The sequence below is a fragment of the Electrophorus electricus genome, chromosome 14 (genome assembly GCF_041902795.1).
Source record: "Electrophorus electricus isolate QZ-2024a chromosome 14, ASM4190279v1, whole genome shotgun sequence".
In the NCBI taxonomy this organism is placed as follows: domain Eukaryota; kingdom Metazoa; phylum Chordata; class Actinopteri; order Gymnotiformes; family Gymnotidae; genus Electrophorus; species Electrophorus electricus.
The window spans coordinates 24,755,088-24,976,831 of record NC_137510.1 but is presented as its reverse complement, the minus strand read 5'-3'; the positions used below and the strand labels follow the sequence as shown (position 1 = coordinate 24,976,831).

Below are 221,744 nucleotides of genomic sequence, written 5' to 3'. Positions count from 1 at the left end.
CAGACTTTACTGCAATGAGTAGTTCAAAGTTAAGAGGTTTTATTGTCATTTCAGCTATATACAAGTACACATCAAAAACGCGACAATGTTCCTCCAGGACCATGGTGCAACACAAAAACAACAGTGCAACAGACAACATGCTACACAAGTGCAAACAGTTCAATATAGTGCAAAATGTCATTAAATAAACAATAATAAATACAGGACAGGACCAATATAAAATGAGTAGACAGTGCAATTATTTAGTACAGTACTGGGCATATGTAAAGTGAGTTGTGCATAGGAATCAGTGACATGCTACCCTGAACATAGCAGTCACCGGTAGCAGCCAGAACAGTTCAGAGTACAGTGCTGGTTTAGTACAGTACTCTAGCAGCAAGTAGGATAATGTGCAAGACTGCAACAGGAGTGCATAGTTTATTTGTGTGAGGTTTAACTTCAGCACTAGTCCGATGCAAAACAATGTGTGAGTGTGTGTATAGATATGTATGTATGTATGTGTGTGTGTGACTGTGTATAAGCATGTATAAAAGTGCCCATTTTGGAATCTGAACTGGAATTGGAGACAGCCAGAGTTCAGGAGTCTAATGGCTTCTGGGAAGAAGCTGTTGCACAGTCTGGAGATGCGGGACTGGATGCTGCGGTACCTTCTTCCAGATGGCAAAAGGGTGAACAGTTCATGTGAGGGGTGTGTGGGGTCTTTCACAATGTTGGTGGCTTTCCGGATGCAGCGTGTTATGTAGATGTTCGTGATGGAGGGAAGAGAGACCCCAATGATCTCAGCTGTTCTCACTATTCTTTGGAGGGTCTTGCAGTCAAAGGCGGTGCAGGTCCCAAACCAGGTAATGATGCAGCTGCTCAGGATGCTCTCTACAGTACCTCTGTAGAAGGTAGTGAGGATGGGAGATGGGCTTCCCTCAGCTTCCGAAGGAAGTAAAGATGTTGCTGGGCTCTCTTGGTGATGGAACTGGTGTTCAGGGTCCAGGTGAGGTTCTCCGCTATGTGAACACCAAGGAACTTGATGTTCTTGACGATCTCGACTGAGGAGCCGTTGATGGCAAGCGGGGAGTGATCTCGCCTTGCTCTCCTGAAGTCAACAACCATTTCTTTTGTCTTGTCAACATTCATATACAGGTTGTTGACCTTACACCAGCTCACCAGTTCTCGCACCTCCTCTCTGTATGCTGACTCGTTGTCTTTGTTGATGAGACCTACCATGGTCGTGTCATCAGCAAACTTGATGATGTGATTCGAACTGTTCATCGCTGCACAATCATGAGTCAGCAGTGTGAACAGCAGAGGGCTGAGTACGCTGCCCTGGGGAGCACCAGTACTCAGTGTGGTGGTGTTGGAAGTGCTGCTCCCAGTCCAGACTGACTGAGGTCTACCAGTCAAGAAATCCAGGATCTAGCACATCAGCCAACCAGTCTTGCATGTAAATCTTTTACAGTCAGTAATGTGAAGCCATTTATAAATTCATGATTGATCAAACAATGCATTCTGACAAGGGCTTTTATGGACCATATTAATTTATTAAATAATCCTGCTAAAAAATATCATAAACATGTTTTGTATCTAGTGAATTATACAGCCAATTTTAAAAGTAAATGGGCATATATCATACCATCCAACTGCAAAAATGGTAAACCCATTGCTACATAGTTGGGATGTAAATAGTCAGCAGGTGCAAAAAGGCACCTGCCTTCTAGGATTTACAGTCACAGAACTTAATCACTTTGCATAGTTAAGCAGGACAGTTAAACTTTTCCATGTTTTGGTGTGCATATGGAAAATGAATCAGCGCTGCACATTTGGGAAATTTGCTGTGTGCAACACACCTTCATGTATTGGCCTCTGTGTAAGGTTCCCAAAGCAAAAAAAAAAAAAAAAAAAAGCAATGTATATGCATAATGGGAAGTCCACTCTTTATACTCATTTACATTACAGTTCCTTTGGGGGAAATACCACTAATTACCAGAACCTGAAGAAATAACAGTATTAACAGTTACAAAAGGTCCAACATAACTTACATGATTTTCCTTGGACAAACCTTCCTAAACTATCCACGACTATTTTCAGCACATATGTTTGACACAAAAATAAAATTAGGGTGAACACTGAACAAAGTACTTGTATTTCAAGTATAGTATTTAGTACAGCTGTGAATGTTAAATGTAATGCCATAACCAGGAATAATTACACATGGTAGAGGTGGACAATAATGTAGCCAATGATGCACAGCAGTGTAATAATGGATTGAGGACAGGTTCTGCTTAGTAGCCAAGTACAAACTCTACATTTTACCATACGTTAGGGCTGTAGTTCTTACTGACCCCCCAGTCTTTGTAGTACACTACCTAGTTGGAATGTCTATTTCTAACACACTTGCCAATTTCAAGATAGTGCTATACTGGTCATGCCACCAGATATTTTATCTAGTTATAAACAAAAACAAAAATTGTGTTTATAGCTCTCATACATAAGAAAACATATAAATCCAGACATTTGGGTGTCTTTTACAGTTTCACTGATGGAAAAAAAAATATTGCTTGCTCCTCTGAACTGTCCTAATCATTGACTTTGTTGGACAGAATTCTCTGGACAGTGGAAAAAAAAAAATTCTAAAATCTATCCTGAATCCTAAACCTGGATAAAATAGGACAGTGAACATTTTGAGAAGGAATGAAAAGTGTAGTACGGTGAAGACTTCGCAGTGATGTCTGACAGGGATTCCCCATGTTTACTAATTTGCCACTTATTTAATCTGAATTCTGTCAGAATTTATTGACAATGCCTCGCCAGCATGGTTTGTAAGGATGCTGCAAAGAAAAAAAATGCAAGTTTTAAACATCTGTTTTGTAGACAAAAAGTCATTAAAATTTTTTTTTCCTCTAGGCACACTGTTCTTCTAACCCCACGTTATATTGAAATTTACGTTCTAGCATTTCCCCAAGAAATAAAGCCATGTAAACTCACCACAACAGAGATACAGAACTGAGCTCCATGCTGAATACAAACATGGACAGAGCAGAGGCCAGTATCTGTACGTGGGAAGAAGATCCCATCAAAGCAAAAACCCAATTATTTTCATGTACTAATGAATTTTTCTCATATTCTGAGATGAGTCAGTTGAAACAGGAGTACTTAAGGCTGTTAAATTCTTTTAAAAAGAAAGATCTGCTGTCAGCATGACATGCAGACATGCTTCAGGTGATCTACAAGTCAAAAATAGCCACAGTATAAAGTTTGTCATGTCACACATTCCCTGTACTGGAAATCAAGAACTCTTCAGGAGATCTTTGTTGCTTACTGTCTAAATATTCTGTTTAGTAATCAGGCTGAAATATTACATAAGAATTGATGCCACAGCCCTGATTATTTGACTTTAGGTTTCATTATTTTACTTTTCAACTTTGAAAATTAGACATGCACTAGATATATAAAGGCAGTGTTATAATCTGGTTAAATAAGAGAAAACATGAAATCTTTCATCTTATTGGTCTTCTAATCAGTGAGTCTGAAAGGAGGATGACTAGTTTAGTTTCATAACTATAGGTACAATTAGAATATTAGAATGATGTGTCTAACCTTGGCCATGAAGAACCAGATTGCACAGTGTGTCAGAGACAGTCCAGTCTTCAAATTCACCGAGGCCAGCAGCAGAAAAAAGCCAAATACAGCACTAGAGATGAGAATGTATACACCAACAACATATTAAGTGCCATTCATCATGGAGGACCTCTCTGTTTTTTTTCTTTCAAAGATTAGTATTTATTTTTCATTGAACATGTTTAGTACTAAAGACATTGCAAATACATATGACACTGGAGCCAATAATGGATTATATTACTCACCTGGCAAATCCTCCACTATGGAATTTATAGGACATGAGGAAGGGGAATTCCAAGGCACCAAACAGATCACCTAAGGAAAAAAACATTGAAGTCAATAAATTAATTAAAATGAATAAATACTATAGTGGATATTTATCAAACCCAACTCTGAAATCAATTTCTCTCTTTATGCCCTTATATCCACCCAATTTTATTTATCCTTTTTTATTGCACTCTGTTCTGACCTGTGATTTGTTCATAATCACCAGTAATCAATGCTGCCTCTCTGGCACAGATTAATATGCCCCACAGTCCACACAATGTGAAACAAAACCTCTTAAACTCCATGCCACAGAAAAGAATACTGGGGGTTTACCTGTTGGATGTGCAGCAGAAGCTAGCAGTAGCATGCTAAAAAGACATCAATTTAAAACATTTTGAAAATGGTTATCAAATAAATAAAAGCCATAACAAAATATGATGCACTTAATTTACCTGACTATGTAGTTGATGAACTGTTGCTCAATGTCACTGCAATGGAAAGGAGAACAATTACATAATTTTAAACATCAAACTCTGTAAATTCAATAATTGAACTCTCTACTAAATAATTTAGATGGTAATTAGCAAATCTTTAGAGCATTCAAGAATAAGAATCTTATGCAATTTCTCAATTTCCATTTCTCTAGTTAATTAAATATCTAGTAGCAATGACATATTAAAATAAATATTTATAAAACAGCAAAAATAACTGGGTAAAAGCTAAGCAAACATCTCGCTCTCAAATCACTTCAACTTATATTTCAGTTTTTATAATAGCAACCTCAGCTGGCTAGACTTTGAATTCCTCTGGAACACTCTGTATGATCCTAAAACAGATAAAGTAAATCAAATATGAATACATTATGTATTATTCAGGGTGAATAAAAATCCCAGTAACTCAATTAATCCCAGTGGTGGCACAGCCATCTCTGTTTTTCATAGCTGCTAAAATAAATGAGCATTGATTACAGTGCTCTATCATCAGAAAATTGCCATGAAGATGCTCATAAGCATATACATGAACATACGCACGTCATTTTCATCCCATCTTAATAAACATAGTAATCTTGGTGTTCACCATAATTTGTGGCAAATTAGGTTAGGCAATTTATTAATTAGTTCATTGATTTATCCAAAATGTTACACAAAATAAGGTTAAACTAAACTAGTAGAGAACATTAACTGTTCTTGACATTATTAACTTGATTTTAACATGTAAATTAGTGTGTTATGATAAAACTCATTTGTCATATTAGGGTAGGGATTATTTAAATTATAGATTTTTTTTTTTACTTAAGAGCCTCTGATATAATTTATGAAAAGGTTTACATAACATGTATTCCATTATGTTTATGTAACTGAAACTAAGGCTACAGACCTCTAATGTTGGATTACTATGAGTCAGATTCCACAATAGCCAATGCTACCTGAACACTAGTTCATTTGAATGTATAACAATACTATACTTAAAGAAGATAAATAACAGTCACTTGTACACGAACAACATGAACTATATGTTATTTATAATACATTTAGGTATTTAAAAAAATATTTAAAAGTCATTAAGTAAGACTCTTAGTTTAAATTAAGTGTTCCAAATTAATAAAATGGACAAACTTACCAACACAGAAAAGGTGGATGATAGCCCACATGTAGCCATTTGGTCCAAACTGAAAAGGTGCAGAGTGTGATCTTTACAAAAGGTGGATGACAACTAAAGTATTTTTTTCCTTTATGATTAACTAATGAAATAAGAGACACTAACAAACAATTCATATGGAATTTGGTGTGTTTGGTTATTTTAATCCTATTTAGTTATTTATCTATTTATTGGTTTGTGTGTTTGCACATTTGTTCAGTTTGTTTTGCAAGATAAAATAGGCATTGCATCACTAACTAGTGGTTTTACAGAATATGTAACATAATGGTTCAGTACACATTACATAACATGAACACAGAGTACATTCAGCACATTCAAAAGCTGAACTACTGTTCCTAAATACAATTAAGGGTGGATAAAGAACAGGTCAAAAACATTTTATCATAGCGCAGGGTGGTGCTTTAACTTCTTTTTAAATAAATTAGGTATTCAATGGGGGTTCCTTTATCTAATATAACCTAATTACTTAATATTGGTTATTATTTCAAGATATTATTAAATTCATTCTAAAAAAAATGAGGGATGATACTTCAGCGTATGGTACCTTTTAAAAAAAATCTGTGCATGTGTTTGTGTGTGAGAGACAGAGATTTTACCTCAGGTTTGTACAATATAAGGGTAACTGCTGATATCAGCGTCAAATTTACACTAAAGAAAAATGCATATAAAAAATGCATCAATGATAACAAAACTCAATTTTCAATATAAAAATACAGCTACAAAATACACTGCCTGGCCAGGAACTGTCCAACGCATTATTAAAAAGTGGAAGGACAGTGGGGAAACATCATCTAGAGGAAGGAATGTGGTCAGAAAAAATCTTGAATGATCATGATCGGCGATCACTTGAACGTGTAGAAAAACAACAGTAGAACTCAGGGATATTTTTAATAGTGAAAGTAAGAGCATTTCCATACGCACAATGCGAAGGGAACTCAAGGGATTGGGACTAAATAGCTGTGTAGCCTTAAGAAAACCACTTGTCAGTGAGGCTAACTGGGGTTGCTGCAGTTGGTCAGGTCTAGGTTCAGCAATGTTATGTGCCCAAAGAATGAGGTCAGCTGACTACCTGAATATACTGAACGATAAGGTTATTCCAGCAATGGATTTTTTCTTCCCTGATGGCATGAGCATATTCCAAGATGACATGGCCAGGATTCACCGGGCTCAAATTGTGAAAGAGTGCTTCAGGGAGCATGAGGCATCATTTTCACGCATTGATTGGCCACTGCAGAGTCCACACCTGAACCCCATTGAGAATCTTTGTGCTGGAGAAGACTTTGGGCAGTGGTCCAAATCTCTCATTATCAATACAAGATCTTGGGGAAAACAATTAATGCAGCTCTGGACAGAAATAAATGTTGTGACATTGACATTGTGGAAATGATGCCACAGTGAATGCGTGCCATAATCAAAGCTAAAGGTGGTCCAATGAAATATTAGTGTGTGACATTTTTTTGGGCCAGACACTGTATGTCTGGATAAAATGAACCTCAGGACTGCATCAGAATCAAAGGTTTTATATTTTTGCATTGTTTCAGGAATGGGAAGGTTTTCTCTTCTTGAGTTTGGAAACAGATGCGTCATCAAACAGAGAATGTTTCATATGTCCTTGTGGTCATGTAAATTTGGGAAACAGTCAGGTCTTTGATAGACTTTAGTGAACATGAGAGTGCCTTTAGCTGTGGTGATCCTACATCGCCACATCAGTACTATTTTGTGGGCCATAATGTGTTTACAGTGTACAGGTATTTCAGTAGTGAAAAAGGAAGGGATGTGGTCTGGGAAATGACCTGCTGAGCAGGGAAATATTTTAGATTTTCCATTTAAATGGTTGTGTACTCTGGAATGGGATGTATTCAAAGAACTATAGATAGAATTCTGCTGTTCCCTGAGAATACATTTAATTATGTTAATCTTCAATGAATGTGATTTTGAATGGAATTTCCACCCTTCTTTCTAGAGATTTTAATACACCTTAAGGTTATTGATTAAACATTAGAATAAAATATTACATTTTCCTATATAATAATCGATACCTTGTGATACAATAATAAAAATAAATACATGTTCAAAAGAGAGTCAGTCATTCATCACTCCAACTCATGCTTCTGTTGTCATTAGTGCTATATGGTCTGCCCTCATGTCCCATTCATCAATGGAAGAAAATGGTAACTGATTCAATATTTAAAATGGCCTGACCCCACTGTTGAAGTGAGAAGGCTTCAGTACATTTAATCACAAGAAACCTTTAGTATTAGCAATGCCAGATAAATACCAGGTTAAGTAAAATTAATGATGTAGTTGAAGGATTTTTTGGAGAAAATACCCACAGAATAAGAGATAAAGCAAACAGAAATGCTTACAAACACACCTGAATATCTTCATCCATGATGATCTCTTTACAAAGTAAATGGATAAAACAAAAATCAAAATGAGTCATTAAATTAGCAACACTATTACAAATAATACTTAAATGCACATTCTCCTTGAACAGTCAGACTAACTAGATATAAGAGATATGCAAAAGTGATGAGAGAAAACATCACCAGTCACCCAAGTCAAATATTTAGCTTTGATTTTATAAATCAACCCTTTGTGAAATTATTTAAATCAATCCATTTGACACTTTTGTGCATATTCTAAAACCTTTTTTTTCTTTAAATATTGTTAATGGAGTTAATGGAGCACTTTTATTTCACAATGGCATTCAGTGCAATCAGATTTTCTTACATTTTAAATACTGCAACACCAATTACCATAGGAATTTCTCATTTAAACTCTGTAGACTAATCATTTATTTAATTAGACTAATTTTAAGTTAAAGGAATCCTATACTAGAAAGTGCTTCATTTTTCGAGCAGTTTTACAAAATAAATCTGAAACAGCAGATGTCTGGCCAATAAATGGTACCATGTAAGCACTCTGATTGAAATTGCATTAGGCCATACATCTTTATATTTTGAAGTAAAAATTATTGATTTCAGCAGATCTTCTCAAAGACTGAGAGGAGACTGTGTTATCCTCTCAAGGACTGAGAGGAGACTGTGTTATGTTCTCAGGGTTTGAGAGAAGACTGTGTTATGCTCTCAGGGTTTGAGAGAAGACTGTGTTATGCTCTCAGGGTTTGAGAGAAGACTGTGTTATGCTCTCAGGGTTTGAGAGAAGACTGTGTTATGCTCTCAGGGTTTGAGAGAAGACTGTGTCCTCTTATGTATTAAAGTGGAGTGGTACTTTTATTTCTTCACCGGATTCTTCAATGACTTTTTCTTGATTTAATATCATCTTTGCAGTACCCTGAGCTGCTAGATCTAATGAATGTCTGTAGTTTTTATTTATTTTTGTTTCAGTAATGTTTATTTCTACTCATTTTTAATATCATATTTCTGTTGTGTTCCTATTCTCCTACCGGTTTCTTTGTATTTTCTTATTTGTTAAGCACTTTGAGTGACTGCTGTGTATAAGTGCTATACAGATAAAATTGATTTCCCTTAATAATATTGAATACTTATTTGTTTAAATATATATATATATATATATATATATATATATATAATCTTCAGCAAAGGCAATAGCAAAATAAATGATAAATGAAGTACTAATGCAACAGTCTGCCATTATGATATTAATGAATGAAATAATATTTCCTGGTAGGTAATAAACAGCTCTTGGTAGTGGACTTTTGGATCTCACTCTGTGCAATTTCACTAAAAGTGATTTAACTTTAAAAACAAGTACATTTTAGAATTAATTGGACTTCAATTTGCAGGTTAACAAAAATGGTATGAATTAATATGATGTATTTCATCATACTACTGTTCTGTTAACTTCAACAAACTCAATTTTTAAGCAGCCAAGTTACTTGCTTTTTTGAGTGTACGTGTTTTACATTTTATAGTGGAGATACAAGATGTTACATGAGCAACATAAATGCTTACCTCTCTTAGGGTGAGCCTAACGATGAAAAAGAAGACCACCTCTGACACATTTTGTAAGACGAAAAAGAATGGGATAGGCTAGCCACAACAAAAAACAGACATGCATAATTAATAGGGTACAAATGCAAGGTCATTGCTGTATATCAACATTCCCCTGTCTTTATCCTTACAGTAAGCAACATACATACCAGGATGGACAGGGCTTTGGATCCAGCATAAATATTCCCCAAGAAAAGTACTGACCCTGGGAGCCAGGATACAGCCACAGATCTAAAGACAAGACAAATACATTTTATTACAATTGTACTTTTAAATCATAGTCAGAATGTATTGCCAAAATAACTTTAAGTTGTAACCTGGGAAAACCATTTATTTCCACCCATCCCAGTTTCGCAGTGACCCATATCAGAAGCGTTCCAATGAAAGTCTGCCACCTTGTGAGAACAGAATACAAATACCGACTGTAAAAAAACAAAACAAAACAAACAACAACTGACAGACAAGTAATCTAGTCCAGTGGCTCTGGATTCGGTTCAAGCATGAATTGGGTGTGACAGAACAGAGAAATGGAAAGACAAATATGCGAAGCTTTTGACCTACTGTGGAATTGCATATTCAGGATCCAGGGAGCCTAACTCTGGTCCTGGAGATCTATTTGCGCTACAGACTTTAGCAAGGGGATTAATATTATAGCATCTGATTAAACCAGGCGCGCTATAGAACTAAACTCTCCAGGACTGGAAAATAAATACTTACCCCAGAAAAAGGGTCGGATATGTAAACTTCAAGACAGACAAGACATACTGAGGAAAACAAAAATGGTTTGACATACGTTTATATGACGAAAAGACAAATCATGCATACGGACTCTTACAGCCGACTAAAATACGACGAATGTATAAGAATATATATACGAAGAATCTACACGGAAATGAAATGAAAACCGACTATCACACAGTGAGGTAGGTGAAACAGCCTCGCTAGAGAAAGGGTCATTTCTCACCTTGTTTGTGAAATAAGATACAACGAAAAAGATGCAAAATACAAGACCAAGACTTGCTCTCGCTAAATTCATCTGTTGAGGAGCCTATGTCTAAAAGTCATTTATAAACGCCGTTTGAGCCGTTGAATATGAACTACTGCTAGCCCCATAAAACTTTGATGATAAAAAATAACAATACTTCCTAGGTCCAGTGCACACGCTTGTGACACGATGTTGCTCGTATATACCATAGATATCCTTGTTCTATCTATATAGCTGTAGCTTTAAGTGTAGCAATGTTCACGTAGTGTGTAGAGATCTAAATCTAAATGTAAATGTTTAATCAACCAATGATCTTAAATAATAAAAAACTATGAAATTAATATCAGAGATGCCACATAATAATAAAGGGATTCAAAGACTTTTACTATGGAGAGCGTTTTCACGTCCCCCACAACGACCACGATTAAGGTAACCAACGATACACAAATCTTTAAACGAGCGGTAATCTAATTTGTCGCATTTGAGGAGAGATTATAATCTGCTTCATTGTAACAGATAAACAAACGTGGCTAGCTACACTGTATTACGTGACATTATATAAATGTGTCCTGTTTATTACTTAAGAGATCCGATAACGGTCGTGTGAGCTCTGACGAGATTACATGACTAGTGGTTGCTAGGTTAGCTATATTAGCTATTCTGCTAGTGTCGCACTGACGAGCTGTTTTGAAGAGAAAACTTTTACTGTTTCTGTCCCGTCCCCCCTTAGCTATTTGACGTTGTACGTCCTTTATCTGGTTATCCACGTCTTTGTCCACCGAATCATCTGGAACCTGCCAAATATCCACAAATATGGATCAAGTAAAAGAAGTAAAGGTGAGTAATGGCATTGGCTACCTAGCCAATCTGTGATAGGAGAAGTGAGAAACAGGCCTAAAAACGCTCGTAAGGCTCATTAGCCACCTGTTTGTTTGTTTATTTATTTATTTTCCTTTCTTTTCATTTCCTCCCTTTTATTATTTCAGACAATTTACAGTTCTCTAACTCTTAATTTCCATAATTACAAAAGGTGTAATGTTATGTTCATGTTATAATAGTGCTTTGGCAATACTATAATTGTATGTGGTCATGCCAGCAAAGCTTACTGAACTGTAAGCAGCTAGTTCGCTAACGTGTAATAAGAGTACCGGTAATGGGCTTTCACGAATGAACGCACTTAAGAAGCTATAGATCGTTTATTCCCAAGATGCTTTACAAATTTACTGAAAAAGTAAAACCGAAATTGAACTCATAAATGGTGGATTCCGAATCGCAGTTCATAAATAACTGACATCGGCATGAACACACGTTGTCTTCGCAATTGAATCAGTGTAATACGGAAATGGGTAGGCAGCGTTTTGGTGTTAACTAGGTTAAGTTAAGTAAGATTTAGATTGTGGTCCTGACATTATATATATATATATATATATATATATATATATATATAAATTTAGCTTTGTGAATTAATTACAATGAATTACATTGTATGAATTACAATTAAATAAAATCAAATCGATTGTCTAAACGGCATGAATTTGAATGAAAAACCTAAGAGCGAGGACCACATCACAGTGTAGTTAGCTAACACGCACAACACCTACAAGAAATAGACACTACAATAGACGTTGTATGATAAACACTATACATTACACTGTACAATACTCACAAAACAAAAGACAAGAAACTGGAGACACTGCACAGAGTGTACATAAAAGTGTAGTGATTATAGTGATAAATAATCTAAAGTACATAGACAGCAAGGGTGCGTGTATCAGTGAAATTAGTGTTGATGTCTGAGTTCAGCAGCCTGGTGGAACATATTGTCTTTGAGCTGACTGGCCTGAAACATTATGCTGTAGTACCATCTTCCAGTGGAAGCAGAGAGAAGAAAAACTATTAACATACAATGTTAGAATCAAATAACATTAAGTTAATTTTACATTTAGATTATTACATTTAGAGATTGCAAACCTATTACTGAAAACACTTTGGTTGATAGTTATAATATTTGCTGTAAAGTATTTCTTCAGCTTTAGTAGAGTTGAAATGTGTAGTTAGAGTCAAGTTCATTTAGACCTGGATTTATTCCACCCCTATTGCCACACGTCACTCAAATAATAAGAAGATATTAGGCTTCTTTGAGGAGAACTAGCAGCTGATGAGAATAGCTGGTTATAGTCAGGGGAGGAGCTGAGAAGCCAGCTGCAACCCATATGAATCGTTCTTTTTTCAGATGAAGTGGATGAAATAGTAAATGGGGAACGTGAAACAGCATTTAAGTCATCTGTAGGGTAAACAAAATATTCTTAATCATTGATACCTAGCGTTTCTTTTCATAATCTGCCATGGTGACCACAAACTTTCCTAATTCTTATAAACAGTATTTTAAAAGCTTTTTTCCATGTGCTGTTGATGTGAGATCACAGTTCATTAGTCTGGTTCAATTTTTAAAAGGTTCTTGCATACAGAGTAATAAGTAGACTGAAAAAATAATTGTCAAACATTTAAAATGAGTAAATCTAAACTCAGTAGCATATTTACAACACAATTAAAAATATTTTACATGAATTCATAGGAGAATAAATGAATCAAAGTACAGTTTATTCAAGGTCCAATCAGTGAATATATTGCTTGACGATTTTCACATTCATTATCAGATTTCAAGTGTACCGAAAAAGACATCATTTATATTGCATCAAAGTGGCTTTGTTTAACAGCAAATGAGTTAAAATTGTTTCTCAGTCTTTAATGTTATTCCAAAATAATACAGTATTTTGTAGATGGTTTCTTCCCCTTCTTTAGTTTCTCAGAATTTGGAGCTCATTCAAATTCTCCAAAGGGTCCAAAGGGCAGGTTGATGTGTGTAGAGTATACGGAGGACACACAACCATACAAATTATTGTAATGTTGTGTTAATCTTGTTACTTTTGCTTACTATTCAGGATCTCATAAACAACCAAGACTGTATGAATACACAATAGACAACATTTCCAGAAGTGTCATAGTATGGTTATGGACATTGACAGAGACACACTGATTTACATTATGTCAAGTGATGTAATTAGGGTTTTAATAGTTCTATAGGCTTCTCATTCTTAGATGTTACCCTACTGGCTAAATGCCAGAAGTCCCTCACAACAATGATTGGATGAATAATTGTTATTCCTGCTACATAAAAGTAAGCATAGTCTGTTTTAAATGGTTGAAGTGCTACACTGTAAGCAACATTTTCATATGGAGTCCATTGAATTGTACAATAAGTGCACAAAATGGTTTTTGAATTGTTTTCATGTTCAGAGCCCTTGGGGTACTCTGAATGTGACGGAGGCCCCCTGCTCCCTGACAGATGTGATGAGTGAACAGCTAGCCAAACAACTACATGAGGAGTGCAATTCCTTCTCCAGCTGTCCTGAGTAAGTCTAAGACCTGCTGAACTTTTATTGGTTTCTGTTTCTCTGGGTGTAGAATTAGATATATTTATAGTGATGTCAGAAGAGCTTTTCCTTATGCAGAGCCTAACATTTACATAAATCTATCTTTGTATATAGTTTTATGAAAACATCACAATATCCAGGCAAATGTAAACTAGTGCTGTTATGATGGGAAAGTGTAATTCAGAACGATTCTTTCTGATAAATATCCACCTGTCTTTATTTTTAAACAGATTGTTTTAGCCTTTGTCCACTTGCAATTTTGGCATGTGTGGATTTTTGTGTTAATGATGGTTTCAGTGTGGACCTAGGCCTGGTTGGCAAACAGCAGGATGTAGATACATCCAGTGACCTGATGCTGGCACAGATGCTTCAGATGGAATTTGATAGGGAGTTTGACACACAGCTGCGTCGGGAAGAAAAGAAATTCAATGGCGACAGCAAAGGTAAATGTCTGCTGAATCTGTGTAATTGCTATTTCTCTATGTTGTGTATTAACACAGATAATAGGAAACAGTAAGCATCTACACAATGGGAGGATATTTATTCATTTAGTCAAAGACGCATTCAGCCTGTACAGCAGATTTGTTTGAAGTACAGAGTTGACTGTTGTATCCAAAGAGAAAGTTTCCTTTGCATAGCTTTTGACCCCCAGCACAGTATCCAGTGTGGAATACTTTTGTACAAGCATATATACATGCAAGTTCTTATTCTCATTCATACAGTGTCAATTTCCTTTGAAAACTACCGCATGGTTCATCCATTTGAGGATAGTGACAGCTCTGAGGATGAAGTAGACTGGCAAGACACCCGCCATGACCCTTATCGCCCTGGTGAGTGAAGTTTGTAATTGCTGCTATAGCAAATCCTTTTCTGAATAAGACTTTAGTCATTTATTTATTTGTGGGCGGGGGGCTTTTTGTTTTGTTTTTTGCATGTTTAGCTTTTCATTTTAAATTGTATGCTAGATGGCTAGTGTTTTTAAAATCCTATTTTTAATAAAGCATAGTTATTTTATTTCTCATTGTTTTAACTTCCTTTCTTTTTTGTCTGTGACCATTGCTTGATTTATTTTAAAGTTCCCCTGCCTTAGTGGAATGGGAGAAACAAAACTGTTTGTGTGTTAAACTGTCACAACCCCTAAATAAGTGTTTTTCTTCCATTTCCAATCTAGTCCAAATTGCCATACTAAAATGGTTCTACATCTTCTATGCTAGTTTAGAGAGTACAATGATATCAAGTAATCTGGCTTTTGGGAAGCCAAATCCTGATGTTTTTTTTCGTATTTTCTTTGTTTAACAGAAAAGCCAACCACTACACCAAAGAAAGGTTTTGCAGGGAAAGGCAAAAACATCACCACCAAACACGACGAGGATGTCTGTGGCCGAAAGAACACTGCACGCATGGACAATGTAACCCATGTTCTTTAACTTTTTAAACATTTTAGCATATTGGGCAAAGTGTATGCAAGACCCATCCTTTAGATATTACATTGAAATGTTTTTTGATATTGTTTTTTTGAGCAGTCTTTTTGTTGACTACTTGTTGAATTTTCTTCTCTTTTCCTTTTCACCATCTCCCCTACCCCAATGTCAATGATTCTTTGAAATCCGTGCCACAGTTTGCCCCAGAGGTGCATGTTGGTGATGGAATCAGCATGGATCTGAAGCTGTCAAATCATGTCTACAATGCTCTGAAGCGCCACTGTCAGACAGAGGAGCGACGCAGTGCGCGACTGCATGAAAAGAAGGAACACTCGACAGCTGTAAGTCCACTAAACTAACAGAGAGAGGTTTGCCCTCTCTAGGAAAAAAAAAAACCCTACAGTGCTGCCATAACACACAACTGTATTTTGTTCTTTACTGTTAAATGATGCCATGGATTATCCTTCTTGGTAGCATCAACAGTTTTGGTGATGAAGCACAAGAAGACACATCAGAACATCTCTCTACCAGCCTTACTTTAAGGTCTGAAGTGTTAGGGTTAGGATGTTATCTAGGAGTGTAAGGGTATTATCTAGCCTGGGAGCCTCAATTTGCCCTAACTGGATGGATCAAAATAAAAATAAAGTACAGAAAGCAAACAAGCTCCATGTGCTTGCTGTCCCCTACCTAACTAGTAACCAGGCCCTGGCTATGTCGCTAGAGTTGCCCCTACCCACACAGACACTATTTCTCCTCTAAACTCTTTCTGTTGTGTGTGCCTTGGTACTTTGGTTTTATTGCTTCACAAGAAGTGCAGACTTTAAGGGTCGTTATCCGCATTTTGATGCACAAATCAAAATAAATGCATCAAAATTTAAATTTATTTGAGAAGAGCTTTTTACATCTGTTGTTTACAACAGGTGTTTACAACAGCTTTACAAAAGTCATCTTTACGAGAATGTGGGTCCAGGCCCCTAATGAACAAGAACAAACTCTGTAAGAGCTAAAGGAAGAAACCTCGATAGGAACCAAGACTCCGAAAGAGAACCCACATGGTTGAGATCATATGGGAAACTAACACAAAATGACAAAAGTAACGTTTTCCCAATAAAATAAGAATTGTGAGATTAAGGAATAACTAATTAAAAAAAACAACAATGGCTTAGTCTGAAATACTCATTAATAATTGAGAACCAATTATTAATTTTAGTCAGAGTCCACAGAGGGAGATGGTGATGGGCTGTTCACTAAAGTCTCCATGACAACTAGCATTAGTTTAGAATTTACTGAATTTACTGAACCATGGGTCTTAAACGTATTCATTTCATGTCAGAATCGAATAGGTTACGGAGTTCAGGCCTCAACAGACAGACATTAAAATGGCTATTTATTATCAGGACTTTAAAAAGAATTTATACTGTAAGCAAAACAAAGAAATTGCATACCTGTGTGAAGTTGGCAAAGAAACACTTTCTATTGCTGACTGTTCAGTTCTTAATGTAATTTTATATCGTTTGTGATTGATTTAAATTCGTCCTTTTTCAGGAACAAGCTGTGGATTCCAGGACCAGACTGCTGATGTACAAAATGGTGAATGTAGGAACCCTGGAGAATATTAATGGCTGCATCAGCACAGGGAAAGAATCAGTGGTATTTCACGCTGATGGAGGGAGGTGAGTGGTGTCATCCCTGTTCCCTGTCAGTTTGTATTTATTATTATTTATCAGCTTCAGCTGTCCTTTAAATTTTGGGAACATTTTATGACAAGTGCACCAATAGAAATGGTCACATATGTCTTAAAATAATATCTTATAGATCTACTGGCAGATTAAGTGGTGCTCAAGAATGTTTTCTAAAATTAAGAGATTTTTAAGATTTCTGTGAAACCGATAAGTATTTTTGTTGAAAATTCATGCAGTACCAGAGGTATGGGAGCTGCTTTGTCCTTTCGAAGAGTCAACTAAGAAGCAATTTTTATTTTCTTTTGATCGCAAGTGTTCCGAGGACAATGACCTAGCAACTTTTCTAAGAATTCTGTTACTCCCTCTAGCCTTCAGGAGTTGGTGGTTCCGAAGGAATGTGTGCTCAAAGTCTTCAAGACCACTTTGAATGAATTCAAAAACCGGGACAAATACATCAAGGATGACTATCGCTTTAAAGACCGCTTCAGCAAGCTGAATCCTCGCAAGATCATCCGTCTGTGGGCTGAGAAGGAGATGCACAACCTGGTCAGGTAGGGCTTGAGGACATTATATATCCAGACTGTAGATATTGCTAGTTTCTAAGAGTTTCATTGTCTTGAGAGGAGTTCAAAAGTCTTAGGTTAAGATGTTTAAATAGCATTGTAGTATGTGAAGACTGTACAGCCAATTTTAATGAATCTACATATTACGCTGTTGATAATGCATTATTTGTTAAATAGTTTTTTTTTTTTCACTCACTCACTCACTCACTCACACACACACAGGATGAAGAAGGCTGGGATTCCTTGCCCAGAAGTAGTGATGCTGAAGAAGCACATCCTAGTGATGTCCTTTATTGGTCAGAACCAAGTGCCTGCGCCCAAGCTAAAGGAAGCCGTGCTGAGTTCTGATGACATGAAAAAAGCATACTACCAAGTACTGCAGGTACCTGGATCTGTTTTGTGTTTTAAGCTGTGTGCTATATATGGTAGATTTTCTGTTTCCTTGCTATTTCTTGCTATCAAGTGTTCAGTACAAGAATATTAGCCAATGTAACTATAGCTTTTGGTTCAGATTACTTTCCTGTTAGTTTAGGTATTGTTTGTAAGAGAAGATTTACTTCAGGGTCATTTGTCCCAATACGGACTTAACTTGGCTTACCTGGCATGATGGACTAAACACAGGAAGTAGTGCAATTCCAAAATTGGTGAAGTAGATGTCCATAAATAACATTATGCTCTCAAATAAAATGTCCTTAAATATCCAGAAAAAATAGCTTGCAAGGCTTTCTGAACAAAGAAACAAAGTGTTCTTGAGAATTTGTGTTTCCTTCTCCGTTTCCCTGTAGATGATGAAACAGCTGTTTGAGGAGTGCAACTTGGTTCATGCTGACCTGAGTGAATATAATATGCTCTGGCATGATGGGCAGGTGAGGATCTAAAGTGTTTTTGCATATGTGAGCAAAGGCTGTTGCACATCTTAAGTGTAGTGCAGTGACCTTGATATGTTAATGACACTGGAAAGTGTTTGTTAGTGTTTTCAGGCCTTTGGCATCTTGCATTGAGCAAGAAAGGCTGGTGCAAAAATAAGTGCAATGATCAGCACACAACACAGTCTGATATTTTAGTGTTTGTGTTGGGTACAAAAAATGTGTAGTTACTACAGCAGGTTTTGGAGTAATGTGTTAAAAAACATTGAGTGTGGCTGGATATGTTTACTAACAGTTATGACTCGGCAACCAAATTGCGTAGTTGTATGCATGAAGTCATGACTAGCTCAACCCTTAATTGATATTAGAGGTTTAAACCTCCACATGAAATGTACTATTTTGATTTAGTTTTATTGTCTTACACATAGTAATAACTGTTTAACACCACTCGATTTAAGAGAGTAATGGAACATGTTTTTATGGCTCCCAACTATTTGCTCATGTCATGGCTTACACCTCACACCCTGTCTCACCTTCAGTAAACTGTTCCCTTGCACTGCCTTAGCATGATTGCTTTTAGCATTCGCGCATGGCATAGATAATATGATTATCTAAGAAGGGAATAATTATGCACTACACTCCTATTTATGTTCCACTTCACCCATCCATTCTGTGCATAGTATAGAGTTAACTTGTATTAAATAGCAAATGTCTTATGAATAGACCCTTATGATTTTGCAGTGTCAGCAGTGCTTGATGATGAACAATAAGCTTTGCTTCATGAAAATGAAGCGCTTAAGAATTGGGGGGGGGGGTTGTTTTTTCTTTTCCAAGTTGTCTTTTTAAAATTTGTTTTTTATTTGTAGGTGTGGTTAATCGATGTGAGTCAGTCGGTTGAGCCAACTCACCCTCATGGTCTGGAGTTTCTGTTCCGTGACTGCCGTAATGTATCTACAGTAAGTTTCTCTTTGGGGAATGTTTTATAATGGCCAATTTTGTGGTTTATTTTTGCAGATTTTCTACAAGTCTTTTTATTACATTTGTAATTAGCATCACATTAAAATAGCGGTGGATGTTCCACTCGGTAACTGTCTTTATTATGGAAATGTGCACTGAATGATTGCTGTGATGGCTGCAGTGATTTAATTAGCCCTTTGGGTCTTTTTTTCAAGTTCTTCCAGAAAGCTGGAGTGGCAGAGGCGATGAATGTGTATGAACTTTTCAACACTGTATCTGGACAGCAGGTCAGCAGTGACAGTGAGGCTGATTTCTTAGCACAGGTAAGAACTGATGTGACCATCAAACTAACCTGTTATAATTTAAAAAGTAAAAAAAAAAAAAAAAAAAGTAAAGCAAAGTAAACATAAATGCTCTACTCAGAAATTAGTAGTATTTTTAGATCAGAGGTTGGGAGCCCATGACTTATGAGTGTGACACACTTTTTAACATAAACATTAGAGACTGTAGTCTGTTTCCATGCCCAAGTTATGTAAGCCAACCTCCAACTCATCAGTGGTCTGTTTCTGACCACAGAGCCACTAATGGCTCTCAACTAAACAGACTGACAGCTGTTAAAAGTGCACGAACACTGCTCTACTTGACTCATACCAGTGATACGCCCTCTGCCATGTCACTACCACATTAGCGTCACTGCTGTAATGTGGTGCATCTGTAAAATGTGCCAAAAGAGGAGTTCTTGCAAAGTGGCTAGTAAGGGGAGATGTTTGCATATAAAAGAAAAAATGTGCATATTTTCAACTTCTTGGTGTGTTTTTTTTTTACAAGGCATTCAAAAGATGTCTCCTAAAAGATCAGGAAGTTAACTGAAAATGGCTCTCTCTCTTTACAGATCGAAGCACTGGAAAAGATGAATGAGGACCATGTGCAAAAGCGAAGCAAAAAAATCTTTGCTAGCAATTGCGACGACGGCCCACCACTGTTAAATAATGACGATGATTAACAAGAAAATAATGGCCATTTGAGTAACAGATTGTGGAGAGAAGGGAGGGGTAAAATATGGAGATGCAAGAGTGCATTGCGCTGTGTTCTCTGCTTACTGGCCTCTCCGGCGACCACCTTAACCTCTGGTGCTGACAGGTTGGCTTTAAATAGCAAATGCAAGATATAGTAATGTAACGAGTACATCAGTACAAGGCACTATCATACCCTGTACAACCTGTTATTGACCATCAGGACGATTGGCAAAAGGGGCTAAAACAAAGGGGGACAAAATGAATGAACTTGCTACATTAGAACATGAGCAGCAGTGGAATACTGTTCTGCATTATTTCGCCATTACATAAATTGACAATAGTTCATTTGGACAGAAATTATTAAATGCAAGTCCTCTGATGCTTGGTGTGTGCTGAACATGCATTGTGATTGAAATGGGTAGGTTTTTCTGGAATTACATTATTGTGGAGTGAGGTGTTGATGTACTCTTAACTAGATTTGACTTCTGAGATCTAAGACTCCAGATGGAGAAAATGAATAAAAGTGAAATACATAAATGGAGTAGTATGAATTAAATGTTTATTTAAACCAGAGTTACTCCGCAGAAGAATTCTATGTGTGTACACTACTCTACCCTGAAGAAGATACCCATATCTATAAGGTACCCATGTCTTTGTATCTTAATGGCTGAATTCCACCTGGCTGAGGTGGTTATGGATCCTTTTCATTAATGTAGAAATGCAGTGACTAGGACCTGTTAATGATAGGAAGAAAAGTATTGACCTGCATAGCAGCAACATTATGCAGATATATTGGCGGGGACATCGAAATGTATTATCCCTGACCAAAGCAACCCAACATTGTTTTTGAAATGACATTTGCCATATAAAATTAAAATGAGTTAAAGTATGAAAAAACCTACTAGAACTATTAGCTATTTATGTTTATGGCATTTGGGAGATGGTCTTACCCAGAGCCACTTACAAAAGTGCTTTGTCATTTACTCATAGAATTTAACTCGTACTCATTTAACTCATAGTATTAGCCAGTACAGGGGGTTAGAGTTCAAGATACCATTGAACTAACTAGAATATTGAAATTCAGGGATCAATGCTGATGCCTAGAAGTGCAAAATGTGAATAAGCTCCATAACAGACAACGATATGTGCAGTAACAATCAATATCAAACTACATTTGCTTCAGTTTCAGTTATCCAAGAGGAGCAGGATCAATAGTCATTCTAAATATTCCAAAAAAGGATAAGTTTTCAGTCTGCGTTTGAAGACTGCAAGGGTCTCTACTGTCCAGACAGCCTGAGTAAAGTCGTTCCACCATCTCGGAGCAAAAACAGAATAATCCCGATGCTTGTCCTTGAGATTTGAAGCATGTTATTTCAAGCTAAGCTGTACTTGAGGTTCAAATTACTCTAGGTACGGATCAAGCTTTGACAGCTGACATATATGGAGGCGCTGACCCATTTTTGGATTTGTAGGGGAGCATTAAGGTTTTAAAACTGATTGAAGCCAATGACGGGAACGCTAATGGTAGCTACTGGAAGCCAATGAAGGCAACAGCAGTAGAGTGATGTGTGACATGCTCAAGTTCTTTCAGAATATATTCTAGAATGCAATTATTTGCTCTGAGTGAAATTATGATTTCCACTTTCAGCCTCTGTCACTACCTAGAAATATGAAAATTACATTAGATAAAAAAAAAAAAAGATTTTATTCCCTACAAAGCATCCAAGCTTTACAGCAATTGTCCAGTCACAGTTCAGGTTCAGTCTGATTTTTTAGGTACTACCTAAGCATGAAGTTAGGCATTTGCTTGGTAGTTATTTCTCTTCAGATAAAGGTTCAAATCTGGACTGGGTGCTGATGTCTCAAGGTGCCTCTGAGCATGTACTCTGGCTGTCTAATATTATGTACACAGCATGATCACCATTACATACACTTACTCTACCTGCTATATATTTTACAGTAAATTTTAAGTTGTAATCTACCTTTTGTTATGGACCATTAAAGACTGGGCTAGGGGGTCAGAACACAGGGTCCAGTCATTTCCACTATTAAAGTCCCATATGGAAAGGTAAAGGTTATAGGTCTTTTAAACTTTTAAAGTAAAATGTACATTATATGTAGAAAACTCAGCAAATTGCAGCCAAATACATGGCAGGTGCTCCTACTAACATGACCAAACACAAGTCATCATTCTAAAAGTGAACAGCAGACAACCAGTTTGAGTGCCATTGCCATCTAAGGGAAAAACGCACAAGTGGGCACATTGAAGAAATAAAGAAAAGTGGTTTGACTTAAAAAAGGGAGGAACAAAAGAGTACAAGCATACACCGTTCCATAACAAGTGAGGTGGGGAAAGGAGTCCAGCACTCTCTTTACTTGACCAGCATGTCTCTGGTATTCTCAGACAACCGACCGATGTCTGGCGTAATCCCAAATCAAGGGAGACACTGATGCAAGTTGAAATGAGCAAGTGACCTTAACACCCAAGATGGGGTTTAGTTTGCTTAGATCAAATGAGTTACAAGGAAACCTGCAAGTGTTAACTTTAGACATTTTATTGAGAATTTTTCTGTTCAGGTCCTGATGACATGGGTTCAAGTTACTCAGTCCTATTCAGTCTTGTGAGAAGAGGAGGATGACTGTCCTCTGTCAGCCACTAAGGGCATAAGCCAATGTACTTGGGTCTTCACTGTTCTTGAAATGCAGACACAAACATTTCAAGCAATCAACAATGGAGATGCTGAACCAAAAGAAATTGAAGTTATTCTGCATGAAATCTCAGATACATTAGGCTTTTAACACTTAAACTGTCCACAGTAATGAAGTGCTTGAAGGTTAGGGAAGCCTACATTACCTCTATGCAGCAGAGTACACATAGTGAAACCTGATGTGACTTTCCTAATCCTCATATAGTTATTGCTCAAGATTATTTCATAATTATTGCCCCATGATGTGTTGCAGGGTTGGAGGTATGAAATACCCCAACTTAATCTTGTCATCTTTGTCAGGAGCAAGGCAGAAGTGACTATTCAGGGTGTTTAATGAAACAAACTAACAACAACTTCAAGTAGAAGCAAAAGATGAATACTATTAGTTTGCTGGGCAAAGCCTGTAATGGCAGGTTTGGGACCATCAGTAAGAAGCACTGGACTTAGACACCTTTGCAGGTTAAATAGCTAGAAGGTAACACGGCATAGGTGAAAGGGGTAACTAATAAACTGGTGCCTGAGGAAGTGGCGGCATTGCAATAGGTGCATATGGGTTGAGAGGGGTCACTTGGTCCCAGCCAGGGTGTGACAATCTTGGAGGGGAAAGAAAGTTTGAAGTTCAGGTGCAGAAGGGGACATTGAGACGTTCCACCTCCCATATTGCATAGTTATATTCCACAAGTGGGCATTTCTAATGTCAAAGTGTTCTGTTCAGCACGTGGCAACATAAAATAGAATTAATAGTCAAATGATATCTGTTGATAATGAGACACCATTGTGGTTTTACAATTATGTTGAAGTCTATGGAAGACATCTTTGTGCAGACTAATTCTAAAAGCAAGCATTTGAAATTTGCTGGTGTGGGGGTAATGACCGAGTAGTTCTGTTCTTGTTTTGACATGATCATTTTGCAACAGATCACAGCATGCATCAGTGAAAGTGGAAGTCAGTAAATGGTAAGAGAGGAAAAAACTTTAGCTGTAGGTCCCACCATATTACAGCAAGTCAGCCATTTTGCAGTTGTTACACATTGTGAGCTTGTATTACAAGTATAAAATTAGACACCGTTAACCAGAGCAACTTGCAGAAGTGTTTTATAATTCCCCATGAACTCCTAATAAAAGTATAACAAGCATCAAGAGCACCATGTTAGAGGAGTTTTATTGTTATGCATCTCACATGCTGTCATCTGGAAATGTTGATAGTTTTTCTTCGTAGAATGAGGTATTGGCAGCAGAGATACAGATGAGAACTGATGGTAACAGGAAATCCATCATTTTATGTCCAGCCATTCTCAGATTACTGTGCAGGATGGCCCACAACCTAGTCACTGGATAAGACCTTCTCCCGCTGAAGACAAGATGAAAGGGGGTCAGTGAATAAAGAAAGTGACATTGTTGGAGGGTTTGAGTGCTAGAGGGGAAATGGAGTCAGGATGTGATACTTTCAAGGTCCTTCTAGTCTAAGGACAAAGATGGAGTGGAAGTTGAGATAAGTGGGAGAGGAGCAAGATTATCCCAGCTTTCAGTTGCTAGAGAGGGCAAGAGTGAGCAATATCACGTTACCATCTAAAGAGGAAGACCAGGTCCAGAATATTGCCTTCTTTGTAAGTCAGCATGCAGTTTTTGAAGATCAGATGAGGCTTAGAGAGAACACAGGAATACCGGAACTTGTCTGACTGAAGGTTGACGTCTCCGAGACATTAAGTGAAGTTCCATCAGAATTTAAGAGATTAAGGAGGATGTGCAGATCTTGCCTGAAGTTTCATAGAGATTCAGGCAGAGGAGAATACAAAAAACAACTTCAGTGATTATATTAAGGTGACAGATATGAAGCACTAAATCTGGGTCAGAAGCAAATCTGTGCTACCATCCTGTCCAGTTTCTTCTGGAATATGAAAAAAGAAAAAAAAAGAAAAAAAAAAGCAAAAAAAAAAGCATAGATCAAGTTCATATAGGAGTAAAGCATCTAGAAGGAAATGTGGAAGGCACGTAGCCGAAAGAGAATAGCAGAAAGATATAAATAAGAAAGACAAATGCTTAGATTAGCTTGGAAAAGGAGAGATCATTTCTCAGCTGGTAAAAAATTGTCAATCAATAACTGCTGGTTTTTATTTAAAAAAAAAAAAAAAAGTTAAATTACATAACTAGGCCACAAAAGATGTACTAACCATAGCATCTCTGAACCTTGTAACAGCTACACGCTTAATATATAAGGGTAAGCCCTGCCCACAATTTTAAGGAACTCCGAAAGCAGTCTATACTCAACACCTGTGACAACTAATTAACAACTCTGTTATCAGAAAACCATGAATATGTGGAATTTACCAACCAACTAAAATATATCAAAACCAATGAAAGAGTAAAAACAAAGCCTTAGCAAACAAACAAAAAATCCAAAGTCTCTAGTGATTAATTCAGCTCAATGTCGTAAATGTAATTACTTCTATTAAGCTTCTCCAGACAAAATATAGGTTGGCACCTTCTTGAGAATGCAAGACAACTTAAATGTCACATAAGTCATTCATTTAATTTTACATTTAAATGATTCATTTTAATTTTATATAGCATTTTAGTACAACATGTAGGCTTTATTACAACAATAAATAAAGAATAAAACACATTTGTATACATTTATCTAGCTAGGTGTGCATCACTCAAGGATGTTTTGAGCTGCAGGTGATGTGTTTTAAAGCCTAATGACAAGTTAATGAAGTCATTTCTTGTTTTGCAAGGGCTTAAGAAAGAATTAAAAAGGTGCAGGGGATTGTTCTGTAATCTATATTGATTTGTTTATAAGATGTTATATGTGGCTTTTTCATGAACTGTTAAACTTTATTCTACAAAATTCCATGTATTCAGAAGTTTTCTCTATCTATAAACAGCACTTGGGTAAAATGAGAATTGAAAACTTGTTGCTATGTTTGTGTGTGTCTTCACTTTGGGTAAGCTTTTATTTTTAGAAGCTTGAAGTTTAATTTCAACTTGCTTTATATATAAGATTAGGAATCATTGAAAACATTTTTGCTAGGGTTAATGTATAATATAATTTATAATAAGTTATTTATTCTAGTTGAAAATCTTTACTTCAGAGCACATCTCCCCCAGTTGACTTGACTCATAAGGGTTTTGTATTGTGATGAATAATATAGAATTAATTTTATATACATCATTAGCCAGTATTAAAAATGAAATGTGTGGTGCATGTGGTACCCATGACTTTTATATTACAAACCACTGCTCTAATTCTTTGCCCCCCTCTTCCCTCTAGGGTCAGTCGCCCCTGGCACGTAAGATGAGGTTTTAATTTTTGTTTAAATCAGCTCTGTATATAAATGTTTATGCCTCTTATAAATGTTGATGACTTGTGATCTCAAAACTTGGGATAATGGTGCTCATTTGCCTAGTGGTTGTAGTTCGGTTATGGTTCTGTTCCATCACACACAAGGCACTGCTACCAAACTTTGAGAGCAACATGTGACTTAACAGACTTCCTCAGTGTTCTAGTGACATTTCTTACACATTTCCAGAGATGGTTAATATAAAGGGTCGCCTAGCAGATGAGCATATGTCTAAACGCTCGAACTCTAGCTTATCAACCTTGCTGAGTGACCACAAAAATGTCTTTCCATAGCTACCAAATCTGTGTCTACAAACTTATGAATGACTGGATGGTCTGATGCACCTCCAGGTAGATGACTTTGTTGGTTGTGATTTTTAAAAACTCATTGAATTTTTCTTGCTCTTCTAGCGCCACCTAACGTTGCCATAGTCTATGTAAAGGCTCGGACAGAGACTGAGCTGATGCTGGAATGGAATAAAGTGAACAATTCCAGCTACATACTCAGATACAGTAATGGAACAGAGACTCCACTCACTGTATCAATGGATGGGTTTACAGTGACCTATACAGTCTCGTCTCTCTCACCTGGAACTAAATACACTTTCTCTTTGTACACTGTGTTTAAAGGACTAAAGAGCAGTGGATTCAATTTTGCTGCAGTTACTAGTAAGGTGTAGATTTTTTTGGATTGTAATATCATGCAAGAAATGGCAAAAATGTTGCATTTTTAAAAAATTCTTTCCTCTACAGGCCCTCCTAATGTTGCCAGTGTTTCTGTGAGGGCACGAACTGAGACAGCAATAACATTCGAGTGGAGTAAAGCGGGCAACAATGCATACATGTATATATTGCGAAACAGCAACAAGACGGAGGCATACACTCCTACGTACTGGGGAGGATCTGTAGCATCACAGACAGTATCCTCTCTTTCTCCTGGAACCAAGTACAACTTCACCCTCTACACCATATTTGGAGGAGAGAGGAGTAGTGGTTATAGCTTCTCCGCCGTCACCAGTAAGACAAGTGGCATGCAGTGGACATTAATGGGGCGTGACTGTCAGATTGAAAAGCCTTCAAGTGTGTAAATGACCTTCTTCTTCTTCTCCCCCCCACCACCTGTGTTTTAGTGCCTGTTAATGTTCCTAGAGTTAATGTTTCCCAGCGGTTTGAAAATGAGTTGGTACTGGCTTGGGCAAAAGTGAACAGCAGTAATGTCGGCTACGTTCTGAGACATCGTGATGGCACTGAGATTCTAATTATGGGATCACAGCCAGGTTCTGTGGTGACTCATAACGTCTCATCCCTCTCCCCTGGTACCAAATACAGCTTCACACTCTATACAGTATTTGAAGGGACAAGGAGCAGAGGACTAAATTTCTCTTCATACACAGGTTTAATGAAATTGATTGATTACATATTCAAGCAGACTTCATAATCAAAGCTTTAGGGTTATTTTATCTTTTAATTCTAATGGGTTTTGCATCCTCAGAAGTAAACAACTGTTTCTCTCCCCCCCCCCCCCCCTTCTTTTTAAACCAGCCTTTTTGACTGTGACTGGTCTGTATTGTGAGTACGTGGCCGGGGGAACTGCTCTGGTTGTGGTTTGGGATACTCCTTCTGGAATATGGACAGGGGTGGAGGTGGAGGTCAAAGGAAGGAGCCCTCAGTACCCAAATGGTACGAGGCTTGAAGTTTATGATCTTCGGCCTGCCCGTTGGTATGACGTGACACTGAGGTTGTGCTCGGGTGATGTGAGAAGTGATCCGGTCTCAATCAGCTGTCAGACTGATCCAAGAGGTGAGGTTGGCACTATGGGTTTAGAAGTGGTAATCATGGTTTAAAATTGGCATACTTTTAATAATGATGTAAACAACGGCTTCAGGTTATTTACTATTGGTCAATGCAGTAGATTCAGGTCAGTTCTCCAACTGTCTTTAGTCTTAAACACTTAACTACATTTTGCACATATTAATGCAGTCTGCTTCTTGTCGATGAATGAATTGATGAGATGGATTCAGGCAAGATTTACAAAGATAATTTCTATACAGCTATAAATGAAGAATTGTTGCCATCAGTTCTAGAGGTTTTTTAATTCATGAATAGGTCTTGCTTTTGTCCTTTTAAAATTAACCTGATTCCCTGACAGCAGATATGCCCATGCTAAGTAACTAGATCTGAAGTTTTTGTTTATTGCTTGTTTTTTGATATGCAAGTAATCATCACTGTTTACATTTGCAGTTAGAAAACATTCATGTATATTCATGCTTATTGGTGCAGATCAGGCAAAAGGTATAGTTACCAACATGGAGCTTGTATATGGATTGTTTTTACATAAGGCAAATGTCCAGTTGTGCATGTAAACTGTATTGGGTATGGATCTGAGGGATCACACAATCTGATTTGGGTTCAAAATTAGTAGCACAGCCAGAGATGCCATTTTTAAAACCTCACAGACTACAAATCTGGGTTGGGTTCAAAAGGAAAAAACGTCAAAAATGCCTTTCCCCCCATTTTCCTCAGGAGTGATAGCAGGAGCAACACTGGCAGGGCTCTTCATTGTTCTTCTGGTATGTCTTGGAGTTTGTGTGAATCACAGAGGATCTGTCCTTAAGAGGTTAGCACTCGTCTCTGTCTATGAATAATCTAAAACTTGCCTATCAGTGTGACAGGAACATGTGTGGCTTAATAAACCATATTTTAATGTGTGCAATTACTTTATTATTGACTGCTGGCTTTTGACTGTTGGCGTGCATTAACTTTTGTAGAGAAACCCGGACAGGTTTTAAGGCCAATCCCACACCAGTTCAAGGCCTGGAAGGAGGTGTGTGTAAAACTCCTACCTGTGCAAAAGCATCAGTTCTGAAGAAACACCGTACAAGAGGGTCAATGCAGCAAAAAAGTGTTAAGACCTTACAGGAAAACCCTTACAGGACTCCAAGATGACACTTATCAGAATTCCTGACCATGTTTCAGGGAGACCTTAAAGCATATGAAGAAGAGATAAAGGGGGGGGGGGGTGGATTTGGATTTGAGGCATGTTATTTCTCTGGGGGGGAACTATCCAATATTAAAATGGAAAGAACAGATGGTTATAGGAAAAACATGAAAAATGCAAACCATATTCTGGAAAAAAGAGGGTTTTAATATTTGTACTGAAATCATTTGTTGGTTCTGTTGATTTAGAGTATGCCATTTAAAGTAAGATAAGTACCCTAGTTACTAGGTTTTACATGTTTTATCAGACATATTTAAAGACTCTACACTTAAGTATTAAATTTATTGTACTGGCTTGTTTTTCAATAAAACACTTTTTAAATTAACCTTTAACTTAAGCTTAGTCTGATTGAAGTTAATTCTGATGTCTGTGACCACCTGCTCACACAGTACTATGCCTATGTAGAAGTCCAGAACAAATTTTGCAATGGATTCTCTTATTTGAAACTGTAAATCTGTTAATTCTCAACATAAGGAACTGTTCTCACAATAATATAAATGTTGGAACAGCTGTATACTACATCTTACTAACTATTTTTATATCAGCTGTACAGCCTATAGTCAAGCTATTGTGGCTGGAACATGCTTTTGAAATGGCACTTTATGAATGCTGTCATAGTTAGGACATATTACCTTTAGCAAAGGGCATTAAAAAAAATAAATAAATGCAGTCCTTTTGACTTTTCAGAAGACAGCTATGCTAAACATAACAATCACAATGGCTACATATTCAATAAGGTTTTGTGGCAGACTGAACCTTTTTAAGATTTCAAAACACTGATTTGCAGATACATAAATGCTCATATGCTGACATCTCTATGTTTACACCCTTAAACCCTGTACCTCCTCTTGTCTTCATACTGCTGCTGCCTTCCTGCTCCTAAAATATAATCTGGCTGCAGTGATGCATAACTAAGGTAAAGCTCCCCAACGTTAAGGCAGCCCACATTACAGCTAAGGTATGAAATCCACTTATTCATCCCTATGGAGTACAATTCCAGCATGTGTCCTGGTGCAGCTGATGTGATGTGCAGGATGCTGGTGGGTGACCTCACCTCATTCCCTCCATCTTTCACTCCCTCACCTGACTCTTCCCTCTGTTTTAACAGCAGCCTCCTGATAAGATGGCACACAGCATGTAAAATAATGTAATACTAAACTTAGTAAATGATTCATTATGATGTCCTTGTGTGTAAAATCTGTTGTATACTTACACCACTGCTACTATTTGAAAACAGTAAAAAATTAATAACCCTCAATAATGTTTGTCCCTATGTCTTTTGATTATGGCTATATTTGATTATGTATTTAGGTTATCTAATCCAATGTCGGGTCCTTACTGACCTCAAGTTCAAAACTGGTCAAAGGTAACTTCAGTGTACCGAACCTCACGCTCTAACGTAGACAAAGCCAAGGTTGTGATTGGCGGACATTCAAACATAAGAAGTGACGGGGTTCAGAGTCCGAGAATGTAGTTGGTCTAATTTGCCTGCAAAACCCAATACCGTCGGTGTTTCAAAATAAAAGTATAAAATGTACATTTTTTTTTCCCCCGCCATAATAATTTTTGCGTGGGACAAACGCAACTTTTTCCAATATTGTTGGGGGACCCCTCTCCTCAGTGTCCTACGCTAAGATGTACAGCTATTTTCTCTATCTTTAGTTGACGTTAATCTTTTTAAGTCGAGCTAGAAAAACTTATCACAGGAAAATGCCACAGTCATGTGATTATGTTGCTCACGTGATTTGTTTTTCATCCGCTCCTCTTTCTGTATTTCACAAAACTAGTTATCGAGCTAGTTAGTATTTGGTTTATGTTGCATGAAACACAGGCCTTGTGCGGTATGGGCGAGGAATATTATTTAGAGTTAACTGAAAACCCTGTTCAGTTCGAAAATGCATCGAGTGTCAACAATGTGTTTTTCGACGAGGCTAATAAACAGGTAACCTATGGAGGCTATCTTAGCTATTTGGCTAACTTAGCTAGTTAGCTTTCTGTTACATAGAATGACATGACAACCTTTTTTCCCGTAACTTAACCGGCTAACTATCAGCAGTCACAGAGCGATCTGATGGCATTCCTTAACGTCGAAGGTGTCTGGTTTCGTGGAGTTTTTGATCTGATTTTGTTGAGGGATTTCATATTTCTGGTATATTCTGTCACTTTAAAGTGTCCGCGGCTTCTTATCGTAGTTAGGATAACAAACCACTGCAGTAACTTGTACTTACTGAGTACAAGCAACTAATTTAATCAGAAAATTAACTTTTCCCTTGGTTTTTGTCCCCATTTAAATAGTTCGGGTGCATGTTGTTCTCGACTTTTTTATTTTAGCGTTTCACTACTTTTATCAATGATCACTCATTCATCTTGTTCTTGAAAGTTGGCTCATGGGCAAATTGGTTAGCTCACGTACTTCAACTTATAAATGTCACCAAAATCTTTTGATAAATTCGTCATGAATCAGGGTTAAGTTCTTTATTGTAGAGGCTGCAGTGCCTAAATTAGTAACTATATGCTGTTAAAACTGCACCATTACTACCGTTATACATATAAACATTAAACATATATACACCACTACCATTATACATATATAGGTTATTATGAATGGCACCCCACTGCTCTTTGGATATGTGTGATGAACCATGTCAACACAGTGACCAAACCATGGGTGTGGATGTTTATATCTGGAATTTACACCTGTCAAAATGACTTCTCGATTGAGAGACCTGTAACCCCAAAAATACCCAATGCCCTATGGACAGAAACTTGGTCTAAAACTGTCCATTTTTTGGAAGATGGCTGACACAGAATTTGCATGGCAACAGATGTAGTTTCTAACTTTAAATCTAAAAGGTGTTTCTAATAAATAAAATGAGTGGAAAATGTTTTATTTTGAACGCTAATGAAAAGCTCACAAACATGCACCTAGTGAGAAACAGCATCAGTAAAACAGGGGAAACAGTGTATCTTTTAATTGTGAATTTTCATATGGTCATGTAGGTGTTTGCTGTGCGATCTGGAGGTGCCACTGGAGTTGTTGTCAAGGGCCCAGATGACAAGAGCTCAGTTGCTTTCAGGTAGCAATCATCATTTATGTACATAGGACCGTTACAGTCCCTCTCACTGTCTGTGGGGTTTTTTGCTCATATTTGTACTTTTCACATTTCAGTGTTTTATGTTCATGGTGCTGATGAGATTTGCATCTTGCAGTGTTCTGTATGTCCTCTCTCTGTTTTCTGTGAATGGTGAGTCATGATACTTTGCAGATTGTGCTCTCTTTGGCAACTATCATAGGGGTTTTCTTCCAGTTCTAATAATATTTTTTGACACATTTTGCAGTAGTTTTCTTTGGATGACCTGGTTATCACAAATTGCCTCCAGTAACTTTTCATTTTTTATACTGTTGATTTTGCAGTGGTTACTCTTAAAAATCTCATCTTGTTTTTTTCAAAATCTTTTTTCATCATAATTTATTCTCCATTTTATTTAATCTTGGTTTGTACTTTTTTACCTCGAAAATTACTCATGATGTGTTTACCAATGCCTATTAACAATTTTACACATTTACAGTTAAGCGTATATGCGTTGATTATATATTTGTCCAAATATTTATTCTCAGGTGAAATTGGATTTTTTAAATACAAAAAATGACATTGTTTCAACATGATTTTAGGTGTTGATTGAAATTGTAATTCAGTATTGCTGGTTTTGCATTCATAAGTCGTTTTACTCACTGTGCCTGTACCTTGCATATATTGAGTACATAGAATTTACATTGGTAGCCTATGTAGCACTGGTAGCCTATAAATATAGCTATAAAATAGAGCTACCTAATAAAGTAATTGCTCAGCAATTGGCAGATATTTCACTGTTTGGGTGGACAATAATCAGAGAAATTCCTGAATGGGACATTAAATATTTATATTTATGTATAAATATAAGGGGACATATAATTCTTTAGATGAGGGGTATAATATAGTATAGATACAGGTTTTTGTATGTTCAAACGGCAATAACAAGAATGACCTGTAGGTGGCAATGGTGTATCATATATGGGTGTAGTTTTCAAACTTAAGATGTGTATGATGTGATCTTATCTAAAGGAATCTCCATTCAGAAACATCATGACGATAAATTGTCCTAGTAATCATATTTCTGATACATCTATGTAGTCATTAAATAGGATCAACTACAGAGTGCATGCTAGAGACAGTCTGTGTGTTTCCTTCTGCAGTGAAATGTTTAAGCACTAAAGCTTTCCAACAGCAGAGGCAAGTGTCTGGCCCTACACAGTCTTACCTTTGCTGAAGTGCTCAAATAAACCATTGGCAGCTGAAGCTGTCATGGATGTGCATTTTGCCATCCCTAGGCTGCTGAGTTCCTGCCCATACTCCCCTACCACAGCTATTCTAGCAGAATTCCATAGTCTACTTTGTTGGGCATAGCAGTTTCAGGGTACTCAGAAGTGTGTTTTCAGATGTAGCAATGCTCTTAAACTTTCCTGACTGACCCGAGTCTATAGCTCACTGGTGGACCCAAGAAAGTCAGGTCCTGGCGGGTAGGCCACCAGCCAGCCTGTCTAATCAGATTGACACAGTGTGCACCACAGTGTGTGCAGAGGACTCACGGCTGCTGACTCCAAAGTGTTGCTAGTGCAACTTTCCTGCCATGTTTGAGTCACCATCATAAGTCTGCCCATGTAAGTGAGACATGGGTAAGTGAACTTCAGCAACACAGCAACCTGTTGTCTGGTCTGTTGTATCAGACACCCTCTACAGCCAAACAGACTCCTTGTGTAGATCATGGAAGATGGTACACTCTGCTGTTCAGCACCAGAAAATCCTGAGTACCATTAACAAAGACAATGAAAACTGAGCAATATGAAGAGGCCTAGTTTCAACTGCGATGCCTCGAATTACTGTGTTGGCTGCAATTTCCACAGTACTAACAATGCTCCTTTAGCAAGGTCTTGTTACCTCCTGCTGATTTCCCCAGGTGCTGGGTATCTGGGCATTGGTTGGATTCAGTTGATGTCCTTCCAATGTCATGTAGTGGTGGTGGGCTTGGGAGTTTTGGTGTGAATTTGTCACTGACAATTTTCCAATTTCTGAAGCCTGTACTAATGAAAGCAGAGTTAGCTCTTTGTCTAAAAGAGGACTGGTTTGATGCAGTAATGACACAATAGCCCTTGTGCTGTCATTTGAAGTCTGAGGACACACTTACCAGACTATGCGTCATCGTGTTAGGCCGTCAGATGGTGTCAGTGACCAATCGTTGCTTGTACTCAGTGCATTGCTTTAATTGGTCCATATCAGAGATGTTTTGGCCAATTTTGTATGTTGAATGTGCACTGGGTGCTGGCTGTGAGGGACTTTTTCTAATTGGTTATTCAGTCTAAATTTGACTCCAAATGATGTAGATATGAACTGCCTAAGGGGATTTGTCACACTGTGGCTTGATCTACTGAGGCATTGTGCTAGGCTAATATTATATTTTGTTACTCAGCATGTAATTTTGTTGTGCTAACTATCTAGAGAACAGGTGCAACTTTATAGAATGAAAGAGCCCAAGAAGAGGTGGGAGTCACTCAGAGCTCAGTATAATAGTTATAAGAAGTCTGCACATTTGACAAGTAACAGTTTCATTTTGAGTTGTCTTTTGCACAGTCACAGAACATGCATACATGCAGTTCATCAACTGTAGCCTGTTTGGTGTGTTTAAGTGTAAATACACACAAGGCAATGAGGCATGATAGCGATCTTACAGAAGGTGATGATCAGTCACTGGCTGCTGGCATTAGTTCTTCAGTTGGCATTAGTTCTTCAGTTTCAAATTGCCTTACTTTGTTTTGATGCACTGAAAAATGATCATGAAAGTACAGAATGCTCTGACCCTGCTAGAAACTTGCTTAATATGTTCTCAGTGTAATTTTTTACAATTAATTCTTAATTAATTTCTTAATCTCAAAGTCTTAGTTTCCAAAATGATTGGAGCCGCCATTTTACATGCAGTAAAAACAAGAATATAAATACATAGGATAAGTTAGTCTTAAATATTATAGAAATATTACTGTTACATTATAAATTATATTATGAGAACCCAGTATAATAGGTATAATACATACATATTTACATTTCGCTATTGCTTTTATGCAATGCAACTTACAATTCTTGAACAACCGAGGATTAAAGGACTTGCTCAGGGGAAACTTGGCAATGGCTGGGCTTGAACTGGCAACCTTCTGATTTGTTAGTCAAGCTGCCTCACACCAATATGGTTGCTACATTGAGGCTCATGATTCACCCGTGATGTACAAGGGCAAATACATGTAAATACCTGTTATTCTATTGAGTAGTAGAAGGAATGAAAACTGTCTGACACATTTGGTTTATTCTGCAAAAATAAACCAGGTCTTACTGGCTAATTGCTAGAGATCAGCCACCATTGTGGAACATGATACGAAGTGTGTCACACTCATACTGAGCTCTAATGTTTGTGGGGTTTGTGGGGGGGGAGGGGGGTGGTATACAGTAGACCAAACCACTGTGAGTTATATGAAAGAGGGGATGCAATCTTCCTAAACTTAAAAAATAAATTGTTTTCCAAGTACAGTTTGTAGTTTCTTTCTAGCCACCCATCTATACAGGGGAGCATTCTTGATCATGTTGACTAGTGCACCTTCACTCTACTCTCAGCGACTGAACAGTTTAGATCCTTGAAATGGATCACTGGCCTTTCTGTGGCTGCCCTTACTGAGTCCACGTCCCTTGCTGAGTTCACTTTTTGCTCTGGAGATGTGTTTTTAGGGGCAGCCTTGTCTAGGCAGAGCCTGGGTTGTATGATGCAGCTTCTTTTTATTATCTCCTTAGAATGCACTTTGTTAATTTTCAAAGCTTTTCTTTAGATTTAAAGACTAGCCAATGGTACTGGAGTTTAGTTTTTTACAACTGTGAATAGGTGAACTTTGAAAGTTATTTAAAGATTCACAGATTGAGACCAATTGTAAATCATTTTTGGCCTTGTTGGGGCAATATTTTTCATTTGGTCTTTTGTCACAGAATATTTCCCAGCATAAAACCACTGTCCAATAATAATTTGGACTGCTGGTCTTTTACAAAAAATGTGACACAGCACAAATGATCGTGTCATTTGGTGTCCAGACAACTCTGATGACGTTTACACTGTATCTGCAAGAAACTTTATCTGTAGACATGCAGTAGAATTTCTGTTTTTCCATTAGGCATTTCAGGCATATATAAAGAAGTGGAATCTGGAGCAGGTGGCAATATTCTTGTCTAACTTTACTTAATTCCTGGTTATTTTATTTATTAATGTTATTGTGTGTAAGGTGTTTGTAAATGTCAGAAATAAAATATGGCTTTCCATGCATTTGCTTTTATATGCCTGAACGTTCTTAATAAAAGCTACTGGAATATGCAGAGCATTCTTACACATGTATTTTTTTAAAAAAGCTAAAAGCTGACAAATATCAGTAATTTACCTCTTGGTCTGATCTTGGAAGCTCTGATGTTGATGCCTTGATGGAACTGAGGCTAGGGCTAAAAGGGAAAGAAATCCTATTATTGAAATGTAAAGTTTGAGAAAGCTTTATAATTTCAATTTGCTTTACACAGAATGGAAGACAAAGGTGAGGTGAAGTGCATCAAGTTTTCATTAGGGAACAAAATCTTAGCTGTTCAGCGGAATCTAAAATCAGTGGTAAGTATTTAATAAAAGCTGTGCTATTGTATATATGACAAACTGTCAATATCTAAAGAGTTCTAATTATATTTGCATTTTTTTTTAGGACTTTATTACCTTTATCCCTGATTTTCCCCATTTGGAATTCTCCCATGAATGCAAGGTATATCCAGAGACACACAGTGTTGTGAATGCAGAAATACAAAATATGTCATTTGGACACTTATTTGTTTGCTCCAGCAGACTAAAAACGCTAGTGTTTTGGGCTTCTGCTGGACCAACTGGAATGAAATTGTTTTCGTCACTGACCAAGGGATAGAATTTTACCAGGTACAGTGACACCACATTTAGCCAGGAGTTGTATGTAGAATATGAACAGAGCGAGTGTCCAGAGCCGATCTAGGTTATCTCCCACACCAGTGATGATGGTCTCTGTTGCTTTGCAAGCTGTGCTTTTATTGGTAAACACAACCTGTTAATAATGTGAATTTCTTTGTTCAGGTGCTGCATGATAAACGGACACTGAAGATGTTGAAGAGTCAGAGCATTAATGTCAACTGGTACATATATTGCCCAGAGCCTGCAGTCCTTCTGCTCTCCACTACTGTGCAAGGCAATGTTTTGCAGCCATTTGCTTTCAAAGTGAGTTGCATGTTTTTTAGTGGTAGAAAATTCCAGTACAGTTTCTAATTTAATTAAGACTTTCTACATTTCACTGAAATCTGTTCATCTTCATAGTTATTTATTCATTTACTAATTCCTATGTTAACATATGTTCTTTTTATTAATCTAGTTAATATAGTTTCATTGACTTTGAGAGACATTGCTGAAAATAAGGCTATAGTCTCAGTGTATACTTCCTGTAAAGAATATGAATTAGAAGAATTAAAGAGCTGAGAGATGATTTGTAATTGAGAATCGTCAAAATACAATTAACTGCAGTGTTGGGTATTTTTTTTAGGAAACTGCTGTTATGATCTTAACATTGTACAATAGAGTATTAAGCAGAGTATTAAGCACAATTCATAAAAAAACTAACAATGGCATGTAGCTTCAAGGTATTTCAGAGTTAATAGTACATGTATTTAGCAAAAGTATTTCAAATGTTTAACAGCAGCATACTTAAAATATTCACTTAAAACATATAGCTATTGACATTCAGAAATATCAAAACACAATGAACATTCATATTGCTCTACTGTGTGTACAAGAACCTCCCTTCTGTCCTTCTGTTTTGTTCAGCTGTCTGGAGAAACCATTTTTAAGTAGCGTAATATGCATTTTATTTTAGTATTAGTGCCTAGACATTCTAATGCTAAATCAGTAAGGCACCACTTACTGCTGATTTTCATGTCACAGGTCTTTCTCTTTTGCATTTCAGTTGCTATGCTTGTGTTTCGGGTACATTTAGTCTCTGCTGTTGTCTCTGATTGTTGCCCCTCCCCTGTGTTCTCTTCCTGTGGCTTGTTACCCTGCTTATTTTTTAATGCCTTTGTCCATTGTAAAGGTTATCATGTGTTTTCCCTTGTTTTCCTCATTAAATTGTAAAAAAATTACAACTATTGTTATAACATTCTTAGCTACTTAATTGCCTCATGTTTTTATTATGAATTATTATTACAAATCTTTGTTGTTTCCCAGTTTTTTATCCAGGTTTTGTTTTATTTTGAACTCTTTTGTTATAGTCAGTACAACAGATACTGTAGAAAAGTCATTGTTATGTTTTCATATTGGTACTTTTGACATCCCTGGCATAGTCCTATATGCAATAATATCTGTAGAACATTCAAGTGCATCGTGTCTTTTGTCTGGTGTTCTTTAGAATGGGACAATGTCAAAAATGCCGAAGTTTGAGATTGAGCTGCCGATGGTTCCCAAGCCAGCAAAGCTTAACCTCTCTGAACGGGACATAGCGGTAGCCACCATGTAAGTATGATGCTTGTAGAGTGTTTGTTTTTTAATTTTGTAAGCACTTTTATTAATGCCAAATCAAGTTTTTACAATAAGCAATAAAAAGCTCAAAAAATTCTGGTGTGCTGCAAAAGGCAATCAAAGTTGTAGTCTAAAGTGAAATTTTACTGTGACAGACCACAGTGGCATTTGTTCATGCTCATTGCTTGCTTGCCTTTTGTATTATCTAGTTATGGCCAGCTTTATGTAGTGTACCTAAAACATCACTCCAGAACCACCAACAGCTCAGGAGCAGAAGTAGTTCTATACCACTTGCCTAGGTAAGTTGTAGGAGTGGCCCTCAATCTTTAAATCCATTTATTTGAATGTGAATACGAAGTATTCAAAATACTTCGAATACAATAAACAAATTTGTATTACAAAGTTTACAAATTTGTGTTATCCATTAGTCTTTATTATTGTGTTTATTTTTCATTAGAAATTTGAACTAAATGGGGCACCTTTGAATTCAGGCCCTTGCCTGGTGTTTGCAAATTCATCTGTATTTTGAAGATGGTTTTACTTGCCTCAGATGGTTTTACTAACTTCAGAAGGTTAAATTGGCACTCTGGCTGCTATTCCAGAGTGCTGGCTCTGGTTTGGTGGTCAGATCTTGTGTTTACCTACTGGCAGAACTGGGTTTGAATCCTGGGTAGGGTAGCTGCCGTTAGCCTTCGTTGCACTTGTTGATATTGAGTGCAATTAGCTGACCAGATATTACATGTTACATGTGAGAAATCTGGTGTAATCCAGGATTTGCTGATTCTGTGTAGTGTTCATATAGTGCTTTTACATCACATTATTTGGTTCTGCATAACAAATCGAGTGAAACAGATCTTGGTACATAAAGCTTCAAAGCTGAAAACTGACTTATAGAGATATTTTGACTATATTTTCCCAAGATGGATTTATTCCAACTTCTTTGAAACCTTTTATGGGAAACACAAGTAGAAGTCCCATTTTCTTATTTAAATGAAATCACTTCTTGCTCCATAGAGAGGGCTCCTGTAAGAAGACTCATGTGTTAAAATTGAACACCACAGGCAAATTTGCTCTAAATGTTGTGGATAACCTGGTAGTGGTGCACCATCAGAGCTCACAGGTGAGTTTTAACCCTTCTGTCACTGGTCTCTCTCCAGAAAAGTGATTTATGTAATAGACATGTGCATGTGCTATTCATGTCACAGACATGTGCAAGCTTATTAGTCCAAAATTACAACTTGAGAATACATGTGTGAGCGTTAATTATCCCTTAATAAGTGCCAAGTGTAGGTTATGTCAAGACTGTGACAATGAGTGTCACATGCAAAAATTGTGCTCCCTGTGAATGTTTTATGTCGCATGGTACAAATAATAGATGACTGAAGTTTTGTTCAGACATGCGCTTTTGTTAAAGTATTTGTTTCACTGAAGCCCCCTTAGATTTAATCATAGCTGATCCTTCATGGTGTATCTTTTTGATCAGCATGGATGAATAAACCTCTACTATTTCAGACCTCCATTATTTTTGACATCAAGTTAAAGGAGCCAGACTGTGCCGTGAATGTTCACCAACCTGTGCTTCCAGCAAGGTCCATCCACCCTTATAAAATCCCTCTCACAGGTGCGTTCTGAAACTAGGGAGTAAATATTCATGACAGATTTATATTGCTTACTTTGAAAGTGTGTTGAATAATTTCCATTTAATTGAATGATTTGATGTACTTACCTTGTCTTCTGCATTGACTGTTGTCTCCAGTATCTGTTCACACAGCATTTCAAAGTGCACATTCATGGTCTCTTTTGCCACTTCTATCGTCAGAAACAGGAGAGTGAGCAGGTCTTACTGGCATCTTCTTAGTAAATAGGTTCCCATATCACCTAACCTTTATCTTTCTTCCATAGGACCTACAGCTGCTGCCAGTCAGGCTTCAGTGCCTTGTGAGCTCTGTATCCTTGTCATTAGCCTGAGGCTGATTGGCTTGTCCAACATCAGTGTGTTCAGATCATCTTGTGTGTTGCATTTGTGCTATTTTAGAATAAGACTAGTGTGGGCTAGGCACCCATAGCTGTTGTAAGGTTTAACTCTATTATGGCAACATGTGTGTACTAACCTTTTTTGTTTAATTGGAACATCTATTGAAAAATCTTAAAATTACATTTTCACATAAATATGATAGTCAACCCAGTAATGTCAGCTTACTTGACAAAACTTAAAATCTAATCAAAGAAATCATGTTGGTTTAAGGATTAATGCACTAAAGAAAATATTAACATCCTTTTTCAGTCAAAAATGTTTTCTGCTGATGAGCACTTTGCTATGTAACATAATGACATGTATGCTTTTGCGAAAATCAGTGAACTATCACTTTAATATTGTGAAAATGTTCTTCTGGACCTAATCAAATGATGAAAGGAAAACGTGATTGCATTATGTATAGTTTCCTGCACTTTTGTGGTGTTTCTCCCTTAACACTCACTTAGACTCATCAACTTGGAGCGTCTTTCAGCCAGATATCATTATCAGTGCAAGTGAAGGTAAGAAGAAAGTGTACGGCTAATTTGTCACAAGGATATTCTGTATGTGAATCTGTGTTGGTTTTACAGAGTATTTTCCTGTATTCATCTTAGTTCTGTTCTTACCACTCTGTACCTGTTAGGTTATCTCTGGTACCTTCAGGTGAAACTCCAGCCAACAGTGAACCTTCTGCAAGACAAAGGCAAACTAATGGAGTTTTTGCTGCGCAGACGTGACTGCAAAATGGTCATCCTGTCTGTCTGCTCACAAAGTACGCAATTCAAATGTCCATGATGCCAGATATTATAGGTTATATTCAAATGGCAAATACTGATTTGAAGTTTTCCTTTTATGATTATTGTTTTCAGGATCAGTTCTCAGTGTCCAAATTCTAAACTCAATGATCATGGAGGCAAACTTGTGCCTCAGTAGTTTCAGTTTGAGACCGATGTCATCTCTGAGCCTGGAGTGACCAAAATGTTCTGTGTGCAGATGGCTTGACTTCCATTTAGACATAATGAAAAGGTTAATCGCTCTCCTAAAGATATTTAATCTTATAGTATGTATACAAAGACCTTTGCCTAAGATGCTCAGGATGTTTATGTATGGCTCAGGCCTGAGTGAATTGCCTTATTCCTTTTCCTTCTACTTTTTCAAAGTGCTTGTGGGTGGAGATGACAAAGGAAACTTGCCTGTGGTGGCCACTGTATTTGACAAGCTTAACCGAGTGTACAAGGAGTACCTGGAGGCAGAGCAGGCGTATAGTGTGGTAATGCGTTATGCCATCTTAACTTTACACTCACATCTCCAAGATATTCATTTCCAGCAAAAGTATGAAGATAAAACTCATGAATTGTAGAAAAATCCAAAATTAGCTCATATGAGAAATGTTTAGTATAACATTTATTCTTAGTGGCACTGAGATTGTGGCAATCATGCTAAATATAGTTTTTGGTTTGTGATATTGTTTCTGTTTTAGGCCATGGAGTCAGGGTCCAGTCGCTTCAGCAATTCATACAAAAGGCCAATTCGAACGCAAGCAGTCATTGACCAGTCAGATATGTACACTCATGTCCTCTCGGAATTTACTGAGAAGAAGGTGATTCACTTTAGGATTGTCTTCATATGTTTATCATATTTTCCACAATCTATCTTAATCACCCACATCTGGGACCACCCCCTTATGTGCAATATTCTTATAGACCCAGTGAAGCTTGTAGTGTTGTTACTCACCAGTGATGAGTGGGTTTTATCAGTACTTTCTCCAGCATTGATAAGTTGTCTTACATTGCTTTCATATACCTTCATAAGGTTGTTTTTTTGTTTGTTTTCTGAACCTCCTAGGCAGGCTGCCTAGAAGAGACACTTTCAGTCTGTGTGTTTTTCTTTCTGGCTAGTCTGTCAGTTATTCTAACTTAATGGCTAGTAATGTGGGATGTTCTTGATGATGATAATGGTGATGATGATTGTTCCAAATTCACTAGTGTAAGATTTGCAAACATGATGTGCTATTAGTAAGTTAACAGAAATATTTATTAGCTATCTAGCTGTGTAACATGAAAGATCAGTCATATTTTAACATATTGTCACACCTAAAATCCCAATTAGTTAACTAGCAAATAAAGATGCAGACTCAAGAATTAGTAACCGGTACAAAAGAGTAGCTGTTCACATTCTTTATTGCAAGTTAACGATAACATGCATTTGAGGCACCCTCTGGAGAATGTCTGAGCGGTATAAATGAGTTTAATTTTTAACCACTTTTCCAAGGGTGATTATATAACCCGTGGGGGGGGGGGGGGGGGTTGGGACTGGGAACTGAAGGTATATATTCTTATAATTAACCAAATTTTCCACATGGTTATTTTTATATGGGTATTTTAAATTGAAATTTTAAGATTCTTTTATTTAATATAAAATTTATATTCACATGCTCATAAACAAGAGAACCAAGGGACTCACATTTGTTAGCTGTGGCTATAACTGTCCGCTACAAAGTGAACTAATGTTTTGGCACAGTGCAGCAGATACAGTGTTAAGCTAGCAGGGCACTGAGAACTGAAGCAGTTTTCTCAGCAGTAAGATACACAAGACAAATCAAATCCTTCACAGATTTCCATGCGTTTCAGATATTGAACTGTTATACTTGCGTGGAAAATGCCCTGCCATAATTGTTTGTCTGGTAAAACAAGGCTTGCCTAGTTGTTTAAATGCTCAAACGTGACTGCTTCCCAAGTATTCTACATATTCTACATATCCACTCTTTCCTATTCTCACTCCATATCACATGGTTTTATTATCTTACTACAATAACCATGTCAGCAGTTTCTATTTGCAATTGTTCCTTTTCTGGTAACTAAATTATTTATTCACTGATCATTAGGCCTTATTTGAGGATTTGAACCCATTTTTGTAACCGTTCCTTCTGCTAGACCACTAAATTATAAAATAGTTTTCAAACAGTAACACTACACCTTCATTAATACCCAAGAGCTGTATGTTCCCACTATATTTTATCTTTAGTATTCAGCCCATGTGAAAGAAAAACCCATTAAAGAAAAGGGGAGGTTAAATGTTTTCATTCTAGCCAATACTAAATTCTATTTATGATCAATTTAAACAGCTGATGAATTATATGGTGTCTGTTATCTTGGTTGGAATAAAAAAACAGTATCCAGACTGTTTATTTATAGTGAAGACAGGTTATCCTTGTAAAACCAGCATCCAGCCTCCTTTTATTTGTAGTGAAGATAGTTTAGCCTTGTTGCAGGGCACAGAGCTAGCTCAGTCAAGGCAGTATACCTGCAGAATCTTTTGCAACCACACATACCAAGCAAAGGGAGTTGATGGATCCATTCAAAACACACTAGAATACTTCAGTGTGTAGCATATAGTATGTGTATCTGACCTTTTCTTTTTCAGTGCCAGTGTGCTTTACTCAAACTGTTTGTTGCTTTTCATAATTATACATCATTATACTAGAACAAAAATGTAGTACAGTGGAAATAATTAATATATGACTACTTCCTTTGAACAGGATGTGTCACACAAGTTCATCATTGCAGTTCTCATGGAATACATTCGTTCCCTCAACCAGTTCCAAATCACAGTTCAGGTACAACCCCATTCGTGCATATTAAAGAACTACAGATCCAGTCTCCTCAATTGTTGATCCTCAATTACTGAGCAAAAAGTTTGGACAACACTTATTTCATTGTTATTCACTTATTTCAAATGTTCTCAAATGATCACCATTATTATCTTATATAATTTAAATATGATTATATATGAGCAGAGTGAAAGCAACTTCTTTTAATTCTGTATAACTACAGTCTCTTTTTTTCTGCCAAGCAGACCTTTTCTAGTTGCTTCCAGTAATGTCCATTTTTGCTTCTTACCTTGAGCACTTGTGTGGCTCCATTATCTATGGAGCTTAATGCTGACACATTTCCTTCTATTCAACAGCACTACTTGTATGAGCTTGTTATCAAAACTCTGGTTCAGCACAATCTCTTCTACATGCTTCACCAGTTTCTTCAGTATCATGTGCTGAGTGACTCCAAGCCACTGGTGAGTTTCATTTAGCTATGATTTCTATTTATGGCAACAATGACATCAGTCTCTAAGGACTGTGTTGAAAGCCAAACTGACAGGAAACTGAACCTGAATTATTTGATTAGCTGCTGTGTTCACTCGACTCTTTATGCTCATTTAAGTTTTGGAACTACCAATATGGACATTGTGTAAAAGGGTTTGTCTAGATGGTTTTGAGCAACAGTTACTAAAGTAAAATGAATAATCCTTACGCTAGTATGGTGTTTGATATCTTTATTTATTTATTTTTTAATATCTTTTCTATATGCTTGCAACCTACCATGCGGGTAAAGGGGTATACTTTACTTTTCTACTGAACCATGTTACTTTTAAGACTAGCACACTATAGAATCAGTGTTTGTTCAAAAGACAATATTAGAAAATATTCTAATATGTAACCATTTCTAATGATAAAGAATCAGCTCACTGCATTATTTTCTATTCTTTAGGCCTGTCTGTTACTGTCACTAGAGAGCACATATCCTCCAGCGCACCAGCTCTCTCTGGATATGCTGAAGGTAAGACAAATTCAATTGCTATTAGCAGGGCAGTTTTTCTTTTCATCTGTTTTAATAGGAACATATTAATGTATAATATCAATTGTAAAGATACCCGTTTAAAAATATGTTTGTGTGTGTTTGTCTGTGTACACATGCATGTGTGTAACAGAGGCTCTCCACAGCTAACGATGAGATTGTGGAGGTGCTCCTGTCGAAACAACAAGTCCTTGGGGCTCTTCGGTTTGTCCGCAGTGTTGGCGGCCATGACAACGTCTCTGCACGCAAGTTCCTGGATGCTGCACGTCAGACCAATGATGCCATGCTATTCTATACAATCTTTCGCTTCTTTGAGCAAAGAAATCTGCGATTACGTGCCAATCCAGCTTTCAACCCAGGTATACAGCAAGCCTTACCAGTGTCCCAACGTTCTACATTATTAAGTTGCTCTAGTAAATTTTGATTTTTTTTTTCTTGTCTGGCTTCCTGGTTGTCTGATTCTGTTTCCCTCTCCCAGGTGAACACTGTGAGGAGCATGTTGCTTACTTTAAAGAAGTGTTTGGAGAACAGTCACTGATGAAACCTGCAACTATATGAACAAATCTTCTGGTCAGGGTGCCATTAACAAATGAGTACGCTGAATTGAACATTTTGACCTAAAGATTTAGTCATAAGTCAGCAAAATTACTTTAACAACACTTTAACAGCAGTGGTCTTCTGTTGTACTCCTATGGTGGATAACTACAACCAACTTCTTTAAATACACAGTCTGAAGGAGACATTCAGCATTAGAGATTCAGTTTTGTGCCTTTGCCTGAAATATGCATGCACTCACTGCCACTGTAGTGACCTGTGGTTGATGAGTTCATTGTTAAGGTAAAGAAGTATTTTAAATCCTTTTTCCCATTGCACAATTTTGGCAATAAACTTAAGTTTGTATAACCATTTGAAAGGCTAAAGGATAATGGATAAAACTATTACTATTACTGCATATTGTAATAGTGATGTATCTTCTGAAAAGATTGTAAAAAAGTGACATTTCTGGAGAAAGAAGAGTCATCACACCATGACCTTTCTCAAAATGGGGCTGAATTCCTACACTTCATAGATCATGTGAATATGGTTTGTGAAATGAACTAGAAAACAGCGCACACAGTTTTGCTTTAACAAACAATGCATTGTGCATTCCTAATTTCCAGTGTTCAGGGGTAATTTGGGAGCATAGTTGAAATATCAGGGGGAAATGCTTGTCATAAGAAAATGCTCCACTTTATTGTTGTCCTGCACAGACATCTGGTCATTGGTGGGAAAAGGTGTTTAATTTGATGGTTTGTATATTTTGTAAAGTTTAAGGGTCTATAAAATGTTCAGAAATAATGTTAACACTTTTTTGACAGTTTGTCACACGGTGCTTAATGATGTATAAAGCATTGTGCTTAATGACATGATTTACATGCAAGATTAAGTAGTGGTACTTTTAATTATTACATCTGTCATAGTTGTCATACAAGCTACTGTTCTTGTTCATTATAGGCTGATAATTGCACCTTGCATTTGCGATGCATTTAAAACAGTTAATCTATTGACATTGGCTTGAGACTGGCTACAACATCTAAAAAATCAAATTTATGATTCTTAATTAAATTAATTGAATTGATCTATTATGTGCTTTCAAAATGTACCTAATACTATTTTGTGTGTGTGTATATATAATAAATGTAAATATTATGGCATATAATCTGTTCATATCCAATAATACTCTCACACTGTGCAGTCAAGGACAGCAAACAAGTACATGAATGTTTCTCAGTGAAACTGAATAAATGCAAGTGCAGACGTGTCAAGTCAGATTGTGTAAGATAAATTATTAGCAAATACCATGTTCATATTCACTGGAGCCATCCTGCACTCATGGGAAGGAATGCAGAGATATGAAGCAAATGACAGCCTTGACAAATGAAAAAACATTTATTAAAAGTAGCTACAGTTAGTTGTTTTTAGATCTGATATGATTCACAGCTGCAATTTTACAGGTTTCTCTAGAATACAAATGAAAAATCTTTGTGGTTACATCACACTGGTGTAGCAATAGCATTAGTCTCTCTGCGAAGGATATCGAGTAGCAAAACAAATACTAGCAAAACATGAAATGCATCTATTAAAAAGTCACAGTAAATGAACACCTACTGAAATGGGGTGGTGGTGGCAACATTATCCACAAGGCCAGGGTGAGTGCAGGCTTTCCATCTAAGCAAAAGCACTCCCAATACAACAAATCATACTGACACACACTGGTGAAAGTGGAAATAGGGGAACACCTATATGGAAAGTTGACAGTCACAGCAGCCCTTTGCCATCTAACTTGTATAAAAATGTAATTTGCAATTAGTAAACTTAGTAAAATTAAAATAATTCTAGTAAGCTTTACATAATTTTGAGTGATTTTTAAACAACTTTTATGTAAACATTGAGACAACTGACAAACTTGCAATCTCTCTACCTATGTAATTTACTAAGATATTGCTGAGTATTGATCAGTGTCTGACATTTAATTTAGTTTTCCATTTGGTTTTGGTATTTTAGTTTTAAACAAAGTGCATTATCTGTACCTCAAAGTGTACCTCTCCCATTGTCTCTTATATCCAAGGGGCTGGACAGCTGTTTAACCTAGATACCCTAATTGGGTTGCTGTAGGTAGGAAGACGCCGTCAGAGTTTTGGCTGGGGGAAAAGTCCTCTTGGTATTCTGGATTGTCCAGACTGGCACCAGTGGACTTGAGCGTATTCCGCAAGTTGCCTAGGAACTGCTCTGGTTTATTGCTGCCAGATGGTCCAATATATTCTCCCTTTGGAATGGTGTTCTCATAGTTTTGGTTCACCAAATCATGGTGTCTGATTACGTTCTGGTTCACCAAATCACTGTGTGTGATCACGTTCTGGTTTACATACTCTGTGAATTAAAGGGATCATTATGAACTATGGAAAAACTTATGTATTCTGATGAAAATGACAGATTAAGCTGATAACTAAAATGTGGACTTTGTCATTGGACAGCAGTAGTACCTGGGGGCAGATGGTCCAGAAAGCAGTCTATTGGATCAGTGATGTAGCGCAGAGGCACTCTGTTCTCAGACATTTGTATGCAGCCCTGAATGAAAGGAGAAGGAGGGTTCACGTGATCGCATGCTGTTATTTCAGTAACCTGCCTAAGGTGACATCAGCATCATAGAGGAACTTTAAAGCACAAAACTTGGAGTCTGAAGTCTGGAGTATGATGGTAATAGTGGTTTTGATCCAGATGTATGTAGTCATATTCAAATCCTAACATTACCCATGACTACATAAAGCAAAATTAATTTTAGATCAGTGACTACATCAGCAAAAAGTAATTATTAAATCACTGTACATACAGATGAATTGTGATGCTGTGATTGTGGTGTTTGTAGGTTGCTAAGGACAAGTTTAGATGGCAGCAGGTACTCCTCAGCATCAACCACATCCTCCATATCCTCTAAACCAAGCAGGTTGCGGTAGAACTGAGTATCCAGTGTGGGATTGGACAGATGCATCTGTTCATCTCCCTGCAGAAACATTTATCCAGGTATTCATTTTAATCTTGGATTTTTAAATTTAAGTTGTAAATGAACAAATACAAAACAATATAGATTGATAGGTAATTTTTTTTCTAACAATTCAGGGTCAGCAAATATTAAGGAAAAAAAACCCATCCATTACAACTATGTGGATTTAATTAGCATGTACACAATCATGAGTGTGAGTTTCACCTGGATGATCAGGTAACGAGATGGATCTCTAGCCATTCTGGAGAACTCTGTGATGAGCTCGCGAAAGTGAGGTCTGCTGTCAGCATTGATCATCCAACCTAAAGTGTTTTTAAAATGTGCGTTATATTTTTTAGCAAGCTGTCAATTATAAGCCTTAAATGTATGTCTACATCCAAGGATGTGCATATTGACATGTGATTAAATACATTTCTCTCAGTAAAGCACTTCAAACACACATTTGACCATGATCATGTAGACATCTAGAGTGCATATCAATGGCTGTGGTAAACGTTCTCCGTTCTCCAATACATTTGCGATTTCACTTGCTGGGATTTCATCATATGGTTTTGATCCAAATGTCATGAGTTCCCACACAGTTACCCCTGCAACAAAAAGTGCTTACATGAACAATGGTACTAAATAATGTTCCTCAATCACATTTGGAGCAGATATTTTAATGCTAAGCTTTAGGTGAATGGAGAATATATGGACTGGATAGGACTACTACTGACCATAACTCCACACATCACTCTGATGTGTGTATGTCCAGTGAAGGATGGATTCAAGAGCCATCCACTTTATAGGCACCTGGCAGAAAAAGAAAACATGAAAAAGCCACTATGAGAAGTAAGCAGTATGACCAACGGTATAGAGGGCTTTCTGCCCTCCACCTTCACCACAGACCACCAAATAATTATTTTGCATCCAAATACAGAAATATGTATTGCCCTCCATACATATTTAGGTGGTTTCATTCTAATTCTGAAAGCTTAATCCCATTAGCAAATTAATTTGTTAAAGTAAAGATTATAAAGAGAGAGGTGCAGCTCTAGGGTAGCAGTAGCCTCACCTCCAGTAAAAAAAAAAAAAAAAAAAAAAAAAAGACTAAAAAAGATTAAAAATCTAACTTGAGCAGAAAAACAATACACATTTTTGTTTTCCAAAATGAAAAATGTTTCTTTATATAAAATAATTTCTACTCCAATAACCCCCTGCACACAAATGCTTTTATATACTTTTATTGCACTTTTCATTGTTTAGGATAGAATTAATGTATTTTGTACTTCTAGTCATCAGCACTGATCCCTGTATTCTACAGTATTCTAGTTCATTGGTATGTTGGACTCTAACCTACTGTATTGTACTAGGATATTCTATGAGTAAATGACAAAGCACTTTTGTAAGTCGCTCTGGATAAGAGCATCTGCTAGGTGCTGTAAATGTAATATACAGCAACTTGGCTATGTAATTTTCCCATAATGTTGTCTTTCATTTTATGCTGATTATACAGTTATAGACCACTTATCAGTTCCTCCAGATTTAGCAACATAGTTACACAAAGCTGATCATGCTAAAGGCATGAAAACCTGGAAGACTACTGCAGTGTGTGCTGACTGGCTGTTATTCACCTGATCTTTATGTGGCCTATATCTGACACTAGTCTGAAGAGGTCATTCTCCAGAACAGAGCTCAATGTGGAAAAGGATCTCTGATCCATGACTATAATCTAGATGTAAACGAACAAAACAGAGGCAACACCAGCAACCGCCAACCTTAACTTAATGTTGATGTTAATATGCTGCAGAGGCTAACTGCAAATTCCCATGCAATTGTTTAAAACACAGCTCATCATAAAGGTAAGTCATATTTGCAATAACCAATGGAATGTGATGACATCTGTTCAGGTGTGTTTCTGCAAACTATTCTACCTGTTCAGTCTGAGGTCACATTGCCACTTATACAGTCACCTAGAGGCTGAAAAGTCGAGGAGGGCAATAATCCTTCAAGCACCAGTACTGAATGTAACTGAATACTGAAATGACATTGTACTCTAAGCAAGACAAAATACAGAATGAATATATTTTCTTTAGGGTTTTTTATTAGTCATGCTTTCCCTTTCCATGGAAGGAAGTTTATTCAGTGGGTGGGTTTTTGCTTAAAGGTTGAGTGTATGACTAATTCACCATGAGAACTGGTCTTAGGTATGCATGGAAGGTCTGGAATTAGCTTATCCCTCTTTAATGACCCAACAACAGAATGTTCAGAAGCATGGAAAAGCAATCTTCTTTACAAAAAAACAAAAACAACAACAAAAAACAACCAACCAAACAAACAACATTTACGTTTTAGGGTGGCCATGTCAGATTACATGACAATATGCGAATTTATAAGAGGACTGATGTTAGAAACTCACTGGTTAGAAACATGCATGTTAGAAACTAATGAAAGAAACAGTGTGAATAGTATGACGTCAGTGTGTGGAACAGTGTTTCTTTCTGTGCAGTGCATGTGTATCTGGATAATATATTCTATTTCTATTTTTCCTGCAGAAAACAAGTCTCTTTGAACTTGGATGAATAAAATCACAAATTTCATGCCACATTTATGGTTCTTGACCTTCCACACTCAATGTCATCCTGCACCATGACAACTATATAGAAACCTGTTGTTTTCTGACTCAGTGGTAGACCACAGGTGTGGAAATTTCTTTGTAACTGATAGTTAAGGCATTGGGTTAACAGACTAGTAATTTCTTGTATTAGTTACTTTTGCCAAATGTAATTATATAAAAAAACAAACATCCAACATAACCTGAAAAACTGGATATTAATTTTAGTATACTAGAATAAGAATGACTTTTGCCTATTTATGGAGGGCAAAGTACACTGTAATGTGTAATATGTATATATGTATGTTTATCCTTTCTTTTACCAAGAATCGTGGTAAGAGCACGCCCTCATTATTAAGCACACATTAGAGGGTGATAAAGAGGCAGACCAGCACAAATGTGCATATGGAGTTGCACAGTTGGTGGATACCTTCATCCACCAACTGTGCAACTCCATATGCACATTTGTGCCTTAAAATGAAAACGTGTGCAACTTTTTCAGTTCAATAAATGTAAAAATTTAAATACAAGCTTATTTGTGTGGTATACCAATAGAGTAAAAAATGTATGAAGTTTGCACTTTGAGTTGAGGTTTCACACGATTTTACCTTTCCTCCATTTGCATGGTACTGTTTCTCATCAGCAGTGAGCAGCTTGGCTAAGCCAAAGTCTGTGATTTTCACATGACTGGGATTCTTCACCAGCACATTCCTGGCTGCTAAGTCACGATGCACAAGATGATGCTCCTCTAAGTAATTCATGCCCTGTCAGGACAAAGTAATGGATGCATGGAAGGTTGGAAATGCAGAAATGTGTGTTGTCTTCAGGATGTTATGCATCAAGTATTTAAATATGGTATGTTAAAACAGTACATTGTCAACAAGCCATAATAGTATGTTTTACATTTATCTGACAATTTTATCCAAAGCGACTTACAATTATGACTGAGTACAACTTGAGGGTTAAGGGTCTTACTCAGGGGCCCAACAGCAGCAACCTGGCAGTGGTGGGGCGTGAACCAGCAACCTTCCGATTAAAAGTCAACTACCTTAACCACTGTAGTAAAATTGTTGTCAATGCTTTCGCATACATTGAGGCATCTCAATGCACATCTTATAACTGACAGGTAGCTGCTATGCTAAGGTTATTCCAAGCCCACAGTCTTAGCCAAATTGTGGTATGAGATCATTGTATGTGTATCTTTCACAGAAAAGAGGTAATTAATGGTAGAGCTGCTGCCACCACGCCACAGTTCAGGATGCTTCTCTCTACCTAGTAATGTCATACCTGACTTATTGCTGAATAAGTATATTGATGAATATGATCACTATAATGTATTCAGAAAATAAAAATGTAATTGTTGATAATATTTCCAGTTGAATGTCTGCTGGGTTCAGGGAGATCCCGGAAAAAACTCTCCCCATCACAGCATCTATCAACAACCACTATGAACATACTGATGTATGCCACCAGTTAACCATGTCAATCTTCCATCCTTGGAAGATCCTTGGAACATGATCCACACATTCTGTGGTCTGAAATAAAACTTCCACCATAGCCTTCCATCAGCACATCTGCCTAAGTCTCCACATACATTAGAGGTTCTGTATGAATCAGAGTCAGTCTACATCCTCGTAGGAAGGCCAATGTGTTCAATAAAGTCAGGGTGAGGCCGAAATATTATGCACCAACTCTATTTGGATTGGTAGATTTAATGCCCATTCATTTTACCCTATTACATTTATGTCTGCACAATTACAAACTTACCTTGGCAATCTGTACACACCAGTTGAGTAAAGTCTGTGAACCAATATTGTTTTTATTTTCTCTGACATAATCCAGTAGGCACCCAAAAGGCATAATCTGGGTTATAAGTTGTACTGTAGATGTTAGGCATATTCCCAACAGACGACATACATGTGGATGGTCCACACTAGCCATAACGTAGGCTTCCTAGGGAGATTATAAGATATTAATTATGTGAATAAACACATAAAATATGTACAGACATTATTTGCATCTTGATATATAGGCCTATCTGTAAAGATAGCTGTTACATTACTTTATAAAAATGACAATCACTATTAAATACTCAAAAGGTGAATTGTTTTAATTCTCTCTCTATGTCTGTTAGAATGATTTTAGCAGTATTATTTAATTTGTAGCTGAAGTACCATTCAGACAGAATAAGATTTCCAGATGAATGTCTGTGAAGTAATGAAGTGAATGGTACCAAAACAGGTCTGCCTAGTATATGATTTGCACAAGGTAAAATAACTTTATAAATTACTACTACTACTGCTACTACTACTACTATTACTACTACTAATAAAAAAAAGAAAAGAAAAAGAAGTACTCTAGTAAAATACCACACTTCTATGTGTAAATCTAATCCCATCTGAACAGTACTCAAGTTTTATATGATTTAAATGAGACACAATACCCACATCCAAAATATCCTTGTTAGCTTTCGGAGAAGTGACTTCTCTCAGAACTTTAATAGCTACAGGAATCTTTACATCCTGCCCCTCCGGAATCCACAAGCCCTGAGCAGGAAAAAAAGTTTTTTTTTTTGTTTGTTTTCATTGCAGGTATTCCACAAAGCAAGCTATAAACCAGGCTAATGTTAATAAAGCAGGCTAATGTTTTAACAAGCTTGGATAATGTTTGCTCAAGGTCAGGCTAGTTTTAAAGTTTAAACAAGTCTTATGACTTCATAAAATACTGAAAACTATTTTTAAAAATATAATGGTATTTTAAAAAGGTTTCTTTTCCCCCAATCGTATTTGTAAACAGAGTAGTTTTATTAGGCCTTAGTAGACACAGTATAGCATAACTATGTATTTTACTGGATCATACATCATTCAGCATAATGAAGCCCTCACTGTACTGCTGTACATGTCTTTGCCAGAAGCACTTTACTATGTTTCTGATCTCTGGTAATATTAAGACAACGGTACACCATGAAATTATTATGGTTGCAAAGTTGATGTTATAAATGTAGACCCTTTCCTGACCACAAGATATTGATACTTTCTTTCTTTGTGTGTGTGTGTTTTTTTAAATTACTGGTACATGTACTAAAGCAAAAATGGAACATTAACTTACTATACATTAATCAATATCCTGAATTAGTCAAGGTGTTTAGGCTTTCCTTTGTGCCACTGAGTACAACATTTTCATCAGGGCCCATAAGTGAATCACAAACCACTGGAGTATCAACAAAGTTAAGCACTAGTATTATGGCCTTTTACATACTTCTGCAGTACTTTATTTGCAGGGTTAATTTTAACACAGATGGTGTCTGCATAGTTATTGCTGTCTGTACACAAAGGTCTTCTCTAAGTACTTACCATTGAACAATTTATATTTATGTTTTCCCTTCACTTGCTTTGGCACAAGCTTCACTCAGCTAATTTTGTGATCATCAAGTTCATATTTTAATAAAACTGACAAAAAGTTACTGAAGCATGCTGACTTAAATTCTAACTACAAGTACACATACAATAAGACAACAATAAAACAAATTAGGAGCTGATCACCTGCAGCAAAAGCCTGAAACAGATCAGAGGGATCATCCACTGACATAATATCTGCCATAATCTGACATATCACCACTGTACGTTTATAAGAAATTCATCAAATCTTCATGTGATGGGGCACAAAAGCAACAAAATTCAGTGTCACATCAATGCTATAAAGCTGTGTGATGATAATAATATTCTGGACACTTAATATCTTATTTTTTTCTTACTTTTCCTTTTCCTTTGAGTTTTACCTTAAAGACAGTGCCAAAGGCCCCAGATCCCAGAACTTTGACTTTCGTAAACTCCGACTCTTTGAGGATACGAAGGAGGGCCTGATTTGGTGCCTTGCCACTTGGAGTCAAAGGTTCCACCAGCTGTAGGGTCAGTCAATATAGCAGAACGTGATTAACATTAGTTTTACTCAAAAACGAAATGCTAAGAAGGGAGCATGTTTCATAGCTGAGGAAGAACCAGAGTTTCTGAGTACTGTAAGGTGGGAGAACAGGGGTGCTATTTTACCCTGAATAAGGAGGTTTAGGATGGTGGAATGTTCACACCACGTTTGCTCTTATATCTCATGAAAATAACACTTGGTAATGGGCTATAATGCAAGTGCATTGTAGCAATTGTTGGACACTCTGTTAACAGTTGTTTGTTAAGTGTGCTAGCAGTTGTAAACCATTATATTACAGTGCAATCAGTGAAAATCAAATATGGGAATAGCAAAGTACTTTGATAAAGACTGTGCAACTATTAGTCAAAACATTAGTCAGAGGGTTTTCTCTTGTAGGTACGCAGAGCCACAAATAGCTTAGTTTAGGCTTTACTGTCATTCCTCCATATCATTAGTATGCACTGCAATGCTCTCCGGTCCACTATGCAACACAAAAACTTTGATTATACTCTGGTTGGTTAAGGTAGGCTCTGAGATTACTTACTTTTGCCTTAGATTCTGTTACATTCAAGACTTCTTGTCTGAACCCAGTTGTTAATTGCTTGTTAGCTGTAATTACTCACTGCTGGGCTAATTTTGCCTTGGCCTTAAGTGGGAATTGAGGGGTGGGCTCAGCAATTATTGAACTGATTTAAATTAGGACGACTCCGCTACAGAAGAAGGCTTTGTTCTGCTTTCAATCAGTTCATCTACATCTCACCTATAGGACTTCACAAACTCATCTAAGTATCTTCTCATATTATCTCAATCTTTTATCTCATGCATCCACAAACTATGCATTTGAAATGTGTTTTATAATTCCTGTCTACATATCCCACAGATCTCCTTGACGCTATCGTCATAGATGTCGTAATCTCAGCAACCTCATTTACTCATGTTTGGCACCATCACTGATCGTGGTGGCAGGAGGGCTCTGGAATTGCCAACCTGCGGTCCAGAAGGCTGACTTCATCTCAGCACTGGCATCCCTCCACTCCCTACACTTCCTGGCTCTGACAGAAACATGGATCACCCCTGAGAACTCAGTGACTCCAGCTTCCCTGTCCTCTGCCTTTTCATTCACCCATTCTCCGAGGCGTCTCGGCAGGGATGGTGGCACAGGTTTACTAATGTCTCCAGAGTGGCGTTTCACTCCACTTTCCTTCTCTACGCTTTTCATCTCCTCTTTTGAATTTCATTCCATTACAGTGTCTTTCCCCACCAAACCTCTTATCATTGTCATCTACCGCCCTCCAGGTTCCCTAGATCACTTCATTGATGAGCTCGACATCCTCCTGAGTCAATTTCCCATTGAAGGAAATCCACTCATTCTCCTTGGAGACTTCAACCTATCATCAGACAAGCTGCATTCTTCCTGCATCCTTCCACTGTTGACAGCATTTGACCTCACCATTAACCACTCTCTTCCGACTCATAAAGCGAGCAATGCTCTGGACCTGATCTTCACCTGGACCTCCACAACTTCGCACATCGTAGTCACCCCCCTCCACCTCTGAAACCATCACTTTCTATCCTTCTCTGTCCCTTCCTTCTCTTTCCATCCACTCCTCCCCAACGTGTTCCTCCTTCCATCGCAATCTGCACTCCATAACTCCCTCTTCCCTTCTATTATTTTGTCCACCCTTCCTCACGCTGACTCTGTCTTCTTTCTCTTTGGATACAGTTACAAATTCTTTTATTTTTACACTCTCATCATCAATGAATCTTCTGTGCCCTCTCTCCTCTAGACCTGCAAAGTCCTCCCCACCTTCTCCCTGGCTAACAGAAACACTACGCTGCCACAATAGAGATCTAAGGACTGCAGAGAGTTGGTGGAGTAAATCTCACGTAGATTCAGACTTCAGCTCATACCAGTCTCTCCTTTTCAAGTTCTCACTGGAACTAACATCTTCAAAATCATCTTGCTACAGAGGAAAATTTGAATCATCAGCATCTGATCCACACAAGCTCTTCAATACTTTTCTTCTCTCTTTAATCCTCCTCTCCCACTCCTCTCCTCATCTCTTACTCCTGAGGATTTACCTTCTTTGAGGAGAAGGTTGCAGCAATCCACCAGTCCTTTTCCTCTGTTCCCACTCTACCAACCAGTGTGCATTCCCCAACTTTCAACTGACTTCTTTTTCTCCTGTCTCCTCAGATGAAATTCTTCAACTACTGACTTCCAGCAATCCGACTACATGTCCGCTGGATCAAATTCCTTCCACTCTATTCCAGATAATCTCAAGAGATCTGATTCCTTTCATCTTTATCAACAACAATTCCTTATCTTCTGTATACATAGCAACTGCATTCAAAACCTCCAGGATGGTACCAATCCTCAAGGCCACACTTGACGGCTCCAACGTTACCAACTACAGACCAGTATCACTTCTCTCTTTCCTCTCAAAAGCCCTCAAGCGAGCAGTTTACAATCAATTGACTCTTTTCTTCACCCAGAACCAGCTGCGTGATCCCAATCAGTCTGGCTACAAACCAGCAGATTCAACAGAAACAGTAAAACCATAGCAGTGATGGAGAAACTTCATGCTGCTAAAGCTGTCAAAGTGTCATCTGTTTGAATTCTTCTAGACCTTATCGCAGACTTTGACAGAGTGAGCCACAACATTCTTCTCTCTGTTCTCTCCAGGCTTGGTGTGACTGGCTCTGCATGGAAATGGTTTCAGTCCTATCAGGTGACATGGAGAGGATTCACATCCAAATGATGTAGACTCTCCACTGGTGTTCCACACGGCTCAGTATTAGGCTCAGCATGCTTGGCTGACATTGCATCATGGATGACAGCCCACCACTTGAAGCTTATCCCTGGTAAAACCAAGCTTCTGTACTTTCCAGGTACTCCCAACCCTTATCAGTTTCCTTAAAGAACTCCCTGGTATCACCATTCAGAGCTGCCTGTAGCCTGGGCATAACTTTGGATAACCAGTTGTCGTTCTCAACTTATGTTTCAAATCTAACTCAGTCTTGCAGGTTTCTCCTTTGTAACATACGAAGGATTCAGCCCTTTCTCTCACAGCATGACTGGTCTTCAATCTTTCAAAGTTCACACGTTGCTCCGCTGCTGCGCTCCCTTCATTGGCTTCCAGTAGCTGCACATATCAGATATAAAACCTTGATGCTTGCCTACAAAGCCAAAAATGTATCAGCCCCTCTGTACATGATGGCAATGGTCAAAGCCCGATCCATACCTTGAGTATTTCGAACCTCAAGTACGGCTTGGCTTGAAATACCATGCTTCAAGACTTATGGAAGACAAGCATTGAGACTATTTTTTTATCCTGGCTCCAAGATGGTGGAATAAACTTCCACTTGCTGTCTCTTGCTAAGCAGAGTCCCTTGCAGTCTTCAAACGCAGACTGAAGACTCATCTATTCGTGGAATATTTAAATAACAACTGACCCTGCTCCTATATTGAATAACCAAATTAGTACTTATTTTAGAGTATTTTTTTTATTACACTGATGTTGCCTAACAAACTCTAGCACTTGTTTATTGCATTTATCAACGTTTAAGATAGACCTTATGTATTTTCTACTTCTAGGCATCAGCAGCAATCACTGTATTTCTACAGTATTCTACATCATTGGTATATTGAACTCTAACCTACTGTACTGGCTAGGATGTGTTCTATGAGTAAATGACAAAGCACCTTTGTAAGTCGCTCTGGATAAGAGCATCTGCTAAATGCCCTAAATGAAGAAAAACTATATGGAAGCACAGTACACAGGACTGCAAGGTGCGAAAGCCCAAAATAACAGTGTCAGAATAGTGCAAAAAGATAGGAAACAGAACAAGAAGCAAAAAATGTAGCCACTCATTTACATTCTCTGTAAGGAACAGAAGAGGCCAGTCAACTCCAGATTGATTACGAAGGGTTAGCACTCCAATTTTGCCACAACACTGGCCTACTTCTTTCCTCAGCCAAAATACTCTACTATTACCAGTCAGCAACATCTCTCTCTGCATCAACTCTCTTGCTTTAGCTCAAGGTACAGCATCATATCTCTCTTAAATATGACTTTAGTTTGAGAAAGGTCCCTGTACAGGTAAACTTTGCTAAACTTCCTGGTGGCCTTGGCAGTGGGTTTTATGTCATTGCCAAGCTGAATAGTAAATCACCATTCAGAAAAGATTTGTCAGACATTAAAAGAATGAATACCTTTACATTTCTCAAATATGCTGCAGTATTCCAACATTGTGCTCAAATGCATTTACTATACTGTAGGTCAGTATAAACCGAAAGGATCTGTATCAAGCTAATTACAACCTCAAAACAAAAATCCATGTATTTAAATGTAAGACAGACTTGGTGGTACATACCACTTGTGTGTATTATTAGAGTATTAAATTATGCATAATAAATCAATCAATGATCTTTACCTATAACGTCTCATTTCTGCATTATCATGGTCATCATCATCATCATCATCCCCATCCCATTACCATCATCACCATATAGTACCTCTCTCTCCTGCAGTAGGCGACGCAGTGCCCTCTTTTTACGGATGCGTCTTCGGTGCAACAGGATGAAGATGGAAAGGACAAGCAACACCATAAGAAGGAGCCCACCTACTATGCCTAATGCAGCCAGGGACACATGGGAGCTGAAGAAGAGACATCTTATATCAACATGAAGTTGAACATAAGCAAAAGGAATAAAGCTGCCACAAACTGACACAAACCCATGAATTTGTAAACATGGACCAAAGAAAATACAGTCAATAAACATAAGGCTAAGCATAAATACACATGATGAGCTGACCTTTGCATTTCTGCTGCAGTGCTTTGGGAAATAACCATAATCACTATAACACAGTGATAAATAATAAAGTACTGTCACGCTTCCCCTCTGCTACCTTCTCGTGAGTTTGTTTCGACTCTGTTCCCTCGTTTTGTCCCCCCACCTTTTTAGTTTCAGCTGTTCCTTGTTATCTAGTTAGCCTTAGTATTTCAACCCTGTGCTTCGGTTTGTTTATTGCTGGTTATTGTCTTCAGCATTCATGTCATTTTGTTTGCTGCTTTTGTACTAGCCTTTTTGTGTTCTCATGTTAGTTATTTTGGCTTGGGTCACTCCTGAAGATATTTGCACCAGTATGATTGTTTGTAAAACACACTGAAAAATTTGTGCTTCTGTTTGTTTTGTTGCTGCTCACTTTTTTCACAACTTCCATTCCATTAGCCATTTGTACTTTTTTTCCCTTGTTGCGGCCTCACAGCCTAGATGGGGTCGTAACACTCATCTTTATGTACTCTGGTCATATCTCTGTGGATTTCCTGGCTCCTTCACTATGGACTGTATTAATGGCCATGATTCTGTATTTGCCCATAATAAAGGTCGCTATACTCAGCTATACTCACTATGCTCAGTGTTTCTGTCTGCCTCTCAATTGCTCTATATTGCAAGTTCAACCCACCACATATCCTTTACCATACCCTTAACTTACACAGTGCTGCTGGAAGGTTTATTAACCCATTACAATGTATTGTATTGTATGGTATTGTACTATTGTATTTCCTCATATATTCAAAGAAAGAGGAAGATTATTCACTTTCGGGTTTGTTGCCAAGTTTGGAATTGTAAGCAGTTTAAGGTTGATAATTATTCTAATGTTGAAGTTAAGGGGAGATATTTTCTAGAGCACTACCTTACATCAAGTACCTGTACTGCAAAATAGTCATGTTCATCTCATTTTATACAATTTTATAAAACGGTTAATTGCTGTTTTAAAACAGCAATTTTGGATGGGCAGTATTCCAAGCCCTTGGAAAAGAGGTTGCTCGTATGACTGCACATTGATTTAATTTTGTAAGGTTCTCTGAAGTTTTTTAGAATTAAATTTTTTTAGTGGTTATTATTATATAGCATGCTTTGCAATTACATTGCAGTATTTCATGTAAAGTGACTCTTATTAGAACTGACCATTAATGCTAAAGATAGGCTAATGGTTGTGATTATGAAAACTTATGTGACACGTTCTCAGAAATTCTCAGAAACAATTTAATTTAATGCCTAAACATCCATGTAATTTGGACTTCTCCTTGGTGATCAGCATGCACTACTACTGAGATTCATGTACCTTTGTGTATGACATGCCTTCAGTCCAGGCCCACTACACCTAAATGGAGAGACTCAGTGTTACCATCAATAGTTTATAAATCAATATAGAAAGTCTAATGATAACTGTTTCAAAGATACTGTGTGCACTCCAATAAATTAGGGTAGACTTCTGTGTCACTGTATATACTTTCTTACCCTTGAATGCAGTCTGGATGACAACGCTGACATTGTCTATTCTTGTCAGTGTAAGTCCAGATGAGTGTGTTATTGAAGCCATGTACACGTTGGGCACAGCTGGGAACACAGGTGAATCTGTCTTTAAAGTGGGCACATTCGGTACACTGATCAGCTCCCTGAGGATTGTGGGGGAGAAAAAGGGAGGAAAAGGAAGAAAATAACGTTGCTGCATATCATCTACTGGATTATTTGCAGAGTAGATTAAAATGGGTTTACCATGGTTTTCAAACAAATGGTGCTATAAGAACCACCCACAGACTTCCATGTAGCATAATTTCACGATTTCAAAATGATTTTATACATTTATAATATCTAATACTGTCTATAATGTAGTGATACAACAGCTGGGGAACAAATCCCAATTTAAGGTGACACTGATCAAGACAGTGGATAAAGAACTGAACATTTGTATCTTCAGTCTTCTCCCCTGCCAACAAACATGGCTTTAGAAGGAAACCTTATTCTGTTAGTGACGTTTGATTATGTAATGGCAAACTGTGTTGCAGAAGTTGATCCTGTAACAAAGGAAGCTGCTTCAGTTTTGGGGGGGTTATTACATTAAAATACCTATTAATAATTCACAAAATACTAGTGGTTCATTTCTTGAACAGGAACTTGTGCAATGACAATTTTCAAATCTTTAACCCATCATAAGTTCCTAAATGCCATGAATTAAAAACATTCACATACTGGTCCATAACAACTTGGGGTTCCATTGAGGATCTTGCACTCTTGGTCACAATCAAAACACATGTTGTTGGACATGAACTCACGAGGTGTTCTGTACAAATAAACAAAACTTGATTATAAAAACAGGAAATTATTAATCCCAAAAGAAAAACAAATACATTACAGACAATAAATTACAGCTGGTTCAAGCCCCACCACTGCCATGTAGCCACTGATGGGCCCTGAACAAGACCCTTAACCCTCAGTGGCAACTGAACTAATGAAAAGTTATATTTGCAGTTACCATGGTTATATCACTAGTAGGCTATACAATACAGACTGAAAAACTGATCTGTTCTTGCACATTTGCTGTTGATCGTATAGAATTCAGCCACTCCTCACAAATGCACGCAAATCAGTGAGCTAAAATGCCTGCTAGGCAGTCTATTAAAAACCTTTACTTTCCTCTTTCCCATTTTAGACAGTGCTTTATTCAAAAGTTATGATCCATACTGTTTTCAGGCTAAGGAACACACCACATCAGATAAGTAATCGTTCAGCTCTCAAACAGGTGGGATTGCAAGTCTGTTTATGTAAGGTTCACTAATTCCTGGGAACCAGTACTAGCTCTGGCACAAGTGCCAGCACTTTGCTGGTAGAAAAATATGGTAGATCTGCCATGTCTTGTAGTGCTAGGTGGTTTGAAGGTAATTGTGTTCTTTCCTGTTCTCAACCAGAACAGAAGACTCTGGATTCTGATTCATAGGAGAGTTGAAGTCCTTCCATGTCTGTGTGCTCCTACTGTGTTTGCAGACCCTGAATCAATGACATTTGATCAAACCCCTATGCTAGCATGGGATGCAAACAACTCTTCCCTCCAACTCTCCCAGTCTGAAGACAAAAACACTATGCAGTTCAGACAAGTTCTGACAGACCTCCCACAGTTGTTACACCATCCCTTCCTAGGAGAGCTTTCCCATCAATTCTTGGAAAGGAAGTATAGAAAGCTAGTTATGTTCCTAAAATAATAATTATTTCCTTCCCTTCTAGCCATATCTCCACCTTATTTCAAAACCTTTGTAGACTTTGTAGACAATTAAAAGAATTTAAAATTCCTTACCAATACTGGACAAAATGTCAATGTGTCATGACAATTAGGACTGGCATATTGAAGCAGGTGAAGACCAGGCAAGCAGGTGTATCCATAGTGATACCTTGATAAAAAGTTAACAGTAGCACCCTCTTTTAGAGACCAAAACATTGGCCTTTGCTGCACTTACCCTTCCAGCAGACTGCACGCACTCACACAGCGGCCCCTACGGCTGACGTACTGGCAGAAGAAGCACATGGAGGCTCCTGGACCCCAGCAGCCTTCCTCGGTACACATTGCATTGCAGGTATGATTCTGTAACTCTGGTGAGAAAGCACCATAGCACAGGGAAACTACTTAGTATAGAAACCACACGCAACGACACCCTTACACTGTTATTTTGATATGTTATGCATTCTAAATTCATGTTGGCCATTGACCGGTTGTAGTAAAATTACCTTACTTTCAAACTGAATAAATTTTGACTGAAAGGTCAATTTACTAAACGCCTCCTTGTAGAGAATATGGTTACTTTCAGCAATCTAATCAGTATAGCATCAATCTGCTTAATAAATAAAATACAATTATTTTTTTATCTTACTGATCACTTTCAATGAGTACACCAATTATCCCTTACCACATGTACTGGCAGGTTTATTGGTTTTAATGTATATGCTCTGTTGGTCAGATCTAAAGAGTGTCTGCCATTGGTTGCCATCAACATAGCATAGCCGAAAGTTGTTCTTTATGACCACATCACCATCGCTGATCTCCTTCAGAGACTGCAGTCCAAGGTATTCTAAATGGGGGATGTTCAAGACGGCAAAACTAACTCTGGCCCTATATTTTGGAGAAAAAAAGGAAAAACATGTTCCTAGTATAAAATATACATTAAAAGATCCCATTGTAGCCCCTTTCACATGAAACACTTTCTGGCAATACTGTTGGATTTCTCCTATCATACTTGCAGACTGTTGTCAGAATATTGCTAGAATCACCATGTTCACACATGAAATAAAATCTCCAGAAAGGTGAAATATGTCCAATTTATGCAACATCTCATTTCTGGACAAAAAGGCAGGTATATTAACGGTATAGATGGTTGTTGTTTTGACAGCATTTTGAAGATAACTGACATTATACTAATTTTGCAGAGACACACCTGAGACATAAAATTTGACAAAAAAGTATTTTATACTCTAATTTGGCTCAGAATTTAGTTCACCTAACTTTATATATATATAAATCTGGTTTTATCAGGTAAAATCTATCAAAATTTTGATTCTGGCTTGGGTTCATAATCCTGGAGAAAACTGCATGCACGAAAGAGCTTAAAACAAGGGTTTGTCAACATATAAAACAGTTCAAAATGTTTAGATTTGATAAAGGTTTACTCTAAAAAGGTTCTGGCATTTGAACTATATAGCATTTAGGGTAACATTATTTTGAGTGGTCCTTTATAGAAAAAATAAACAGAGTATCTCAATCAGTTCATCTACATCTCACCTACAGGACTTCACAAACTCAGCCAAGTATCTTCTCATATTATCTCAATCCTTTATCTCATACATCCACAAATCAAGCATCTGAAATGTGCTTCACAATTCCTGTCCACATATCTCACAGATCTCCTCGACACAATCATAGACGTCGCAATCTCAGCAACCTCACTGACTCACAACGCTTCACACCATCACATATCGTGGTGGCAGGAGGGCTCTGGAACTGCCAATCTGCTGTCCAGAAGGCTGACTTCATCTCAGCATTAGCATCCCTCCACTTCCTACACTTCCTGGCTCTGACAGAAACATGGATCACCCCTGAGAACTCGGCGACTCCAGCTGCCCTGTCCTCTGCCTTTTCATTCACCCATTCTCTGAGGCGTCTTGGCAGGGGTGGTGGCACAGGTTTACTAATGTCTGAAGAGTGGCGTTTCACTCCACTTTCCTTCTCTACACTTTCCATCTCCTCTTTTGAATTTCATACCATTACAGTGTCTTTCCCCACCAAACTTCTTATCATTATCATCTACTGCCCTCCACGTTCCCTAGATCACTTCATTGATGAGCTCAACATCCTTCTGAGTCAATTCCCCATTAAGGGAAATCCACTCGTTCTCCTTGGTGACTTCAACCTTCCATCAGACAAGCTGTATTCCTCCTGCATCCTTCCGCTGTTGACAGCATTTGACCTCACCCTCAACCACTCTCCTCCGACTCACAAAGCAGGCAATGTTCTGGACCTGATTATCACCCATACCACCACAACATCGGACATCGCAGTCACCTCCCTCTACCTCTCGGAGCATCACTTTCTATCCTTCTGTCTCTCCCTTCCTTCTCTTTCCATTCAATCCTCTCCAAAATGTTCCTCCTCCCTCCATCACAATATGCACTCCATAACTCCCTCTTCCCTTACTTCTATTATTTTGTCCACCCTTCCTCACCCTGACTCTCTATCCTCTCTCTCTTTGGATACCATTACAAATACTTTCATTTCTACACTCTCCTTATCAATGAATCTTCTGTGCCCTCTCTCCTCTAGACCTGCTAAGTTCTCCCCACCTGCCCCCTGGCTAACAGAAACACTTCGCTGCCACAGGAGAGAACTAAGAACTGCAGAGAGCCGGTGGAGGAAATCTCGCGTAGATTCAGACCTTAGCTCATACAAGTCTCTCCTTTCCAAGTTCACACTGGAAGTAACATCTGCAAAGTCATCCTACTTCAGAGAGAAGTTTGAATCATCATCATCTGATCCACGCCAGCTCTTCACTATTTTTTCTTCTCTCCTTAATACTCCCCCTCCCCCTCCTTCCTCATCTCTTACTCCAGAGGATTTTATCACCTTCTTTGAGGAGAAGGTTGCAGCAATGAACCAGTTCTTTTTCTCTGTTCCCACCCCTCCAACCAATGTGCATTCCCCAACATCCAACTCTCTGACTTCTTTTTCTCCTCTCTATTCACAGATGAAATTCTTCAACTCCTGACTTCCAGCAATCCGACTACATGTCCGCTGGATCCAATTCCTTCTGCTCTGTTCCAGACTATCGCAAGAGATCTGCTTCCTTTCATCTCTGTCATCATCAACAACTCCTTATCTTCTGGATACATGCCTACTGCATTGAAAACTGCCAGGGTGGTACCAATCTTCAAGAAGGCCACACTTGATGGCTCCAGTGTTACCAACTACACACTGGGATCACTTCTCTCTTTCCTCTCAAACAAGCAGTTTATAATCAATTGTCTCTTTTTCTCACCCAGAACCAGCTGCATGATCCCAATCACTCTGGCTATAAACCGGCACATTCTACAGAAACGGCCCTCATAACAGTGACTGAGAAACTTCATGCCACTAAAGCTGCCAAATAGTCATCTGTTTTGATTCTTCTAGACCTTTCAGCAGCCTTTGACACAGTGAACCACAACATTCTTCTCTCTGTTCTTTCCAGGCTTGGTGTGACTGGCTCTGCTTGGAGATGGTTTCAGTCCTATCTGAATGGACGGTCCTATCAGGAGACATGGAGAGGATCCACATCCAAACCGTGTAGACTCTCCACTGGTGTTCCATAAGGCTCAGTATTGGGCCCTCTTCTCTTTGTATACTTGTTCTCTTGGTGATGTAATATCTTCTCATGGTTTCTCCTACCACTGCTATGCCGATGACATTCAATTATTTCTTTCTTTTCCACCCTCTGACACGCAGGTCTCCAGACGTATCTCGGCATGCTTGGCTGACATTGCGTCATGGATGACAGCCCACCACTTGAAGCTCAACCCCAGTATAACTGAGCTTCTGTTCATCCCAGGTACTCCCAACCCTTACCATGACCTCACTGTTTCCTTTGAGAACTCCCTGGTATCACCATCTGAAGCTGCCCGTAGCCTGGGCATAACTTTGGACAACCAGTTGTCGTTCTCAACTCATGTTTCTAATCTAACCCAGTCTTGCAGATTCCTCCTTTGTAACATATGAATGATTCGACCCTTTCTTTTGCAGGTAGCTACCCAGGTGCTTGTGCAGTCTCTTGTGATCTCAAAGCTAGACTACTGCAACTCGCTACTTGCTGGTCTTCCTCTAAGAGCCATCAAACCTCTACAACTTGTCCAGAATGCAGCGGCATGACTGGTCTTCATTCTTCCGAAGTTCACACGTTACTCCACTGCTGTGCCCCCTTCATTGGCTCCCTGTAGCTGCACACATCAGATTTAAAACCTTGATGCTTGCCTACATAGCCAAAAATGTACCAGTCCCTTTATACATGAGGTCAATGGTCAAAGCCCGATCCATACCTCGAGTACTTCAAACCTCAAGCATGGCTCGGCTTGAAATAACTTGCTTCAGGTCTCATGGACGACAAGCATCGAGACTATTTTCTGTCCTGGCTCCAAGATGGTGGAATGAACTCCCACTTCCTGTCCGGACCGCAGAGTCCCTTGCAGTCTTCAAACACAGACTGAAGACCCATCTATTTGAAGAATATTTAAAGGACAACTGACACTGCTCCCTTATTGACTGAGTAATTTAGTACTTATTGTAGGGTATTGTTTATGTTTTTTTTTTTTAACAAACTCTAGCACTTATTGTTTATAGCACTTATCATTGTTTAAGATAGACCTTATGTATTTTGCACTTCTAGGTATCAGCATTCATCCCTGTATTCTACAGTATTCTAGTTCATTGGTATGTTTAATTCTAACCTACTATACTGTACTTGGATATATTCTATAAGTAAATGACAAAGCACTTATGTAAGTTGCTCTGGATAAGAGCGTCTGCTAAATAACGTAAATGTAAATGTATCTGTAACTTTGTTACAGAGTGAATGAGTGAATCAAAGTTTAGATACAAATGCAGTCAAATGTACTCAAGCAGAACAGGTCAAGGGTCAGACACCAATGATCAGACCTCACACCAACTCAACTAACCCTTTACCTCAGCCAAAAACCTAATCCTGCAATTAACCCAAACCTTAACCTCAACCCAAAACCTAATCTTAACCCTCACCCTGGCCCTAATCCTGACCCCAACCCTAACCAAAATCCAATTAAAATCAAATTACAGAATGTTGTCAACAGCATGTCTATAACAGCTTCTTGACTATGTTAAAATAGTATGTATTATATGTGTTACATGCTCAGTGACATCTCAAGTTAGAATGTCTACAGATATGAACTTGGACACTCCAAACAAAGTGAAAAACAACTGAATTCATCAGATTATAAACAGATCTTATTTTCACAGTTAATTAAAAGTCTCTTGATTAATCTACTGAATGCATCTAGATGCTTCACTACTGCTACATCATTGATATGTTATTGACAGTCTGTTGAGTGTTCATTTGATCTATAAAGGACCACTCAGTGTCACTACATTTAGATTTTCAAAGACCCAGCGACATTTAAAATATCTCTATAATGATAAACTATATCATACATATCATTTACACTGTTTACACATCTGGGTGAAGTCCTAATACTCAAATGAGCATAGACTTAGAAACAAACAGCTAGATCCATGGATGGTGAAAAAGACTAAAACTACACTGTAAAAGAAATACTCTTCACTGCAAAATCATGGCCTAGTACTGACTACCATTGCGTTTTCCTGTAGATAACATCTGTATAGCCTTATCAAATTCCTGGTTTAATATATTCAGAATTAACTCATCATTTTAACTCATGTGTAAGATGGTCTGATCTATAAAATAAAATGTATGTTTGTGTACAATCTGTTACTCCAAAACAAACTACATCCATTTGAACAAACATTACAAGCAATATTTCAGTTATACCACACAGCAATATTTATGCCCTTAGAAGAACTACCTCAAAGACACAAACTATATTGTACATTTGGCTAAGACTTTTGCTCATAATTAGAGACAAGCAGAAATACAGAGTGCATGGAAGGAGCTTCTGAACACCCATTATATATCACAAGGGGATTTATATTAGAAAGAAAACAGAGCTTTAAGTTCCCTGATTCTTTAAATGCTTGTGGAATTCTGCATCAAGCTATTAAGAAAGAATTTCATTCATGGAGATCTTAAGGTTTAGAACAATAATTAAACATCTCTACAAATTCTTAACAAAACCTGGCATATAATACATTGATAATCCTTTGTTATAGAATTACCCAATGAACATGTCTTGTTATGGAATTACCCAATTAGCATGTCAACTACATATGAAAATGCAACATTATTGGCATATACCCAGGCAATACGATTAAACAGAAATGGAATACCATTAAATCACTCACAACAATTATTTTTAACAATTTCAGTTCTGTTTTGATAAGCATTGCAATATTTGCAATGCAGAAAATTTGATGTGGCTAAAGCAAGAACTGACTGTAGCTTGGTTCTGCCTCTGATGATCTCAAGATTTTCAAATGGACTCAGTGAGTTGAGGTTTTCTGGCCAAGACTGTATCACTAGAAACCCTGTGGAAAATGAAAGACATTGATCAATGATCTAATAATTTTCAGCCCAAAGACAAAATAAGTTTCTTCCCCTTGGCCTGTAGACAGGAGCATTTACAACTTCTTCTGAGCACTAAAGTATCAAAAAATAGTTACTACTTATTGGTCACTCACATTCTCATGTCATTAAACTGGTGCTGTACATGTATTGTATATGTACATCTACTATATATTTCTATCAAGGTGAAAAGTATTGTTTTTGTTTAATAAGTAAAATTTTGTATTGTTAAAATTGAGGCAATTCATTTGGACATTTATTTGAAAGTAAGTCTGCTGTATTTTTAAAGTACTGAGCAAAAAACAGGACATCCAATTAAATTTCCCACTAAATTTACCTGTAATTTCCTTCACTGTCTTGAAATAGTCCAGTTTTTCAGGATCCATTGCAGGTGTATTTGTATAGCGATCACTGAAAAATAACACTTTTGCTAATTCCATGTTCATGTTCAGTAACAATATTAAATGAAGAACGAAATCATTCTTCTGTACATTTCTTACCCATGAAATGTAGGTACCATTATTGAGATGTGTCCATTTATTTTAGTGCAGTTCTTGAAGGTGTCGATGTTAGTTGCATTGACTGAGATGACACCATCAAGTTCTCCCATTCCAAGTCCATTGCAAACTAATCAAAGAGCACTCATCGTATTAAACCCTATTTGCATATCATTGACAGCTATTAAGCGAATTATAAGAACTGAAAGCATTTTACATTTACAAAATTTACAAAAATGTAGCAGTCAAGAATTTGGAACAAAATGTTAAAATGACATTTACCTTTTGGACACGGTCCATTACAACTTTTGCATTTTCTAATTCCATTCTCCTCTATTTCTTGTGTGTTTTCAGTACATGTGCGGACACAAGCCCCATGATCTGTCATTATGTAGTTGTCTGTAGCAGGTAGAACAGCTCAAAGTAAATACTGATTCTCTAGCATTTCCCCCAAATGTTGATCAGTGCTAGAAATCCATTAGACTACAAGCATATTTAATCACAGACATTTTTTTTTTTTTTTTACAGATATTTAATTAGTGGTTCAGCAAACTTTCACCGTATCTATAAAAATGAAAAAAACCTCACATATAGCTAAAAGCTGTATTGTTATGGGGTAGCTTTACTGGAAAGATGGAAATGATAAGATTCCACTTTACATACTAACTATATTATAGATTATAAACTATATTATAGAGCTCATTTAAATAATAACTATACCTGTAACAAAAGTAATTTATTTAAAACAGAATATTTTAGGGTTGTAATCTTAGGCAAGTATATACAAAATACGTGGAACTTTTGGTGAGCCATTATTTGTTACTTTAACCTCATAACTCTATTTGAAACCCAAAGAAATTATTGATCATCACAATGATTATGCTGTCACAGATAACAATAGCAGATCATTAAAGATTTCTTTGGTCCTGAGTGAAAATCTATTGTCATTGACGATGTCACGCTCCATGGCTGCCAATTTAGTGGCCTCTGTGATCCACCTGCCACCTACACATAAACAGTAGTGTAGGGTAAAATATAAGTATGTGGGACTCAAAAGAAGAATGCTTTTGATGTCTCCTTCAGGCAGTTGCATATGGATGAAAAAAGCAGTGTAATTTTCTATCATCAATGGTATTGTTTTAAAGTAGTTTGCCTGTTACCACAAACAGGTTTTCTGTTAATACTGGCAACTGGCAACTTTCATTTAGTGTCTGTCACTTGTGGGTTACCGCAGGGCTTCATTTTGGGTCCTGTTTTATTTTCATTGTATATGCTGTACTTCGGATCTACTTTGCAAAAGTATGATATTTCTTATTACTGTTATATAAAAGATGACAGCATCCCCTTCCATCTTATCTTTAACTGTTTAGTGGAAATGAAATGCTATGTATCAATTTATTTTCTACATTTAAGGATGGCTGAATTTTTTATATTTTGTCATCTCAACTCAATCAGTACCATAGCTAACAACTTAGGGCCATTATTGGTAAATATATACAGATAATTTTATAAAATACCTTGGCTGACACTTGTCTTTTAAGGTGCTCTATTAATAAATATGGTTTGATTTGATAACATCTTGGATATTAAGATGTTGATGATATCCGGGCAGTCCTTTGATGGTTAATTTTAGCATATTTAAACCCACCTTATAATTTTCATAAACTGTAGCCTGTGTATTGTTATGCTATTATTAGATTTATATTACAATAATATAAAAACTTAAACATTATTTTAAATTATCTGTATTACAATTAAGTGTGAACTAAAATCCACTGCTCATGACAAGCCTATAAAGGGTTATTAATGTAGGAGTGTTTTTTTTTTTTTAAATACTTTAAAACTTTTTGCAAAATACTTACAAGGGCAGCTTTTTACGCAGGTGGCTCCAAAGCTGAATTTCCCCTCTGGATTTACTTCAAGCTGGTGAGTGTTTGGATTATATAACATGAGACGGGGACATGCATCTTTGCATATTCCGTCATCGCTGAAATCTCTGCAGGCCTTCACAGTACCCAATGAAAGTATGAAGAAAACTTTTGTTCCTAAGTTGTCACCTCTGCATCAAGCTTTTTTAAAAATAAATTCAGTGTAGCTGTTTGAAACACATTAATTAAAAATGGTAATAATAAAAATACATATTGAAAAAGGTGAAAAATTGTAGTTGAGTTGAAAGCATAGTTGAAGAATGTAACTGCATCAGATTAAAAAAAATGTAAAAACTGAAAAACTTTAGTTGAATTGCAAACGCATTTAAAAAATATCAATTTATCAGAATCCATTGATTTTAGACTTTAATATCAGTATAAATATCAGTTTTGTTCAGCTTTTTTAGAGTCAAAGGAATTTGCAAAGTGAAATTAGTTATTCACCAGGCAGTCTGTAGGTCTTGGTCCAGTGCAACCAACAGCACAATGTACATTACAGCAGTCTATGGGCTTAGGTCCTTTGCATCTATGTGTACATTGCTCTGCACAGTTAAGCCTGGTCACTGAGAGACATAATTATTATTTAAAGAAATCATTTAAAAAATATTTTGTACACAGTATACCAAGTAATGCAATGTATCGTTATTTGTCGAAGGATATCATATTTACAGATCTGGCAGTTTTCTGGTCCTGGTGCCCAACACGATCCATTATAGCAAGCTGTGTCACATTTCGTACCTAAAGAAGATATTGAAAGTTATAAAGTGGATCAGGTTTTCTGTTTGATTGGTCAGCTGAAATGTCTTTTCAAAACTTTGTGACTGCGTAAGTGTCAATAGAAATACCATGAAACAAGTTCTGGGTTTCACAAAGCTCTCTGGACAGCTTGCTTCTCTGAGATCTTACCCTCTTTGCTTTGAAAGCTCAACATATTGACAAAATGTCTATATCAAAAACCGAACACTATATTATTTTCAATTTTTTGAAACATTGTTGGCTAGCTAACCAAGTAAACTTACCATCTATAGTGTGTGTGGGTGCTATGTTTTCAAAGTTTGTATACCTGTATACCACAATGAAATGCATAATGCATGTCAGTAGACTGGGCACAACAATGTATTGTAAAGAAGCAGAACTTCATTCACTTTCCAAAATCAATGAATGTTACAGTCAGTTTTAAACAGTTAACATAACATATTTTATAATTGTTTTCAGGAATAGCACTTATATACTATATTTGCTAGCCTTATGTCAGTTCTCTGTCGTCAGTTGTTGCCTGTGTGTATTTACACTCGAACACTCCATCCAGACTACAGCTGACGAACACACATGCTTGTTCTGTGCCTGCCTGAACCTAACCTAAAATATGTTAGCTTAGCACACTGCCTCATTAGATCAAGCCAGTGTGACAAAAAACCCTTATGCAGTTTATGTCTATATTATTTCATGATTAGGCTGAACAGCCAATCAGAAAACTCTCCTTTACAGCCAACCGCCAATGCCAGTTCAACATGCACAATCAACCAAAGCTGTGCTAATGAGGACCAGCTAGATTTGGAACACACCACATTGAGTGCAAACAATGGTTGGCCACTGATGCCTTACAACTGCCTGATGCCATCCAACGGTCAAAAGTTGGGTCAGCGAGTCCCTAGCCTTACCCTTTTATCCTATGGCATGGGAAGAACCCAGTGGTATCTACAAATAAAAGCCATTCAAAATGTATCTCTCTTTTGCTAGGGTGTTTGTTTTCTCCTTGTTTTTTATGGGACTGGGTTCAGTGTGCTCTTCTTCTATTCTACCATTCACTAACATGATGACTCCCTTTTCCTTCCTGCTCACTGCACAATAACCCTTAAATGCCTTCAAGGCTGAAAAAAACCCTCAAACTGCAGACATCTTAGCACAGTACAACACCAAGGACTAACTAAATGTTAAGGATGTTAAGCAGTTTCACCGAACTATCAGTTTTCATTTCTTGACCACACAAGTGTAAACATCATTCAGTGAAAGAAATGCAATGTAATAAAGCATTTCAAATATGAACACAAACCTTTTAATTTCATTAAGTGGCTACTGAAGCTTTATGGCTGGCTACTTTTATGCACTACTGCATAAAAGTCACATTTGTTTTTAAGTTGAGCCAAGTGTCAAGCTTATCTCTAGACCCAAAACAGATCTAGACATGTTTAACTGATGCATACAAATGCTTAGAAAGAAAGCTACAAGAAACAAAACAGCATTCCCTGGGGTTTAGAGGATCGGTGTGTTAAGGGAACTGTTGGGGTGTGTTGGAGCTCATTGTAGGTGTAAAAAAACATTGGGGACTCTTCAGTTCCACAGAAGACATGACAGAAAATTGCCATAAGGAATAGACAAAGAAATCATTCCAGATCCACCACTGCTGAGGAAGATGCATCCATGTCATTCTTCAATCTGAACCCAGAGAGTGTCTGTCCAAGACACAGACTTTCCTACGCTGTTTTCCAAGTTAAGCTCTTGGAGAGAACTCCAAATTCCAATGAAAAGTATCAGAGCTACTGGGGATACTGTTGAGCATTGAAAAGAACACTTTTAGAAACTCCTCCACCAGGTGGACATAACCTTATATCAAGACTTCTACTGCTCTCCAACAGCAAAGCTCATGTTTAATGAACTTTGCCACCTCTATAGCCTACCAGACAAGGGAGTTCAATTCGAGACTAGGTAGGTAGTAGGATTTGGAATAAGATACACTTACTATTGCTCAAAGTAACATCTAGTAACACCATTTTCCCTATATATATATATATATATATATATATATATATATATATAATGTTAGTTTTATACAGTAAAATATGCACTTACATTGAGAGTCAGTGCCTCCTGATATTATTTGCATACTGCTTCTCTTCTCACTCACAATGTCCTGCCATTGAACCGTCTCTATGTTGCAAAGCATCCGGTTATAGGCAATCTTTACTCCTCCTTTTATAATCTCTAAGATAGATAAAAACAGGCATTGCAATTGACATTAAAAATTGACTCTTTTCTACCCATTACCTACATTTTTCATCACTGACCAGTATCTGACTACAGTTGATTGAAGGTTTGTTGGATGACAGATCATTCCCAACACTTGCAAGGCATTTCTAATTAATAAATGGTTCTCATAAAATGAATGAAGAGTATGTGTGCGTTTGCAGTTTCTTTGCTATAATGCTAGTTTAAGTTTGTGAGATGGATGGGTAAACATTTATAGTCAATAAAGTAAAATTATACCACCTGCATGCACTAACAGTATAGCAATGCCTTACCCCTTAAACTGCGTAGAGGGAGATTCCTCAATCCGTCGGTGATGTCGGGGTTAATAGAAGAGTTGTTTTTGTCATAGTTGGCAATCACAGTCAGGGCAAATTTTTTTTCATAAAGGGTGTGTCCCCGGATCAGACGGAGGTTTTCCAAGGGTATTACATTCACATAATTGACTGCTATGAGGACATACCCACCAACTTCTTCGATGCTCTGAAAGTAAATCACAGTGATGAACATTTCTCTCATTCTACCAATCTACATATAAATGTATAAACAAGGTGTAATTCTATTAATTTACTTTCCCTTTTTATCTGATTTTTTTTTAATGAAGTATTTATCAAACCACCTATGTACCACTACCATTACAGTATGGGAGCTTGAAACATGCTTTTCTTCGCCCCCCAAGTGTGAAGCTTTGACACACCCTAAGGAAAGTGAGGTCATGGTTCTGTTGCATATGAGTGATCTCCAGATTTTGCAGCACCACACTGCAGTTACTGTACATCTTCAACAGAGTTTTATAGTGCTCATTTGGTTCACCCAGAAGATTTAGCTCATTCTTTGTTCCTTGGCACACTGTTGGAAAAGATAAAAAGTCGTCTGTCCTCAAAATGACACCATCTTTATAATATCTGGATAGCAGTGTAAAATAAGGTAATTACAACCAATGTTCTTCAGAAATCCTTTGTACAGTAAAAGACTTGTATTTTTTTGACCAGTTGTGCTATGAACACGTTAAAGATATGATTTCTAACAAAATAAAAAGGACAACCAGACCCTATTTTCACAGTTTTACACTGTTTTTAAAAATTAATGTCATAACAATTTCACTTTTGAATGAACTGAAATTTCAGCATCAGGAGAAATTTGCAGATAGATTTTTATGTGTTTAGCCTTGCATGTGGAATTTAAAATATGAACCAGACCAGACAATTTATTTGAATTTTTAAACCCTGTAAAGTATGTGCTCCAGCTTACACCTCTTGTCGCTTGGTGTTGAAGAGAAAACTGTATCAGATGTTGCTGATTTCAGGGCAAGATCTACTACTGAATCAACACTTCTGTTAATTCAGTTCTGTCACCCTCTCTGCCTCAGGCTACATCTCCCAGCATCCAACCGCCAGCAGCCTCTCCATCTCTCCACCTTGATCCACACTTCGGTTAACTCAATTCCTCACTCCTCCAGGGGCTTATCTAACACACTTCACTTCAATTTAAACAAATCTAATGGAATGGCCATTAAGAAGGCATTGGGGATTCACCCAAAGGAAAACTAGATAGACCAAGTGCAGGAGGGTAGATTAGAAATGGCATTAAAACACAGGGTAAATGTTAATGTTAAACTTTACAATTAACTTTGATTTTAAACTTCAAGAAATAGGATCAATCAGTCAGTAAGCAAAATACCTCAGAGGAACCGTTCTCACTCTCTTACAGAAATAAGCTCAGACCCTAGAATATGAGGTATTCACAAAGATATATGAATACCAATTTAAAAAAACATTCTTTTACTAGTTATATAGAATTATCAAAGTGAATTTTCTTTCTATTTATCCAAACATTGCAATTTATAAGCAATATCTGCAATTGTATCATTCAACAAAGTGGATAGACCAGACAAAAGTAAAGAGCATGGGTTTTGGAAGATTTAAAATTCTATTTCAGACATTTTACAGCAGAGTTGTGTTACCACTGAAAGTATAAAGGGGGAAAACTGGTAATATCAAACTTTTTCTTTAACACGTTTATGTAGCCTGCTTTTTGTTGCTAAAAATGAAACTGCATAAAAGGTTGACTTGTCACTCTTCTGCCTTTTCTGCACACATGGTGCTGTGGTGCTGGTTTAAGATATACATGAAAACTTTTCTTCCTCTCAGCAACAATTTAGTGTACATAGCGCTCCGTAACAGTTAAACAGCTTTTAAAGGAGGGGCATAACAGTTCTGTAAACAGTTCTGGCAGGTTGGTTTATAGTTTTTTTTTAAGGTTGTTGTGCTGGTTTCATAACACCACTTCCTGAAAAAAGCTTGTCACAACATGTCACAACCAGTGCAAAGGAAAAAATACAAACCTGGCATTTTTCCACTTTCCCTAAATGTAGGAAACATGAAGGACAATAAGTGGATAATGGACAGATGGCTTCAATATCAACATTGAGGTGGACAGTTGTGTGCAGTTGAGTTCAACATGTCAGTATCTCCAAAAGAACATTATCAGAACCTATGGTGAGAGTGTGATTGGCAGTGTAGCACAATGCAGAATGTATAACAAGTAGACTGTAGAACATTACGTAGCTAAACGTAACAGTTCCTGTAAAAATTGTTCATTCATGGTGGTGAAAATTACCTATATAAACATACTATGGCTTGCTATGGCTTTACAAACATTTATTCTCACATCATATAAAATAGCTTGCTAGCCAATATGTTCATCAGCCATGCATATATGTAAGATACATATCTTAGCTGACTACATGGAATTTCCCTTATTATGGTCACAGTGTTCAATGCATGAATTGTGCACGAATGTTATATGTGAATGCATGTAACGATGTGTTTGAAAATGTTTTGAATAATGCCTTGAATATTTCAATGCCAATTCTGCTTTAAATGTCTATAGCTACTAATTGTTGAATAAGCTGTGTTAGATTTGAGTTGGAACTAGAATCTCAAGCACGAAGGTTATGGCTCTTGTTCTACGGACTTTGATCAAGTATAAATGAATGCATCCACTTAAGGATCTTGTCATTAGTTTCAAGAAAGATAACTGATGTTGGGTATCTGTATTGTTCATTGTAAGACCACGGAACCACCCCAAAACATGCAAAAGCTAATGAATGTTGAGGTGAACAAACATTAATACTACCACAGATGACTCAATACACTCATGATAGCCAGGCATTTTGACAAGGATTGCTCATAGCAGACTATAAGTTAATATGAGATGCTAAAGAATAACTAAGCAACAGAAAAAAATGGTGTCTGTCACAATGGAAAAGAAGAAAATTATGCTGTAGGGAAAATTCAATGTGTAAAGGGTTACTTGCAGCTGTCAGGTAACAGGAAAATCCTTGTTATTTGAGCTTTTGTCTAAATAGCATTGTACTGCATATCAATTTGCTTCCTTTGCTTTTTGATCTTGTTTATTGTGCTGGTAATACAAGTAAATCAAAATAGATTACCTAAAGCGATAAGAACTCATTTCTTTGGTGAATGAACTTGCTTATTAAAATTAAGAGAATGCACGCTTTGAAAACCATGAAAGCTCATCTCCTGCTTTCATGCTTTTCCTAAATCTTTTCACTTTTATTCTGCACTCTCTCTCTCTCTCTCTCTCTCTCTCTTACACACACACACACACACACACACACACACACACACACACACACACACACACACACACACACACACACACACACACACATACACACATACACACACACACATACACACAACCCCTAACCAAAATACTTAATAATGACAATCAATTGAAATAAAATTTGAAGACATTTAAGTTTTAATTCAATGTAAAGCTTTTAAGTGAGGTGGAAATCTTTGGACAATCAGGAGACCATAAAATGGGGAAACATCACCAGAAAGTATTGCACAATAGTGCTATGTCCTGAGGTGGAACCTTGGCAAAAGGATGTGACTGAACAAGTTTATCTTAAAAAAAGGAAAGGAAAGGACATTTATAGAACATCATTCACATTCCAATATGACAAGCTCTGACTACATAAGGCAGGCATAATGTGTAGTAAATTAATCAGATTTTTCATAGCCTTACATAAATACAAATATAAGTGAAGTAATACATAATTAAAAAGAAATAAATGTAAATATTTATAGCATCATCATCAGGAAAAAAGGTTGTACCTCCACATACTGTAAACTTGCCACCTTCCATAGAAAATCCCACAATGCACCTGCATTACAAGCAGTTACACTGCACTCCTTCTAGGCTAATTCATATCTTGCTAACTAGCTTACCCCCAGTCAGGTTAAACCAGCCATATCCATCAACTGTAGCCAGACACATTTCAGCTAGTTTACTTTTGGGGTTAAATGGCTAGGGTCTCTGCTCAAAAGACCAGACTGCAACATAATGAAAATCGATGTATACATGCGGATTTTAGTTCAATCTGTGCACAAACCATTGCTAGAAGATTAGAGTTATGTCATAGCAAATAGTGGAAACCTATAACCACTGATTTCCATCATACAAGCTGTATGATGCTAGTTGATGGTACTTGTTAGCTATGTTACCCTTGAAGCTTCAGCGCTCAAACCATACTGAAGAACAAAGTACTGTAATTGTAAAGTGTCACATTTTTTGTCTCATTCATTTATTTGAAAAAATCTTAATGAAAATCAGACAAACATTTAAATTCAATACTTAAATTAAGCTACATATATTTATCTGATTTCTATTCATTTCTTAAATCTGTGCACGTCTGACTGACCGCTTACTCTCAGACAGCACAAGAAAAGCATTTGCAAATGCATTCTACAAGCACAAATCATGAACCAATGCAAGAGCAATAGGAAACAATCAGCTCTAAACACAATGTGGCATTTAAACTATGTCTTTTAAAAGAGTCCTGACTATTATTTCACCAGTCCCATGTAAACAGGGCTTTTTTTTTTCACTGCCATATTGCTGTGCATGTCAAAACACTACTTGAATTATTACCATAACCTGATTTTTTGCATTAAGTAATGTATTGTGCATGTGAAGACACATTGTTGGGTCATTTTAGCACAGACTATCATTCAGATTTATTTCCAATGTTTGGAACAAGGTCACCTCTTGGCAGCATGAAAAAACATTTTAATCTGTTTCAAGTATAAAGTCTAATCCCTGGAGAAATGACTCTTCAGTGTATTGTGAGTCAACTTAAATGGTTTCAAGATAAATTTCTCCACATATTTCATCAAAATAATTGCATAAAAATCATATGACTTTATAGTGATTTTAGGGTGGTTTTATGATAATCTTGTGCACTTTCGAATGGATATAATAGATTTATGATTTGCTTCAAACAGGCATATATGTAGCATCCATAAGGTACACTGATGAGCTATCTTTTTTTCAGTATTTTCTGCTGTACACACAGAATGATGTTAAAATATGAGAGGAAGGGGAAATAAAGAAGTGGATGGAAAAAAATCTAAACATATTTTAAAAATAAAGTAAAATGACAGGAAAGCTGAAATGTATGATGCCTGGCCCTTCTCAGTGTTCTGAAGAAGTGGCTGGAGCATTATCAGTAAAACATCACCATCTGTGTACATGCTACCTTAGTCAGCCAACTCTCAGTGGAAACTACCAGTTGAACCAGATTTTGTGGTGTAAACATGTTTTTAAAGTCTAACCTTTAATGAATATATTTCTAAGTCCATCTATAAATTACTGACAGAAAGGGAAAATAAATAAATTATATATATATATATATATATCTTCTGTAAGACAAACAACGAGAGGTGCCTGGCTAGCCTGCAGCAACACACCACTTTTGTTTGTCAACTTTATTTATATCGGTCCTTTATTTTGAGGATGTGTACACATTCTGAGGGACACCACCAAGTTCTACTGGTCATTTCCACAGTTCACAAAAAGTTATTAAGTAACCACAGAAGTGTAGGTGTATTTTTGTGTAATTTGTTACAAATAAGCATGATTCATTTCACAATTATTTTTCAAAGTTCCCCCTCATTTATGCAACTGACACTACCTAGAACTTTATCTACACTGATGTTTAAACAAGCCAGCTAGTTTTTGAACAAAATGCTCTAAGACAAACACAAACAGTGGACAAAGGTCTCATACTGGTATACAGCCACATGTTCCATCACATGTTCTCCATCTCATGATTTCACTGTTTAGGTTGCATACGCTGGTAACAATAATTCACCATGTATTTTCCATACCAAACCTCATCTATTGGAATTCCTAAAGTTATGTCTTGGAAGCACTACTGTTTCTGTCACATTTTGCCATACCTTTCATTTTTTCAAATCACATAAAATATTATGGCCCATCTACCCTTACTATGAATTGTACATGCACATTTTGTACAGACAATCAGATCATTTTCTAACTTTCTCTCAATTGTGCGCATGCGCGTGCACACACACACACACACACGCACGCACGCACGCACGCACGCACGCACGCACGCACGCACGCACGCACACACACACACACACACACACACACACACACACACACACACACACACTATTAACTATTAACAGCCATAATTAGAGACATGTGAATGAATCACAGACTAACCAATTTGCAGAAAATATAATTTGCAGTGTTCTAAATTCAATAAAGCTGCCTCAGGGAGATTGATTGAGAATATTTGTTGTTAAGGTAAGATGACGATTCATTATTTTCTATTATTTTCTCCAAGTATGAGTTCTTTAAAGATATGAGCTTATGATAACACTTTACAGAATTCAGCAATTAGGGTTCTCTGGTATAAAATAAATGGTTCATAAGTGTTCATTTGTACCTCTGGCAGATAAACTTCTTAATGCCATGAGGTAATAAGTTGTAGCTACATGGGTTGCACCTCCTAATACACCTCCTTCAAAGTTGATGGAACATACCTGTGTCTATAAGCATTTTTTTTTTACTGTGTACAATAATTTCAACAGGACTTCACTGTCACCTTATAAAAGGCCGTGCCTTCATGCTGTTAGGAACGTTTAATGGATGGTAGAGGTAGGGGTATGAGTGTGTTCTTGTAGGTTGGTGTATTCTTATGTACTTGTGCTAGTTATGAGATAAATAGGACATACATGAGATAAGTAGAACTCGAGCTCTAGACAATTTCCCATGTGAAGATAATAAAGTACATTCAATTCAATTAAATTCTGCTAGGATTACTACATTTTTTAACTGAAATAAAGCTTTATTTATCAACTGACCTATTTAGTAACTAACTGATTTTAGAATAAAAGAGGAACAGGAATTGAAATTGACAACAAACAGTGTTTGCTGAGTGCATTTATGCTGTCCATGTAAACTGGTTACAGAACGTTTTTGTCCAGTTAAACATACGGTTGCTTCAGACTATGTGGTAGAGACAATTTGTTGTTCACTAGTGATGAAACAGTGTCACATTAAAACCTCCCATGTTAAGAAAATGTTGAGCAATACTTGTTTTGTGAGGGAGAATTTAGTCCAAATAATTACACACACACACACACACACACACACACACACACACACACACACACACACACACACACACACACACACACACACACACACATACAAGTACCATACCATCAAATTTTCTTATGTAGATATTACCTGACTTGTATTTGTTGCATGTTTTTGTATTGAAAAGAGCATACATCTGTGGATGGCATATCTTTTTTGAGCATGTGCTTAGTTTTGCTTGGTCTTAGGTAGCCTAAACTGACATTAATTATTGTAACGATGAGCAGTTAGGAGGCGGACACATATGTGGAAAAGAGCGAGATTTATTATTGGCAAATCCAGAACCCTAATTGTTAACAGTCCAGGGTCATAGAACCAATATGGAAAGACCAGGAATACATGATAAACAAAAAGGTAACAAAACACACAATGACAAAAAGGGAGGCAGGTTATAACAAAGACACAAGCAACCATAAGGACAAATAACTAACACTAGCGATAACAAACAAGAAAACATGAGGCTAGCAATCACAAACAGTGGACACGATTTAACACAATGACCAGCAAAGCAAACCAGGAACAAGACAGGGCTGAAATACATGTACTAGTAAGAATTTACAAGACACAGGTGCTACAAATGAAGGGGCAGAGAACATGAAACATGGAAGAAAAACAAACAAATACACGAGATGCGGTAACCATGACAATAAGGACATTAGGAGGGGCCAACCTGACAGTTATGAGCAGTGTCTTTTGTGCATCCTGCACTAACTATTAAATATCTTGTAATTAGGCATAGATTTACTTTATCATAATACTCATATTTGTTTGAAGCAAACTGCTTTACACCAAACCATTTGCATAATTTGCAGAGAAGCGAGAAATCGAGGGTTGTTTTGAAAATTGAGAGTTGCCCAAAAAAAGATGTGCCATCCATTGAATATGCAGCTACAGTGACAGGTTCTCACCATACATGCTAACCAGAGGCCATGGTCTATAGCTGAGATCCACACAATGTTGAAAATCCAGGATGCTGCATTTAGAACAGGAGAAGTGACAGAACCCAGGATGGCAAGAAACAACCTGACCTGCGGCATCAAGCTGACGACCTGCAGACTTGCGGGAAAAAAATCACCAGCCAATTCAATAAGCTGGTGGACATACTAAGACTAGACTTCTTCACTGAGAGACCCTAGTTAGTTGTGGTCAGCAGCAAGACCTCCAACACCATCACCAAGAAAACCGTTCACATTGCTGATCCACAACTGTGCAGAACAAGTTCAAACCACATCATTAAAGTTGCCTGGCGACACCACAGCAGTTGGCCTCATCAGTGACAGCGATGAACCATTGTACAGAGGAGGTGGAATGGCTTGCAGCGTGGTGCAGGAGCAACCATCTGTCCTTGAATGTTGACAACACAAAAGAGATGACTCTCGATTTCAGGAGGCCTCATGCTGATCACTCCTCCTTGTATATATGTAGCTCCACATTAGAAAGTGTGATAAACACCAAGTTCCTTGGAGTTCCCAGGAAGACCTCATGGATGACCAACACCAGCTGCCTGGCCAAAACAGTTAAGAGTATTGATATTTGCTCCACAGCCTCAAGAAGGCAAACATCCCCCTACCCTTCCTCACCACATTCTACCACGGAGAGTGTCCTGGCCCAACCAAATGCAATATCTCTGCAAGATTCTACAGAGGATAGTGCAGACAGCTGAGCACATCATCAGCAGGCCTCTGCTCCTTGTCAACATCATCTACTCATGCAGCATCCACAAGCCGTCCAGCATTGTGAATGATTCCTTTATGCGTGATCCCACTATCACTAATGCACTGACTGATGTAACACACATACGGCTGCCACAACAATAAATCTACTTAAACTGTCAGTTCTCTCTAGCACGCAGTAATGTCACTTCATGGGTAGCACATATTCATTTGTCCTGTGTTCAAAGTCACTTCAAGAATTGTTTGGACAGCCTTCAAGATGGTGACACGGAAATCATTTTCTAGGTCATCATGGAAAGGAATGAGGCCAAGGTGATCGATGAGACACAGGGAAACACACACCCACAAATGACGCTGGGGCCAGGAGGCAAAAGGAAGCTCACATCACCGTAGCAGTGTGGAACTGTCACTAGCAGCAGCCTTTGGTGGTGCTCCTGTCCCACTATGTGTCCGTGATTTGCTCCGGCAGTAAAACTGTGACGCAGGTAAAATAGGACGGACTGATAAAGGGTAAAGCGTGGTTTCTGGAGAAATAGTGCCATTGTGAGTAATTGATCAGCATCATCTGCAATGCCATAGCTGCTCTTGTTTTTTCATATAATCACCCATAGCTTCATAACCACAAACACTGTTTTGCACAAACTCATACATCAAAATTTCATTCCCATATCTGTTCCTTACTGATGATAGCACTATCACACACTCTTGCACTTTATGTATATTGTATATCATCTGTAATATATATAATCTGTATAGCACAATATTCTGTGTTTTCTGTATATTGTCTTTGTTGCTTGAGAGTCACCAACTGCCATAACCAAATTCTGTGTGTGTGTGTGTGTGTGTGTGTTAGCATATTTGGCCAATAAACCTTATTCTGATTTTAAAAAAAGATTAGTTTTGCCACAAAAAATATACTGATACCTGACATCCATTTATACTGGGCTTGAAGTGAGTATGCGCCAACCAGTTGGTCAACCAGCAAGTTTATTTTTCTTGTTTTATCCTGTTTTTATCCTGTATTTTCCTGTTCAGACAAATGGATGAATTACTCCAATATTACCATTTGTCATTATTTTGTGTACAGTGTTTTTTCATGTGTGTGTGTGTGTGTGTGTGTGTGTGTGTGTGTGTGTGTGTGTGTGTTTGTGTGTGTGTATGATAGATAGAGCTGAAGGTGAGCAGGTAAGATCAAGCGGTGGGTGGAGATAAGAACGTGAACTATTTGCCTATTCATAGATCACTGCATATTGAATGAAGGTCTAAGCCACTTTTAGGACATTTGAGGATTGCTTTCTTGGAAATAACTTCCTAACGTACTTTTGATGGACATAGATGGGTGTTTAGGTGTTTAATGACATGAGAATGAATGTACATGACTTAATGGTGCAATATGATGCCTTATTACAGTTTGGGTGTAAAAATAATGCTAAGACAAAAGGATGTAAATAGATAATTGGAAGGTTTTCGGGGTTTCTCAACTTAAAGAATGAAAAAAAGAGTAAACTAGATGGACATTTGAAGACAAACTTCAAGTTGGCTTAAAAAATCCAAGCTTCTGGGAAAAAGTATTTACAGTTGGAAAAGTTTCAGTAATTAGGTGAATTCTATAGGCAAATTGAGAAGGGGTTGAGTGTATACATGTATCCTGCATATTTTAAGCTCTAACTATGAGTGTTTTTTTCTGATTTGATGAGCTGTACAACTGCCTCTCCGGTCTGGTTTGATTCTGAAACATACCTGACCCTGAGCTCTCTGCTTTGTGTGCATGTAACTTTAGCTCACTTTCTTCCATGAGTTCTCTTCCAATTATTCTGCACTTGTCTGCTTCTTTGTTAGGTGACTTTTCACTTGTTCTTTAGGTCGCTAGCTGCCTGTCCTTACATTTTATATAATCTATATATGCCAAGGAGGGACATGTAAACATGTAAAGACTATAGCTTTTACAGGACAAAATCAGTTATCTAGATGACATGCAAATATACTTCTCTCCCTCACATGATGATTACAGGCCGATATATGCACTCTGTCTATGTTTGGAAAACATAAATAACTGGAGGGGATGGTATTTCCTTCAGTTAAATAAGAACAGAGATTACGGTATTTAACAAAAAGCAGCATCTCAAAATTAATGCACATCTTGAATCTAGGGCTCAAAAAACTAGTCTTAAAAGCCTAGTCAGAAATATCTGTTCTAATAGACTCAGATCCATCACTGTCCATATTAAAACATTCACTAAAACCTTCTGTACTCTGCCTTCTTTCATCTTAAAAATATGGCTAGAATCAAAGTTAATTGTCCTGCAAAGACTAAAGAAACTCATGCAAGCTTTAATCAATATCAGTTTTTCACTCATTTTAATTAAAATATTATATCTCTCTCAGAAGACCATGTAAATATGGAAGTACTTTTTAAACTTTTTGCTTGTTTATGGTACTGACTGTTCAGCTAATTCAGGTTCTTCTGCTGTTAAATACTATGATTTTAATTTGCTTAATTTAAACATCTTAGTAGACTAAAAGATTCCCTTTAAAATAAAAGTGTTGACAACCACACATTTTTGAACTGCCAGGAACACATTTGTATAATTTTTTCATCTCATGAAAGTGAAATGAGTAATTTGAATAAAACTGAATAAACTCTGTACAAAAAAAGCCTACTAGTCTGGTGCTAGTTCTACCGGTTTTGGTTTAATGCTTTTTGGCTAATTAATATAACCAACAAGACCATGATTGGTGGGCAGGCTTGGCTAAACTGCCAGTGTACATAGTTCACGGGGGATTTTGCAATACTACTGTTTATCCACCACTATACATACAAAGACAATAACAACAACAATGAATAAGCAATGAGTCTCAATTCAACCATTAGACACTTTTTATCAAATCACATTTGGAAAAAAAACCCCACAACAGACAACTTGTCACTTTAAAGAGCTATCATTCTGCTAACAATTTCTTAAAGCTGCAAAATAAATAAATAAATCAAAAAAGGAAAAAGAGTATGAAGTTTGGCTTCAACACAGACATTATTATTCAACCTGACATTATTATTCAACACTGACATTATTATTCAACCTGACATTATTATTCAACCTGACATTATTATTCAACACTGACATTATTATTCAACCTGACATTATTATTCAACACTGACATTATTATTCAACCTGACATTATTATTCAACCTGACATTATTATTCAACCTGACATTATTATTCAACCTGACATTATTATTCAAGTTTCTGCTCCAACAGCATGTCTGCTTGCATGCATGGCCTGTTTTGAAGTGACAAAAATCTTGTACATCCACTTTTGCTCAGACCTGTACAGTCATTCTTTTCTACCAACAAGAACACACGTGTTTTGCCAGTAGACATACACAGAACTGAATCTGAACACACCACTTGAATCCCCAGTGATGAAACATTTTACCAGGTGCACCACTCTGTAGCAATTAAAGTGTGTAAGCATAAATTTTGCAATAAAAATCTATTAGGCTTCATTTAACTAGAACATGTAATATAGGTTACCCTACAATATAATATGTAGGCATGCTTAGCAGTGGTGTTGACTTACCTACAGAAAAAAAAAGAGTGTTCAGTCAAATGGCGTGAGCATGAACCTGATGTTATCTTTCAGCTTGACTAAACTTGTTTCAGTGCTAATGCTGAATGATGAAAAAATTCTGACACAGTTGCACCTTTAGTCTGAGAAAATATGTTACCCAGACAGATAATCAGATCATTTCCAGTTCAAGCCCTACCACTGCCAAGTTGCCACTGTTGGGGCCCCTAAGCAAGGCCCTTAACCCTCAGTTCAGTAATAACTGTAAGTTGCTTTGCGTAAATTCTAATGGCACTCTGGTTAATTCCAATTCCAAACAAATGGACATTTCTATACACACGACACATACACACATGCTAATACACATTCATGCACACAAACACACATACATGTATACGTATACACACACAGACACACACATTTATTGTGTACACACACACACACACACACACACACACACACACACACACACACACACACACACACACACACATATTCTTTTTTGTTTTTGTTTTGGACAAATTGCTGAAGTCAAACTTCACACACATATAATATGCACTACTGATTTAGTTCAGTATTCTAGCAGCCAGTAGGAAGAATGTGCAAGAACTCTTGCACATTCTTCCTACTGGCTGCTAGAATACTGAACTAAATCAGTACTGTATTCTGAACTGTTTCTGGCTGCTACCAGTGACTGCTATGTCCAGTATAGTATGTCACTGACTCCTATGCACAAACCCACTTTACATATTCCCAGTACTATGTACTGGTCAAAATAAATGCACTGTCTGCTCATTGTGTATTGTATTTATTGTTATGGTATTATTGCACTGCATTGCATTGTTGCACTTGTGTAGTGTGTTGTCGGTTGCACTTGTTTTGTGTTGCACCATGGTCCAGGAGAAACATTGTTTTGTTTTTGCTGTGTACTTGTATATAGCTGAAATGACATCAAAGCCCTTTTTGAACCTTTTTAAAAATGTAAATAAATAAATATACAGACTTATTCATTAGTTTTGAGATGTGTGGCTGATTTCCAGTGAAACGTCCTCATATTTTCCTCATAAATACACTATGCTCAATATGCAATATTAAGCAAACTCAAATTCTTGTTTTTTAAACACAACTCATAAATGTAAGCATACATTCACATATGTATGTTACACACAACCAACATAAAAATGGTTGTATCCTGGTTTATCAAAATGTGACTGTAGGTATAATGTATACTAAACTATGCAAACACAACTAATACTCTTTACCAGTACACTGAAATTGCATAGCTAAGCACAATTACTGCATCTGTACTCTTCTTGCCTCTGCTTCCAGCTCTTCCAAGTTTAATCTTAAAATATGAAAACATTTGTATGTATAGGTCATTTCACTGTTCTATATTACATGGTTTTAATTACAATTTATTTACCAAAGCTCATTTTCATTATAACAACCCATACTGTTTTTTTTTCTATTGTGTGTCCATTCAACAAGTGAACTGGCGTGAACTTACAGTGTTAAAATTAGTAATACAAGTTTTGCACAATAGAACTGCGCACACAAAATCTTAAATAGGTGTATTCACTTGACTCGACACTTACTGCACTCTTTGTTTGACATCTCTCTAGGCTATTCTCCCTCACAATAACCAGCCCAAGAGACAAATTATGTTAACCAAGTAAGGGTAAATGGACACTGATGGGAAACTGATGTAATTCTAAAAATCCACGACTGTGAAAACAAGGAATACAAATCTGTTATTTTCAGAGTTTTTATAATTTTATTTTATTTTTTTGTCTTAACCCATGCGGAATTTGCATTGTGTATAAGAGGCTTTGCATGGCAGTTTTTATGAGAAACTCATTTCTAAGAGATAAACCTTCCCTCACTGCCTGATTAGTGATAGTTACTAGCACCGTTAACAAAAACCGCACATATCATTGGGGGAATTAATGGGTGATTTGAAGTATAACCCTGAAAGACACGTGTCTGTGATAAAGAATCGGCTTGAAACGCCTTAATGTTTCTCTACAGAAAAAAAAACTCTTACCGTCACGTTCATTTAATCAATTTTTCACTTTGATGTACGATTTTCAGTATATACTGTACAGATCGGTTGGACCGATTTTGCCGTCTTTAAGAAGTATGACACGTATTGCATTATTTTTAAATAGGCGTGACATACAGAGTTGGAATAATGTAGAAGGGCTACAATAATTAAGAACAACGTCGACTATTCATACATTTAAAAATCGGTTTGCTTAATTTTGCAGAGACAGACTAGGGCGAACACTTTAAATAAACCAGTTTATTTTGCCTAAAGGCGCTTGATTAAACAAATTATGATCCATTAACATGATTATTACTACTCTAAAGATCACACAAAGTAGCCTATGTAACAAAGTTAGCCTACTCACCCTTTTTCTCAGATGCAGCAGAGTATACCAAGCTAAACAGAACGACGTGGAAGACGTGTAGAACTGTAAGTAACATTTGGCAAGTAAGTGGTGTATTTCTTTTCAAAAGAAGTCTGAGATACAGGATGCAACGTGACTATAAGAATGACTTCAGTCTTCCTTTCGCGAAAGCCCAAGCGATAACCCTACGTTACATCACAAGCACGCAGGAGCTGGGGTATAGAACAAACGTGACGTAATTTGAAGGTGTCACCTGTACTTTACAAAAAAAAAAAAAAGAAAAAGATTTTGCCAACCCCCCCCCCCCCCCCCAAAAAAAAACAAATCTAGAAAAAAAGAGAAAATATAATCATATGTTAATTTATGAGATAATTATATATTTAAAAATATTTAAAATATTAAAAAGTAATCCTTTGTATACTCGACTAAATACCACTGAATACCACTTATTGCCAAATAAGCACGGTTTGACCCAACGTTCTTCTGAGACGTACAAAAACGTTTAGGCACACAGTATAGTTAAAATTCCTTTTGGGTTGACTTGGCTTAATCAGTGTCCTGGAAACCAGTTATCTTTTACAGCTTCCACATTATGTCATAACAATCAGCCATTCAATACTGAGTTACGGATAGGCTGCCTTCAGTATGGGTAAGTGAGCTGGTGGTAAAGCTTGGTTTCTGTTGTTGATTGTGTAATGTGTTTAAATGTATTTATTACCAGTAGGTGGTGCCATTTAAAGGTGCATTGCTCTAATTTCCATTGCTCTATTTGAATGAATAATTCTAATTAATTCAAATAAACAGTGTAATATGTAGAACATAAAAAATAGGTGCCTGAGGAAAAAAAAATAGGTCTATTAGGTGCCTGAGAAAACCTGTTTGAAAAACAGTTTTTCTTGTTTTGTGTTTACTATGACATCCTGACAGTTACTTTATGAGACACTCCTCAACGGCCCATTACTCTACCACACATTCCTGATTACTGTGGTCAGTTGGATATGAGCGCCAGACTTAATGTGTCCAGAGCTTTCCAGAGCAAATGGCAATTATGCCACTTTTTTGTTTCTTTAGAGACTCGCCGGTAGTCAAGAAGAAGAAACAAAAAACACATTATAGCAAGAACGGCAGTAGGAGTGTTGTCTCTGTTGTCTGTCTCTGTCTGCTAAATGCTGCAAATGTAAATGTAAATGTTGTCATCTGGATGTCAACATAGCCTGTCATTTTCTGACCGTCTGATGCTTCATCCGCCTTCAAGGCACACAGACCCTCTTTCCTCTGAGACCAGGCATCGATTGCTTTAGCCTGGAGAGATGAAAGCATCTCTTGGCTAATTCAAGCATCACCACAAATGACGCCTCTTTTTCTTACTGCAGATGGGTGCAGTGTCCCTACATTTCAAGCTGAACTAGGGGACAGTTAGGTTGGCAGTGTTTGATACACAGGATGGGTAGCTGTGTGGATTAACGAAGAAAAATGTCAGGGTTTGATGTATTAGGCCATCAAGCACCATGTTACTGCTCTTGAACTCAATTTAAATCACTGTGACTCTTTTTTGTTTCTTTAGAAACTTTAGAAATTAGAATAACTTTATATAAAATGTACCAACATAATTTACATTAACATATAAATTACCACTACATTTAGAAGTAGCAGGTGAAAGTTAGGGGTTGTCTTTATTACGAAGGCGATGTTAAGAAATGTTGAAATACACAGGAACAAGCCTGTCTGTCCACATCAGTCATCTGATGTGTCTGGTCCCACTGAGCACATCACGTAAGAGTTTCAGGTTCTCTCCTGAAATCTAAAAATAAGAATATATGTTGGTTATGGGGGTTCATTTCTCAAAATGCACCAAAGTGACACTGCTATTACCCTCTACATAATATATAATTAAAATTCTTTGTGTCTTGTGCTGTGGAGATGTGTATACTCACATGTGTGTCCTGTCTCAGTCCTGCCATGGTTGGTGTTGGGTTTAGGGGTTTACCGCCACTACACCCTAGTCTGCTTTCCATGGGACTATGTTCCTCTCTCCAGCCCCACTGAACAGAACAGCAAAACAGGAGCAGTTGGAATTCAGCCTCTCCACTATTTGTGCTGAGTTTCAGTACATGTACCTGAATGAGAAGGTGACCTACTACCTGCGCATGTAGAAAAACAGGCAGGCACTTCTTGCCCAGTGCTTATGTTCGGGCGCCTCGGTCATTCTCGACACTATTGAGTCGTTGAATGACAGCCAGCTTTCCCCTTCCTCCTCAGTTACATCACTGATGTAGTGGCCTGTCAGAACAGGGGAGGGTCTTTAGTCACTGAATAGTTTCTGCTGCACGTGTGACAGATTACTCACCACTATAAATGCTGTCACCAAAATGAGAGACCACACTGTGGAGTCTATGGGTCCCTGTGGATGCACATTCCTAAAAACACCAACACACACGTTACTTAATTTGAAGTGAGTGTATCACGGAACTTTGACCCATCTATGATTTATAGGCCTCTCTCTGTCTCTCTCAGCCTGTCTCTCTGTCTCTCTCAGCCTGTCTCACTGTCTCTCTCAGCCTGTCTCTTTCTCTCTCGTCACCGGTGGGCTTATGTGCTGTCCTCTCTGCCTTTTTTTTTTACCATTTATATTTGCTGCTACTGGGTTAAAAGAAGTAAAATATTATGGCAGGTACTCATACATAGTCACATTGTCACTACAGTGTTAGATGATTCACTGTAAGAAGATGGCAAAATTCTTCCTGGCACTGAGCTGGGGTTTTCCTCCTGCTTTTCATATGAGTCCTGGGAGCCTGAAGGTCTGCTGAGGAGAAAGCACAAAGCCATTCAGTCAGTAGTATGTAGCTAAATGTGAAAGGGTGAGCAGAGATGAGAGTGGGTAGGCATGGACTCTCAGGGGGAGCTCACTTCAACTGTTGCCTGAGTGAAGACACCCCAGGAAGGCCAGAGAGATCCAGCTGGGCAGGGACGTCCATCACGTCGGTGAGCTTTTGGCCCAGCATGCTGAACCTCTTCACGTGGAGTCTCTTTGTATGGAACAGTTCTGTAAGCTGTGCACATTTAAGCTGTAAGCTGTAAGATGTGCACATTTGTGTAATGCAGGACAAAATGAAAAAAAAAAAAAAAAATACAGGACAAACAGCACACATTTCAGGTTAGTGAAAATAGTCCATTCTTTCCACACTGGATATATAAAAGTCATTTTATCAAAGAAGGGCTTATAACTCTATTTACCCAATATCTGTGTAATGCACACTTATATATACTTCCAGACTTCTTTTATGTGTGTATGCATATGTTCCATCTATGTTACCCCTTAAATTAATACCAGTGCCATAAACCGTTAGGCTAGTTCTAGTTTATCTGCTAGGTGTAGCACACATTCCTGATAACCGGCTGTGGTCAGTTGGATATGAGCTCCAGACTTAATGTGTCCAGACTAAATCACAGTTATGGCACTTTTTTGTTTCTTTAGAGATGTAGAAGTAGGTACTTGAGCATGTACCTGAGTGTGCACTTAGATGACAAACTGGCCTGTGCAGTGTTCAAGAAAGGGGAGAGCTATCTGTGCTTTCTGAGGAGACAGGTATTTTATTGTGCACTAGCTTCCTTTGGATGTTCTACCAGTCTGTTGTCACTAGTGCTATATTCTATGCTGTTGAGTGCTGGGGTAACAGCATAAAAAAAAGTGCAACAAACAAACTGATCAAGAATGCCAGCTCTGTTGTAGGAGTAAAACTGGACACTCTGGAGGTTGTGGCAGAAAAACTGACTCTTAATAAGATGGTCATTCTGGACAATGCATCACACTCCCGTCCACTATAGTCGACAAACCGGGAAGCACATTTAGTGGAAGCTTGGGACAAAAGATCTCACACGGTGTTCCTTTGCACAGCACAGCTGTCCAAAGAACACCTTGTGAGATCTTTGGACACTACCAATCTCCTTCTGTCAGACTTGTGCTGAGCTACACCATACTCTGGCATGTCCAGGTCATACTATAATTTATACTGATGTACAGCAGTACATGAGCTGCTATTTGCTCATTGCGAATGTAATTGTTAATTGTTTTATTCTAAAAAATTCTAAAGTTTTTTAAATTAAAAAATATTTTCTCTCCTGCAACAGTTACAAGTCGACTTATTCACTTCATAGAGGACTAGGTGTCTGTGGGATGTACTGGAAAAACTAGTCCAATCCATGGAGACCCCATTTCGCAACTTACAGGACTTGAAAAGATCTGCTGCTAATGACTATTAAAAAAACATATTTTTGCTATGAATCCTTGTTCACCTGAAGTAAAAGTTCAATCAGTAAAGTATGGCAGCTGCTGTTAAAACCATGTAGTTGTAACATATGGAAGCTAAGCAGGATGCGGGGACGAGTTATGCTGAACAACAACATTTATTTACACAGACACTGAAGACTACCTAGCCATTAAGATAACATAACATCAAACACCGACAACAGACAACAGAACCATAGGGGTTTATATATATAAGTAAATGACAAGCAATTACAAACAGGTGTGACACATGGGGGCGTGGCCACATGGACGAACATACACGCACACCCACACAGGGAGACACTTGGGAGGAGGGGCCATACTGTGACAGTAGTAAGCTGGAAAGCATTTCAAAACAGAAATAACTTAATGACTATAATTCATGTATGGGAGTATAATAATGACTATTTGAATAGGTTAAGAATACAGAAGAATAAAAAAAATAAATAACACTTAAGAATAGACCATTGTGGAGTTAAAATGACAATGATTACTTAAGGTTTAACCTTTGGATCAACTCAACAGAAGCTTGTTACTGGCAGTTTAATGCTTTTGTATAAACTAAGGGAAAAAATATGTTATTTTGGAAATATATTCTATACATTTTATATATTATGTAAAACAATGGCCCTAAAATGTTGTTGTGTGAACTCCAACTTATTGCATACTCAAGAGAGAATATAGAAGATTCCAGAGAGTTACTGCAGTGTACGACAGTAAAGATATAGGGGTAGCAAAAAGTGTCATACACAAGGTTTCAAGAGAAACAGTACATTTTGGACAGAGATCCATCATCACCTATGCAAGCGCTTCTGAAAATCTGAGCACTTCATTGGACCATCAGAATTAAACATTTGTCCTGACCAGTGGCAATGCATTTTAATGGTAATGCATACATGTAAAGTAAAAATTGCTCCCCCATGGAAGCTCATCCCATCTTAAAAGTAAACTGCATATACATCAGTGCATCTTTTCCTTGAACAGGTAAACTCACAGTTATAAAAATATTCACATATTTTGATCATTTTCTGCGGGGTTAGAATTGTGGTAAAGATCTTAGGAGTGCCCCAGAGGAAGGACTAACCATGAGATGGCCAGCAGCAAATGTATCATAAAATTACGTGTTACACAATACAAAGCCTTGAGTGGTCACTTCTTTTTGGTGTTTATTTCCCCCAATTTTAACAAATTGCCACAGAGGAATATATTAATTAAAATGTGGCTCCTAGAGAAGGAAAAAAAAATCTAACATAAACATACATAATTGACTAATTATAATAATAAATGAAATGGTATTATTAATAAAATAACAGTAAAATAAATGTGTAAATGTAAGATTAAATAATGCATATAAAGAAATTATTCACCCAATTATTTACCCCAGACACCTTATGGAGGGTCCAAGAACAAGGAACATCAAGGGAGCCCATGAAAGTGGGCGAGTGGGCTTGTTTATAAGGGTATGACTGTTTGTTAGATATTACTGCTTGGTTCGGTGTCTATACTACTTCTTCAATGTCTCATGTGTTCTATGACCAAACTACATGGGGAAGGATGCTGATGAGCCCCGAGGGTCACCGACCATACAGGGGCTCAGAGGGGGATAATCCCAAGGATACCAGAGGGACCTCTTGCACTGCAAAGCACATACGCACATACGTTTGTTTTCTGGCCCATCTGGGGACACCTACCTAGAACTAGACCAAGCAAAAGTGAAAAGAGAACAAGTGAATATTCTGAGTGCACAAGGCTGGGACTAAGATCATGCCCTGTGCTTCCTTTGTGTGGTTGCTTTCACCACACTGAAGATTTACATTCTCTACCACTGTGAGCACTGGTGTGGGTAGGGAGCAACGAGCCACAAAACAAGTAGTGTCAAGACCAAGGGATTGGGAGTGTTTATTTACAACATGTGCAAAAAAAGAATTCTATGAGGGCCAGTTAGGTTGGCATCAGGATTTGGCGCTGCATAGTGAATTAAGAGCTCATTAGCTGAGCCTCTTGGGTCTGGGTAGGTAGCAGCCATTGGACTAGTAACCAAAATGTGCAGTGGCCTATCATCTTGAACAGATTCAGGGGTTGTTTAACATTCAAAGAGTGCTTTAATCCTTCAATCAGATGTGTGCTTTTCTCACTTTGGGTATGTTAGATAGTATTCTATAATATAGCGCACAACTGTGTGGATGCGCCTTTTTTGGGAAGGGTGTCACAGCTGTAAATCCAGCATATTTAATACATATTTAATACATTTGTAGATCTAAATTTGAAATTAAATTCAAAATAAATTCCTGAAAGTGGTAAGCTTTTTTTTTTGCTACCAAACGAATGTTGCAAGACTACTAAATTGCACCAAACATGTAATTTATCCTGCCCAGTTTAAGTCCTATTATTCTATTGTTTTCATTCCTTCAGTTGACTAGGCAATAAATTACCCTTGGCGGTCACTATGGAAACAGTCAAACTTTGCCTGACGAATATGAGTCAACTGCAGGTTCCCCTTTGTTCACAGATCTACTGTACTTCAAAAGGTAAGTGTTAGTTAAAGAAATTATGTTTTGAATTTGTATTTAGATCTGAAATTTACATCAGCACAGTTTGGTAGTGACAAAGGAACTTCACATGAAATCCTTGGAAATTATAGGATAACAGCCAGTGGTAATGATTTCTATGAAATTGTCAGCCTGAATGTTTATTTTTAGAACGGTAGTCTAGACGGTATTTTTAGAACGGTAGTTTAGAATTTTTAGAACGGTAGTCCTCTTATAGTGACTCGGGGCTTTTTTGATTCCCTTTTTTTAAATTGCAGAGTTAACTGGCCACTAAACCAGTGGAGATGTCACAAAATGAGGGACAGTCAAAAGCAGACGACGAACTGCATGCAACTGTCATGGAAAACAATAGTATAGCAGTGGAAGGGTCTCAGAAGAGCAATGAACTTGGAGCTCAGGAACCAGGAGATTCCCCTGTTATAAATGAAGCAATGAGTCAGGATTGTGGAAATCAAGAGGACACATTTGATCAGCAACTGGAAGATGTAAAGCCACCACTCATTAACATAAATTCAGGTACATATGTATGTTATATGTGATGTGCATAGGAAATGGGCACTCTCATGTAAATGCACATATTTCCTATCTAGTGTACACACAAAGTGAAGGATTGCATGTATTTCCTATTTATTGCAAGCCACTTTCCCTACACTCATTTACATTTACATTTACAGTGTTCTTACCCAGAGCTACTTACATGTGTTCATATATTCATTACTGTCATACATTTAGGGCAAACAAGGAGATAGACAAAATGTAAAAATGAAGGCTGTTCAGTGGTTTTGGCAATATTTCTGTACCCAGTGAAAATGTTAATGAAAATGTTAATTATTTTCCCCATTTGACATATTCCAATACTTTTATGGTGTATTGTGTGTTATGCAATAGTTTAATTTACCCTACTGTATATTTTTATATGCTATCAGGTTAACATTTGAGACAATATAGGACTGAAAAAGGTTGAAACTAAAAGAAAAGGGCAAGGTACATAATATTAACGACTATAGTATGTTAATACACAGCACAAGTCTGCAACACAATATAATTTAGTTTAAAGGTTTTCTCAAAATTATTCTTTTAAAAAGCCTTTTGAATGCTGAATACTGAATGCTGATCAGTTGTGGATTATCAAGGGCTTGAAATATGAGGCAGGAAAGTTGGGAGGCATAAATAAAAACAGAAATAAATATTAAAAAATGCCATTAATGTCAGGATGAGTATATATTATTTGTTTCACTGTGACAGTAAGCAGAATTCAAGCCATCATCATCTCTGCCAAGCTCTCTTTTATTTTAATGCTACCCACAATTGCAAAGATAGGTGATGCCTTGCTCAACAAACTCTAAAGAAACTAGCTTTGTTAAATGTTTTGAGAAGAACTAATGATACGTGAAAGTGACAGATTCATGTCAGTTGAAATTCAAACGGTCACCTTCACCCATAAAATTACAGACAGCTGGTAAATGGTATTCTGGAAAGACCCACCTTTACCAGCTTCAGTGAAAAGCCATATAGCACTGAGCTCTAGGATGAGCAAATGCATAAACAAAATGAATGGCTGACACTGCAAAAGCTTTCAAGAATTATATAGAGAAGCAGCTACCCTTAGTACAACAGGTGCAAAATCCATCAATACATTACATCATTACCCTTATAAAACAGGACCTAAACACATCTTTACATGAGTCTGTACCTAAACATTAGATGCACATGTGCTAGAAGCATTTATATCCAGCCTCACACCTTATTCTAACATTACTCCAGTTCAAGGTCATTTTGGCAGTCCCCATAGTTGGCTAGCTCACTTAGATCTGCAAACCCTTTTTAGACTGGAACACTATAGCTGTTACACTCAATTTCTGCTGTCTCAATGACCAGAAAGCTACAAACAATAGACGGAAAACAATCAGCCAATCATATGACAGTATTAGCTAGACCCTGTCCTTCTGGAGTTGATAGGTGAAAGTACCAGTTTTAATTCCAAGGCTTATTTCATGTTCCTGGGAGTGATCAGTGAAATAAATAATTAAGTAGATATATAAATAAGCACATAATTACATTCATTATTAAATGGTGTAATGTGGGAGGGGGTGGAGAGCGAACATGCGCGCGAAGTGACCACGCCATAACGAACCAAACCGATCGAATAGAATAAATAAATAAATAAATAGATAGATAGATAGATAGATAGATAGATAGATAGATAGATAGATAGATAGATAGATAGATAGATAGATAGATAGATAAATAAATAAATAAATAAATAATATGTTTAATAACCAACACAGATTAACAATACAGAATAAAATGAAGAACAAACAGGCTAACAGAAGAGTAATATGATAACAGGGTGAGGGTGGGAAATGGGCAACAAGGGAATAAAACATTAAGGAAAGACTAACGGAGAACAACAATAATAAAACATTATGGTGAGCATAAAGACAGACAAACGGGAACAACACAGAACCGGGCTACGTAAGATGAACAAACAATAATGACGATGAAGATACAGAACTAAAAATGCAGCAAGGGTAACCAAACACAGAACAAATGAGATCGGACTAGAAACACAATGACAGTGACCAAGTGAGAACTGACCAGAAACCATGAGCGACACTCTAAGACAAAGACAATGACCAACAAACAAGATACGTAGGGACTACAATTAGGGACAAACTCAAAACAGCTGGAGACTAAGGGGAGGAGACAGGTAACCACAGAGACTGATGTAACTAGGTTACCTGGGAAACGGGGAATGCTCCGGTTTGTGGACATGACAAATAGGCACTTTTTATGTCACAGTTAGTTGTGTATTTAGTATTATTATTATATATTTATTGCTACATTAAGACCAAACACTCTCCATAAATAAATAGCATTGTGGAAGAATATTAATTAATTAATAAAATGGCACATATAATTCTTTAAACTTCCTTAAAGTTTTAGGGTTTTTTTTATTGCCACAGTATAGCATATATGTATTTATTTATTTAATTAGTTTTGCACACACACATAGCCCAGCCTCTCTATTGTTCTGTGTTGAAAATGTTTTCAAACCCTGTGCTGCACATAAGTCCACCACATTTTGCCATGCATTTGGAAGTTAATGGGTTGCAAGCATTCTCATTCACCAAATTTACATTTAGCTGACACTTTTATCCAAAGCCAATTACAATTATGACTGAATACGTCTTGAGCAGTTGAAGGTTAAGGGCCTTGCTCAGGGACCCAGCACTGGCAACTTGAACTGGACACCTTCTGATTACAAATCGAGTACCTTAACCACTGAGCTATCATTTCCCCAAATCCCAGCTGGTCAGCTGTGTGTCGATTTCCCCTGCTCTTCTGTCTTTATCCCATCACTTCCTTCATATATTCCACCCTCCCTCCACGCTAGACATCTCAGACCATTCCCTTGTTATCCAACAACAGCGTTTCGCAAAACCCCACCTGTATGAATCCTAACACCTCCCCATTCGTCCTCACCACCACCCCCTTTATTCCAAACCATCTACTGATCACCCCAACCTCTCACCCACCTTCTAGAATTAGTAGTTCATGCTTTTGCATGTATTATATTTAGTTGAATAAAAAGGAATCGTGACAAGCATGTCTTTCGGTTCCTCCTTTATTATTACTATATGTCAACTTCTAAGTGCAGTGCATTTGTTTACTTGCAGTTTCTTGCTTGCTTTTATGACAAGATGGATCCTATATTAGTGGTGGTTAAATTTCTGATGTTAGCGCACTTTGTAGGTGCGCAATGAGTGTTGGGTTGGGAGTCAGTAAGATACTCCTCAAGATCCTGCAGCATAGTTGCACAGAATTTCAAGATGTTGAACAATGTGTTGTAATGATCAATTATTATTAAAGATAATAACTAACAATGCTATTTTTTTTATCACATCAGTGACATTTATTTTTCAATTACTGATAGGTGTGAGTGGACACAGAAGAATAGGGGCTCAAAAGCCTAAATACAGCAATCAAACCCAGGCAGTCCTCTCCTCCCCCACAGCCATTACTGCCGTGAGTGCAAAGTCTTCAAGAAGTCATTGAAAATGTGCCCGTAACACTGTAGCTCATAATCCGTAACACTGTAGCTCATAATCCGTAACACTATATTTTATAATCCGTAACACTGTAGCTCATAATCCAACTGCTTAACTGAATTCTCAAATTTATGATATACAGCAAATTTCCTTACATTTTCAGGCGGCTGGGAAACGCTCCTTGGTACTAACTAACGAAGCAAGGAAGGAGATGGTGAAGCAGGCCAGAGCTCTAAAAGATGAGCGTAAGGCCATGCTGGACAGCAGACACAGATACCTCATTGGCAAGATTGCCAGTGGAGTCAACCTGGGTGAGGCAGAAGTGGAAGAGAATCTTGTTTCTGATGATAAGGTGGGCCAGATATGGTGACTCTCTCACTCTGCCTATGACGACTGCCTTTTACTTTACTTTACATATACGGGACCTTCCATACCTCTCGTATTATTTTGCTCATGAATTTACTGCTTTATAACTCATTAAGCTTTTACTCTGTTTGCTTTGTTGCTGAATTGCTGAATTGCTAGAGGCCTAGAAAACAATGCTGAACATATTATCATTTGTTTGTTTACAGTTTTGCATGATTGATGACTTTTTTTCTGCCCATGGATCAAAGAGATTACTTTTCTACTATCAAGCAGTGCAGCTGGTAAATCTTAATGCTGAACTTAAACTTAACTGCAAAATATTCTTAAACAGTTAATCAAGTAATGTCTTCTCACTCTGCTTCTCAGTCCCATGGGAATGCATCCTCTTGGACAGACTCTGTCAGTGGAACCTTTGGACAGAAAAAACTATTCATCACTACTGGCACTACCGAGGTAGAAATGAATAATTTCTCATTTGTGGACACAGAATTACAGGATATTCTTCAGCACTTAGAGGTTCACAGAAGTATTAACCACAATTATTGAACAATTATTATTGTTCTATTATGGAAAATATGACAGAATCTTGAAGTAAAGTTAAAAACTTAAACTGTAAGAAAAATGTAAACTTAAAAAATTGCCAGTATCATATAAACTATTATTTCCTTTGAAACTTTATGTAACAGTGAGCGGTAAGGAGGCGGACGCATGTGTGGAGATTTATTATGGGCAAATCCAGAGCCGTAGTCATTAGAACAGTCCAGGGTCAGTGAGCGGGAATACATCGTAAACACAAACTCACGGCTGGTTATATCAAACAGGCTAGGACTCACACAGAGGCTAGGTTTAACGAAAACTAAATTAACACAAGGCTAGGAATAACATACAGACAGAGAAACCACAAAGCTCGGAAACGAACAAAGGCTAGGATTAACACAAACAGCGGGTAGGCTTTAACACAGACTAGGATTCACAATAACCAGCAAAAACACAGGGAACAAGACAGGGTTTAAATCCAAGTACAAATAAGAATTTCACAAGGCACTGGTGCTACAAATGAAGGGCAGAGGAAATGAAACACAGAAACAAAATAAAGACAAGAGACATGGAAACCATGACAACAAAGATGCTAGGGAGTGGCCAATCACAACACTTTAATTTTATAGGAGAAGGAACAAGTACTCACACTATACATCTGCCACTGAACTTAAGATTTTATTTCAAATAATTAGGGGGCATGTTATTCACCCATTCATCATGAAATATTCACACAGTGTAATGGACTGCTGTTGTTTTTACACAGTTTAAAAAATTACAAATGAAATGGTTTTCTTATGATATTGATAATATGTTGTTACATGTGAATATATTGCATCATTGTTTTGAGTTTGTTGCTATGGGGAAAAAACTGGCCTATTGCTTCCACTGATTGTGAAATGAAATCCATTACAGAACCTGAATGGCTTTTGTTTGTTTTTCCTGCGGAACACAGGCAAGGCCATAACAACCTCTAATGTATCACAGGTGAGTGGAGTCTCATAAATGACTTTAAATGGCGCCTCTGAGCTGTTGCATTGTCTCCTTCTCATTCGGCATATTGTTTTCTCTGTAGGAGGTGAATTTTGGAATGCTTGACTGCATGGGTGGGCACATTTTGCACAATCTAGAGAAGCTGTTCACTCAAGTCTTATATCCTGCACTCAGTTCACAAGAGGTACTATATGCATACAATTTCATATGGTATAATAAGATAGGCAAAGCTCTTGGTTTTTTTTTTGCCAAAGGCTCACTCGTTGAAATGTAAATATTTTCTTTCCCTCAGAATTTTAATGATTTTGCATGATGAAGCTTATATGTTGATGTACATGAATTATGTGTCGTGTAATATCCCAGTATTTTAAATTGACAACTGCCAATGCAACATATGGTGCATTGCAAATCTGATTTTTAAACCATAAAATGCCTTATTTGGGTATTTTTTTGGTTTATACATTTTAGTATCCAGTTGTGGAGTGCCATGAAACACTACATTTTCCTTATGAAGCAATAGCCATAGCTTGAAAACATTTTTTTTTATTATCCAAAACAACATCAATTGCCCTTATTTATGCAACACTACACAAATATTATCATTGTGTTTTGGGAGCACAAAACATAGGCAACAGATATATATTACTTAATGATAAATTAGAAAGTTAGTCTTTGCTTGCATATGCACAATTTCTATAGCTGCCCTTCAAAATACTTAAATTAAAAAAATAATAATAATCAAAGTATTCTTTATTGAGTGCAAACTGTGTGTACAAACACCTGTATAGGGCATAATGTGTTGCACTCTGATGATATAGAACAAATGATAAATACAGGGGCTGTGCCTTGATCCATTTACTAGTTCCATATGTGGAGAATCAGTACATAGAAAATACTAATTTAGACATTAGCTAGGAAGCTGATGGAAGAAATATTGAGACACTGAAAGATCAATTACATGACATATTTTTATATTTAAAATGACTTGATGCAATGTTTGCCAGTTGGCAACCCACTAAAATTAGCTAAATATGCAATTTATACCAGAAATACCAGACTTAACAAAAACAAACCAAACAATTTTTTTTATTTAAATGTTTTTTTTAACCTCATATGGCTTGCTGAAATATGTCTTCAGTATGATTAAACAACAGCCTAGCTAACTGAACTAAATGCTATTTCATGTAATGATAATGTTATTATGCTGTTTTAGGAACAGATGCAGTTTGTATAATACAACCAGGAGTGAAGAGTGAAGTCCTTCTTACAGGAAAACAATCTTTCAAAACTGTTAACTATGTGTTAACAGCTTTAACCTCTTTAATTTTTACTGAATTTCATATATGGATTGTAGTGTAAACTTGTTTAAAATAACTGTGCATTGAAACAAGCATTGATTTGAGCACATCTGGTAAATCATTGTTATTGGACAGAACAGGTCAGATGCTCATGTGTAAAAGGAATTAATTTACTAACCAAGGGAATGAAGCTAGAGGGAGAAGCCAAAAAACCAGAGAGAGAAAACGACAGGGCAAACACATTCAGAGGGAAGACAAAAGGCAAAAATCCAAAAGCACGACAGGGTCTAAACACATTATAGGCAAATGGAATAAACCACTCTGTTCACACTTGGAAACTTAGTGGCAATACTCTGCAAAATCACATGGAAACAGACAGGTATATAGGCATGGATAATGGGAAACAGGTGAAATCAATATTCTGGTTAGGATGAATGAGTAAATAATCGGTGACTGGTTAAATGTTGTTCCTTGCTGTGAATGGGATTCTGGGAAATGTAGTGATGTTGATTTTTATCAGAGCTCAGAGAAACTGGTTGCATGACAAGTATGATTGTATAAATACACCAAAGATAAAACTGATGGATAATGAAAATACCGGTGAAATTAGTGCGCTCGTTTTATGATTAGGTTTCATCATATGCAGCTGTAATGAATAAAAGCTATTTAAAAGAAAGCATTTTCTGCTATATATGTTAGATGTCACATACAGACCCATTTGACCCAGAGAATTATGGCAATGGGCTACCAGTGTAGAAAGAGAATTCCATTCATTTTACTGGAAAACCTAATCCAGCAATGTTTTGGTCTTATTTATGAAAGGGGTTTCTATTTATTCTATTGAATTTGCTTTCTTTTCCAGGATTGGGGGATTATGAAAGAGGGTCAGAAGGACTCTCATGTTCAGGACTTCCTGGCCTCTGTGCATAGGTTTATCTACAGTCTGTCTTCAGCTAGGAGAAACCTGGAGGAAAAGTTTCAGCTTCACAGTGTGGCATCTGCTCCAGATCTCAGCCATCTTCAGGAACCTACAGATTATATCAATGCTGGTAAAAAGCATTCACATTATAAGTAAATTGAATTTACACAAAGTTAAGACTGTAAAACATTTCTGAAAGCAATGATTTTTTCCTTGCACTTCTAAATTTCTAAATTCCTTCAAACTGTGAATAGTAGCTCGCATCAATGTAACAGTATTTGTGTTTGTGTTTGTATTGTATCTAGTGTATGCCTTATGACTCTCATCCCTAGCAAATAATTCTGAACTGGTGGAGGTTCTGGAAGGGGTGCTATTGCACTGGGCCAAACAGATTGAGCAGGTGCTTGCTGAGAGTGAGCAGATGAGGAAGGAGGCAGATGACACTGGGCCCTCGGTAGAGCTTGAACATTGGAAAAGCCGAATGAACACCTTCACCTGGTAGGAAACGAGCTTTGTCCATGTTTGTTCATTTGATGGATTTAAAGGTTTTTTAGAAAAGGCTAATGAAAAATGTATCCTTATTTGATATATGTGCTCCACTACATAGTATGAAATAGTGTGTGTATTTTGACAGTCTTTTGGATGAAATAAAACAACCCCAGGTGAAGAAAATTATTGGAGTGCTACAGGTGGCCAAGTCCAAGACCCTGATTAAATGGAAAGAACTGGTTAGGTCATATGGTTATTGCCTTCATTAAGCTTATGTATTTGAAAGAACCCTCTTTTGAGTTAAAATGGTAATGATGGCTTGTATGACAGAGGATTTTTTTATTCGTAGGATGGAAACATCACAGTTGTTGCCAATGAGGCCAAAGATAATGTGAAATATCTTTACACATTAGAAAAGTTCTTTAGGGTATTGGGGAAGTGCACTCCGGTAAGATTCAAATCTATAAATTCAAACTAGCAATTCTAACTAATACTAGGTAATACTATTGAATGGGTTAAATAAAACTAGTGAGCTCTAGAGTTATAGAATAATGCCTAGCATTATGTCATACAGAGTCCTTGATGTTTGAGTTGTAATCAGATGTTTAATGATTCAGGCTTTATTTATCAGATAGTACTTGGCTTGCGTTAGATGCCTTTGACATGCATCCATGTCTTGCTTCTTCAGACTGATATGCTGGAACATATCCCCAGTCTACTAAACAGCATTCGTTTGATCCAAAGTGTGTCGCGGTACTACAATACCTCTGAGCACATGACATCCCTCTTTGTGAAGGTCACCAATCAAATGGTAACAACATGCAAGGCCTACCTTTGCCAAGGAGTGGCGAGAATATGGGACATGGACAGGTGAGCCTTGTTGAGTTAATTTGGCACAGTGCTCCTATTAAAGTTGTTGTCCTTTTTTGATCCTGATAGCCCAAGATTTGGCTGCCCTCAGCTCTTTCAATGCTCATTGTGACTCCACAGCAGAATTAGAAATGATAAATAATAATAAAAAAAGTGATAAATAATATGAAAGTTGAAATGAGCTAACTTAAATCTCTTACACCTACAGCTGAACAACTAATGCTGCCAATCACTGGAGTTAATGTATGATATAGCTTCTTATTTATGTTGAGTTGATGCTCACACTGCAATGCAGATATGACTCTCATACAGATAGCTTGCTAGCTAATGGCAAAGATTCAAGAGACATATTTAAAAGAATAGACTTCTCAGCATTTGCATCCATTTCAGCTGGTTTCCTAGTGTGTTTATCTACAGTGAAAAGCTGTCATAGAATAAGAAGGGTTTTCCTCTTACCCCAAATTAAATCAATCAGCCAAGACATATTGGGTTACTCATGTTTTCTTTATAACTTGTGCACTGGATCTATGGCAAGTGCTAAAATATCTTTTCAGTAAACACATGCTCAGAGCTTCACAAATGATGTGTTTTAGGATGTATTATGACTGCTCCCTATAAAAATGAACAAAATGTTTCCGTATAGCTGAATGTTATTTATTGTTGGCCACTATCACTTTCTCTTAGCACTTAATTTGGCATTATTCCATGCTGTATAATAAGAAGTTGGGTTGTTAAATTTCACAACACAGATGCACAAAAGGCTACTGATAAGAAGCTAAGTTAGTATAGCCAAGGTCAGAAATATTAATTATTTTTAATGGCCCTGCACATGTTTTTTAAAATTTGTGAAAAAAACAATGTCTGCGAAGAATGTTATACATTCCAATTACCTTCCAATTTTTTCACCCTAAAATGACATTATAAGGAACATTTTGAATTTTGTTTTTTCTCTGTCACCATTTACCATACTACTGTTTGGGCATAGACCAGAGCGGATTGACTGACCTCCTCGTGTCAAACATAATCACCCTAGTCAGTATGGTGTAGGCTGGAAATCAGATCACATCAATGTGATCTGACTGTTAGAGGTCTCGGTCAACAGCAGAAGCCGTGCCATGTTTAAATAGATGCAAATCTAAATTTAGAAGAATTTTAGATAATATACATTGTCTAAAATGATCATATATTTTGTATAAATGATCAGAACAAAAAAAGTACCCATAAAAAGTAGATATTTATTTTGCTTCATAAAAAGTGAATAGGTTTTCAGTCTTGAACAGCAGTTTGTATGTGTCTTTTTTTGTCATTACCATTCATCAACAACTACGCATTAATGTTTACTATCTCTCACAGTTGGTTAAAGGTACTTTAGATGGCATCTTGGTCCCTTTGAGGAATTGTTCATCAGTGTTTTCTGAATATTGTCCCCCCTAAAAGTGAACTGAAATATGTGCACAAAGACATAATTATTTAATTATATCCCGACTGCTAGAGGATAGCATTGTGGTATAAACTTGAGATCAAACTAGTAATTAATATTACTATTAGTAGTAGCATTATTAGTAGCAGTAATGGTAAATCTGTAAAATTATCCCCTCTTCTGTTACTTCTGTTATGGTAAATCATCTTCTCTTCTGTTACTTCTGTTATGTACTGCAAACAGAATCATGCAGAATAATTGTGGCAAGTTATAATCTAATACTTCAACATGTTATTTGCCTTTCAGACAGGAACTGTTAAAGAGGATTAGGGCATGTCAGCAACTGAACCAGGAGTACCGCCAATGTTTCCTGAGAGTGTGGGAAGAGCTACCCCACCCCTCTGGCCACCACTTTGATTTTAGGTATATTTAAAAAAGGTGTTGAGAAGTTCAAGCAGTATTCATTAAGAAGATAGAAAGCATCATGTTTTCAGTACCTTCAGTATATTCCTAATGTAAACCTTTTCTGTGTTTGATCATTCAGAATATGCTATATTCATTTACTTTTATGTACTTATGCTTGTGCCTTTTACAATGAATTAAGTGTAACTATTTTTTTTCTGAATTTCGCAGTGAGAATTATATATTTGGAAAGTTCAATACATTCTGTAAACGCCTGGAGAATATTGTAGATATGGCTATGACCTTAGAAGCTCTCTCGGGTTTGCATTTGATAAAAGTGGAGGGCATTGAGAAAATACATGTACGATATCAAGCCATCATAACTAGCATCAAGTCTAAGTCATACAATGTGTTGGACCACCACAGAGTGGAGGTACATGTCAGAAGTCATATTCTGGATATTGTTTCATTTTTATAGAATGCTAAATTTATGGGATGTGCATGCCGACAAATGCAATACTTTTTCAGTTTAACAGTGACTACCTGGAGTTCAAAAGTCAGATACAAGGGTTGTATCAGTCTCTTCACACAATGATGGATACCTTTTTTCAACAGCCACTTTCTGTGAGGATTTATCTAATAACATATGTGCAATAATAATTACAAATGTATAAAATATTGGGATGACTTTAAAGATGTTTACTAAATACTATATGTAAATGTTTAATAAAACTTGACATTAAATAATGAATGACCCCTAAAGGCATTTAAAGATTAGTGAGTAAATCACAATTTAAAAATTGATAATCCTAATTTTCTTATATTTAAATTAAAAAGATGTATAGAGTTACTTCTACTCAGAGTGTTTTGTCGATCCTAAGACTGAACAGGTTCTGGATCTGTTGTCAAAGTTTGAGAATGCTGTTGGTAACCAGATGGACCTCAGTGACAAATACACAATTGTTCTGCACCGATTTGCCTGTGACTTGGAGCAGGTCCGAAAACTCTACCATAAACACAAAGACTGTCCTCCTATTCCACGAAACATTCCCCCTGTAAGTGAAAGATACTTAATTGGCTATGTAGTCCTGCCAACTAAAGCTCAGCAAAATGCTGATTTGTACTTCTGTCTTCTCTTCTCTTTTGTCATCTGTAGGTGGCTGGGAAAATAATGTGGTCACGACAGTTGTTCAGAAAAATTGAGTCAACAATGGAAATCCTAAAAGATAAACTGGAAATCTTAAGGGTAATGAAAAATATACAATATACAACCCATATAAAATGTGTGTGGTATTTCTGTCCTTTGTCGTTTTCACCTCTGTGTCATTACCCCCTATTCTAGTTGTGCATTTATACCTACTGTTATCCTCTCTTTGTTCATTGGGCATTGTTTTTCCCAAATATCTTGTGCTTCATAGTCTTCCTGTAGCATTTTACACTTTGTAAGCTCTGCCTGCCTCCAAGCTGGCACATATCAACCCCTTTCTTATCTGCCCTCCTGAGCAGCTATGGAAATGCCTTGTATTCCACCTTTGGTAAATGAGTTCATCTTTTCATCTATGCATCTTGAAACTGACTTAACTCTCTGTGGTCCAGAGTTATCCTTTGTTTCAAGTAATATTGTATCACTGCTTGCCAGAATCTTCATTTTCACATGTTCCTTGTTTTTCTTTCTTCTACATGCTTTGTTTTCATTTATACACCATGCCCCCACACAGGTGACCCATATGTCACATGTGCCTGGTGTGTCCCTCGTTCTGTCCTGCGTAAAACCCATTCTACTGTAACTAATGTCAGTTGTCTTGCCTTGTTTTCCTAGTTTGTCTGCCTTGTTTTGTTTACCGGTATTACCAGTACTTTTCTGTGTTAACTTTCATTTTATTTCAATAAAATCCATTCCTTTGCTTTAAAGGGTTTGCGCCTGCATCCTGTTCCCTTTTTTGCCTTCACTCAATGTCACAAATATACGTGTTCTATTTTAAATGCTCTAGTATTACATCAATGCTTCATGTTGCCAACAATGCTTCAAACCAAAGGGTTAATTGATTGATGACCCTCTCTGTATTGGGCTGTACCAGCATATTGATGCACTTATGCATGTGCACATATATAACACACAAAGACACTTACCTAAGAAACAAAGAACTTGGGTGAGCACATTGGAGCTGGATCAAGGGCCATATCCTCATGGATGTTATATACAAAGATCGACCACGTTATTAAAACCACTGAGAGGGGAAGTGAATTACATTGATTATCTTGTTACAATGACATCTGTCAAGGGGTGGGATATATTAGGCAGAAATATATACATTTCAAGAACAAACAGGTCTTGAAGTTGATCTGTTGGAAGCAGGAAAAATAGGTAAATGTGAAGATCTGCACCATTTTGATGAAGGCCAAGAACTGGACGATAGAGCAATGGAAGAAGGTGGCTTTATCTGGTGAATCATGTTTTCCTTTACATCAAGTGGGTGCATGTGTGTCACTTACCTGAGGAAGAAATGGCACCAGGATGAACTATAGGAAGAAGGCATGCTTGTGAAGGCAGTGTGATGCTCTGGGCAATACTGGGAAACCTTGAGTCCTGGCATTCATGTGGATAGTACTTTGACATAGACCACAACCCTAAACATTCTTGAAGACCATGTACACCACTTCATGACAATAGTATTCCCTAATAGCAGTGGCATCTTTCAGCAGGAAAATGCATTCTGACACACTGGAAAAATTGTTCAGGAATGATTCCAGGACTGTTACATAAAGTTCAAAGTTGACCTTGTTTCCATATTTCCGAGAGCTCAACCCAATCCTTGGGATTTTCCCACACATCTGTGGGATGTTCTGGAAAAACAAGTCCAGTCCATGAAATCCCCACCTTGTCACTTACAGGACATAAAGTATTTGCTGCTGTTTTGATGCCAGATACCATAGGACACCTTCAGAGGTCTTGTAGAATTCATGCCTCAAGCTGTTTGGCAGGACCTACACAATAATAGCAAGGTGGTAATTCTATGACTGATCACTGTATATGTACATGTATCAGTGTGATGGTAAAGCCCTGTACACAAATCTTGCACATTATTTTTATCTCCTCTAGAAGGCCTCATAGCTATTTTTGTGGTTTTTTAAGATACATTTATTTTAACCACTGTTGTCACTAAATATCCATTGCCTCCAGTCAAATAATAGGTGAGGCTGAGAATTTGGTTGAAACCTGCTTTCACATTACATCACATTAATTTAACCTCTTGTGTTTAAATTAGGCACCTGAGGTGAAGAAGATTATCCGAATGTATAACAAAATGGCAGCAGTTCTAGTGGAGTATGAACTGCTGTATTACAGAGGCTGGGTCAGTGCAGTTGAGCTAGGAAAGCAGGGCCTCAGTTCTTCACTTCTCATCAGACACCCAGAAACTAAGGTTTGTGCCATTGTTTTATTTGAGCCTATTTTTTAGTTTATGAGTTCACCTTCTGTCATTTTTGCAAAAGTTAAAACTCCACTGATAATCAAAATGCAGGTGTCACAATAAGCCCAGCTCAAGAAACTAGTCCTTTTGAAAGGTCAGGAAAAGATGTTTTTGGCAATAGTTGTTGGATTCCAGGAATAATGTAGCATATGCAAGAACCACTAGTAAAACCAATATACTGATTCTTAAACTGTTTATTTGAGCAAGATACGAGAATTTGTCACATTAACCAGTTTGGTCATGCAAGTCATGTGTAGCTGTTCACCAAAGAAAGAAACGCAAGAACCAAAATGTTGTATCTGTTTCTTTAGCTTGAAGAAATGGAAAGAAATTTAAGTTTAAATATAAATGAAACTTTCTAAGTAATTTTTAGTTAACCAGTTTGATGACAGTATTTGTTTTTACTCTATTTTCAAGTGCTAATGTAAACCATGAAAATTGCCATTCATCTGATCTGCATACTATCTGCACTATGTGTACATGGTCATATTGGCCACTGATTTTATACACAGTGCCAAATTAGGCTTCGGTTAAAGTTCATTTACCCTTTTCAGGAGATCTATGTGAACTTGGATCCTATTGTGCTGGAGGTACTGGAGGAGGCAAAGTACATGCATAGGTTAGGGGTGCATGTGCCAGAGGTCATCCTCAATATGTATGCTCAAAAAGCTGAGTTGAAAATCCATCAGAACAAGTGAGTGAGCCTGAGAAATGTTTGTAGTTCTTCACTGAAAATCTTAATTTGGCTTTATTAGAACCTTTCATGGATTAACTTCACATGGAAATCTTTCTGTTTCTGTAGATTGATAGAGATGCTACAAGACTTTGAGGCAGCAGTAAAGAGGATCTCTCCCCTGCTGCAGCCCCTGATGAAACCTTTTATTAGTCATGTGGAGACTGCACTTTCTCCTGGACTCATCGCTCTCTCTTGGACCTCTCTAAACATTAGCAGATGTAAGGTATATTGAGGGAATGCACACTGGATGTCCACATGCCTATTGTGAATCCTGTAGTATAATTAGCCAAACCTGTTTCAAATATTTATTCAAGAGATACACTTCAAAAGCACATTTCCAGTGTTTAATTATATAAACCACTTTTATTACTCTAACTTCGCTAGATGTTGTGTTGCACAAACTGGATGATGTACTACACAAATAGCTAGAATAACAAAGGGTTGAACCAATTTCTTTTCAATACTTGCCATTCCTTCTGGTTTGTAACAGCATTTAAGCAAATTAAAACATTTTTCACCTTGAGGAGCGCAGATACTGGGAATCTCCCTAACACCAAACCAAAAAGTATCCAGAATATTAGCATTACTTAAATGGTAAGATTTTAGAATAATCAACCCTTTCTAAAATTTTATATAAAAGGGCAGTTTAGAAAAGAAAAAAGAAAATGGAAGGAATGAACATTGACTTTAAGAAGAAAACCTTCATGGAATGTCCAAAGGCTTTACTATGTGAGACACAGCGGACTGTTAGGTGTTCTCTGTGGTAACTACATTTGTTCTCTATTCTGACTGATTCAGATCATTCTAATTGCAGTTAAATATTTTCTGCTCTAGTTATAGACACTGTTTATGGTGCTCTGCAAGAGTTGGAGCAAGTGGCAAAAGTGAGCATGGACATACTAGAGTGTCGCATTGAGCGGGTTGTGGAGAGCATGTCATGCACCAGCCTTCTAGCCCTTCCTGAGGACGACACAATGGTTCCCCAAGACTTCCTCATCCAGACCGAAAGCATTGTGAGATCGGCAAGACACACGCTGACTGTGTAAGTGGGTTGACTCTTTCCAAATACAATAAATTATATTATTATATAAAAGTTATTCAAGTATGTAAAAAGTAAAAATGAATAATTATATAAATGCATAAATATAGAAATGCATAATTGCATAAAAACTTGACAAACTTATTCTGTTGTTACTATACATTAACATTTATTGCATACTACAAAAGATTAAAACCCATGTTCACGCAAAATTGAGTTTCTTTCAAAAGGAAAAGAACGCATATTAAATCTCTGTGTGTGTGTGTGTGTGTGTGTGTGTGTGTGTGTGTGTGTGTGTGTGTGTGTGTGTGTGTGTGTGTGTGTGTGTGTGTGTGTGTGTGTGTGTGTGTGTGTGTGTGTGTTTAGGGGTTGGCTTTATGTGTTTTTACTGCTATACCAGAAAAACATTTAAACACTTGAAAATATGTTTGTCTGAATGTTTGAAGATGCATAAATAATAATAACAATAATATACACATGACCACATATAAACAGTGAAGAATTTATTACTCACTCACACACACACACACATACACACATGCACACGCACAAAATCCTTTATTCAATCTTAGTATTATTTTTATTAATATGCTCATAATTAAACATCAGTTCCATGCTTTAAGAGACAATGGACAACATGGAAGTATAAGAAGACAGAGGAGCAGATTAGTACATCCTGGGCCACACACAAACCGAGGCAGTCACTCTTTCCCTCTCCCCTCACATCAAATTCAAGGAGCACCCGAATGCTCCCTAACACAAAACATGTCTGAGCCAAAGAATGAAAAAGTGCATACATTAGCACATTACTCCTCCATTATGAATATTTCATTATCCTCATTGAGCATGCAGAATGAAATCTTAACTTTAGCGACAGACTTCAAATGATCAATGTCCAGCTCTTTAACAAGCACTGACTCAATGGCCAGCAGTGACAGCGTGATGAGTCATCTTTAACGCATGCTAGTTCTGAGTTTGAACTTAATCTTTCGATTAAGGGAAAATTAATGTTCTCATTTGGAATTAGTGATGAGAAGTATCAAGGAAAGAGCAACATACTAAAATCTGCAACTCAGCATGTTTTTTAGCAACTTTGTTGGTAATCTGTCCTGTGCAGCCTTAATAAATGACCTGAAATGAATCAGTTTATCAGCTCTGTCTTCTGTCTAGATCAGAAAGGTAGGCAGATGAGAGTGTCTTGGCCCTTTTGATAACATCAGTGTTTGATTCTGAATTGGGCATAATTTATAATCAGATATAATGAGAGTTAAGTCGATGAAGAAGCATGTATACAGCTAGAAGAAACAATTAAACAACTGATATTTTTGTTACACAGGGTGTGTAACATTAAAATATGATGGTGCAATAGTTTTGAACACATTTTGACATAAAACTGCACTGGTATAAAAATGGAAACATTGCCATGACACAATTACTTGCACGGCAATTTAAGGAATTAAAATTAGACATTTACATAACATGTATAAAGTCATATTAAATAAACCCTTGAATCCAAAAATATCTTGTCAACAGTAAAAAGCATCCTGTTATTGACTGTTATTAGTCTTATTAATGTAATGTTACCTTATTTTAAACTGCAAACACGGTGACAAAACATGATATATAATCCCAATATAAGCAATATTAACGGGATAATATGTGATCAGGAGTTAAATAGGATTCAGGAGTTATGCGATTACTTAAGGTGTACAGAGCTGTTTTGTTATTATCATTCTGAGTATGCCTTGCAAAAGCATTGAAGTTGTGTTGTTTCTTCCACAGTCAAAGTCAGCAGGTAGAGCAGTCCATGTATGACATCATTGAGGAACTAAAAAGGGTGATGAAACCTGCTGAGATGCTGAACTTGGAGGTGAGAAAAATAAAAGTAACTTGCATTTGGCATCTCATAAAGCTGTTGAACAGGTATGTTCTAATTTTGCATTAGTTGGCATTGTCATAGGTTAGGGTTAGTATTAGGGATGGACAAAATGCCAGCAATATGATAACTGCAGTGGCAAAATGGGTAGTAATAATCTGCCACCCCCTCAAAAAAGAGTGTGTTTGCATTCCTTCACTTTTTTGTATCTAGGACACCTTCCAATGCCTTCACCCAGATCTTAAACACAAGACCAGGTGCCAGGTTTGCCTGCCTTGTAGTTTCTACACCATGATGGGTCAGCTGTGTCAAAAGAACACTGAGGCATTGGTTAAAGGTTTGGGTTTGGACACATGTACATCATTTCAGTGGATGTTTAATGCTGCATTAGACCAACTTTCTTGATTATATTCTGAAGTTTTACATGTTTGCATACCCATGCAGAGCTTCTCTTAAAGCTGTATTTTCTTTTGAAAGCTACCAAACTCTCCCTGGATTCCTTGAGGCGCCGTATCTATGTCGTGAATCCTAAGTATACCTCTTCCACATCAAGCCATCCAACAGCCCTGACTCCTCTTTTCAGAACCTCTGTTGAACTATCCATCCCCAACATCATCTTCAAACCCACTTTAGAGGAAGTACAGGTATTAGTATAATTTTTTGCATTTATTTCACACAGCAGCCATAGGTGTAGAAGTTTCTTTGAGGTTTGCCAGTGTATAGGGTTGGCTGACAAAGGTTTTGTGTCTCAGGAACCAGAAGTAAATATTTCTCCGACTATATCCCCCGCCTTTTCCTTTGTACTTCCCTTTTCCGTCGCACAGTTATCATGGAATTCCTCCTTTAGTGTTTATACTGTGGTGTGAAAGATCCGCAGACTGCAGAATGGTGCTTTGCTTTATTGACTGACCTGATCGGATAACATAAAATGGTTTGTTTCCCATTTGTCTGTGTTGTCTAGACTATTCTGAACAAAGTTGTGACTACAGTCATGTCAATGGCAAAGGATATTCCGCTCTGGAAATTTTCACATTTACATCACAAACAACTACAGGTGTTTTGTTTTTATTACTTTAAGATTTACAGCATTTTAGGTGCTGAGACATATTTGTGAAACAAGCAGAACTGGTTGAAAAGATCATTTATATTCGGCTCATTGCCTTGGGATTTAGTTTGCTAATTTATAGTACCATAATTTAATATTATAGAATGCTAAATTTACATAGATATTAAGAAGATTGGAAGTACTAGTAGACATCCTTTATAACCATTTATACATCAAATATTGCAGTTGGAGCAATTAGCAGCACGAGAAGTAGGAGATGATGGCCCAGTCACCAAACAGCTCACACTCAGGCCCCTTGAGAGACAGATTGCTGAGCATAAGGATGTCATTAAAACAATTGCCCAGCTGAGCTCCATAGTGTCTTCCCTTAAAGTGGATGCTGGGGATGTTCTGGTAGACCTCACCCATTTTTCTGCTCTGTGGACCCAGGTATGCAGTGTTCAGCAAGTAGGATGAAGGCTTATAAGTGGTGTACATAGGGTTAAATAAGCAGAAATCAGATCTGTGTGAGAAAGCTGGTGTATTTAAAATCTTTCTTCTTTTCAAGGATCCAGCTGAGCAAGTGAATGCATTTCTGGAAACCAATCCGTCCCTTCCTGAGTTCAGTGCTCAACTTTCATATTATTCTGTGAGTGTGGTTTCTCAAGTATTGCATGATCCAAGGAATAATTAGTCAGATTCATAAAACTTAATGCTAACTGCTCTATGCCACACAAAATGTGTGATACAGTATTTAAAGCCTATTCATTAAGTTATCACAGTGATAATTAGTGTCTCTGGTGTCAACTTACCACTCTGGTAAACTCACCTGTGCTCAAAGTGAAAGCTAAGCCAAAACATACATACATACATACTAGAATTTCATGCAAGACACAACAGTATGCTGAAAACTGCCAGCTGCATAACAATGTAATGCATTTGTAACTTTCACCAAGATGCAAAGTGCATGGTTACAATGAGTTGATGTCTTCAGATATTCTAAATCATGGCAGAGCAGCAAAATTGTATTTCTCATGTTAAATCTGGTGATATGTTTAAGCATTTGGCCCATAGTCAATTAAATAAAGTACAGAAATAAACTACTGGGTTGAAAATAAGATAATAGGCAAAAGTCATTGTTTTACAAGATGAAAAGTATTTCATCAGGGTGATGAGGAAGTAAAGGAGTGACCTCTTGGGTGCCAGAGTTGCTAAGGCCACTTTTTTGTCCAATCCAATGCTCACCTGAACAGTAATTGAATGCTGAAATGCTAGATTCATATCACACGCTTCATGTGAGATAACTTCTTAGAATATACAATTTATGTGTGTAACTCTGATTTTTAACAATTCTTTATAATAAATGTGCTAAAATATTTTGACTAACTGATTCAGGTATATTTTTTTACAGGCTCTTGAAGCTAAGATTGAGGACCTCCCAGCCTTCTCTACTTTAGGCTTCATCCTTTATGACATTAGCTCTCTCAAGTTCTCCTTGATCCAGGAGTGTCGGGCATGGAAACGGACATACGGGGGGGCCTTAAATAAACGCGCCTCTACAGATATGCTGGAGATATGTGCTTTTGTAGAGGGGATGGGCAGACAGCTTCAGAGGCCTATTTCTGACCTGGAGGATGTGAGAGGAACCATGGCTGCTCTAAGAGAGATACGTGAAACAGAGATACAGATCGATGCCACTATTGGGCCAGTGGAGGAGTCTTTTGCTCTTCTGAGTAGACATGAGCTGCACTTCAGTGATGGAAATGCAGATAGGATGGATAGTGTAATGTATGCCTGGAAGAACCTCCAGGCACTGGTGAGATTTTTTTTCCATTTTTCCATTATTTCCATAAATTGCTTTTTTTTTTTTAATTGAACAATATATTTGTATATTTTTAAAAAAGGCATTTAACAATACAGTACTATGAAGTCAAAGTGTGTGAAATTGAATATAAAGTGATTTTTGTCATTTTTTTCATTTTTAAAATACAAAATACAGATTTTTCTACAAACAATCATTGTCATATCCATATCTGTTTCTTTGACATATATTTATATTTCAATTTAAGGTTGTGCAAACCCAAACTACACTTGAGGTCATCCATCCAAGCATGAAGGCAAAGCTGCTGTCTGAGGTTGAAATGTTTCAGTCCGCAGTCCAAAGTTTCTACAATGACTATGATAACAGGTACACAAGATCATGATTATTGGAAATTCATTGCAGTTTCAGTCCTTGATAAAGATGGATTCCCAACAGGAAATCTAACCATATACATCAATAACTGAATTCAAAAACAAGCAAAAGCAAACAGAAAACAAGCATTAACAAAAACAGCAAATTACTGCATAGAGCACACTTCTGCTCACTGGTAGAAATGGGGTAGAATATTTTACATAGCTTGCTTTGCAAGGGAAAATACTATATGAAGAGAATGCCTTTTAAATTTTTGATAGAAATTTTTAACAAATGCATAACAAAACTCTTCCACTAAAGCATTTTCTAATGTATTTCTACCAGCATACAAGAATCAAAATCTTGACCCTATATCTGAAAGCAGGCATTACACTAGGGATTATTTGCTAGAATGATTTGCAAAGAATCCAGATTCTAATTTCTCTCTCTTTTTTTTCTATTCACTTTAAGTTGTTTTGGTTACATTTTCAAATCTTTTAATAAATAGAGAGAGGGTGCAGAGGATGCAGGTGGGCAACTGGCTCCCTCCACTGAGGGCACACATAACATGACAATTCTGACAACTACTTTGCCATGTATCCAGCGGTTGCCAAAGAAATGAAATGATAACATTAGGTGGGCAAGGACGAAGGTTAAACCTAGCAAGTCTGGAGGTTTGTCAACTGTAAAAGGAAAACCTTTGCAGTAAATCAAGTTGCAGGGCTCAAAAAAGAGATGGTGAATGGCATTGATAGGTTGTTTTTGACAGGTAAATTCAAACATTTGTCCACAGTTTGGCTGGCTGCATCGTATTAGACGGTCACTGAAGGTGTGTGAGGTTGAGAGGCGGAGAGGTAGAGAGGCGGAGAGGTAGAGAAGCGGAGAGGTAGAGAGGATTATGAAAAAGACTGTGGGTCCTGTCTATGTAGTGTGGTGTGCTAAGGCAAGTCATGAGATGATTTTGTTATGGCCTGTGGAAGTGGTGATAAAAGCAGTCGCATCAGTCAGAAAAGCAGAGAAAATGGAAACTGTGTGAGGTGATACCATTACCTAAGAGAGCACTGGAGCATAGGGATGTGGTTGGGCGAGTGCAAAGTGGAAAAGCAGGGCTTGGGTCGGGTTATTCGTGGAAGGTGTTTAGTAAGGCCACGTCACCAGAGAGAAGACGAATGATTACTAGTTTTGTTTGTGAGCAGAAAGAGGCAGCATGGCAGACAACATCTGATTTGCAGGGAAAACAGGGGCAATGGCTTCCGGCAGGCCTCAGACCACCTCCAGTGCATCACGTTTAGTGTGTGTTTCTTGAGGATTGGAGACTGTTCTCTTTAGCATCTTCTGCACCGATCAGCTTCTTAACCGATGTTATACCAATTACCCGTCTCCCCAGACTCCACTTGGTCCACTTCTTCCTTGTAATACTTTGACCCTTCGATAGCTGCTTTCTGGTGTCCTGCACACTTCTGCTGCAGAAGCCTTTGCCATTAATGAACAAATTTCTCAATGTTCTGTAATCTGTGGATTGTCAAAAAGTTCTCCTTATTTAGAAGCAACCCCAGGAGTCACTTTGACCATCAGTGGTATACTGATGTTAACCTTTCAGAACCAGTCCATCCAACCAAAGTGTACCTGACTAAGATATAGACTGCATCATGGAATTAAAATGAAAGAATCTTTTAAACTACCATTTAACCATCTTTTAATGATTCTTACTACAGCAGAATTCATCTGCTGAGACACAGTAAAGTTCATCAGCCTTATACTAAAGTTATCCAACAAGTCTTCTACAACCAATAAATTGCTTTTAAAAAACCCATCCTGATAGATGCTAAGAATCCATGCAGTATAAACAGTATAAACGCATCAACTTAAAACTTATACAGCTATCCAGCTAAAATACAACTTCGTAATTTCAGTGTCCTTGAACAATAATTAGTCCATACATACTGCCAAAAAAAAAAGATGCTTATTACAAATTTCATCTAACCATACAACCACAAAGCCAGAGGTGAGCAAGATGGCTGCCTCATTTTTGTTGAACTCCCTCACTTTATGATACTTTACCTTAAGTAGTGATCAGTAAAATTTACATTACACATAAAGGTAAATTTCTGTCACACAATATATTTTATACACAATCAAAATATTTTACATACAATATATACACAGTCATTGGTTAAGGTACTTCAGTAGTAATCTGAATGTTGCCACTTCAAGCCCCACCACTGCCAGGTTGCCACTGTTGTCAGTGGCACAATTGTCAGCTAAATTCCAGAAATGTAAAATTAAATTTCAGCAATTCTGAATGTAGAAATAATGGTGACCATCTTGGTGACCTTTCACCAAGATATAAGGTAGATTTGTTGTGTATGTACCACTGGATATGTGTGTGTTAAAGTACCATTGGATTGATATAAAACTATAATGAAATTTTGGGCAGATTTTGGAGATCAATATTATTTTTAACTACATTGTACTGCAAGAGCTTGGTATCTTTTTTATTTGTTTGATTTTGTTTCTTTTTTAAATTTGTGCATTCAAATGTAAGTTTATCAGGGAAGCATCAACATGGAATTCAAAGAGCAACGTGGTTTTATTATCAAAGCAATTGTTCAGTTTTTTTTTTAGTATTGTTTAGTATATCATTTTGTGATGTTTGCACTGGTTGTAAATTACATTAAATTATGTTTAAAAAAAAAATTCAGGACACTTTCACGGATTATTTTCATTCTTGAGTCCTAGTCAATGTTTAAACTAAAACTCTGTCCCTGGTGTGCATACTAGTGATGTGTTTTAAATTCTAGTAAAATTGTTGTGACTTTCTTGTAATTTGTAAGCAATTGACTGTTTGTGTTGTTCCTATAGTGGTCCAGGTGTGGTGGGGTTAAGCCCTCGTGAGGCCAGTGACAGGTTGCAGATTTACCAGGCCCAATTCGATGAGCTTTGGAGAAAGTATGTCACTTTTTCAAGTGGTGAACAGCTGTTTGGCCTTACAGTTAAAGGTGAGTTTGTTTGGGTTTTTTTTTTTTTAATAGCTTGTACTAAACAATATGCATTATTCATGAGTTGACTATCTCTTGATGTATACATTACACTACTCATTGTCTATTCACTGGATATTTTAGCTGAGCATAGTTTAAGATGTGCAGTATACTTTAAGGAATACCATAGGTATTTTTAATATGATAAATTCAACATAAATTAAACACATGCTAATGATCCATGTTCCAAAGTTATATATATATATAATTTTGTTGTTGTTGTTGGTGTTATTCAACCAAAAATGTTTAATTTGATAACAATCAGTAGTTGAACATATCAGGCATAGTCTGTTTAACTCTTGAAAATACGGTGCATGATTCCATGAAAAGCCTAAACAGCGTGGTGGAATCTTTGAACACATTTGTAGCTGTTTATAATTTTACTAGTTAAAGTATAAAAGAAAATTACAAGAAATTGTGTATAACGTATTTATTAAACATAAAATGATAAGTTATGGTTTTACAAATACAGTTTTCTTTAGGTTTCTTAGTAGGCCATGCATGCATAGTACCAACAACACCAGATGAAGCTCCACTAAGGTTATGTAAATGCAAGCAGGAAAACACATTTACTATGATTGGTAGGCTATGGATACTGCGGAAAACAAAAACTGTACCATTTTGAAATATTCAGTATTGATATGTCGGTATTTTTGACAACGCTAGTCCACACTAATCCACTTTAAAGTGATTAATTGTTTATTCAATTCAAATATTTATTTTCTAAACCCCTTAGCCATATGGTCCTATAAGAAAATGTTGGTGAATTGAACACACATTTATTTATTTGACAAAAAAATGAATAGCAGTTCAACTTCTAGTAAGCTAGCATGGCTCCAAGATGTTGCTGGAGTAAAATCAAAGAAAATGTAAAGGTATCTTGATAAATGCAACAAATGGGTTATACCATCTTGCTTTGAGGTTTTAAATAATCTGTATGAAGCCTGCCAGAGATCCACAAAATTCTTGATATCTGGTTTTGGTTTTGTACAAAAGTCCCCTCCACCCTCTCTAAATGTTTTTTGTTGCTAAAGCAAGTGCCAAGCAGCATTTAAAGACATTTTTAAAAATTATGGTACAGTTTGGTTTCTGAGTTCCTCACAACACAAACAATATATGATTTCCAAAACAATTGTTTATATGGCAGTATGGTGCACCATATTTTTAAGAGTATGATATAGCATTTTTAAGAGCAGGAATTAGAATAGGTCAGTTGATTGCTGTGTTGTTGCAGCAAATGTTGAAATGTGTTGTATGTTTTTCTGAAATGAAAGAATGGCCAAACCACAAAGATTTCTCAAGACCAGTTTTGAGAAGATTGGAATAGTTGGGATAGAATGGACTGGAGATAGTATTAAACATTGTTTAACACTATTTTATAAACAATTAAAAATGGCCAGAGACCAATTAAATGTATAAACACCCTTGTGTTGTCTAGTTTTTTTTTTTTTTACACATTTATACAAAGTAATTGCTCAGTTCAGATTTAGAATTCTAAATTTCATATAAAATTATGAACATTTAGTATACTTCAGATTTTTAAATGTCAGTTGTGCAAGAATTCACTTGTAAACCATTTATTATTGTTCTCCTCAGAGTATCCTGATCTTCACAGAATCAAGCGGGAACTCAGCCTTCTGTCTAAGCTGTACAGTCTGTATAACTCTGTCATTGACAGTGTTAATGGCTACAGTGATATACTGTGGGCAGACCTCAACATAGAAAAGATAAACAGCGAACTTCAGGATTTTCAAAACAGGCACTTTTTTAAAAAAAATCTGTGATTTATGATTTGCTTATGTTTTTGTTATGCAGCATATATTTATGTACTGTGTTTGTTTATAAACTTGTTAAACCAAATATGTGTTATTCTGACACATTTCTCTAAATCATTACTAGGATCCGGAAACTTCCCAAGGCACTGAAGGAATGGCAAGCCTTCAATGACTTAAAGAAGACAATTGATGACTTCAGTGAAACCTGCCCTCTACTTTACATGATGACAAACAAAGTAATGTTTTAAAGAACAGCCAAGAATTTTAGTAACACTTTCTTTAAAAGTGACTACGTTCTAATCATTGTGTGTACAGTTATGTCAAGCCAGACAGAAAAATTACAGTGTTGTGTTTGAATACACAAAGTTATTATTATTTGTTCATTATCATTTATAAAAATGTCTATTTTATATGACTATTTTATTAAGATATTACTAGGGACATTCAAATAAAGAGATATCACAACCCAAGTAAAGGTAAGTATACAATAATGGAAAAGGTCCTTGCATATAAATCTTATACTATATATATATGACTATGATTCCCAGTATTATGTTGCATAGCATACTATAGGCAAATATATTTGCAAATAATAGAAAGATAAATCTTGTATGCCAGAGTCTTTGGCCTAGATCTGACTCATACACTGTCAAGTCCCACAAATCCTAACACATAATGGCCTGAGCCTTCCACAGGAACTGCTGGTGGTAAAAGCTGGAGAGTTGTAACTTATTCTTCCAATTAAAATTCAAATGCATTTGTATAGTGATTTTTACAGTATGTGAGGAGTATTTTATAAGACAAACATTGCTCAGATTTCAGTACTCAGATTATATTGTGAGAACCAATTCAGAGTCTGCACACTGAACAAATAACGTTGATGGAATCTTAAGTGAAGTCTCCATGCCACCAAAGAACATTTTTGATCACTTCAGGAGTGTAGGTGGAATATAAAAAAGGTTTAACAGGTACCACCTGGTTTAACAGGTAAAGCTCACAGATAAGAGGAGTTAGTTGACTAGTAAAATGGGACCAATCTTGTAACCTTCTCTAGGCAATGATGCCCCGGCATTGGCAACGCTTGTCTGACATCACAGGCCACAAGTTTGAGGTGGAGTCTGGGAATTTCAGCTTGAAAAATGTCATAGAAGCTCCCCTGCTGAAAAACAAAGAAGATATTGAGGTCATTTATTTTTTAAATGAGGTCAAATGTCCACCAGCCTCCTAATAACAACTTGATTTAAATTTGTGAGATTTAAATGTAGCAAAGTTTAAAAAGTTACAAGATAATACAAGATAATCTTGTATTTTGGGCTGACATCATCTTCTCATGTAATTGTTTTGTACAGGATGTGTGCATTAGTGCAGTGAAGGAGAAGGACATTGAAGCAAAGCTTAAAGATGTGGTGGCAGAGTGGAGCAGCCACCAGTTCACGTTTACACCATTTAGGTAGAGCTGGATTCACTTGTATGAAACAATAGGCTTTTTTTCTGCTGCATGATGCACTCAGAAAGCATCACCCAGTAGTATGATGTACTTAATAAAATTAAAGACAAGGTAAAAATTTTAAGTAAAATTAAAACTACAAAAATTCTACAGGAATATAGTCATGAACACTGAAGGTTATTTTCTATTCCTAACATAAGGGTAGTAACCCATGCATCTAACAAATATCAAAATATCATTTAGGTCATGTACAAAAAATTGTTCAGAACAATTGTTAAGTCTACTTAATTGGATAGCTGGCAAGTATGCTGTGCTTTGTCAAAAATATTTACTCTTCAGATGCCTGTACAAACTACATACTATTGGATTTTTAAATATGTTTAAATTTGTTTCAGTAACACACTATTAAACTTTAACTATTAAGACTTTAACCTTGTAACACTTTTTATCTGCTCTGACAATGAAAATATGTGTCCATAGAACAAAAGTCCCCAAATCAATCATTTCTCACCTTGTTCCCTCTGTTCAGGAACCGTGGAGAACTCCTGCTGAAAGGCTCTGACACTATGGAGAAGGTGGTATTGCTAGAGGACAGTCTTATGGTACTCGGCTCACTTATGAGCAACAGGTACCTGACAGGATCTTTCTGCTATTTATTGTTAAAGTTCTTGCAAGGCAAACACTGTGTTGTAATTCCTTATGGTTCTTCTTCTTCTCTGAAAAAGCTGATTTCTGTAAAGCTGCTTTGTGACTGCTTTGGATGTTGTTTTTTACCTTTACCTTATGGATTTGTCTTTCTAGGGTTTTGTATTCTGATTTTGATCTGGTCTGCCCCTTCTCTCTGGTTAATTCTTTGTCCCCTTAGCTTGTCACAAGCAATTTCTAATTTCTAATTTCAGATACAATGCTCCTTTTAAGTCCTCTATTCAGCAATGGGTGCACAAGCTGTCAAACAGTTCTGAGGTCATCGAAAAATGGATGACTGTGCAGAACCTTTGGCTATACCTGGAGGCCGTGTTTGTTGGAGGGGACATTGCCAAACAACTTCCACAGGTCAAATTCACTTAATTCATATTAAAAAGTTTGGAATGAAATCAAAGAATTAATCATCCCTTTCACCAACTTCCCTCTGTTCCTTGGCATACAGGAAGCAAAACGGTTCCAGAGTATTGATAAGTCTTGGCAAAGGATCATGCAGAGAGCACATGAGGTACCAAATGTGGTGCAGTGCTGTGTTGGGGATGAAACTCTGAGCCAGATACTCCCTCACCTGCTGGAACAGCTTGAGGTGTGCCAGAAATCCCTCAGTGGATACCTTGAGAAGAAACGCCTGATCTTTCCACGCTTCTTCTTTGTGTCTGACCCTGTTCTCCTCGAGATACTCGGCCAGGCATCAGACTCACATACCATACAAGTATGTGGTACAGCTGTGTCATTTTGTATATGTATCCACTTTAAAATACAAAAATGCTCATACATAACCACAAACAGGGTGAATCTTAGAAACTTGTATCTTTCGCGACTATCACATTGTTACTTTATTATTATTATTATTATTATTATTATTATTATTAAGATTAATATTATTATTAGTTACATTTATATAGCACCTTTCTTGAACACAAGGATGCTATACAGACAGATATCAGATATCACCTTTTTACAATCACTCACACACACTGATAAAAAGCAGCAGCCAATTTGTGCACAGCATACTCTCAATCAGACAGCACAGCCCCCTGGGGGACAGCACCGGGTGCAGGGAAAGGGGAGGAGGTTAAAACCAGGACAGAGCACCAACCCTCACTGGACATACACTGTGTGCACAATTATTAGGCAAGATAATATTTTGACCATATCATCATTTTTATGCATATTTTACAACTCCAAGCCATTTAAACTCGAATGCTTATTGGATTTAAGCATTTCAGGTGATACTTATTTGTGTAATGAGGGAGGGTGTGGCCTAAGGAGATCAACACACTATATCAAGATGTGCATAATTATTAGGCAGCTTCTTTTTCTCAGGCAAAATGGGTCAAAAAAGAGATTTAACTGACTCTGAAAAGCCAAAGGGATGCACTCTTAAAATTGCTAAGATATTGGGGCATGATCACAGAACCATGAAATGTTTTTTTTTGCAAATAGTCAACAGGGTCACAAGAAACTAGTTTTAGTAGCTTAATGTTATAATATATATAATGTGAGTAATTGTACTTGTGTTTTTCTTTTTCTTCATTTCAGAGCCATCTATTAAACCTTTTTGATAATGTGAACAGAGTTGTGTTTCATGAGAAGAACTACGACCAAATCCTGAGCTTTCAGTCACAGGAGGGAGAGACTGTGGACTTGAGTGAATCCATAAATGCCCAAGTAAGAGCTATTTTTCTTTTATTTCTAAGCTTGATAAGTGCATCAGAGCAAAAAGGCCTTAAGACAGCGGCAGAGAGACGTGTGCATGTGCAACACAGGTAAGTGAGGATCCAAGTGCAAGAGTCTATTGCTACTAGCAGGAAGGAGTGCGAGGTGGGTAGGAAGGGCAGTCGTCAGTGCTGGGGAGTTCGGACGAGGAGAGTCACGGGTCCACAGCTTAAATCAGCAGGCAGAAACCAAAGTAATCCAAGGGCTAGGAACGAGGCGTAGCCTGGGGAGGAAGCAGAGGTCAGAAGCCAGGAGAAACAATAAGAATAAAGAATGCTTGGTATGCATAGAGGAATACAATACTTCACAAGTCTGAGGGGGGAAACCGGGATGTTATAAAGGGAACTGGAACGAGTGCCCATCAGAAATCAGGCGAGGGTGATCTAAGTCTGGGCGGGGAAAAGCTAGTGGATTGGACCGATATTGTCACAGTGCTTAGCAGCTCAATTAGAAAAAGAGGTTGGGTTAGACTGAATACATGATCAACAGGTGTGGTTAAGTATGCCACCACAATATCTAGAGAGATTAAATGCTAGTGGCACTTTCATCATGGCAGAGAGCATGCAGGAACCACAAAATTCACAGATGAGGAAACAGACATACTATAATAATAATAATAATAGTAATAATAATAATAATAATAATAACAATAATAATAATAATAATAAACTATTTTTAAATAAAATTTGTTAACAGAAATAATATGATAATTATTAACAAAACCAATAATAATTAAGACAATACACATTACTACTATTATGGCATTACTGTATTATTGTAGTGTTACTGCTGTTCACAGTCATGAGAATAAAATTAATGTGAAAAAGAGAATAAAATAATTGACTTGTTTAAATTATATAATTTTCTTGTTGCTGTAATCTTTTCTATTGTTTGTCATTATTCGATAACAAATTAGATTATCTAGCCACAAATCAAACTATTCTTATGTTTTTAGACTATTATGCTCAAATTTACACATAACCTGACCAGAAATTAGTTTGAGCATATTCTTGTTGATTTTTTATTATTAGGGCAATGTGGAGAACTGGCTGGGCTTGTTGCTGGATGGAGTGAGGAAGACCCTCCATAACATCATCAGAAAGGCACATATGACTGCAAGTGACCCAGGCCTGAAGCTTGTAGAGTTCCAGTCAGTCTTCCCTGCACAGGTTGGCCTATTGGGCATCCAGCTGATCTGGACCAGAGATGCAGAGGAGGCCCTCAACCTCAGCAGGGCTGATAAAAAGGTTTGGAGTCTTGTATTATTCTCTTACAATTCCACTTTGATAGAAAATGATACATCCTCTCTTGTGTATGGTGGACTCGCTTCTGAAAAAAGTAAACATATAAACTGTTAATGGAATGTTATATTGGGCAAGTTTTAATCTCACACATGCAGCAGTCACATGAAACTAACAATACATTAGCAAGGTTCTATAGTTAGGATATTTAGCATTTTCTATGTGAATAGAAGTGCTGTATAATAATATATATAAGGTGAACTCTTATCATTTGAACCCATTTCTCATAAATAAATAATGTATAATCATTTTAAAGAGAAAAATACAAATACAAATATGTAACAAATCACAGATGGTGTAATGGCTAGCACTATAGTTTATACACCCATCATTTTTGTCACTGTACTCATTTTACTGAAGCTTTCACAGTGTTTGATGCCATAGTCTTCAAACTCAGAGCAAGTATCTTCATTATAAACAGCTTCCACTGTAAGAACAGAGTTCTACAATGAGAGGACTGTTTCTTGGCTCATTGTTCTATGTTATAATCCCAGACCAGGATTTATGTTGAAAGCCAGAAGAGGGAGCAATATTTTCCCCATCCATGCTGACAAAACTTCAAACATTCAGTTGCATTGCAGATTATTTCATTCTTTGATAGTAGAGTGAAAAGTGTAATGGTTCCTTTTCAACATCAAAATTGAAGATAGAACATGTGAAAAAAAAAAGAAGTAAATTATTTAATTCTGGCCTAGTTGCCTCCAAATAATGAGATGAAGTCTAAAAAAGTATGACAATATTAGTTGGTCAAAATCCTGTGTATAAAGAAAGAAAAAGAAAAACATGCTATGACCAGGCTTAGTTATGGCATTTCAAGTGAAATTGTGAGTACAAATAAGAGAAGATAGAGAAGGAAATTAAATATGTCAACAAATGTATATCAAACTCAATTGTTCAGTTGGCTACTGTCTCCTAAAGTTACCAATGCTAGCTCTAATGATGCCAAAACTACTAGACAAAGACAAAAAGTTCACCTAAATTGGGTATGTAGCTGCTGGTTTGTATTTCATCATTTAAGATGTAAATTGTTCTTAAAGACAAAAGATTTGTCAAAAATATTTTTCTGTTAATAGAGTTTGATCTAACAATGACATTTAGCAATGTAGCTTGACCACTGATGTATTTAACTTTTCAATTTAATGGTTTTTACTCTTTTCAGAAGGAAAGTTGTCATGCTATGTTAACATTGTGCTTTCATTATTTTTGAAGATCATGCAGACAACAAATCAGAGATTTCTGGATATGTTGAATGAGCTGATTGACATGACTACTCATGATCTTACCAAGATTGAGAGAACCAAGTATGAAACTCTAATAACAATACATGTACACCAGAAGGACATATTTGATGATCTGGTAAAAAGAAACCCTTCTTCTTCTTCTTCTTCTTCTTCTTCTTCTTCTTCTTCTTCTTATTATTATTATTATTATTATTATTATTATTATTATTAATAATAATCATAATCAAACATGTTTTTTTTCACATTTGTACACATTAAAGCTTGACAAATATTTTCTCACAATTAACTTAAGAAAATTACTACACTGCTTGATCTTGACCCAGCAAACCCATGGCACCTTTTCACACTTGGCTTGCTCACTAGGAGCTTGGACTTGGACATGTTTAAATCTGATTTGTGACAATGGCAGTTGCAAAAAGTGCTATGTGAATACATTTGACTGACTGACTTTTCCACTGCTATGTTTATAGGTAAGAATGAGCATCCGATCAACAGCAGACTTTGAGTGGCAGAAGCAGTCACGCTTCTACTTTCTAGAAGACACAGACAGATGCTTTATTCAGATCACTGATGTGGAGTTTGATTATTGCAATGAATATCTAGGTTGCACTGACAGACTGGTCATTACCCCTCTCACAGACAGGTAAGGAGCCACATATGCATTCATGCTTGGCATTACATTATTGTTGTATTATTTTCTTTTATGTGCACAATTTAGTACTTTGTTAGCTGTAAACTGAAGCTAAATATTACTTTGGATATTTGAGCATACATATTTTGTATATTCGAATATTACAGGTAACAGTGTAAGTTTTTAAGAACTAATCTAACCTTTCACTCTGCCCCGAGCTATAGTTCTTGCCTGCTTGAGGGCAAATGTGGTGAAGGAAACTGTTATGTAAAAAGCTGGCCTTTTCACATAAAAATGAACAAGTTGCCATACATTTGGTCTGTTATACTTTTTACATTTACAATTTACACAATTTGGCAGATGCTCTTATCTAGAGCAACTGAGTGCTAGCAATGATAAAGTCAAGATAAATAAAGATGCTGCACCCACAACAGAATTGCAATAAACTTTGAGTACAGTATTGAGTATAGTATGCAAGATTGCAATGCACTCAAGAGAAAGACCCTATAATGAAAGCTGTGTAATGTATGCAAGGCTTAGTAAAGTGGATTGCATGAGAGAAGGTCCAAGTTGTGCTGCACAACTTGTGCAAGTGGATAAGTGCATCTGCCAAATGCTGAAAATAGAAATGTAATGTAAGATTACTATGCCATGGAAATGGATTTTAAATGGTCTGATGATGAGCCAGTAATTGGCAGCAGGTGTAATATATGGGAGTTGGAGCACCTGGCATGCATAGCTAGGGAAAGGCCCATGACTGTTCCCAGTTTTCCTTTTGTATATTCAGATTTCATTCAATGGTGTAATATTCTTCCAGATGTTACATCACCTTGGCCCAGGCACTAGGTATGAGTATGGGTGGGGCACCAGCAGGGCCAGCAGGAACAGGAAAGACTGAAACAACTAAAGATATGGGCCGTTGCCTCGGCAAATATGTGGTGGTGTTCAATTGCTCTGATCAGATGGACTACCGAGGCCTTGGTCGCATTTACAAAGGTATAGTGTGTCACTTTTCCTTTGGGTGACCATACATCATCTTTTTCCTGGACATGTCCTCTTTTTGGGACTGGCTGACATGTCTAAATTTCCAAAAATGTCAGCGATTCATGTAAATGCCCTTTATGCAACTACTGGTCAAAATATATATCAGTCATTGCTCTCAGTACCACAACAGCAAGAGCCAAGAGATGTCTTCATTGAAAAGTATACTCTGCTGAAAAAAACTGGAGCAGGCGTTGACAACCTTTGAACAGCAAAAAACTAAATTGCCAACATTGATAGTGATGGTCAAGAAGCTAGTTAGCTAGCTACTGATACAGGAGAGACGGACTCAATGTATTGCATTGATTTTATAATGCATTTCCTCAAGACATGTTTTTGATCAGAACTTAACCTAACTTTGTAATTAGATCATGGGGTGTGGCTTACATTTGCACCTTACATTTGGAACTGTTGCAAGTAATTTAGTTCCCTACTGTTTCTTTTTTTTTTTTTTTTTTTTTTTTTTTAGTTCATTTTTAACTCCTAGTTAAAATCCCTGAAGTGCAAAATATCCAAGTTATCACTGGTCTAGGAATTAAACAGACAGCTGATTGGAATCTTGGAAAGCCCTTTCTTCATTCGCAGTATTCGACCTTGACAGATCCATGACAGATACAACTTAATTACCTTCATAATTTTTAATATGGGGGGAAATGTGCAGTAATTATACAAGCAGGACAATTCTTTGTGCCCTCCACATTAAGGCCAGAGCATCCAGGCTTTTGACAAATAATTTGTTGAAATCAATAAAGAAATCTGAATCCTTTATGCTAAGATAGAGGTCTCAATTGACCAAATGGTTTTTTAAAAATTCCTGTGCCTATTTTTGTATCCGTTTTTGCATTTTTCATTAACGTAATTTCTTATGATGTGTCATTAAAAATTGTCATTTTTGTAAAAGGACTGGCGCAATCTGGTGCATGGGGCTGCTTCGACGAGTTTAACCGCATTGAGCTGCCTGTGTTGTCAGTGGCTGCACAGCAGATCTACATTGTCCTGCAGTGCAAAAAGAACAAAAAGTCTCAGTTCATTTTCACTGATGGAGATGTGGTAGACATGGACAAAGAGTTTGGCATATTCTTAACTATGGTTAGTGCACATTTTAATGACTGTTTCTATTAAAACTAGACTAAAACAAAACCTGACTAAAAGTAAATATGCAGTACTGTGCAAAAGCCAGAGACAATTTATATTTAAGTTACTAAGTTATATCTTATGTATAAGGTATTTTAGAATATTCCTTTTCAGAATATGTGTTTAGATTCTAAAAGTGTCATTAAAACAGTATTCACTAACTCCAAACTCCTGACTGAATATGAAAACTTTTCTTATTGTTATCCAGAAATGTTTATGAGGCTAGGACATAGATTCAGAAAATGGTAGCCTACTGTGCTCCAGTTAAATTTCACAATGTTAATACTACAGGTAGTCCTGCTGGATAAAGGTGTTCAGATAACATTTTAAAAACTGCTCTCACCTGTATTTTTATTTTCTTGTTGATTTTGTAACTATTCTTATAAAAACTTAAAAGAGCAATAATCATTTTCAAATGATTCATCTAAACATTATGAAACATTATACTGACTCCTAGTGGCCTGGATGTTGAGTTTCTGTACTAAAATCTATTTGAAAGATAGCTGATGCCATGTGGGGGCCTCCATGTTTGCACTACACTATAGAAACCAAAGTATTGACAAATAAGGCCTCATTTTGTTGTCATTTTATGTCATATAACAGAATCCAGGATATGCTGGACGACAGGAGCTGCCTGAGAACCTGAAGATACAGTTCCGCACAGTAGCCATGATGGTACCAGACAGAGCCATCATTATGAGAGTGAAACTCGCTAGTGCTGGCTTCAGAGACAACCAAGTGCTCAGCCGCAAGTTTTATACCCTCTACAAACTGTGTGAAGAGCAGCTGTCCAAACAGGTAAGTAACTCTATAGAATAAGTGATCTCAACTTGTTATCTGCTATATTGTGAAGTCTCTGTCCAGCACAGCTTGGAACTGACTGAAAGCTGTTTCCATTTTCAGGGTTTATTGGAAAAGCTTGTTTGTAGGGAATAGGACTCAGTGCTTATCTGTTGTTTTCATTGTTACATCCAAAATATTGAACTTGTCACCTAAATTAAGTATTCTCTTTTTACCATGGAAATAAAAACACTATTCAAAATTTTAAAGAAATCTTATCTTAATGGGATAAACTAAAAAACCAGTAGAGGTTACAATAATGTAATCTCTAACAAATTGGAAGAAAGAAAAAAAATCTAGATGCCAGCAAGGCCACTGTGGAGTTATATTCATGACATTATGTCTGTTTGGAGCATACAAACTGTAAAGTTAATATGTAGTATATGCTCTCTGATCTCTGTCTTCATAGGTCCACTATGACTTTGGACTGCGCAACATTCTATCAGTGTTGAGAACTCTGGGAGCAGTGAAGCGATCCAATCCATCTGAGTCAGAGACCTTTGTTGTCATGAGGGTGCTGCGTGACATGAATCTGTCCAAACTGGTAGGATCCATTGTTCATTTTCTAGTACAAGTAAACTGAAGATATTTACACCCCAGTTGATCATTTTGTTGAAACATGTAACATGTGCACAAGGAGCTTCAGTGTTGTACAGTAACTATCAAACCAATAGTTAGCCAGGTAATTAGCAAGTTAGTGATGCACAAAGTTGTTCTACCACTAATCATGTAATTTGCTAGCTAGCTAGATAAGTAGGTAGTATACAGGTGGTTTTCTTTCAAGCATTCATTTCAGCATCTCACTAGAAGTACACCCCTCTGCGTAGTCACCAGAAACCCCTATTTCAACACACCAGCTCCTACTAGCTGTTGCAGAGGAGCCACCCTTCCTTCTTATGAGGCATTTACTGGTTCCAAAAAAGGAAGCAGATTTAAGATCTATCCTGGATCTGCATGCTCTGAATAGGCACCTCAAAAAATTCAGATTAATGTAGCTCTTCTGTGATTAGTATGACAGGGTGATTGATTAATATCCATCAACTTACAAGATGCATACTTTCACATCCCCATTTACTCTGCTCACAAAAGGTTCTGATTTTCACGTTTCAGGGCATGAATATCTTGTTCTCCCATTTGAACTTTCTCTGAGCCCTGAGGTGTTTGTGGAATGTACCGAAGCAGCCATTGTGTCACTCTGGAGGAAGGGCATTTGTCTTGCCACATACATATCTATCTGGCTACTTACTGCCAGCCAAAACAGGAAGTCCTGGTATACCTGATATTAGTCATGGAGTATCAGATTGCCCTAGAGTTCCAAGTGTAGGCAGAGTGGTGAATAAGGGGAGGAGAGTATGCCTACAGTCTGCCCACATAAATGACAAGCGTTCCTTAGCAGTTTTCTTAGGTCTGAAACATTTTCTTCTTTTCTGGAGGGCACCATTCTGGGGCACATGCTGACTCACAGACTGATTGTATGGAGCGGGGCTCACTTTTTAGATTAGTTTAGGTTAGCTAGCTATATTGCAACATTCTGCTTTGTTCTGCTTTTTCTGCAATGTTAGCTAAGAGTAAACAGGAGTACTGCAATTATTATTAATGCAGCATGTTCCACATAGTCCAGAGTAAAAAAATAAAAGTTGAGCTGCTGACAAGGTAATCTTTTTATTAGTGAGCTAGCTATGTTGTATGAAAGGTCAGTCACATTTTAACTTCATATTCAGACTTTGCAGGTATGTTATGATATTTTTTCCCCATTGCTGAAATGGGCATAGCAAAAGATCCAAATGACTTCATGTTTTACTTTGCACTTTACCTTTGATGCTTGTATCCATTTCTAAAAGTGTAAAGTAAAAATAGTGACTATAAGTAAAGTAAAAATGGCTATAAGTACAAAAGGCAAAATAGACAAATATTCTGGCATACTATGCAGAAAATTATGTAGCATTAATATTAGCAGGGCTCTAAGAGCCAAGGCACTTTTCTCAGCGCTAAGTCATAAAAGGCCACTCAAATTCTGTTTCCTACAAAGATTTTCAAGCACAATTCAGAAGTGTAGTTTGCTGTGCAGTAAATGATGGTCAAAGCTTGCCTAGTTGCCTTCTTTTCAAAAATGTTTTAAAAAAAACATGTCGGAGAATGCATACCTGTCTTGTAAGCATATCTGTTATTTCAGCAAATGATCATTAAAGATGAATTGCATTAGCAAGAGACAGCAACAATTGTATTACAAATTTTCCTAATTTCTGTCCCTATTATACAGGTGGATGAGGATGAGCCTCTGTTCATGAGTCTGATTAATGATTTGTTCCCGGGGATCAGTCTGGATAAAGCTGGTTACCCTGAGCTGGAGGCAGCTATTCAAAAACAAGCCCAGGAGGCTGGTCTCATTGCACACCAGCCATGGATGCTCAAACTGGTGCAGCTCTATGAGACACAACGAGTGAGGCATGGTAAGTTGTGACTGCTGCTGACCCAGTGCACGAGTGCCAGTCGCCTAAACTTAAGCCTAGCCTCAGGAAAGAGCACTACATCTCTTCCTAATATGTTTCCTCAAGCCTCTACAACTCCGCCATTGTAGTCTGTATGGGTTTCCTCCAGGGTTGGCATAACCAGTGTGTCTACCCTTATAAAAGTTGTGTGTGAATGATTGTGTGTCTGCATGCCCAATAGTGGATGGTGTTGGTGTCCTGGGTGCTGTTCTCTCTTCCCTCCATGCACCTGATTTCTGGTGGACAACTGTGTGTGTCTCCCAGGGGGCTGAGGTTTGCAGTTTAGAGTTTGCTGTGCACGATTGGCCGCCGCTTCTTACTACCATGTCACTTGATGAAAAAAGCTGTGTGTCAATTGTAAAGTGACCTTGGGTTCCTCGAAAGGTGTTATATAAATATAACTTCATTCATTCATTCATTCATTCATTCATTCATTCATTCATAGGTTTAGCAAGAAAATATTTTTGCATTTAAATGTATTTTAATTTGTAATAACTCTTTGTTTTGTTTATGATCCTTTTTCTGTTTTTTGCAACCACCACTGTGCTGTGGACTGTACCAATCTTTATAATGTCTTATGACTTTTATATTTTTCCTTTGTGAGCCTTAATTTCACCAAGATTCATTTTTCATACATTGTTTTTATTTTTACATAATTTTATTTGTCCAAAAAGATCATTATTTTTTTAAATGGATCAAACTAAAACAAGTAACAAATTCAAGTTAATTAAAAATGACTGTCATTTTTAATATGAGGGAAACGATCAATAAGTAAAATAAAAACCTTTAATATTTTCACATTTTACATGTCCTTTGTATACTGCCAATTATGCATGTAAAAAGGGAAACCTAAACTGAAACTCATTAACTCAATCTATTATTAGTCCGTATCCTAAATGTTTCTTATTTTATATATTTCACTACCATTTTATCACTACCATTTTCAACTTATTTATCCCTTAGAATTAAATTTTCAGATGTTTGGTATAATGTAAAAAGTTTGATTAAAACAGAAACCAAACTGAAATTTGGCAAATACTCAAACCTCAAATCTCAATAGGCTACTGAATGTACATTGCCAGGTATGATGACTCTTGGTCCCAGTGGAACAGGGAAGACCACCTGCATTCACACTCTGCTGAAGGCCATGACGGAATGTGGCACTCCTCACAAAGAAATGAGAATGAACCCAAAAGCCATCACAGCTTCCCAGATGTTTGGCATGCTAGATGTAGCCACAAATGACTGGACAGATGGAGTGTTCTCCACTCTGTGGAGAAAGACTCTGAAAGCAAAAAAGGTAATAAAACGATCAGGCTAATTAATTTGATTAAGCATGAGAGTTCTAGGTGTAGTTATTTAGAGTACACCAATGTCTTTATTTCATATTCATGACATGTCAGTTTCTTGATGCACAGCTGTTAAAAAAATATTATGATTGGAATGTTTTTTTAGGGGGAATATATATGGATTGTTCTGGATGGTCCAGTAGATGCGGTCTGGATCGAAAACCTCAACTCAGTCTTAGATGACAATAAGACCCTTACCTTGGCTAATGGAGACCGCATCCCAATGTCTCCAAACTGTAAAGTAGTGTTTGAGCCTCACAACATAGATAATGCATCTCCAGCCACAGTGTCCCGCAATGGCATGGTCTTTATGAGCTCCTCTGTACTAGACTGGAAGCCCATCCTGCAGGCTTGGCTAAACAAAATTCCAACATCACAGGCAGAACTACTTCTGAGCTGTTTTAATTCCATCTACCAGGTAAGTATTAGTAATGTCTTTTTAAGATTAAGTAAGTAGTGTCTTTTAAGATAAGGACATGCAGCAACAGGAATACAATGTACTGTATGTACTGTGTACTGTATCTGCTTAATTTTGGATCAGGTTATTCTAAAAAATAGAAAATCTGTTTCATCAAATGTGTTGTCGGCATACAATCTCCAGTTGAAAATATTAAAGATCACTAACTGCAGATCTGGAACACTTCCAGCATTTGTCAAGTTTATATTCTCTGGACCAAAATGTTTTTGTTATTGTTATAATTTATATTGACATTATCATTCAGTCATAGCAACATGATAACTGATTATTTGATATATAACTAAGAATTTTAAATTACAATTTGACAAACTATTGTAAATTCTTTTAACTGATAAGTTCTTTATTAGAGTGAGTCGTACCTGTAGGGGTCTATTACTCTTCTTCTTCAAAAAAAAAAAACTATACAAGGATATCATCTTGAGTTACCAGATTATACTCACCCTTTTTAACAACCTTGACCTTTTCTTTAAGGTTGCTTTATTTCTAAAATACATATTTAGGCCAGTGGCAGATAGTGTATCCTGAACGGATAATTTGGAAATAGGTCAGTTACAAAGTAAGACTAAACATGTTGCATTTGTTTGCTTGCTAATGGTACCAAAATATAAATATATATTTTACACTTTTAAGTACACATGTGGAGCTTATAGAATGCCCTCGAGCAAACATACAAGTATGCATATATCGATTTTAATATGCTTCATGAATTTGCTTCAAATAAAGCTTCTATTCTGAGATACCTACTGAAGATGTGAGTGCTAATCACTCACTGAACATTTTGTTTACTGGAATTCCTTATTTTCTCTGAAGTCTGCTCATATGACTGTGACATCAAATTCATTGAATGTGGATATCATAATAATTTGTGATAAATTACCAACAAATACCCTGATTGAGCAAGAGTGAATTAGATAATGACTATCAACTAGTCCACTATTATTTCAAAATTGTTTAAAGGGCTGGAATGCACAGATAGAACTTATCAAAATTGACAGATGTTTCCATTTGAATTATTTCCCTATTTCTGTTTGAGTTTCTTTATTGTAGGAATTCTCCTTATTAGTTTCTCATTACCCCACTGGCAGTTGAGAAACACAGCAAATCCACTGCAGAAAAACATCAGGCCTATACATTAGTGTAACCGTCATAGATTTCTCACAGATTAAAGTAGAATGTAATAAAACATTTTCAGCAGACTGCTCAGTGGGTATTTACTGGGTGGGACAGACCTCTTGGCTATAGGAATTGGAGACTTTTGGGTCTAAACATCTGCATAGACTGCTTTGATTCATTCTGCTGTGCATGCTAAACTGCTGACTGTATGAAGGAATATCTATAAAAAGCAATTATTCTCTTGTTTCATTCCGTCATTAAAATTTTTTTAAATCTTTATTTTAGATCCATCCCCTACATAAAATGTTTGACCTCCAGGCTGTATCTTCCTCAGTTCGTAATTTAACATTTATGTTTCTACAGGACCTGATGAGCTTTGCTTCCACTGCAATTTACCCAAAAATGCAGCTCCTGGAATGCATGTACATCAAACAGACCATTGACCTTTTACAGGTAAGTCCATAATTACACCTGGTTTCTGTGAGAGCACATAGTGATGGGATTAAACACTGATGGCACAGAGTGAACACACTCATAGACGAGATGAAGGTGCAAGTCACCCAAGGAGTGCTACATTAACCTTAGATAGTTTTGCTGAAGAAGTGACATCGGAAGGGCTTGGAGGACTACTGCATAGCTTTTCTGGAGAAGCTCTGTAGGGTTGTTGGAGGCAGCTAGATGGACGGTATAATGGCATCATAGTGCAGTGTGTTTGCCCTCTTTGGATTCACTTATTTAATCAGTTGAGAATCAGGAAGTTAGTTGCATCAGGAGCCTCAGGAAGCACCAGTTGAACATCTTGTTAGTATAAGTCCCTGTAAATTTGTCTTACTACCAACTGTTAAAATGAAGAAGTCTAACGTTACCAAGGTCAGTAAAGTTAATGCATAAAGAGTAAGTGAATGCACTTGAAACATGACCAAACTTATTTTCTCTGTGGTCATTAGCTAATGCCCTTAATTCCATGAAATAAAACTCCCTACTACTGTTCATTTCATGAATGTATTTCTCAGCTGTGGGTTTTGGCAGTAAACACAGTTTAATTTCAATTTCTGGTCCTGTGTAAGCTCATGTTCATATACAATTTTGGCACCCAGTAATGCAAAACTTAATACATTAACATTAATACCTTGCAAATCAAGTATACCATCAAGAGTGATTTACACCCAAACCAAACACCTCCAATAGATAACCTACTCCTGTACAAGATAATCATATGCCAGAATATTGCTTTGCACTGTGAAATTCTTAGCGATGAGGGCATAAAATCATCAGTCTAGTGAACCCTCACAACAAAACATATACTCCTTGAGTTTTATTAGGTTGAGTATGACAGTTTGTAGTGCTTACATGTGTGCTCATGTTGGCCACTGTAAATATCTATTATGTTTTACTAACGGTTCTAATGACAAGCAGTCTGAAGTCCTCATATTTCAAAAACACTCTGAGAAATTCAGTCTGATTGCTTGTAATGATGTGATTTTCTTCTCTAAATCGACAACGTGTACATGTCTCTATCCCATCTAAATTACTTCTGCATCATCAGTGATTAGGGATCCATTACTAAATGTAAATAATTTACCACTCAGCCTGGACTATGTTCCCAGGTTATTTTTTAATTTTTTCTTTCCTTTAAAAAACAGTCATGAGTCATGTGACATTTTCGATTTGAATCTCATTTCCAACTCACCTTTTAGAGAAAGTCATTGCCCAATAACTGTGCTCTTACTTAAGTAGCACCAATGTGTATGAAGTACTTTAGTCTGGTTTCTAGAATCATAACATATGGAATCATTGCTGGATCAAGTGGTCAATAACTTACCACAGCAGTTGATTCTAGATTCTACATTGATTACATTGCTTTTGACATTTAATACCCCTTAACAGCCTAGCTCTGACATATGCTGTTGAGTTCTTGAAGATTTAGTAAAATATGTTGTAGGGATGCTGTAGCATTTTAAGTAAGGTGTAGGTACAAAATCTTCTCACTGTTAAGCCTAGGATAAACCAGAGTTATAGGAGTTATAGAATTTTGATCAATACTGCCGTTTTGATATATTGAGAGGTTTCTGAGGAAAATGGGACATGTATTCTGACAGAACAAATGAATATATTCATTGCTTGAAATATGTTAAGATGTTGACTGTTGCCTTCCAGAGCCCTGCTGTCTGCAGGAGAGAAGAAACGCTTAACAACGGCTCATACTGTCTGTCTGTCTGTGTTTAATCTGATGTGGTCTGTGTGTGTTAAGATGTTGACACTTGCCTTCCAGGGCCTACTGTCAGCCGGAGAGGAGAAGCACTTATCTGCAGATCACATTAGCCGTCTGTTTGTGTTTGCTCTGATGTGGTCTGTGGGAGCGCTTCTGGAACTGGATGATCGATCAAAGATGGAGGTGTTCCTCAGAAACCATCCAGTTTTGTTGGACATGCCCAGCCCACAGGAGGATCAGACCATTTTTGAATTCATGATCAGTGAATCTGGTGAATGGGATCTGTGGTCGAAGAAGGTAAAACAGATCACCCCACCGTTATAATTAAGGCCTCAGGATTTTATTCTTTTGCTTACCTAATATAGATTTTATGTTTAGCTTTTAAAGTCATGTCTTTAGCATATTAACCCGCTTTCAGCAGCTCAAATCTCTAATGATGGAATTGTCTGAGTCTGATTTAGAATTATTATTGCCAGTGCTTGCAAGATGAGCATTGTGTTGTTGTTCCTTATATTTCTTATTCACTGCTCATTGTACAGACATTGCACAAAGCTGCACTTTCTATCCCTTAATGGCTTTTGAACCTTTAATTTCTCCTCATACTTGAGAACTCGTATCTCTCCATTTATTTTCAAACTTTTGTCATGTTTTCTGTTTACATTGCCTTATCATTAATGGCATTGGTACTTGACATTAAGACAAAAATCAAATAAAACTGGACTTGATGGATGGCAGCTGTTAAAACCCATTTATGTTTCATAAAAATAATCAGAGTTAGAGTATTAATGTAAACATTGCTTTGGCTTTTCAGGCCTCTTCAACCATGTTATGTTCCAACAATAAACTATAACCTCAGAAGTGGCACCACAGCTCCAAAAGTTGGCAGGGCAAAATTCATCTTATTGAAATCTGGTATCATGTGCTGGTGGCAGTAGTTTGAAACAGTTAGACTATTTCTACACAACTATAAAAATCACTATAAAAATAATTTTGAAATTTAATTTCTGATCAGGAGCCTCTTAGAGATCCTTCTCCATTCTCAAAGCATGGATGAAAATTTCATCTTCTCTTCCTTTCACTGACATGAAACATTCATTGTCTATAGTACTGACTAACTAAAAGTTACTTTTAGCACTTGCACTATAATGCTATTACATGTCCAAACTTGAACCTCTTTAACAGACCTTGGAATATTCAAACCCCATTGTATGCCATTTGTCCTATAAGCCATATTTCTAAAATCTCAATGTACACATTTTAGCCAGTATGTTAAATACTACAATAGATTTTCAGTGACAGAGGCAATGTGTAAAATGAACGAAAATCTTTTTTTTTTCTGTTTAAAAGGTGTGCTACTCTTATTGGTGCTAAATAAATAAACAAACATTGACCTCTACTGGTGCAAAAGCAGAAATAGCAAGCTAACCATCCAGCAAACATACCTGTCTAGATCACCAGGGGAGGCTGGTTTATAGTCATTACACCAATACTGTATTGTACAGTATAACAATCACTGTCATACTACGTCTCTGGTGCAGCGATAAAAATATATGAAGAAAAAAAACAACAGTGCAAAACAATAGACAGAAACACAGAGTAGGTGCATAACTAGAAACTATAGAATATGTGCATGAGCACTAATTGTAGATCAGAAGTAGGTCTTCCTTAGTATGGCAGCAGTATTATGAAATACAGACTTTCAGTAAAATATTGTGGGCAAAAAACCATGTTGTGCTGCCAAAAAACTTGTTAAACAAGAAATATGTTGAAACACTGCAAGGATTTTTCCAAAACGGAGAGAATTATAACATGCCAAGGGGTTAAAGTTGAGTGTGAAACATCCCAACAGCAGACTGTCAGTGGCAAATGCAGGAGAGAGACTAGGAGCAGGTGTAATGGCCCGAGTGCCGCGGGGCTCGGAGCAGGACGCACAGACTCCCTCAATATAGAGGTTTATTAACAAACATAAACCTCTCCCGTGTAACAGTGAAAGGTAGACACGAAAACGGCTAACAAGAACGAGGTGAACATCCACACGAACCAAGGCAATGACCGACAAAGATGCACACTCCTACAGTGATTTAAATACACAAAGACATTACACGATAAACCTTGTGCAGGTGTGTGCAAAAATGGGCGTAGTTACAAACGAGACAACGAACTCCCACAGCACGCTACGGGCCGCACCACATGATCAGTGGGAAGGGGAGAATACTGTGACAGCAGATTGATCACAAAATCTGTGTTTTAAAGTTTAATTTAGACCACTGATCATATTGGATTATGTTTTATATACATGTTTTATTGTATTAATAAATTGATTTTATATTTGTATTTTATAAATATAAAACTCCTTGATAATGAATTAATGATAATTGGTAATCTTTCATGATTATAAATATGTTTTCATGTCATTTTCAGGTGCCAGAATATCATTATCCTAAAGACACAGTGCCAGATTATGCTTCTATTCTTGTGCCAAATGTGGATAACACACGGACCGAATTCCTTTTGCAAACCATTATGAAACAAGGTAAACCAGTACTATTGACTGGGGAGCAGGGTACTGGCAAGACTGTTATGATCAAGGTATGTGCTTTAAATGATTTGATTTGTTTAAAACATGTTCCCAGTCTTCACACGGTTTCTATTTCTCCTTAACTGTGCAGGAGTTCTGTGTGAATTATTACTATTATTTAATGTGTTATTATTATTATTATTGATAAGAATAATTCTAATAAAGAAGACACAAGTCCAACATGGCACAACGATACACACTTGATGGTTTACATGAAGTAAGCAAAGAAATTGTAATCATTCACAATGCCAGAACATTCCCTTCTGCTGTAATGTCACAGTATCAAGACTAGAACACCATGGCAACACTGGAGAGGGAAAGCATGGAGCAAAGCTTGCATTTAGATTCAGTATTGTGCTGGAGTTAGACCAAGACGCCCCATGGAAAGCATTCGTCTCCTGGTTGATTTTCTGGGAATCATAGAAACAAACCCTTGTGCACTTATTCCAGATTGTTGCATGACGTAATCCATTTCTTGATGAGAATTCCAAGTGGGACCAGTTGAGAAGTTGGAGCCAAAGTACTCTGAGTTTGCAGAGTGCACATACCAGTCTGTGCCAATCTGTGTGGTCATGCAAGGTCATACACACGCCAGTATAAAAGTTCTTTAAGTGGTGCCCTGTTCAGGACCATTGTTTTATGGCTGTTTTACTGTCTTGTGGCTGTCTTACTAAAATTAATCTGTAGTAAGCGCCTGTTAATGTAATTAAGTTAAAATTTCCAGTTCCTTTATGAGTGATGAATTGGAGAATGTTTATTCTCATGCCTCACAACAGTATAGAATCTGCAGTCATATTCAGTGTTTTGGTATAAGAACAGCAAAACGCATGCTTATTTAAAATGCTATAAAAAATTTTAATTGAATATCAGCAAGTAAGAATGCAATCTTGCTTACATCACACGTCTCTAACCATGTTCACCATATAAGACTTCTCTTAGAAACATCTAAGAGTGGCTACTGGCTCACACTGGAAAGCTTTCATTGGGCAAAGTGCTTAAATATCAATTTAAAAGAAATGTTCAACAATGAATGTGGCCAAGATGATTTTAATAAAGTTGCTAAAAATCTGCTGTTTCTGAGAAACAGAAATATCCTAAAGTCAAATGCCCAAAAACCTGGAGGTATCTGTTCAAAGAAAGGGACCTGTTCCAAAGTACTAATTACTTTACTCAAACTGTAATGGATTTATTTTGCAAATTACTGTAAAAATTAGTCACAGGGTTAATTATTTTTAAATTAGATATGCAATCTGTAATCTGTAGCAATTGGAAAATGCATACATGGCAACCATGCCCAGTTTTTAAAAACAGTCATTTTGCACCTAATATTTACACAGTGACAGCATAACGGACAAGCCTTTTTCAGTTCGATGATTTCCATGCTGTAATGACGTGCAGCAGGATGCAAACATAGTTGAAATGGTTTTATTTAAAGTAATTCTGAAAGCATTGGTGTTAAAACATTCTGGGGTTGGTAGTAGACAGCGGATAGCACAAAAAAGTAAGGAGCTTGTCCAAAAAAAAAAAGAAAAAAAAGACAAAAACAAAAGAACAAACACAAGAGAGCATGGAGACAAACCCTCAACCCCCTCCCCTTACATGCAGCTCAGAAACCAAGCTTTCCTTATAGTGACAGTTAATCTGATTTTTAATCTTAACAGTGTTATCAGATTACAACCTTATCAATGTTGGTGAGTTACATGCAGTTTGTGTGCTGTTTTGACAATGAGTCTAACATTAAGTATTTTTCTTGATCCTCTTAACAGCCTGCTCTGCTAAGGGGACTGGTGACACAAATTCAATCATAATATTTTCCAAACATGTCTGAGTACCATGTGTGTCTGAGTACCGAGCACATACATGAGTACCATGTATGTGACGCCAACATAATCAACTTTTATTACCCTTTCTGTAGGGTTATACCAGCAAGTATGAGCCCGAGACACACCTGAGTAAAAGCCTGAACTTCTCCTCAGCAACCCTCCCCAGTATGTTTCAGCAAACTATTGAGAGCTACATTGACAAGCGTATGGGCACAACATATGGACCACCTGCAGGGAAACGGATGACTGTTTTCATTGATGATATAAACATGCCAGTAATCAATGAGTGGGGAGACCAGGTAAGACAGTCAGCTGTAAAGGCTGCATTGAAGAATAAATATATGTATTTACTACACCTAGTACCAGGCTGCACTAGCCCAGAGTATGAGGAAGGAAATGCAGAAGGAAGCAAAAGAAACAAGGGAAGTTATGTGCATCAGATATAAACACATAAATACATTATATAGAGTCAGAGGCAAATAGTATCTGCAGCTGTGCCTTTTCTTTAAAGCTGTGTTAAAATACAAAAATGAAAGAAACCCTTCAATCCCCCCCCCCCCCCAAACAAAAACACTCTAACACATGTAAATATGAGTATTCAAAATGTAATCATTTATAGACCATATTGGAAGGTTTTGTTTTATATAAAGTTATAGCATTTATGTTTATGGCATTTAGCTGACACTTTTGTCCAAAGCAATTTACACTTATGACTGAAGACAAGTTGAGCAATTGAGGGATAAGGGTCTTGTTCAGGGCCCCAACAATGGCAACTTGGCAATGGCAACCTTCCGACTGCAAGTCGAGTACCTTGACCACTGAGCTACTGAAAAAGTAGGGCTTCTTTGTTAATAACAATTGAATAATAGTGTTTTTCATTCTCAGATAACTAATGAAATTGTACGTCAGCTGATGGAACAAAGAGGCTTTTACAGTTTGGAACGGCCTGGCGAGTTCATCACTATTGTGGACATGCAGCTGGTAGCAGCTATGATACACCCCGGAGGAGGCCGCAATGACATCCCTCAGCGCCTTAAACGCCAGTTCTGTGTATTCAACTGCACGCTGCCTTCTAATTCATCCATAGATAAAATCTTTCACACCCTGGCATCTGGATATTTCTGCTTAGAAAGGGGCTTCACAGAGGATGTGTGCTCATTGGCTGCTGCACTGGTCCCCACTATCAGGAAGGTGTGGCAAGCTATTAAAACTAAGGTAAAGCTTCACATAGAAAATAAGAGTGCAAATTATGCAGTATTAATATACAGATGTTGGGGCTCAGATTATAAAAACATAACAGTAACTGCACTACACCAAGCATAATTTATTTAGTGTAATGTACAATGTATTTAATGTACTGTTTTTAATTCCTATTCTCAAGTTATCATGGTGATAATTATTACAGAAGTGTCAACTTACTGCTGCCGTAAATTATGCCGAAAGTAAAACTCAATCAAAAATGACAAGTAAATGAGTAAATATCTATTAGAGACCCACATCAAGAGACAGATGACTGAATCGTTAGTCATGAGACCAGTGGTATGCTGAAAACTGCCAGTAACATAAAAATTTTACGCATTTGTACATTTTACCAAAACAGAACTACATGGTTGCAATGAGTTAATGAGTTCAGTTCGTCTTATACGTCATGGTAGAGGAGCAGACTTGTATCTCTCCTCAGTCTGTATCTGATTATCATTTCTTTGTTTATTTTATGAGTGTTTTATGTACTTGGCCATATGTGTTTTTCTAATGGTTGTGCATATTCTGTTTCTTCTGAAATGGAAAATATGAGACTAAATTAAAGCTCGAACAATTAGTAATATTCTACATGTATAGGACTTTAAAATCACATTGGGACATTATAAAAATATTATGAAACAGTGCTCAGATCATTAGTGTATGCACAACTGGAAGCTGAAGATACAATCACTAGGAAGTGATGCTTCCTTATGGCCTTCATGCATTGATCTTGGCTGGAACATTTCTACTATAGTCTGGATGTGCTTTCATGCTTCTGTGCAAAAATAACATTCAGAAGTTTAAGTATTATTTTTCAGTGAGTTTTAAATAAATTAAAAAAGTAATGAAAACAAATGTCTGTTATTGTTTGTCTATCGTAGATGCTGCCTTCTCCTGCAAAATTCCACTATATTTTTAACTTGCGGGACTTGAGTAGGATATGGCAGGGGATTCTCTCCATAGGAGCAGAGGTGTGTAGAGGGCAAGAGGTACTGGTCTCTCTCTCTCACCATGAGTGTACAAGAGTCATTGCTGACCGCTTCATCGACCAGAATGACAGGGAGATCTTTGATGGCATTCTAGAAAGGGTAAGTGTACCAGATTAGTGAAATCCAATACTTGTATATACACTAATCAGTTTTGGTTGAGAAATGACATATGGTCCCCTCTTATTAAAGTTTTTTCCTGGAACTTTTAATATAAGCTTTGAACCTGTGATTCTTTCAGTGGTGTAAATATTCAATAATGACCTCTAGTTTCTGGCATGTTCCTTTCTCTTCAGATCATCGAGGAAGACCATGGATCTGGTCTGGTGGGATGTGGTCTATGGGAGGAGTATTTTGTGGATTTCCTTAGAGATGCTCCAGAAATGACAGGAGATGAACCTGAAGACACTGAAGTTTTGGCTCCAAAAATCTATGAGCCTATTCCCTCCTTCTCAGTTCTATCAGAACGTCTTGCCCTATTTCTGCAACAGTATAATGAATCTGTGAGAGGCACTAATATGGACCTGGTCTTCTTCAAGGTCAGTTACAATAAAGGGCACTTCTTTAAAACATATGAAGGATTTTTTTTTCCCCAAGAGGTTGTCAAGAAGTTGTCTCCTGTCATGGAACAATTTAAAAATGACCTTGTTTTCTCTGCCTAGCAGTGTTCTTTCCCTTTTATCACACATGGATTGTCCTCCCATTTGTTTGTTCTCTAAGAGTAAACTGGAGCTATTGGTGATAATGAACCTTCATGGCTGTAATTATTGTTCCTATCCCCACAGGATGCAATGATCCACCTAATAAAGATATCACGGATAATCCGCACACCCCAAGGCAATGCACTGTTAGTCGGAGTGGGAGGATCTGGGAAGCAGAGCCTCACACGACTGGCCTCCTTCATTGCTGGTTATGAGAGCTTCCAGATCACCCTTACACGGTGACCCCTTACACCCCCACAGCCGATTTATATGGACATATGTTTTTATCTTTATTCTCGAGAACATAGTGTTCTATGTTTACACATAACAGCCTTTTCATATAATATACAAAAATTATTTTTGTATATTTTTAAAATAGTAGTGTTGTACGTCAAATGAAAAATTGGTGTGTCATTTTGTAAATTTACAGTTCAGTGACCAAGTTGTTGTTTTTTTTTTATACTGTGACATTTAAGATGATTGTGTATGTAAATATGATAAGAATTCATAAATCATTCTTTAAAGGACCTACAACGTGACTAATCTCATGGAGGACTTGAAGACCCTGTACAGAACAGCAGGACTACAGGGCAAAGGTGTCACCTTCATCTTTACAGACAATGACATCAAAGATGAATCATTTCTGGAGTACATGACCAATGTAGTGGCATCAGGTGAAGTTTCCAACCTGTTTGCCCGCGATGAAGTAGATGAAATCACCCAGGAACTAATCCCCTCCCTGAAGCGTCAACACCCTCGCTGCCCTCCCACCACTGATAACTTGTACAACTACTTCCTGTCCAGAGTGCGTAGTAACCTCCATGTGATGCTTTGTTTCTCTCCTGTTGGGGAGAAACTTCGTTCACGCGCCGTAAAGTTTCCAGGTCTGATCTCTGGATGCACCATTGACTGGTTCCAAAGATGGCCCAAAGATGCTCTGGTGGCAGTAGCTCAGTACTTCTTGGCCAGCTATCCATTCCAGTGCTCTGTGGAAGTTAAGCAGAGTGTAATGGGCACAATGGGAACCTTTCAGGATAAGGTGGCACAAATGTGCACTGAGTACTTCCAGCGCTATAGACGACAGACCTATGTGACACCTAAATCATACTTATCTTTCATTAAAGGATACCAGACCATTTACTCTGAGAAGATTGCGAATGTGGGAATGCTAGCAGAACGAATGAATTCTGGTATGTATCCCTCTATACTTGAATATGCATTGTAAAAATAAGCATTACACCGCCTAGTTTTAATATAATGCTGGTACGTGCATTTTTAAATCATTATTAAGAGCTCCCTAAATGCCATCCACAGGTCTTGATAGACTAATGGAAGCAGAACAGGGTGTAAAACAGCTCTCCAAAGACCTGGCAGTTAAAGAACAGGAGCTGGAGGTGGCATCTCATAAAGCAGATGTTGTCCTTCAAGAGGTCACCATCAAAGCACAAGCGGCTGAGAAGGTTAAGACACAGGTGCAAAAAGTGAAAGACAAGGCCCAGGCCATTGTGGATGAAATAGCAGGGGATAAGAAAGCAGCAGAGTCGAAACTGGAAGCAGCCAAACCTGCTCTGGCCGCTGCGGAGGCTGCACTTCAGGCAGGTGTCAAGTCTAGGGCAAATTTTCTTTTTGATGGTGATCAGTGATGGACTTTGTGCTTTTTTATATTATTATAACTTAGTTATAAGATGAATCAATGGAAGTATTGTAATATTAAAGGAAATATCGACCATAATGCATTTCAGGTCTAGTTTCCTTTGCAAAGATAGACATTCTTACCAATGTAAATTTCAAATGCAAAATTGATGTGGATTTTACAGGATCATCATGGATTTAGGATTTAGCTTTATGAATCAGTTCTGTTCTTTCTGTTTTTGCTAGACAATAAAGCCAGCAGATATTGCAACAGTGCGAAAGTTGGGTAAGCCACCACATCTGATCATGCGCATTATGGACAGTGTGCTGCTGCTGTTCCAGCGTCGGGTGGATTCTGTCACCATGGACCCTGAGAAGCCTTGCCCAAGACCCTCTTGGACCGAAGCCCTCAAACTGATGAACAACTCAGGCTTTCTCAGCATGCTGCTCAACTTCAATAAGGTCAGTGTACACACTGAAACCAAAAAGGGGTGTGTATGAATTTTCTGTATACTGCATAAGTTTATGTTATAGCAAAGCATTGGTACTTGACATCAATGTGTCCTACATTGGATCTGCTGCATTAAAAGATAAAAAGTGATGTAAAATAATGCCAGTTAAAACATGTTTTCTGTTTTGTATGTTTCTTTGTTTGGACATGCACTAATTCTGCAAGATTATCAATTAAGCCCATGCTGGCAAGTGAGGCAAATCAGGTTTAAAGAAGCAACATCACGATGCTGTAGGCAGTCATAAGAAGACTACTACATTGCACTTGAATGCTAGGAATGAACAACTCTAGTATATGGAAAAAAGATTGCTCTTCTCAAAGGTCATACTCTGTTAATATCAGTATGAAGGTTTGAAAAGGAATTGGTCAATGGAACTTCTGTTTATTTCACTCTTTTCTTACTCTATATGTAACCTGCAATGATTTTTCTCCTTTATACAGGTTCCGTTTTCTTATTTATCACACGTAAAACCAATATTGATGACCAAATAAGTAATAAAAAGTTACTAGGTACAGAGAACAAGATTGACTCCGGTCATGTTAGTATTGAGAATGCTATTTAAATTGCCTTGTTGGCTCACATATTGCCAATAGAAATTTCTATGCAGTAGCACAGTGAAATATTGTCTCTGTTGTTTTAACTTAAAAGGATACCATTACTGAAGAGGTTGTTGAGCTCGTTTTTCCTTATCTGAGTATGGAGGATTATAATCTGGAGTCAGCCAAGCGGATTTGTGGCAATGTGGCTGGACTTTGCTCCTGGACTGAGGCTATGGTGGACTTTTTTGGCATCAATAAAGAAGTCTTGCCCCTGAAGGTAGAAATATTTTATTAGCTTGATGGTGATGGTTTTAAATTAGCTATAAATTTATTTTTAATATAACGATGGGCTGGAGTATAGCCTGTAATATCATATTCTTTCTATTTGGAATTGCCATTTCTAGGCTAATTTGAAACTGCAAGAGGCCCGTCTTGCTGTGGCTCAGAATGAACTGTCCAGAGCTCAGGAACAGCTGGATGCCAAGCAGAAAGAACTGGACGAGGCACAGGTGTGTCAGACAGGTTTAATTTTAGAGTTAAATGTGCATTATAAATTATACTCAGATCAGTTTGTCATGTTTCACTATAATTTCTAAATTAATAACTGAACAAATATGTATACCATAAATATTACTTTACTTAAAATAAAAGTTTACGTATGGAACAAATTTTCTTTCTTTCTTTTTTTGTTAGTTTTTTTAAACAAAGCCTGTTGTGTTTTTTATTCGTGTCTGAATATCATTAAATTACTGTCATCAAATATTGTCATCTTTTAATGTAGGAAAACGAGTTGTTGTTTTTTTAATCCAAAGAGTTTGAAAAAATCTTAATTTGAATTGTATGAATTGAATTGTATGAATTGTTTGAAATGAATCTTAGTAAAAACAAAAAAGCAAGCCACTCACTGTATGGCACAGGCGATTTATGATGCTGCAATGAGAGAGAAACAATCACTGCTGGAGGATGCTGAAGGGTGCCGCAGGAAGATGTCCAACGCGATGACCCTCATTGATGGACTTCGCGGAGAGAAGGTTAGCCTGGCCATGATCGCTTGCAGCATACAGATCCTTATTTAGCTTCATAGCAGCATTTGTAGATGCTTTCACCTTTGAGACTTATATGGATGCATTCACTTTCACCTAACAAGAACTGCACTCTGGGATTGAGGAGACTTGGTACATGGCTGATGATGAGGAGTTCTTTTACCTGTTGACTGATGTACCATTGGCACTAAAATCAGGATTATGCATTTTCTCAAATGTAACCAGGGATATAGATTACTGAAACCTTCATTAAATATGAAAAGGTCTATGTAAGTGCCAGTTTAAGGCAACTGATTTTACTGTTATTCTTACATGGAATATGTGTGCATGAGAATCTGTCTGTATTAGATTCGCTGGACAGAAAGCAGTATTGAGTTCCAGAGGCAAATTCAGCATCTAGTGGGAGACGTGTTGCTGGCTACTGGTTTTCTGTCCTATGCTGGTCCCTTCAACCAAGAATATCGTAACCTTCTTATTCAGCAGTGGAAAAAAGAAATGAACAACAACCAAATTCCATACACTGAGGTATGTTCATATTTGCCTTTTAAAAACCACAGTGAATAAGTTTTAATTCCATTAGTTCAATAATTCATTTTTGAATTCTCTTTTCAATTATTCCTGTTTAAAAAATGTAATCAAAATTAATCCATTGCTTTGATTAAGGAGCATGAGATGACTGTATGGTCTATTTTATTATATGGCTGCATAGGTCATTGCATTTAGTGTCTGTTTATTTGATTTTAGAGTTTCAGTGTTATCACTATGCTAGTGGACAATGCCACTATAGGTGAATGGAACCTTCAGGGCCTTCCGAGTGATGACTTATCCATCCAAAATGGCATCATTGTCTCTGGAGCTTCCCGCTATCCCCTTCTTATTGACCCCCAGGGTCAGGGAAAGACATGGATAAAGAACCGCGAGAGTAATAATGGTCTACAGGTACTAACACAATTTTACACTGGTGCACAAGTAGAAAACTGAATGGTTTTAAAGTTTGGCAAGGGTCAAGTAATGAATGTCATATTAGAGGCACTTTTTACATTGTGTATAAATGTTATTGTTTGACTTTCTTATCACTAGGTGACATCTTTAAATCACAAATATTTTCGAGCTCACCTTGAAGATTCCTTGTCTCTTGGGAAACCACTTCTCATTGAAGATGTTGGGGAAGAGTTGGATCCTGTTCTCGATAACATTTTAGAGAAGAACTTCATCAAATCTGGCTCAACATATAAAGTATAACAATGCTGTATTATCAGTAGAGATCTTATGCAGTTATGCTGTATGCACTTAAATTAACAGTGCACTTCCAGCAAATTGTTATATTTTGATGCAGCTCTTATTTATCATCTGTATTGCATAATTCAGTTTCTCTCTTGAAATAGGTTAAAGCGGGAGATAAAGAAGTGGACGTAATGAAGGAATTCACCCTTTACATCACAACAAAATTGCCCAACCCAGCCTACAGCCCTGAGGTTAGCGCAAAGACTGCAATTGTGGACTTTACTGTCACAATGAGGGGTCTGGAAGACCAGTTGCTTGGTCGTGTAATACTCACAGAGAAACAGGTGAGACTGAGACACTCCCATCCATTATTGTTCATAGCCATATAAGTGATCTTGGAAGTGCTGTTCTCCATTTTATAAGTAGTGCCTGTATTTGTGTGTCTGAAGGTAAAAATGCACATGCACACAGGCATACACACAGTTAGGTGAACATGCTTCTTCTCACACACCATGGTCTCATCATCTGTACCCTTTATCAGAATGTAATTTTTGGCTACTTTTTTGTTGTTTGCACAAACTGCAACTGATATATATGCAAACACTAACAACCAACCATGAAGGGCCAAATAAAAAATTCTGATAATTTTCTCTCCTCCTAAGGAAATGGAATCAGAGCGAGTAAAAATGTTGTCAGAGGTCACATCCAACAAGCGGAAGATGCAGGAGCTGGAGGACAATCTGTTATACAGACTCACTAGCGCACAGGGCTCACTAGTGGAGGATGAGTCCCTGATAGAGGTGCTCAGAATTACCAAAGACACTGCAGAGGAGGTACGTGGGTGTTCATGCATCCTGTTTTAAGAGGTATTCACTTTATTGTACATGACAACCATGAGCCAGTGCTATTTATATTAATTTTACAGAACAAAATGTCTACAATAAATGTCATATTAGAGGCACTTTCTCATGAATGTCATATTAGGCCTCACTCATACAATAACACATTAATGCAAATAAACAATAATTATAAAGTAAATGAAAAAACAGCATTAATAAATTTAAGCAGAAAATGGGGGGGGGGGGGGCACTAGTAGGAGGGCACTAGGATTTTTGCATAACACTGTATAATTAAACAAAAGGTTATGCCAAAGGTAACCAAAAGAAATTGATGCCAAAATCAAATTTTGAATAATAACAAAAATCTGTTTAGCCCAGGCTAATTGAGAATGCTGCATTTTCACATGCTTGATTACTTTGAGGATATTTTTTTGTATACTTTTATAGCATACTATATTTTGAGGATGAAAATGTGTAAATAAATAAATGTTAAAAATGTGTGTATGTGTGTGTGTGTGTGTGTGTGTGTGTGTGTGTGTGTATATATATATATATATATATATATATATATATATATATATATATATATATATATGCGCGCAAGGTGCAGGTATGATTAATAATTGGATTAGCTAGAGCAAATAAGTGCTAAGGGGTGTGTCTGGACATGGGATTCTGGCAAATAGAGTTTGTGATATATGTCAGTGGTAGGCATGACAATTACCCTGGATAAAAGTCTAACAAAAGTGAATTTCACCTGAAAATATATATTCACCTAATTTCACCTTGATATAAATATTTCTTTGGTTTGTGTAAACTATTTCCTATCCATTAAAAGGTTAGGGAGAAGTTATCAGTAGCAGCGGAGACTGAAATAAAGATTAATCATGCCCGTGAGGAGTATCGACCAATCGCCACAAGGGGGAGCATCCTCTACTTCCTCATTGTAGAAATGAGTCTGATCAATGTCATGTACCAGACTTCACTTCGCCAGTTTCTTGGCATTTTTGACAGTTCTCTGGAGAAGTCACCAAAATCTCAGATTACCTCAAAAAGACTGGATTATATCATGGATTATCTTACCTATGAGGCGTTTTGCTACACAGTACGAGGCCTCTATGAAGACCATAAATTCCTCTTCACCCTTCTCTTGACCCTAAAGATAGACCTTCAAGCGAGAAACATTTCTCACAATGAGTTCCAGGCTTTCATCAAAGGTATAATGATGTGTTATGCTTCATGTGACAAACTTTGTATAACTAATCATACCCCTATACATTATGTGCACAATAATAATTATGGTTTATGCAATTCAGAATCATAAGTGAACAATGAAACATAAGGCATAAGGGAGAAGGTATTGTTTCATTTCATTTCATACATTGCTAATTACAGCATCAAGTATATGTTAGGATATCATATTTTAACCACCATATATAACCAAATGTCCTATAAGAAGTTTTTTGGAAAACACTAGCCTTTGTAAGATAAAATTCTTTGTTGAATCATCACTCCTATGATGCTATTTTTCAAAAGATAATGTGATCTGACTATCATCATCAACATTTTCTACAGAATTTGATTATTTAGGCAAACTTTTACTAAAAGATATTTAAATTTTTCTGTATTCACCTTTTCACAAAACACCATACCACATTTGGGGTTTTAGTTATTGCTTATTTTAATTTGTGAAAACTGTAATTACCCACCAGGTCACAGAGTTCAGGCCTAAGCCAAAAGCAACATCTGCATCTATTGGGAATATTTCACGATTGCAGGGCTAAAATCATGTTTTTTGTTTGTTTGTTTTTTTTAAAAATGAATTTTGTCATAAAACAAAACAAATGAAAAGCTTATAGCCATTTAAAATATGTTTGTATATGAAAAGTGGAATGATTTAGTTTATTGGACCATGTATATGTAAACAGAACTGAAGAGCAAAACATTAACATGATGTAAAATGCTCTCATAATTGCACATCTGAAACACATATTTAGGTCATTGAATTATGCTTATGATAATACAATGTTGCAGGATAACACAGCCAGAAAGTACAGTCCCTTCTAGAATTATTAACACACTTTATTATTATTATTATTTATTATTAACACAAATTAAAACTAAAATGTCCTTGCAGTTTATCAGCTTGATTCTACACCAAAATCCTTAGATATTCTTAGGGGTATAATGTAATTGGTAATAATATTTTGCAAAATCACATAACCCAAAAATATAACCCTGTAGTCTTTTACATTAGCAAAGGATTTGGTAGTAGTTTTTATTTTATTACATATCTAAAACTAAGTACATGCACAATCAGAGTAGGATTTATTTGAAAATATGCAAAATCGAACAAGTACTTTTTAAAAGACCATGTTCTGATAATTAGAGTAATTAAGCAGTGATTTGTAAATGTGTTTACTATCCTTGACTGTAACCACAAAGACTCTTGCATAAGCAAAAGTTTACTATGCAGGATTTTATTAAGCAAAAAGCCAAAGAGCTAGAGGCAAAAATTGGTCAGGGGCAAGCAGAGAACAAGAGCCAGGAGGCAGAGTAGCAAAAACAGACAGACAAGGGCTGTATAAATCATAACAGAATACTGGCAAAAAGTAGATATCCACATAGGCAATAATAACAGGTTCAGTATACAGACAGTAGATGCTGGTCATATTTCACAACAACTGAGAGGCATGGAGAGAGTAATATGAGGTGATGAGGTTATATGAGGCGATGAGGGTAATGGGACACATCGGAGAATGATACATCACCATGGAGACCACTGGTACTCAGGGCACGAGGACCTCTGGTGACCAGTTGGGTGCATGACATAGACATTCCTGACTGACAGTTTATTGATTGTATGAACTGAGAAGTAAATGGTATGTTTTGAAACTGGAAACAATTGAAACATTGTTTACATAATAAAAATACACAATGTTCTAAATTAAAAGGAAGTTTAAAAAGTTTTTCATGAATGTATTTTTTCCTGTGATAAGTCAGATGGAAAGCGTATCAACCCTTTAAATCTATAGAACAGTTTTAATATGCCTGTAAACTTTGACAAACTTTGCTGTAGCCCTCACATCTATAAGATCATTGTCTTAAACCCATCAAAACAGTAATGGCTATAAGGCTTCCACAGCTATACTGTCTGGAAATCTTATTACAATGTTTTACCCGTAGATATTATCTTACTTTAATGCACCCAGATTCAATTTGTCATATACATTAGACACAGTACTTATAATGGATAATGTATGTTATTGTTACAGACATCTTATTAAAATGGAGTAAGCTTTATTTTTTCTTGCTAGGTGGGGCGTCTCTTGACCTAAACTCAGTGGAGCCAAAGCCAAGGCGGTGGATTCTGGATATGACTTGGCTAAACCTGGTACACTTATCTAACCTGTATCCCTTCACAAACCTACTGGCTCAAGTGGCACACAACGATCGAGCCTGGAAGTGCTGGTTTGATGAACCAGCTCCAGAAGAAGCCTCATTTCCAGATGGTTACGACAGCCTCCTCAATGCCTTCCACAAACTACTGCTGATCCGAAGCTGGTGTCCTGATCGTACTATTGCACAGGTGCGTTATTTTAATTCCCAGCATCACATAATCCTCTTAAATCTAGGATTATTTTGGTACACACCAGTTTCAGTCTGTAATCTCCATCATAGCAGTTAATTTTCATTGTAAAATTTTACAAAGAAAAAAAAAGACATTTTATTTAATTGCATTTATGTGTAATGAATACATCAATCTAAACAAATAATCATATCTTTCCACAATCTAACAACTAACGAAAGATGTGTGAGTTGATTCAGGCTATTTGGAAACAAAGTTAGAATAAATTGACACTACACACTACGTACACACTGATGGAGTGAAAATCATGTCTCTGATTTGTATATTAATATTAGTCTGTTTTAAGGTTGGTCTGAGATCAGATGCTTCTGAGTGATGTTTTGATTATGCTATCCAAAATGGTTGGCACACAGCAGCTCAGGAATGATTGAGAGATCTCTGAGCAGTTAGCTACTTCTCATTAATGGTTTATTTATATATACTTATATAGGACACACGCATAATTCATAATTTCTGGGCTCATAGGTCAGTCATCATCATGTGACAAGCCAATCTTTTGCCCTTTTGCCCATGCATGAATTTCATTGAAATATCTTAAATTTAATAGAGCACCAATGAATAATATGTAAATGAACATAAATAATCAGTGCCAGGTTAACTCTGATTTGAGTATTTGTTTTCCATCAGGGATGTAGACTACATTGATTGAAAATTGTAGTTTTGATGGTCATTTTATTAATTTGCTACTTGATATACCAGATTAGACACAAATGAAGAAAAATGTTCTTATGCACAGTCAAAAGTGTGTCCAAAGGTATGCACATTTTTATGTCAAGGTTAATTATTTTGAATGCTTATTTTTGTGTGAGAAATGGTGTATAAACCATAAGTCCATTTTAAAATTTATATACAACATTTATATATGAGGCCTCAAGTCTTGGAGAATGTGTTGAACCTGATCGAATACTAGTGATTTATATTTTTACAAAACAGTGTAAAAGCTTCACACTTGGATAGATGTGCTCCAGTCCACTTGGGTAGATTTTATATTTGTTAAATAGTCAGGAACAGGACTCTGGCATTGTTACGAATTCTACTGATGATCTCTAGTTGCCTTTCTGTCCACACTGCCTTGTTAAAAACATTGCATCTTTTAATAACCGGCATTATCACTTCAGACCTTTTCCTCTTTTTGGGTTGGTGATAATGTGTTGGTTCTATGACATTTTTATTGGCTCTCCCAGTCTCTTCTTCAACCCTTCTTGAAGCCATTTACTGTGTGTGTGTGTGTGTGTGTGTGTGTGTGTGTGTGTGTGTGTGTGATTTTTCTTATATAAATTACAGAAGCATGCATCACAATCACCTGAGTGATTTATTTTGTTCCTTGACTTAAATTAAGATTTCAATGTGTGTCCTTAACCAAGCCAAACACATCTTGTATACTGTGATCTTTTGGTAGGCACGGAAGTACATTGCAGAGTCAATAGGACACAGATATGCAGAGGGTGTGATACTGGACATGGATGCTATGTGTAAAGAGAATGATAAGAGGACTCCAATGATCTGTTTTCTTTCTATGGGCTCAGACCCTACTGAAAATATAGAGAGGCTTGCTAAATCAAAGGTATTTCACCACACCATTTAAACTAGTTGATCTTAATAAAATTTTGTTTTGTTACAGTTTTAATTTGTATTTCTGACAATACATTTCCTATTCTAGATTGTATATGTATGTATTTTACATTATCTGTACATTTGAGCATGCAATATGTGTACCTTAAAAATGTGTTCCAGGGATTCACTTAAAGTACATACTGAAGATCTATTGCTATGACAGTGATTGGCTCTCTTTATCATTTTTTCCCTCAAAGAAAAGGCGATTCCATCCTGACATTAGTCACCAGGGCAAGGTTCAATTAATGGCCATTCACTGTGCGCTGGACTAGCTAAACTTGGTTTTTGTAGTGACATATTTTATAGCAAATTGGTTTTTGTAGTGACATATTTTACACTCTTCCACTCATTGAGTTTTTGTCTCTACTTGGCAACATCTGGGGACACTATTAGAATTGGCACATAATGTACTCTGTGTAACATTATATATAAAATCTAATTCTAGGGCAGTGGTATCTCAGTGGTTAAGATACTTGACTTATAATTGGAAGGTTGCTGGTTCAAGTTGCCACTGTTGGGGCCCCTGAGCAAGGCCCTTAACCCTCAATTGCTCACGTTGTATTCAGTCATAATTGTAAGTCGCTTTGGATAAAAGTGTCAGGTAAATGTAATTCTTCTTCTTGCAGAGTGTTTCCTGTAGACCCATATCTATGGGACAAGGACAGGAGGTTCATGCTCGGAGGCTGTTAGCCCAGAGTATGTCAGATGGAGGATGGCTGCTTCTTCAGAACTGCCACCTTGGTCTGGATTTCCTGGATGAACTTCTAGAGGCTGTCAGTACTACAGAGAACATCCATGAGAGCTTTAGGGTTTGGTTGACCACAGAAGTGCACCCTAAATTCCCCATCAACTTTCTCCAGTCATCAGTCAAGTTTACTAATGAGGCTCCACAAGGTGTACACTTTATCCAGTTGTAAAGTACTTTTATATTCATATTTTATAATAGGTAGTTGTGTGATGTGCAGGGTTTTTTTTGTTTGTTTGTTTGTTTGTTTTTAGGAATGACAGCAAATGGCGGCAAAAGACAGCCTTGTTTACTCAGAGATCAATAAATCTAAAACAAGACAGCTATTTTTAAAGCTGTCTTGAGTATTTATAATGAAAAAAAAATCCTTGTGTATCATTGTACTGTGTAGTGCCACAGTGACTTGTCAATATTGTTCCACTATAAACTTTTAATTTTATAATATCAAATAACATATGGTTAATTATCGGAACAAAAGGCTGATGACTAAAGCTTAATAGAGAAAGAAATAATGCATAATTCAAGTTTTTTTCTTTCTAAGAGCCAGATTTTCTCTCACCTAAGCTAAATGTAATATTGTCTCCTCCAAGAAGATGAAATCTGCCATGCTAAATTAGATTGAATGAGGTTGAATACTGAGCTATTGCTATGATAATTATGCCTGATCATTTAGCCTGAGAATACTGCCTTGTGTTTGATGAATCTCTTCCTTCATAATTCATTGACCTAGTGCTGTGACAAATGTTATGATTCAAAATACTAGTGGTGTGGATTCAGGACATGTGCCTTATATTTGAATCAGACTTGTCTTTTGAGGCCTCATGCACCAGCATAATTGTATTTATTTATTGATTGATTTGGATGCTGTCAAAGCAAGCTATTCATAATAGTTGTTGTTAATGCCTTTGGCATTTAGCAGTGGTCTTTAAAATGGCTGAACAGACTGACTGCTCTAAATGTTATCTAAGAGACTACCTATTAAGGCAACACTTTGTTATATATTAAATATATTAAATAAAATAAAGGTAAAACATAAAATCTAAACAAAAAACTATAACCAGGTTACACAAGATTTAAAGACTTCAAAAATAAATAAATAAATAAAAATAAAAAAACTATCATAAAACATTTGTGATTCAAATTTTACACTAGTTACTTTGTCTTAGGCTAGGACTAGGGCCTTATGCCTTCAGAAAGACTCATTGGGAGACATTTTAATGGAGAGCCAACAGGATTCTACATATTCACCATAGTTGATATTCAATTATATGGATTTGTTTGTTGCTGTCTATAGGGTATAGGCTAGTCTATAGGGTACCATGTATAACATGGGTATCTTCATGCTTAAAATGTATTTTATATTAAAAATGTGTCTCTGTTAATTTAATTAATATTAATAAGATCACACATGAATTAATATATTTTTGCTTTTATTTCTATTAATTGGTACAAAACCAGCAGAGTATAACCACCAGTATAGTAAACCAAACACGATTACAGTATTATTTAAAGTTTATGAAAAGAACAATAAATAAAAGGTACTATGTTTCCTTAACTATCTGTGTGGCGTATGTCATGGTATGAAGGTGTGAAAGCGGGGCTGAGGAGGACCTACAGCAGTATCACTCAGGAGCAGTTGGAGATCACCAACATGCCACAGTGGAGACCTCTTCTCTATGCTGTGGCCTTCCTAAACACCACTGTACAGGTTAGCAGCACTGTTCCTCCGTACATGTTGTTTACTGTATATCTAACCTGATTTGCTTTTTTTTAAAAAAAAACTTTTTAAAAAAAATTTTTATCCTAAAAAAGGAAAGGCGCAAGTTTGGCCCACTGGGATGGAACATTCCCTACGAGTTCAATCAGGCAGATTTCACTTCTAGTGTGCAGTTTGTGCAGAACCACCTGGATGAAGTGGATGTAAAGCATGGTGTCAACTGGAGCTGTCTGCGCTACATGCTTGGAGAAGTATAGTCAGAGAGCAAGAACAAAATATTAACTGTTTTTACTGAATATGATCTATTTTAGTCATTTTAGAGGAATGCATTTCTTAGTCTGTTTTAACATGTAGAAAACATACTGTTTATCCCAATTAAGAAGCAGTATCTTTCTGAATATAAATGAAGGTAGCTTATAACAATAACACATGTAAAAACCATTTTTTTTAAATGGCTAAAGAGTAAAGAGAGCTCTTTTGGCTGTATTCATCTCCTTTAGGTGCAGTATGGAGGAAGAGTCACAGATGACATGGACAAACGGCTGCTCAACACCTTCACTCGTATCTGGTTTAGTGAGAGCATGTTTGGGGATAACTTTTGTTTCTACAAAGGTTATAGTATACCAAAGGTTAAGATGTTGCCGGAGTACCATTCCCATATTGACACCCTACCACTGGTTGACACACCTGAGGTAGGAATGCACAAGGAGAGTTATTAAACCGTATTATAGTTTTGTGACTAGACTACATATGGAATTAGGTAAAGTTGGAATTAGGTAAACATTTTCATTAACTAAGATCACTGAATACTGTATAAAGCACAAAATCATTTGAATAATGTTAAGAGATTAGAATATGTTTTTGAACACACATACAGTTATACACATGCCTCCTTTTACATAAAGTATATAGCAATCCAGAGCACATACTATTCAATTAATAAGCAAGAAATATCCATTGAATATAACAGGTATTTGGCCTTCATCCAAATGCTGACATCACCTGCCAGACAAACATGGCCAATGAGATTCTAAGCACGATTATTAGCATCCAGCCCAAGGACAGTAGCAGTGGCGGAGATGAGACTAGGGAGTCTACAGCTCTGCGCCTAGCCAGTGAGATGCTGGAGAAGCTACCAGCAGACTATGTTCCTCATGAGGTAAGACTCCCACTGAGCAAGTAAATGCGTGATGACTAAGCAGAGCAAAAATGGGTATGTTGGGTAAATATTACACATTTACATTTATATTTGCATTTACATTTATGGCATTTGGCAGACCTTCTTATCCAGAGCACCTTTTGTCATTTGCTCATAGAATGTATCCTAGCCGGTATAGTTCAAGATACGGTTGGACTAGTATACTATTGAAATACAGGGATCAATTCTGATGCCTAGAAGTGCAAAACACCTAAGCTCTATAACAGACAACAACAAGTGCGATAACAACATACTAATATTGCTTATAATAGTAATTGTATAACAGTATAGTTGTATAATAGTCATAATAGTAACTGTATCAGTAGAAAATAACAAGACCATTTTTAATTGAGATAAACAGATGCAAATATGAATTCAATCTAAAGGTTTGATGTGGTTTTGTATGCTGACATGTAGGTGAGGAGTCATTTGAAAAAAATGGGGCTCTTCCAGCCAATGACCATATTTCTGCGCCAGGAAATTGACAGAATGCAACGCATAATAAGCTGTGTACGCAACACTCTTTCTGACCTTAAACTAGCAATTGAAGGTAAAATTCAGCTTCCCAATGACATTCAAATGAACTTATGGCTTAAAACCTTCTTTTGGTTGTTTACACTGAGTTTGTCTATAGGGACTATAATCATGTCAGAGGATCTTCGAGATGCTCTGGACAGCACATATGATGCTCGTGTTCCTAAGATGTGGCAGAGAATTTCGTGGGAATCAGCCACTCTTGGTTTTTGGTTTACGGAGCTTATTGAAAGGAACCAGCAATTCCACACCTGGACTTTTAGCAGCCGTCCCCATCAGTTCTGGTTGACAGGATTTTTTAATCCGCAGGTAAGTACAAAAATAGGTTTGCTCTTAGTCCTCAGTTGGACGATGAGATTTTAATAAAAATATCGCTGATTGTGTTTAGGAAATATTAAGGCACCTTTATGAGGGAAATTGATTCCCACAAACTATTGCCCTTCCACCCCCAAATATCTAACAAAGCGCACTTGTGAACAGTTCATTACAAATCTTTCACATAGTGCTTTGTTGCATTTTTTTTCCTGTTTTGCCAGTTGAACCATTTTGATTACAGTAATCATTTTCCCACAATTTACATTTTTTCCTCTGTAACACTCTGTTGTACCTCAAGTGTAATTCAATTCCTTTTTTAATGTTAGGGTTTCTTAACTGCTATGCGTCAAGAAACAACCCGTATGAACCTGACTAAAGGTTGGGCCCTGGACACTGTTGTGCTGCTTAACAATGTTACAAGAATGATGAGGGAAGATGTGATAGCCCCACCACCAGGAGATGTGGGAGGCGTCTACATTTATGGACTCTTTCTTGATGGTGCCGGTTGGGACAAGCGGAACAGCAAGCTAACAGAATCCCCTCCGAAGGTGGGTCTGAGATGCAAGATTGTCTAAAATTGAGAAGTTTTATATAACAAGGTCCTTGTAAAAGCTGTGGACATTATTTACTTACCCATGTTCTGCCTTTAGCTTGCAACATGGTATATAATGGAGTGTGACTGGCAAGCACAGAGTGAGGCCCGAGTGCAAGCTAGGGGTGTTTTATTAAACTCCATATGAGCAGGCAAAAAGCAAAGCAAAACAGAACAAGGACAACAAACAAGCTGCAGAGATCTCCTGACAAGACTCAGATACCAAACTAGAAAAGAAAAGCGCACAGGGATCTTCTCAAGTTGTACACATGCAGGCAGGAGTAGACAATGTGTGGTACTGAAGGAGCGTTTCTGTGGGCTTAAATAGAGATGTGAACAAAGGATTGGTTAAAAATAATCAATATCTGGGTGACTGGGAGTGGGGAAGGGACTGTGTATGTGTATGGGTGTGGCAGTGGGTGTGGTCCTCCAACTGGGTGCCTGGTGAACCATGACTTGGATATTGTGAGTGACCACCTTAATTGGACTTAGCTGTCAATTTGTAATAAATTTGATTCATCTAGTGTCAGGAATCTTTTTAAAAATATTTTTAGGGATTTTTCTGTTACATTATATAAATATTTTTCATATCCTGTTTGCGTTGCCAGGTCCTTTTTACTGCACTACCAGTGGTGCATGTGTATGCTGTGAACAGTGCCAGTACAGCAGATATCAAGCGACCCCAGGGCATCAGCCTCTACCCCTGTCCTGTATACAAGAAGCCCAAACGAACTGATCTCAACTTCATCTTCACACTCTTTCTCCGAACCACACAGAACCCAGATCAATGGACACTGAGGGGTGTGGCCTTACTCTGTGACTGTAAATAACAGAGTTGTATTACTTAAGTCCAGTCTGGGGACCACATGTTAATTGTTAATTATTTAATTGGTTTTATTTGTTTGGCACCACAAGCAATCTACCAACTATCCCCCCAACCCTCCCCCCAAAAAGCTGAATTTGAATTATTTAAATTCATGGTCTTGAATATATATTTTACAGGTCTCTTTCTTGACTAACCCCTGTTATGGTCTTGGTGCCATCTAACCACTGTTATGGTCTTGCTGTTGACTCAGACTTGCCCTCCTGTAGGTCTTGTTCTTCACTCAGACTCAAGTTATTAGGCTTTGGTCCTGACTTGGTCTCAAACACTTGCAAGTAATTCATGTTAGGAGTAAATGTTGATTGAAAAAAAAAGGTTTTTTTTGCCATCATTAGTTTAGTTTATTAGTTTGAATGTTTATCATTAGCTTTCTGCCTATTTCTGATTACTTTTCTGCTTCTGAATTATACTGATGTTGTTATAGCAGATACATATACACAATTCAGGATAAATTCACCCACCAGTCAAAAACTCTTGTGTTTTGTGTGAATTTGTTTGGGATGTTTTATGAATTTATTTGATGTTAAGCTTCTGGGAAAGACTTGTTTATGAAAAAGTAAATTCCAGCACTATTTTATTATTTTGTGGTTTTCCAACAATGAAAATGCTCAGGTTATATATAATCACTTATTTGTAAAACTAATACTATTCTTCCTGCATTATGCAATTCATACACTTTGCAGCAAGTAGTGTTTTTTTTTATCCCATGTTTAGTCATTAAACCAATTCTCAACCTCACCTGTCATACAACAACTTCCAACCATGGAGGTTGCAGCATGCACATGCTTGCTCTGAGACACATGTAGCCACATCCTTTCAAGCTGTTGCCCATGCTGCAACACAGGGCAATGGAACACACTTGGAGGAAAGCAGTAACTGCCCTGTCAGCAATTGCAAGTACACACATGTCCACAATTGGCTGGTGTTGCTGGACAAGGAACACCCCCACCCAGAGAACAGCCCGATTTGCTTTGTTGGACTCCTGGCCACAGCTGTGGCATTATCAGGGCTTGACCTGCTACCTTCACATAGCATGATTTTATCATTTAACAAATTATTTCCTTTTTTAAACTCACCCAAATATGCTCCAGTAAAAATAACATTTATTCAAGTATGCTACATTTTAATATGCTAAAGGACACAACGTGTGTATTCAGCCAAAATAAAGTGAGCTAAAATGGAACAATTATTTTGTTACCCGTTATACAGCAGTTGTCCAAGTTTAATACAATTTGTAATTGTATTAAGTATACTTGACCATATTAAAATGAATGTATGTATACTTCAAAAATACTTTTCCATATGTATCTTGTATATTAGGTATCCCCAACAAAACAATTTGCATTAGAGTAAATGTACATATTAGTAGTTTAATTAAATTTAATTAAAAATATTGATTTAAATGTTGCCTGGATATTAATCCTGCCTAATGTTTTAGTAGTAGTCTGCTCCCTGCTCAATCTTCTTCAAATTTGCACTCAGTAGTTACCACAGTAATGTAATGTCAGGATTATGTGCCATTTTATTATTTCTTATAGGTAGGATTAGTTGTTCATTTAATTTTCTAGCATTTAAATTACTTTGATTGTCTAAAAAAAATAAGCACAGAAGCGAGAGAAAGCAGCGACAAACGAAAGTCTCTAACTGCAGAGCTTAACTGTGATGGCTAAATGACTGGATAAGAGCCAAAAAGGTCTTGAGAGGTCAGAGGAGAAGGGCCAGACTGATAGAATGGCAACAGTAAGCGAAGTGCACCACTCCTGGGCGCCACTCCTGACAGCTAAGAACAGGTAACTGAGGCAACCAAAATTGGACAATTAAAGAAAAACATTGCCTGGTCTTATAAGTCTTGATTTCTGTTGTGACATTTGGATGGCAGGGTCAGAATTGAGTGTAAACAACATGAAGGCATAGATCCATCCTGGTATGTATCAATTGTTCAGGGTGCTGCCGGTGATGTAATGGTATGGGGGATATTTTTTTGGCACAATTTGGGCTCCTTAAAACCAACTGAGCATCGTTTAAATGCCACAGCCTACCTGAGTATTATTGGAGACCACGTCCATCCCCTTATGACCACAGTGTACCCATCTTCTGATGGCTACTTCCAGCAGGATAATGTGCCATGTCACAAAGCTCAAATCATCAGCTCAAACTATTTTTGCGAATGTGGCATTGAGTTCACTGTACTCAAATGGCGTCCACAGTCACCAGACCTCATTCCTTTGAGATGTGGTGGAATGGGAAATTCATATCATGGATGTGCAGCTGACAGATCTGCAGCAACTGTGTTGAATGCCATAAAGAATTAAAACAGTTCTGAAGGCAAACAGGGGTCCAGCCTGGTACTAGCAAGGTGTACCTAATAAAGTCACCAGTAAGCGCATATATATATATATACATTTTTTACATTTTGACTTCTCAGAGACCAGCTGATTGAGGGCTGTTTATTTAAAAGGGCTATGAGTGATTCTCAAGGTCAGCAAATGCTAATAATTGTATAAGATTTGTACTTTAGTAGCACAGAGATTAACACATGCAAAAATGTTACATGCAAAAAGATGAATACAATTCAGTACTAGAGTATGTTACAAATCATCTAAAATTCTTGTATTCTTGAAAAAGTCTACAGCACAGACACTTCCTCTTCAGTTTACTTACTAAAGCATACATTTTCCTTCCATGTTTCTTAGTCCATATCAAATGTTAAAAAAGATACGATTCTTTGTTTATAGGCTAAACATTAATTCCATTAATCCATGAAGCCATTTTGCATGACTTTTACAAACTTCTTTACATTATATTTCTGCCTGGCCCATGTTCTCCAGATCCATATTCAGCCTTCTTAATTCCCACAGAAAGTTTCCCAAAACCTACCCAAATCTACAAACATTCATTTGATTAGATTGATTTGCTGCTTAGGAAAGTTGCTTCATATCAAACACTGGCACTTCCATTTCTTCTGATTTTCCTTCCTCTGCTCCTTCCTGCTTCAATGTGGGTTCCGTGTAAGCCACATCTGGACTAGTTTTGCGGCCCTTGGGTGGTGGAATTGGTGCTGCACCCTCTGTGGTCCCCTCGGCTCCTTCTTGACCCTCGGCCACAGTTCGCTCCTTCTTGAGCTTTGCTGGAACATTCTTGGTGATGGTTTCTTTGAGCCGCTCACCAGACTGTTTTAGGCGTTCTCCTGACTGGCGGATCTTCTCACGCCGCTCAGCCGTCACAATGCGCTCACCCAGCTTGTTGACCTTAGTGCCCAGGCTCTCCTTGGTCTTGGTCATGTTCTCACGGGAAAAGGCATTCTTCAGACTTTCAATGCGCTTCAGGCCAGTCTTCTTCAGTTTGGCAGCAGTGGAGTCAGCTTCCTCAACAACCATGTATTCCTCATCTGAGTCAGGAATTGGGCCCTCAAGTGCATCTGGATTCGTGGAAGCATCTCCACCTGCTGCTCCCTTTGGGGCTGCAACAGCTGGGACCTCATTATCACCCTGTAGGAAGAAAACGTATTTAAGTATACACTGCACTTAATAGCATTAAGTTATGGCTTCTCCAAAGTGGGTCTGTCAAGAATATTCTATTAGAAGGAAAGTTTCAGAAAGTTTTCCATTATTTTCATTTTGAAATTCAGAGCACACAAACTGGTCTACTGAGTTTTTCATTATATAAAAAAATTAAGCAAATTGTGGTTGGTCCAAAACTGAGTATTCTTAAATATACAGCACTAAGCAAATATATTTGTAATGTTGAGGTACATTGCTGTGATTTGGAGGCTGAGCAGGATGCAGGGACGAGTTCGTTGGACAAACACATACATTTATTTAGACACGTCAACACGAGCATAGCACGCAGGCTATTGGGTTCAAACATCGACCCACACAGACTCAAACACAAGACTTATATACACACACACAAATGAAACACAATGAAGAACAGGTGTGAAACACAAGGAGGACATGGCCATACAGATGAATGCGCACACACACACACGGAGACATTTGGGGAGAGGTGCCATACCGTGACAATTGGCTTCATGTAAAACATTACAATATCACTATAGTTGAAAGCAATAAGCCTTGCTTTTCTCATAATCATCTGAGCTTCATAGTTAGTTATCAGGGAATTTTATCACCCAACTGCCCTTAAGACAAAAGGAAGACAAACACAGGGACTGTTCTCTTCACGTTTGCCTAGGTGGTGGAATGAACTTTTCCTGGCTCTCCCAACTGCTGAGTACAACTGCTGTAGAGAGAAGACCCACTTCTTTACTAAGCACTTAAATGAGCACTCGAATTTAAACTGGACTTTAATATTATAATACTCTAACTAGTTCTGGGTAAGAGTGCCTGCTCAATGCTGAAAATATATATATATCAGGCATAACCGAGACAGTGGGACAAGCTATTGGATCCCATAGTTCTATGCACGCAAGACAATAAAATGTAAAATGAAAAAAAAAAATCAACTTCATAAACAATTCACACATGACTTCAAACCATTTCCAACATTGCTCTTCAAGGGAGCTACTGACAGCATCATTTTCAATGTGCTTCACACAGGCATTTTCCCAAAGGCACACAAACGATAGTTGTCAGAGTTCCTTTTTAGAAAAAGGTAGTATTCCAACAGCTACATGATGTTTTCATTACTAGCACCTTGTTGTACCCAGTGATGAATTACCAGGAGCCGGTGATTACCAGAGTCCTCATACCACAAGGCCCAAAGCAGCTCAGAGTGCAGAGGAAGCAGTTCTGCTTGTAAAATTATATGCACTAAATTATGTACAAATCACTAAATCAATTAATTTAAAATGAAATGTGTCATCAGTCTTCTCAGTCCATACTCTGCCCACTGACCTTTGGGCCCCTGTGCCAGTCCACCCACAGGTATTTCAGGGTTTTGTGGTCAGTATAAACAACTATGGTATGCTCTGCTCAATCTAGCCAGTGTTTCCACTGTTCTAGAGCATTTGATGGAAAGAAGTTTCTAGTTTCCTACATTGCAATTCCTCTCAGCTGGCTGCACTTTCTTTGAATTAGAAGTGCAGGGGTATAACCATTGTGGAGTGCCCTGTGTCTGGGACAAAATAGCCCCTACCCCCACTTCAGATGCATCAACCTCTACCATAAAGGGTGGAGAGGGCTCAGACTGATGGAGAACAGGTGCGGAGCTGAAGGCTTTCTGCAAGATCTGAAAAGCCTAGTTGACAGCTGTGGGCCACCGAAGTTTCTTACAGCCCTGGTGTCTGAGACAGTCACTAAGGGGAGGGGAGATGGTGCCAAATCTCCTTATAAGCCTCTTATAAAAATGAGTGAATCCTAATAATCACTGCAGTTCTTTAAGAGTGGTCAGTTTAGGCCAAATCAACAATGCTGAGACCTATCTGTGTTCATGGAGATGTTACCAGGCTTGATGGCATGGCTTAGCAAAAAAGAAATATGGCCTTTGTCTGATGCATGTCAGGACCACAGTGATATTCTCAACATGTCCTGCATCCGACCGAGAGAAAATAAGGAGGTCATCATATTAAACAAGCAGGAATTTGCCTACCGTATCCCCAAAAAATCTCATTCATAAATGCCTGGAAAATATAGGGGGTGTTGGACAGACCTTAAGGCATGACTAGGTCCTCATAGAGTCCCCACACTTTTATAAACGCTGTCTTCCATTCCTCATCATCATGTATGCATATGAGATTGTAGGCACTGTGCAGCTCTAATTTTGTGAAGATTGTGACATCTAACAGATGTTTATGAATCACTGAGATGAGGGGGAGAGAGTAGGAGTATTTCAGTCACTTCGTACAAGGTCTCAAGCCTCCAGCAGCTACTGGAGATTTGGAAGGGTGGATAAATCTGTGTTGAAGCACCTCTGATAAATAGGCCTCCATAGTGGCCTCTTCTGGCTGGGAAAGTTGGTAGGGCTTGGCTCTCCATGGTAGGGGATCCTCAGGAAGGCATTCTACCACACAGTCTCAAGGTTGATGGGGCAGCCGAGATGTTGCAATAGGGAAGTGACATATACTGCAAGTCAGGGGTCTCAGAGCTTGCTATAGTAGTGGAGATGATTGGCAAGGACATAAAGTGCTAAAAACAGTGTTTATTCCAGGACACCAGTTTGGCTCTAGACCAAGAAATGGGAGGATAGCCAGGTCGATGGGGGAAAGTCTAGAATAATCACAAGACATGGGTAGGAGCATGAATTGGATTAACTCACTATGGAAAAGACCCTCTTTCAGAAAGATTGAACTGTTTATTGTCTGATAATGCCCAAAGGTATTAAATGAAGCTAACTCAGCTAACTCATCTTAGCTAACTCAAAATGCTAGTAATTTCATGCTCAACCAAAGCAGAGAGAGAAACTTAGTTACCATTAGAAGTAATAACAACAGGCAGGGTGAACTGACAATTGTTTATATGCAACAGAGAAGACCTTCTTACATGGATAGTTAATGTAACTCTCCTCTCACGTGCTCTAAGAGGATGTTTGGGACATCGATCATGGAAGTGGCCCTCTGAACCTCAGTAGAGGCATAATTCAATAGAAAGCAATCCAGCTCATTCCTGCAGAGTGAGGGGAGAGTGACCCAGCTGCATTGACTGATTCACGTAAAGTGTTTTGTTGTAGAGCAGCCTAGAGATGAGGAACACGTTGGTGATGTGAGGGTCTATAAGTGCGATGGAGATTATCCACTGTAATGGCTAGCTGAATGAGATCTGACAATATGTGGTTCTCAGCACTGAATCACTGCAGCCACTGCCAGTGGCAACAGCGTAGAAGTCTCTGATATAGATGGCTGTACAGCTACTTTTATGTCTTTCCTATAAAGCAGTTCTTGGATCTTTGTTGTGGGATGATCAAAAACTGCTTTAAAAATATTGTAGAAACTGTTTTTTGACTGTAATACTGGGTCTTGACTGTCCCAAATAGCTGTTCCCCACTCAACTGCTTCACCAGTCAATAACAACAGTACAAAATTAATACGTAGGTCCTCAGAGATTAATTGTGCCCTGTGATAGGAAAACTACATAGAACACTGCATGAGGACAATTCGGGAAGCCAACACACCTTTCCAGAACAGCCACCGGAATACAGGGAGCAGTAGCGTTGGAAGGTGAAGGAAATGCTGTAGCTGAGGAAGAAACCATCTCGGAGAGTCTTTGAACAGTTTCTCACAGCTCAGTGATGGTTGCCTCTTGTTGGATGAGTCTGGCTTGCACATCTGCTGAGTCCATGGTAATGCAAGCTATTCTGTATCACATTACACAAGAAAGAGGATCCAAATGCCTGAGTTTTTATTGGGACTTTAAAGCAGGCTTGTGCTGAACGAAGAAGTTTCATTATGATTCAGAAAGTAGCAAGGCAGGCAGGAGAGAGTTTGTCCGTATTCTAAATTAGGCACAGTACATGGTCATAAATGAGGAGCAGAGGCCGTGAGGTGTCCAAGGGTCAGGCATAAAACAGGGTCTAGAAAACAGGCAACCAGAGTTTGGTAACCAGAAGAGCTAACACATACAGGAACAGCTCGGTTTGCATCATGGGATTGGCAATACTTTGCAATGATAGTTCAAGAGAGAGAAGCTTAAATACAAGATGCAGGTAAGGGAGAAAATAGGTAACAGGTGTGTCTAGTTAGTATGAGTGTGGCAGTTCTGGGATGGGTGCCATAACACTAGTAACAGTGCAAAGTCATCCTACCTGACAGGGCTCATTGAATTGTCTGTAGAACAAATATATTTAAAGTGGGGCATAAAGGTTAAGAGTTGTTCCACCCAAATTTCACCCAAGAATCATTGAAGAGCTACACACTGGCCACCCAGGGATGGTAAGAATGGGAACTATTGCTCATAGCTATGTATGGTGGCCTTGTCTTGATGCGACAGGCAAAGAGTTGCCATTCCTGCCAACAGTTTCAGAAAATTCCATGACATGCTCCTTTCCTTAGTACACCATGGCAACAAATACACATAGATTTTGTAGAGGCCAAATGATTAAAGAAGCCTGAGGTGCAGATAATGGAGTTCACAAATACGGACAGGACCAGTCGGGTGCTCCAAAATCTTTTCAGCCATTACAGAAGACCTGAGGTCATTGTGACTGATACTGAACCTCAAGTCACTGCACAAGAATTCTTTCCATTCCTAAAGGCTAACCATGTTGAGCGTATTCATTCAGCCCTGTATCATGCAGCCACCAATTGGCAGGTGGCTCTTAAGCATGTGTTTAAATCCTCAAAGGAGTAAACCATTGTCCAACAAAGGGAGGACACTTTTTTTTTAGCCTTTCACAATGCGCTGCACTCTACAACAAAAGAGTCTCCATCCCTGCTTTTTCATCAGCTATGTAGTTGTTTGGATGCTCTGAAGCCAAGCATGATGTCTACAGTGAAATGCATAGGACTGTTAGCTTCTCCACTGGTTCACGTGAATAGATCAGTTGGAGATGTGTACTGCCCCATGATTATGGGGGGGGGGTCACTGAACGGGAACCTGTTTCACACACTGTTGGTGTTAGTGTGACAGATTATGCATCACCAGAAGCAGTCCATTCCCTGAAAATCTGTGGATTCAGAGTTGGAATTGTCTCCTGACATGCTGGAAATACCCCCTAACCACCCAGACATTGTTGGAAGTCAATCCTCCCACATCTATTGGAAATGAACAACACATGTTTGATGGCATGTGAAGTGAGACTCCAACCAATGACCATAACATTCCATGAGGCCACGTCAGTGAAAGAAAACAACAGGTGTTCCCTGGTTCACAAGGTGAAATCCCCAGCTTCTCTGATACTGTAGGACTATTTAGCAGATGTGTTACACGACAGATATTGTTGGTAAGGACCTGTTTTGTTATGGGGCAGAATAATCCCATGAACTAGTTTGAAACCATGGGTGGTCTACACACTACCTCTAGATTAGTTTTTTCAAAAAAAGACTGAAACTGAGATAGCTCCATGTGTACATTTTCAGTAAGATGGGAAGAAATGTTTCATATTGGTTAATCACAATTTATTATTCATATGCCTGTAGGTAGCACTGTTACCTTTGTTATGAATTGAGAAACTCAGTAAAAGAAAGTAGTTTTGAAGTGGGTCACATTACTGAACCTAGATATTGAATGTTTAATTTTTTGGTAAGAAGAAACATACTATATTGATTGTAATGTTATGTGTTGCAAATCTATTATCAGATTTGTAAATTTGTGATTATAACCTAAAATTCACAAAAACAACCCTTTTATATTATAACAATAAATATAATATGTTCAAAACCTAATTTCTATAGGAATTTTGGCTATCAGTCAGAAGGTTGTGGGTTTGAATCCTGTCTCTGCAATGCATCTGCTCTTTGCCAGCTGACTCTCAGCTCCAGGGGTGCTGTACGATTGCTGACCCCAGCTTCCAAAAGAAGCTGGGATTTGTAAAGATTGCAATTCATTGCCTTGTATTGAGCAATGACAATAAACTGAGCCATAGGAAACAACAAATAGGGTAATTACAGGTCCATTATATATATTATGTTCAATGTGGATGTGAATTTTACAGGCAAGGAGAACTCATTGTCAGTAGGCTATACCATACAAAGCATTTTTCTTCTATGTTTCATAAGAGACAGACTATTAGGGTGAGTAAAATTTTGACATTTGCTAAAATTCTGTTATCACTCAGTTTGATTCAAATAAAATTTTACTTATCTTGATGGTTAGGCTAAGTTTGTGGCTAAGAGGAATAGTGATGTAAAAAGGCTATATTTCTTGTTCTTCCTTTATTATTCTTTTAAATTATTGCTATTGTTTGTTTTACATTATATTTATATGTTGTGTTTATCTATTAAGTATTGCTTTATGTTTGTGCCAAGGGGGGTTGGATTTGGTGTGGGTGTTGTTGCTCACTTTGCCTATCTATGTTCTTTCTCTTGTGTCTGTCCTTATGTCATTGTGACACCTTTTTTTCTTTAAATAAAATAAAACATAAAAGTAAAAACATTTTTTAAAAAAGGAAAAAAAAAGCACCTTGCTATTAGAATGGGATGCTAGAGCTTCACATATCACCCAACTGTCAGCTAGAGGGATTTATAACCCCTCAGCGTTGGACTGTTAAGTAATGGAATTGTGTTCTCTGGAGTGATAGAGTTGCATCCAGTACCTTAGTTGGAGTGGAGTTTGTCATCCAGAACTAATTATCCAACATTAGTACCTGACCTCACTAATGATCTCGTGGTTGAAACAATCAAATCCTCTTAGCAATATTCCAACATCTAGAGTAAAGCCTTCTCAGAATGGTATGGTGACAAACCATTGATCTATAACATAGAACTGAATAGCTAATGCAATAACAAACTATCAGGGAAAAGTGAGGCCAGCTTGTATGTGTAACTGTCAATTTTAGAAAATCTGGCTAGAAAATTACTATCTTGGCAGATATAGGCTACATTTCTTCTTAGCTCTTACATAAACTCTTTTGATCATGTGAATTCCACTGAATTAGTATTTCATTTTCCATCCAAAGGATTTGCATTTTGTCAGTTTCTTTGATTACCTAACTTTTCCCTACAGCTGCTGCCTCTGAGAATGCCAGAGAAAGTATGTTCCCATCATGTACTACTGTGATATACTTTAATTATGAAAACAGAAGTGAGAGAGAGCAAAACTGAACCAGACTGAAAGAGAAATGTCAAAGAAATACAAAGACACAGTTTATCATTAACTAAGTTAGTACATGACCAGAAGACCAGAAATTCTGTGTCTTTGTAGGAGTCTTGTTCGTCTGCCTGAATATATTGCATGAATGTATATAAAATAATATAAAATAAAAACAGTTGTCCTATTTGCACACTCTGCAAAAACTAAGTTACACCCTCTCTAATAAAAGCTCATTGTATTTTAATTATAGTGCTTACATAGGTATACTTGCATGGAGGTATATGCGGCAAAGCCCTTTAGGTATGAATGAACATGGAAAAATAAAATGTTATGCAGATACAACCTTGCATACATTTCCACTATGAAAGTAAGAAGTGATATGTAACATTTATATTTGATTACTAAGATGATTGCCAACCACTGAAAACAAAAAAGAAATCTAAGAAATTTAACACAATTTCCACTTATTTCATTTTATTTTCACTCCTAAGGTATACAGGCTATCTATATGGAAAAAAACAAACAAACATACATACACGCACACACAAAGGAATTAAAAATGCAGCATAGAACACAAGAAGCAGGATGTTTCAGAAGTCTTTCACCAGCAGTGAAAGCTAAGTGCTTAATATATTTATAGATACAATATTAATAGATACAATATATTGTATTTCAACAGATGATTTGATGGGCAGTTTTGTATGGAAAGAAACATGTCACAGTCTGCGTTGCATAGTGTGTAGTCATTTTATTGTAGAGGGAGATGTTCCATGTGATGCTCAGGATATATTACATTTTTGGTTTGTTTTTTAACAAAACATTTTCTTAAGTGTCATTGTTAAGTGTTTAATTGTTACCTGAAGGCAATACATGAGCATATAACTGCATGCTCTTCTGATAGCCTCATATTAATTAGTAATTACAAATAGTTTAAATAATATAAAGTGTTGCTACACAGGGCAACTAGGATCATGCTCTACAGGGAGATTTGGTAACAGACTGTCAAAATCAATAGTACTATATTAGGACATGTGTCTTCACAGAGTAAGCTCTCAGAATAACCTTAGGCAAGCATGTCAGCTGTTGCATGCAAGAGGCACAGCTAATGCTGGAAGAGCTATGACTGTCATTACTTTGACAAGAGAAGTTGGTTTCTGATCTGAAAAATAACTTGTATAGTACTTTTTACCATGTTTCTAGGTTGTTAAAATGCCAACTGGACTGTTACTGTGAAATACTCAGCTAAATGTGTCTGTTAATCAAAGCTATTGTAAACACCATAAATCCCATTGTTCTATCATAAGTCCCTGAAAATGGTTAATTACATAAACATATTACCTTTTTCTGGTGTTTAATTGGATAATTATGTATGCCACCACCTCATCTTGTTTTATCCTAATTTTAGGAGCAATCATACATGTTCCAACTGTTGTTAAATATTCACACATAGCCTGAAGTTCTGTTCACTTGGCTTGATTTGTTTAGTTGGTTACACTGTTTAATTCAACAAAAGCTAAATGGCTTGAAAGGTAATTTTTCATGTTAGAAATTATAGTAATGTAACTGTTAACAAACAAACAAGAAAACAAACTTGGTGCAAACCTGTTTAGTGATTTCAGCAATCCATAGATTATATATTCATTTTATTTTTAATGTACCACTTCATATAAAAAACAATACCCACTGTGCAGTTATACTGTAACCTGTTTATCTTCATATAGAATAGCCTGTCAAATCTTTTATCTCAATATTTGAAATGCAATGGTTCATAAACATTATCCAAATTTTAGACTTAATTTCTACTCATTTCATTTCACAGACCACATATTGGCTTATTGCTGACTCCTAAGTTTCAAATAAAAAAGATAAACCTTCTCGAGTACTGCTTTTTTGGCACCGAGTCCTTCGTTTTAGTGGCAGACTGAACATCAGTTTCACATCAATTTTACCTCTCTGGATAAGAATAACGAAGTTAAAATCAGCCCTGGGGAAACTGGATCTTGGCCTAAAGAAATGAGCTTTGCTACAAGGCAGAGATTTTTATATGAACTTCCAGGGAGTAAAATAGAGACATAACTGACCTTTTGCATTTGAGTGTGTAGTATGGAATGTGACAGCAATAATATATTTTTCAAGATGTTTATGTTTTCACAAAGGATGTGTTCAATAAAAATAGAAACATTTCTTCTTTTGATGTTTTTCAAGCCACACCTTTTAATAAAACCACAAATCATTCAAGCAAACAATCAAATGCCTAGACATAATGTACATCTTGCTTTTCCTGACTTACCTGGTAGATTACCACACGGAACTTGTTCTTGGTTAGCAGCTCACCCTGGGTCTCTTCTACCTTTTTGACACGAAGATTTTGTTTTTCCAAACGGACACGCACATCCTTGATGTGGCAGCTGACATTACGTGTTTTCTCTAGTAGCTTGTCCACAGTACTACTGGTGGTGCTGTGCTCCTTCGTCAGCTTCACTACATCTGCCTGGATGCTCTTCACATTGTTCTCCAGCTCCAGCTGCTTTTCTTCTATACGTTGCTGGCACGCCTGTACATTGTCGATTATTCCGGCAACACGATCCAGCAGAGAGAGGATGTTCATGACATGAGGCTCATCCGCAGCCCCCACAGGTCCCGGTTTGTCTGCCATCCCTGTCCTCGCTGAAGTCAAGACTTTGGCTCTACCTTGGGGAGTAGAGACCAGAATTGAGCTTCTTAATGTAGATGGAAGAGTATTGGGCTCAGGACTGGTGAAGGACACTGGCTTTTACAGCGAGGAAAGGGTTTTACAGGCTTACAGGGCACACTTGTGTAAGTGAACTCTCTCTCTGTTCCTCTGGAGCTTCACTGGGCTATGGGGTGATGAAAACCCCACCCTATGGGAAACTCAGGGGTTCAAAGGCCAAACAGTATCCACTCTAGCAACTAAAAAAGAGGCTGAGTGTAGCGAGGAAAGGGAGGGGCTCCAAACCAGGGGACCATGAATTATAAATATCCCCAGTAAGGTGACACCTTCACATTTTAACACCTGAATATAGCCAAACCACCCATCCATTAAACAGTTGCCTTTTCCATTATAATGCTTCTTTTTTACTCATATACATAGCTTAATGCTAATGCAGGCGATTTGATTTTGTCCACACGTATTTATGATGCCAACAAAACCTGCATAAATAGCCAACTAGTGTTGTTAGAAAAGTGCATGCAGCAGTGTATGGAGTCTTTAGACTTTAACTCCAATTTGTCTTGTTTTATGAACTTGTTTAAATGCATATGTATGTGTCAGCACTCATGCTTCAACAAAAGCCAGTTTGAACAAACTTTCTGAGGAAATGTATTGTTTTGCCAGAATCATACTTTCAGTTTTGTTAAGGTTGGATTTTTACTGGCAGTTACTTGGCACTCTGCTCAAGTCTACTTATTAAATTACATAATTACTCATACATGCGAAGCTCTTAAAAAGTTTAGAATTATGACTCTAATAAACATGACCCTAAACTTATATCTGAAAACCTGTTACCTTGTCATATTGTTTCTATATAGAGCTGAAAACCACCAAAAGTACTGAAATAAACCAAATATTATGTTTACAGAAATTTTATTATATAAATTTACAATTTATTAAATGTATAATTCTATTTTAAAAAGCAAGTGGATCTGACACTTTATTTATAAATACATCGTTGTTTTGCTATAAAACGTAACCTATAAAACAGCAATATGTCATTACTATTGGAAGTTTTATTCAATATTTAACATTTAAAAAAAAATGCCTGTACACAAAAGCAGAACTTTAGACATCAAACACTTAACTCAGCAACCAAAGGAAGACGACCCTGCCTGAGGGAAGGGGGTTTAGTCTGATACCAGTCTAAGGGGGATGTCCAAACATATAAAATTACATTACCAGCTGCAGACTATTCTTAACTCTTAAACTTGTATAAATAAGCATATATATATATATATATATATATATATATATATATATATATATATATATATATATATATATATATATATATATATATATATATATAATTACACATCAGTTTTCTTATAACCTACCAAGGTTTATTTAATTCATATGAATTTGTTACCCACTTGTTACCACTAAACACTGGTTTCTTAGAGAGGAAATCTTACCACCCTATCACAATGGCAATTTTCCAGTAGTTTTGTCAATTGTCTGTTGCCTATTGTCAATCTATTGTGTGGACCAGGCTACTGTTTAAGCAAATAGTTATAATTTCAGTATATGCAGACTGCAGAGATGGAATTTGTTGTCTATGTGGATGACTGTTTCTGTCTTCAAAGCATATTGCTGTCTTTATTTCAGACTTTTAACCAAAGCTTTATGTAGAGCTTTTTTAAGGTACAACAGAAAACTAAATTATGAATGATTGTTCTGACAGGTTACTATCATACATTTTTTAAGTATTTATAGCTTATTTTATTGTATTGCTTTTGAGCCCACTCTGCCTTGACTGACCTTTAGCACGCTCTGCTGTCCAACTGCTTTCCTGAGGTATTAAAAGGCCAGTATCATAGGGCCTGGACAGTCAGAAGCTGAACATGGATTCCTTCTATGGACAAAGGCTGGGCTGGACGTCTCTCATTAGAAGGACTTGAAATAGACATTATGCCCAGAAATGGCCAATTTGTATCCACTGCAGAGCTGTTACAGCTGCATTGTGGGTTACACTGTCATATCAAAGCATTTTAATAGGTAAAGGAGCAGCATTTAAATAACATAAGGAACAGAATCATGTTTAAACTTACTGTTCTTAGTGCAAAATGTTTGTTGTTTTAAATTACATGCTATTATCGCTAAGAATTAATGGAAGTGTATCGTCACTGAAAAGTGTTAAAGTCAAAGTCAGCCATATTGTCATTCCTTCTTACTACAGATGTGTTCAGTAAGGAACAAAACATATTTTCTTCAGGAACCCCAGTGCTATATTTGAAATAAAACAGTAGCAGACAACAGTGCAAATAGGGAAATACTGCAAATACTAACTGCGGATAATCAATATAACAAAAAGGCAGATAATGTGTACATATTAAAGTGAACAATATTAAAGTGAGTTTAATTTTAAGCCCATCTTTTTGTGAAATATTTAAATGACCAGTGACCCTGCTCCTATATTGACTAACTGAAACAAATTATTGTAGGGTATTGTTTATTACACTGATGTTGACTAACAAACTCTAGTACTTATTGTTTATTGCACTTATCATTGTCTAAGATAGCGCTTATGCATTTTGTACTTCTAGGCATTGACATTGATCCCTGTATTTCTACAGTATTCTAGAACTTTAGTATTTTGGACTCTAACCTATGCTACTGGCTAGTAGGTATTCTATGAGTAAAGCACATTTGTAAGTCGCTCTGAATAAAAGCATATGCTAAATGTTGTAAATGTAAATGTGAATGAAATTTCAGGTATAAAGTGACTTGGTTCAGTAAATAGTGCAAATATATGGAACAGTAGTGATGAGGTAGCAGTTTGGTTTGACTGTGCTATTATCTGTTGGACACACCTGTGACTGTTGACTGCTTATGGAAAGTAACTGTTCATGAGTCTAGAGGACTTGGCAGGGAAGTTCCATAGCCTAAATCCAGATGGGAGCAGTGTATTTATACTGCTTGAGGGGTGGGAGAGATCCTTTCTGCACTTGTCACATGACTGTATACAGGAGCAGCTCTGGCACTTCAAGGCTTTCACAAAGAAGCAGGCCAAGAACCATGAAGCCCTCTGGAGTCTTATGCAGCTTGCCAACCCTCATAAATATAATGCGGCGCAAACATGAGGCAGAAGCAAAAGCTGATAAAAGTGAAATTCATTGAGGGCAGAGTCAGAAGGTCAAAGAGCCAACACAAACAGAACCAAAGTACATATTAAACCAAAGCAGAAACACAAGAAAACAGAACAGGCCACATGGAAATGGGCAAAACAATGTGGAACACCGAACACGGTCAAAATAAGCACAAAACAAGGCTACACAAACAGAGGATTGTGCAGACAGAGGCTAGAACAAATAGAGGCTACATACAAACAGAGGCTTGGACAAACAATGACCAGGCACGGGACCTAGACAACACAGGGTTTAAATACTTGTACTAATGAGAGGGAGAAGGAGAGGTGGAACCCATACAGGGTGGAGACAAAAACCAGGGGAAAAAAAAAATCAAAACAAAGACACAAAACAGGGTTACCACAGAAACAGGGGGAACCAACAGTGACAGAAAGCTGGACCCTGTGCCTCCTTCCGCAGCTCTTGGGAAGAAGCCCGATTCATGGCCCATTTTAACATCAGGGTTTTCTTCATTTAAAAATGAGATGTAGAATATCCACTGTAAAAATGCTTCCTCTAGAGCATCTTCACAATTAAACATTTTAAACATTGACTACATTATTTTAAGTGTGATAAATTGTGCATATTTAAACAGGTACTTTCTCATTTGAATGTAAAACTTCAAATACAAAAAATTATTGTACGTTTACCTGTAGTCAACTGCTAAAGGTTCACTGTGAAATCTGTTAAGAAAAATAATCTATTGTCACTCAGACAAAGAGGTCCAACAGCAAGAGGTTTATTTTAAAATAGAGTGAGCTACAGGAGCAGGAAGCGTTGCTCAAACACAACAGTCCACTCTTACCCACAACAAATTCCAAACAAGCATGAGGCATAGTCAACATGATACAGGGTTGGTGTCAGCAGGCGAAGTCCTGTACAATAGGGCTAGACTGGAGGTGTAGTCTGAAAACAAATCACAGGTCATTACACAGTTAGAAAGGCAGAATAAATGCTTGGAATGCAGTACTTTGCAAGAGGAAGTAAATGGGAATAATATATAAGGGGAGGAAAGTGATTGGAAGAGCGAGGGCGAGATAATGAGGAATAGGTGGCACAGATTGGTATTCAGGCAAATTTGGACTTGCTTGCCAACTTGTTAGAAGCAGGCGGCTATCTGGGTAGCCATGCGACCTTGTGAACATAACGAAGCTGATTTCATACCGATCCTCTCAGCTGAGAGCTCCCAAGGCAAAGGTAGGTTGATCTGTGAGCAACCATCTGGGGGAGTTGGGGAATATGGGATGAATTCAGTACCTTGAAGGTATATGCAGGTGGTAAGAGATGGGGTTGATGAAGTGCAGGACCTTGAAGGGGCCTGTATATTGGGGGCTAAACTTTCTACATAGAAGACTGAGCTTCATGTCTCGGGTGGACACCCAAACCCTCTATTCTAGGTGGAGTATAAGTGTGGGGCAGCAATAGTGATTAGCAAATGTCTGGTGGGATTAGCTCACCCTCTGGGGTTGGGTGTGAGCTGCCTAGCAGGTCTGTGAACTGCACTGGAGCTACTCATCCAGGACAGGTATGTAGTAGGGGTGTCATCCCTAGAGAAGAAGATGGGCTAGTATCCATAAATACATAAGAATGGAGACAGGCACGTGGATGAGTTTATCAATGAGATTAATGTTTATTAAGACCAGGGGAGATACTGGTGCCAGGTGGTCTGTGTGATGCAGTACTGCCTCAGAAACCTTCCCACCTTTTGATTGACCCTTTTCATCTCTCAGTTAGACTCCTCAAGAGAGGAGAATCCTAACTTTGATGTAAGCTGCCTCCCCCAGTCTATTTCCACACAAGTAGACCACTATTTTAACAGGTAGACCATAAATGTGGCTAAGGTAGTGGGCAAGTTCAGGAATGGGATGAGATCTTTATACTACCACTATGGTGACACTTTTACCCTTAAAAGTTGGCAGACGAGGTTATGAAGTCCACCAGTATATGACTCCATGGTTGGTACAGGAATCGAGAATGGAGTAGAGAGCAGGACAACACAGTCAAGTACATCATCATTGACGGAGGGCCACAAGAATTTCTTAGCAACAAGACATGTAGTATAAGTGATACATGGGTGCCTGAGCATACGGTAGAATGACTCCAGTGTAAAAGACTCCCTTTGAATGGCACTGGTATGTACTGCTTGCCTAGTGGCCAGTCCATTGGCCTGGGTCACTGCAGCACTGCCTCAAGCTCATCCTGAAGACTCCACCTGATGGAGGCCAGAGAGCAGGACTTGGCAAATACCTTCTCATAAGGTGGAGTTGGGTTTATTATAGATGCAAGACAGGGCATTCTATTTCAGGCCTGTAAAAGAACTGTGGGTTGAGTTTTACGGACTCCAAATTGTTACGGTCCCTTAAGACTAGGAAGGGGTGCTCTGTTCCTCAAACCAGTATCTGTACTGTTCTAGGGCCAGCTTTATAGCTAGTAGCTGGCAGTTCCCCAGAATGTAATTCTGCTAGGCATGCAGAAGCTTCTTTGAAAAGAAAATACAAGAATAACTTCAGCCTTACTGTAGGGACAGAATGGCCTGCACTTCCACCCTCAGGCATCAGTTTCCACAATGAAGGACAGTGTAGGGTTGGGCTGGTAGAGGGTGGAAGCACAGGTGACAGCTGTCTTCAGGAACATGAAAGCTTCAAACAGAGTAATATAATGGTTGGCACTTGACTCTGATATCCTGCCCACTGATTGGGAAGAGATCAAACGGTATATCACACTATATCATACAGTATCTTACACAGTTCGGAAGGTATCTGTGGAGGCCTTCACTGTATGCTTACTGGATAGGACGGTGTAGTCATTGGCAGTGCCATTACAGTTAGGTGTAGATAATAGAGTATATAAGCAGTGCAGACTAGTAGTGAGAAGTGGCTTTTTAAAAAGCAAAGGTTTCTGTATTCCCTTTCGCTCCAAGATCATTCCAATACCACTGCAACCCATAAGCATCACATTGATCACTGATTTGCATGTGGTCCTAGGGTAAATGATTTTTTACAAGTGCTTGTCTGTGATTGTATTTCCAACAGAATCAAACATGTTGTTGTTTATCTTCCTCTTAAGAAATAAAAGATTTTTGACTGTTGCATGTGTTTTATTTCTTTCTCTTTTACTCTATGCCTAAATTGGTTGCAGATGGACATGGTTCCAGTAAAGAATGCTTTACAGTTATATGCGATGGACCTTCAGATTCACCTAAAAGCTGTGTCCTGAGAGGAGGCAGGGCCTTTCATTTATAAGCATCGCTGAGTGTGAAGTTGAAGGGGAAGAACTGAAACAACAGCTATTTTATGTGCATGTGGCTTGTGCATTTAAACTATTACTGGTAAGTATTTGTTATTAGCAGGTTACCACACCTTTTTTGGTACATTCTTGGTTTTTATAGCATCAAGATTATTATGAGTATTACAGGTAGGGTTATTACTCTTACTTGGTTACTAACCATTGGCCTATGATTTTTAGATACATTCTTGACTGCAAGATCAGGAGTGTTATGAATATTTCTGGCACGCCTTTGCTGCTAGTATCTAGCCCTAGTTGTTTCTCTTTTTAATTGTTTTTCTGTTGGCAACCACATATCCAGCCTGGTGTGAACAAGTAAGAACGGTCACACCTATACATTTATGTTAGGAGGTCACTGTATAGACACACTAGGTAAAGGGTGGGTACCCTCCACTGTATTTTGGTCAGAGTAGTCTACAGTTGATGGCTTTGGCACTGCATCCACCCAGTCTACCCAGTCGCTCTGTACCCCTATACAGTGTTTACATTAAGTGTTTTTTGTCCTGGGTCACTGTCCACCCGCACACACCATGTTGTGCAACTACTTGTGCAATTGCTAATTTTATCACTGAATTCCTTAACAATGTTATGTTAAACTGTAAATGTATTGTTTACATTCAAACTGATGCAAACAACCAGGTTAATAGAAAATGCAACATGCTGGACACTTGGTCATCTTGTAGTAATGTTAATGCTGTCTGAATGTATCACTGAGGAGAGGTGGAAAATGTTTCAGTACAAATGTCCCTTTGTTTCATGTTTCACTAAAAGTAATCCCTAGGGCTATTGGTCTATTGTCTCAGACTGCACTGGTTGTAGTATGAGCAGTAGTTTTCTGCAGCCACAGCCTATTCGATCCACTACCAACCAGATATTGATTCTGGAGCATTTAGCCCAGAACATCCACACTGAGGAATAGCTTTTTCCCCACAGGCAAAGCTGTTCACATCACACAAACTGCTTACATTAAACAAAAATTTCTTCTGATCTTTATTCTTGGCATAACTACCCTCCCTCTCATAGTATGGGATTAAAAATCCTTCTTTAATTCTGAATTGACTCTCTAAAACAGAAAAATACTGTACTGCCATTTTACATATACTAAACTTATTTGAGTTTATTAGGCAGTTAAGTAGGCTTGATAAGATAACTCACTGTGCTGCTTATTCTTTTAAGTTGGCTTGTTTATATCCCAGAATGTAAGAATATTGATGTGTGCTGTCTCCCTCTGATAGGAGGCTCCACATGGGATTCTGCAGAAGGAGTCACCTTGTGATGGGCTGTGCATCTTTTGCTGCTAGGGGGTGCTCCTCCATAAGTCTCTGTGGTCCTGTCCTAGGACTTGGGTGATGTGATTGGCTGATGGCCTGATGATGCACCCTTTAAAATGCCTTCCCTGATGCGAGTCAGGACAGAAGCTAGTTTTTGTAGGATCTATAATTAATACCTAGACTTTGTACATTGTGTCTTGACCTTAGGTTCATTACCTGGTTCACATTAGGTAAACCACTTTTTAATGTATGTATTATTATAAGAATATACCTGTATTGCATTCTTTTGTAGGTAAAGCTATTGTTAAACTCTCATGGACTTGGTTCTGAGTATCTTCAGGAATGGTAAATTTTGTTAATCTTTTTATTTACAGGAGCTGTGGGGGTGGGCCATTTAATTGCTTATCCTTGCCTATTTTCTTTTGTTTTACAGCTATGGAGTCAGGGAAGAGATACTGAGTTAAGGCACCTGAGTATAGAACTTTGGCCCTAACCCACCTGGAAGCCTTATACTCCTTTGTTGTTGTTGTTTTGTTAATCAATTCTAGGTCTATGAACACATTTGAGCCTTATGTTTGCTTATTAGACCAGATCATAAGAGCTTGCCAAACTCCTTTCATTTTTAATGTATATTCCTAAAACTTGATATAAATGTTTAATTTATAACAGATTTTATATATGTACTTCATACTGATATACCAATTGTTAGTTGCAGTTTTCATACTGTTACAATTTTCATTCAGTTATAATTCGCAAGGTTCCTCATACTTTGCTCACAAACTTGACTTTCTAGTTATATTATTTATTTGCAACTTGGTGCTGGTACTACCTGGTTCACACTACGTAAAACCACTTTTACCTATGTATGTAATATATGAGGAAGTATTGCACCTGTATTGCATTCTACCTCATATACCTGAACACTAAGCGCATTCTTCAGACTTGATCATGCCTGCTCATGCTTCAAACAGTCTCTCAGCAGTGTACTGCATGTAATAAATGTGTTAACCTACTAATCTAATGTGCTATGCATAGTGTGCCTCATTATTTGCACTATACTGGGCTTTTTGTGATATTTTTACACCTGGGGCACCTGCATAGATGTATGATGACAAAGACTGAGTGAAGTGAATTGAATTTACTAATGGCCCATAAAGCAATTACAAGGTAGCATGTGCTAAATTTTCTGTCAACAGTTGTTACGCTTTATGTGTTGATAACCATATAGATAAATATCCATCTCAACAGGTAGTCAGTAAAAAAACAAACATTGCATTTTTATAAACACAACATTTGCTATGAAACAGACCTTGAGCAGTTTCGTTCATGTAGTGAGTAACAGGGAGTAGAAAACCTGAAGCAGATGAGGAGCGGAGTGCTCAGAAAGAATGCTTTCACAAAGAAAAGGATATTGCTGCAAAACCACATAATAGTCCAACAGACAGAGTGCAAGGAAGTGAAATGTATAAGTTGAGGAGGGTGTCACAAGTAATGTTTATTAATATATGTACCTAGTTTACTAAGTCTTTGCTTCAACCATTCAGACTGACACAACTGACTTGGGGAGCAGAACAGGAAAGTGAATTATTTTCATACTGGTGTCAGGGAGACTGATGGGCTCTTTAAAGGTGAGAAGCAGAGGAACATTCTGTTTAGGAGGCTTTTTTTCTGAGGCTAGTGCAGAGTAGAAAGTACTTTTTAAAAAGAGGATACTTTTTTGCTGGACTAGTAGGGAGAAACTGCAGTTAAGATGAAGGGGCGGTGGATCTGTATGAAGCCAGATAAGATGTAATGTCACTACCACTTAGTAATGAGCTTTTACAGTCTTTATAGACTGCAGAGTCACTGACAGTAATGAGTTTTTGGCATTCATGAAATCTGTTCAGGAAGAATTGTCAAGTGACAGGAAGTAAGAAGAAAATTCTGAATTATTTGTATGAGAGAATTAAATTTTTACTAAATCTACATCACTGGACACAGTTTCACGGGTCATGCGATATGCAGTGCCTAGAATTAAATTAATGACAATAATTTGGATCATTTCAACAATAACACCACCAAAAACATTAGAAATTAAAATCTACAAACATTTCAACATTGACAGTATTAGCTAGTCACCCACACTGCAATCCATGTTTTGGAATTACCTTTTTTTTTTTAAAAAAAAAGAAACTCTAAACATTGTCATTTTGTCGGCGCACATATCATACATAACCAATTGCATTTGGTGTTCAGCTGCATCTGATTTGCCAAAGAAAATATCATGAAGGGGCAGTAGGCAGTGGAGAGAGAGCATTTCTTCAAAAAGAAGCACATTCCATGAGATACATCTGTGATACAGTCTGTGTGCCGATTTACATTTAACAACATTTACCAAAAAAACAAACAAAAAAAACACCAAAAAAAAAAACAAAATAAAAATACAAAAAATGGATATAAAAAAAGGCTAAAGAAAAATGTACACAAAAGAGCTGGTTTTTATCATTCAGTTGGCAGTCATTTTCACTGACAACAAGTTCCCAAAATGTTCAGAGGAAAATAAACAATAAGGCACCGTCCAAATAAAATAATAATAAAATAATAGGTTAACCTTATTGTTTAGAGATAAGAAAATGAAACAATGCCATTTAAATGTAATCCACATCGTACAAAATGTATAAAAGGACAAAATAAAAACAAGCTACATCATCCTATTGGAGGCGTCTGAGGAAAAATGTCCCAAATTTTGCTTTTGTCGACGTCCTCGGTTATTCTTCGGGCATTTTCTGTAAGGAAAATGTATTAAGTGAGGACTGGTGACCACTGCTTCAACTATTGTTTTATCGATTTAATATAGTGGAGCTATACACCATAATCCATTCTACCTTAATTTCTTATTTAAAAAATAATTTCCCCTTTAAATAGGTAATAATTATTTTCTGCACAGTCAATGTATGTGATTTACTGAATGCGTTGGTATATACTGTGGCTAAGGGTTACAGTTAAAGGTCACTAACCTGGTGATACACATAACAACAGCCACAATTATGGCTATCTGCACTGCTCCAATGATAGCAGCTATAAGTACATAGTGCAGTTTTTGGCCACTTGGCACCACATACAGGATATTAAAGTCAGCAACTTCCTCGCACTGAGGGCCTGCATATCCAGATTCACACCTGAAAAAACACACAACTGTTACTCCATACATTAGCCATTTGTGTTTATATTGTTATCGACATTATATTGTCAGCAACATTTTAGTGCAGTCCCTACCTGCAGGACGCAATACCATATTTGAATTCACACTGTCCGTGAACGCAAAAGTTGACATAGTCATCTGTGCAGGGAACTGGCATCCAGCCATATCCTTTTCCTTCTTCTGGATCTACTGTGTCTACATGCATTCAACAAATTCAGAGAGTTGCTAATTTTCAAATAAAATATGATATACCATTAAATAAAAGTACTTCTGACAAAACTTAAAATACTGTGATTTGTAACAGTTATATTTACCAAAAACATCAGGCTTATAGGACAGCACATCATCAGCTTTTTTCCCTTTGTCTTTGTCTGAAATGGAACAAATCCCTGTTCAGATATTCATGGTAAATACTAGGTTGCAAAAACACCAAAAGATGAAAACACATCTGCATCTGTAAAAGGCAGTGATACAGAGATGTTATCTGGACATTTGATGGCTAAAAGATCAGCATATATATCCTGTAAAGTGTCAAACAGTAAAATAATGAACAAACATCACATTACTGAGCATTTCAAGCCTAGAACCCCACAGACTCACGGAACAAGTATTAAAGATATTTGTGTTTGTTGTATACCACGTTCAAGTGTAAAATTTAACATCCAGCAATTAGTGTGGAGTAGGGGAGTAGTTGTGCAACAGTATACTAGAGATTATACTATAACTATATATGTCTTCAATGTCGATCTATTTACTGATCCAAATAAAAAAAACTAAAAAAAACTTCATTTATAGCAGGATGGACTGCTAACAATCATCATAACAATCATGATTATTTAGAAGCTGTGGTCTTTGACCATACCTGGGCACCTCCCCAGGTGTTTTACATCAATCTGCTCCTGCTTTAAACACGAGGCCTCTCGAACAAGGCAAGGGTTGTTGTAGGAATTCCCATCTGTGCCACACACTGGATTCTCGTTATGTCCACTGCAGTCAATTTTACATGAACATCTGGATGATGAAAGAGGTAAAACTCAAAATTAAAATGAGATACATTAAGATGGCATGTACTCTATTTGGCAGACACTTGTATCCACAGCATACTTTAGCAGTATAACAGTATGTGTGCTCCCTATGAACTGACCCCATGTAAGTATCTTGCACTGCCTACTCTACCATATGAGCCACATGAGAAGTAGCCATCTTTTGGTTCATATGGTACTGTCTTTGCGTTGATAAAAAGAACATTTTATTAGCAAATTTGATAGTCTTTATTCCTTTAAAAAAAAATTTTTTTTTACATCATCGATGCATGGTGTCCACTACCATATACAGTCGTGTATCTGTTGATGTAGGTGCCTGTAGGATGGTAAGTGCACAGGTGCAGAGGCAGAAGACACTGCCTAGAGGAAGAAGGGGGTGGAGACTTCCCTTTAAATGCTGGACCTGGGTTCTGCTGAGGAATACACTTCACTCTCTTTTTTGACTGTGTTAGATCAGGGCCTGTAGCTGTCTAAGCACAAGCAGCACAAGGAGGTGTGACAGTGTTTTCTGTCTTTCTCTGAGATTATTGTTAAATGTGAAACAGTTGAAAGCCTTTTCTCTGGGGAGCAGGAATTGGATAGATAAGTCTACCAATGCCTGCACATATCACCATGCAGAAAAAAGCATGTCTGTTGTATGTACTTGCAATGATTGAGCAAGTAAACTTACATTTTCTTTATCTAGTTAAGTCTGGCAGGGTGGAAAAAAATTGCAGATGTTTTCACCCTTCACCATATGTTTCATAACACATCGGGTGAGGTTGTAACACTGTTTTCATACTTGAAAGAGTCCATAAATGGGAATGTACATGGAAAATATAAGTGAACAGATAGAATAAAAATCTGATACTCACGAGTCCTCGTCCTCTGAATCTTCATCACATTCAGCCCCGTATTTGCAGTTGCTACATTTAGTGAGCTTCTTGCTTGAGTCTGCACCTGATCCATCATCATCTACGAGACATTATCGATTGCAAGTTTGGTTACAATGGCCTGTGACAGAATAATGTGATGGCATACAGATGAGACAAGATTTCCAAGAAGTAACTGGAGGGAGTAAGTGTACTTAAAGTTGTAGAGGTAGTAAGAATGATATTTTCCAGAAACTTTTGAAACTCTAAAAGGGGAAAAAAAAAAAAAAATATATATATATATATATATATATATATATATATATATATATATATATATATATATATATATATATATATATATATATATATATATGTGTAATGTTTATTACAATAAAATTTTTATTTAAAATAAAAATATTACACAGAGGGTTTTCTTTTAAGCACTGTATTCTTTGTAAACCATGAACAGTCTGTCATTGACCTGCACCTGACCTGCACTAGAAAAGCAGAAGTAAAAATAGTCTCATGCAGGCCTTTGCCACACACTCCTGTAGCTGACTCACTGGAGAGGGGGAAAACCAACATCGAGGGCCAGTGACTGGGAATGCAGCCCTACATCATAAAAAGGGTGAATGACGGGCACCGTGGATGTTAAAGTAAGATAAACAGTGATTTGGCTACAATATTTATGAGTTTCTGTGCCCATATTTGAGCTTGTGTCCATGAATGAATGTGTCCATAAATGATAATGTTTAAATACCAGATGCTTTCTTTTTACTGACAATGAAACAATAATAAGAGTATGATGAAATTTAGGCTACAAATTAAAAGATAAATTAATTACAAAACACTGCAAGTATACATTGATGTAAGCATCACGCAGTGTTATGCAAGAACAATGGTCAAGGACATCTGGTTTTGGTTTTGAGGGAAGAAATTAATGCGTAGTATGCCACATGTATGTGTGCGCACGTGTTCTTGCATAAGGAAATCCAACACTTAAGCTATACACTAGACAGACTCCTGACTAACATCTTTGAGAATCTTATGCCCATTACGTGATTTACAATCCATCACTTATGGTATGTAGGTACAGATATGCAGGGGAGACAAGTGCTTTCAGGTAGGAGGGAGCAGGTCTGTTTTTGGCTTTGTAGGCATGCATCAGTGTTATACTTTATTTACTTGGAACAGTATACCTGCTTGAACTTGGAAAAACATACTTAAACAAACCAAAGCTCTAGGTTGTTTGGCCCTTTCTAATTTTCAAAGCTATTACTGCATCTCTAATGTCTATTCCTTCATACACTGGCTTTATTTGCAGTCAGGGGCACATTCACCTTCATAGTTTTCAAAAGAGTCTACCTTGTGCTCACCTTCATCACTACCAGCCTTGGTTTGAGCTCAAATCTCTATCATTTTCTGATTTTACAAATAATCTACTTGGGGTGATCCACACTCAGAAATTAGACACAGATAAGGTGGAACTATGACTGACATAATAGTAGTATTAATATGGCATCAGGCATTTACACAGAGACAAAAATAACCATGTCAATGGAGACATTAGACGCCTTTACATCTATCAAACAGGCTGAACTAATAGCATTAATTGCCTACTCAAAATCACACAGTTTCTTAAAGAAATACTACCTGAAGTAATCACACCTCTATCAAATATAATAAATTCCTCCATCAACATGGACGATGTACTAAATCAATCAAACTAACAGTTATAAAACAACTGATCAAAAAAGCCAACCTTGACCCATCTTAGCTGTCAAACTATAGGAACGTTTCAAACCTTCCTTTTGTTTTTACAACCCTAGAAAAATCTGCGGCTCAGCAACCAGAGTCATACTTGCATCAGAACCGGATACATACATGATAGTCAAGGTTTAGGCCCCATCATAGTACTGAGACAGCGCTGTGGTTAAAGCAGTTAATGACCTGGTTTTGGCTTCTGATCAGGGTTGTGTCTCTTTGCTTAAATTGCTTGATCTCACTCTGGTACTATAGGTCACAACAACTTGCTACATAGGCTTGAAAATATTCTTAGGATTAAAGGAATAGCTGTTTCCTGGTTTAGACCTTTCTTACCTGATCATTACCAGTTAGAAAAAATAAATAAGGATATACAGCAATAACTGTGGGTGGTTTAGTGTACTGGGTAACAACATTGCCTCTCCTGTAGGGGACCAGTGTTTGAAACCGCATCTGGGCAAATGCTCTATGCTATACCAATAAGAGATACCTTGGGCAAGACTCCCAACACATGCCTACATCTGTAACGTGCTAGAAATTGTAAGTGGGTCTAGATAAGAGTGTCTACCAAATGAGTTAAAGGTAAATGTATTCATAAAACTTACATAATACATACATAAAACACTGCTAGTTTCCATGTCTTTGCTGATACACAGTTATATGTTGCAACCAAGCACATATATAAGCTAAATATTATTAAGGAATGTGTAAAGGACTGGATGCTGAAAAACCTTCTCTTCTTTGACTCTTGAAAAAAACAGAAGTGCTCTTATTAGGCAGCCAGAAGTAAACTGTCCAATTATGTAATAAACCTTGATGGTCTCCCAATCACATTGTGTTTGGTGTAACTATGGATCCCAGTCACGCATTTGAAGTTAATGCAAATAATATTTCTAAGACAGACTTTTTCTTACTGGTTGTGCTACTAAGTGTATAAACAACTCCAGTTAAGTTAAAAATGCAGCGGCCAGTGTTCTTACTAGAAGTAGAAAGATCATATTACTCCTATCTTAACTACACCGCTCTGGTTAGCTACATTGCTTGGGTTGGCAACACTTCACGCCTACACATCTAATTAGCTAAAAAGCACTGAATGTTGTTACAGAGCTGTTTTCTTTATAGCTCCCAAGCAATGTAAAAACCTTTTTGTCAGTGTTCAGGGCACAGGCACAGTCTCAATATTTAAAGTCAAGCTGCAAACCTATTTGTTTAATAATCATTTTGTTAACCATCTCTCATTTTAGGTACAGGTACAGATCTGGGGGGTTCATGGGAACTTAGAGTTATGGTAAACTGGGATCATATGATGCTGTCACTTAACCTCCCAACACATTCACACAAGTTTGGTGTGCTGATGTTCCAGGGTGCCTGATGCCTGCGTGATCTTCTGGTTCTATCCTTTTAGCTGTGCCACTACAGCTCGATCTGCTAGAGTTCACCTTTACACATTATACACTCCTATTTTACACACTGTAGTATTTGACCATGCCTAATAATATATCCTCTCCTTCTACTGAAGTACATCAACTGTTGATGGCTTGTTTTTGCTCAGTTTCAACCCACCTCAGGTGTCATGGCTAACCCCCCCACCCCCCACATGCAAGAAGTGGTAAAGAAATAGCATGCATTATAATGCAACTTGACAAAAGACAAATGCAGTGATTTATAGTACTTCATGAACAACAATATGGGCTGGAGAAAATGTTGTGTCTTGGAACCTTTAATTAGTATAGCTATAATTAGACAAACAAAACTATATTTAATTTATCCTAATTCAGAGAGAATATAAAAACGATTTTAAAAAATGATAATATGTGATTACCAATTAATTATTCACATCAAAGAGCCCCAGAAAAAGTGATTTGTGTCTGATTTGAAATTGAAATCACACTCTTGCCTAATTATTAGTCCTGGAACTGCAGATAGTTAAACAGAAACACAAGGCAACAATAGGCTTCTTGCCCTGCAGGTTTGGATCTATATGTCACTGACAGTGGAAATGGGCAGTGCTAAAGTTTGGTACAGTACAAATTGACATAAATTACAGATTAAGTCTGCCTAATCGTATTGCAATCAGTGCAAGGATTTGAATGCCTGAACTCAATCACACTGACCTTCACAGTGGCCTGTGAAAGTAGTGGTAGGACCACACCTTACCTACTCTACCAGGTGGGTTTCAGAAGCATTTACATTTTTTGCCATATTTATTTTGCCTTCACTTTAGCCCAATGGGAATTCTGTTTCTATTGACTTATCTATTATTCAAACACCCTAAAAATGAAGAAATAAGGTATAGGCCTGAGACACAGCACACAGAGACATTTTCCTTTGTATTTGTGCATCAGTGGCTGTCATCTTGACATGTTTTAACAAACATGCACGTTTAAACTCCTATTTGATCACAAATATAACCAGTAGTAGAATTTATTTGGACGATAAATGAAATGGACCACACAGCAAACAATGGAACACATGTACTGTTTGTGAGTGTATGAATAGCTTTAAAAGAGACTACAGAAAAATACTTTTATACTTTTACACTTTTATACTTAAAAAAACAAACACACTGCAAGATTTAATTCAGTGTATGGCAATCTAAGGTAATCAAAATTCTTGGTACCATTAATATTTGACAGCTATAAATAAGCATAATTGACATTTTGGCAAAACATACAATATGAGCTCAGAAGTATAAAGGAGATAACTGCTGAACACTGCTAAAACATTAGCAATTTTATTCTTACTATACCAAATATTAAGCCATGCCAAACAGAAATAACTAAAAACATGTTATCTTACCTCCATCCCCAGAACCTGAGCTGCTATCTGCAAAGAAAAAAACAAACATTTTAACACTTTACATGCCCAGTAGAACAATGAAATTTCATCGTTAAATTATTCTGTTCATAAAAGATGCATTGTTCTTATAGAGAGGAATATAATTATGATTAAAAGATTACGCTCCTCTCTAATAATTTGTACCAAGTGAAGAAACCCATGATTTAATTGGGTTTTACTTTTTATTTTATTTTTTAGCATTTTTTATTTAGTATTTTTGTATTTTAATACATGACCACATTTTTTTTTCCTAATTTGTAAAAATATACAAAAGCTCCTTTTGCAAACTTGTCCTAATTATCAAAACATGTAGATTTGTAAATTATATAGTTGTCATTCACTAACTGAACCTAAAACCTGATGTTTGTCTAACTTTCCGACTGGAGTCTAATCCACTGGAAATAAATTTGGAGTGAAAAGAGTATTCTTTTCTTTCCTATGGTCATTAATGGAGATAGTGTGATAGCTGGTTAGATAAAACAGTTTATCTATAACACGCAAAGTGACTCAAGTGAGCTAAAAAAAAAAAGTTCATAAGACTGAAAAAAGGTTTGGCAATTTGCACTCCTTTACATTTGTTTGAGTTTAGGAAAATAAATAAATCCCCTCTATCCTCTCTAGGTATCTTTATATTATTGAAAATGCCCCAGCTACACTAGTTTATCTTTAGTTAATTTTGATACAATTTGTCTGACACATCTGACTCCATAGGCTTTATATTACAAAACAGCATCTGCTTTTCCAACAATATAGTTGACGACAACAGTTGCTAAGATAAATCTGGTCAGTAAATTCAGGGACAGGACTCAGTAAACAACTGGTCAAGGGCTGTGCTTAATTGATCAAGAACCACAGAGTTTCTGTAACAGGATTTTCAAGACAGGGTTTTATGCTTCATCAGATATGCTCTTAGAACTGCCTGAGACAAAATTCTGAAAGCCTGGAACCTGTATAGATTCCCTTAGAGGTTGCATGCTGTCTTATCCCACAAACGTGGTCGAATAGTGAACAGCAAGTGTATTGTTACTCTGTATTGTTCTCAGCTGTGGTCACCATTTTAAATACAGCACAGCTCTCTGACATTGCATAATGTCCACTCTTCCACCAATTAAGTAGTGACTGAAAGCAGTGGGGGTTTTTGCATACAAATCAATGCCCCGCAGTAGACCAAATATAGGATAGAACACATCAGTGGTTTTTTTTTTGCCAAACAGCACAGGCAACTGTATTAAACTGCAAAAAATAAAGGTAAAATCTGCCTCCTTTAAAATATTTTAAAATGTTTTTAAAACAGTATGACTGCCACATGATGAGATTAGGGAATGGAAACACCATTTATACATCTCACTTGCAGTACATGCCATAAATTCAGCTGAAATGCACACGCGTGCACCTTTATGTCATCCACAGTCTGTAGAGCTGTGTGATGTTAGGCTCTGGCCGATCTGCACACCTCCTCCCGGAGAGCAACATTCCTGTGGAGTTTAACTCCAATCAAATTCTAACATATCAAATTCTAGTTAATGTCTTTAAAGCTTTTTAATTTGCTGAATCGGGCATGTGGGCTGATTCTAAAAGTAGTAAAAGTATGCAAGGGGCTGCAGTTTCTGGGCTTGCTGACAGCTATGCGTTCATGCTGGGGATCCATGATAGTGGTTCTTTTAAAAGACTGTGGACCCAGTGTGATTTTAAAGATAGATTATGTAAGTACTTATACAGAAAAAACATTATTACATAACTGAGGCGGAGTTGATATTTGTCTTTTAATGCAACAGTTCTCAGATGATTGCTTGGTGAGTAAACATCAGTATAAGTGTTTAGTCCAGTTCAGCTCTCAACGCACTGTGGTAGGGTTGGTGGTGGAAGTAAAACTATGCCACCATCTGGCGGAGCAGATTATTACAAGATGCAAGGTAACCCTATGAAGTGAGTAAATTCTTTTTACCGTGTTGGGATGTTTACATGCGTGTTAGGAGATTTTATCATCCAGTCTCTATATTTATTCATTTGTTTTAAGGGTTTTCAAATGACACAGTAATTATGACAGCTTTTATTCTCATAATTATATACATTTGAAAGGTCTCAAATGCAATTATAACATTATACTGATATGATTACCATAGTAGATCATTCACTCATGACCTCACTTCCATCAACAAGGACACTATTTCAGTGTGAACGGACTCAGAGGCAGTGCAAGCCAGGAAATGGAATGCAGCACAATCAATGTTTCAAAATGTTCTTCCAGAGTAACAATATTTATTTATTATCCTGTTTTTGTCTTGTTTTTGTCTTGTTTTTGTCTTGGAATTTCATCTCTGGACTTCTTACAGAATTGTCTGATTTTTAATTTGGAGTCTGGCAATGGGCAGAAAGGACTACATCATCAGTACTGGGATAAACATTTATCAGTAACTCTGATAACTTTGGCAGTTGTCTTATATATAATACTCAAATGTGTTAACTTGGGGAACTGAGATGACGTTATTAGTTAATTAGAAATGCTATTAGTAAATTAAAAATTAGATAATGATCTGGACAAACTCCAAGATGGAATAAAAGGTCAGTTCTTGGACCTACAGGCAAATTAACAGTTCTGTATTACTGATAGCCTATAAGAGGAAATGTCTATGTCAAAATTATTTTTTTAGGCATTTAGCTGATACTTTTATCCAAAGTGACTTAAAATTCTGACTGAACACACCTTGGTTGAGTTTTGGCTAAATGTTGTAAATGTAATAATTGGTAGTTATGATGTGAGAGGTAAGTGCAAGCTAACTGATAGATGGTATAACAACTAAAGATGGGGAAAAATTGAATTTAAAAAAGTCAATGAAGATCAGAGATAGTTCTGAGAGAATGGGTGACGTCTATAACCATTCAAGCGATTTAACCATGTATGTGCAAAGAAGACTACTATAGGGTTAAAGAATAAAAGAAAAAAATTACATTATGTAATATTTAAAGATTTTTCCCTCGAATGATAAGACATGCATTTCATGTGTGTGGGAGTTTATTTTATTTATTTTTATTATGCTGTAAAGCATGCCCATGATATGATTAATGAGTTTCATTTGTGCTTTATCCTTTAACCTATGAATTTAATATATTCTTAAGTCTGCACATAGCCAATTTCTAAGGCCAATTTTAAAGCAAACTCAATTTTCTGCATGTGACAGAGGCATTAAAAATCAGGCTGACCAATGAGAGCACCACTGCCAGGGTTTGCAATCCAAAGAATGGACATCATTGTAGCAGACCAATTTATCTCGCTTGTGGCAAAGCAGAAAAGTTTCTATGACAAACAACACTCACTGACTATAAAAACGCAGAGGCTAAAGAGAATATATGGCAGACCATAGCAGACAGCCTGGGAAAGGGTGATGAGTACCGTGCCACTGTTTCTAGGTGTTTTTTGTTTATCTAATTCTGTTTGTCTGTTCATGACCAGTATGAACCACAAATTGTTAGCTTCAGTCATTTAATGAAATGTCCATTAGTTTTTGCTGTAAGTACAGATCTCAAGTATACCAGTGTTCAGAGCACTTGATCACTCAGTTTAAGCATGTAGGATCCTGATATACAGCAAAGATGTGGACTGCGTGTGGATCCTTGAATACTGGAATGGGACACTCTGCTTTAGCCATTCATCAGTAGTCAGTTTCTGATGAGTATGACCACTGACTAGATATTTTAGGGTGGCAGACCACTCTCAACCCAGACGTCATACAAGCACATATAAAAGTCACATCTTCTCTGCTGTGACAGATTAACTTGTACTAGATTATCAACAAAAATTAAATAGAATGGCCACAACTAGTATGCTCAGTGTCTTTGAGCAAGTATTTTCTTAATAGAACCTTTCTAATGCGGAGGATCGTCCTTTTCTCATCTTCTAGTTTAATAGGGGGGGATGGAATAGGAGGCTGTTGATCAGGTAATTCATTAGTAATATATTATTTTCATGTTCCAGAGCCACTTGCATGTGATAGCTTTAGTCAAAAAATGACATGAGGTTTACCATGAAATCTGTAGCAAAATTTGTTTGGTTGAACAGTTGAGCATTTGCACTGGAGAAGAGAATTTTATCTTTGCTTTAATAAGAAAGAAAAACTGATGCCAAGATTCCGATACAGACCCAATCCAGACAGATGCCATTGTGGAAATTAATTTTAGTACTCAGCAAATTAGCATGATATAATAGTGACTCAGGCACTGCATTGCAGTGAAATTGTAAGAAACACAAAGGGATGTCACTTGTGCTCAGATAACATGTGGTCTGCAATCAAACCAGTATGCTTACTCTTATTTTTACACCAAGTTTGAAAGGCATGTTAGAGTTTGATTTAGGACTGAAGTAGCCTTATCTCACCAGGATAGCAGGGTCCAGTGGAGGCTAGAGTGATTGGACGCTGCTGTGTACATGCTGCTTGCCTTAGGTAACACTCATTCTGGTAGGTGTCCCCATTGGATCCGCATACAGGAATGTAATTCTTATGGCACTATAGAAGAAGGCAGACAACCAATCTAAAGTAAGCCAAGGAATACTGGAAGTTTCACTTAGTCAGCTAGTGTTAGCTCGAGGCCATGTGTAATGACTTTCTGAACAATACATGTAACTGAGGATGTGCTCTAATCATCAATACAGGTGATTAATTTTAACTGTTAACTTTTAGGACTAGGCCAAATACATCTGTAAACCTGAAGTGAATATATGATATAAAATGTGAAATGGACAAAAACATAAGAAATTTACCTGAAACTGGCATACACATTTAAGGTCTGCACCGTTATCACGGCAGATTCCTCCGTAACGGCATGTGGAGACATCACACACTCGCAAATCACTCTTCTTCTCAGACAGATCTGGAATGGAAAGAGAGAGCAAAGACAAACAGATAACTTTAAAGAGATTTACCAAAAGCACAGAGAAACTGACTAGAGAATATCTCCTGACAATCTTCCATAGGTGACTCTTCAAAGTTAATTTTCAAGATATCTTCAGCTATATAAAAGTTATGATTCTACATATAAAACCTTACACTGACTGTGAAACATCATAGTAGGTATCTACTGAGGTTCATTGGGGCAAAGTAAATTATCCGTATATGCAAATAATGTTACTAATTGTGTTACTAATTGATCAGTCGACCCCCTTACATGTAATTTTCAGTGAAGCTGTTTTGTTTCTGATCAAGGTTAATTATAATTAGAGAACATTTTCTGCCAAAATATGTTGAGAACTTTTTCTGGGACCAATGTTCTATGCCAAACACTTCAATATCGAGTTTAGAAGGGAGTGAGGGTGGGGAGGCAGGGGTGATGGGGTGAGGGTGGAGAGGCAGAGGTGATGGGGTGAGGGTGGAGAGGCAGGGGTGATGGGGTGAGGGTGGAGAGGCAGGGGTGATGCTGATTTAGCATGGAACCTTAGTCCTAGTTTCCCATTTCTCTAAACCATGTGACCATGAATGGATCTGATCAGATTCTAAGAGTTGTTATAATCACTAACAATCTTTTTTTCTGTTCAATCTAATAATCTACTTAAATTGCAAAATCAAACATTTCCATAAATAATGGAAGAACTGCAAAAAATGGAAGGTGGTCACCTATATTATTTATGACTAGTTCACCAATTGCTTTGTTCTCAATTACTTACTATATAAATGGTTATCCACACTGTCCTGGACAATGTCTATTGATGATCCTTATCATCAATGTCTGACTGGGAACATATAATCCTCATTAAAATCTGTCATTTGATTATAAAACAAAAATACCATACAAATGCTCCCCCCACTTAATCTAAACTCAAGCTCACAATGTTCAGAGCCATCAATGTCTCCAAAAGGAATTTTCTTGGCATCAGCAGTACCAGTCAAGATTTTATAATACCTCATCTGCATTGAATTATAATATAATTATAATATAATTCCTAAAGATGCATGCACGTCTTACAATGTCAGCATTCTTTTTTTTAAGTATTGTATAATGGTGACTTGCTGAAACTGAGTGGGTCAATAAAGGGCATTACAGCAGTTCTGAATTAAAGCCCATCTTATTGGGTTCAGTGTCACTTCCAAACATTCATTTAAGTTACGACCTGTCAGCACTTTACAGATGAGTCAATCGTCTTTGAATGCAACCCTTTGCCACTTTGCAACACATGACACTTTTAGTTAAAACACTGTATTAGAGAGTCACAAACGGTCACCTTCAAATACTTGTTTTAAGTGTTGCAAAGTAGCAGGAATTATATTTAAATACCTGCCCAATAGTATCATCTCTCTTCTCAACCTGTTTTCTAAAAGTTATACCAAGTTGTGTATATGCTGAAAAATACATATTTCATTTTACTTAGTGATCTCAAATGTTTTCTGTTAGAAAGGTTTGCTATAAAATGGATGAGATCTTAGTGCACAACAGTGAAAGACCATGATTTGAGATTTGAATATTTCTGGAAATGTATTCTCATTCTAATTGCTTTTAATTCGCAGTGATCAGAGTACCTCTACCCTTTGGGTGTTTCTAAATATTAAGGTGAAGGGTTATGCGTTTAATAATGTTACGGTTACGCAAATTAAGCTGACAACAAGAGTCATTAAAGGCATCAATAAAACTAAGCTAAATTAACCTAAATGAACCTAAATTAAGTTAAATTAAACTTTACCCACCCTCCCTTTACTTTTATTCTGATCAGCCCTCCCTTCTCCAGTGTCTCCAGCTTGTCATTTTCTGTCTAAACAAGTGTGTTGTTATCTTGTCGTATCTCCAGCAACATGTTGCCCAGACTCCCTAATATAAACAAATGGGCCTACCAATAAATTGTACATTGGCTTAAACTATAAGCCATTCAAGTTGAACCTGCTGGCTACTTTACATATAACTAGAGATCAAAACAAATATTCAACTTCACACTTATCAGGGGGGCCTTTCCATGATGGAGCTCTTGGTAGTCAGTTCCATTTCTCTCCACCTTTTCTGATGTCCAGAAAATACTGTCGAGAACCTTTCAATGAATTTATGAGATTTTCTTCCTTGGAAGAAAACAGTAAAGGAACAACTTCTGCTTCAGAGAAGCTGGAACACTTATGCCTGGTCTTTCATGTCTTTTTTTTTTTAAATTGCCTTTTATTATAAAACTAGTTTTTTTCTAAACTAGCCCCAGTGCTTAATTAAGCTGCACTTCAGGCATGTAGTGAATATGAGTGAAACAATAAGTAATAAGAATAAGAAGAGATGACAAACTATGGTATTTGGGCTATATGTGCAATTAAATTAGACATGCTAAAGTAAATGTGAAATAGATAATGGCATTTGGGCTATATGTGCAATTAAATTAGACATGCTAAAGTAAATGTGAAATATATAATGGCATTTGGGCTATATGTGCAATTAAATTAGACATGCTAAAGTAAATGTGAAATATATAATGGCATTTGGGCTATATGTGCAATTAAATTAGACATGCTAAAGTAAATGTGAAATAGATAATGGCATTTGGGCTATATGTACAATTCAGATTTAACAGTTCAAGGCTGTCAGGAGTTTACAGAGGATGGAATAGAGACAGATAACACCAGAAACAAATAACATAAAGGCTTTAATGCTCCACTAACAACACTGAAATTAGACATGCTAAAGTAAATGTGAAATATATAATAGTTAAAACCACTCGTCTAAATATGACACTGTAACTTGCTTTTGACACAAACAATGCTTTAGAAGATATAAATAATGAAAATGGGAAAAGATCCATGTTGAATGAGAAAAATGTGACTAGCAGAGAATTTTTATGACCTTCCTCTTTGCATGTGAAGCCATATTGTATGCTGTCAAACTCAGAATATGATGCTTTTCTCATGAGCTAAACACAAAGTATTCACAGTTATGGAGACTGCGATTTACCATGGTTGTTAATGTTAACAATTTTCAGCTACAGCAACTGAATAATTGATAAAGGAATACATCAACTGCAAATATATCTAATAAATATAATAATACATTGAAATATTCCTTTAGGTTTTGATATGTAAATGTTAGCTTAAGGACTAATGCTTTGTTTACTAAGAGATTGCTTACTTCATCCACCACTGTCAACAACTGTTATTACTAAACACATGATACACTGAAAACCTGCTTGATTGATTGTTGCTAAGAAAATGTATGCAACGTAATTCATTTGGATAAAGTGTATTTTGTCAGATTTCCCATTTTTCATAAGGCCAGTTTTCTCATTAAACCTTTAGATTGTGTATTGTGTAAATGCATAACTTAAAAATAAGTTAAATTCATATTTAATAGTATTTTCTGATCTTTTAAAAAAAACATTTTTTTTTATTTATTTATTTTACATTTTTGTATATATCTTTGTGTATATTTTTCTGCTTTGATTTCCCCCCGTTTTTCTCTCAGATGTAGTCGTTTCCCACCCCTCAGGTCATCTTCTCTATCACACAACAGCTGCCAAACCAGGAGACCTGTCACATGCTTCCTCTGAGGCACATGCAGCCACCGCATCTTTTCAAGCTGTGGTTCATGCAACGTTTGTGGACGTAGAGAAGACAGCGGTCAGAAGATAAGGCTATCTGCCCCTTCTGATGCATGAACTCACATGATTGGCCAATGTCTCTTGTAAATGACAGCAGAGAAGGAGTATGCCATCCCTAACTCCCTGAGTTTTGCTCACTCAGGCTCTTAGCCACAGATGACTGTGGCATCATTAGGGATCAAACTCACAATCTCCCAATGATGGGGAGTTTCTGTTGTGCCACTTTGAAACCTTTACGCATTTTTGCACAATTAAAAAGTATTTATTACTTTACTCTTTTCCACTGGGCCAAACAGCTACTAAGGATGTGTCAGGCCATTTTGCACCTTTGTGGACTCCTGAGACCATTTACACCCCCCCATAAGTGTTGTGATGGAAGTCAGAGCCAGAAAGTATTTGTGGTGCTGATGGGTTTGTCATTATCATGCAATGATAATTTCAGTCAACAACTTTGGTCGCCAAATGTGTCTGACAAAATGGATAACTTGGGAGTTGTGTGGACTGGACATATGGCACAAAACAGCACAGAACACACTCAAACCCAGAACAATGGTAAAAAGAGAGAAAGCATATCTCTGTAAGAGGCATATCTCTGTTTGTAGAACCAACCAGTGAACCCTCTCATTAAGCCATCCCAGCTAAACAACTCAGCTTAGCATGGTATGTGCACATTTTTTGCTGAACCATGTTTATGTGGAATGTGATAGGAACAGTTACTTCATGTACTCTGAACAATTTGGCCATAAAGTGGAAAATAAACTATTGTGGCGAAACTGGGGTCTTGTGGTGAAACGTGGTGAAAACGCTAAATTGATTATGTTACAGTTCAATATGTACACTATGATTACAGAATTGCAGCCTTATAAAGACTAATTTGATTTTATGTCATGCAAAAGCACATCAAGTGGACCTTTCCTGGAGCACAATGCATTGTTCAACTACCTCATGTCTCATTCACAGGTAACAGAACTCCTGACATCACCATAATAGATGTACAATGAATAAGGTGCATGGCTAGTTAGCACTCACATCTATCAAGCTAGTATGTTAGTATTAGGAAATTTGACTGAAAATAGAGTTTGGTGCAATAACTTATCGCTGGCTAGCTGGTAACAGCTCATTGCAATAACATTAGATATCAGGCAATGCTAAAATCCGCAAGGTTAACGATACTACACATACAAACTTAGTTTTGAATGTTTATTTTGAATTTTGTGCAAATTTCATCCAGTTACCTAGCAAGCTAACTACCCACCTAACTACTCTAGGGGCTCTCAATCTAGCATGCTCATTAACATATTATGGCTACGCCCAAAGTTTTCAATTAGGGCAGATCAATGTGTTTGCTGTTTTTTGAGCAGTGTTTTATAATATTTTTGTTGAGTGTTTCATTGAACATTTTATGAATGTTTAATATAAAAACTCTAGTTTTGCACAATCATTTTATGATCATTTATATTAGTTCCCCATGTTTATAATCTTCTCTCTTTAGACACATTCTAACTATCACAAAAAAACTTTATTTTGTTTTATTAGTTCCCATTTGGTGATGACCAGAGGAGGAGGAGTTCCACATCTGAGGCTTGGTACCTCTTAATGTTTCTTAGGCTGTTGAGGGGCTTGGACCTGGATGTTCTATAAAGCTGATTTCTGTAAATCTGAAATTAGACAACGTCATATAATATAAAATGCTTAAGTATCCAATCTCTGCTACACAAGTTTATGAATTTAAATCCTAATTTAGGTTAGCCTAACAATACACCTCTGACAAAGCATGTTGTTTTAGAAATTAGGAAGTTTGTTACACATATTCTCATAACTTACACATGCTGAATAATAAAGCCTGCTTTTTCCCACATAATTTTTAATTATAAGTTGGAGTTTAACACACATTAAATCTTCCTCTGCACCTATTTCAGTAAGGTGACATCCCTGCTCCGTATACATAACCCACATTACCTATTTGTAAGTAAACAGAGTAGGGGGAAAAAAAAAAAAAAAAAAAAAACTAAAACAAACACAGAGCCCTTTGCAATGGAATGCACTGAAGAGATAAAGCCAGCCACACACACACACACACACACACACACACACACACACACACACACACACACAGCCCTGTGTTATGCTTAGGAGTCAAGGCCACAGATGCACAGAGAGAATGATTGCTTCATAGAGCTCTAGAATGTCAATGCATTATAAATCCCTTCCCTAATAGTACCTCAAAGGGAAATCATAACCCCATGCAAGCTTGTTAGCAACAGGAAGGCTGTATATGAAATGAGTCTGGCCCCTCCTGTCTAGAGGAAGTGCCCCTACATACCAAACTCCTTAAAACTTCCCCTATGCTTCAGTGTATTAGGATGTCCTCATATCCTTCATCTGAACTCTGACCAACTAAACAGTTCCCACAAAAACTCTTTGTAGCCTATGAAGGCTGTCAGGCCAGAGGGACGAAAAGTGAAGTACATATCAGTCCGTGAGTAGAAGGATGGAACCCTTCGCATAAAGATCTATTTCATTTCATCAGACAGGTGCTTTAATTAAAACTATTTTCATCTGTGTTGATGGAAAGTTCTATGAAACAATGAACATACTGTTTGTTTTAATGAAAGACAAATGTTCTCTCTGGAAAAAGGAAATGTCTTGGTAATATGCTAATCTCTAAATACATTGCCTGGTCAAAAAAAAAGGTCACTACCTGGATTTAACTAAGCAAATAGGTAAGAGCCTCCCATTAGATAATTACTGCATGGGTGATTATGTTTCAGCTGGCAACAAGTTAATTAACCCTAACTGATGCAGTGAGTAGCTTATCATTTGTTAAACATCCATGTTGAAAGACACATCCTGTGGTCATGGAAAAGATGTTAATCTGTTTCAGAAGGGTCAAATTATTGGCATGTATCAAGCAGAGAAAACATCTAAAGAGATTGCTGAAACTACTAAAATCAGGTTAAGAACTGCCTGACGCATTATTAAAAAGTGGAAGGACAGTGGGGAAACATCATCTTCGAGGAAGGAATGCGGTTGGAAAAAAATCTTAAATGATCATGCAGGGTGATCACTTAAACGTGTGGTGAAATCAAATCGTAGAAAAACAACAGTAGAACTCAGGGATATGTTTAATAATGAAAGTAAGAGCATTTCCACATGCACAACGTGAAGGGAACTCAAAGGATTGGGACTAAACAGCTGTATAGCCTTAAGAAAACCACTTTTCATTGTAGCTAACCAGCAAAAATGACTTCAATTTGCTAGGGAGCATAAAGATTGGACACTGGAGCAATAGAAGAAGGTCATGTGGTCTGATGAGTCCAGATTGACCCTGTTCCAGAGTGATGGGCGCGTAAGGGTAAGAAGAGAGGCGACTGAAGTGATGCACCCATCATGCCTAGTGCCTACTGTACAAGCCTGTGGGAGCAGTGCTATGATCTGGGGTTGCTGCTGTTGGTCAGGTCTAGGTTCAGCAATGTTATGTGCCTAAAGAATGAGGGCAGCTGAGTACCTGAATATACTGAACGACCAGGTTATTGCATCAATGGATTTTTTCTTCCCTGATGGCACGGGCATATTCCAAGATGACAATGCCTGCCTTCATTGGGCTCAAATTGTGAAAGAGTGGTTCAGGGAGCATGAGACATAATTTTCACACATGGATTGGCCACCAAAGAGTCCAGACCTGAACCCCACTGAGAATCTTTGGGATGTGCTGCAGAAGACTTTGCGCAGTGGTCCAAATCTCCCATCATCAATACAAGATCTTTGGGAAAAATTAATGCAACTCTGGACAGAAATAAATGTTGTGACATTGCAGAAGCTTGCAAAAATGATGCCACAGCGAATGCATGCCATAATCAAAGTTAAAGGCGGTCCAACGAAATATTAGAGTGTGTGACCTTTTTTTTTGCCAGGCAGTGTAGCTCTGCTTTACCTATGATGTGTGAAGAAGATAAACTGTGCCTCTCTGCATCTCTGACTCTGTGTCACTTATTCTGAGACACAACCAGGTTCATGCGAGGCAGACAGTGGGACCAAGGGGAAGACTGGTTAAGAAAAACTGAACATTTTTCCTTAACATCCATTAAGGCACATGTTGAAGAAAAACTGTACAAACGAAGCACCATTTTCCACTGAATATTTGCAACAAACAGAGCTTTTAACATGGATCATTTACACCAACTTTGCAAGCTTAATGAGTATTTGCTAAATTCAGTTTTAAGTGCTCTGCCCCATTTGTCAAGATGCCATTTATAAGGTTAAAAAGGTTAACTTTCCTGTTTTCAGATTTCACAAAAAAGAAAATCCATATAGCAACATCAATAGTGGAATTAAAAAAAGTTATTTGCATCGCTCCCATCACAGAAATGAAGATATGGTTTGATATGACATTACACTAAAACTTGCCTCACCAAAGCACAACTAAACAAACAGGAGGCAGCAATGAGAATACAGATGAGAAAATATGTCAAGATGGGTTAATTTTGCACTGTCAGGCAATGCAGGGGAGGATGTTCCCCTGGACACTGCCTGTTATCAACATCACAAGCTGTCATATACCGTAATTGAATCAGATCTGATGACTGGGTAGGCCACTGAAGTACAATGAACACACTGTCATGGTAACGGAACCAATTTGAAATTAGTTTTGCTTTGTGACATAGCACATTATCATCCTGGAAGTAGACATTATAAGATGGCGTAAACTGATGGGGTAAACACGCACAGTCAGCAACAATACTCTTATAGGCCAGGACATGCAAATGATGCTTGAGTAGTATTATGGGGCTCAATGCGTGCCAAGAAAATATTCCCCACACTATTAGTGCATCACCAATTTTAACGGACACAAGGCAGGTTGTGTCCATGGATTATTGCTGTTTACTCTGAGGTCTGACCCATCTGCTTATGGGTATATGCAGATATTTTTTCAGTCTTTGGTGAGTCTATGGCTGTTGCAGCTTCAGATTCCATTTTTGGCTGACAAGAATGGAACCTGATATGGTCTTCTGCTTTTGTATCCCTTATGGTTCCTCAAGGTTCATCACAATGAACACTACGAGATGCTCTGTGATAACCACAGTTGTAAAGCATGGATTTTAAGTAAGCAATGTGGCCATTCATTGCCCATTGTCTTATCCATAAAGCATTTCTGCCCGCAGAATTTTTTACATTATGACCAACCCAATTATTGTTATAATCAAGACCTACAAATTAATCTAGAATGTTCTAAATTAAATGTTGCAGACCATAACTGATATGAAAGCTCCTGCATCATAAATGGCAAAAGACATAATCTAGAGCTAGCTAATGATAAATTAACATAAGAGAAGAACTGATTTTTGGGTCCTACCCACCTAACATTGTAATGTAAAGTTTGACATCCCTGCTCTGTATCCATACCCCACAGTCTACCACACACTTCACACTCAATACTAAGTACAGTGGTGGTTGTAATCCTCATCTGCCACCAGGTTTTTTGGCCTCTTCCATGAGTGACCTAGTTCTGATCAAAGGGCAGATGTTAGTTGGATATATATTTTTCCACACCTGCTTTGTTTCATATATTCATATATGAAATATAGCTGTCAACAACTCTTCTGAGTACACAAAATATACACACACACACACACACACACACACACACACACACACACTATTCTATAGACATCACTTGCTCTTACTGTTAAATTAACCAAATAAGCATTACAAAAGCTTAAATGGATGGCTATAGGTGTAGAAGAAACGTTACCACAGTATATATCTGTGCAAAAAAGTAAATAAATCAATATTTTCATGTAGCTGCTATACACAATAGTCTTGGTGAAGTGTAATAGAAATAGCAGTTAAAGTCAAGTGTGTGTAATGCAATAAATGAAAATGAAAACAGTGAATCTTAAATTTTTATATAGCTTTGGAAATACTACATATAACATGAAAATATCTGAATTCTGTGGGTTTTTGAGACTGGTGCTGAAAACAGACTCGGTGCGCAGATGTCCATTTGCAAAGTCTTAAGTCTGTAAGTGATTTTTAAGAGTACTTTTTAAAGAGTTTTCACTCCTGGATAGCGATCACCAAATTAGTCACAATGAGTAAATGTCTCTCTGACTGTGCTGGACTCTGTAATCAGCCACTAAAGATTTCACCATGATCCACCTGTTTTAACAAGCAGAAAACCTATCTGGAAGAAGGCAGCTCTCCTTACCTGTGAATTATTTAGTTTGTACATGTACCACAAGGGTAGGTTAATCTATAAGAGTTTGTGAGTTTGGAGGAGGGGGCTTTAGAGAAAGGTGTGGATGCAGAACATGGGACTGAAGGTGAACTATGTCTGAAGAAAGTTAGCAAGAACTGGACATCGATTACAGCAACTTGAGGTTTAATGAACCTAATAACATCTTGCTTTGCACTGCCCAATTCTTCCTTCTCACCCTTGCTCAAGTTCATGAAACCTAAAAATACAAAAAAAACCCCACTTTGCAGTGTCAGGAAAATACTGAACCATTATAAGCAATATGCTTATGCTTAGCTACAGAAAAATAAGGCCTATAGAGTAACAAATACACTGAATATTCTGTACCCAAAAATGCAGGTGCATCAGTCACATACACACAAACAAAAAATGTGCTTTTGGTAGAGTAGTTTTGAAAATAATGATATATGCTATGCACCACAGACGAACGGTGGTCCCAGGTCACTGACATGGATAGATGGATTAATCTGATAATCACGACAAACCCACAACCTCAAAATGACCAAACAACTGAATCAGCATCTTATGGCCCAGCACTGACAAAAACCAGATCTCATAATTTTTTTTTTGATAAGTCATCTTTTATCCTTAGTCCTACAACAGAACTTCCTCATGTTGGAAGAAAACCAAAGGAGGTCCTCCTCCTACAATTTTTGCTGTCAGGTGTTATGGTAGATGGTCCATAAAATGTGATATTGTTACTACTTTGAAATCCTTATTCATACTTAACTCACATATCTTGGTTTAGCCTAAACAGTTCCTTTTTCAAAGGAAATAAATAAAACACTGCTTGTGCTTAAGTGACCATATAAAATGATCCCAAACAGAATAACAATGTACTCAATGAGCACACTTCTTTGATAAGGGTGTTAAAGAATCACTACACCTACACAGTTCACAAAGTTCTCATGGTCCTACAGTTTTTACATTCTGATCACAGGCTTAAGATCTGTTTAAGGATTCTCATATATCTCTCTGAAAATGAATCAGAGGGCATTTATTGTATGACTACTCCACAAAGAACTGTAAACATGTAGAAATGGAAATGAATTCACAAAGTACAATATGTTATAGCCAATAACTTCTGCATTAAAATCACAGTCCCAAAATACATATATGTTAGAACTCACTTTTGGCTGTACACGCTATGACAGGAGATAAGGTTGGCATTCCTGTTTTTTTCTGTTGTTTTTAACACTCTATGCTAAGAATGTTCCTTAATTTTATTCAATGTTTCAAAGGTTGAATATATAAAGGAATATGTAGTATCTGTGGGTGGTCCTTTAAAAATATAATTATTCTAATCTGTCAATACTATGCAATTACTGTGATTACCTTTTTGTATTATAACAACTGTGATTCATTTACAGTTTAGGTTGGAAAAGTGTGGGTATTAATTTAATTTATTTGCCCAGTAGATGATGCTATTAGTCCACAATTCTGTGTTACGACAGTGCTGTGACAGTATGATTCGGCACTGTTACTGCTTTGCTTGCAAGCTTGCATAGCTGTCTATTTATTTTTCAATATAACCATACTGGTGGCCACACTCATCTTAAAAAAAATTTGATTGGTAAAACACTTCTGTAGCTCACCTGGTAGAGCAAGACTGACAACACAAAAGGTCATGGGTTTGATTCCCTTTGGTGTTCATACTCATAAATATGCAGCTAATTCAATCTGGATGTGTGTGTGCCAAAATGCTATAAATCATAGAATTCAAATAACACAAAAGGAAAGAGCTGCTCACTTCAGAAGTTATCTTGCCTGCTTAAACAAGCCTGTTGTGGCTGTCTTGTGTTAGCTTTCGAATTTGGTGAAATCTATGCTACCAAAGAGGAACTGATTAGTGGGTTATGAACAGTCATCAGTAATCCTTTTTTACTTTGGATTTATGATACAAATCTTGGAACGGACATTTTGAATCTCAGTTTAAGTATTCCTGTCAGAGGTATTTAAAAATGTTAGCTCATCATTATGAAATTGTGTTTTATACACCGTGTACTTACAAATATGGGATCTGAGTTCTTAAATTCTTAAGTAGTAGTAGCAGCTCATTTGCCACCACATCTGGTATTTCAGAATAGCTCCTTTTAATATCATGGTATCTGTGATATGCTAATGTGTCCATTCAGGAGCAAACTGAAATAGATCTTACAGTTCAATCTTACTGTCAATCAGGAGCGCACCCAAAACGAGCACAGCTGGTACTGACCATCACCGATGGCAGAACGCTAAGGGCATTCTTCATACCCAAGAGACTTTATTGACCTGCGTTTATAAGGCTGCGACTCCTCAAAGAGCAAAGGGAATTAAATGGCTGTCCCTCAGAGCCTGAAGCTTTGTATTTCAAACCAAGGTGCACAATGTCTAGTGCTGCTGTTGCTTTCATTCCATTATGAAAGAGAAAATGGACAAATAAAAAAATGTTTCATTACAGCTGAACAAGAGTGGGTTACATTAGAAAACAGAATATTATTTTAAGGCCCTAGCCTAAACATCTGAACAAGCAGCATGTTTTAATAATAATAATTCATGCATGAGCTGGTGAACACTTGGCTTTGACCATTTAATTATAGATGTCCATAATCAGATAAAGTAAAGAGCATGACTGTGGCTGTGGTGTATTAAGAATATGTAGGCCTACATACATGCAGCACTGCATTCATGCATGACTGCTGTAAGCTTAGTCATTTGAGAGCATTTAATATTTAAAACAAAGAAAAATGTATTATGTAGAAGTGAATTCATGCACCAATTACCTTCTGTTTTGGTGCATGAATTCACTTCAAACTGAACTGGTAAAAAGAAGTGTATGTGAAGCATTCCTCATTCAAGAGGCTGACCCATCTACTCAATCTTCCTCTGGCATGGACAGGACCCGACAGCATTTAGGACTACTGAAAACAGAAGGCCTGAGATTGCCAAGTTTTAAAGGAAACATCTTTTGTTGCCTTCTCCAATAACTCACGGGTTTTAAAACAATTATGTTATTTACCATGCGATGTTAATTTCCTATGATTACTCAAGGAAATGCAAAACAAAAATTGTATATGAAACTAAAATATGCAGGATTAACACAATATGTAGGCATGGTTGGTGGTGAAACATGACAATGAGAGTGATGTGGTAGGGTGGGGTTCAAGCCTTCCTTTTAAAATTGTGGACTCACCTGAACTGACTTAAAAGCAAATTAAAACCTTACAATAAAGAATTAGATAGATAGATAGATAGATACATAGATAGATAGATAGATAGATAGATATAGTTTTAATAGATAGATAGATAGATAGATATAGTTTTAATAGATAGATAGATAGATAGATATAGTTTTAATAGATAGATAGATAGATAGATAGATATTTGATGCCCTTTGTCAATTTAACTCGTTATCTCGAGCAGTATAAAGCAATGTGCGCACAACGCAAGCCACCCCAGGCCCAAAGTGCATCTTTACTATCTTATGTATTGTTTTGCAGTTATCGGATAATCTGAACACCATCCGGATAACATTATAACAGGCTAGTTCTAATCGAAGTAGAAGGCGTACCTGGACAAGCTTTTCCCTTGACGGGCACACAATCGCTGCTCTGAGGATATGACGCCTGAACGCCGAGCACCGTAGCAATGGTCAAGAGGCACAAGAGAGTGCAACGGAGATGGTGGCATTGTAGTGCTCCGATCCTAATGAGCCAATAGCCTAACAACATTATGACAGGGAGCTGCCCGATGCGTGCTTTACTTCGCTCTTATTTTGAACAATTAAAGTTAATCCGTCGCACAATTAACAAGATATCGCTAAAGCACATAAAAAACAAAATTGTTTTTCATCGACACTGCTTAGTTGTGGACTGATTTGCGGAATGTGTTTTTTTTCTACCTAGTAAGGTAGACGCATCTAGCAGTATCAACCCGGATCAGAAAAATCGTGCATTTACAAACAGAAACATTCCACTGTTGCTGTCGATGGCCTGTTACTCTCGCTTGGTTCCAGTCGTGGCTGTGCATGCACAAATAAGTGCGTTCCAGCCCCAATCGCTCGCTCACGCTTGCGCCGTCTTTGTGTGCATCTCGACAATATATCCTTCGCTGTCTCCAGCTCCGAAGCGCCAAATTCTGTTTCTTGTTTTTCCACTTGATGTGCGGTATACTGATGCTTCAAAAGCAATCTATATATGCTTTGGGGGGGGAAAAAAACGGAGCGCTATAAACCCCAGTCGTAAGAGCCTTGCCGAAAAGCCAACAACAAAGGCACCGCAAGGATGGTTTAAAGTCACGTGACGTAAATCCACCTCCCCCAATTCCCATCTGGGAGCAGACGTTGCTGTGGAGGCTGTCTGGGGTGCGTTTCCCGAAAGCGATCAATCTTACGGATTAAAACGAATGAACTAACGAATGGCACGAGAAAGGCATGAGTTCTGTGAATGTTTCCCCATTACCGTTGATTTAACGAAAGAGTTTAAAGTCCTTCTCAGTTGACTCCGCCCTTGTACCAGGTGGGTAAAAGCAGCTCCAGTCGAAAACTGATCCATCGATTTCACGCTGTCAAACATACAATGTCTTCACAGTTAGACCCGGAAAAACGGCTATACCTTCTAAAAGCGACATTACTATACTGATGCGTAAATTTGTTATGAGCCATGTTGTAAGAGGAAATAGCTCGATTTTCCCATGTGAATCCAAATTTAATTTCTGTTAATGCAAGTTAAACGTATTAAAACCAACCAACAGCGAAGAAGTGCATTTCTCACACGCGCAAACACTGCAAACCCCTTAATCAACTAATATGTAAAAATGATGAAGACTAACCAACACAGGCCCGGATCTACGGGGTGCAAAAGCAGTGCACCCTCAAATTTCTGCTCTTTCAGTGGAGCTTTGGCGAAAATGTAGTTAAGCAATCTTTAAGACTATAGCCTAAGTTAAAAAGCGTGTAGGCACCTGAAATGCCTCAAATATTGGCATTATTTGTGCGACTGAGGTGTGCACGTGCGCCTGACCGCCTGCCCCGTTGAGCCACCGTGCTGTTTTGAATCATTTACGGGTTCCATTTTTTTCTCACCACTTATGTGACAATGAGCAGGCCAGACGCCTCGCTGGGATGAAGACACACACTGCGTCTTCATCGCAGTTAGATTTAAAACGCGCACCCGTGTTTGTGTGTGTGTGCCCGCGAGCGTGTTTTAAAGACTCAGACACATCATATATTTGCGTCTCAGTGAAAATATGCAAGGGCAGGATAATGTGTTCAGTGCATTCAAATATGTTTCAGATGGGTTCATCCCTATTTATTTCCAGTGCACCATCTGTCATTTTTCTTTGGACCCAGGTTCTGGCCATCATGGAACCTAACGGAAAAGGAAAACCAAATAGAAAACAAAACTTTCAAAAGAAGAAATAATAATTTGTGGAAAGTTGCTGAACAAAACAGTACTGTTATCTAAAGCTAAGATTCACAAACTGTAACCGTGGCTTGAAAGCTAGATTCAGTGCGCTATTCAAATTTTAATGTAAAAGTACTGTATTTAAAACTATATCTCCTACTGCATATGGAGGACTTGCCTGGACATACATACATTTTCTGCACATTTACGTTAAAAACAAAGAGAAAATAAGAAATGGGTCGACCATGTAAACAGTTAAAGTGTCTGCAGTGTTAATATTTTTCCTGCCACCCAGGTATATGATGCCAGCCTGACTGGATTATAGGTGTTGATATGACACACCTAAACGCTTTCCTTTCCATAACTCCTACAACATATGTCATACAGACAAAAATAAATAAATAAAATGTTTTTAAAGTGATTACTAGGCAGAAATAGCCTGCTTGGTTACTCATTAACTAATCCATGCATAGACAGATCTATAGAGAATACTACATAGGGAACCTGTTAGGGATATGACAAACAGAATTCAGACAACACTACATTGAAAACATATCACTGTGACATTTTGTCATGTAAACTATCCTGAACATCAACAATAAGTACACTAGCGGTACAATCACAACACACTGAATTAAGGCAATTTAGCAGTGTTTTACAGTTTCAGTTTTATGTTGTGACTTTAATAATACCTACCTCTACAGCCATGTCAATGTTCCCATTTTATCAATAAATGCTATTGAGTGAAATAGTGTAATGTTTATTTCTTGGGAATGATCTTATTTTATTCTGGCTCGCATTACATTTAAACTGAAATAGCAGTGTTACCGGCAGTCCTACTAAATACAGCACTACCATCTGTTGTAGGAAATTGCGATACATTTGGGTTCTTTTTCCGATAAGCAGTGTTCACTACATTTACTGTGCACTATGGGTAACCACACAGTAAACTATATAAGGAATCTGAATTGTCTACTTAGAATTCTGACAACACTACAAAATGTCTGGCACAATAAACAGTAACAATTGGGTGCGATCTCAGACACACCAATAGACTTCCATTCTACAAAAAAGGCTCAAGAACCATTAAGCTCTGTCTTCTTAGCTAATTTCACCTCATTTGCATATTTTGCAAAATCACACATATTTTTGAGCACAAATTAGTCCTAGGTTTTTCACCAAACCTATACAAATCTGGTATCAAAAGATTCACAAGAATTCCAGATGCCAGTCAAAAGCAGGGGTGGAGCTTGCACTACCTATGTTGTTCATATAGGTCAAGAAGGCTTTGATATAAATGACACCAAACTTTACAGTCATGTACCTCAAGGAGGTCTGGGGTGTGGCAAAAAGTTTAGCACACCTGCATTACTAGGGTGCACTATAACAACCAAGAAACTGGCCTAGACATCAAGATAGTCCAAATAATGTATAATAATAATAATAATAATAATAATAATAATAATAAACTTCATACACAACTTCTAAATTTGGCACAGTAACCATAAGTGTGATAGTATATGTACAAAATGGCAGACATGATTGGCCAGTCAGCTTAGACTGCAAGCTCCAAATCCTGGATTAATTTCTGCCATGCCCTGACAAACCTGCTGTTCCATACCAGGTTTCATCGCTCTCTCCAAAGACAAACTACTACTCAACTCCAAAAGAAACTACTCATAAAAACCTCAGACTGAGCAAAGTAATTACAATGGTGAGTCAAGCTGAATCTGTAAATGAGCAGGCAAAGGCCAAAAGAGAGCATAATTTACCTGTACAGACATTGCAGTTACAGAGAAAGGCAAAGGGCCAATTGCCATTTCCCCAAGACTCTGATGGAACCACAAATATAACATCTGCTCATGCACAGTTACATATATGCTTTCACTGTGGTTCAGACAAGAATACCGCCAATGCAAAAGCAATGAAAGTGGTATATAGGAACTGTTAAGAAGAAAGGTCATTTCACATGGTTGTGCAGATTTGCCTAGAGACAGGACCAACAGAATAGAGAAGCTGATCTCCGTGAATATGCACTGTTGTTGGTGCAGGGTAAATAAAATTCAGTATCTGGTGAACATTTGTTGATACGGGTGCATCATTGTCAGTCTTGCCCCTATGCATTTATGAAGAGCACTTAAAAGAAACACCCCTTAAACCATTGATTGCAAAACAAGTGACCTATTCCTGTAAACCACTTACTGTTCTTTGTTGCATTCAGACTACTGTTATTAAGGATGGTGTTACTTGTAAAGAGTCAGGAACTGCACTAATGAGGATGGATTTAGTTACAGCTCTTCGGCTGCATATTGAAGGCAACTTTGTTCAGTCTTATTTGTATCCACTGCTCATCGGTTTCTCCTTCTAGAAGAACTAGGACACCTTCTTACTGCAGGAGTCACTGACAGAATTGATGCTTCACCATGGGTTTCACCTATTGTAGCAATGCAAAAGAAAACACGAGGAATTCGAATGTGCATAAAGCTTTGGGAGCCCATGCCACACATGGAAGAACAGCAACCCTCATTGTTAAGTGCTACTGTTGACATAAAAAGTGAAATTCCACTTAATCAAGGCAGCCATGACTTTACAGATTTCCTTAGCCATGACACGCTGTTCTGTTTTTAAAGAGCCCAGTATAGATTGACTTCAGCTCCTGCAGTTTTACAAAAGATAATGCCAATCATCTTGAAAGATATTCCAAATGTTCCCAATTACTTGGATGACATTATCTGTTTTGGACTTATTCACCAGGAACATGATGCTACCTTAAAGATAGTATTACAGCATCCCAGTGATGCAGGACCTTGGCTGAATGAAAGGAAATGCAACTTCTAACAATACAGTCTGCCTTTTCTTGGACATTGGTGAATGAAAAACACCTGCAGGCGATAACACAATTTGTTTAACACATAGTTGTCAGCAATTGTGTATACTGATGCTTCAGATTACGGTCTTGGTTCAGTGGTATCACAAATACAGCCTGACCACACCAAGCGCAATGTGACATTTGTTTCAAAAACTCTAACTTCAGGTGGAAGAAATGTGTTGTGTTTGAGATGTGGAAAAGTACCACATGTACTTGTGGGGAAGAAAATTCAAGCTACGCCAGATCACCAGAAATTACTACTTCCATTTTATCCGAAGGATAAAATGCATATTGCTCAATGGTCAGCTCAACTTTTCTGTTTCACATACAATGTCTGTATGATGTGACTTCACTGCTTCACATACAGCATCCTAGATTTAGGCATGCAAGCTCTGCCAAAGATCAGATAAAACTGCAAAGACATATGCTGCTCCGCTAGAAATTCCCTCAAACATGTTTGAATAAACTGGGCATTGGTATAGTTGACTCATTTGTCTCAGTTTGCAAGAATGCAATAACTCTCATTGACTATAATGCAACATAGCCCAAAGTTGCTTTCAAATCATCTGTGGCAGCTGAGAAGGCAACTGACCTCCTCAAAAGTTTCTTCAGGCTGTTATGTTTGACCATAACAGTGTGTGCAGGTACATACTCTATACTCTCTACAACAATGTTTCATAGGAATTGGTTCATAGGAATGGGGTGTGCTACTCATATTTTCAAACATCTAAACTCCTTTTCACATTACATGCAAAGTGCTAGTGTATACATTTTTAAATCATTAATGACTGGATTGAGGGCAGGGACATCCCACTAGCTGCAGGAACAGCATAGCAGTGGCTACAGTAAATTCTAAGCATCGTCTCCAACTAAGTCTCTTGATACGAGTCAATATGATTTAAAGCATCAGTTAATGGATTTTAATGTCACATTATAAGAGTAATTGCAAGTTTTGTTAGGTCATGTTTCATCTGTAGAATGAATACTTACTATAGACAACAGTAAATTATATTGCTATATAATCAGTGCAGGCTATATCATGAAAACACACTTCTTTTAGTGGTCTACTACTGATTAGCCACCAGATGTCACTGTTGTGTGATGACAAACATTTCAGAAGATCAAATCCTTTTCCAAATCTTTTGAGGGCAGGTCCATCACAGATTCTAGATAGCTACTCACTAGACGGATTGCCTAATCTAAATTATTGGCCTGTAATTATGATAACAGATAGAGTATTGGCATCAAGGCAGACCATGCAGAAGAAGTGAAGGCCTTACTTATTTGTTGAATTGAGTTTCGGGTTCAGGTCACCGTCCAGCCGTGCTTTGAACTGGAACACATTGTGTGACTTTTGGATTGTGCAAGCAAGTATACATAATCCTGAAATTTTCAATGGCACTGCAATGATCCAGCATATGTCCTGGATTATTTGCTGGGACTCAAAGATTTCGCCATGTGCTGGCTCTGTGGAGCCAAGGAAGAAAAAGGTTAAATCCACAGAACAGTTAATTTGCGAAATTTAAAACAGTAAAAATA

General features: G+C 37.3%; 9 protein-coding genes, 1 long non-coding RNA gene and 2 pseudogenes across 19 annotated transcripts; 7 read left to right on the top strand and 5 right to left on the bottom strand.

Moving 5' to 3' along the window:
* Positions 1 to 1,857: 1,857 nt before the first annotated feature.
* slc35d4 (solute carrier family 35 member D4) lies at positions 1,858 to 10,689 on the bottom strand. The gene is made up of 15 exons (XM_027026915.3): positions 10,477 to 10,689; positions 10,230 to 10,276; positions 9,830 to 9,907; positions 9,662 to 9,743; positions 9,474 to 9,551; positions 7,910 to 7,935; positions 6,132 to 6,183; positions 5,497 to 5,545; positions 4,657 to 4,702; positions 4,329 to 4,364; positions 4,210 to 4,244; positions 3,855 to 3,924; positions 3,589 to 3,682; positions 2,977 to 3,041; positions 1,858 to 2,819 (listed from the first exon to the last, which is right to left on the bottom strand). Exons 1-15 carry the CDS (start codon positions 10,546 to 10,548, stop codon positions 2,756 to 2,758), a joined length of 894 nt encoding a protein of 297 aa, XP_026882716.2. The 5' UTR covers positions 10,549 to 10,689; the 3' UTR covers positions 1,858 to 2,755.
* riok3 (RIO kinase 3 (yeast)) lies at positions 10,102 to 20,977 on the top strand. Of its 2 annotated transcripts, none has more exons than XM_027026913.3 (14): positions 10,102 to 10,435; positions 11,228 to 11,334; positions 13,795 to 13,910; positions 14,229 to 14,374; positions 14,654 to 14,761; positions 15,231 to 15,340; positions 15,550 to 15,693; positions 16,898 to 17,025; positions 17,403 to 17,585; positions 17,820 to 17,979; positions 18,383 to 18,463; positions 19,330 to 19,419; positions 19,636 to 19,743; positions 20,313 to 20,977. In XM_027026913.3, the coding sequence occupies exons 2-14, from the start codon at positions 11,311 to 11,313 to the stop codon at positions 20,421 to 20,423; spliced, it is 1,509 nt and encodes a 502-aa protein (XP_026882714.2). In that variant the 5' UTR covers positions 10,102 to 10,435; positions 11,228 to 11,310; the 3' UTR covers positions 20,424 to 20,977. The 2 variants fall into 2 exon arrangements, with proteins under 2 accessions (XP_026882714.2, XP_026882713.2); XM_027026912.3 differs by lacking the exon at positions 10,102 to 10,435 and adding an exon at positions 10,786 to 10,926.
* Positions 20,978 to 26,525: 5,548 nt separating this feature from the next.
* Positions 26,526 to 29,429, top strand: LOC145651148 (receptor-type tyrosine-protein phosphatase H-like). Of its 2 annotated transcripts, none has more exons than XR_014116914.1 (5): positions 26,526 to 27,563; positions 27,813 to 27,877; positions 28,026 to 28,283; positions 29,007 to 29,100; positions 29,252 to 29,388. XR_014116914.1 is itself a non-coding variant. In XM_081696294.1 (5 exons), exons 1-5 carry the CDS (start codon positions 27,326 to 27,328, stop codon positions 29,427 to 29,429), a joined length of 969 nt encoding a protein of 322 aa, XP_081552420.1. In that variant the 5' UTR covers positions 26,526 to 27,325. The 2 variants fall into 2 exon arrangements, 1 of the variants encoding a protein (XP_081552420.1); XM_081696294.1 differs by having other exon boundaries at positions 26,526 to 27,500; positions 27,614 to 27,877; positions 29,252 to 29,429.
* On the bottom strand, positions 28,157 to 30,813 carry LOC113587951 (uncharacterized). The gene is made up of 4 exons (XR_003411806.3): positions 30,695 to 30,813; positions 30,536 to 30,596; positions 29,327 to 29,465; positions 28,157 to 28,295 (listed from the first exon to the last, which is right to left on the bottom strand). It is a non-coding gene; the product is annotated as an uncharacterized LOC113587951 (long non-coding RNA).
* Positions 30,814 to 31,201: 388 nt separating this feature from the next.
* On the top strand, positions 31,202 to 47,568 carry rmc1 (regulator of MON1-CCZ1). Of its 2 annotated transcripts, none has more exons than XM_027026918.3 (20): positions 31,202 to 31,423; positions 32,482 to 32,558; positions 37,116 to 37,200; positions 37,289 to 37,345; positions 37,423 to 37,512; positions 37,684 to 37,824; positions 39,005 to 39,108; positions 39,324 to 39,413; positions 40,129 to 40,234; positions 40,627 to 40,735; positions 41,017 to 41,061; positions 41,596 to 41,649; positions 41,772 to 41,900; positions 42,289 to 42,398; positions 42,609 to 42,728; positions 44,667 to 44,744; positions 45,095 to 45,199; positions 45,673 to 45,741; positions 45,893 to 46,118; positions 46,238 to 47,568. In XM_027026918.3, the coding sequence occupies exons 1-20, from the start codon at positions 31,295 to 31,297 to the stop codon at positions 46,315 to 46,317; spliced, it is 2,004 nt and encodes a 667-aa protein (XP_026882719.2). In that variant the 5' UTR covers positions 31,202 to 31,294; the 3' UTR covers positions 46,318 to 47,568. The 2 variants fall into 2 exon arrangements, with proteins under 2 accessions (XP_026882719.2, XP_026882720.2); XM_027026919.3 differs by having other exon boundaries at positions 31,203 to 31,423; positions 37,426 to 37,512.
* Positions 47,569 to 47,669: 101 nt separating this feature from the next.
* On the bottom strand, positions 47,670 to 91,203 carry LOC113587946 (epidermal growth factor receptor). 2 transcript variants are annotated; one of them, XM_081695672.1, is made up of 27 exons: positions 91,016 to 91,203; positions 76,553 to 76,704; positions 76,131 to 76,338; positions 75,682 to 75,813; positions 73,501 to 73,569; positions 73,276 to 73,394; positions 72,766 to 72,907; positions 71,186 to 71,302; positions 70,907 to 71,033; positions 70,744 to 70,817; positions 70,279 to 70,369; positions 64,563 to 64,765; positions 64,116 to 64,248; positions 62,857 to 62,947; positions 62,125 to 62,282; positions 61,949 to 61,987; positions 60,334 to 60,475; positions 55,648 to 55,794; positions 54,341 to 54,439; positions 53,661 to 53,846; positions 52,502 to 52,657; positions 50,017 to 50,092; positions 49,741 to 49,887; positions 49,505 to 49,602; positions 49,130 to 49,300; positions 48,783 to 48,867; positions 47,670 to 48,669 (listed from the first exon to the last, which is right to left on the bottom strand). In XM_081695672.1, exons 1-27 carry the CDS (start codon positions 91,089 to 91,091, stop codon positions 48,383 to 48,385), a joined length of 3,525 nt encoding a protein of 1,174 aa, XP_081551798.1. In that variant the 5' UTR covers positions 91,092 to 91,203; the 3' UTR covers positions 47,670 to 48,382. The 2 variants fall into 2 exon arrangements, 1 of the variants encoding a protein (XP_081551798.1); XR_014116786.1 differs by lacking the exons at positions 47,670 to 48,669; positions 48,783 to 48,867; positions 49,130 to 49,300; ... (2 more) ...; positions 50,017 to 50,092; positions 52,502 to 52,657 and having other exon boundaries at positions 53,807 to 53,846; positions 55,672 to 55,794; positions 60,252 to 60,475; positions 91,016 to 91,200.
* Positions 56,705 to 58,710, top strand: LOC145651153 (uncharacterized; annotated as a pseudogene).
* Positions 58,613 to 59,269, top strand: LOC145651152 (uncharacterized; annotated as a pseudogene).
* On the top strand, positions 64,107 to 69,652 carry LOC145651111 (uncharacterized). Its single transcript, XM_081695674.1, has 6 exons — positions 64,107 to 64,232; positions 66,891 to 67,060; positions 67,186 to 67,254; positions 67,374 to 67,466; positions 67,628 to 67,730; positions 67,922 to 69,652. Exons 2-6 carry the CDS (start codon positions 67,034 to 67,036, stop codon positions 68,113 to 68,115), a joined length of 486 nt encoding a protein of 161 aa, XP_081551800.1. The 5' UTR covers positions 64,107 to 64,232; positions 66,891 to 67,033; the 3' UTR covers positions 68,116 to 69,652.
* A 6,509-nt stretch (positions 91,204 to 97,712) lies between the features above and the next one.
* Positions 97,713 to 167,042, top strand: dnah5l (dynein, axonemal, heavy chain 5 like). Of its 6 annotated transcripts, none has more exons than XM_081695794.1 (80): positions 97,713 to 97,828; positions 98,107 to 98,365; positions 101,787 to 101,878; positions 102,065 to 102,253; positions 102,474 to 102,548; positions 102,634 to 102,720; positions 103,720 to 103,791; positions 103,880 to 103,981; positions 105,958 to 106,144; positions 106,347 to 106,512; positions 106,649 to 106,742; positions 106,853 to 106,951; positions 107,192 to 107,373; positions 109,100 to 109,216; positions 109,427 to 109,628; positions 109,724 to 109,819; positions 110,077 to 110,250; positions 110,352 to 110,441; positions 112,462 to 112,617; positions 113,220 to 113,359; positions 113,468 to 113,619; positions 114,236 to 114,443; positions 116,223 to 116,310; positions 116,530 to 116,653; positions 116,794 to 116,960; positions 117,278 to 117,370; positions 117,608 to 117,811; positions 117,930 to 118,010; positions 118,773 to 119,177; positions 119,431 to 119,549; positions 122,397 to 122,533; positions 124,169 to 124,331; positions 124,472 to 124,583; positions 125,402 to 125,530; positions 125,697 to 125,797; positions 126,324 to 126,422; positions 126,694 to 126,847; positions 126,942 to 127,208; positions 128,039 to 128,167; positions 129,247 to 129,462; positions 130,726 to 130,872; positions 131,228 to 131,400; positions 132,206 to 132,384; positions 133,331 to 133,518; positions 134,167 to 134,361; positions 134,813 to 134,947; positions 136,664 to 136,853; positions 137,975 to 138,192; positions 138,348 to 138,659; positions 140,196 to 140,285; positions 142,105 to 142,341; positions 144,466 to 144,633; positions 146,538 to 146,744; positions 147,331 to 147,660; positions 148,569 to 148,775; positions 148,970 to 149,212; positions 149,459 to 149,613; positions 149,900 to 150,564; positions 150,689 to 150,969; positions 151,253 to 151,468; positions 152,167 to 152,334; positions 152,462 to 152,566; positions 152,975 to 153,088; positions 153,449 to 153,625; positions 153,845 to 154,039; positions 154,181 to 154,336; positions 154,486 to 154,668; positions 154,987 to 155,157; positions 156,002 to 156,380; positions 158,481 to 158,752; positions 160,212 to 160,376; positions 161,053 to 161,320; positions 162,758 to 162,879; positions 162,984 to 163,139; positions 163,389 to 163,580; positions 163,859 to 164,047; positions 164,504 to 164,636; positions 164,721 to 164,929; positions 165,262 to 165,483; positions 166,136 to 167,042. In XM_081695794.1, the coding sequence occupies exons 2-80, from the start codon at positions 98,134 to 98,136 to the stop codon at positions 166,355 to 166,357; spliced, it is 14,034 nt and encodes a 4,677-aa protein (XP_081551920.1). In that variant the 5' UTR covers positions 97,713 to 97,828; positions 98,107 to 98,133; the 3' UTR covers positions 166,358 to 167,042. The 6 variants fall into 6 exon arrangements, with proteins under 6 accessions (XP_081551920.1, XP_081551923.1, XP_081551924.1 ...); XM_081695795.1 differs by lacking the exon at positions 97,713 to 97,828 and adding an exon at positions 97,843 to 97,955; XM_081695797.1 differs by lacking the exons at positions 165,262 to 165,483; positions 166,136 to 167,042 and having other exon boundaries at positions 164,504 to 164,596; positions 164,721 to 164,863.
* A 1,801-nt stretch (positions 167,043 to 168,843) lies between these two features.
* cavin4b (caveolae associated protein 4b) lies at positions 168,844 to 179,932 on the bottom strand. The gene is made up of 2 exons (XM_027026910.3): positions 179,341 to 179,932; positions 168,844 to 169,898 (listed from the first exon to the last, which is right to left on the bottom strand). The coding sequence occupies exons 1-2, from the start codon at positions 179,704 to 179,706 to the stop codon at positions 169,329 to 169,331; spliced, it is 936 nt and encodes a 311-aa protein (XP_026882711.2). The 5' UTR covers positions 179,707 to 179,932; the 3' UTR covers positions 168,844 to 169,328.
* Positions 179,933 to 188,591: 8,659 nt separating this feature from the next.
* tmeff1b (transmembrane protein with EGF-like and two follistatin-like domains 1b) lies at positions 188,592 to 216,400 on the bottom strand. The gene is made up of 10 exons (XM_027026908.3): positions 215,503 to 216,400; positions 201,905 to 202,014; positions 201,521 to 201,650; positions 197,110 to 197,136; positions 192,547 to 192,646; positions 191,512 to 191,660; positions 190,964 to 191,020; positions 190,724 to 190,844; positions 190,465 to 190,626; positions 188,592 to 190,233 (listed from the first exon to the last, which is right to left on the bottom strand). The coding sequence occupies exons 1-10, from the start codon at positions 215,660 to 215,662 to the stop codon at positions 190,149 to 190,151; spliced, it is 1,101 nt and encodes a 366-aa protein (XP_026882709.1). The 5' UTR covers positions 215,663 to 216,400; the 3' UTR covers positions 188,592 to 190,148.
* Between the last annotated feature and the right edge of the window lie 5,344 nt (positions 216,401 to 221,744).

Coding starts and splice junctions, on each gene's coding strand:
- slc35d4 (XM_027026915.3), bottom strand. CDS start 10,548: ATGAATTTAGCGAGAGCAAGTCTTGGTCTTGTATTTTGCATCTTTTTC. Junction 3,925..4,209: donor TTCTGCTGCACATCCAACAG/GTAAACCCCCAG, acceptor TTTTTTCCTTAG/GTGATCTGTTTGGTGCCTTG. Junction 3,042..3,588: donor TCTGGTTCTTCATGGCCAAG/GTTAGACACATC, acceptor TCCCACGTACAG/ATACTGGCCTCTGCTCTGTC.
- riok3 (XM_027026913.3), top strand. CDS start 11,311: ATGGATCAAGTAAAAGAAGTAAAG. Junction 17,586..17,819: donor GAGATGCACAACCTGGTCAG/GTAGGGCTTGAG, acceptor ACACACACACAG/GATGAAGAAGGCTGGGATTC. Junction 18,464..19,329: donor TGCTCTGGCATGATGGGCAG/GTGAGGATCTAA, acceptor TTTTATTTGTAG/GTGTGGTTAATCGATGTGAG.
- LOC145651148 (XM_081696294.1), top strand. CDS start 27,326: ATGTATATATTGCGAAACAGCAACAAGACGGAGGCATACACTCCTACG. Junction 27,501..27,613: donor TAGCTTCTCCGCCGTCACCA/GTAAGACAAGTG, acceptor CCTGTGTTTTAG/TGCCTGTTAATGTTCCTAGA. Junction 29,101..29,251: donor AGAGGATCTGTCCTTAAGAG/GTTAGCACTCGT, acceptor TAACTTTTGTAG/AGAAACCCGGACAGGTTTTA.
- rmc1 (XM_027026918.3), top strand. CDS start 31,295: ATGTTGCATGAAACACAGGCCTTGTGCGGTATGGGCGAGGAATATTAT. Junction 41,901..42,288: donor CCTGTCTGTCTGCTCACAAA/GTACGCAATTCA, acceptor ACTTTTTCAAAG/TGCTTGTGGGTGGAGATGAC. Junction 45,200..45,672: donor TGAGTGACTCCAAGCCACTG/GTGAGTTTCATT, acceptor TCTATTCTTTAG/GCCTGTCTGTTACTGTCACT.
- LOC145651111 (XM_081695674.1), top strand. CDS start 67,034: ATGCCTACTGCATTGAAAACTGCCAGG. Junction 67,467..67,627: donor AGAGGATCCACATCCAAACC/GTGTAGACTCTC, acceptor TCTGACACGCAG/GTCTCCAGACGTATCTCGGC. Junction 67,731..67,921: donor TGAGCTTCTGTTCATCCCAG/GTACTCCCAACC, acceptor TTTCTTTTGCAG/GTAGCTACCCAGGTGCTTGT.
- LOC113587946 (XM_081695672.1), bottom strand. CDS start 91,091: ATGTTACTTACAGTTCTACACGTCTTCCACGTCGTTCTGTTTAGCTTG. Junction 62,948..64,115: donor GCGTGCAGTCTGCTGGAAGG/GTAAGTGCAGCA, acceptor TTATTTGTACAG/AACACCTCGTGAGTTCATGT. Junction 50,093..52,501: donor ACCATGCAAATGGAGGAAAG/GTAAAATCGTGT, acceptor TTTTTCTGCCAG/GTGCCTATAAAGTGGATGGC.
- dnah5l (XM_081695794.1), top strand. CDS start 98,134: ATGTCACAAAATGAGGGACAGTCAAAAGCAGACGACGAACTGCATGCA. Junction 103,792..103,879: donor CAACCTCTAATGTATCACAG/GTGAGTGGAGTC, acceptor TTTTCTCTGTAG/GAGGTGAATTTTGGAATGCT. Junction 109,217..109,426: donor GGCCACCACTTTGATTTTAG/GTATATTTAAAA, acceptor TGAATTTCGCAG/TGAGAATTATATATTTGGAA.
- cavin4b (XM_027026910.3), bottom strand. CDS start 179,706: ATGGCAGACAAACCGGGACCTGTGGGGGCTGCGGATGAGCCTCATGTC. Junction 169,899..179,340: donor TCCGTGTGGTAATCTACCAG/GTAAGTCAGGAA, acceptor TTCTTCCTACAG/GGTGATAATGAGGTCCCAGC.
- tmeff1b (XM_027026908.3), bottom strand. CDS start 215,662: ATGTTGTTAGGCTATTGGCTCATTAGGATCGGAGCACTACAATGCCAC. Junction 202,015..215,502: donor CAAGGGAAAAGCTTGTCCAG/GTACGCCTTCTA, acceptor TTTCCATTCCAG/ATCTGTCTGAGAAGAAGAGT. Junction 191,021..191,511: donor ACACCTGGGGAGGTGCCCAG/GTATGGTCAAAG, acceptor GTTCCATTTCAG/ACAAAGACAAAGGGAAAAAA.